General features: G+C 36.9%; 2 protein-coding genes, 2 long non-coding RNA genes, 1 other non-coding gene and 1 pseudogene across 6 annotated transcripts, besides 13 other annotated features; 1 reads left to right on the top strand and 5 right to left on the bottom strand.

Moving 5' to 3' along the window:
• Positions 30,743-31,291, bottom strand: RPS27AP5 (ribosomal protein S27a pseudogene 5; annotated as a pseudogene).
• MIR4426 (microRNA 4426) lies at positions 31,036-31,098 on the bottom strand. Its single transcript, NR_039624.1, has one exon. It is a non-coding gene; the product is annotated as a microRNA 4426 (primary transcript).
• Positions 46,191-46,335: an enhancer, noted in NCBI's record as "145 bp enhancer 26 fragment used in the MPRA reporter construct; PK_construct_480". NCBI's record gives its function as "activates an SV40 promoter by MPRA in HepG2 cells {active_cell/tissue: HepG2}" and the evidence as "EXISTENCE:reporter gene assay evidence [ECO:0000049][PMID:23512712]".
• Positions 46,256-46,269: a transcriptional cis regulatory region, noted in NCBI's record as "HNF1 motif; enhancer activity is reduced when this motif is scrambled". NCBI's record gives its function as "necessary for full MPRA enhancer 26 activity {active_cell/tissue: HepG2}" and the evidence as "EXISTENCE:site-directed mutagenesis evidence [ECO:0005528][PMID:23512712]".
• Positions 78,668-79,169: an enhancer, noted in NCBI's record as "H3K27ac hESC enhancer chr1:192637387-192637888 (GRCh37/hg19 assembly coordinates)". NCBI's record gives its function as "activates a minimal SCP1, AML or CMV promoter by ChIP-STARR-seq in naive H9 embryonic stem cells {active_cell/tissue: H9 hESC(naive)}" and the evidence as "EXISTENCE:reporter gene assay evidence [ECO:0000049][PMID:30033119]".
• On the bottom strand, positions 87,115-111,279 carry RGS13 (regulator of G protein signaling 13). Of its 2 annotated transcripts, NM_002927.5 has the most exons (7): positions 111,109-111,279; positions 109,766-109,836; positions 109,223-109,262; positions 103,027-103,095; positions 99,439-99,500; positions 89,059-89,225; positions 87,115-88,088 (listed from the first exon to the last, which is right to left on the bottom strand). In NM_002927.5, the coding sequence occupies exons 4-7, from the start codon at positions 103,089-103,091 to the stop codon at positions 87,903-87,905; spliced, it is 480 nt and encodes a 159-aa protein (NP_002918.1). In that variant the 5' UTR covers positions 103,092-103,095; positions 109,223-109,262; positions 109,766-109,836; positions 111,109-111,279; the 3' UTR covers positions 87,115-87,902. The 2 variants fall into 2 exon arrangements, with proteins under 2 accessions (NP_002918.1, NP_658912.1); NM_144766.3 differs by lacking the exon at positions 109,223-109,262.
• A 1,596-nt stretch (positions 111,280-112,875) lies between these two features.
• Positions 112,876-138,071, bottom strand: LOC107985241 (uncharacterized). The gene is made up of 2 exons (XR_001738348.2): positions 137,490-138,071; positions 112,876-113,417 (listed from the first exon to the last, which is right to left on the bottom strand). It is a non-coding gene; the product is annotated as an uncharacterized LOC107985241 (long non-coding RNA).
• LOC105371664 (uncharacterized) lies at positions 118,393-234,313 on the top strand. Its single transcript, XR_002958418.2, has 5 exons — positions 118,393-118,539; positions 120,005-120,085; positions 153,769-153,827; positions 180,210-180,279; positions 229,463-234,313. It is a non-coding gene; the product is annotated as an uncharacterized LOC105371664 (long non-coding RNA).
• RGS1 (regulator of G protein signaling 1) lies at positions 167,402-171,653 on the bottom strand. Its single transcript, NM_002922.4, has 5 exons — positions 171,497-171,653; positions 171,061-171,141; positions 170,591-170,652; positions 169,041-169,204; positions 167,402-168,289 (listed from the first exon to the last, which is right to left on the bottom strand). The coding sequence occupies exons 1-5, from the start codon at positions 171,631-171,633 to the stop codon at positions 168,104-168,106; spliced, it is 630 nt and encodes a 209-aa protein (NP_002913.3). The 5' UTR covers positions 171,634-171,653; the 3' UTR covers positions 167,402-168,103.
• Positions 167,843-168,092: an enhancer, noted in NCBI's record as "active region_2263". NCBI's record gives its function as "activates an Ori minimal core promoter by ATAC-STARR-seq in GM12878 lymphoblastoid cells {active_cell/tissue: GM12878}" and the evidence as "EXISTENCE:reporter gene assay evidence [ECO:0000049][PMID:35858748]".
• Positions 171,729-171,808: an enhancer, noted in NCBI's record as "active region_2262". NCBI's record gives its function as "activates an Ori minimal core promoter by ATAC-STARR-seq in GM12878 lymphoblastoid cells {active_cell/tissue: GM12878}" and the evidence as "EXISTENCE:reporter gene assay evidence [ECO:0000049][PMID:35858748]".
• Positions 187,561-187,610: an enhancer, noted in NCBI's record as "active region_2261". NCBI's record gives its function as "activates an Ori minimal core promoter by ATAC-STARR-seq in GM12878 lymphoblastoid cells {active_cell/tissue: GM12878}" and the evidence as "EXISTENCE:reporter gene assay evidence [ECO:0000049][PMID:35858748]".
• Positions 195,868-195,947: an enhancer, noted in NCBI's record as "active region_2260". NCBI's record gives its function as "activates an Ori minimal core promoter by ATAC-STARR-seq in GM12878 lymphoblastoid cells {active_cell/tissue: GM12878}" and the evidence as "EXISTENCE:reporter gene assay evidence [ECO:0000049][PMID:35858748]".
• Positions 202,217-202,276: an enhancer, noted in NCBI's record as "active region_2259". NCBI's record gives its function as "activates an Ori minimal core promoter by ATAC-STARR-seq in GM12878 lymphoblastoid cells {active_cell/tissue: GM12878}" and the evidence as "EXISTENCE:reporter gene assay evidence [ECO:0000049][PMID:35858748]".
• Positions 228,427-228,606: a silencer, noted in NCBI's record as "silent region_1651". NCBI's record gives its function as "represses an Ori minimal core promoter by ATAC-STARR-seq in GM12878 lymphoblastoid cells {active_cell/tissue: GM12878}" and the evidence as "EXISTENCE:reporter gene assay evidence [ECO:0000049][PMID:35858748]".
• Positions 230,489-230,608: an enhancer, noted in NCBI's record as "active region_2258". NCBI's record gives its function as "activates an Ori minimal core promoter by ATAC-STARR-seq in GM12878 lymphoblastoid cells {active_cell/tissue: GM12878}" and the evidence as "EXISTENCE:reporter gene assay evidence [ECO:0000049][PMID:35858748]".
• Positions 230,669-230,788: an enhancer, noted in NCBI's record as "active region_2257". NCBI's record gives its function as "activates an Ori minimal core promoter by ATAC-STARR-seq in GM12878 lymphoblastoid cells {active_cell/tissue: GM12878}" and the evidence as "EXISTENCE:reporter gene assay evidence [ECO:0000049][PMID:35858748]".
• Positions 245,998-246,579: an enhancer, noted in NCBI's record as "H3K27ac-H3K4me1 hESC enhancer chr1:192469977-192470558 (GRCh37/hg19 assembly coordinates)". NCBI's record gives its function as "activates a minimal SCP1, AML or CMV promoter by ChIP-STARR-seq in primed H9 embryonic stem cells {active_cell/tissue: H9 hESC(primed)}" and the evidence as "EXISTENCE:reporter gene assay evidence [ECO:0000049][PMID:30033119]".
• Positions 246,580-247,161: an enhancer, noted in NCBI's record as "H3K27ac-H3K4me1 hESC enhancer chr1:192469395-192469976 (GRCh37/hg19 assembly coordinates)". NCBI's record gives its function as "activates a minimal SCP1, AML or CMV promoter by ChIP-STARR-seq in primed H9 embryonic stem cells {active_cell/tissue: H9 hESC(primed)}" and the evidence as "EXISTENCE:reporter gene assay evidence [ECO:0000049][PMID:30033119]".

Here is a 267,598-nt window from a genome sequence, read left to right as displayed (position 1 = left end):
AGAAATCCTTACTTGATTATGGTAATACCACCTGATTCCCTTGGGAAGACATTCAGATAAGTCAAATATTCAAGAATTTATGAATAAAATGAAATCTGAAAAATGTTCATATTCATATGCTCTCCTCTTTTAAACAATATTTTTAAATAATGTGTCTTACATCTATTCTAACTTCTTTTAAACAAAGAGGAGACACAGACGTTCCATGAATATTTTATTTTTACAGAACATGCTTACTGGGAATAGAAATTGTATGATATTATGAGTAGCTATTTTTAAACTTATATAGAAAAACCTTTCAGATTATCAATATATTTTTGAGTCTTTGTACTTGAGTGATATACATGATAATTAAACTCATGTTCTTCTGAAATTATTCTTTGTTATAGACAAGTATTCCAAGAGTTTTTGCTAAATGTATTTACCACAGTTGAAATTGCATGACCTTTGTCTTTGAAATTTCATCTTAGGATAATTCAACAAAGTGTGTTACTCTTAAATGGCTGTGATGAATGGGAGAATATTACTTTTTAGCTTTGATATGAGTAACTTTGTCATATTTGGTGAGAAATAAAGTGAAAAGAACCTTGAGTTTGCCCCTCATTTGATAGAGAAAACAAATGAAAAGCTTGAAAAACAATTAAAGAAACACACTAAAACTGTTTTCTACTGAGTAAGAGGGTATATTCCAGGGATTCAAAGCAGTTACAGGGAAGATCATTCATTCTCAGATATCTTGTGTGTATCCTACTCACTTAGGTGGTATCCTACTCACTTAAATGCTGATCAAAGTCAGGAGACCCAGCAAGTGAGCGGAAGGAAAAAGTTGATTTTAGACCTCATATGGTACTTGTATGTACTTCATGCTAAGAGTATACTCTCATTTCTTTACCTACGAATTATATAAACAAAATTTTAGATCAATATCAGATTGAATTTCTGTATTTCTTTTAGTTGATGTAATACTTCGGAAATGTGTTAAAGTGAGGTAGAGTTTGTGAAAAATAATAATGAAAGTATATGTAGGCTGGGCGTGGTGGCTCACACCTGTAATCCCAGCACTTTGGGAGGCCGAGGTGAGTGGATCACCTGAGGTAAAGAGTTTGAGACCAGCCTGGCCAACTTGATGAAATGATGTCTCTACTGAAAATACAAAAAATTAGCCAGGCATGGTGGTGGGTGCCTGTAATCCCAACTACGTGGGAGGCTGAGGCAGGAGAATCACTTGAACCCTTTGCAGTGAGCCGCTGAGATTGCACCACTGCACTCCAGTCTGGGCAACAAGAGTGAAGCTCCATCTCAGGGTGGGGGGAAAAAGGAGGAGGAAGTATGTGTAGTATACAGTAGAAAAGGTATCACTTATTTGGTAGAATAGTTTGTTATGATGGAGTTGTCTATAAAATATATTTCTATGAAGTAATCCTATATATTTCTATGAGGCAAACTAACAGGATTCCCTACTGATTTGTATGTTAAACAATGAAACATTTTCATTATAAAATCCCTTGAAATGTGATGAGAAAAAAACTTGAGCATCTGGTAACATGCTGGTGACATTATGCCTAATGTGACTTTTGCTTAGTTGAACATTACAGGAAGTTTTATACGTGAGATATTGTAATTCAAATTTAAGAGTTTATCCTGTTTTTGCAGTACATTCCAATATCCCATTTCAACTATCAACTGCTTCTCTGCTCTTCCTTTTCCTCTTATGTCTCAGAAACAGTCAAAGCTCTTGAGCTCTTCTTCCTTGAGTACGAGTACAGTGACAAACAGGCCCAATGCAAAATTAGTCTTTACCGGTAGGTCCTATTCATTCAGGACTAGTAGGTCCTGGCCAGTTCATTGGCCAGGTTAATGAACTGATAAATTAGAGGGTCACCCACATAGTGTGATTAAAGAAGATACTGAGAAATAAATGCTCTCTGCTCGGAAAAGGTAGCTCACTCATTGTTTTTTCATTGTGTCTACATTTCTCAGTATGATTTCTTTCTTTGTATCTAGAAGGACTTTCAACTTTAAAGAGTCTATTACTGAGAGACAATTAGTAATACTGTCTATTTTAGCGATATCAACAACTATGGCCTGGTGCAGATGAGTTGAGAACTTTCTGAGAGTAAAACGTTCTAGGGAAGGGAACATAATTGGCTTGAGGGACTATTTTCATGTTTCTTTTATGAATGTTGTACATGACAATATTTAATTAGATATTTTTCAGTGGCTGAGAAAAATACCCTGAAGTGCTTATAAATTTTTTAATGTGTAGCTAGATGTTTTTAAAGAAATTACTTGCAATAATGAAACGTATGTTGTGTTTCAGGAAATGAAATGGAAATAGTCCAATTTCAGCCAACTCACAATTTAAAGAGGTCTTGTCTATTGTATTGTCTTTTATACATCACATCGCAAAATATTAGTTACTTTAAGATAGAGCTACCTTATTTAGAGTCAATGCCCTTGTTAATTTGATTTGGATTTACTTGCAGTAAGGAATAACTAGAGTGGATTTCTTTGGAGGATTGCTTGCTTTGATTTTTTTTTTTTTTTTTTTTTGTTAAAGCCTACTGGGCCAAGAAGCTTAACTAATACTTTCCCCAGGTGTAACACTTCTTTGTATTTATTCCCTGGTTTTCTCAGTTATTTTCTTATTGGAAGTCAAAGCATATGGTAATTATAGAAATAAGTTATCTGACCATCATCAGCCTTGTGGGCTTTGGTGGAACAAAGGAAAAGGTGATTATATCATTTTGTGGAATCCATGGATGAAAACTGTAGCTACGTTTGCATTAGGAAAATAGTTACCCGAAACAGATAAACTTACCTATGGGAGTTTCCAACTCACTTAAAGAGTCTACTCTAGGAGATCTAAATTTAGCAATCACCTTAAGATAGTTTTCATTTCCCTAGTTCTCGATTTGTATAGATCACTGCATCTTCCACAAGTTGATTCTATGTAGGTTTATTGCCTAAAATTGGCTTTCTCAAAAGTAACTGCTTTTACTAAGTTTACTTAAAAAACATTTGTTAAGTTACATGACAATAATCATTCTCTCAATTTTATCTTCATTTGTAGAATGACTCAGGATTAACAATAGAATTTAGGTATCTAATTGGAAAACCAGTGTGTGAAATTCTGGTAAACAAGCAATAAAAATAGTAAAGTGGTAATGTTGATTTTGGTAATGGTGCTTGTGTGTTTGGAAGGACTGTATACAAAAGCAACATTTAAATTATTAATATTTTTGGTACATAGCTTATTAAGGAAATAATTTTCAGCTGTTATAAAAGTAATCACTTGGATATAAAACAAAAATTATTTTTTAAAGAGCTCCACCTGTTATAGATTTTAAAAAGTCACTGTTTAGCCAATGTTTTAAAGTCTATTTATTTGAATAAATGAATTATGAAGCTTTTGAAGTCTATCAATTGATATTGATATCAATGTATTAAAAGCTCTAGACATTCTATTGTCTTATAATACTCAATTTTAATACCAGTTTCTAATTGATATAGGACAGAAGTCATTTTTATGACAATTTGTAGTTTAGGAAGCTATAGTCAATTATCTTTATAGGTATATATAATGTATCATTTCAATTCCAGAAAGTATCTTAGGCTCCTAGTTTAATTCGTTTCTCAGTCTGTAGTAAAATAATCTACATTTGAATCTTGGCTTTTGCTCTTACTTAGTTAATATTATTGTGACTTCAAATAAGCTAAGCTGTGGCTAATGTTTTCTCATCTATAAAACAGTTGATAAGAGTACCCATTTCATAGGCTTACTGTGAGGACTAAATGTATTAATTAGAATTAAGTCTAAATTTTTGAGTACCATGCCTGGTACATAGCAAGAGGGCATTAAAGATTAACTGTTATTATTATTTGATTATAGCAAATGTATTACTGAATAATGCTGGAGGCAGAGAGATTTAATTCCTAATCCTGTATTTAATTCCTAGTCCTAGAATTTTTTAGTTAATGATGTTGAGTATGTTAGTTAACTTGTTTGAGCTCAATCTTAACAGAAATCTAATAGAATTGTTGTGCTGAATAAGCTAGTTATTTAATGTAACTTATTAGTACATATTTTGTCATTATTAGATGTGTGGTAAATGATAGGTCAAAAAAGATTGTAATTAATGGCAGAGAAGTAAAGTAGTTGCAGATAACAACTGTAAAATGCTGGACTGAAAAGACACTGAAAACCATTGAAAAGCAAACAGAAGCCTGCAACTGGAATGGCTTTGAACACTTGCAATTGCAACGGTTTTAAATTGTCAATTTGCAGATTATGGGCCAAGAATGATGATCAGTTATCACAGATATGGCTGTGGAAAATGGTGGTGAAAATAAACTGCAGCCTTACCAGCTAATGATGCTGAGATCAATATGGGACTAGGTAAGTAGCCAGAAATTTAAAGGAAAATCCTGACAGCATAAAATCCCCAGAAAAAGTAAGACACAAATTCAGAACATAAGCTGTGTAAATTCATGGTTCACTACTGAGCTACATATGTACAGAGAGGAGGCTTAATGAAAAAGCAAGCAGATACTAAAGAGAAATCCACTTTAAAAAATATTGGTATACAGATTTGAGTGGGAAACTTTTCTTAACTGAATGCATTTCTTGGCTGTGCACAGCACAAATGGCAGAAAGCTGAATCTGGGTGGATTTGGAATATCATTATATAGAGAACAAAGCCAGCAGAGCTGTTTAAAATTAGAGAGGAATTAATAGAAGCACCAAACCAGACAGTGACTGAGAATCATCTCTGCTCAAATCCTTGACTTACCACAGAACTTTGCAGGAATCTAAAGACTTACAGAGATCAGCAGTCCTAGCTACTCGGGAGGCTGAGGCAGGAGAATGGCGTGAACTCAGGAGGTGGAGCTTGCAGTGAGCCGAGATAGCGCCACTGCACTCCAGCCTGGGTGACAGAGCGAGACTCTGTCTCAAAACAAAAACCAAAACAAAAAACAAAAAAACAAAAAACCGCTGCTATAAGATGCCATAGGCTACCTAACATAGGATGATGCAGTATTTTTAGTTTGAATCTAGGCAAGTTAACTGTGTACTAGAATAACACCCCAATAATTCTTAGAAGAACAATACAGAATTATAAGTAGCTATAACATACTATATACAATGTCCAGTTTTCTACCAAAATTTCTAAGACATGCAAAACGAAAACCAAACCAAAACAAAAATCCCCAGGAAATTGTGGCCCATGCTTAGGGAAAAAAGGTAGTTGATAGAAACTGACTCTGAGTTGGCCCAGGTGTTGAATTTACTAGAAAAAGACTTCTAAGCAGTGATTATACATTTTAAAATTAAAGAAAATATGGTCAAATACTTAAAAGAATGATTTCTAAACAGAGAAATGGTAACTTCATCAAAATGCAACATTTTAGAGGTGAAAAGTACAGTAACTGATACTTTTTAAATGCTAGATAATCAACAGAAGAGTGAAAGTAAAAGAAGACAAAAATTGTGAATTTGAAAAATGATTAATAGAATTTACACAATCCAGGAACAGAGAAAAGAAGGTAAAAAATATAAACAGAACGTCATAAACTTCTGGGACATTATGGAGCAGTCTAAGATATGTGTAATTGGAATTCCAGAAGAAGAGAAAAGAAGGGAATTAGAAAAATACTTGACTAAACAATGTCCCAAACACCACAGTTTAAGCAAACATTAATCTACAGTTTCAAGAAACTCCACAAACTTGAAGACGGATAAACAGAGAATGTTACTCCTGGACACATAATAATCAAAATGCCAAAATAAAAATATTGAAAGCAGCAAGTCCAGAAAAAAAATGGGAGATACATATAGGGAAATTACTGATAAGATAATGATTTCTAGGTGTAGTGGCTCATACCTGTAATCCTAGCTACTTGGGAGGCTGAGATGGGTGATCACTTGAGGCCAGGACTTTGAGAACAGCTGGGGCAACATAAAGTGATCCCTCCAAAAAAATAAAGAATATTAGCTGGCGTGGGGCATACCTGTAGTTCCAGCAACTCAGGAGGCTGAGGTGGGAGGATTTTTTGAGCCCAGGAGTTCTAAGCTGCTGTGAACTGTGATTATGCTACTGCACTCCAGCTTGGGCCCAGAGTGAGACCCTGTCTCCTAAAATAGTAATAACGATGACTGATTTCTTGGTATACTATGGAATCCGGAAGACATTGGAACAATAGATTCAAAGTGCAGAAGGAAAACAAAAAGCTGCCAAACAAGAACTATTGTTCAGTGAAGCTATTCCTCAAAAATAAAGACATCTACAGATAAACAAAATGAAATTTTCTACACACCAGCACTACAAGATATGCTAAAATGAAGTTCTTTAATGTGAAGTGAAATAATATGGGGATGCCAACCTGTATCTACAGGAAGAAATGAAGAGCACTAGAAAGAGGAAGTATGTTAAAAAATATATAACTTTTTTTTATATTTCTCTTCTTAATTTTTAAAAATATATATGCCTGCTTAAGGGAAAATTATTATATTTTATTGATGGTTTATATTGTATGTAGATGTAATATAGGTGTCAACATTTGTACTAAGAATGAAGGGTACATGGAAAAAAATGGAAGGATGGGGATAAATTTCTGTTTGTCTACATGCCTTTCACTAGTTTCCTGATGTCCAAGCCAACTGCTATTTGTGAGCCAGCTGGTGACATTTAGGGTGTAAATACCAGGAGGCTAATTTTGGAGTCATTGCCTCATTTACATCAAATATTAATTAGCTAAAGTCAACTCCTCTCTCTTTGTACACACACATATATACAAATATATGTGTGTATGCATTTTTGGTAGACTTTAAAACTTATGATGATTTCTTAAATTGTGGAGGAAATTTGTACATATATTTACAATGTTTATATGTATATATATATATACACACACATTTTCTGTATAATTTAAGAAATTATCACAATTTCTAAAATCTACCAAAAATATGATAATGCTATTAAAGAAAATTTGAAACACTCAGCAAAAAAAAAAAAAAAAAATCTGTGAAAGGCTGATAAGCCATTATCTAAATTGTAGTGATTGTAAATATATGACTGTATAAAAAAACACAAGTAAAAATCTTGACCATAATAGTGTGTGTGTATATATGACCTACGGTTTAAAAAATTTTTAATTGTCAATAATATTATATATATTTATGGGGTACAATGTGGTGTTTCAATACCTGCATACATTGTGGAATAATCAAATCAAGCTGATTGACATATCCTCCACCTCCTGTACTTATTATTTCTTTGTAGTGAGAACTTCTAAAATCTACTCTTGTAGGAAGTACATTATTATCAACTATAGTCCCCATGCTGTGCAATGGATCATCAGAAGTTATTCTTCCTGTATAACTGAAACTTTATACCTGCTGACTAAAGTCTCCTCTTTCCCTGGTCAGCCCCTTCTCCCAGCCTGGTAACCATAATTCTGTTACCAGTAGGGGGTCTTGACTGCAAATTGTCCAAGTTCATGGCGTTTTGAACAAAAAATTGGACAAAACGCACAGCAAAGCAAAGAAACGAAGCAACGAAAGAACGATAGCAGAGATTTATTGAAAATGAAAGTACACTCCACATTGTGGGAGCCACCGAGCAGCCGGCTCAAGGGCCCAGATACAGAATACCGGCTAGAGGTTTCCCATTGGCAACTTGGTGTTTAATCTCACGTAAATGAAGTAGTTGCCGGCAATCAGTTTGATTGGTTGTAGACAGCAACCAAAGAGGCTGAAGTGAAGTTACAAAGTTACACTCCTATGCAAACATCTGATTGGTTGCAAAAAGCAACAAATCAGAGGGACTTTCAATTTCCCATCTGCCCCGCAGAAAAGGTGGGGGTTTGCAAAGGGAGTAACTTCTGGTTCCTTTGTTACTTAGGTATGGAAAGTTAGGGTTTTCCTTTCACTTTAGTTCTAGGAAGTCAGCGTGAAACGCCTGAAGTTTTCTGCCTCCAGACTCTACTCTCCTGCCTCAATTCTACTCTCTACTTTTATAAGCTCGACTCACATGTAAGTGAGATCATGCAGTATTTGTCTTTTTGTGCCTGGCTTATTTCACTTAGCATAATGTCCTCTGGATTCATCTAGGTTGTTGCAAATGACAGAATTTCCTTTTTTAAAAAAGCCGATTTGTGTATATATGTATGTGTGTGTATATATATGTATATACATATATATATAAAACACATTTAAAAATTCAATTCATCTGTCGATTTGCAGTTCAGTTACAACCTAAAGTTATAAATGTGATGAGGAGTTTTTTTTAAAAACCTAGGGGTACTAGTGCAACAAATTTAAATATTTTTTTAAACTGAAATAGAACAATATTTAAATAAATATCAATTCTTAGGGATAATTAGTACTCTTTTCTTGCTAACTGTAACGTTTTCCAACAAATATTTAATATTGCCTTATATGAGAGGATACCGTGCCAGATTCTTGGGAGCAACACAACCTATAAATTGTGATTTTTGTTTTTAAGCTCATTAAATATATGGTGGAAAGAACATGCACTTAAAACAAAAAGGTTAAAAAATGTGTTTACTTAAGCATTTGTTTCAGTATGAAGTTCTCAGAGCACCTGCATTAAATTCACCTTGGGCATTTAGTTAAAATTCAAGTTTCTTGTCTCCAGTCTATCCCAATTGAATCTCAGTCTCTGGAGGGATGGTTTTGGAATTGGAAACGTTTTAAAGCACCCCAGGTGATTCCAATGTTCACCAAAGTGCTAATACCCTTGGGGTCGAGCAGTGCGAAATGACCTCCAGCTGGGGCTGTTTCATAGTCATGGTTGTACTTCACCTGGACCTTAATTGGTGGTTTGGATCTTCAGAGGTTGAGATGAGAGCAGGGGATATTACAAAAGGTTGCAGGATATGAACAGCATGCCATCTTATCTTCTTTCGGAAGAGTGAGTATTTTGGTTTGTCTCAGGTGTGGTGTTTAAAAACTACTGAAAAATTAAGTTAGGGTCATTTTGAGAGTGTCCTTGGTTTCTTTCTATGGATAAAAAAGAAAAGTATTTTTTATACCTGTTAACAATAAACCCTCAAGATAATGAAGTAATTTTGGAGCTACTTGAGCACCTTTGCTTTCGGGAGCTTCTTTCCCATGTGTATATATACCATAAATTTTGGCTATCTTTGCTTTTTCTTTGTTAAGATACTTAAAAGTAAATATTAAACATCCTACTTTTTATTCCAAATACTTCACTATACAGATCTAAGAAGAAAGAATGCTTTCTTACATAACTTTAGTATCATTATCAAAAGAACAAAATTAGTACAATTGTCTCATATTGTCTAGTACCCAGCACATATTCAAATTCCCCCACTTGTCCCATATTGCTTTATACAGCTGCTTTAAAAAAAAAAACAAGATCTAATTAAGCACCCCTTTGCATTTGCTTTTGAAGTTGCTTTTAATCTAGAACACTGATTCCCTGCCCAAGTTTTAATCTGGAACACTACTCTTTCTCCCTTCTTCTTCTTTTTTTTTTAATCCCCTGTGTGGTAACTTTTGAATTACAACTAATAAAATCAAAAAGATTTTACCTCTCCCCCACTCCATTCATCCATTCATTTCATTCATCAGCTCATTCCCTTTTTAGAGGATTATTTGTTGAGCCACTTCTGTGTGCCACACATTGCACTTAAAGCTGGACACGCAAGAGGATAACACAGTGTCTTCTCTATGATACACCAGGAATTATTTTGAAGAAAACATTGTTCTTCGGATGAAAATACAAGTTCCAAGAATGTCATTAAAAAATACACGCACAGATGCACACACATACCCACATGTTTAACAGATTGCAGCACGTTTTTAAACAGCATATAAAGTGGTTTTTGTTTATTAAAACCCCGTTTCTGAGTTTATAATACACAGCCATAACATTTCAGCTACAGTCCTGTCCCAAGTGCTGGAAAGCGTCAGGAAGTTGAGAGATGTTCTTTTGCTCTTGGAGTCTTATCGAGCTTAAAGAGAACAGCTAATTGAGGAAAGCTAGCAGAGGGAGAACTTTATTTTTGCCCTTAAATTATCTTGTTTATATGTCAAAACATTTTTACTGATGTTGAAGAGTGCTCTGGAATACCCTGCAGCCATTGTCACATTGGGAGCTGTTCCTTTCCTCATCCATCTGGACCTTGGGGAGCTGCCTCAGGAATGAGCAATAGGAGGCCTTCCCTGGGAAGGTGCTGTCACTCATCACATAAGGACATTTCGGTTCATGACAAACTGCAAATACAACAGTGGTCCCATAAGATGATAATGCTATATTTTTGCTGTACCTTTTCTATGTTTATATATATTTAGAGATACAAATACTTATTCTGTTATAGTTGCCTGCAGTATTCAGTGCAGTATCATGCTATACATAATTGTAGTTTAGGATTGGTAGGTTATGCCATATAGCCTAGGTGTGTAACAGGCTATACCATCTAGGTTTGTGTGAATATACTCTGTGATGTCACACAGAAATGGAACTGCCAAATGATACATTTCTTAGAACATATTCCCATTGTTAACCAATATATGACTATATTTTAACTAGAACTGAGAAAAGTATACCAGTCTCTGAGTTCACAGAATATGGAATGTAAGGCTCTTGGTATGTCAGCCCCATTTTTCTAGTTAAAATTTCAGAGAGGAAGAAACCACTTTGCAAAGAAAAAGAGAAATGAAGCTGATGTTGAAGAAAGTGATGGAGAGAGGATGATGGTATTTGAGTTGTTCTTGGTTTCACTGTTTACTGAGGCTAATCCATGAGACACATAACTTCCTCAAGTTCTCTAAGCATAATTTCCTTTTTTTAAAAAAGCCAGTCTCAGCCAGGCATGGTGGCTCACGCCTGTAATCCCAGCACTTTGGGAGGCCGAGGTGGGCAGATCACGAGGTCAGGGATTCGAGACCAGCCTGGCCAACATCGTGAAACCCCGCCTCTATAAAAATACAAAAATTAGCCAGGCATGGTGGTGGGCCTTTAGTTTCAGCTACTCAGGAGGCTGAGGCAGGAGAATTGCTTGAAACTGGAAGGTGGAGGTTGTAGTGAGCGGAGATCGCACCACTGCACTCCAGCCTGGGCGAAAGAGTGAAATTCCGTCTCAGAAAAGAAAAAAAAAAAAAAAAGCCAGTCTCAGTTGGGTTTCTGTCTCTTACAACTCAGGGCACAAGTTATCTCATATCTACCTATTTTTTTCTAATTATTTGAATGTTAAATCCAAATTAATATAAAAGAAATATTAGAACAATAATAGCTAGAACTTACATAATGCTGTGCTATGTCAGGCACTATTCTTTGCACCTTACTTATGTTAACTTATTTAATCCTTAAAATGATGTTGTAAAGTAGGTGTTGGTATGATCTGCATTTTATAAATGAAACACAGATGAAGTATTTTTTCTAAGTTTATCTGTAAACGTTGGAGTCAACATTCAAACCCAAACAGTCTGGCTCTGCCATGCCATTATGACTATACTCTCTGCCACTGATTGGTATGCTTTTTTCTTCATATATTTCTGTCTGTGACTGCCACACTATCTCACAATTAATAAATGAGCAAATGAAACAGAAGTGACTGTTTTGAAAGCAACAGCCCTGTTTCATTAGTTTATATGCTTGTGTTCAGCATTGGGCTTGTTCTCTGCATTACTAATTCCGTTTACATCTCAACCAACAAAAGTTTGATAAAGGCTCTGCACTGTGGGAGATCCAAACATAAATTGGGAACAAGAACTCACTCTGAAATCAGTGCCAAGTAGCTGTGTGAGTACCCTCAGAATTTTAACGTAAGCCCATCAACTCAGAATTAGAGTTTAGTGGAAGAGCATGTTTTAAACAATTTAGAACATTTTTTAATCTGGAAATGATCAGTCCCATGCTGATATTTTCTAGATTAAGAAATTTTCTAAATTGTTTAAAAATATTTTAGCCTCTCAAAAAACTTATTGTTTCTCTCTCTCTCTCTCCCCCTCCCTCCCTCTCTCCCTCTCCATCTCTCTCCCTCTCTCCCTCCCTCCCTCTCTCTCTCTCACACACACACACACACACAAACACACACACACACACACGCACACACAGTTATCCCCTCCTCAAATCTAACAACTGGGAATTGTCACAATTCACGCATCACCAGAGATTTGCTACAATGACCCTTCCTGCCATCATCTGGTAAAATCTGCATAAGTCCATCCGTACCTTGTAGGCTGTCCTTTTGTGGCCTGGTGAATTACACCATCATTATGTGATGCTCCCTATGAAAACCATTCTACAATTTTTATAATGGCCATTGATTTTAAAATGTATGATCATAAAAGATTTGTTTCAAGTGATTTTGTTCCTTGAATATTAAAGTTTTTACACTCCAGGTAGATAGTTACAATAATATAATGGATGATGTAATGGTTGAGAAGTTTTCTTTGGCAGTGATCTTCTAGGCGAGGTTTATTTGTGATGGTGGTGGTAGAAATTAGTACCTGTTGAGTGAATTATTTTATGAACTGTTAATAGGTCTGTTTTGTCTAGGAATTCATTTCTTTAAAAGTCGAAAAATTATTTTTGCCATCTTGTTCTAAAATATCACATTCATAGTATAGTGAATTCTTATGTTTGGGTAGTTTATAGAGTTGCGTTTTATTATAGAGTGTCTAAGGTCAGGTGCAGTGGCTCACGCCTGTAATCCCATCACTTTGGGAGGATGAGGCGGTCGGATCAACTGAGGTCAGGAGTTCGAGACCAGCCTGGCCAACATGGTGAAACCCCGACTCTACTAAAAATACAAAAATTAGCCGGGCGTGGTGGTGCATGCCTGTAATCCCAGCTACTTGGGGGGCTGAGGTAGGAGAATTGCTTGAACCCGGGAGGCGGAGGTTGCAGTGAGCCAAGATCACGCCATTGCACTCTAGCCTGGGCAACAAGAGTGAAAATCTGTCTCAAAAAAAAAAAAGTGTTTATGTAAAAAAAAAAAAATCTGCTGAGATCTTTCTGTCAGTTGAGTCACATTTAAGAGTAAGCGTTTGTATTATAAGGCTATGTAGTGAGAAGAGTTACTGATGGGAATGGGTTGTGTAGGAAAAAAAGGTTGAAAAACAGTATTTTAGGGAATAAGATAATTCCTAATGAGAGGTGGAAGATAAGGGCCTTGATGAAATTTAATTAAGGCAAGGTTTAGCCTGAAGTAGTAAAATATCATGAATATTTAAAAGAATCTATAATGTATCAATTGTATGGCAATCTAATTAAAGAAAGAATTTATGAACAAAAGGGATACAAAGGGGAATGATGATGCTTTTGAGGGTGGTGAACATATATGTTCACTATTTTGATTGTGTTGCTGGTTTCTCAGTAGAATAAATATGTCGAAACATGTAATTCTACATTTTAAATGCATGCAGTTTATTGCATGTCCATTATACTTCAATAAAGTTGTAGAACTGTCAGAGAAGAGACAAGGAAAGTTAAAAAAAAGAAAAGAAAAAATAGTAAGCATTAATGTCATAGAGCCTTCAAGTAAACTGCTCATCTGTGAGTCCTAACCAAGTAGCCAGAGGGCCTTCCCTCTGCCATCTAGTTTGTGAAATGTGCTTTGTTATACAAGGTAGACTTTTTATTGATTCCACAGAGGGGAACATATGAAATGTAATGGGAGTTCATCAAGAGGGGGATTTCTTAGACCATGGAACATGAGGACTGGGGCAGGGGGAGGGGATTGCTGGGAAACGAGTGAATCTCTAACTCAAGGGGGAAATAGTTTTAAGTTTTAGTGACGTTTCCAAGAGAGCACCATTTTCAAATGGAAAAATAAAGTGGCTTTGGAGAAAGGGTCATTGAGCAATTCTTGAAGGCCCTGTGGGCTTAAACATGTGTTGCTGTGAAAAAGGGCCTTGCAGCCAGAAGAGGCAGGTGACCAACATAAAAGCCAAAAAGGACAAGAAATGTATGGACAACAACATATTTAGTGAAAATAGACAACACGAAGAACAGCTGTGAGAAATACAATTAGAAACTTTTTTTAAAATGAAAGACTGATAGACTGAATGAACTTCTCTCTATGACCAAGATTCTACAGGGTGGATGATTGTTTTCTTACTTGACACAGATCACTTTCTATCCAAGGGTTCTTGTTATTTAATACAGAGGCATGGATCCATATGAGGAGTGTTATAAACTGAACATTTGTGGCCCCAAAATTCATAAATTGAAGTCCCAATCCTCCATGTGATGATATTTGAAGGTGGGGCTTTTAGGAGCTAATTAGGATTAGATTAGGTCAGGAAGGTGAGCCCATTATAATAGAGTTGGTGCCCTTGTAAAGAGGAGGAGGCATAGAATTTCTCTCTCTCTCTGTTCTCTGCCAGGTGAGGATACAAGGAGAAGGCAGCCATTTGCAAACAGGAAGTGGCCCTCACCAGAAACTGGATCTACTGCCGCCTTGGTTATGGTGGCAGATTTCAGAACTGCGAGGAATAAATGTTGTTTAAGCCACCTAGTCCTATGATATTTTATTATAGCACCCCAAACTGACTAAGATAAGCAGTTTGTATTTTGACTTGAATAAATCAAGTTGCAACATACTATGAAATGCTAGCATAAATGTTTCATATAAGAAATTAAATATTCCTTCAAGTATACTTACATAACTCTAAATGTATTTTTAAAAGGCCTGGAAGTATTCACACCAGATTACTTCCAAGGAAGACAGTAATATTGGATAAGGTCACAGGATATCTATTAAAAAGTGTTTTAACACAGAAAATATCTTTGTATGTTAATTATGTATTTTAAAAGAAGTTTCAACAAGATGCAAAAAAAGATACAATGAGAATCATTAAATATTTTAAGGCCTTGCAGCAATAAAGTAGAAATTAGAAGTGACTGGATTAAAACTGTTATAAATTGAATTAGCTAATAAATGAAATTAGAAAATAATGTTGTTGGTGACCAAATTTTTATAGTGGTAGCAAGGTTTAAAACACAAATGTATTAATAATTTAAATAAATCCACATATAGAAGACCTATCCTGGCTTATAAAGGAAGATCATATTTGGGTTGTATTCCTAAATTTGGGGGTTACCAAAGAAAATGACATTATTTTCAGAGATAAAATACTAGATCACATGATACATGAGTATTTTCCAGGACAGGGCTATCCTTATTCTTCCGTGTGACCTCCTTGGGCTTTTCTCTAAGTACTTGGGGGTGTGTCTTCTCAGCCCTAAAATAACAGGAGATTCAGTTTCACCATAGGACATTTTGGGCTTAGCTCTTTTGCTTTCTTTTCTCAAACCAGAAGTCATGTTATCAGATTTTACTTATTTATTTATTTTTGAGACAGGGTCTCACTCTGTCACCCAGGCTGGAGTGCAGTGGTGCTATCATAGCTCACTGCAGACTTGAATTCCTGGGCTCAAGCAATCCTCCCACCTCAGCTTCCTGAGTAGCTGGGACTAAAGTTGTGACCCACTGCACCCAGCCCTTTTTGTGATTTTAGTGTATCTAGTCCTAATGGCTTCCACAGCTCTTCCACATATTTAAAGGTATAATATTGGTTAACTTATCTGGCTTTTTCTAATTACTGAAGTGTTACCTTGCCATGACCTACTACATCCTTCATGGTGTGGATACTTTAAGTTGTGCATGCTTAAAACCTCATTTTGATGTTGTGTGTTATTACCAATAATGTATCTGACATGAAGTATTTTGCAAGTGATTTTTATTTTCCTGCAACTCAGAACATAATCACACCACCTATGAGCTGAATTTCCTCCCAGAGAATGTGCTGTTAGCATCCTGTTTCTTGTAGGGTTAGTTAGGCACATACTCTCTGCTGGTACCTGCCTTTTCTCTTTTTGCCAGAGGCCTTACCACATCTCTGTTGTTTTATCTCTGGCTGAATCCATAGTCTCTGTTACCTACCTGGATCCTGTAGTCACCTGTCTGTGATCCTCATCCACTGCAGCCCTGAGAAAATAAAATCAATCCTGTCTTTGTTGCAGCATCTTCTGAAGATGACCCTGTCGTCTTGAAGCACTTGGAATATTTAAGTTGTCATTTTGGTCTATCTGTGTAGAAACTTTCTGGTTGATATTTTGAAAATTATTCAAAGGGGCTTTAAGAATATGTTTCTTTTTTATTCAGCAATTCCCTTCCCTTTGCCCGTAACTTTTGATTTAAATTTAGTGCCAGAATTCTTCTTCTCTGAAGGGTTAATATATTTCTTCCTATGCAACAATGGTATAAGAACAGGCATAAAATTTACTATGTTCTATCTCTGTCTATCACCTATCTATCTATCTATCTATCTATCTATATATCTATCTATCTATCTATCTATGTGTTTGGCCTTATTAAGAAAATGTGCAGAGCCAATTTAAATTCCAGTGGCAGCAATGATGTTATTTGTAGTCAAAATATTTGCATCTTCTTTTAATTTTTTGCCTGGACATTTTCTGTTTTTCTTTTTTATATCTTTTGTTGCAATCTACTTTAAATTCTTTTAGAACAATGAGGGATATGTCATTTGACACATAAAAGTAAGTTTTTAGAAAAATAAAAATTACACGATTAATATGAATTTGGGCTTTGCATAATTAGCTTGCAGAGCACCAACCGTAATGCATATCTTTAAATGCTAACCAGCTGAACATTTTCTTATGGCACATTTCATTGTAATATTGAATTCTACTCTATAAACACAATTTATAATTCCTGAGGTAAATTTTTATTTCTATAACAAAACAAATAGAGCCAACATTTATCATCTGTTTATCTATGAATGTATCATTTATTTCTCTTATTCTTTGAAATAATCTTGGGAAATAAAAAATGTCCATAAGAAAACTGAATAGTGTATGTTGGGTTCAGGGCTCCACAGTTTGTTGCATTACACTTTAAATGAAGCCAAGATTATTTGCTATTTATACCTTTGTGGAGAGACAGAAATTGCTTCCTGTCATCATTTGTTCAGAAACAGAAGACATCTGGTAGTAGATTGTGTTGAAATCATTTGGCTGGAAAAAGGAAAAAACAAAAAAAGCATCCATTTAACAGCTTACCAGATGGTTGACAAAACATGCCTTTACTGATTTGTGAGACAATTTTTCTTTAATATTACACTGTTCTTGAGAATATAATGCTCAATGAACAGAGAGCTTCAGACAAAAAAAAAAAAAGCCATTCTGCAATAACTCAGTAGGTGTTACTGAACTTTTTAGCCCTCGGTGAATTCACTTCAGAGCACAGGTTTTCTGAGAGCAGGGAGAACAGAGTGCTGTGCATTTCAAATCTAAAATCTGTGAAATGTATTGTTATTCATTTTAAAGCATTAAAGCATTCCCAGTTTTCACATTTACCTGAAAGGGATTGTGATTTAAGATTATCCTTGATCATACAAAGTCCCCTCCAGAATCTTTTGAGATTGGCTGCAATATCCAAGTCCAACTTTGATGCTATCTTTTTATTCACATTGGATTAATTCAAAAGGGACAGTCATTTCACAAATAAGAAGCTGCTATTTTCTTTTGTCTTGGCAGGAGCTAAAAATAAGTGCCCTATTGTGTTTTTTTTTGGATGGCTTGAATCTAGGCTTTGTTTGCTGAGTTTCTACCTGCTATATTTCAGCAGTGCTGGAAGCTTTGCTACAAAAGTCCTGCCTTACCACCTGCTGCATGATGCCAGAGTGGAGTCAGGGGATTTGGAGTCATAGCTGGGGTTGACTCTGTCAGCCAGTTACTGCTGTGTGCTCTGGGGAAATTACCTAGTCTCTCTAGATTTCAGCTTCTCATAGGATTGTTTTGAGGACTAAATGAGAAGATGTTGTGTTAAATATTAGTAATTGGTAGCAATAGTAATATGATAATTATTATCTGTACACTAAACCTTCTCTATTAAAGGGCATAAGTATTTCTATATAGGATCTTTATGTACAACTTCTTCATCCTGTCTGAATTGCTTTCATGAACCCAGATATAAGTGTCTGTCCTGTCCTATCTAAGTCAGTGTCTATCTAAGTCAGCTCAGGCTACCATAGCAATATACCATAGACTGGGTGGCTTAAACAACATAAATTAGTTTTTTTCACAGTTTGGAGACTAGAAGTCCAAGGCCTGGACATGGTCAGTTTCTGGAGAGGCCTCTCTCCCTAGGTTGCCGACAGCTGCCTTCTTGCTTCGTCCTTATATGGCACAAGGAGAGACAGAGTGAGGAAGCTTTCTGGTATCTCTTCTTATAAGGGCACTGATCCCATCATGGGGATCCCACCCTTAGGAGCTCATCTAAACCTAATTACTTTCCAAAGACTCCATCCCAGTTCTCATCACATTGGGAATTAGGGCTTCAACTTACAGATTTTTGCAGGGATACAATTGCGTCTACAGCTGTGTCTGAGCACAAAGACCTCTCTCCCTATACCTTTGTAAGTTCTTGGCACTCAGTGCAGTGCTTCCCACAGAAAAGCTCATCAAAACTGTACTGATGCCTAAGTAGTGACCAGTTCAATCTTTGAACTGCATGGAGTCACACAAGAACTCTGCCACTGTGAACTGCAGACACTGCAAATCTGAAAAATCCTTAGGCCCCAGGATCACCTGAAGGAAGAGGAGATAACAACACCACCACTGTCCTCAGAAATGGTAAAACTTTCTCTGGTGACACTTCAGGGGAAATGATTTGAGGAGGGCCTTCCAACTGATGTCATTCTTGGGTAAACGTCCACTTTAGGTGGTAGGGTGTAGTGGTTAAAAGCACAGACTCCAAAGCTCAGATGGCCCGAGTTTAAATGTCAGCTTTGCCATTTTTAAGCTGTGTGACCTAGGAGGCTTGATTTTCCAATCTGTAAAGATGGGAATTAATAGCAACTTTCTCATAGAATTGTCAAGATTATATGATACACACTCATTCACACACACACACACACACACACTGCTTCGAGCAATGCCTGGCACACAGTAAGTGTTATGTAAGTGTGAGCTGTTATTATTATTATATTTTATGCATTTTGTGAAACAGAGCTGTGGGTATGTGTCCTTGTTAGCCACTTTCTTCTATATCTCCAGAGTGGACCAGAGCCTGGAATGCCGATGCCAGTTAGATTCCAATTGATTAAGCGTATTTTATTATTGAGTACCTTCTGTCTTCCAGTCTATTTGGACAAATGAAAGGGAGTTAGGATTCAGCCTCTAGACCTAGGATTAAAAGAAGTGTGTGGTCTTCTGTTTTGGTTGTAAGGGACTGAGGAGGGTATACACAAGCTACAAGCCTTTGATTTCAATTTATCCTACCTTTATGAGCTTTGCCTTTTTTTTTCTTTTTCGAGAATCTTTACAGGCAGAACAGTTCTGCTTACTGACAAGAAGACACACTGTTATCATTTTATGTTATTAGTCAACACATTATGGTTGTGTACTTGCAAAAGGAAAATTTAGAGATGGGAAAAATAGAAAGAATTTAACTTGGACTATTATAAAAGTCTGTGTTGTACTGATCTCAGCTCTGATTTTTCAATTAATACGTAGGAGGCTAAAGAAAGAAAACTAAATGCTGATTGACATTCTACGTGGTTATTCCTATATCCAGTTAGGGAGGTGCCCAGCAGAAACTGCACACTGTGCTATTATGTTTCTAATAACAATAACTACCTTTTGTTGAACACTTATGTGTGATGTGCAGGACATTTTATATATATTGTCTTTGAAAAAGCCATTTTAGCTGTGCCAGCGTATCTGCTTAGAATGTAGGGAGTAGATTTTACTCCACTTCTCTTGTACCTGTTGGACTATAGAGTTTAGTTCCTTCCTGGGGGGCACTGGAAGAAACCCTCCATTCTAGAATCCGTCTGTATCCATAAATTTACACAGATGTAGAGGAGCTTTCTCCAAGGAAAGGGGCCCACACTGATTCAATCCTTTTGAAATTCAAAGTTATTTAACATTTTTAATGAACTCATGTAAACTTTATTGCAGCTTGATTGTAAGAAAGAGCAGTGAGGATCCTGAGAGTGAATTTATCCTTGGACTGGATGTGGCCAGTGGGCGAGGCTCTGCCTCACGAGCTTAAGGTAGAAAGGAAGCACTGGTTCTGAGGCGATGAGTGTCTTTGATAGTGAATCAAAGACCTTATCACACTTTGTACTCAGGCCAATTTTGTCATGAAATGCTCCTGTCTGAACCTGTCTTTTAGAGAAGGAGCATTTATCAAACCTTGAGGAATTACTATATCCTGAGGAAATTGCTAGGGGCTGCCTCCCAGCTGTTGGAGTAGTGACCAGGACCCCAGCTTCAGTGACTGTGACCACAGGCAACAGTGGCTATTGTTCTGATGAACCCACACCTCGGAGGCTTCCCCAATTTTAACAAATGATGACACTCAGCTTCTACTTTAGGGACAATGAAATGGGAGGCACCGAGAGATGTTCTTTGCCAAGCCTCATCTTTATGGCAGATGGTCACTGTAGCAACAGCCATGTCATTACACAGCACTAAGGTCACTTTGGGTCACCAACGATCTTGTTCCTAGATCACCAACCTCTCCTCTTGTTATTCTTTGCTTTTTTTTTTTTTAACAGGTTATAACTCAGAGCTCTCTCCTTTCTCTGTGGGAGCAATTGCTGGACCTCAGGATTGGACCCCCACAGCAAAATGGAGATGTGCTAATTCCTGGGTGGCAGGAAAATATGGTAGTTCATGGGAAACCTGTTGCTGGAGTGGTCAGTATTTGAGCAAGAAGTTAAGTCCTCCTCCCAGAATATCATCCATCTCAGTTTCTGATTTTTTTTTTTTTTTTTTTTTTTAGAGGGAGTTTCACTATTATTGCCCAGGCTGGAGTAACAATGGTGCAATCTCTGCAACCTTTGCCTCCTGGGTTCAAGTGATTCTCCTGACTCAGCCTCTTGAGTCGCTGGGATTACAGGTGCCCTCCACTACGCCTGGCTAATTTTTGTATTTTTAAGTAGAGACAGGGTTTCACCATGTTGGCCAGGCTGATCTCGAACTCCTGACCTCAGGTGATCCACCTCCTTGGCCTCCCAAAGTGCTGGGATTACAGGCGTGAGACACCATGCCTGGTGGTGCAGTTTCTGCTCTTTTTGCAGCTGTCAAGAATAACCAGCATCAACCCTGGGATATGAACAAGTAACTCTGAAGATGCTGAAGCTTAAAGGGCTAAGAGAGTTGGAGCCTGAAGAAAAGAAGGTTTCTTTTCATTGGAACACATAAGTGCTCAGTGTTTCATTTGGAATATCATATGATACTGTTTCCCAACTTTATGAAAACTAGATGTTTTGGCTGTATTTCTAAACTTTATAACTGTTATATAAAATGTGTATCTATTTTACCTATGGGGAAACTTAGATTAAGCAAGGTGAAATGATTTACCCTTTGCTGGTAAGTAGTAAAGCCAGACTTGAAATCAGCAGCTACAAAGCCAGGCTTTTGCTACCATACTGTCTGTTATTTACCTGTTTTTTCTCTTCATACATATGTTTGGTGTGTTAGAATAAGACATTGAAAAAACAAAAAACCAAAAAAGAAAATGAGAATTTTCACACCTGCAACTTGAGATCCAAATCCCTGGCCCAGAAAACATTTTCATATTAAGCTAATTCTGTATTCTCTTATGTCATTTTTCTGTGAAATACAACTGTAATCAGTAAAATTTAGAAATTAAATACTCCTTTCCAGGAAATGCTGGAAGATAATATTTACAGAAAGTGGGAAACAACAAGATTATATTATATCATATTACATTATAGATAGATGGCTGAAATGCCAATTTGTTACTTTAAAAATATCCTTAAATGGCAATTTTTTACAATGCAGCATTACAACTCTTGGGGTCATTGGTAAGAATAAAGAGTTCTTAGGAGAACATCATGCAATGATATGGTTGGTAACAGAGACGTGTTATAGAGGGAATGAAAATGTTCTAAGAAAATTGACAGCAATATTTTACATTTGTACAACACAATTTTCAAATGTATGCATGGTTTGAAAATAAATATATACTTGAAATATATATATATTTGAAAATAAATTAAATATGATTTATTATATTTAATTTGGTCAACAACCAGGTACAGTAGTAGGACAAGTACTATAACGTTCACCTTTTAAGATAGGGAAGTTGAGGTACAGCGAGGTCAGGTGCTTTTACTCAATGTCACTCATCAAGTTAATGATAAACTGGGATTAGAATTTGAACTTTCGGTCTTTCAGTCTCATGCTCTTTTCATAATCTGGAATTTGTTACATTATTTTTTTCACAAAAAATATGAATGAGCCTCTGTAGGTTTCATTGTGTTAGAATTTTGCAAAACATTTGAGCATGCTGTTAATTTGGAAAGGGTTATGGTAATCTTTAAGCAGAGAGTGCCGTGATTCTTGAGTTCATCATTTGTATATGTTGCAGTTTGGGGAGAGGGTCAGACATGCGATTATGTAGTGTCTTAGGAGGAATTTGGCTTGGCCTTAATTCTCAGTCATGAAGCTACAGTGACTCAGGGATCTGCTGGAACAATGACATGGAATTTACTCATCAATGGGCCATTAAAAATTAGACACACATAGCTGGGTGCCGTGGCATGCTGTAGTTCCAGCTAGTTGGGAGGCAGAGGCAGGAGGATTACTTGATCCAGGAGTTCCAGTCTGTAATAGGCTGTGATCACATCTGTGAATATCCATAGCACTCCCGCCTGGGCAACAAAGTGAGACCCCTACCTCTAAAAAAAAGATAGACAAGTAACTGATATTTTAGTGTATTTATTATAGGTTGAACAGTATACAATATTTTTCCCTATTTTAATTATTGTTATAATTTAGTAAGATTTAAGTATCACACCTCATGTAAAGGAGAAAGAGCTTCTATTGAATTAATGCCAGAATAATTATGATGTTGAAATTAAACTGGTACATAAGTGAATGATTGTCTTGGTAAGCACAGGGCTCATATTGTCTATTATTTAAACAATAGAGGGCTTTTCAAAGCTGATTTATTAAAAATACGCTGCAAAAATTGATTTAGGATACCACTTAAAATACAAATGTTTTCTCTGATTTTTGAGAAAAGCATTATTGAATGCATCGTTTCTCCCACTATGACTGAGCATCCTGAAGCATTCTGTTAGCTCCAGTACACACAGAAGAAAGCAGTTGCTTTTGCCCCTTAGAGTTCCTCCATAGACAGTACACTTTGGTATTTGTTTAAAAGAACCAAATTAGTTAAGAATCATGCAGATTTTGCCTCCTCTAGTTTGCCAATTTAATCACATACAACATAACTTGAGTTGTACATCTTGTATTCCATAGATTTTATGGCAAGACTTGTAGAATAAAAATGAAAAAGATACATGAGGGAGAAACATTGTGCTGTTTCAGTCACTTTACTAATGGTTTTATGTGGGCAATTTCATTTAATCTTCAGAACAATTCCATTATGGTCCTCATTTTCCCATACATTTGGAAGAACCAAGGTATGGAGACTAAAGAGCTTCCTCATGGTCACAGAACTGGTCATTTTCTGAGCCAGGATTTGAACTGGGCAGCCGGACTCCAGAGGATGGCTTTGTACCCAGGCCTGTGCAAGCGTAAGCCCTTCAATTGTACACTATTTGGATACTTTCTTGGAGTGTGGAAAGGAGGGTACACTGGGCCACAGTCTTAATATACATTCTGGAGAATGTCATTGTAAAAGTTAGTGAAATTATCAAGCTGGGAATTTACTCTCTATTTTTTTTTTCTTGTGGGGATTTAATCGACAATAGAAAGCAACAACTTTATGAAGTTTTTCAACAGGAACTCTGACCATAACTCTATAATAAACTTGTGAGAAACAGCCATGGTATAAGTTGACACCAGCTTGAATACGTTTTGGATCGTTGTCTGGTTCTGAGGAATAAGCCCCATTTGTCAGTGTGTGCCTCAAGAGGTGCGCATGGCAGCTTGGTGTCCATACGGCATCCATTCACAGGGAGGATTAGAAAACAATTTTGGGCCGGGCGTGGTGGCTCACGCCTGTAATCCCAGCACTTTGGGAGGCCAAGGCGGGCAGATCACGAGGTCAAGAGATCGAGAATATACTGACCAACATGGTGAAACCCCGTCTCTACTAAAAATACAAAAAATTAGCCGGGCGTGGTGGCGGGCGCCTGTAGTCCCAGATACGCGTGAGGCTGAGGCAGGAGAATGGCATGAACCCGGGAGGCAGAGCTTGCAGTGAGCCGAGATCGTGCCACTGCACTCCAGCCTGGGTGACAGAGCGAGACTCCGTCTAAAAAAAAAAAAATTTTTTTTGGAACAATATCAAGTGTTGTCATGAATAGACTCTTCAATCTTTCCGAGCAGAAGTGAAGCTCAAAGAATAATTTAGCTCCCCTAATATTACGTCAAGACTGGTTCAATGTCGAACTGAGTTGGTTGGTAGGAATTAAAACCATGCAGTGTTTATGATAAAATGCATATTGTTGAGAGCTGACCCTTTTAGCACCTATTTGTGAGATCTAAATTTCTTGTGTGTGTTATTTATGTGGAGAGAATAAAAGGAGTAGAATAGGAGACGTAGATACTCTATTCTGACAAGTTCACTCTGTTCTGGCTCCTTGCAATGCCTGAAGCAGAGATTCCAAATGTGGTTGTTTATGATACAGCCTGACTGGGTACCAGGAAGCATTTTCAAATAGTACTCTATTATTTCTTATTTCCTGAAAACAGATGCCTTATTTGAGACATATATTTAGATATCATTGTTATTTTATTTTCCTTCAAAGGAAATAATTAAAATTCAGTCTATTTTTGGATCTGGAGTGTCATTGTAATTCACATTCGCTAATTTTGGCAAGCAGTCTCCTACTGTTATGATTTTCCATTTCCTTACTTGGTACTTTCTGACATGAGAAACAGAGGGAAAGTTTTGATATTAAGTAAATGTGTTCTTCAGTCACATGTACAGCAGCAAATAATCAGTGGAACTTTTAGATAAATGAAGGCTTCATAATCGGACTTGACTTGATCTACTATAACAGATGAAAAATGAAGCAATATAAGGGTAAATACCAAAGATGGGTCAACTTTTAGTCCGTAACAAAGAACTTCTTCCCATGTTTTGGGGAACATGTGATATTTTGGGGAAGGCTGTCTGGTTTCTGGCTTATTACCTTACGGGCATGATAAAAAAAATCAGGGGAAAAACCAGATATTAATCACAAGTGACACTATTCATAGGTCATTTGGAATTATTTTCCATTATTGATTTGGAATTAGTGATGATATTTAGTTCAGCATTTTTATTACATTACTTTCTCTGTTAAACAATTCTAACATTTGGCACAGTGTATTTAAAAATTAATTATAATAAACTCCAGGAAGCTGACATGATTATTAGTTTCAAGCTTGATTATATAATCTAGTATTGAATAATAGAAACTCGAGAAGTTAGTTTTATAAAAAGAGAATAAATAAAAATATTAAGCATTTGAAAATATTTAATTGGAAACCATAATAAATATTAATATTGAAAGCCTTCCATTAATTAAAACATTGTCATTATTTTAGAAATGTACCATTTTATAGAAGATTAATAAAAAGTATTAAAAATTGAGTTGTGATGTAGTTTTAAGATATTATGTACTCTAGGTCAAAATGTTCCTTTAAATTCTCAAGACAACATAAATCTGACTCACAAAAATATTGTGTGCACTTTTGTGAAAAGGGTACTATTGTTAAAAAATATGAACTTTCTCTCTTCTGGCTATTGTAACATTAAAATATGGTTTAATTTTCTGGACACTTAATTTTCTTTATCTCAGATCCCTTGATTATTACTTTTTTTTTTTTTTTATTTTGAGATGGAGTCTTGCTCCGTCACCCAGGCTGGAGTGCAGCGGCGTGATCTCAACTCACTGCAAGCTCTGCCTTCTGGGTTTGTGCCATTCTCCTGCCTCAGCCTCCTGAGTAGCTGGGAATACAGGCGCCTGCCACCACGCCTGGCTAATTTTTTGTATATTTTTAGTGGAGACAAGGTTTCACCGTGTTAGCCAGGATGGTCTCGATCTCCTGACCTTGTGATCTGCCTGCCTCAGCCTCCCAAAGTGCTGGGATTACAGGCATGAGCCACCGCGCCCGGCCACTTATTACTTATTTTTTATATTTTGTGTATTTACTATAGGTTTTTTGCTTTGTGGTTAACATGAGACTTAAAAATCATCTTGTTATAAGAGATTATTTGAAGCTGATAATACTTACCTGATTATGTTTAAAAAAAAAACAACTCTATACTTTTACTCCACCCCCACCCCCACATTTAAATTTTTCAATGTTACAATTTACATAGTTTTATACTGTTACCCTTAACAAATTATTGCAGCTATTATTATTTTTAACAGTTGTGTCTTTTATACTTTATTCTAAAGACACAAGTGACTTATATACTTTCATTACAGTATCAGAGTATTCTGAATTTTATTGTGTACTTACTTTCTCTAGTGAGTTCTATACTTTCATATGTTTTCATGTTACTTATTGGCATTCTTTTCTTTCAGATTGAAGAATTCCTTTTAGCATTTCTTATAAGACAGGTTTGGTGGTGGTAAACTCCCTCAACTTCTTTTAGCCTGAGAAAGTCTTTATTTCTTCATTTCTGAAGGGCAGTTTTGCTGGGCACCAAATTCTTGGTTGGCAGTTTTTTCCTTGCACTTTGAATATATCATCCCACTCTCACCTGGCCTTTAACATCTCTGCTGAGAAACCCACTGCTAGCCTTACTGTTATCCCCTTATATGTTTTTACTTCCTTTCTCTTGGTGCTTTCAGTATCCTCTCATTGTCCTGATTTTGAACAGTTTGATTATTTTGGTGTAATCTTGTTTGGATTAAATCTGATTAGAGAACTTTGACCTTCATGTACCTGAATATTTATAACTTTTTCCAAATTTGGAAATTTTCTGCAATTATTTTTATAAAATAATTTTTTTACCCCTTTGTCCTTCTCTTCTTCATGCACTCTTATAACTCAAACATTTGCTCTTTTAATGCTGTCCCATGAATCCTATAAGCTTTCTTCATTCCTTTTCATATTTTCTCTGTGATTGCATATTTTCAAATAAATTGCCTTTTAGTTTACAGATTCTTTTCCAGCTTAATCAGTTCCGCTACTGATGCCTTCTATTTTTTTAGTTCATTATTTATAATTTTTAGCTCCAGAATTATTGCTTTTTTTAAAAAAATTTTGATCTCTCTGCTAAATTTCTAATTTTGGTCATTTTTTTTTTTTGATGTCATGAAATTGTTTCTCTGTATTTTTTGAGCCTCTCTGAATGCCCCTAAAACAATTATTTTAAATTTTTTGTCAGATAGTTTACATATCTCCATTTACTTAGGGTCACCGAAGTCTTTTGATGGTGTTATATCTCCTTAGATTTTTATGTTTTTTGTTGCCTTACATTGATGGCTGTACATTTGAAGAAGAAGAGACTTGTTTTAGTCTTTAAAGACTGACTTTGTGAGAGCTCTTACAAGTTGAACCATCCTTGCATCCCTGGGATAAATCCCTCTTGCTCGTGATGAATGATCTTTTAAATATGTTGTTGAGCTTGGTTTGCTAGTATTTTGTTGAAGATTTTCGTAACCATATTCATCAGGGATATTGCTCTGTAGTTTTCTTTTTTCTGGTGTGTCTTTGATGGTTTTGGCATCAGGGTAATATGACCTCATAGAATGAGTTTGGAAGTATTCCCTCCTCCTTTATTTTTGAGATTAGTTTGAGTAGGATTGGTATTAGTTCTTTTTTAATCTTTTACCTGTTTAGAAAAAGAAAAGTGCAGCTCACTGCCAGCGCTCATTTAATTTTATTATACATAAACATGCTTTCAGAGGCTGAAGACAATCTGACTAATTTTCAAGGTGAAAATAAAATATGTAACCTGTTCATGGAGTTATTTGTAAACAGAACTATATCAGAATAGTCTGAATTGTCAGAATCATCTATTTCAGAATAATTAGATTCATCAAATAAATCTTCAGCCAACAACTGTTCAAGAATGATGTGAACATCATGCATAGGAATTTCACGTTTTCTAGGTTTTGACATTTTTAGCAGTCAAGAATTACTTTATTTTGTAAATGGAAATACCACTACTAAAACCAGAATGCTATAAATAGAATGACATTTTTTCTTTCCAAAGTTGATATGCTAGAGTGTTGCAAAAATAATAATGAAAGCAAGATATTTCGTGGCAAAATTTCAGGGTAAACACTGTTAGCTGCAGGTGCTGCTAGTGAGTATTCTTTGGGCAAATGGGAAAAGGATTAAATGGTTGGTAGAGTTTAGCAGAGAAGCCATCAGGTCCTGGGCTTTTCTTTGCTGAGAGACTTTTTATTATGGCTTCAATCTTGTTTCTTGTTATTGGTCTGTTCAGGTTTGGGATTTATTCATGCTTCAATCCTGGTAGGTTTTATGTGTCTAGGAAATTACACATTTCTTCTAGATTTTTCAACTTATTAGTATATAGTTGCTCATAGTAGGCAGAAATCCTTTGGATTTCTGTGTTATTGGTTTTAATGGCTTCTTTTTAAACTCTGATGTTATTCATTTGGGTCATCTCTTTTTCTTATTCTGGCTAAAGGTTTGTCAATTTTGTTTATCTTATATGAAAACAACTTTTCATTTCATTGATCTTTTGTATTGTTTTCTTTGTATCAATTTCATTTGTTTCTCCTCTGATCTTTAGTATTTATTTTCTTCTACTAATCTTGTCTTTGGTTTTATCTTGCTTTTGTAGTTCTTTAAGATGCATTGTTAGGCTATGTATTTGACGTTTTCCTTCTTTTTTTGCTGTAGGTGCTTATAAACATAAATTTTTCTCTTAGTACTGCTTTTGCTGTATCCTATAGGTTTTAGTATATTGCGTTTCCATTATCATTTGTTTCAAGACATTTTTCAATTTCCTTCTTAATATCTTCATTGACCCACAGATCATTCAGGAGCATATTGTTTAATTTCTGTGTGTTTGTGTAGTTTCCTAAATTTCTCTTGTTATTGATTTGTAGTTTTATTCCATTTGTGGGCAGAGAAGAGGTTTGATATTATTTCAAATTTTTTGAATGCTTTAAGATATTTTTGTGACTTAACATATGGCCTACTCTTGAGAATGACCCATGTGCTGAAGAGAAGAATGTGTATTCTGCAGCTGATGGATGAAATATTTGGTAAATATCAATTAAGCCCATTTGGTCTGTAGTGCAAATTAAGTTCAATATTTCTTTGTTAATTTTCTGTCTGGAAGATTTGTCCAATGCTGAAAGTGAGGTGATGAAGTCACCAGCTGTTATTGTATTGGAGGCTCTCTCTCTTTCTCTGATAATATTTGCTTTATCTATCTGAGTGTTCCAGTGTTGGGTATATATATATTTACAATTGTTATATCCTCTTGCTGAATTGACCCGTTTATCATTATATAATAACTTTCTTTGTCTCTCTTACAGTTTTTTGTCTTGAAATCTCTTTTGTCTGATATAAAGTGTAGTTACTCCTGCTCTTTTTTTGTGTGTGTTTGTTTCTGTTGGCATGGAATATCTATTTCCATCCCTTTATTTGCAGCCTATGTGTGTCTTTGAAGGTGAAGTGTGTTTCTTGTAGGCAACAGATCAGTGGGTCTTAGTTTTTTTGTTTTTTTTTTTTAATTCATTCAGTCACTCTATGTCTTTTGAGAATTTAGTTCATTTACATTCAACATTATTATTGATAAGTAAGGACTTACTCCTGCCATTTTGTTATTTGTTTTCTGGTTGTTTTGTGGTCTTCCCTTTCTTCTTTCTTTCCTTCCTATCTTCCTTTTAGTGAAGGTGATTTTCTCTTGTGGTATGATTTAACTTTTTGCTTTCTATTTTTTGTGTATCTGTTGTATGTTTTTTTTATTTGAGGTTACCATGAGGCTTGCAAATACTATCTTGTGATCCATTACTTTAAACTGATGAGAACTTAACACTGAGTGCAGAGACAAACAAATGCAAAGAAAACTAATAAAAACTCTACATTTTGACTTTGTCCCCACACTTTTAACTTTTTGTTATTTCTATTTATAGTTTATTGTGCTGTTTGTGTTTTGAAAAGTTATTGTATTTATTATTTTTGATCAGTTCATTGTTTAGTCTTTCTACTTAAGATTAGTTTATACACCACAATTACAGTGTTATAATATTCTGTGTACCATTACCAGTGAGTTGTGTACCTTCAGATGATTCTTATTGGTTGTTAACATTTTTTTCCTTCTGATTGAAAAACTTCCTTCAGCATTTTTTTTGTAGAACAGGTCTAGTGTTGACGAAATCCCTCAATTTTTGTTTGGGAAAGTCTTTATTTATCCTTCATATTTGAAGGATATTTTCAATGGATATATTATTTTAGAGTAAAAGTTTTTTTCCTTCAGCACTTTAAATTTTTCATGCAACTCTTCTGGCTCATAAGGTTTCCACTGAAACGTCTGCTGCCAGAATTATTTGAGTTCCATTTTATGTTATTTGTTTATTTTTTCTTGCTGCTTTCAGGATATTTTCTTTATCTTTGACCTTTGGGAGTTTAATTATTAAATGCATTGAGTTAGTCTTCTTTGGGTTAAATCTGCTTGGTGTTCTATAACCTTCCTGTACTTGGATATTTATATCTTTCTCTATGTTTGGGAAGTTCTCTGTTATTATCCCTTTGAATAAACTTTCTTTCTTTTTTTTTTTTTTTTTTTAGTTCATGTCTTTTATTAAGTCATACAGTTACTTGTCTTCTGGTTTGTTGAAACAGTAAGTCAGACAACATTTGCCACAATAATGTCTGTCAAAGTGGCTTGCCATAAACACCCCAGCACCACATTCATCAGAAGGGCACTCTCGATGAAGGCAACTAATTTTGCCATTCTCATCCACCTTATAATATTTCAGGAGAGCCAGCTTAACCTTCTTTCTCTTGTGCTTATTCTTCCTGGGAGTGGTGTAAGACTTCTTCTTCCTTTTCTTAGCACCACCACGAAGTCTCAACACAAGATGAAGAGTAGACTCCTTTTGAATATTGTAGTCAGACAAAGTACGTCCATCTTCCAACTGCTTGCCAGCAAAGATCAGTCTCTGCTGATCAGGAGGAATTCCTTCCTTATCCTGGATCTTGGCCTTTACATTATCTATTGTATCCGAGAGTTCAACCTCGAGGGTGATGGTCTTCCCCATAAGGGTTTTCACGAAAATCTGCATTTTGGTGGCGGCTCCACTGCAGATGGCGGATCGAAAAGCTGAATAAACTTTCTACTCCTATATCTTTCTCTACCTCCTCTTTAAGGCCAATAACTCTTAGATTTGATTTTTCGAGTCTATTTTCTAGATCTTGTAGGTGTACTTCATTGTTTTTTTTTTTTCTTTTGTCTTCTCTGACTGTATTTTCAAATAGCCTGTCTTCAAGCTTACTAATTCTTTCTTCTGCTTCATCAATTCTGCTGTTAGGAGACTCTGATGCATTCTTTAGTATGCCATTTGCATTTTTCAATTCCAGAATTTCTGCTTGATTCTTTTTAATTATTCCAATCCCTTCGTTAAATGTATCTGATAAAATTCTGAATCCCTTTTCTGTGTTATCTTGAATTTCTTTGAGTTTCCTCAAAACAGCTATTTTCAATTCTGTTTGAAAGGTCACATATCTCTGTTTCTCCAAGATTGGTTCCTGGTGCCTTATTTATTTCATTTGATGACATCATGTTTTCCTGGATGGTACTGATGCTTGTGGATGCTCTTCAGTGTCTGGGTACTACTGAAAGGTTAGGCATTTATTGTAGTCTTCGCAGTCTGGGTCTGTTTGTACCCATCCTTCTTGGGAAGGCTTTCCAGGTATTTGAAAGGACTTGGGTGTTGTGATCTATGCCATATCTGTATCAGTGGGTACTCAAAGTCCAGTAATGCTATGGTTCCTGCAGACTCATAGAGGTACCACTTTGTCAGTCTTGGATAGGGTTAGGAAGAATTCTCTGGATTACCAGGCAGACACTCTTGTCCCCATCCATCCCTTGCTTTCTCCTGAAGAAACAAGGTCTCTCTCTCTCTCTCTCTGTTATGAGCCACCTGGAGCTGGGGTTGAAATGACACAAGCAACCCTGTGGCTACCACCACTGGGACTGTACTGGGTCATACCTAAAGCCAGCACAGCACTGTGTCTCACCTAAAGCCTGACATAACCACTCCCTGGCTACTGCCTATGTTTGCTGAAGGCCCTAAACCTCTACAATCAGCAGGTGGTGAAGTCAGCCAGGCTCATGTCCTTCCCTTCAGGGTGGTGAGTTCTCCCAAGCTTCAGGTGGGTCCAGAGATGCCATATAGAAGCCAAGGACTAGAGTCAAAAACCTAAGAAATCTACCTGCTTCTTTATTCTACCAAATAAGATGAAGTTCTTCCCACTCTTTCCTCTCCTTTCCATAAGCAGAGGAGCCTCTTGCTGTGGTCACCACCATGACGGAACAATGGTAGGTATTACTAGGCTATCACCAATGTGCACTTAAGGTCCAAGTGCTCTTCAGTCAGTTTGTCATGAATGCTGCCAGGCCTGGGACTTACCCTTCAGGGCAATGGGCTCCCTTCTGGCACAGGGCAAGTCCAGAAATGCCATCCAAGGGCCAAGTCCTGGAATCAGGAACCCTAAGAGCCTGCATGGTGCTCTACCTCACTGTGGCTGAGATGGTAACTAAGGTGAAAGACCAAGCCTCTTTAAATTTTCCCTCTGCTTTTCTCAAGTAGAAGGAATCTCTCATAGTAGCTACCATACCTCAGAATGTGCTAGGTCTCACCTGAAGCCAGCACATCCCAGAATCTCTCCCCAGGCCCACGACATGCTATTTATGGTATTGCTGCTGGTTCTTTAGTGCTCAAGTGCTGTTTAGTCAGCAGGTAATGAATCCTGCCGGGACTAGGTCCTTTCCTTCAAGGCAATGGGTTCCTTCCTGGCCCAGGGTGTGTCTAGATATGTTATCCAAGAGGTAGGCTGCTCGACTCTTGTCCATTGCCATATTTTTCTGTGGGGAAGCTGGTATCCAAGATGCAAGACAAAGTCCTCTTTATTCTTCCCTCTCCTCTCTTCAAGCAGAAGGAAAGAGGCACCTTGTTGCTACGAGCTGTGCTGCTTAGGATCGGGGGAGGCATGGCACAAGCACTCCGTTAGCCTTCCTGGCTGCCTAAAACAAATGTCTCACTAGGTTCCATACCCCTGACATCCACTGGCTCTGAGCCCAGCATAGCACTAGGACTTGCCTCAGAATTGCAGTCCTTGTGGCCTAGACTTCCTTTTAAATTTATTTAGAACCCCAGAGCACTTTAGCCCGCAGTGGTGAGGCTTGCCAAAACTCAAGTTCCAACCACCAGGATGAGTGGCAATTCCCCTCTAGCTAGGGCTGGTCTAAATGTTCCTCCCATGGGTGAGTTGTTGGCTGAGTTTAGCCTAGTGTTGCTTTCTGCTGTGACAGGGCAGCACTGAGTTCAGTGCAGGGTCCCACACTCAATGCATTCTCCCTCCCCCAAATTCTTCATGCTACATGGCCACTGCTGGGGGATAGGGGCAGGATGGTGTTGGTGATTCGAGGCTGTCTTTCTTACCTTCTTCAGTGGTTCTTTCAGTGATACAAAGTTATCACAGCATCAGTGATCACAGCACCAGTGATCTCAGGTGCTGTGAGATTGTTCACTTGATTTTTGGTTCTTAGGAAGGTGCTTTTGTGTGTGTGTAGATACTTGTTAAATTTACTGTTCCTGTGTATGTATGGGGTGGGGAGGCAATTGGTGAAGGCTTCTATTAGCCCATCTTGCTTTACCTTCTTTTTTTTTTAATTTTTAAGAATAGAACTCGATTTATTGATAAGGGAATCAAGGAATTTTTAACTTTCTTTCCTACAAAATCAACTAAGTCAATAAAAAGAATTATAACTAGAGAAAAAAATGACCTGAGAAATGGCCACAATTCCAAATTAGAAACTGTGAACTCTGTTTATTGGTCATATATTGTGAAGATTATGTTGTAAGCCATCATATACTTGCTTGGACCTTGAGGAAGTTACATATTTGTCCTAAAAAAATAGTTACAATTCTGAAAAGAGCATTCAGTAATTTTTATGTAAGGAAAACTAGAATTGTTCCTAGAGTGACACAATTTGACACCAAGGAATACCAAGTGAGGCAGATCCCAGGACAAATGACGTTTTATTACCTGGGAACTAGGCTTCTTGTTGGAAGTAAAATGGATGAAGGGGGTGCTAAAGAGGGTCTTTATTACACTAAGCCACACTATTTACTTGAGTGCTAAAAATTGAGGAAAGATGTGCCCCCATTGCAGAGAAAATAGCAGTTTTAGTGAGATGGTAAGTATTGTTGGGGACAATGTATAATAATGGAGGCTGTCTTTTGATACATTTAGGCCGCTATAACAGAATACCATAGACTGGGTGGCTTCTAAACAACAGAAATGTATTATTCACAGTTCTAGAGGATGGAGAATCCTATATCAAGGTGCCAACAAATTCCATATGTGATGAGGGTCTGCTTCTTGGTTCATAAATATTTGTCTTCTGTCTGTGGATGGAAACGTGGTGGATGGAAAAGAGAACTCTTTGTAGTTCTTTGTATAAGAGCTGTCAACCCATTCATGAAGACTTCATCCTCATGACCTAATCACCTCCCAAAGACCTCACCCACTAATATTATCACTGGGGGTTAGGATTTCAGTGTATGCATTCTGGGAGCACACATACTTTCAGTCTTAAATAGAGGCTATATAATGTCCCAGAATACTCATTGCCTGTTACCTATTCTAACCCCTCTTTCATATAGTTTTAGAACAATTAGCAGATCCATTTATTAAAAAAGTAATAATTAGAAATGACTAGGACAGTACCTATGCATACAAATGCAAAAGGAGGAAATGAATATAATTAAAACTAGATGAAGAACATATATTGTGAGGGGAATTACCCAGAATAACAGAAAAAATAATTTTTGAATGATGTTAAGATAAAGAATTTTCCTGTATTTTAAACAAAGCAGAGAATACAATATCTCCAAAATAATATCATAAAGAAAACAGAATGAGGTGGAAGTAAGCTGGAAGAACTTATAAACAAAATGGAATAAAAAAGAAAACATAATGGAGATGAAAAACATATTAGAAGCAATGAAAAGAACATATACACAGTTGAAAACAGAATCAGTAAAATGGTAAGTAGATTTAATGAAATGATCTAAAATGAAATGGAAAAAATAAGGATATAAAGATGATTATAGGGAGTCCAATCCATGCATACATTTCTATAAGAGATAGAATTTTAATTCAATATTAATTATTTAATTCCAGTTTCTCATTTTAGGTTTTGATGTACTAGATGATAGATTAGTTATCTGCTGCTGTGTACCAAATTACCCCAAACTTTAATGGCTTAAATAACATTTACCGTCTAGCAGCGTCTGTGGATTAGGAATTCAGGTGTAGTTTTGTTAAGTCCTTTGGCTCAGGGCCTCTCAGAAAGCCACAATCAAGGTGTTAGTTGGGGGCTGCAGTCATCTCAAGGCTCCAGTGGGGAAGGATCTGCTTCCAAGCTCAGTCACATGATGCTTGGCAGGATTCAGTTTCTCAAAAGTAATTGAACTTCCTGTTTATGGTACAAACTTTATGCCTTGTTTCTTCATGGCTTTGCCTCTCGAAGTCCAGATCATTGGAAAATGAAAAAACTCTTGTGTCTCTTAAGTGCCTTGCTCTTGAAACTAAAATATTTATCTTTCAAGACAATTTTCCAGGCTGTAAGTTTAATATAAATTTACTTAGCAACTTGACTGACTTATCTTTTTAACAAGTGGAACAATCAATTATCTATATATATTTCTACCTTTTCTTCTCTCTCTGTACATAGGAAAAATGTCCAGAGTGTTAATCAATAAACTTTCAGAAAATAATTTCTAAATGTTAAGATTTTAAGGGATTTAAGAATATTTTCTTTTGTACTACATTGTTTTATTTTTGGTTACTTATAATGAGCATATACAATTTTTGTAGGGGTAATAATGTTATTATCCTTAGCTAAGAAAATAAAAATAAAACCAAAGGGACATGTGTACCAGAATATATTTATAGTATTCTTGATATAAAAACTCACACAAATAATAGCTGCATCATTACTATTTTTAAAATAGCATCATATAAATATACACTTGAATTCATTAGAATTTTTGCTTTAATTAAGCAAGAATTTTATTTTTTTGGCTAAAACATATGAACACATATTTTTATCACAGATCATTTATTTCACTCAATGCATATAACGTGATTGATTGAGTTTTAATTAAACCTCTGAGATGTGGTCCACACTCTGTAGTTTATTTTTGGTTCTATCTGATGAAGCTTTAAAAACTAACATTTATACAGGTGCCCACAATGACCACTTTCCCTTTGCTTAAGAATACAGAAATATTTAAAGTTACCTGATCTGTTAATGATAAAGAGAATGGTAGTTTAATGAATGTTTTGTGATTAGGAAGCCCAAGAGAGAATTGAAGAATAAAAGGATAATAAGCAATGTACCTCCATCCTAAAAAATGCTCTCTGAGCCAAAATAACTCAAAGTTCCAACTTGTTAGCAAAATTCAGTAGGGCTGAGGAGTAAAAGAAACAAAATGTTATTCTGTTACTCTTATAACAATTCTGATATATCACAAGAATTTGAGTTTCCGAGGGAATCAAAAACGCTTCTAAAGGGCTATGGTCACAAGTAGTTAATCTTTTTCCTTACTTGTTCCAAGTTATATAGCGAATGCTAAAATGATATGTACCCTTTGGATAAATGCAGACTATCCAGGAAAGGGTTGGAAACTTTTTCTTTAGATTATTAACCTGATTAACAGTTTTAAAAAAGAATTTCAAAATAAGGAATGACTGAAAAGAAGTATCTCTATTTGCCCACAGCACAGATTTACCTATATAACAAACCTACACATCCTGCACATGTACCCCTGAACTTAAAAGTTGAAGGAAAAAAAGAAATATTGCCATTTGCTTCTTTAATGAACTATCATTTTAAAACTATCTTAATATTTAATTGGCACATAGTTTATTCTCGTGATTCTGAATTTTTCTCATGGTTAAGCTCTCATCATAAAGGGCATTGATAGAAGGAAAGTAGCAGTCATAATCTGATACTCTGTTGCTTTATTTGTTTCAAATGTTGAGAAGCTTAGTTTGTTGCAAAATGTTAGAAAATGTAGGGCAGAGATTACTTCTTGATCTTTAATTTTGAGCAATCTTCAGATGATTAGTTTGTCATTGAGATAATATCTTTTTAGTCCACAAATTGCCTTTCTATTCTACTAATTTGTGAAATCAAAGTTTGACAGTTTAAGGTTTGGAAAATATTTAGAAGGTAAAATTTATCTTTTTAAAAAGTTAGTCATACAATTTTTAAAATTACTTTAAATTGTTAATGTTTAAATCATGTTCAAAAGAATCCTATGGTTAAATTATTCATGAGTCACATTCTATTTAGATATTTGTTACACTGGATTCTAAGAATAGGTGGAATTTGTAGCATTATTCAATCAAAGAAAATAGAGTCAGCCTCAAGGCTGAGAGGGCACAAGGGCTCCTTTGTGTGTTACTCAAAAGCACCTCCTCTGGGCTCCCAAAGGCCAATAGATGCATGGCTTAGGGAGTAGGCTAAGGCTGGCTTTCAGCCCCCACTCACCAGCTTGACTTTGTGCCTATGTGCAGAGAAAAACCCGTAGAACCCTTTGGAATGGCCCTGACCAGCTTCATTTAGAAATGGAGAAATGTGCGTCCCATGAATGTTCTTACTATTAGTTGACAGCTTAATTGGAAGGATCATCATCATTTGAACAAACTGCTTTAACTGCTAACCTGGTTTTATTTATACTGCTTTAATGACTGAGATAAATTAATGGTGTGGCAATTAAATCTGTTGCTTTATGCACAACTATTATAATTAAGAAAGGGAATTAACAGTCAATTCAGTGGTGCTAGGTTTGTTTTGTGTTTTCTTTAATAATTTATATCAACTAATGAATTTTGCAAAGTCAATTGAGAATTTTGACAATGGTATTTGCTGCTCATAAACATCTGTCCTGCGTAGCCAGGACATGGTGCTAATGAAGTTTTGGCCTCTGATTTGAACCTCATGAGTGAGTATGCCTCATTATTTTCAGTGATCATAGACAGTGTCTAAGTCTAGTAGTTTGTCAAATCCTAATGGTAATTTAACATCATTCATTTGATAATTTATGTTTAATTTTATTTACAACTAATTTGTTGTATTTTATATTTTGTTCACCATAAGTAACATTGTTTAACATTCTTTCTATGGCATAGACTATAACATAGGTTTTGCAATGAAGCAGTAGGTTTGTACTTATTTATTTAATTGAACAAGAAACCTGAAAGTTATGCATATATATTTTAAAGGGACATAGCAGGTCAGGTGCGGTGGTTCACGCCTGTAATCCCAGTAGTTTGGGAGGCTGAGGTGGGAGGATCACTTGAGGTCAGGAGTTCGAGACCAGCCTGGCCAACATGGTAAAAACTCATCTCTACTAAAAATACAAAAATTAGCTGGGTGTGGTGGTGTATGCCTGTAATCACAGCTATTTGGGAGGCTGAGGCATGAGAATCACTCAAACCTGGGAGGCCGAGGTTGCAGTGAGCTGAGATTGTGCTGCTGCACGCCAGCCTGGGCAACAGAGTGAGACCTGTCTAAAAAAGAAAAGGTCATAGCAATAAAAAAAATCTAATAATTATGTATCATCAATTTAGGAAGATTTCATGGGAATGTACTCTCAAAGAAAGTTCAAATTCAGATCTATGTAAAGTATAAATTTTAGTGGTCTGAAGAGCTCAAACTGGAAACAAAGCATAAAACTATTAATAACCAAGAAAGTTACAAAAGGGGATGTTATTCAAGCTACTTCCAGTGTTTTAAAATGCCTACTAGAATGATGCATTTATCTTCATTATGATGGCATAGATTAAATGAAATGTCAAGCTAATCTCACCTTGATGGAATGTACAGTCAAGTATACACATGCACGCGCACACACACACACATTTTCTACAGTATATGGGAAAATGTTTTTATTGTGTTTGTCAGATTAAGCAAACAAACAAACACAATTAGCAACTTAAATACTTAGGGCCCAATGTAGGGGATAAATAACAAGGAAGTACATTGTGGCAAAATGATAGTGCTTTCCTGATACAGCCCGTGTTTCAACATACACAATGTCATAACTCTCCTTTGTGGCTATGTAAACCTCACCCAGTCAGAGGGTTATATTTGCTTTTACAATGTATAAACCTATATAAATTAAATAGCCTATTTTTAAATTATGTTCTTATTTTCTAGATAGTTGTCTGTGTGTTAGTTTCACAACAGACATTTATTTTCTTCTAGTTCTTGAGCCCAGAAGTCCAAGATCAAGGTGTTGGCAGGTTTCTTTTCTTCTGAGTCCTCTCTCCTTGGCTTGAAGATAGCTGCCTTCTTGCTGAGTCCTCATCTAGTCTTCCTCTGCATGCCACATCCCTGGTGTCTGTGTGTGTGTCCAAATTTCCACTTCTTATAAAGTCACCAGTCAAACTGGATTAAGACCCCACCTAATTTAACTTAATCACCTCTTTAATGACTGTCTCAGTTCAAGCAGCCAGGCAGAGATAGAGATAGAGAGAAAGAGAGAGAAGAATTTAACTTTCTTCTGCCTTTTTGTTCTATTTGGGCTCTTGATGTGTTGGATGATGCCCACCCACATTGAAGGAGGGCATCTGCTTCACTCAGTCTACCAATTCAAATGTGAAATACTAAAAAACCCACCCAATCCCTAGTAACTCAGAGTGTAGCTATCTCCAAATATAGTTATATCTCCAAATATAGTTATACTCTGAGGTACTAGGGATTGGGTGTTTTTTTTTTTAGGATTTCAACATATGAAATTTGCAGGAGTATAATTCAGTCTATAACATGCAGTAAATCTATTTTGATTGACTTACTGAGTTAAAGAATTAGCATCAAAAAATATTTACCGTGACATACACAATGGTTGTGGGGGGGGTGTGTGTGAGAGAGAGAGACAGAAAATGAGAAATGTTTTTTGACCTTTTGTGGAAAAGATAGACATAATAAAGATTTACTTCATTTAAGCCTTCACAGCACCTTGTTTGTATCTTTTTTATGGTGCCAAATCTGCCTGCCATAGTTCAGTGTTTCGTTTGTAAATTTTTGAGGCGAGACATTGTCTGACTCATTTTTTTCCTCCTAGTACTGGCCTGGTACAGAGGAAGACATCAATGAATGTCTGTGAATTGAACTGTACCTCATATCATTTAAAATTGTATGTAAATAGGTACCATGGCAGAGATGTAAATGAAGAGTAATGAAGAAAAGAGGAAAAAGACAATCATTCTGACTCAAGAAATTGAGGAGAGTTTCTTAGATGACATTCTAGTTAGCTAGGGTTTCAAAATGTGAGGGTAGGAGAAAATGAATATATATATAAACACACACACACACACACACACACACACACACACACACACACACACACACACACATACACTCTTTATGTATTCTCCTTAACCCCAGATCTATGTGTCTAGTTTTCAGCTGGACCTCCATAACATGAATATTCCCAGAAGCAGATCAAATGTCTCATATCCAGAATCAAAGTCCTCCTCTCCTCCCCAAATCCACTCTTCCTCCTGTGTTTCACATTTCATTTTATGGCACTATCATAGTCTCAACTGCACATGTCTGAAATCTCAGAATTTCAAATTCTCTGCTCTCCCTTCTTTCACTCTCCTCATCTAATCAGTTTCCAGTCTCATTACTTCTACTTCCACAGGGTTGCTTGCCTTCATTTTCTCACCATTTCCACTGTCACTTCCCTAATTCAGCCCTCACCATTTCCCGTCTCACTTCACTGAGTTTCCTACTATTCATCCACCTTGAGCGCAGGCCTCTTCCCCATTCCTTTATCCTTCATGATGTCATGGTTACATTCTATAAATTAAAATTTGGCTACTTCACTTTTTCCAAAACTTGCAATGGTCCCAACATCCAAAGGGTAAGATACAAATATCTTGTTTGAATATTCAACTATCTTATTTTGGTATTCAAGAGCTTTCCCTATAGACTCAAAACAACTTCTCAGCTTTATCTAATAGTCTCCTGATTTTCCCTTGTTCTCTACTGTGAACTAATTATTATTCCTATTACATATGTTTTACCACCTGTCTCAGATTCCTTCCTTCATCTTGCAAGGCATTACATTCATTCCCTGTATCCATACATCTAATTTCTATCTATCTATCTCTCTATCTATCTACCTACCTACCTATCTATTATCTCTGTCTCTCTCTCTCTCTCTCTACTTTCTATCTATCTCTCTATCTACCTACCTACCTACCTATGATCTCTCTCTGTATATATATATACACACACATATATATGTATATATATGTACATACACATATGTGTGTGTGTTGAATGAGATTTATTGTAAAGAATTCGCTCATGTGATTATGGAGTCCGAGAGGTCCCATGATCTGCCATCTGCAAACTGGAGACTCAGGAAAGCCAAGAATGTAAATTCCAGTCTGAGTCTAAAGGCCTGAGAACTGGGAGCACTCATGGTGTAAGTCCCAGTCCAAGGGCAGGCAAAGACAAATGTCTCAGCTCAAGCAGTCAGGCAAAGAGAGAGAGAGAGAGAATGAGAGAGAATGAATTTAACTTTCCTCTATCTTTTTGTTCTATTTGGGCTCTGGATGGGTTGGATGATGCCCACCCACTTTGAGGAGGGCCATCTGCTTTACTCAGTTTACCAATTCAAATGTGAATCTCTTATGGAAAACACTCTCACAGACTCACTGAGAAATAATATTTAACCAGATATCTGGGCATCCTGTGGCTCGGTCAAGTTGACAGAAAGTTAATCATCACACAAGGCAAGAGATGTAGATTTAAAAGTAGATGGTGAAGATTTAACAATTGGAGATGAAATTGTTCAAAAAGAAGAAAGAAAAGTACTGAGGTTCAGATAAAATTGTTAGACAATTAATCAGATTCCGTGTGTGTATACATACACATGAGTTTGTAGGAATATAGATGAGGTTGTTAATACAGAAGAGGTTAAAAAGGAGCAAACTGTAATTTCAAAGTACTAATTTGTGGCTTACTCAAACTGTTTCAGGTGTGAAAGAGAATAGATCCATCTGATCTATTTTCAAAAATAAATTAAGTATATGTTTATTGCAGCAATATTCACATGAGCCAAGATATAAAATCTATCCAAGTGTTCATCAACAGATGAATGAATACAGAAAGCATGGTACATATGCAAGTGGAATATTATTCAGCTATATAAAAAGGAGTGAAATCTTGCCATTTGCAGCAACATGGATGTAACAAGAGGTCATTATGTTAAGAGAAATAAGCTGGGCACAGAAAGACAAATGTTACAGGTTTTCACTTATATGTGGGAGTTTAAAAAGTGGATCTCATAAAGTTAAGAAGTAGATTAGTGGTACCAGAGGCTAGAAATGATAGGGGTAGGAGGATGAAGAGAAGTTGGTTAATGGGTACAAAATATCATTTTTATGAGTTAGATAGAAAGAATAAGTTCTAGTATTTGATAGTATAGTAGGGAGGTTATAGTTAACTATAATTTGTCATATGTTTCTAAATAGCTAGAAGAGAAAAATCAGAATGTTCTCGACACAAAGAAAAGATAAATATTTGAGGCAATGGATATCTCAATTGCCCTGATTTGATCATTAAGTATTGTGTACATGTATAAAAATGTCACATATACTCCCCAAATATGTACCATTATGTCAATAAAAGACATAACAACAACCAAATAACAAGTAGTCAATCCATGCTGCATTTTACTGCAACATCATCCTGTTAGTATCAATTAAAGATCAAATTGTTTAGGTTCATGGCATTCCAGAAATCTCTGTGTAAGGCCTAAATTCCATCATGTCAGTTTTATAAAAATAAAAAGGCAGATAGATGACTGTGTTAATTTTGTTGATGGATTTAGACTTTATTTAGACCTTGTGATATAGCTATTGCTAAAATACACCTAGAGATGGGGGAGAGTAGAATTACATATATTGAAATTGCGAAAACATTGCATATACAAAAAAATTGCATATATAAAAAAAGATTTTTGCTAAAAATCTTAAGACAGGCCTTGTTTTTCTGCTTCTTCTATGGTCAATGACTACAGTAGCACTCTTTCACCTGTGGTTTTGCTTTTCATGATTTCACTTACCTGTGGTCGACTGTGGTCCAAAAATATTAAATGGAAAGATTCCAGAAATAACTTTCAAGTTTCAAATTGTATGCCCTTAAGTGGCATTTGGAAATTTTGTGTCATTCTGCTCTGTTCTCCTTAGGGTGTAAATCATCCCTTTGTCCAGTGTATCTATGCCATATATGCTAACCACCAGAGAGTCACTTGGTAGCCATTTGGTCTATCAGATTGACTGTCGTGGTATCCCAGTGCTTGTGTTCAAGTAGCCTTATTTTATTTCATAATGGTCCCAAAGCACAAGAGTAGTGATGCTGACAATTCAAATATGCCAAAGATAAGCTGCAAAATGCTTCCTTTAAGATAAAAGGTAAAAGTTCTCAATAAGCAAAGAAAACAAAATAATATACTGAGGTTTCTAAGATTACTAAGAACAAATCTTCCATCTGCGAAATAGTGACGAAAGTGAAAGAAATTCATGCTAGTTGTGCTATCGCACCTAAAACTACAAAAGTTTGCAGTGCATGCAGCCATAGTGCATGATAAGTGCTTAGTTAAGATGGAACAGGCAGTAAATTTGTGGGTAGAAAATATGAACAGAAATGTGTTTTGATTGATTGACAGCAATTGGATTTGGTACTATGTTTTCAGACATCTACTGGGGGTCTTGGAATGTATCACTTACTGTATTACTCAGCAATTGTAAACTTTCAAATATGAGGGTAACATGTTTATCATTGAGACAGAAATCTATAAAGAGTGGAATGAAATCTATTATTTAATAGAATTAATTATAATCAAACAGGCAAAACTTATTACTATTAGACTGGCATATGAAGAAATATGGGGATAATCTTGTCTTATAGAACCACAAAATAATCATAAAATACAACAGCTGTGTTCCCTAAAGTGCAATTTGATTTGTGTCTTTATTGATTTATCTCCATTCTTAAGCAATGCTTTATGCTCCTTTTTGATGGGGCTTTTTGATGGGGCTTGCCTTAGAAAGTGCAAAGGATCTAGTCTGGGACCTGAGTTTAATTCCTGTGAAACACTTCAATTCTTTTTTTAAGACAGGGTCTCACTCTGTTGCCCAGGCTGGAGTGTGGTGGTATGATCTTGGCTCACTGCAACCTCTGCCACCCGGGTTCAAGCGATTCTCCTGCCTCAGCCTCCCAAATAGCTGGGATTACAGGTGCCTGCCACCTTACCCAGCTAATTTTTGTATTTTTTAGTAGAGACTAGGTTTCACCATGTTGGCTGGGCTTGTCTTGAACTCTTGACCTCAAGTGACCATGTTGGCTGGGCTGGTCTTGAACTCTTGACCTCAAGTGATCCGCCTGCCTCAGCCTCCCAAAGTGCTCGAATTACAGCAATAAACTACCATGCCTGAACCACTTCAATTCTTTTAATTATTGTTTACTCCTTTATAAAATAGATATAACAATAATACTCTCCTCAAGGAAGGCTATAAAGATGACATATATTCATGCATGAGAAAGACAATGTAAAGTTATAGGAGAACATTAAGTATTAAATTTATGCTATATGACACTTGAATTTAGTGCTTTGAAACCAAAGACGAGCATTCTTTCTTTTTTATTAGAATACACTGAATTTCTGCTTTTTATCTTGTTTTGCCTATTACCCTATGATTATCTCTTTTAGCTAGTGAGTCAGTTTTACTGATCTTTATCAAGTTATGTAAATAGAAGTGGTTTGGAACTTGGAAAAGGTTGTGAAAGATACCGTGATTACAAAAGTGCATTACAAAGTAACACACAGGAAGTATAGAATTTGAAAATGTAACAATTAACTAGCTTGTGTTGGAAAGTTGCTAGGCCTCCAATAATTTATACAGATATGATTTAATCTCCCAAATAAGATGGGATTCCTCAATCTATATTTAGCATTTCTCTTCTTCCTGGCAGGGATTTTAGAAGATTGTCACTCTACTCACCCTATTTTTAGAAATAATATTAATACTGTATGTTCTAAAATGCCTTCCAGCACAGGAATCTCTCCAGGTAGAGGAAATATTTAACTGTAAATAGTAGATGTATTCATCCCTAGCCAAGTATGTTCATTTTGGCTAAAGCATGCCCACATGTCTATTAAATGTTGTATTATGATAAATCCCTTATATGTGACTTCTAACATACTCCTTTATAAATATTTAGAAAAGAAAAATTGACCCAATATCCACTGGGTAAATTTGTACTACAAACCCAATAATTATTGCATGATGATTCCTCTAGGCATATAGACTGTCAGACTAAATTTTCCTTGCTTTGAAAATTAGCTAGTATAGTTGGTTTTAGAAGGTGTTGAGAAAATTGAGTTTGTGAATTGGAGCTCAGGTAGGCCAGCTAGCTTCATAATATTTTAGGATTATATTTTTACAAGTGCCTGTCATTGCTTTCAGCAGGAACCAGGTGAGATATAGAGACAGATTAGCAAAATCCTTCTTCCCCCTTTTTCTTGAGAAACTCAATATAGCATATTGAAAAGAGGTCACAGAAACTATCCTTGTACAATGAGATATTTTTCAGTATGCAAATTATAACATTTTCCATTAGAAGTTCAAATCACCACTTAAAGCATTTTTAGGGCTCTTTAATATCCTTCAATTTAGGACAAGTTGGACTTAAGGTGAAATTAAGTTCTATGTAACTCAGTTAATTTATTTTATACAGCTAAAATTATTTTATATTATGCTCTTAAGGTGATGTTAGCTATGTAAGTTGTAGTACTTAATTAAATATATAAATTGTATAAAATATATACATTGATAAAACTGATAAATTAATAAAAATATAACTTCTATTTAGATAGAACTAAGAATTAACTAAGAACCTCCCCTGAGCACTATAATTGGAAAACATGTAATGCTGTGGTATAGGAAATGCTTGCCCAATGAATCATCCATTTTCAAGTTAATCATTAATTTGGAAATTATGCTTTTCTCCATAGAAAACAGCATTAGCCTTATTTCCTCCAGAAAAAACTGAATAAAACACTTTTTTTGTGGCACAGAGAATAGTTGCCTTACCCAGAGCTCAGAAAACCACATAAACAGAGGAAGAATGTAATCTTGGTTAGCATGTAAAGCATGCAGCTGACATTTTGCAAGGCTTGTTATTAGAACAACATTCCCTCCTCAGCTGTAAGGTGGGTGAGTATGCAGCTTAGAATTAGACAGTCTGCATCTGAATTACAGTTCACCATTTCCCAACTGTGTGAGTTTAGAATTTACAAAATCCCCATAAGCTTGAGTTTTTTCAACTACAAAAGGAAGTAAAAATATCTACCTTGCAAGGTTTTGTAAATAGGATATAAGACAGTAAATGCAAGATATTTAACATAGTGACTGGCAAATATTTTCATCATGAGTAAATATTATTGCCATGTAGTGATGGATCTCAAACTTGAACTTTCAGCATGTGAAAAACTAGATTCTGAAAATAATATCTGGATACTCAAGAAATCAATGTTCATAGTAGATTAGGATTGCACAAAACCAGTGAATTACCCACTAAAGAAAAACAAGATGCTAAATAAAAGAGAAATTCACACCAGAACAGACTATTTTATTAGCCATTAGTATGGCTAAGTGTTTTACCAGTTACTGTTTTACCAGCTAAAGTGTTTTACCAGTTCCACTGTGAGAAGGACATGGAAGTTTATTCAGATCCTCATTTTTATCTACCAAATACTTATCATGAATGCTATGCATATGACCTATTTGTTTAATGCATTCATATATATAGAAATATTTCTAAACATATCAATATGTAACTTATTAATACTTAGGATTATTTATTATTTTCATTATCAATTAAAGTTTTGGGTATCTCATAAAATGCTGGAAAAGGGAATATTTGGGGTATTATTTAATATACAGATAACTGAACTAAGTGGACCCGACTGACCACTATAGGCAAGATTCTTTTGCAAAGAAGGAGAAAACTGATGACCGGTATGAATAGTTCAAAAACCAAAGACTGGAGTCAGATATGCTTCAGTTGAATTCCACATTTTCCATTTAAGAGATTAGACAATATTCTTAAATTCTCTGAGACGTCATTTTTCTATCTATAAACTGAATGTAATACTGCCTCTCTCTGATGATTATTGTAAGGTTATAAAAATTTTTGAAGGTGTCTTACATAGAACTGAACACAGTAGGCACATGATAAGTATTAAGTTCTTTTGTCCTTCCCTTTTCTTTTGAAAAATGCCATATTATCTAAAAGGAAATTTTCTCCTTTTGGGGCAGGGGGTGTATAGCTTTGCTGAAGCACTGTAAAGTGTTTGATATAATCATAGAAAAAAGGAGAAGTAGAACTATTTCAGTTGGAAAACTAAAGGAGTGAGATAATCAATGGACATAATTTATATTTACAAAAATCCTGATAGTTAATAAAGATCTTCACACATATATGGACTTTCCTAATATATATAATTCAGTTTGGAAAGTGCTTTTTGTCCTGTTAAAAAACTTTTGAGATAAAATAAATATGAAGGTCATATCTTAATAAAGTATTGCTAAATTTTTATCTCAATTGTATTTTAGAGAAAACTAAAATCTTACATGTTATAAACTAGACTCAGGTAGAATCTCTTTTAAATAATTTAACACACATTTATAAATATGCACAGATATATCACTACATTTTCACTGTGCTTTATTTATCATTAATTTGTTATAACTTCTACTATGTTTATTGAGCCTTTTTGAGAACAGCCACTGTTCACCTAACTGTATTTTGCCAACATTTACTTATGATGTTCTTGATTTAATATGATAGGGTTTATTTTTAGGGACTAAAGAGAGTTAGAAAAAAAAAGAGTTAGTAGTTCACAGAAAAATCATCACCTTTATATACCCTTTGCCTATTACACACAGGTTTATATCTGCTTTGTAAAAGAACACTCACACAATACTTGTTAAGAACCTTGTCTTTGGCTGGATGCGGTGGCTGATGCCTGTAATCCCAGCACTATGGGAGGCTGAGGCAGGTGGATCGCTTGAGCCCAAGAGTTCGAGACCAGCCCGGGCGACATGGCGAAACTCCGTCTCTACTAAAAATATAAAAATTAGCTGAACGTGGTGGCATGCGCCTGTGGTCGCAGCTACTCAGGAGGCTGAGGTGGGAGGACTGCTTGAGCCCAGGAGGCGAAGTTGCAGCCCAGATTGCATCACTGCACTGCAGCCTGGGTGACACAGCAAAAAAAAAAAAAGCTCTGTTTTATGTGGTCTTTGGTCTTTCAAAAATTGCAGGATGGCTCATATTGACCCAGGTGAGCATTTTTTTTTTTTTTTTTTTTGCCAGTCTGATAACATAATTTCTGTGACTATTTTAAAGAACAGCTGACTTTAGTACACTGTTTTAATACTTTGCTTCTCTTAACAGGAGCCATTAAGTTGTGAGAAATTTTAGTACTCGAGTTGTGTTGAATTTTTTTAGTTTTCTTCATAGCATAAAACTTCTCCTGAAAAGGAAGAGGTCAATATGGACATCACAGTGGACAATTTCTTGGAAGGATGATTTAGGCTTATTATGAAGCTTATTAGGCTTATTATGAAGCTTATTAGGCTTATTATGAATTAAAACTTATTATTAAGTATTAATGTAAATTCTCATAGGGCCAGGCAGATAACATAAATGAGATAAGTAGGAAGAATGAGAAAGTGTAATACCCTAGAGCTGTGAGGTCTACAGAAATCTGTAGCCCACATTTACGTGGTCCAAATAAATCACTTCTGAGAGCTTCATTTGCTTTTTGAAATTCTTGGTGCTGTCTTGTCTTAAAGCATGGGTCACATTTGAGTAGCGCAGTGGAGAAGGTATCTTCTAAGACTGGGGACCACTATAAGTAAAATTAAGAAAGAAAAATATCCTGGTAAGTGGGGTTGGCTTTAGGGGGTCAGCCACACTGTAGGGCAATAATGTTCAACAAGGGGTGATTTTAAGAGCATGTGATACTTGTCAATGTCTGTAGACGTTTTGCTTATCACAACTGGGGAGGGATGCTACTGGCATCTCATGGATAGACACCAGCAGTGTGCTAACACCTTATAATGCACAGGTCATCCCTTCACAACAGAGGATTATCCAGTCCAAAAGATCAGTAGTGCCCAGATTGAGAAACTCTGCTCTAGATGAATGTGTGTGTTGGGAAATAGGGGGAGGTAAAGTTAGATATTATATTCTGCAGTTTTTGGAGTTTTTTGAGACAGATCTCACTCTTTTGCCCAGGCTGGAGTACAGTGGTACGATCTTGGCTAACCACAACCTTAATTAACTTCCCTGGCTCAAGTGATTCTCCCCTCTTCAGCCCAAGTAGCTGGGAATACAGGCTCATGCCACCATGCCCAGCTATTTTTTTTTTTTTTTTTGAGATGAAGTCTTGCTCTGTCGCCCATGCTGGAGTGCCTTGGCTCGATCTCAGCACACTGCAACCTCCGCCTCCTGGGTTCAAGTGACTCTCCTGCCTCAGCCTCCCAAGCAGCTGGGATTACAGGCACGTGCCACCACACTTGGCCAATTTTTTTTTTTTTTTTGTATTTTTAGTAGAGACGTAGTTTCACCATGTTGGCCAGGCTGGTCTTGAACTCCTGACCTCAAGTGATCCACCTGCCTCAGCCTCCCAAAATGCTGGGACTACAGGCGTGAGCCACTGTGCCTGGGTAATTTTTGGATTTTTTGTAGAGACAGGGTTTTTGCTATGTTGCCCAGGCTGGTCTTGAACTCTTAAGTTCAAGAAAACTACCCGCCTCAGTTTCCCAGAGTGCCGGCATTACAGGTGTGAGCCACCGTGCCTGGCCTGCAGTTTACTATTAAAACACCCAGCATAGAAGGTGGTAGTCAACTTAATCTATACTTTAAAGTCCGTTAGTTAACATGTTAGGTACCTTAATCAGGAATATGCACTCCAGGGATGATTAGTTAGTACATGAAAATTTCTAAGTAGAGGCCCAAAGACCAGAGGCCTGGGCATTCAGAAGGTTTCAATGTCTTTATTTTAATTAATATCAGTTGCCTTATTAATTAGTATAATGGGTGTTAGATATTACTTTTAATCTGTGAAATGAGGGCTGATCAGGCTAGAAATTTGTATGGGCTTGGGAACTGGTGCTTAAACAAGACAGAGCAATCTAGTAAGCCCAAGAAATTACATCCTTTGGAAAGGCATCATAGGTTAGAATTCTGAATCTTTCCTGTGTTCTGTTGTTTATCAGAGGATATTGTTGTGAAACCCTGAACAGAAGGATAGTTAAATTCCTCTATTAGAATCTGCTTCAGGTGAATTTTCCACACAGGCCACTATCTTAGTCCATTCAATTAAAGTATATTAGACGAAAATACTGTAAATTGGGTAGCTTATAAAGAACAGAACTTATTTCTCACAGTTCTGGAGTCTGAGTGGTACAAGATCAAGGTGCTGACAGATTTGGCATCTGGTGAGGGCCCCGTTTCTCACGGATGGTGCCTTCATCCTGTGTCCTCACGTGGTGGGAGGAGCAAGGAAGCTTTCTGGGGTCTCTTTTATATAAGCACCAATCTCACCTATGAGGGCTTTGCCTAAGGCCTTACTGACTCCCAAAAGGCCCCACTTCCTAATGCCATCACCTTAGGGGTTAGGATTTCAACATATGAATTTTGTGGGGCGCAAACATTCAAACCAGAGCAACCACTGTTGGGACACCTGAAAAGCTAAGAGAGATGAGCCTTCATGGAGCTTAAAGAACTGGTGGTATGGCAATTTAGGGGTAAAGTGACTATTTGCATAAGTAGCAGAGTCAGCTCTGAGTCTTGCTTTCACATTGGTGTATTCTGAGTGGCCAGGCTGTGGGAGAGAAGACCCACAGGATACATCTTCTTCTAACCATTGGTTACAGCTGAAAGCTACCAAAATGAATCCAATACTTGTGAATTAACAATGTTCTTAGTTTAGTTTAGTGCATTCAGTCTACAAAAAACCTCGAAAGAGGGGTAGAAGAATGTGTATAAGCCAGGAAGTTGATATGATGGGAATTTGGAGCAGGGAATACTTTATTACTTATGTTTAAGATTAAGAAGAGGGAAAACGAAGGGGTAAGAAAAGCAGTGAGAAAACTGTTAAAATAAAAGGTGTGAGGTGACAAAAGTCACGATTCTGTTGGAGTCAGGAGCAATTGAGGAGAGACAAATTGGAGAGATGTGTTGAAGGAATGGTAATAACAATATAGCTAAAATTTATAGTTCTCTATTTTTTCGTTACTATGCTACACTCATTTCATGCATTTTCTCACTTAAATCTCAGAACAATTGTACAAGTTAGATACTATTGTTACCTCTATTTCATAGGTGAGAAAAATCAAGCACCAAAAATGTAAAGGGCTGACTTAGGGTCATAACATTAGTAAGTGATGGGCCTAAGCTTTCAAGACAGATTAGTGCAGGTTTACCTGGTGAGCCTTGTGTGATGGCGATTTCTAAAATGGGTATGCTGGAGACGAAGCCAGTTTTCATCAGGAAGGGAGAAGTATGCATGTGGACCTGCCTGATTTGAGATAGGAGAGGGAAGAATTTAGTAGGAGTTGTTGGCTCATGGAGGATCTGTGCTGAGGATCTGTCAAAGCTGAGCCACATAGAGCCAAAACCATAATTCCATCAGTTAAACTGCCTTATTTTCCTGGACCTGTTTGAGTTTTCTGAGCAGATTTATTTAACTTTTGCTACCATAATAATTCTTCAATAATTTAATTTTTACTACTTCAAAAATTCTAGGTTGCAACTCCTGATGATGTGGCTTGCCTGCAGGGGCAGTGTAGGAGTCAGGCCCTTTGGTATCCAAAGGCTTGTATCAAGGAAATCACACAGGCATGATTTTTTTTTTTTTTAAATAGATGGAGTTTTGCTCTTGTTGCCCAGGCTGGAGTGCAATGAAGCAATCTCGGCTCACCACAATCTCCACCTCCCAGGTTCAAGCAATTCTCCTGCCTCAGCCTCGCAAGTAGCTAGGATTACAGGCATGTGCCACAACGCCTGGCTAATTTTGTATTTTAGGTGGAGATGGGGTTTCTCCATGTTGGTCAGGCTGGTCTTGAACTCCCGACCTCAGGTGATCCACCCGCCTCAGCCTCCCAAAGTGTTGGGATTACAGGTGTGAGCCACTGCACCCAGCCAGGCATAATTCTTAACATGAATCTCTGATATTCAAACCTACTAAGATGCAACATTTACAAAAACCAGGGCATAGATTTCTGCTGATTATAATCCTAGACAATTTGGTTTAAGTAGATTAATCATTTTTAGATTATAACCTTGATAGCTTTTACTCCTTGATCTCACATTTGCCCTCACAAACTCAAGGGTGAGACAGGGTCTTCCTGAAAATTTTTTGAAAGACTGCTGCAGTACCTCACTGGGTCTTAACATTATCTGAGACACAATCTACAAATCCCTCCAAAGTCAATGAAAATGGGCTAAACTACCTCAACCCTACTTTTACCTTCAAGCCCTAACATTGGAAACTAGTGAATATTCTCAGGGATCCTTTCTGATGGTTTTAAAATGAGGAGCTCCCCTGCACAAGTTCTCTCTCTTTGCCTGCCACCATCCATGCAATTTGTGACGTGCTCCTCCTTGCCTTCTGCCATGATTGTGAGTCCTCTCCAGCCATGTGGAACTGTAAGTCCAATTAAACCACTTTCTTTTGTAAATTGCCCAGTCTCAGGTAGTCATTATCAGCAGTGTGAAAATGGACTAATACAGTAAATTGGTACTAGGAATGGGGAGCTGCTGAAAAGATACCTGAAACTGTGGAACAATAAGATCCAGGCTGAGGTGGTCTCAGATGGAGATGAGGAACTTGTTGGGAACTGGAGCAAATGTGACTCTTGTTATCTTTTAGCAAAGAGACTGGTGGCATTTTGCTCCTGCCCTAGAGATTTGTGGAACTTTGAACTTGAGAGAGTTGATTTAGGGTATCTGGTGGATTAAGTTTCTAAGAAGCAAAGCATTCAAGAGATGACTTGGGTGCTGTTAAGGGCACTCTGTTTTATAAGTGGAGCAGAGCATAAAAGTTAGGAAAATTTGCAACCTGACAATATGATACAAAAGAAAATCCCACTTTCTGAGGAGAAATTTAAGTCAGCTGCAGAAGTTTGCATAAGTTACGAGGAGCCAAATGTTAATCCCCAAGACAGTGGGGAAAATGTCTCTAGGACATGTCAGAGGTCTTCATGGCAGCCCCTCCCATCACAGACCCAGAAGTCTAGGAGAAAATGGTTTCGTGGGCCAGGCCTCAGGTCCCCATGCTGTGTGCAGTATAGGCACTTGATGCCCTGCATCCCAGCCACTCCAGCTGTGACTAAAGTGGCCAAGGTACAGCCCTAGCTGTTGCTTCAGAGGGTGAAAGCCCCAAGGCTTGGCAGCTTCCATGTGGTGTTGAGCCTGTAGTTCCCTGCATAGAAGTCAATAACTGAGGTTTGGCCATCTTTGCCTAGATTTCAGAAGATATATGGAAATGCCTGTATGCCCAGGCAAAAGTTTGCCGCAGGGGTGGGCCCTCATGGAGAACCTCTGCTAGGGCAGTGCAGAAGGGTAATGTGGGGTCAGAACCCCACACAGAGTCCTTACTGGGACACTGCCTAGCGTAGCTGCGAGAAGAGGGCCACTGTCTTCCAGACCCCAGAATGGTAGATCCACTGACAGCTTGCACTATGTGCCTGGAAAAGCTGCAGACCCTCAACGCCAGTTTGTGAAAGCAGCAGGGAGGGAGGCTGTAACCTACAAAGCCACAGGGGTGGAGCTGCCCAAGACCATGGGAACCCACCTCTTGCATCAATGTGACCTAGATGTGAGACATGGAGTCGAAGGAGATCATTTTAGAACTTTAAGGCTTGACTGTCCTGCTGGATTTCAGACTTGCACGGGGCCTGTAGCCCCTTTGTTTTGGCTGGTTTCTCCCATTTGGAATGGCTGTATTTACTCAATGCCTGTACTACGCCCATTGTATCTAGGAAGTAATTAATCTGCTTTTGATTTTACAGGCTCATAAGTGGAAGGTACTTGTCTTGGATGAGACTTTGGACTGTGGCCTTATGAGTTAATGCTGAAATGAATTAAGATTTTGAGGAACTGGTGGGAAGACATGATTGGTTTTGAAATTTGAGGACGTGAAATTTGGGAGGGGCCAGGGGTGGAAAGATATGTTTTGGCTGTGTCCCCACCCAAATCTCATCTTGAGTTCCCACATGTTGTGGGAGGGACCTGGTGGGAGGTAATTGAATCATGGGGCGAGTCTTTTCTGTGCTGTTCTCGTGATGGTGAATAAGTCTCTCGAGATCTGATGGTTTTAAAAAGAGGAGTTCCCCTGCACAAGTTCTCTCTCTTTGCCTGCTGCCATCCATGTAAAATGTGACTTGCTTCTCCTTGCCTTCTGCCATGATTATGAGGCCTCCCCAGCTATGTGGAATTGTAAGTCCGATTAAACCTCTTTCTTTTGTAAATTGCCCAGTCTCAGGTATGTCTTTATCAGCAACATTAAAATGAACTAATACAACCTCAAAATCATTCAGAATAGGTTCTATGACCCTATATACCCTTTTTAAATTTTCTTTCTTTGGATATTCTAAGACTTTGTAAAGATAATATTTTTGCTTGCTGCATTGCAGTAACTTTAAGAACCTCACCTTTTCTTGATCAGTAAGTGCTTCTAGTTGTCTCCATGAGGACTTTCAAACTGAGCTAGCACATATTTGTTGGTTGAATAGGTAAGAGATAACTATTGATATTTCCCTTTAATAAATATGGACACTAAAGCTCAGAAAAGTAAAGTACTTCACTAAAGTATGTAGATTGCAGGTTGAAATTCATTCAGTCTTTCTGCAAAGAACAATTTGTATGGTTCTTTTGAGATTTCTTTCTTTTTTCAAGATTGCCTTAATGTTGCTTGAGCCTGATTCAGCATGCATTAATTGGTGGGGGCTGGCGGGGTGAAGAAAAGGGATAAAGTGCATTTGTACTAGATGTGTTGTTGTGGGGTGGACTTAGACATGGGGGTTTGTGTGTGCCTATTTCACCAGCTCATATGAGAAATATGAGATATAGAGAGGTTGATGTATCTGAATGAGAATATGTAACTTAGACAATGATGAAGAGTCAGTAGAATGAAGGCTCTAGTAAATGCATTCTCAAAGGGAGTGATACTGCCCCCAGGAAGTAAAAACTGGTTCTTGGAAAAGTAAACAAAACAAAACAAAACAAAACAAATCCTTAGATGTTACAATGGTTTGTGGCCCTTCAAAGGGCCATAGAACATAACCAGACATACAGTATATCCATGATATTAAAATTTCAAGGGGAAATGGCAATTAGGGAAAAAACACTTAAAAAACTCCTTAGGGGGACAATAAAAAGTTGGAGAAACACTGCTCTGGTGGTAATTTCCTGTAAATGGCTGTGATTTAAAACTCTTCACATTTTGTTCAAGGCTTTCAAATCTAATACTGGAAGTATTTTCAGTATTTCTGGTACAACCACTCATGGGCTTACATAAAGGTATTTGGTTACTTAGAACAACAACCATGGTTTAATGATATATTCTTAAGTAGGAAGATAACTATGTACATATGTAGCTAGGATTTATTTTTACCTTCATGGGTTTGGCTGTATATAAAACTGGGGGTTGGGGGGTTGTGTGTGTCAAGTTTTCTGAGACAGAAAACTCAGTGAACTCACCTGACTTGATAATGGGTCTCCTAGTGTGATATTTACATGGAAATTCACTTGGTAAAGAGATTAACTTGGCTCTATCAATACACTTTGGCAGATTGCAGATAAAGCTACAAATGGGGCAAGTCATTGGAGACCGTGATTTCCTAGCCCTGGAACAAATAACAAGCCCTAATATTTACTGTACTCCATTACATTAGCAAGATGTACCAGTCAAAATTAATCAATTAGAGCTGGTAGAAAGCAAATAATTAATGTGTCTCATTACATTATTTATCCTCTCAGCTGGCAGAAATACTTGATAATGGGTGTTGTGTGCTACATGACTGTTTGCATTTAATTTGAATTGTTATCAGAAAATGATCAAAGATACTTAAAACATTAGTTGTAAAAAGACACTAACCTGGGCTTATTGACCCAGTGTCTACTCATTTCTTTCTAAATAATCAGAGCTTCCAGGAAATATTATGTACTAAAGTAGATACTATCCACATAAACATATTTACAGAAATAAAATTATCCTGAAAATTGGTCCTTGAAACACCTCAACATAGTCTAGGTGTGATATGGGTGTGAAGATTTAGTCCAGAACATAATGAAGCCCATACTAATCTTGGTTTGTATGAGGTTATTTTATATTTTCTACACAACCCCAGGTATAGATGAACATCTAACATGATTATTTTTTAAAATGTAAACTAAGAGGCCTGTATTTGTTTCTTTTTCACTTTTCAGACTAAACAATATTGTGTTTGGTACCTGTCAGATGACAGTATTGAGTGATCACACTCTCTAGGCAGCTGCAATTTTCCTTTTACAGAAAATAGAATGGGAACAATAGAAACAAAAATGTGTTTTTGTGAACATTTATTGAAGGCCATAATAGGCTGGTTAGTTTGTTAGATACTTTACATATGTTACTGAGAACAATATTACTATAGCAACTGTGAACCCAAGAGTATCTGAGACCGTTCTCAATCAATTTAGAAAGTTTATTTTGCCAAAGTTAAGGACATGCCTGTGATGCAGCCTCAGGAGGTCTTGATGACATGTGCCCAAGGTGGTCGGGATACAGGTTGGTTTTGTACATTTTAGGGGACCTGAGACATCAATTGATACACATAAGATGTACATTGGTTTGGTTCAGAAAGGCAGGGCAGGTTGAAGTGGGGGAATTATAGGTCATAGGTAGATTTAAAAATTTTCTTATTGGCAATTGGTTGAAAGATTTATTATCAATAGAAAGGATTATCTGGGTTATGATAAGGGGTTGTGGAAACCAATGTTTTATCAAGCAGATGAAACCTCTAGGTAGCAGGCTTCATAGAGAATAGACTGTAAATATTTCTTATCAGACTAAAAGAGTCTGTTCTATCAGTAATTCCAAAAGGGAAGAGGGTATAATGAGGCATGTGTAGCTCCCAGTTCCTGTTGTGGCTTGAACTAGTTTTTTCAGGTTAACTTTGGAATGCCCTTGGCCAAGAGTGGTCCATTCAGATAGTTGCGGGGGCCTTAGAATTTTATTTTTGGTTAACACAACTCTGTGAATTAATTTTAACCATGATTCCTACTTTTAATCCCTAGCCTTTGTCCTCATCAGTCCCAGTTCATTACATCCTTCATACTTCCTTTCTTTTCTAGTGATAAGAAAATGGAGGCTCACAGGCATTAATTTCCCTAAATTTGGCAAGGGTAAAAAAGTGTTACATTCCACATATACATGAGATTGTGCAACATTTTTCTTTCTGGGTTTGGCTTATTTCACTTAGCATATGTGGAATTTTTTTTTTTAAGTTCAAATAGATGGAGATATAGAATAAAAGAGTGGCTATCAGGAGCATGGGGAGGCAGAGATGAAATGGGAAGATATAGTTCAAAGGATACAAAGTAGGAGATATGTAGAATGGACATGTCTGGAGATCATTAGTGCAATGTGAGAACTATAGTTAATAAAATTATAATAGAGACTTTTGTTAAATCAGTAGATTTTTAGCTGCTCTAGTCACAAAAAAATGTAACTATCTGAGATGATTAATTAGTTTCATTGTAGTGACTTTTATGATCTACTTATATCTTATACTATATTATAAATCTCACATATACACAGTAAGATTTCCTGGAAAAAAGTTATAGAATACAAGTAAAAATCCAAATCTGGATAAACAAAATCTATGCTCTTTTTACAGGGTTTTCCTAGTATTTTGGGAGCTAAGGCTATTTTTTAAACACACACTTAGCTGGTCATTTTGCATACTTCTCAACAAAGTCTTGTTCTTGGGGAGATTGTATCTAATAGAGATTGACAGAAAATAAAAAATAACGTGTTGGGAGTGATGAGTGCCTTGAAGAATAATAAGGCATGGAAGATAGAAAAAGATGGCAGTGGCAATGTTGCTATATTATATAGGGTGATCAGAGAATGTCTCCCTAAGGCATATGAGCAGAGAACTGAACTGAGAGCATTGCAGGCACAGGGATTGGCAAGTGCAAATGCCTTGTGGTAGAGAGGGAAGAAAATGATGAGTTTGGGGAAGTTCCAAGATGGCCAAATAGGAACAGCTCCAGTCTACAGCTCCCAGCTTGAGCGACACAGAAGATGGGTGATTTCTGCATTTCCAGCTGAGGTACCAGGATCATCTCACTGGGGCTTGCCGGACAGTGGCTGCAGCCCACAGAGCAGGGAGGGGCATTGCCTTACCTGAGAAGTGCAAGGGGCGAGGAATTCCCTTTCCTAGCCAAGGGAAGCCATGGCAGATGGTACCTGGAAAATCGAGACACTCCTACCCTAATACTGTGCTTTTCCAACGGTCTTAGCAAATGGCACACCAGGAGATTATATCCCATGCCTGGCTCGGAGGGTCCCACGCCCATGGAGCCTCACTCACTGCTACCACAGCAGTATGAGATCTAACTGCAAGGTGGCAGCGAGGCTGGGGGAGGGGCGTCTGCCATTGCTGAGGCTTGAGGAGGTAAAAAAAAAAGCGGCCAGGAAGCTCGAACTGGGTGGAGCCCAACACAGCTCAAGGAGGCCTGCCTGCCTCTGTAGACACCACCTCTGGGGCAGGGCATAGCTGAACAAAATGCAGCAGAAACTTCTGCAGACTTAAACATCCCTGTCTGACAGCTTTGATGAGAGTAGTGGATCTCCCAGCATGGAGTTTGAGATCTGAGAATGGACAGACTGCCTCCTCAAGTGGGTCCCTGACCCCCGAGTAGCCTAACTGGGAGACACCTCCCAGTAGGGGCCAACTGACACCTCATACAGCCAGGTGCCCCTCTGAGATGAAGCTTCCAGAGGAAGGATTAGGCAGCAACATTTGCCATTCTGCAGTATTTGCTGTTCTGCAGCCTCCGCTGGTGATACCCAGGCAAACAGGGTCTGGAGTGGACCTCCAGCAAACTCCAACAGACCTGCAGCTGAGGGTCCTGACTGTTAGAAGGAAAACTAACAAACAGAAAGGACATCCACATGAAAACACGATCTGTATGTCACCATCATCAAAGATCAAAGGTAGATAAAACCACAAAGATAGGGAGAAACCAGAGCAGAAAAGCTGAAAATTCTAAAAATCAGAGTGCCTCTTCTCCTCCAAAGGAATGCAGCTCCTCACCAGCAACAGAACAAAGCTGGATGGAGAATGACTTTGATGAGTTGAGAGAAGAAGGCTTCAGACGATCGGTAATAACAAACTTCTCTAAGCTAAAGGAGGATGTTCAAACCCATCACAAGGAAGCTAAAAACCTTGAAAAAAGATTAGACGAATGGCTAACTAGAATAAACAGTGTAGAGAAGTCCTTAAATGATCTGATGGAGCTGAAAACCACGGCACAAGAACTATGTGATGCATGCACAAGCTTCAGTAGCCGATTTGATCACATGGAAGAAAGGGTATCAGTGATTGAAGATCAAATCAATGAAATGAAGTGAGAAGAGAAGTTTAGAGAAAAAAGAGTAAAAAGAAACAAACAAAGCCTCCAAGAAATATGGGACAATGTGAACAGACAAAATCTACGTCTAATTGGGGTACCTGAAAGTGATGGGGAGAATGGAACTAAGTTGGAAAATGGTCTTCAGGATATTATCCAGGAGAACTTCCCGAACCTAGCAAGGCAGGCCAACATTCAAATTCAGGAAATACAGATAATGACACAAAGATACTCCTCGAGAAGAGCAACTTCAAGACACATCATTGTCAGATTCACCAAAGTTGAAATGAAGGAAAAAATGTTAAGGGCAGCCAGAGAGAAATATTGGGTTACGACAAAGAGAATGCCATCAGACTAACAGCAGATCTCTCAGCAGAAACTCTACAAGCCAGAAGAGAGTGAGGGCCAATACTCAACATTCTTAAAGAAAAAAATTTTCAACTCAGAATTTCATATCCAGCCAAACTAAGCTTCATAAGTGAAGGAGAAATGAAATCCTTTACAGACAAGCAAATGCTGAGAGATTTTGTCACCACCAGGCCTGCCTTACAAGAGCTCCTGAAGGAAGCACTAAACATGGAAAGGAACAACCAGTACAAGCCACTGCAAAAACATGCCAAATTGTAAAGACCATTGATGCTAGAAAGAAAGTGCATCACCTAATGAGCAAAATAACCAGCTAACATCATAATGACAGGATCAAAGTCACACATAACAATATTAACCTTAAATGTTAACCTTAAATCAGCTAAATGCTCCAATTAAGAGACACAGACTGGCAAATTGGATAAAGAGTCAAGACCCATCAGTGTGCTGTATTCAGGAAACCCATCTCACATGCAGAGACACACATAGGCTCAAAATAAAGGGATGGAAGAAGATCTACCAAGCAAATGGAAAACAAAAAAAGCAGAGGTTGTAATCCTAGTCTCTGATAAAACAGATTTTAAACCAACAAAGATCAGAAGAGACAAAGAAGGCCATTACATAATGGTAAAGGGATCAATTCAAGAAGAAGAGCTAACTATCCTAAATATATATGCACCCAATAGAGGAGCACCCAGATTCATAAAGCAAGCCCTTAGAGACCTACAAAGAGACTTAGACTCCCACACAATAATAATGGGAGACTTTAACACCCCACTGTCAACATTAGACAGATCAACAAGACCAAGTTAACAAGGATATCCAGGAATTGAACTCAGCTCTGCACCAAGTGGACCTAATAGACATCTACAGAACTCGCTACCCCAAATGAACAGAATATACATTCTTCTCAGCACCACATCACACTTATTCCAAAATTGACCACTTAGTTGGAAGTAAAGCTCTCCTCAGCAAATGCAAAAGAGCAGAAATTATAACAAACTGTCTCTCAGACCACAGTGCAATCAAACTAGAACTCAGGATTAAGAAACTCACTCAAAACCACTCAACTGCATGGAAACTGAACAACCTGCTCCTGAATGACTACTGGGTACATAATGAAATGAAGGCAGAAATAAAGATGTTCTTTGAAACCAACGAGAACAAAGACACAACATACCAGAATCTCTGGGGCGCATTCAAAGCAGTGTGTAGAGGGAAATTTATAGCACTAAATGCCCGCAAGAGAAAGCAGGAAAGATAAAAAATTGATACCCTAACATCACAATTAAAAGAACTAGAGAAACAAGAGCAAACACATTCAAAAGCTAGCAGAAGGCAAGAAATAACTAAGATCAGAGCAGAACTGAAAGAGATAGAGACACAAAAAACCCTTCAAAAAATCAGTGAATCCAGGAACTGGTTTTTTGAAAAGATCAACAAAATTGATAGACTGCTAGTAAGACTAATAAAGAAGAAAAGAGAGAAGAATCAAATAGACACAATAAAAAATGATGAAGGGGATATCACCACCGATCCCACAGAGGAGGTGGTACCATTCCTTCTGAAACTATTCCAATCAATAGAAAAAGAGGGAATCCTCCCTAACTCATTTTATGAGGCCAGCATCCTCCTGATACCAAAGCGTGGCAGAGACACAACAAAAAAAGAGAATTTTAGACCAATATCCCTGATGATCATCGATGCAAAAATCCTCAATAAAATACTGGCAAACTGAATCCAGCAGCACATCAAAAAGCTTATCCACCATGATCAAGTTGGCTTCACTCCTGGGATGCAAGGCTGGTTCAACATATGCAAATCAATAAACTTAATCCAGCATATAAACAGAAGCAAAGACAAAAACCACATGATTATCTCAATAGATGTAGAAAAGGCCTTTGACAAAATTCAACAGCCATTCATGCTAAAAACTCTCAATAAACTAGGTATTGATGGGACGTATCTCAAAATAATAAGAGCTATTTATGACAAACCCACAGCCAATATAATACTGAATGGGCAAAAACTGGAAGCATTCCCTTTGAAAACTGGCACAAGACAGGGATGCCCTCTCTCACCACTCCTATTCAACATAGTGTTGGAAGTTCTGGCCAGGGTAAAATCAGACAGGAGAAAGAAATAAAGGGTATTCAATTAGGAAAAGAGGAAGTCACATTGTTCCTGTTTGCAGATGACATGATTGTATATTTATAAAACCCCATTGTCTCAGCCCCAAATCTCCTTAAGTTGATAAGCAACTTCAGCAAAGTCTCAGGATACAAAATCAATGTGCCAAAATCACAAGCATTCCTATACACAAAACAGACAAACAGAGAGCCAAGTCATGAGTGAACTCCCATTCACAATTGCTTCAAAGAGAATAAAATACCTAGGAATCCAACTTACAAGGGATATGAAGGACCTCTTCAAGGAGAACTACAAACCACTGCCAACGAAATAAAAGAGGACACAAACAAATGGAAGAACATTCCATGTACATGGATATGAAGAATCAATATCGTGAAAATGGCCATACTGCCCAAGGCAATTTATAGATTCCATGCCATTGCCATCAAGCTAGCAATCACTTTCTTCACATAATTGGAAAAAACTCCTTTAAAGTTCATATGGAACCAAAAAAGAGCCCACAGTGCCAATAAAATCCTAAGCCAAAAGAACAAAGCTAGAGGCATCATGCTACCTGAGTTCAAACTATACTACAAGGCTATAGTAACCAAAACAGCATGGTACTGGTACCAAAACAGATACATAGACCAATGGAACAGAACACAGCCCTCAGATATAATACCACACATCTACAACCAACTGATCTTTAACAAACCTGACAAAACCAAGAAATGGAGAAAGGATTCCCTATTTAATAAATGGTGCTGGGAAAACGGGCTAGCCATAAGCAGAAAGCTGAAACTGGATCCCTTCCTTACACCTTATACAAAAATTAATTCAAGATGGATTAAAGACTTAAATGTTAGACCTAAAACCATAAAAACCCTAGAAGAAAACCTAGGAAATACCATTCAGGACATAGACATGGGCAAGGACTTCATGACTAAAACACCAAAAGCAAAGGCAACAAAAGCCAAAATTAACAAATGGGATCTAATTAAACTAAAGAGCTTCTGCAGAGCAAAAGAAACTACCATCAGAGTGAACAGGCAACCTACAGAATGGGAGAAAATTTTTGCAATCTACCCATCTGACAAAGGGCTGCTATCCAGAATCTACAAAGAACTTAAACAAATTTACAAGAAAAAATCAAACAACCCCATCAAAAAGTGGGCAAAGGATATGAACAGACACTTCTCAGAACAAGACATTTATGCAGCCAATAGACACATGAGAAAATGTTCATCATCACTGGTCATCAGAGAAATGCAAATCAAAACCACAATGAGATTCCATCTCACACCAGTTAGAATGGCTATTATTAAAAAGTCAGGAAACAACAGGTACCGGAGAGGATGTGGAGAAATAGGAACACTTTTGCCCTGTTGGTGGGCCTGTAACCTAGTTCAACCATTGTGGAAGACAGTGTGGCAATTCCTCAAGGATCTAGAACTAGAAATACCATTTGACCCAGCCATCCCATTACTTGGTATATACCCAAAGGATTATAAATCATGCCCATATAAAGACACATGCACATGTATGTTTATTGCGGCACTATTCACAATAGCAAAGATGGAACCAACCCAAATGTCCATCAATGACAGACTGGAGTAAGAAAATGTGGCACATATACACCATGGAATACTATGCAGCCATAAAAAAGGATGAGGTCATGTCCTTTGTAGGACACGGATGAAGCTGGAAACCATCATTCTGAGCAAACTATCGCAAGGACAGAAAACCAAACACCGCATGTTGTCACCCATAGGTGGGAATTGAACAATGAGAACACATGTACTCAGGGTGGGGAACATCACACACTAGGACCTGTCATGGGGTTGGGGGAGAGGGGAGGGATAGCATTAGGAGATATACCTAATGTAAACGACAATTTAATGGGTGTAGCACACCAACATGGCACATGTATACATATGTAACAAACCTACAGGTTGTGCACATGTACCCTAGAACTTAAAGTATAATTAAAAAAAAAAAAGAAAATGATTAGTTCATGGAAGAAAAAGGAGGCCCCAGTGTTCGGAATAGAGGGAAGGGGGACGGGTTGTTTTTGGTAGTGTTGGAGCAGGAGAGAGTGGTGGGAGATAAGACTAATTAGGTGGCGGTTGCAAGGGGAGGTGAGGTGCTGATAGACCCAGTTGACTGTGGTAAGGATTTTTGATTTTTTTCCTTGAATGAGACAGAAATCACTGGAAAATTTTGAAGGCTAATATAATCTAACACATTTTCAAATGAACACTCTGAATTGTGTGTACCTGAGTATGCATGATGTTGGGGAAGATTGGCAAGTAGGAGGTGGAAGGCCAGGTAGGAGCCTATTGCAGTGGTCCAGCCACAGTAAGACAGTGGCTCGGGGGTGGGTCAAGCTGTGAAAAGTGATAGGATTCAGGATGTATGTCAAAGGAAGAGATGACAAGATTTACTGATTAATTGCATATGGGGCAAGACAGGAAGAGCAGAGTTCAGGAAAATATCAAAGTTCATGGCCCAAATCACTGGTAGATAATGTTTCTTCAGATGAAAAAAACTGTAGAGAAATAGGTTTTGGCAAAGATCAAAAATTCATTTTTGTACACATTAAGTTAGCAATGACTTATTAGACATCCTATTTACAATTCCTCAAACATGCCATACTCCCTTTGTTTGTAAGGGTTCTTTGTTTTTCAGAAGCAGTAAATCAAGAGCAGAGGTACTGTACTTAAAGTACTTTATAATCTCTTTGTCCTTGTATTATTTATGATTCACGTGTAGATGATTTTGCCAATTCTAGATTCTACTGGAAGATTTTTCAGAAACACTTACTCTGTCTTAGTGATTTACTCGATAATAATTCTTTCATACCATGTTGTACTTTTTAACTGCCTAGTTGTTTCTCAGGATCATTGCTAGCTCTGATATGCAGAAATCTTTGTCTAGTGTTTATGAAATCATCATTATTTGTTGTAGAGTTCTGATGCATTATATTTTCTTCTAGTGTGATTTAGTTTTTCCCTTAAAATGTATATTACTTCATTAAAACCGTGAGCCAACTTCAACATCATCCATTTTTTTACTTTATGAAACCTACATCAGAAAGCCTTCTCTTTGCTCTTGGGTGACATAGTTACTTGAATGTAGATTTGTTATTGGTAAGGAATGCTTTTCCTAAAACAATGACATCAAGAAACAGATAATAAAATTTGTCTACCTGAGGATGTACTAGATTCCTACAAGTAAAAATTTAGTATGGAGGACCAAACTAAGTTCTGGGTTTTCCACTTGTAGCTGTGTGGCCTGGAATAAAGTACTTAACACCTCTAAAGTCTTAGTTTTATCAGCTATACATTAAAGGTAGTAATAGAACAGAATTTATTGGTTTGTTATGAGAATGAAATGTGATAATCCACATGAAGTGATTTGCACAGTGCTTGGTATATAGTAAATGCTTAATAAGTGATATAATTATTACCATATTGTTGTCATCACTAAAGGATACAATACTGTATCAAATGTGCTTATAGCACTTACTCCTGGCAAACCATTGATGTGGTCTCTGGTGAATATAAAGATAAATAACACAGTCAGTTCTTTCCAAAAATTTAGAATCTATTTGCAGAATTAAGAGTACTATTCTTGAAAAGAATGTGATAATAAAAATATTATAAAGTAGTTCACGAAGGAAGAATTATGACAAAACAATATGAGATTCATGGCCCATGAACTGCATTGATAATGCTTGCTCCATGCATTCAGAGATGAAAGACAGATAGTTTCCTAACTCAGAGTGATCAAGGAGGACTTTGGGAAAACATGATGGGATTTGAGATGGATATTTGGGGAGGAACAGAATTTATTTAAGCAAAGAGGGATGAGGAGAAATTTCAGTTAGGGGAAATCTAACAAGGAATAGTACAGAATTGGAAGAGGCAGGTGTATTTATAGAAGCAGTTTTTTAAAGAGTGCTAGGATCTCTATCAAAGCAAAGTAGATTTTTCTGATGAATTGTTTTCTAAAGTTCTATTGGCAAAATAAAGTAGAAAAACTAGAAAGATAAATGAATAACTATGACCTAGAGGAAAAAAACTTAAAATTTACTTTGCAAAAGACAAAATGTTTAAAAAAATTTAGTAAAGACTACTTTGTAGTAATATATCTCCTTATTATTTGAGATCTTTTTAAAATTAATTTTCCTAATGACAATTTTATGCGTTTTTTTTAAGACAACCATTTTAAAGTAGAGAAAACTTTTCACTTGCAAATAAAAGGCTTTTAAGACCTTTATCAGTTCTGTAAATTTTAGGACTTTATTTTGGAACTCAAAAGCCAAGACTTCGATCATTTGTTTTCTGGGCCATTTTTAAGTGCTCACTTGAGCTACTGTTTGCTCCAGACAAAATAGAAATGCAAGAAAAAAAACTTGATTAATATCACATACACTTTTTTCCTACAAATGCTTCCTAGTTATAAGAATCAGATTATCTGAATTACAAAATAAAAACAGATAAAATACTAGGTGATAATTTGTCCAATCCAGAAGTTTCCATATTTGGAATGTATGAAATTAGTTACACATATATTAATGATTAGAAGTTCTCTGTGGAGGTACAAATACTGGAAGACTGTGACTTTAAAGGGATGATAAATGCTTAACTCTTGACTGGTCTTGTAATTAGTAATTTCTGAAGTGAATAAATTGAAAAAGGACAGTGTAAACTGCACACTGGAAAGAGGCCATGTGAATTTAAAGGCCTTGTAAATGTGTCTGAGTGAGAGAGACAGGGATGGAGAGAGGGAGGAACATTAGAGAGTGAACAAATAATGAGATTAGACTGGTAAACAAAACTAAGACATTTGGAGAGACATATTCATCATGCTAGAGACATAGGAGTTCCTAAAGAGGTTTTAGCTCTAATCATATTTGGTAAGCAATGTTATGGACGTGAGTTACCTTGGAGACAAGGAGTTTCCATCTTGCAGAAGGTAACTAAATCCAGGCAAGAATGAGGACAGCTTCATGAGGCATTTAGAATAGAACAGACTGGACTTGGTTACCAACTGGTAGTGGGGGCTGAAGGACAGGAGGGAATCTCAGGTGACTTCTAGGGTTCTGACTAAGGTAACTGGGTGACATCATTTATTTAGCAAATACTTATACATTAAGTGAGTTTTACACTATTTTTCAGGCTCTGTGATAGGTTCTGGGCACACACAGGTAATTGATAGTTTAGTGTAAGAGACGGACAAGTGAGCATCCAATTATATTACAGTTGAGAAGTGATGCCATTCATTCTGATAAAGAATATAGGATGGAAAGAAAGCAGAGATGTCAAGTGAGGGAAAAAAATGTACTCAGCTCTAGACATGAAAAACATTAAAGGAACATCAGGACCGCAAGTGGGAATCAGGGCTTATACTGAGAGGCGGTGATGACTGGAGGAACAGGAATTAGCCTTAGGATCAGAAAGACCTGGGCTTGAATTGCTGACTGGCTCCATCACTTTTTAGATTTGTAACTTCAGGGAAGTAACAATTACATTCAGGAAAGAAAACATTACAGAAAAATGAGATTCAGGTTACCTACCCTAAAGAGTTATTGAGGATGAATGATGGTAACATATTGCATATCTCAGCACAATAACTGGCAAAAAAAATAGCGTACAATAAATGGTGGTTCTGATATGTGGTAGTATTGCACAGTTTAGGTCTGGAGTTCAGGTAGGAGCTCTAGGCCGGGGAAACATAGATCATTGATGATGTTTCAGTGGGCAAGAGACTACTCTGGACAAGAGATGCTAGCAAGCAAGAGATGCTAGCAAGCAAGAGATGCTCTGATGATTTCTGAATGTCGTCTTGTTATTTGAATGATGATTCATTTCAGTGTTACCTGAACAGTTTCTCTGCCTTTCGGTGATGACAGTAATCTCTTTTAAAATTAAGCCTTTATGATTTTTTTTCTTGGAATGTACATATCAATGCTGCTTGAATATTGCATAGAAAGAATTTTCTAACTTGCATATCCTTAAGATGATGACCGCAACCATCTTCATGATATCATTTGAATGTTGAAAATAGCTATTTAAAGATTTATCAAGAAAATCAGCATTAGTCATGCAAGTATCCCCTCAATGTCAGAGGCTACCCTCTGTGCATGTGATTGAAAAAAACAGGTGCAATTAAAGCAAAACTCTCATTTGATTTATGGGAAAGGGTGACTTTTGGAGTCAGAAAGTTTAGTTTTAGTCTCAGCATGGTTTCTTAGCTCTTTGAGTTTGGACAAGTTTTTAATCTCTCTGAATCCAGTTTTTTCAAGACTAAAAAAATATACTTAATAATAACTTCTTTACATATTTATTGTGAAACTTAAATGAGATAAGAAAAGCAAAATGACTATTCACCGTGCCTGGTACCTAGTAGCTTCCAAGTTTTTTCCTGTACACAAAACCTCGGAATCTTATTTTCTCTCTCTCACCTTTCAAAGAATAAGAATGTATAACACTTTTCACCAAACTTTTAAGCTGATAATAACATTAATTTGTGGCACCTCTAGATAGAAACTGCCAAACTGAGACATAAAAACTGTGCTAGCACATGCACTCCAATTTTAGATTGAATTGCCTGGGATGTAACTTGCATATGAATCACCAAGGGGCTGGGGTGCTATCAGACAGCATTACAGCATAAAACAGACTATATTTACCTTAGCTATCTTTTATTCTTTTCTCACCATAAGAGGCCTGTGAGAACTCAGTTACAAGTGCTGCCAGGGAAACACATCTAAGTGTCTAATAATATAGCAAAATGCATTATTAATTAGAAGCAGCAAGATGAGCTGTAATCCTGTCAAGCAGTCAAATTGCCAAGTAGATTTTCCCACCTCTTTCTTTACACGATTCCTTTTAAAGTATAAATTTCAAACTAAGTATGTTTCTAGATCTGGCATATTCCTTTCTTGTATTGAAAAGTTTCCTTTCCTTATTAAGAATGAAAGTTCTCTAATGAAGGATGTTTATGATTAAAAACGTTGCTTATTTACCATCACAACACTCTGCATTGTGCTTATTTGTTCATTTATCTCCTCTCTTTTCTAATGTCTAAGCACATTGAGGGTTTGGACCATATTTTATTTGCCTACTGCATATTGCCTGCAACTAGCCCAATACATCATACCTATTAAGTATTTAATGAAACGCTAAGGAAGCAATGAATAAATTTGAGCTTAATAAATTGAGACACACTGGATCTGTGAATACTGTTTGACATCTAAGGCTGATACTCCTTTCTGCCTACTTTACTGCATATTTCATTACGTCTCTTGTATCCTAACGATTGTTTTCATCCATTTTGGTTCTTACAAGCCATTACTTTCTAAAATGTGCTCTTTTTTAATAACCATCTCTTTAGGATGACAATTATCTACCAGGTAATGTGGTCTGGGATGCACGTCCATCAGCTTCCTGGATTGAGGCAGCACTCCTGCAGGGCAGGTTCTGTTTTCACCCTGTTGTCGGATTTTTGTTTGTGTGCTTGAATCTTGCCACTCAGCCACTGGTCCATATAAATCAAAGGTCCTACTCGTTAGGTTTCATTACTCTCCTCCTCTATACATCAGGGATAAAAATGCCTTCCTACTAGGACTGTTTTGAGGCTCAAGTTAAATAATGTATACCAATATTCTTCATGAACTATGAAGACTTCATTGATTTGGGGAGGCACTTTGTCCTTAAACCGTTAAAATTTGAAAATGACCCTGGGCCAGTCCTTTTTATAAACATATTTGTTTATACTTAGATAAATTATGTAACCCCAAAGTGGCTAGTTCTTCATTTTAAGCAAGATCATAGGACAAGGCAACAGTGATAGGTGCCAGATACTGGGTAGTGTCTTCAGAAATTGGCAAATGCTGCTGCCTCTGTGGCTGGCAGATAAAAATGACATCAGATGAGTAAGATGCTGCTTGTTAAAATTAAATAAAATGAGCTCATGATTTTCTACTTTATTTTCTCTAAATTCTTTGGCTATACATCCCAGATCCTTTCAGTATTTTTTTTCTTTCACTTTTGGTGTTTCTAATGGTATTTCTTGCTATTTGCTCACATCCGTTCGTCCTCAAACTGAAGGTGAAGAAGCCAGTTGGTACTGACTGTTCACAGCCCTGACCCTGGATCACCTCTGCTTACTTATTATCCAAGACAAAAGTGACATGCTGGGATGCTGCATGGTTTGGACCATGGCCTCCAACCTCTTGAAAGGGGGTAGTTTGGCTCCTTTATCTTTGCCTCTTCTCCCTTTAAGAAATATATAACTCACTACCCAATATGTGCTTTTCACTTCCTGGCTTAAGCAACCTATTTGCTAATTAAAGAGAAAGTGTTCCATTTTAGTACTGGAACTTGGGCATCATCACATCAGTTCCCAGGTAAATCTTCTGAGACCTAAGGATCAACGATGGTTTGAACTAATTTGTATAAGTTTATTAGCAGCAGTAACTAGAGACAGGTGTAATAACAAACATCCATATTAAATTAGTTTGTATAGGTAATGGCACTTTAAATTTGAACACAGTTATTTATATTAGATCATTATACATTTATTTTCCATTTAGTGTGTTTGTGGAAGGCAGTACTTAATATAAGGGATTGGAATTATGAAAACTGTAGTTCTAGCTGAGAGTCATTAAAGAAGCTATTTATTCAAGTCCTTAGTTCATTTCCAAATCAGGCTATTAGATTTTTTTGCTGTTGAGTGGTAGTATATATATCTATATATATCTATATATGATATTGAGTTGTAGGATATATATATATATATATTCAATCCCTTATGAGATATATGGTTTGTAAATATTTTCTCTCATTCTCTAGGTTATCTTTTCACTCTGTTGATTATTTTCTTTGCTTCGCAGAGATTTGTAGTTTTTTTAGTTGAATTATAAATATTATTAGGAGCTTACAATGGGAATTTAAGAGTCATTAATATGTTATGTTCTCTCCTAAGACTGGATCCTTTGAGTTTCCACTTTCTATTGTGCACAGTTTCCTGATAAGATCTTATCTATTTTGGCTTTTGCTGCCTGTGCTTTTGGTGTCATATCCATAAAATAATTGTCAGGACCAATGTCAAGAAGCTTTTCCCTTATGTTTTCTTCTTAGGGTTTTATAGTTTTAAGTCTTCTGTTTAAGTCTTTAATCCATTTTGAGTTGATTTTTGTGTATGGTATAATATTAGGGTCCAATTTCATTATTTTGCATGTGGATATTCACCATTTGTTGAAGGGATCATTCTTTCTCCATTGTGTGTCCTTGACACCTTTGTCAAAGATCAGTTGACCATATATACATTGATTTCTTTCTAGGCTCTGTATTCTGTTCCATTGTTCTAGATGTCTGTCTTTATTCCAGTATGATACTCTGAAGAAGACATGCAAATGAACAACACGTATATGGAAAGATGCTCAGTGTTACTAATCATCAAGGAAATACAAATCAAAGCCGCAATAAAATCACCTCACACATGTTAGGATGGCTAATATATACATAAACAAGACAAGTGTTGTTGGGGATGTGAATAAATTGGAACCCTTGTGTGTGTATACTGTTGGTGGGAATGCTTATACATGTATACTGTTGGTGGGAATGCTTGTACGTGTACACTGTTGGTCCTACTGCTATGGAAAAGAGTATGGAAGTTCCTTAAAAATTAAAAACAGAACTATCATATGATCCAGCAATCCTACTTCTGGACATTTATCCAAAAGAATTGAAATCAGGATCTCAAAGAGATATTAGCACTCCCACATTTTTGCAGCACTATTTACAAGAGCTAAGATGTGGAAACAACCTAAATGTCTATGTGGATAAATGGATAAAGGAAATGTGGTGTACACATACCATGGAATATTATTCATCCTTAATAAAAAAGAAAGTGGCTGGGCATGGTGGCTCATGCCTGTAATCCCAGCACTTTGGGAGGCCGAGGTGGGTGGTTCACTTGAGCTCAGGCATTTGAGACCAGCCTGGGCAAAATGGTGAAACCCCATCTCTACAAAGAGTACAAAAATTAGCTGGGCACGGTGGTGCCTGCCTGTAGTCCCAGCAACCTGGGAGGCTGATGTGGGTGGGAGGATCGCTTGAGCCAGTGAGGTTGAGGCTGCAGTGAGCAGAGACTTCACCACTTCACTCCAGCCTGGGTGACACAGTGAGTCTCTGTCTCAAAAACAAGAATAAGTCCTATAATATTTGACAACAAGGATGAATCTTGAGGACATTATGCTAAGTGAAATAAACCAGTTACAGAAGAAGAAGAAATACTGCATGATTCTACTTATATGCTGTATCTAAAATAGTCAAACTTGTAGAAGCAAAGAATAGCAGAGTGGCTTCCAAAGGCTGTGGGGAGAAGGAAATGGGGAGTAGCTAATCAATAGGTATAAAATTTCAATTATGCAAAAAGAATAATTTCTAAAGAACTACCATACAACATCGTACCTATAGTTAACAATACTGTATTGTACACATAAAAAATCTGTTAAGAGAGTAGTGCTCATGTTAAATACACACACACACACACACACACACACGCACACATTATTTAACTTCTCAAAGCATCAGATTCCTCATTCTTGATCAGGGCTGTCAAGAGGAGAGGAGGATATGAACTACATAGAGAGGGCCCCCTAACTTCTTTCTCTGGTGAGTTCTCACACCTGCCACTCTCTACTGTTTTATTTTATTTTCATTCTTTACAGCACTTATCATAATTGATGTGATTTTCTTTAGTTGACTACCCTTTTTGTTACATAAAGGCAATTTAAGCTCCAAGAGGGCAAACATGTGTTTTGCTTGGCTTGTTAGTGAATCCTCATCTCTGATAACCATGTTGTTGTACAGCAGATGCTCAATAACTATTTGTTGAATGAATGAATGCTGTATCAACACTTAGCTCAATACATTTTACATGGTAAAATGTCATAAATGATCTTTATAACTATAAATATCATGAAGAGTTTATGGTGAGAATTGAGGAGTCATTAATCTATTATATTCTTTCATAAGCTTTGATTGAGTCCTTTGGATTTCCACTTTCTGTTCTGCAGTTTCCTTGTAAGATCTCCTCTGGCCAGTGCCTTGATCATGCCAACAGTTCCCAGTTCTGCATTTCTGGTCTTTACCTCTCTCTGGAATCCCACTTATGGCGTGGTGGCACCTCACATGCAACTTGCCCTCTGAATCCTGCTCATCCCTCTGATCTCCTTCGCTCAGTTAATGGCACCAGTTCTTACCCTGCTGCTTAAACTAGAAACTTTGGAACAACCTTGATCTCTCCCTTCTTGCTGAGCTCATAATTTCTCTTTCAAATTGTTTCTCTTTTCCTCATTTTCCTAGCTCAGACTATCATTGTCTCTCATCTGGGCTTTTGTGATAACTCATAATACAGTTAAATTATATTGAACACAGAGTCAAGACTTTATATGCACTTTTTATATAAAGAAGCCCATGAGGTAAGAGCAATTAATGCTATTTTTATATATTATTTTACTGATGAAGAAAAAACAAAGTTCAGTGAGATTAAGCAGTTTTCTTAAATTCTCATAGCTGTTAAGTGTTAAAGCCAGGCTTTGAACTTAGATCTATCTGATTTCAAAGCCTCTACCCTCTTTTAAATATTTCGAATTGTTACAAGATTCTCCCTTCTCCAGCTCTTGTTCCAATTCACACTGCTTTCCCCTTTCCTCTGAGTGATCTCTTAATTATTCTTCAAGATTCATCTCAAACATAACCTCTTCTCTTTCCAAATTCCACTGGGTAGAGGTAAATGCTTCTGCTGAGATTCCACAGCAGTCTTTACACAGGTCTACCTTGACTACTATTGTTTTGTATTTTAATTATCAGCTTACATGCCCTTGAGAACAGAAACACCACCTAATTAATGTTTGTGTGTACAATATCTATACTCAGTAGGAGCTGGGTAGATTGTTATAAGGAATGCTTCTATAAATACTACTTAATGAGGAATGTAATACTTGCTCTTTTATTTTTATAGAAATCTTATTTTATTCTACTACAATGTATAATTATTAATTTAGAACACCTGATTGTTTAAACTAAGCCCTGTTTTGGTTTTCCATAAGCATCTTAGGGAGATTTTTATAAGCAACCCCTTTCCATTTGTTCCCCAAGTCCTGTTCAGTACCTGATAACCTCTAGTTTCCCTACTATCTTTGTTCACTGAGCCTACATATTTTCCTGTGCTCCCTATATTCCTGCATTCTATTTTTCCAGGTTTTGCTTTCTGCTAGGCAACGGCTAAAGTGTTAACACTAGTGTTTCACTTCTCATGATGCGGATTTTGATGCAATTTTTCACCTATGACAAGAGGTGAAAGTTGCAGCCCTACATGTGGTGAAAATATTTTTAGGCAGTGAGGTGAAGAAAATAATAATTTTCTTCAAATTGCAATGTTGTATGTCTTTGAAGAAAGCTTTATATATCTCTTTTTCACAGTAAATTCTTCTAAAATTCATAAAAAGTTCTTTGCAATTGATGAAATCATGGTGTGACTGATGAATTATAAATAGGGAAGTGTTCATATCTGGCAAGATGCTTGAATTCTGAATTGTACAAATCTCTATCACTATCTTATTTTGGAGAAGGTAAGATTTTATTTCTACACAGGGACAATGGAGGCTTATCTTGCACATTTCCAGAGTCTGGAAGTATATATAAAAAATTTTTTTAAAATCATAAATATATTCAGGTTCTGATCTTGGAAGTCAAAGAATATGATTTTAACTCAAAAATATTAAAGTACTAAGGATAAAACAAATATGTCAAAATGCATTAATATGAATATAGGCATGTAGCCATTTGATAACAATCATTTAAAATTGTTTTAATGAAATAAAATATTTAATAATTTAAAAAAAATCCCAAGGAAAATTAGCAATATTTAGAATATTATTAAGTTAAAATAATCTGAAACTATTTTAACTATTTGTAAAATGAAACACATACTTCCATACAGTATTCTTGGACAGACAGCACTTACGTGCAGATACAATTTAAGTTTAACTTCTCTGTTTCTAAGTCAAATACTTCAGAAGAACTCTTATAATTAGGGGTAAATGCAAAATATAATAAATAGATCATTATTAAACTCCTCATGAAAACTTCAATTTTTGGAGAAATTACTCTTGAAAATGAGTCCAAGTTACAGAAAAGAAAATGATGAACACGTTAGTAATGGGATGTAACAAAACAGGGATAGCACGTGGCTTACTCAATCATCTCATCCTACTTTATTTTATAGATGAGGAAGCTGAAGCCTACTGGTCCTAAAGGTACAAGAACATCAGGTGAATGAACAGATGCTAATCTAATTGCTTTGTACCTCAATCCAAAGCTTTTTGTTTCATGACACCACATGGCATCTTCTTTGTTCACCATGATGTGGAGGTGCTGAGGGAGCAGGACAGAAAGCCTGTATTTAGGAGGTAAAATCAGAATATTAAGCAAAACTGAAAACTCTAGACTTACTCTGTTTTGGAGTACAAATATCCATGTATTCAAGGGGAAAAATAAGTAGTAAAGAATGCTAATTATTCTGATATCATTTACTAGTTATGTCCGTATTAGGCTGATTTTGTATAATTTGAATGAGAAAGACCCATGGTGTTCTGAAAGTGCTTGAAGCATGTGTATTGTGGCCATGCATGTTGTATTAGTTAGTTTTCATGCTGCTGATAAAGACATATCTGAGACTGGGCAATTTACAAGAGAAATAGGTTTATTGGACTTACAGTTCCACGTGGCTGGGGAGGCCTTACAATCATGGTGGAAGGTGAAAGGCACGTCTCACATGGTGGCAGCAAGAGAGAGAATGAGAGCCAAGCAAAACAGGTTTCCCTGTATCAAACCATCAGATCTCATGAGACTTACTCACTACCATGAGAACAGTATGGGGGAACCCGCCCCCATGATTCACTTATCTCCCACCAGGTACCTCCCACAACATATGAGAATTATGGGAGTACAATTCAAGATGAGATTTGGGTGGGGACACAGAGCCAAACCATATGTGTAACATTTCCTACTTGCCCATATATTTATGTGTGTGTGTGTGTGTGTGTGTGTGTGTGTGTGTGTATAGATAGATAGATAGATACTCATTCACTGATGGAGTGAGATGAGGAGAATCTGAAATGTGGAAATACTTTTTTTTCTGCCTATAGTGGCTAGAAATCATCAAGTTTAGATATCTAGGACTTCAACCTGTATTTTTATACTGGTATTTTTAAGAGAAAATAAATAAAATCAAGTGGCTTAGATAAAATTGGACTACTGTGGTAACACCTTCCACAACTAACAACAGTTCACCTTAATCAATCATATACTTTTTAATGAAAATATTCTCTTTTACAGCTGATTCTCTATCTTGGAAATGAATCCCCCAATATTTATTGTGTGGAATATCACAAATAAAATTTCTCATATTTAGATCAATAATAATGGTAGTTTACTTTCAATATGGACAATTTGCCTATAATAATCCTTTTGCTTCTTAGTAGGAATTCTAGTTAATACTCATTTTCATATCATGTAGTTTGTAACCATTTCAAATTAGTAATGACATTTCAGTTGAATTTGAGAGCCAAGAAACATTTTTCATAGTAGAACTAAATACCTTCAACAAAAATTTTCTATATTTAATTCTTTGGAAAAATAATCTTAAATATTTTAGGTATTTTATTTTTCATCAAAAGTATAGAATATTTATCCATTTGTACAGAACATTTATCCTGTGCTATGTGCTGAATAAAGAAAATGAAAAGGATGTGAGTTTTTTCCTCTAAAATATTCTGACAAGTGCTAAGAATCTGCTATGATAATGATGTGAAAAGCTGTCTTTCTGCAATTGATAGAAATATTAAATGGAAGTCAATTAAAATTTAGAAGTTCAGCTTTTAGAAATTATTTTGAAAGAAAATTTGATAAGCACATTTATTCACATATTCATTCAACTCACCTTCCTGACTTAGGAAAAGAAAACCAAGAACTTTTTTGGTTGGAAAAGGAATTAGAAATTGTTAAAAAAAATCAAGGAAAATTTAATATATTTGTTAATAATGAAAACAACCAGAGTTATCACTGCTTTATTGATGAGATAACCGAGCATTGCTTTAAAGCCTGCTCTCCCTTCAACTAGCGAACCATACTCACTAACGTATATATTTTCCTGTCCCTATTTGGCTTGCATTGTCACACTCTTTCTGATATCAACAATATTTAGTAGAACTGATCTTTTGTTTGTCCAGTCTTTCTATGCATTGGATAGAAGATTTGCTCAGTTGTTAAAATTCAGATCATAATGCTCTATTTTTATACATGTATTATCCTGAAATTTTACATTTTTTGAGCAATCCAGGAATTGCTTTTTAAAAGTTGGCAGTGCTGAGTTACAGAGTAAAGGAGATCTGACACCAGATTTATTCATTTCTCACTGATGATGAATTGACTGATTCATTTATTTACTCATTCACTCATTCATTTATCTATTTTTTTGAGTGTCATACTTTCGATGTCCTCTACCTAGCAGTGAGGATATGATGCAAAATAAGATATGGCTGTAGTCTTAAGAAATTTATATTCTTCTGTTACCTTCTGGCCTCCACAGCAGTGAACAATATTACTCAGTGCTCCAAGAATCTTAATGATACCCTATTTTCTCCCATCCATTATAAATCATACAGGTTCTAACACTTTATACATATTATCACTAAAGTTTAAATACAGTAAAGATACAAATACAAAGTTTAAATACAGTGAAGTTTAAATACTGTAAAGAGTATTAATATTGCCCCGGCTTCCAAGACGGCCAAATCAGAACCACTCCGGTCTACAGCTCCCAGTGAGATCGACGCAGAAGATGGGTGATTTCTGCATTTCCAACTGAGGTACCTGGTTCATCTCATTGGGACTGTCTGGACAGTGGGTGCAGCCCATGGAGGGTGAGCTGAAGCAGGGTGGGTTGTCACCTCACCTGGGAAGTGCAAGGGGTTGGGGGATTTCCCTTTCCTAGCCAGGGGAAGTTGTGAGTAACTGTACTGGAGGAATGGTACACTCCTTCCCAAATACTGTGCTTTTCCCACGGTCTTAGCAACTGGCAGACCAGGAGATACCCTCCCGTGCCTGGCTTGGCAGGTCCCATGCTCACGGAGCCTTGCTTGCTGCTAGTGCAGCGGTCTGAGATCAACCTGGGACTCTGGAGCTTGGCAAGGGGTGGGGCATTCACCATTGCTGAGGCTTGAGTAGACAGTTATATGCTCACAGTGTAAACAAAGCAGCAGGGAAGCTTGAACTGGGTGGATCCCAGTGCAGCTCAGCAAGGCTTACTGCCTCTATAGATTCCACCTCTGGGGGCAGGGCATAGCTGAACAAAAGGCAGTAGACAGCTTCTGCAGACTTAAACATCCTGCCTGACAGCTCTGAAGAGAGAAGTGGCTCTCCCAGCATGGCGTTCAAGCTCTGATAATGGACAGACTGCCTCCTCAAGTTGGTCCCTGCCCTCCGTGTAGCCTGACTGGGAGACACCGCCCAGTAGGTGCTGACAGACACCTCATACAGGCAGGTGCCCCTTTGGGACGAAGCTTCCAGAGGTAGGATCAGGCAGCAATATTTGCTGTTCTGCAGCCTCCGCTGGTGATGCCAAGGCTAACAGGGTCTGCAGTGGACCTGCAGCAAACTCCAGCAGACCTGCAGCTGAGGGGCCTGTCAGAAGGAAAACTAAAAAACAGAAAAGAATAGCATCAACATCAACAAAAAGGACATCCACACCAAAACCATCCATAGGTTACCAATATCAAAGACCAAAAGTAGATAAAACCACAAAGATGGGGAGAAACCAGAGCAGAAAGGCTGAAAGTTCCAAAAACCAGAAAGCCTCTTCTCCTCCAAAGGAACCCAACTCCTCGGCAGCAAGGAACAAAACTGGATGGAGAATGAGTTTGACGAGTTGACAAAACTAAGCTTCAGAAGGTTAGTAATAACAAACTTCACCGAGCTAAAGAAGCATGTTCTAACCCATCGCAAGGAAGCTAAAAACCTTGATAAAAGGTTAGATGAATGGCTAACTAGAATAAACAGTGTAGAGAAGAGCTTAAATGACCTGATGGAGCTGAAAACCACAGTATGAGAACTTCATGAAACATACATAAGCTTCAATAGCTTATTCAGTCAAGTGGAAGAAAGGATATCAGTGATTGAAGATTAAATTAATAAAGTGAGAAGACAAGATTAGAGAAAAAAGAGTGAAAAGAAACAAAGTGTGCAAGAAATATGGACTATGTGAAAAGACCAAATCTACATTTGATTGGTGGACCTGAAAGTGATGGGGAGAATGGAACCAAGTTAGATAACACTCTTCAGGATATAATCCAGGAGAACCTCCCCAATCTAGCAAGGCAGGCCAACATTCAAATTCAGGAAATACAGAGAACACCACAAAGATATTCCTCCAGAAGAGCAACCCCAAGACACATAATTGTCAGATTCACCAAGGTTGAAATGAAGGAAAAAATATTAAAGGCAGCCAGAGAGAAAGGTTGGGTTACTCACAAAGGGAAGTCCATCAGACTAACAGTGGATCTCTTGGCAGAAACTTTACAAGCCAGAAGAGAGTGGGGGCCAATATTCAACATTCTCATAGAAAATAATTTTCAACCAGAGTTTTATATCCAGCCAAACTAAGCTTCATAAGTGAAGGAGAAATAAAATCCTTTACAGACAAGCAAATGCTGAGAGTGTTTTTCACCACCAGGCCGGCCTTACAAGAACTCCTGAAGGAAGCATTAAACATGCAAAGGAACAACCAGTACCAGCCACTGCAAAAATATGCCAAATTGTAAAGATCATTGACACTATGAAGAAACTGCATCAATTAACAGGCAAAATAACCAGCTAGGATCATAATGACAGGATCAAATTCACACATAACAATATTAACCTTAAATGTAAATGGGCTAAATGCCCCAATTAAAAGACACAGACTGGCAAATTGGATAAAGAGTCAGAACCCATTGGTGTGCTGTATTCAGGAGACCCATCTCACATGCAAAGATGACATAGGCTCAAAATAAAGGGATGGAGGAAGATCTATCAAGCAAATGGAAAGCAAAAAAATCAGGGGTTGCAATCCTGGTCTCTGATAAAACAGACTTTAAACCAACAAAGATCAAAAGAGACAAAGAAGGCCATTACATAATGGTAAAGGGATCAATTCAAGAAGAGCTAACTGTCCTAAATATATATGCACCCAATACAGGAGCACCCAGATTCATAAAGCAAGCCCTTAGAGACCTACAAAGAGACTTATTCTCCCACACAATAATAATGGGAGACTTTAACACCCCACTGTCAATATTAGATCAACAAGACAGAAAATTAACAAGGATATCCAGGACTTGAACTCAGCTCTGCACCAAGTGGACCTAATAGTCATCTACAGAACTCTCCACCCCAAATCAACAGACTATACATTCTTCTCAACACCACGTCACACTTATTCTAAAATTGACCACATAGTTGGAAGTAAAACACTCCTCAGCAAATATAAAAGAACAGAAATCACAGCAAACTGTCTCTCAGACCACAGTGCAATCAAACTAGAACTCAGGATTAAAAAACTCACTCAAAACCAACCACCTACATGGAAACTGAGCAACCTGCTCCTGAATGACTACTGGGTAAATAAAGAAATGAAGGCAGAAATAAATATGTTCTTTGAAAGCAATATGAGAACAAAGACACAGCATACCAGAATCTCTGGGACACATTTAAAACAGTGTGTGGAGGGAAATTTGTAGCACTAAATGCCCACAAGAGAAAGCAGGAAAGATCTAAAATCGACATCCTAACATCACAATTAAAAGAACTAGAGAAGCAAGAGCAAACAAATTCAAAAGCTAGCAGAAGACAAGAAATAACCAAGATCAGAGCAGAACTGAAGGAGATAGAGACATAAAAAACCCTTCAAAACATCAGTGAATCCAGAAGCTGGTTTTTTGAAAAGATCCACAAAATAAATAGACCACTAGCAAGACTAATAAGAAAAGAGAGAAGAATCAAATAGATGTAATAAAAAATGATAAAGGGGATATCACCAACAATCCCATAGAAATACATACTACCATCAGAGAATACTATAAACACCTCTACGCAAATGAACTAGAAAATCTAGAAGAAATGGATAAATTCCTGGACACATACACCCTCCCAAGACTAAACCAGGAAGAAGTTGAATCTCTGAATAGACCAATAACAGGTTCTGAAATTGAGGCAATAATTAATAGCCTGCCAACCAAAATAAGTCCATGACCAGATGGATTCACAGCCAAATTCTACCAGAGGTACATGGAGGAGCTGGTACCATTCCTTCTGAAACTATTCCAATCAATAGAAAAAGAGGTAATCCTCCCTAATTCATTATATGAGGCCAGCATCATCCTGATACCAAAGCCTGGCAGAGACACAACAAAAAAGAATTTTAGGCCAATATCCCTGATGAACATTGATGTAAAAATCCCCAATAAAATACTGGCAAACCGAATCCAGCAGCTCATCAAAAAGCTTATCCAGCATGATCAAGTTGGCTTCATCCCTGGGATGCAAGGCTGGTTCAACATATGCAAATCAATAAATGTAATCTATCACATAAACAGAATGAACAACAAAAACCACATGATTATCTCAATAGATGCAGTAAAGACCTTTGACAAAATTCAACAGCCTTTCATGCTAAAAACTCTCAATGAACTAGGTATTGATGGAACGTATCTCAAAATAATAAGAGCTATTTGTGACAAACCCATAGCCAATATCATACTGAATGGGAAAAAACTGGAAGCATTCCCTTTGAAAACCAGCACAAGACAAGGATGCCTTCTCTCCCCACTCCTATTTAACATAAGTGTTGGAAGTTCTGGCCATGGCAATCAGGCAAGAGAAAGAAATAAAGGGTATTCAATTAGGAAAAGAGGAAGTCAAATTGTCTCTGTTTGCAGATGACATGATTGTATATTTAGAAAACCCAATCGTCTCAGCCCAAAATCTCCTTAAGCTGATAAGTAACTTCAACAAAGTCTCGGGATACAAAATCAATGTGCCAAAATCACAAGCATTCCTATACACCAATAACAGACAAACAGAGAGCCAAATCATGAGTGAACTCCCATTCACAATTGCTTCAAAGAGAATAAAATACTTAGGAATTCAACTTACAAGGGACGTGAAGGACCTCTTCAAGGAGAACTACAAACCACTGCTCAACGAAATAAAACAGGACACAAACAAATGGAAGAACATTCCATGCTCATGGGTAGGAAGAATCAATATCACTAAAATGGCCATACTGCCCAAGGTAATTTATAGATTCAGTGCTATCCCCATCAAGCTTCCACTGGCTTTCTTCACAGAATTGGAAAAAAACTCCTTTAAATTTCATATGGAACCAAAAAAGAGCCCACATAGCCAAGACAATCCTAAGCCAAAAGAACAAAGCTGGAGGCATCACACTACCTGACTTCAAACTTTACTACAAGGCCACAGTAATCAAAACAGCATAGTACTGGTACCAAAACAGAGATATAGAGCAATGGAAGAGAACAGAGGCCTCATAAATAACACCATACATCTATAACCATCTGAGCTTTGACAAACCTTACAAAAACAAGCAATGGGGGAAGGATTCCCTATTTAATAAATGGTGCTGGGAAAACTGGGTAGCCATACATAGAAAGCTGAAACTGGATCCCTTGTTTACACCATATACAAAAATTAACTCAAGATGGATTAAAGACTTAAATGTAAGACCTAAAACCATAAAAACCTTAGAAGAAAACCCTGGCAATACCCTTCAGGACATAGTCATGGGCAAAGACTTCATGACTAAAACACCAAAAGCAACGGCAACAAAAGTCAAAATAGACAAATGGGATCTAATTAAACTAAAGAGCTTCTGCACAGCAAAAGAAACTATCAGCAGAGTGAACAGTCAACCTACAGAATGGGAGAAAATTTTTGCAATCTATCCATCTGACAAAGGGGCTAATATCCAGAATCTACGAAGAACTTAAACAAATTTACAAGAAAAAACAAACAACCCCACCTAAAAGTGGGCAAAGGATATGAACAGACACTTCTCAAAAGAAGACATTTATGCAGCTGACAGACATATTAAAAAATGCTCATCATCACTGGTCATCAGAGAAATGCAAATCAAAACCACAATTAGATACCATCTCACGCCAGTTAGAAGGGTGATCATTGAACGTCAGGAAACAACAGATGCTGGAGAGGATGGGTAGAAATAGGAATGCTTTTACACTGTTGGTGGGAGTGTAAATTAGTTCAACCATTGTGGAAGACAGTGTGGTGATTCCTCAAGGATCTAGAACTAGAAATACCATTTGACCCAGCAATCCCATTACTGGGTATATACCCAAAGGATTACAAATCATGCTGCTATAAAGACACATGCACACATATATTTATTGTGGCACTATTCACAATAGCAAAGACTTGGAACCAAGCCAAATGTCCATCAATAATAGACTGGATAAAGAAAATGTGGCACATATATACCATGGAATACTATGCAGCCATAAAAAGGATGAGTTCATGTCCTTTGCAGGGACATGGATGAAGATGGAAACTATCATTCTCAGCAAAATATCACAAGGACAGAAAACCAAAAACCGCATGTTCTCACTCATAAGTGGGAATTGATCAATGAGAACACATGGTCACATGGAGGGGAATATCACACACCAAGGCCTGTTGGGGGTGGGGCCTGGGGGAGGGATAGCATTAGGAGAAATACCTAATGTAAATGATGAGTTGATGGGTGCAGCAAACCAACATGGCACATATATACCTATGTAACAAACCTGCACATTGTGCACATGTACCCTAGAACTTAAAGTATAATAATAAAAAAATTAATATTTTATTCTCATGAAACTTTTACATCTTATAATGATAGGATAGTCTATGAAGGCTTCTTTCAACAGCTTTTGAGATATTGATATATAAAAATCGTGTATATTTAAGATGTACAAGTTGCTGTTTTGATATATGTATATATAGTGAAATGACCATCATAATTTAATTAACATATCTATCCCTCCACATAGTTACCATTTGTGTGTGTGCATATGTGTGTTGAGAAGATTTAAAATCTCTTCTCTTAGCAAATTTCAAGTATATAATACAGTATTGTTGACTGTTGTCACCATGCTGTACATTAGATCTCCAAAACCCATTCATCGTGCGTTACTAAAACTTTGTACCCCTTGACCAATATATCTTCATTTCCCTCTCCCTCCAGCCCTTGGCAACTGCCATCCTACTCTGCCTCCATGAGTTTGCCTCCTTAGATCCCACATACAATTTAGATCATGGTGTTTTTTTGTTTTTTTTTTTTTGTTTTTTTTTTTTTTTGAGACGGAGTCTTGCTCAGTCGCCCAGGCTGGAGTGCAATGGTGTGATCTTGGCTTGCTGCAACCTCCACCTCTCAGGTTCAAGCGATTCTCCTGCCCCAGCCTCCTGAGTAGCTGGGACTACAGGCACCCACCACCACGCCTGGCTAATTTTTGTATTTTTGATAGAGACGGGGTTTCACCATATTGGCCACGCTGGTCTCAAACTCCAGACCTTGTGATCTGCCCGCCTTGGCCTCCCAAAGTGCTGGGATTACAGGTGTGAGCCACCACGCCTGGCCCAGATCATGGTGTCTTTTGTGTCTTGCTTACTTGGCTTAGCAAAATGTCTTCCAGCTCCATCCATAGTAGCACAAATGGCAGAATTTCCTTCTTTTTAAGGCTGAATAATAATCCATTGAGTATGTGTGTATAACTTTTTCTTCATCCACTCATTTGCTGAAGGACATGTAGTTTGTGTCTAGTTCTTGGCTGTTATGAATAATGCTGCAGTGAATATGGGGGTATAGATATCTTTTTGAGATCTTGTTTTCAATTCCTTTGAATAAATATGAAAAAATGGGATTACTGGATCATATGGTAGTTTGATTTTTTGAGGAACCTCCATACTGGTTTCTACAATCTCTGAGGGCTTTTCTTGGAGCTAGAACACCAGCTTCAGCAGTGAATGGTGTGGGAAGGCCTAAGTTAAGGGAGCAAGTGGGAAGGCCAGAGATAGTTCCTGATTTACAAACATCTGAAGACATGATCTTAGAAGAGTGTTTTTGTGGCAAAATTCTGTTTTGAATATGTGGCATTGTATTACATTTATGAAATCAGAGGAAAGGCAATGGAATATCACACAAAACCCTTCAGATAATGAAGAACTCAGTAATTTAAAAGTACTTTCTGGCCGGGTGCGGTGGCTCACGCCTGTAATCCCAGCACTTTGGGAGGCTGAGGTGGGCAGATCATGAGGTCAAGAGATCGAGACCATCCTGGCCAACATGGTGAAACCCTGTCTCTACTAAAAATAGGAAAATTAGCTGGGCATGGTGGCACGCACCCATAGTCCCAGGTACTTGGGAGGCTGAGGCAGGAGAATCGCTTGAACCTGGGAGGTGGAGGTTGCAGTGAGCCAAGATCTTGCCACTGCACTCCAGTTTGGTGACAGAGCAAGAGTCTGTCTCAAAAAAAAAAAAAAAAAAGAAGAAGAAGAAAAAAAAGTACTGACGGTAGTCAGGATTTTGAAGCTGGAAAGGAACTAAGGTATTATCTATTTTAATGACCTCATTTAAAAGGTGAGAAAACTGAGAAGCAGGGACAATAAGTAATTTGTATAATTTTCTATAGTTTACCTAGACCTAAAGAAATTTATATAGTTAACCTGGGAAATCTAGAACTGAAACCCAACTTTCTTAACAATGAATTCAGTATTGTTTCCACTGTGCAGAACTGAAGTGTATTTAAATCGTATCAGCAATGCTTCTTTGTTTATTCACTTTTTTAAAAAAAATTTTATTTTTTTACTAGGCTTTTTTGGTTTCAGAGCTGGAGGCAAGGTGGTTTAGTGACTTAGCCCTTCTTAGCACCTGTGCTAAGATTGGCTGTGTAGTTACTCACATTGCTCATCTTTTAAAAGTGGACAGCGCTACGGAAAAACGCCTGTGATTTCATGAACTACAGAAGCATCTGACTCTAACTAAATTTACACTTCTTGGTAACAATAAAATGTAATGACTCATGGAATAAATAATTCAGTAGTAAACCAATTAGTGAATCACTAGAAAGACAGAAAAACTTTGCATCTGCAGAAGGGTAAAATAAGTCTATTTTAAGCCACTTTTCAAAACTAAGAGAAAATATGCATATTTTAAAATAATTCCAAGAGGGAAAAATCATTTTTGAATGTTTTCTTCCTTCAGGAATACAAGACTTGAAATTTCTAATTTGTTCCCTTTTAATTACAAAATGGAACAGATCAACTTTCACACTTGTAAATGTTACGATGAGCTTCTGATTATGGATGTCGAATCTGGATTCTTTTAATATTTTGAAATGATAGGAAGGTAATATCCAATGAATGTGTTAAGTTGTCTCCACTTTCCAGGAAAACTATGGAAAATAAAAATATTATATATTCTCACTGTATACCAACTTTGGCCCTTTTGAAATTTGTACTGGAAAATATATTTATTTTGTCTTTGAGAAAGATAATGTAAGTCTTTAGTTGATATTTGACTTTATTGATTTCCAAGATCACGATGAGTTCACATTGTAAGGAAAAAACATCTCAAAATATAGAAACCACATTTTATATCCTTATAGCAATGTAGATGCAAGAGCAAATGAAGAAATTCATATATTTTTTGTTAAAAAATCATCAGAAATGTTTTACATGTAGAAGATACATGTGATAAAGAAGTTTGTTAATGAACATAATAGTAGGAAAATTTTATAGATAAAATGTCTCTGAAGAACACCTTTTTGATTTTCTCATGGTATAATACAATTGATTGTACTGTGAGTAGCATTTGTCTATAAATTCAAGTTATTTAGAGTACTCTATAGAACATTCATGCTAGAAACACAATTCATATAACAACAATTTTTAAAGAACTAATTTGTAAATTATGACACAAAATTTTATTAACAAGGAAATATCCATTAATTGACTACTACAGTAAAAACTTTATAATGCTTGTATCATGAAGAAAGACCTTCCTTTTCCTTATATATTAATTGAACTACATAGGCTTGCTGTACATTTTGTTATTCATGTTATAAGAATTCTAGATTCCATTGCTTTTGAAATATGTTTCTTTTTAGGAACTAAAAGTCAACTTATAGTTTGATTTCTGTTTTATTTGTACTGTGTTTCTGATTTTGTGGGTTTCTAAATAAAAAGATCAAACCCACCACTTTCAATATACTGTTTTCTATTTAAACTTTTGAGTTGTAGTCAGAAACTGTTGTTGGACTGCATAGTTTTCAAAAGTTTTTGGTACATTTCTGACTTTAGAAATCTGGGGTAGGAATCCCTTTCCATATGCATATAGACTATTTTCTGAGCTTCTTCAAAACATGTTTCAGTGGGTTCCTGAATGTTCCTGATGATAGTCTCTCTTGTCGAACTGTCAATGTTAATCTGAAAAGTGAAATTACATGTACAGCATTAAGTTAGCATAGTTGAAAAAAAGGCACATATAGTAGAAAGGTTTAATTTATTCTCTGCTCTCCTTTTCAGTGGAATAGGGTAATTTTCTTTGTAGTTTTATAGGCATCTAAGAAGATATATAAAAAATAAACATTTTGCTCTTTTAAAAGTAAATATCCAACTCCACATCCAAGAGGAACAAAAAAGAAAAATATGAGGCTCAAGGCCAGGGAAGTTTCCAAAACCATGGCTTACTCAGGAAGATGCAGTGGTTTCTTAGTAGCAGTCTACAAATCAGGAAGTTTGTAAGACAAATGTCTTTTTAAAGAAAAGAGAAATTGGTGCTTTTTAAAAATTTATCTCCCTTAATAGTCACAAATGTTGATTTAACTGAATATGCTCTGAAATGGGAAGAAAATGAAGAGAAGTGGATAAATAGAGGGGAGAAGTGGCTATTTCAATAAACCAAGTATTTTCCAGACAAGAGTTCTAGAATATGTCCACAATGTAGGCTTGCCCTGTACGATAGAAATCTCATATACTGTCCTCTGTCTTTATTCCCTTAACAGACTTTTTATTTCTCATTGCCCAACAACACAGGATTCTCAAATGTCTCTTCATGATATTTATAGTTCCTGCTGGGAAGGCCAATGCTTTCGCCACAGACTCCTTTTTTTCTTTTTAAGTTTCCTAGAAATCAAGATAATTTAATGGGGAGAAGCTTTGGAGCCAGATAGATTTAATTTTGAATCTTAACTTTACCACTTAATGGCTGTGTGACACTGGACAAGTTCTCAGAGTCTCAGGTTTCTTATCTGTAAAATAAGGTTAGCAATACTGAATTTATAGCATTTTAGGAGATACTGGATGTAAAGTGCCTGGCACTTATGGATGCTTGACAGATATTAATGCCCTTGCAGGGATGAACTGATTTCCATTCCTGTCATTGTCAGGTAGTTACCTCTCTAGGGGACTGTGGCTGGATGTAAATCTTATAAAGCTTCTTTGCCCTAGAAATTCTGCTCCACCGTGAGGCAATTTTCTTATAGGTTTCACATGCCATCCAGAATTGAATATTCTCGTCACTGTGCTCCATTTTTAAATATGCTGCATAGACTACTGGACCATCTAAAAGTAGAGGAGAAATCAGTTTATTTTCATGGGTCAAAATCACCAAAAAAATCTAAGCAATACAGTTAAAAAAAAGCCTGATTAAAAACTCACAAATTATTTAACAAGTAAATATTTTATATCTATCTCTATATATCAATTTTCATGTCTATCACACACTTAGAGCGAACATCTGAAGCGTGCTTTGACAATGCTGATCACTGATGATGTCATCCATTTATTCTGAGTCACTCAGAGCAAAATGCCCACCAGTGTGGATGAGTCTAGGACAGATAGGACAGGAGACATCACAGAGCCCAGGAAAAGGACTTAAGCTGCTCAGGAGGACGGGGGCTCTAATCATGAAGCTGACACGAAAAATCTAAGACCTCATGCCAAACTGTAGGGTAAGAGCAGGGTTTTGAATGTAAACTTGTAGGTCAAGGTCAGGAGAAAAATATCCAAGCCATGTAAGAGTGATACTCTAATTAGTTTGTACACCCTGGAGTGTTTCTCAATGTCTAATCAGAGCAGAACACAGATAGATGAAGAATTCAACTTCATATTCATGGTTTATGGTTCAAGCCAGAAATAAGGGACCAGACAAGGAATGAAAAATCAGACGCGATGCTGGAAACTATCTCAGAATCTAGTACAGGACAGGGATTATGTGCAGCGTAACCATCACATAACACTTGATGCCGGAGATTCTTATCTTCAACTCTGATCTTAAACTGCCTTTCTGGAGTGCTTAGATAAGGATAAGCCAAGGAGGAGCTTTTCCAATTGAGACATTACTTTGTAGGTAGTAATATTTGAAAAAGAGGATTAGGTGAGCTCTCACAAATCTAACATATTAATTGGAATCTTTGGGAGGACCAAGTATTCTCAAGGTTCAAGATATTAATTTTTTTTTGACTAGACTAGACTAGAAATTCTCTTCGCATATCCAAGGAATTGGATTGCTATATGATAAAACAACAATGTAACTTTCAATTGATGTTAAAAGAAATGTTTGTGTAGGCACACTGAGTAATAACCACCTAGAGACTGTTAGGATATTTTGTTTACAAAAAGATGTACATAATTTAATACAACTTGATGAATTTGGAGATAAGTATACACCCAAGAAACCATCACCACAATCAATGCCATAAACATATCTATCACCTCCAAAAGCGTAGGATTTTGATTAACACTATCTTGGTCAATATCATTTACTATTATGAGAAATAATGGTAGCCAGATGGAATGGAAATGATGAGTAAGATCATATTTTCCTGGATCTTCATCTAAGAGATCAGATCAAGTTTTCCAGCACTAGAAAGCCAGGCTCCTTGATAGCTTGGCTTTGTTAGCAGTGATATAGGAACAAAGATAACGAAGTATTTTGTCTTCAAGCAAAAGAACTCAAATAGAAGTAGATCTCTTCTAAGGAGGCATTGGAGTTGGGGAAACCGAATGTAAATATTGCATCCTAGGAATACTCAAAATTGAAACATGGACTATTATTATCACGTGAGCAAATGCAGCCTTCAGGACACTGCATGGGATACGGTTCAACAAGGACATAACATGAGATGAGTTAAGAGGACAGTTGAGATAGAGGCATTATATAAATGTAACATAGAAAATGATATAGATTAGATATTCCTATCCAATGTGAGGGGGATATATTTTAACTTAGATTTTAAACAAGAAGTTGATTTTCACACCGACGTGACTCTAAGTTGTGTCTTGTCTCACCATAGGCACAGAAAGGTTGGAACAGAGAACACAGATGCAGGAATTGGTACTCCAGTTCCTAAAGAGACAGCTGAATGGTGGCAAACCAAAAAACAAACAAACAAATGAACAAATAAAAAAAAAAAAACAGAATGTTAAGCTGTTTCTGGCTTAACAAGTAAAGTTGGAAGCCAATATTTATATGGTTTGTACTTAGCTATGGAACAGAAAGAAAATGAGATAGCAGATAAAAATCTATGGCTCATGGAATGAGAGTCTGTCACACAGGCTACTTGGATGGGTTGAGTGGATGAGTAGGTAGGGGTAGGAAAATGATCTGGAAACTAATATTAGATTCTAAGCTAGTATTCTGAATTTGTGTTTATGTTTAGCTTAATTATGTAGTAAAATGTTTATAGGTTATCATTTTAGAACCAACTGTATCTGTATCTGGCTTCTTTAACTTTCTTCCTGATGGATTGGAAGAAGTATCCCTGTTTCTTTTTTGGGCTGGCCAAATGGTTCTACAATTCTTGTCATACCAAAGTCCTTTGCTAATGAAGCCATATATACATTGCCTTATCTATTTGTCTATCTATCTGTCTGTCTATCATCTATCTTTTTTTCTGTCTTCACGATCTGTTTCCATCTATCTATCTCTCCACACATAAATACACATATTATAGATCCAGTTGTATTATTCTATATATACTGCATGGATATATGGTATTCTATATATACTGCATAGATATACAGTATTCTATATATACTATTAAAAATATGGTATATTTCAGATACTTGATGTGGCAGATTGTCGTATTGTTCCTCAGTTATTTCCTGACCTTTGTGTAGGGGGATTATACTTCCATGTCCTGTTTATGTCAGCATTGGCCATTGAACTTGTGTTAGTCAATGAAATACATGCAAAAGTGCTATGGACACGTTCAAGCAGAGGGTTTAAGAACTATCATGTGGTTCTATTTCCTATGTCCCACAGCCACCACAAGAAGAGCATATTCTAGAAAAGAGCTGCTCCTTTAGCCCGAAGGCTGGAATGAAGACATGGAATAGAGCTGGAGCTGACCCTAGCTGTTGTGTATCATGAAAAAGAAGTGAACCTTTATTAATGTAAATCACTAGGATTTTATGTCACTTGTTACCATGTGATGACTAGCGAAAGCTGAACTGGATTTCGCTATATATTTCAGATATAATTCTAGCGTGCAGAATGAGCGGACTCATGTGATTGGCATACTTTACAGAATTCTGTCTGCATCAGGCTAACTTTTGTCTGAATATGCTGCAAGTTACTCAAGCTAGCGGCTGAAAATGCATTTGTGTAAAAGTGTTCCAGGAATCTTAGTAATTATTAAAGTCAGAACTGAATTGCTCTCTTTAGAATTTCGATTGATTCATACCACAAGTGAATTACAAGGTGGAAAAGCCTTTTCTAAATCAGGCAATGTAGGCTGTTCTGAAGTTTTAAATGATACTCATTCCTGAACATTATGCTCAGAAGACTGCGATTCTGCTTGAACAGAGTGAATAAGATGATAAACATCAGAATTGCTCATTTAAATTGGGAGGATGGAAGAAATGGCTTATGTCATACATAGTGTATACTTTTCCCTTAAAAAGTGAGAGTGGTGCCTTTGGGAATCTCTAGCCTGTTCTTTTAAAACTAGTCACTAAAATTAGTATTTCTATGACACACAAGGTGACACATGCCAGTGTTCTTGATGCAGAAGGGAAATGTGGGCTTTCTCATGGCTGAGTCAGAACAGTGGCCCATCTATTCCAGAATTATTTTTTCTGTAAGACTGCAAGGCTTACACCAGGCAGGAAATCCCAAGGGTGCACTACGTTGCAGTACCATTAGAAATGCCTCTAAACCAATTTAAAATCCATTTTATTTTCAATCTGTACCACTGGGGATAATGTACTTCATAATTCTACCATAGTATGTGTGGAGTTTTACAGTGAAGCTTCAGTTTTATTAAAATTCTCTGTTGTGGCTTCTATGCTGTTAATAATTTCTGATTTTTCTTCTACCTTTGTTATTAATATTAATATTACTAATATTATAAACACAGCTTAAAGAGTTGTGGGTCTTTTTTTCAAATTTATGGTCCTTTATTTTAATGTATTTTTTAAATTTCCTATTTAATATTTGTTATTTATGGCTGAAAATAAAATGTGTAAATATATTGTTGTCTTCAGAGGAAAATATTCCATAATGGCATACAGTCAGCCCTCTGAATCCTTGAGTTCCATATCTATGGAATCAGTCCTCTGTGGATCAATAATTTCATTTTTTAATTAAACTTTAATAAAAATTATTGAGAAATACTTAATTTTAATAGCAAAAATATATATATAATGTATATTTTTTATTATACTTTAAGTTCTAGGGTACATGTGCACAATGTGCAGGTTTGTTACATATGTATACATGCGCCATGTTGGTGTGCTGCACCCATTAACTCGTCATTTACATTAGGTATATCTCCTAATGCTATCCCTCCCCGCTCCCCCCACCCCATGACAGGCCCCAGTGTGTGATGTTCCCCTTCCTGTGTCCAACTGTTCTCGTTGTTCAATTCTGTGGGTCGTTTTTAATGCAGAAAACTTCTAGTAAATTAATAACTACTGTTAACAATTTGGTATATTTCCTTTTATTCTTTTAATCCTTTGTTCATGAATAATTGCCTACCTAACTAGAATTCATTCATCTACACAAACACAGATACACACTGGAATGATCCTATGGGCATTATAATATGAAAGCAATTTTGTATCATTCTTATTCTTTCATAGTTAATAGCACATAGGGAACACTTTCTCTTTTTCATTTTTAATGATCATATAATAGTCTGTTGATGGGGTAGGCCATAACATATTTAGCCACTCTATTATTATTGTTTTAGGTTGTTTCCCCTTTTCTTGGTTATAAGTTATCCTACATTGAATATTTTGGCTTATAAACTTTTTCACCTCTATTTTCTTAGGGAAAATAATTGATTTAAAATAGAATTTTTAGATTGAAGATGTAATATTTTTGGAGACTCTTGATACATATTGTAAAATTGCTTTCAGAAGGATTTCATTATTTTTCATTCCCAATGGCAGTGTCAGTGCTGACTTACTCCACGCTCTCCAATCTAATGGGGTGAAGTCAGTAACTTGTAGTTGTTTAAATATGTATTTTTAAAATATAATGCTTAAACAGTTTTGCATTTTTACTGACCATTTCTTTTTTTCCCGTGAATTCCAAATCTTTTGTCTGTTTTTTCTTTGCATTGCTAGTGTTTTCTTAAATTTTTCAGATCTCTTTATATACTGAAGACACTATCTCTGTTACCTTTATTGCGTTACCTTCTGTTCTCTTTTACGTATTATTTTTGTTTATGAATTTTGAGGTATATTTGTAAACCACTGAATCTGAAGAAGCCTTGATTCATCTATCTGATCCTGCTTTCAATTTCCTCTGTACTTTTATTAGAGAAAAATCTTTAAAGCAAAAATCTATTATTTATCCCCCTCAACATTTCCCATTGCCCAAGTGATAAAGGCCACCCCTCTTTGCTGTGGTTTCCTTCCATTATCCTCCCATTCACCTGAGAACCCTTGGAGAATCAGGACTGCAGCTTATTCATCTTCATGTACCCCGTGCCTCAACACTGCTTGCTATATAGCAGGCACTGAATAAACACATGTCAATTTGGGCTTTTGGATCCCTCATGTTTCTGTTTTAAAATGACTCTCTGTGGCTCTTGAAAAGTGAAGAAGCAGACCTTAGTTATTGAACATCTAGGAAGCACTAAAGACGACAGGTTTATATCTGAAATGCTATTGCTTTTTGGTTTTCTGAAAGCAATACCAAAAAAAAAATGTACTAATTGGACAGTGATGTCTATTCTAGGCGAGGTTTTTTTCCCCCTTTGCAAGGTGAAGAAGTGCATGAGAAGTTAAAAAAGACAAAAAGTGCTAAGTGGAAAGGGTAGAGGAAGGCAGTGCAGGTAATATAAGGGTTGATGAAGGGAGCCATGGCAACAGCAGTAGTTAGCAGAGATTAGAATAAGTGATAGTGTAGGAAACTGCCAATCACACTGTGCAGCAAAGGAGCTTGCACAGATGAAAAAAGCTGAGAGAATGACTCTGGGATCAGGATGTACAAAAGGGAGCAACAATAACCATCAGTAACTTCTACTGCCTGCTCTGTGCCATGATGCTGAGGAAGATGCACCAGCCCACACAGATGGTTCATGATATGGAGCGGCCTTCATTGCCTTCAGCAGTATGTCAATCCCACACTGTTTAACTGGCATTTCTAAGGTGGTCTGCATGGGATTGTGGTAATTTAGAAAGGGTGGAAAATAGTACATTCAAAGATGATTTTGATCAAAAGATTGAAGCAAACTCTGTGATTCAGAGCACTTGCTTATCCGGAATGGCTTAATATCTGCTCTGCGTGTGTGCTGGGGCAACCTGAACAAGCCAGAGAAAAATATACAACTGTGGTCTCGCATTTGAAATCATAACTTCAGATTTTAAACAGACACTCAACACTGCCCAGTCAACCAATGAGCCTTCCATAGTATCATGGTTCTCTAAATCTGCAGAAACTATTTTATACCTCCTCCGTTGTTATGTTAAAACATACTAAAACATCCTCTCCTAAGCAATCTACTGGCGACCTTGCCTCAAACTTCACTGAGAGCACAGATTAATCAGACGGATATTCACCGTCTTCTCTCCAGAAATAACCAGAGTACTTCCATCTGTATTCCTCCTTTATAACTTCTCTCCTGAGGGGCAAGTGTCCCTGTTCCTTTTTGGGATGGCCAAACAATTTTTTTTCTGGTTCCCTCCTACTTTTGCTTCTTCCTACTTTGCATTCCTACTTTGCATTCCTCTATTTTTCTTATAAGTATCTCCACTCTCTTCTGTGTCATCAGTTTCTTCCCCATGAATTGTTGCCATCATCCTACAAATATATTGCTGTATTTCCCAAATATAACTAGTAACAACTATTGACTCAAACTTTCGGTATTGACCTCATTCCCGCTTCCAGTCTCTGCTTTTTTCTCTGCAGAACTCCACAGCAAAACTTATGTCAGTGATTCCTTATGCTGTGTATTGCTTCCTCTGGTTTTACCTATCTCCACCATACCCATGAAACTGCTCTTGTTGAGGCACTGTTGACTTCCATATTGCCATGTCTAGTGGTCACTGTTCCTTCCTCACCTCAGCTGACTTCTCAGCAGTCTTTGACAATTCACAGCTTCCTTCCTGAAACACTCTCTTCTTTGGCTTCCACAAGAATGCACTATTTTCGTCATTCTTACCTCACTTTGTGCTCCTTTTCCATCCACTTTGCTGACCTCTCTGGTTACCTGGACTTGGAAGTAGCACACACCTAAGTTTCATCTCTGGGTGTGTTTTCCTCTATCTGAACTCTCCCTCTCAGTGGTCTCACAGCCCTGTGACTTTTGTTAGCATCTATATGCAAATTACCCCCAGCCTTGTCTTCCCTACTGAGTTCCAATTTTATCTGAATTATTGTAGCAGCCTTCTAGCTAGTCTCTCTACTTTAGTTCTATTTGGTTACATTATGTTTCATATAAATAACAAGAAAATCTTTGATATTTAAATATATAAAAAAAATCTTTCATATGTAAAAAATTATTTGCAAATAATGTAGCATTAAATAGCATTATCTAAAAGGTATCTAAGTTGCTAACATTCTTAATTTCTAATTAACTTTTGGATTTTGCCATACTTCTGTTCTCAAACTGATGGTTTTCTTGGATCCCCTTTTCCCACTGAGATGTTGAATTTAATTGTATTTTGATGACTATGACTTAATGGCTCCCTAAAACGTCTCTAAACCAATTTCGGTTCATCTATTGAGACCCAGGCTGATATATTTCTTTTTCATGTGTGTGTCTGAGCTACTGTCCTTAGAAATAATGTTTTAATCTATGTAAAATATGCATCTGCATATCTCAGCTACAGCATGCATTTGACTAATGTCCTTGGTTAATGTAAACACATTTTTATTCTCTGGCACATTTAATATTTGTATTTTTAGTTTTGTCTTACTGGTTGGATCATCCATAGAATGATTCGTTTTATTACTTATTATGTGATTGTTGAATTTTTATGTGAACTTCATAGTAATATGATTTCTGGAAAGGCTCTTACCCTATTTTTGCTGGCTTTTATAAAGAGCAGTATGATGTTTTCCTATTCTCATCTTTGCTAGAGCCTTTGCTTATTCTCATGACACTAGAATTCTAAATTGCTGATTCTAGCAAGGCAGATGACCACTTGAAATCCTTGCCAAATAATTAAGCCTATTCATTTTTTTAATAAGGCTTCCAGGACTGGCACAGAAACTTACATAATATAGCTTGGTGTTTTGAACTTTTCTCACTAATATTTTTCTTGTGTTTATTCATGGAACATTTATTGCATGCTCATTGGGTACAAAGCACATTTTCAGTCTCTCAGGGGTTTGAAAGGTAAATGAGAGGCAAGCTGTGCTCTTAAGGAATTTATAATCTAGGGAGAAAGCCACTATATAAAAAACCCAATACACAAACTGGCTACAATTAAAAGCAGAATAAATGTTAATACTAACAAAATAGAAGATAAAGGAGAAATTACTAAGCAGTTTTCTGGAGAAAGTGGCACTTGAATTTGACTTTCAAACATGAGCAGAGTAACTAGAGATGAAAAGGACTTTGAACAAAAGCCTGGAGGAGAAGAATCATAGATGTACAAGTAGAAAATGAAGTGACCCACATTGGTGGAGGGCATGTTATGTGACAGGTCATAGCTAGAGACAAATTTTAGAAAATGTTTTGGGTTAGGGTGTAGAGAGTACTAAATACCAAGATTTTGGACTTGTTGGTAGGCAGCAGAGAAAAAAGAATGATATTCAAAGACATGTACTTTATTACTATTAAAAGAAACTACCAATTATTGTGTGCTTAATCTATATTAGGCATTGAGCTAGATGTTTTGTATCTCACCTGCACAATAAACCTGAAAGGATAAGTGATACTATTCCCATTTTGTAGATGAAGAGTATGAAACTCCAAGAAAGAGATCAATCTAGCAAGGTGGCAAAATGTGTATTACAGAGGATTGGGACAAAAATTTACAATATAGTTAACTGAATATGCACTTTTGTCTCTTCATCACATTTCAATGTTCTAACACTGACCCAGAAGATATATTTGTTTAAAATTCACATTCATGCTGGCAAATTGGATTATAAACTATGAGGAATACCTGAAAAGTGAAAGCCAGTGGCGATTGCATCAAAGAAAGAAACTATGGCCCCAAATGCCCATTGGAAAGGCATGCTACAAAATATGAGAGCTCAGGTGGTGACCCAAGCCTGTAGAGGTAGATCCAGCCCTAGGGATGAAGCAGAAGTAAGCGCCAGAATGGTTGATTAACGTGTTTCAGCAGGAGTAGCCAAGTGTCTACACCTACTGCCATTACCCTCTGGGCTGGGCAGTGACAACTGAGTCCATACTAAAGAGGGTCTTGAGTCAGAAAGAGCAGGTAGTGCCTCAGGACTATGACAACCCCCATGAGGAACAGGGGGTACCTTGCCCAGAATAGCCACTGGTACACCCCACTAGTTAAAGCATGTAAGTAGCACAGCCAACTCTCCTTCATAGTCCATAGCTCTAAACAGATAAAACATTCACAGAGAGGCTAAAATGGGATCTTAAATAAAAAGATGGTTCTATAGGCAAAAATTAACAAGCATTGAGGGGAACCAACTCCATTTAAAAAAAACTACCAAATTCAACAAGAGAATTTTCTGTGTCTACACCCTACATTTTTTTTCTGTACCTGTCTTCTGGTTTTATCATTTTCTACAACGGACCAGCTTTTCTGACCCCAAACGCAATTGACTATTCTTTTGAATGCACGTCCTCCTTTATTTTTCCTGCACTGAGCCCATGACTTTGTCTCTGTCACATCCATTGCTGGTATCTCTTATTTGTACCATGTTAATGTCGATACTTACCTACAACTATATTCAGACCCATGTATAGTCCCACTTAAATCAGACACTGAAAAAGTTGAAACAAACTTTGGGGAGGAGTTTTAGAACAGCAAGACTCAAATTTATTCTTACTTTTGAAGGCAGCAAGAACAGCGAGTTAAGTGTTTTTGTTTAATACTAACTTTAGAAGGCTATGGTATGCGTTACTACTTAAGCATATTTTCCAAGGGATTTTGTGCATATACTTGTGAAGAATATTCACAGTGACTAATCTTGTTTTAATTAACACCAGAGAAAATAATAGTGGTTGACATAACAAACTATTTTCAGGTTTTCTTTTTTTAACTGTGTCAGTTGCCAGTTAGAAGGCTGTGAGAAGAATAGCATACATTCATCATCTGGCACCCCCACCTTTACCTCTAAGAATGGAACTCGCTAGTTATTCAAAGATGACAGATACGCAATACTCACATTTTGTAGCCATTAAATTTTCAAAAGACTGGGCCCACTGTAATACTTCCTCCAAAGTAAGGCTTTGAAAAGAAACAAAAAGCACTGATTGGGCTAAATATTCTCAAGGTTTTTGTTGAACTAAGTAAAATTATATTATCTTGAAAATGACACCAAAATATATTTACATTCCATTTGTGTGTGGCTTTGGTTGGAAAGTTATTTTCCTGTGATATTTTACATTTTATTTTTACTATTTAAATTTTTTAAATTATAAAAATTGTGCAAATAGTGTAGACTTGAAAATATAATTTAATAAATATTATTCAGAACCATAGTCCTATAATCTCCCTATTAATAAATTACCACTATTAGTATTTTGATGTAGTTTTTTAAAGTCTTTTTGTTATGTTTGTATTTGTGTGTTTTTAATCAAGAAGTAATCACACTATGTGTGTTTATACTTTATGCATTTTATGTCATCATAATTGTATTAATCATTTGTAGTGTTATAATTTATAATTACAAATGTATAATCATTGATAGTCATATTGTTTATGGTGATGGTGAAATATGCTACAAGGGGGGCATTCCATAGTTTACATAATTATTGTCAAACAGCATATTGATTTTCTCTCATTTTTCACCATAAAAACTCAAATGTAGCCCAGCTGTGTTTAAGGCTTGCCATGGCCACATGATTAGAGTAATTCCAGGGCACTAGCAGTAGAATCAAAGTTGGTTAAAAGAGGCAGATTTTTAAGGTTTTTGGTACAGACTGCCAAATTGCTTTTAAAAGGGTTATGCACTGTTTGCCGCTGCCACCAGCCAAGTGTTTACCTATTTATCTATTAGAATCTTAGAGTTAATCCACAAAACCTATTTGCATGCACTCATGTAATACAGTTAGTAACCCTAAAGCTAGTATTTTCTCAGTCTCCTACTTGCTAGAATTTTTTTGTATCAGTTTTAATTTTTATTAAGGTGTATTATGTCAAGTTACATTTTACCTAAACGGTATAAACAAAGCCATTTACCATTTAGAAAATAGTTGTGAAAGATTCCAGAACTCTGTTCATTTTGGTGAGCTTCATGAGGTGAATTGGCAAATGACTGTATTCTCAAATACAAGTAACTTTATACACCATGGAATACTATGCAGCCATAAAAAGAAACAATATCATGTCCTTTGCAGGGACATGAATGGAGCTGGAAGCCCATATCCTCAGCAAACTAATGCAGGAACAGAAAATCAAATACTGCCTGTTCTCACTTATAAGTGGGAACTGAATGATGAGAACATATGGACACATTGGGGAGAACAACACACACTGGGGCCTGTTGTAGGGTGGGGGCGTGGGAGGAGGGAGAGCATCAGGAATAATAGCTATTGGATGCTGGGCTTACTACCTAGGTGATAGGATGATCTGTGCAGCAAACCATCATGGCAGACATTTACCTATGTAACAAACCTGCACATCCTGCGCATGTACCCATGAACTTAGAATAAAGGTTGGAAATAAAACAGAAATAGGCAATGTGTTTATTGCCATTCAGTTTATGGTGCATTCTTAATTGTTCTGCTTTCAACAACTAGATAATTGAAGATGGCTATAGACACGCAAGCACTGTCCATTGGCTATACCTAAAATTAGCAGCCTAAAAATTAGTGCTGCAGGAACAGCCATCAGCATTAGCAGGTTCTTAACACAATGAAGGAGGATTAGTTAAAGAGATTAAAAAATATCCGAGAACATGGAAAAATATTGGGAGTCCTTAAAAGGTCAGATATCTTTTGTTTTCTAAAAATTCAGACGGATCCTGCCAGTTTTGGATGGACTGCTTGCATCAGTACTGAGGCTTAACAGTGTACTGTGTTAAGATTGCTTTCAAAAAACATTTCCATGAAATAGTATCTGAGTCATTGTTCTTTTCTCTTGTTAAAACTTTAGAAAAAGTAACCTAAAATAACCTTTTCAATCTGGTGAAATGGAAAGAGCTAGGCAAGGTTTATTGAATGCCTGTCCGTTCTAATCATTCCCATTATATAGGGAAGAATAAAATCTACAACACGAGTGAAGAGTCATCAATGTGTTGGGTTAGCTTAAAATTAAGTGTCGATGATTGTTGGTAAGAGAGTTCTTTTGTCTCTAAGACTCATGAGATTTATGGGGAGAGATGATTGGAGTAATTACGGTTGGGGGTAAAAATGGGAAATACAATTTGTTTTTAATTGAACCCCATTTTTGCTTATAATTTTTTTTGGAGGTTCTCACAAGTTTAATGCTGGCCCATGGCTATCCAGGTGCCTTTATTAGGATTATTTGAAATACCTTTTTTCCTGATACAAGTTCTCCCTTGTGTCCCCTCCATTCTTCTGGGCGGATGGGCAGTGGATACCAAACGGATATGAAAGCATTTTAAGATACCATGATGTTGCAGACAAAAGAATGAAGAATGTTTGGAGTCTCTGACAGTCCTAGGTTCTAATCCCAGTGCTGTACTTAATTGTCCTTGGTCTTACTTAAAATCTTCAAACCCCAATTTTATTGTCTATATAATAGGGATAATAACGTCTATCGCACAATGTTATAATGAAAATTAAATTAGGTCATGAATGCCAAGTACCTATTAAATAACTGTTATCTGGCAGCTTTCCATGAATGTGATTTTTAATTTTTCTGGTCTTCCCCTTTTCTCATGGTGAGTCTATAAGGCAGATAGAAGAAAGGCGAGCTCTGACAGTGATCCTCTATGGGAATCATTCGAAGAAAGGAGAGCTGTCCCTTAATTAGCAGATTATACCTTTGTCCTTGGATGCACCTGTGCAGTGCAGTAGCATTCACTGTCATTTAAAATGCTGAGCTTTGGGTCTTACTATCTCCTCTGACCACCATTGCAGCATCCTTCTCCTTGCCACACAGTAGCTTGTAAGCCTTTTTGGACATTTTGGTATTTTAGTGAAAGAGCATTCATGCCAGGGGCTCTGACCATACAAAAAGGTGTGGCCAGAACTGAGGGCTGGACATGGACTATGTTAGGCACTCATGGTTAATCTAACAGGGGTTCTCAACTTTTGGGAATTCTTTCAGGTGAGGAAATCCAATGCAATGGTCTGTTACTTTTCTCAGGCATTATTCTTTTCACTGTTCTCATCCAAATGGCAACATTTTGAGTTATAGAAAAGTGTGGAGGAAGAGACTTGGGAGCTTGGTTAACATTTGATTCCTCCTCCAGTCTCACCTTCTTTATCTAGGGATGAAGCTTTCTGGCACTTCGTATGTGGAGGGTTGGAACCAAGAAAATATTTTGGATTGAAGAATCTCATTTTAACACAAACAATATTCTTTGTTTTTTAAAAAGAACAGAGACTATTCATAATAGATTCTAAAGCATTTAACTTGCTGAATTCTCAAGTGTAAACCATGAATAATGAAAACAAGAATCTTAGTAACATATGACTGCTCTTCTGATGAAATGACTCACGTGTAAATGCAAATTTTACTTTCTGAACAAAATATGTTACAATAGCAGTTTAATAAATATGTACCTATTTATCATCTGATAAATATGCTTTACAATTACCATAGAAACTTAAATGCTACTTACTTTGAAGGGGGCCTCTTAGATTCATCTCTGCACATCTTACAAATCCAACAATTCCGCCTGCTCATTTTTCTAAGGAAATACAGTATATATTTGTATAATTTAATCATTTAAAATAATTGTATGTTACAGTCAGTTTCTAAGGAACATACAATATTATAAATCATAAAAAAAAAGATGGGCTCTTGAAGTTAATGGAATACAGTCACTGGGGGAGTTGGGAGGAGAGAGGAGAATAAAATGACTCATCTCTCATAAATATTTTATAAAAATATACGTGCTTAGATTTGTAAATGACTTTACTCAACTGGCCTATTTATTAAACAATGAGGTTCAAAAAATACCAAATCTCTGAAAAAGATCTTTTCATTTAGAACTTACCGATAACGAATTTACCAACTCCCAAGGCTTCCCTTTTGGGACAATTCTTATTTTTATTTTTATTTTTTTGAGACAGGGTCTCACCCTGTCACCCAGCCTGGAGTGCAGTGGCATGATCATGGCTCACTGCAGCCTTGACATCCCCAGTCTTAGGTGACCCTCCCACCTCAACCTCTGGAGTAGCTGGGACTACAGGCATGCGCCACCATGACTGGCTAATTTTTGTGTATTTTTGGTAGAGAAGGGGTTTCACCACATTGCCCAGGTTGGTCTCAAACTCCTGGGCCCAAACAACCTGCCAACCTCAGCTTTCCGAACTGCTGGGACTGTAGGCATGAGCCACTGTGCCCAGCCACAATTCTTGTGTTTAGAAAGCTCTCTCAATGTATTAAAAAAGAGCCTTATTTTAACTGGACAAGTAAAATAGTGTAAATAGCCAAATAAAAAATAAAGCACCTTCTGAGTGAATTTTAAGGGTGCTGCTTATCTGGTTTTATCTACTCTGGGCACAGTAACTTTGACTTTAAAATTCAGTTAGAGTTTATTCATCTCAGGCACCTTTACATAACAATACATATCATAGAAGGTTTTTAACTCAGGACTTTAAAAAAACAACTAACAAATTTGTTAAGAGTCATTAAATCCACATTTTAAAGCTGGAAATGGTTTGTTAAACATATATACATACATATATAATGAATTATTAAGGATAAACAGTGAATTTTTATATCAGTCTTTACGATTCATTCAAAAGTCTTTTGAATACTTGTTATGTGCCAAGTTCTGGCTGCCTGTGATCAATATACATCTTGTCTGTCCTCTTCTGTCCTCACTGACAAGCAATTAAAATACATGTGATGGGCTGGGCACAGTGGCTGATACCTGTAATCTCAGCAATTTGGGAGGCTGAAGCGGGGAGGATTGCTTGAGCCCAGGAGTTCTAGACTAGCCTGGGCAACACGGTAAGATTCTGTCTCTACAAAAAATAAAAAAAATTAGCTGGTCATGTTGACTCATGCCTGTAGTCCCAACTACTTGGGATGCTGTAGTGGGACAATCACTTGAGCCCAGGAGATGGAGGCTGTAGCAAGCTGTAATTGCACCACTGTGCTGTAGCTGGGGCAACAGAGTGAGACCCTATCTCAAAAACAAAAAACAAAAACAAAAAATCCCGAAATGTGATGGGGACTTGGATACAGGAAGTACAGGGGTTGTGAATACACCTAGGAGGAGAACCTAACTAGACTTGAGGGGTTAGTGAAGGCAGCCCAGTTAAGTAACATCTGAGCTGGAACCAGCAGGATATCCACGAGTGTGCTGAGTGAAGGAGGGGCAACTTGAGCAAAGATTAAGAGGCAATGAGTTATGTCCCATTGAGGAAATAAAAGGAATTTAGGCTCAGCACTGTGGCTCAGGCCTATAATCCCAACACTTTGCAAGACTGAGGCAGGAGGCTCTCTTGAGCCCAGGAGTTTGAGACCAACCTGGGCAGCATAGAGAGACCCTGTCTCTCCAACAAAAAGAAAAAAAAAATTAGCTGGGCATAGTGGTGTGCACTTGTAGTCCCAGATACTCAGGAGGCTGAGGTGGGAGGATCACTTGAGCCCAGGGGGTTGAGGCTGCAGTGTGCCGTGATCACACCATTGCACTCCAGTCTGGGTGACAAAGAAAGACCTTATCTCAAAAAAAAAAAAAAAAAGGAATTATGTTCCACATGAATTTAGAGTGTGGCAGACAGAATGAGACAGTGAGCTGAGAGGCTTAGAGAGTTAAGATTGAACCAATAATCATGTTTAAAAATGTTCACTGCAGCAAGAAAGTGGTGGGAGAATTTGTAATGCTAGGCAGAGGCCGAGCACGTTGAGCCACACAGGCCATGGATTTCACAGTAAGAAGCTGGGAAATCATTGCAGGATTTAAAATTCAGAATAGACATGTTAAGATTTGAAATGGGTTTGTGAGTAGAATGAATGGCAGTGTGGCCAGAGTGTCATCAGGGAGCCCAGTTAGGGTGTGACTGCAGGAGTTCAGGTGAGGGATGATTAGGAAGGTGGCAGTGGAGATGGAGGGAAGGAGAGAGATTGTAGACGTTTTGGAGGAAGAACTATTAGAACTTGTTGACCCATTGGATATGTAAGGTGAGACAGAAGAGAACAAGTTGAGGTGAGAGATTTGGCTTCAGGATAAAGGTGGGCTATTTTCATAAAACACATAAGAGGAGCCCCCTCTAACAAAAAAAATGACGAGATCGTCCAGGAAGACGGTGTGAACTGTAAAAAGCAGACAGCCCAATATGAGTTTCTGAACACAAATATTTAAGAGAAAGGCTGTGTAAAAGGAGCTTGCATCAGAATAACACAGTATCACAGAAACCAAGGAATGAGTTTATCAAAAAGGAAAGAGTGGCCAATGGAGTGTTAAAAGCTGGGAAGTGATTAAGAGAGCAAAGGATCAAAAAATGTCAGATGTGTTCACAAGATGCTCATTAATGACATTGCTGAGAGTGGTTTCAGTGGAGCAGGGAGGACAGAAACAAGGAGGAAAGCAAGAGAAAATGAGGCCCAGGACAAATGAAAGCCTGCTTGTAATTTCTGTTTGCCCTCCTTCCCTCTCCTCCTTCCTCCCTGCTTTCCTCTTTCCCTTCCTCCCTCCCTTTTCCCCTCTCTCTCTCTTTCTTTCTCTCCTTCCTTCCTCCCTCCCTCCTTTCTTTCTTTTCTTTCTTTCTTTCTTTCTTTCTTTCTTTCTTTCTTTCTTTCTTTCTTTCTTTTCTTTCTTTTCTTTCTTTCTTTCTTTCTTTCTCTCTTTCTTTCTTTCTTTCCTTTTTTCTTTTTTTTCTTTCTTTTCTTTCTTTCTCTCTCTTTCTTTCCTCTTTCTTTCTTTCCTTCCTTCCATCTTTCCTTCTTTCTCTCTTTCTCTCTCTTTTTCTCTTTCTTCCTTGAAAGCTGTTGATAGAAAGACGTAATAATGACAGAGAGACAGATTCTTGTCATTTGATGATTCTGGCCTGCATGTCTCTCTAGGAGGCATCGTTACAATAAAGTCAAGTTACAATGTGAGTGACATACTCTAAAGTTGGCAAAAGGTACATAGACAGAGTTTGAAAACACAGAAGAAAGAAGGAAAACCAATAGAATTTCAGGTTCCTGAAGAAGAAGGAGGGGCTAGAATTCAGAATGTAGGAGTTAAGACATTGGAGAAGTGAAAATACAGGAAATAGTTACTATTCTCTTGTAACTAGTGAAAATATAGGTATAGATTCAAGTTCATTTGCAGGTTTGGAGATAAGAACATATGAGAAATGTGGTCTGATCAACTTCATTTTCTATGTAAGTCTCTACTATAAGTGAGGAGGACCAAGAAGCAATAAAGTTATTTATATCTATAGGAAGGAAGAAAATGGAAGGGGAATAGATTAATTCACTTATTAGGACTCTTCCGATTGCAAATAGAGATTCACAATACTTAAGCAAAAGGGAGAGTTTATTAAAGGGATATGTTTGTGTGCATAGTTAGGTTCTAGATGACCTTAAATACCAGACTGAAGATGTTAGACTTTATTTTGTTAGTAGAAGTAATCCACTGAGGTCTTTAAACAGCAGTGTGATGAAAATAAAAACCTTTTTCTAGAAAGAAAAATCTGACTGAAAATGAACACTGAAATTAATTGAGACTAAAAAACTGTTACATTGACTGTCAATAGCTGGTCCTGTGTGTAATTGGACCTTGAACTGCATTAGTTCAAATTTCAAGCTACTTAGTTCGAGTTTCAAGATTCCTCATCTCTGTGATCACCTATAAAATGTAGTTACACAATGACTCGCAGCTTATCTTCTAAGTAGGAGGATAGGAAAAAATTTACTTCCTTCACATGTCTTCTCTGTGAATATTATTAGTCTTCCCTATCTTGTACTGAGACTTGACTTCTCCCCTACCCTCTATTTTTAGCAATAGTTTTTCTGTCCCACTGTCTTCTCACTTGATCTATTGGAGCTATGTGTACACATTTTCAGACCTTTTATTGTGGTGATTTCTGTAACTCAAATGTGTGTCTATTAATGGGTTATCATATTTTCTTTTATAAATTTAATGAAATTGGCAAAAGCAGAATGGTCTTAGTATGCAACACTCACTAAGGTCTGAAGTATAGTGAAGGTAAAGTAATTTCTGGATGCACTAGAATTTAGGGGCTTCCCACAGCTCCTGCAAGTTGACAGAGTATATTCAAATAGTTCTGGGGCCTGAAGCCAGACAGACATATGCTCGAGGTCAGGCTCTTATTAGCTGTGTGACCTTGCGCATATTAATTAAACCTCAGATTCTCATTTCCTTTTCCTTTTCTCTAAAATGGAACTGTAAAGATTAGAAAAATGAAATAGTTCCTAAGTTCTTTTGTATGTACCAGGAAACATATATTCTGTTAGACCGCATTTCTTCCTCTTTTTAAATTTCATCTCAGATCTCACAAGTTTTCCCCATTAACTTTATTCATTCTTCAACATGTCAACATATAATCTGCAAATCCTCCTTCTCTTCATTTTTGTTGTTCCCATGTTTCTATATTTCGATTGTTCACACATTATATTAATCACTGAGTCCCAGCTTTAGAATTAGTTGGGTCTACAACAGAGATTTACAGACATCTGGGTGTGTGTATCACCCAGATGGTTGGGGCTGCCAGAAGAGCTCAGGCATGGTTGAGTGTTACAGAAAAAAGGGACAAGAGGACAGCCCAGCCACAGCTTCCCTTTAAATGCAATTATTCAGGTTGTTCTCTCTATGGAGATGCCTGGTCCAAAAGGAGAGACAAGGCTGAGATCCAACCACACTCCCCTTGCCAGGTGTGAAGCCAAGTGGGGCTTCATCCATGTGGTGAAAAGGCTACTTTTTAATAATTCCAGCAAAGACTCTGTGTACACTAATAGTAGCCCTGTGCTCAGCTACATGACTGATTCAGTGAGGGTTCTTTGGTCCAAGCAACTTATTAGTTAGGTGACATTGAAAAAGAAGCAATATATATAGATATAATGTTATTTATATTTCTGATTTATCTACTCCTACTAGACTTTAAGTTTCCTAAATTGTTACATTCGAATGTTATTTGATGATTACATATAAGTAGTTGTTTATATGTTGGTTAGCATTCTAAGTCAAACATTTACAGATTTATTAAATTATGGAATACAAATAGAATATAATGTCATAAAAGCATCAATGATTAAATTGCAGAAAATATTTAGTGACAGAATTGTGTATGACATGTGTTATGCATAGAATAAATAGACCCTAAGAGTTGTTATGCATAGAATAAATAGACTATAAGAAGTTCTCTGGTATTCCTGTCCTTTAGGAAATGGAACTGGAGACTGGACGCTGTTCCAGTGACTAGAGTTCTGCTCCTGTGCCTGGAGCCTGGTGCCTTCCCGCCTGTATTCTAAGATTTCTGGGACTGAAAGTCCATCCACATGTTTGTGTTTCTCTCTATTGATTACTACTGGATTCACACGTACCATGTACCACTATTTTGTTGGAATATCACAGAACCCCCCACCCCCATCCTTATAACACTCTCTACATTGAAACAAAGAGATAAATTAAAAAATACTTAACCCAGCTTCAGGTACAAAAGGTCAGATTGACCACCTGAGTTTATTATCTCTTCCAACCCAAACACTAATAATATTATAGTAAAGGAACATGTACGGCTTAAACTGAAGGAAAAAGGAGATTAACCAAGGGGAAAAATAATGACAAAATATTCCAAAGTAATTTTGGAAGATGGAAGGCAGATGCTCAGAAGTAGAAATTAAAATTCTCATACCTCTAAAATGAGAAGAGAAAAGGCAGCGTTAGAATATCATCTGATAAAATAAGAAAATATAATTCACAGTCTGAGGACAAAGAATTTGCAAAATAACCATTGGTTTAAAAAGAAGTATCTACAATCCTACATTCAACAATATTTATCATTAAATAATACATCTCAATCGACAGTTTAATAGCACCAATATAGAGTGGCAGAATGAAATCCTCTCACATTTACAATTGAGAACTTCTAAGAAATATCCTTGGTAATTCCATAAAGGGAATGTTCTAATTTTTTACAAAAGTAAAGTTCTTTAGGATAAGGATTTGATTAAAACATCCTATTGATAAATTTATTTTGTTAGTTAAATCCAACCAAGGGCATCTTTAGTTGTACCCTTAAAATTAGAGTTCAAGTAGTCAATATGGATAAAAATAAAAAATAACTTTAAATATTTTATAGAACTACAAATCTACTTTGGCAAAAAGAGAATTCCCAGTGAAACAGTGATCTAAATTGGCATGACGTAGAACTGATTTAAATTGTGGATAAACTCACCAAGCTTCAAATAAACAATGATCATTTTTTTCTCATGTTGGTGGTATAATATGTGGAAACATTCCATTGACCTAAAAATAAAATAATAACAAAACCAAACAAAAACAAAAAGATTATTGTGTGCTTCCTGGAGAATGCATATTTGGCAAAGATTACTGTAAATGCTCTTAAGTTTTAAGTAAATACTTTTTCCACCTCGGAAATGCTGGATTATGGTTATTCCCATTTTTATTTATTAACTCTTTATCTAAAATTGTGTTAATATCATGGCTTATTATAAAAATTTCTTTACTGTTTTAATTTGTAATTTTCCATTACTTTTTATTTAAATAATCTATATTTATCTTAATATTGTGTATTAATTTGCTTTCCTTTTTTGTTTTTCAATACCCTCTTGGTAAAACTAGTGTGTACTTTTACAATCGAAACATAGAGTGTTTAGAACAAGTTTAGGTCTCCACGATGATTTTGCCTCCACTGTTTTCTCCTGATAATTATTTGAAAGAAATACATTTCACCGATAGAATCTAATTCTCAGAGTGATTATAAATGCATTGGTAATGGATTGAGTTGTATTAGTAGTATGCCAGAATTAGATTTGTTTCCTCCATTATTTAAATGAAATCTTAAAGTATTATGAAAATAAATAAATTTTCTTAAAGCAATTCTGTCTGTTTACATATATCTGCATTTAAATATGTTTCTTTATTTTATGATATAGCATGTTACATAAAATTTAGTAAAATTTGGAGCAATTTATATTTTAGTGAGCTTTTGTTGACCACAGCACACAAATTTCTTGTCCTTTAAAAAATTCAAGAAATTTGTGCATAGTTGTGCTTAAGCATAACATAAAAGAATAAAAAAATTCTACAAAATCAAGATTAACAATGTTTCAGATAAACCTTATAATAATCCACACCTGGCTTCAGTACAGTTAACAAAGGATGGAACTAATAATTTGGTAATGCATGATTTTTGAAACAAATAATTCAGCTATGTCTGATTTTATAATATGTTTTTATCTAAACATATAAAATGAAAAACATTTAAAATGAAAATATACACAAAAACATAAAATGAAATAATATACTTTAAAACTGTAGCATTTCCTCTGTTGCCCAACTTAGAAGATTTATTTATATAAGGAGTGACTCTAAGTTTTGTTTTAAATATAGAAAGCCAGGCAAAAGAATATGTGTTTGTTAGTTTGTCTTTTTTTCTTAGAAAAACCTCTGTTAACACTCCCAGAAGTTCTACCATTGAAATCAGCATCTGCTAGTGATTTATAGCAAGCCAATAGTCTTGTATTTATCAACTATTTTATAGAATCTCATACTTACAAATATATCCTGTCGAGCAGTCCACCATGCTAAATTTGATCTCCTCTTTGTTATGATCCGTTTGAAATCAGGTTCTGAAATTTTGTGAGACACCCAGCATTTTATTTTTCCCAGAGTAAAAGGATTTTACTGTCTCTATAATTACCTTCGATGGCACTCTGGCCTCAGTATGAATGTTCTGTTTTTACACACACGTATCTATGCAAAGAGAGGTTTTGTTGAATATGGAAAGTAGTGCTGTAGGACTCCAGTGCATTACTGATAAAGAGGTTTTATCTAACATTATCAGACCATCTGAAGTGATCAGATGATTGGAAGCAGCAGCTTCATGAAATCTTCAAAGTAATACTCAAATCTTTTTCTCCAAAATAATTTTTCTAGTTTTAGAAAATGTATAGTCTAAAGTAAAATTCCCTTTTAAAAAAGACAGAGAACTGAGTACAAACACATAGGACATCACTGCAAACACATGTTAGCAAATGGTTGAGAACTATTAAAATCAATCTGTTTGTAATAGATTACTAGGGACTTTTAACAACTGAAGGATCTAAAAAAGTATCTTTTCTAGTTATACCTCTCTAGTTCCTTCAACTGGTCCTCTACAGCAGTTCTGGACTCCGTTGTTCTACAGTTTGTTAACATGCCTTCAAAATCTGAATTGAACACAGTGCTTAAGATAAGGTCTAATGAATACAGAATATGGTAAGATTGTGAATGCCCTTGTCCTGGATTTACTCCAATTGTGTGTGTGTGTGGGGAGGGGTGGGGGAGTTGGGGGGTTTGGGGGGAGAGAGAGAGAGAGAAACAGAGAGGTAGGAGTAAAGAAATGCTAGAATAAAACAGCAGTAAAGAAGATCAAAATGTGGTTGATGGAGTGTTTCTTAAAATATTTAGGGGCCCAATGAGATAGAAGATTAACCTTACTTGTCTTTTATAATTTTGAGATTCAAACCCAAGAAAATTGAATTTCTCAAACCTGAGAGATAAGTTTGGGACTAGAAAAGGAAAGGAAACTTTGGAAAGTCAGAAGCTGCGTAGATGTAGCAATAATGTAGGAAGTGAAGGGCAGGTTAGCCTCAGCTTGGGAGGATCTGGGTTGTTTGTGGATAGCACTCATTTTCTCTGGGTGCTAGGTGTGCGATTTCCTCCCCACTCAGGACATTTTGGATGCTGGATCTCTTCAGGAAATCTTCAGTGTCATAGTCAAGACTTTTCCTCACCCCAAATAATTCATTTTTTTGGGATTTGGAATGTTTGCTCTTTCTCATGGTGTGGATGCAAGGAGCTGGCAGGAAGATTCTGGAAGTAACACCCTGTGCGAGTGTCAGTTTCAAAGCTTGTTTAATGGAGTCAAACATGAGAATCTCCCTACAGAGTAAAACTTAAGTATCGACAGGGACTGAAAAACAAATAAATCATAGAGTGAAGAGTAACAGCACGAGTAGGTGGAAATTCCTGGAGGAATTCAAGAGCAATGTGTAGATATTTGTGGCAGATTTCTAAACATGGTTTTGTTTCTCTGAAAAAGTGTAGTTCAAGTTCAGTTTATGAAATCATAGCAATATAATGCTTTGTACGGCACATAGGTGGATCAGACTAATTCAGAGCTGTCAGGTTAGGGCAGGTAACAGGATTATGCTTTCGTTGGTGCAGCTTGGGAATGCCCTTTCCATTGAAAGGCTGTCCTTCTGATGAACTGATCTGCTTACTCTAGAGCACTTTTACTATATTTCAATTTCAGCCAATGTAAGTCCAAAGTAACACAAGTTCAAATGTGCACAATTAAAAATCTTTAATATTTTTATGTTGAAAGTTCAAAATGAACTTTACAAGAGCAGAAAAATGAAGTATTAGAAATTATAAATTCAGAATTTGCCATTTATGTCTTCTACAAAAAGTGGAGAAATATAATTACTGGTTAATGTTCGTGATGACAGCTTAAGAAATAAGCCTACTATTTTCAGTGCATCCTATTTATACTATATAGTGTTTGCCATTTGTTCAGAGGGTGGCTCTTTTCAATATATTCTAGAAGCAAGATAAACTCTTGGACACTGGGGTGAATTGTCTGGTGAAATGTATCCAGTAGGCAGTGGTTTGTGCCAGTGTTTGGAAGAAGACTGGCTTCTGCTCCTGCTTTCCATGGACGCTGATCTGTCCCTCTTAGCCTTTCAGGTCTGTCCTCTCTGCCTTCATTTTCTTCCAAGCTTCTTTGCAGCGCATTCTCAGTCTGTCTTCATACACTCATTGTCCGCATCTTGGAGTGGACGACTCAGAGACTTGACCAGTCTCCCGTCCCCTCTGGTTTGCTGCCAATTAGAAACAATCTAACTTTGGTTTCTGACTTGTGTGAACCCAAAATATACCGACAACAAAAATTAGGAAGAGATTACTGAGCATTGAACACTATTGTTAGCATAAAATAAACCTCAGTAGCAATTAAAGTTAGTTACCAATTCTGTGTGCATTTATTCAGATGATTTGCTTTAAAGATGTCTTTAATTATAATCATGGTCCTGTTATGCTATAAAGTTTAGTCACTAACTCCCAATCATTCTTAGTTCCCTTTTGGTAGCTGCTTTAAATCCATTCTCTTGGCCCTTCCAGAAAGTCGGCAGTGCTCTCAGGTTTCAGATCTCCAGCATGTAATTGAAAAAACCAGTGGTCCTACTTGGTTTCTATTTTCTTCTGAGCACTTGGTGGATTGTCTTGTCCTTCCTGACTAAATTCTGGGGAATTCATTCAAATCTTATTGTTTCCACCAGTGTATTTGGGGTAACATTAACATAGGAAAGTGTTCTTTTCCCGGAAAAAAAAAAGGAGACACTCCACAGTTGTTTAATTTGCACTGAGATGAGTCTATTAGCTCTTTTGTACTTTCACATTGTTTGATCTGTGAAATTCTCTAAGGATGGGGTTAAGGGCACGTCCCTTTGAAGAGGATTTGCACTGGCTCTGTCAGGCAGCCCAGGCACTTCTCTAACACAAGACTGCTTTGTTATTTTCTTAGCTTGGGTCTCCTGGACCACACAGGTAGGGTAAATTTAAATTACAGACCTGGTTTTATGCTGAAATAGACATGTTCCTGTCATCAATTTTTGTAGGTGACTTGTTTTTTTTCTGTCTGCTGTTTCACTGAAGGTATAGCAGTTCAAGAGCCCCCGGCTCATATTAGGACAGCCTTTGATTTTGTTTCCTGGCTTGCAACAGATCTTAAAAGCCAGATCTCTAGGTTACTGAGATTAGCAAATGCTGAACTCAGCTAAACTTTAAATGCCAGTTTATCACTCTGATTTAGGATTCCCTCTGTTTTTTTCTTGATTTCTCTTAGTTTTGGCAAGCTTGCCTATGCATTTAAATGGGGTTGTTACATATTTTTTTTTAGCATTTCTGGATGTCTGGTAGAGAGAAGATTTTCAAGATATGTCTCGTCTACCATGCTTTCCTTTTATATAAGATAATGTTATATACTCATTTTAGATAAAAGTAAATGCAATAAAATGTCAAGGAAATTGGAACTTTAGCATTTCCTTGTTATCACAGATGGAAAGCATCGTTTGCTTCTTTAGATGCGGAATGCTTTGAACATACAAGGCCCACTGATGTGCAGTTGCAAAGCTGAAGCCTGTTTCCAATCACCTAATCAACTCACTATCCCTTATTGTTTAGATAAGCCTGTCCTGTTCTGCCATGTGCAAAGTATATAAATTTTCTACTATAGAAGTACAGAACAAACATACTTGTGCCACATTTCCGGTTTTTTTTTTCTTATCACAGAAATTAAAATGGTTTTTCTGTAGATCACCATTGAAATACTTTTTGTCTTATTCTTGAAACAAATCTATCCTCAGGACTTACGTGGTGTCTGGTGATTGAGGGCAGTAGATGGCTAGGTAGTGAATCAGAGGCAGGGAACATTTTAAAAGAAATAGGTACCTCAGTCAGCTGATAGGAGAGACTAAAAGAGCGCAGAGCTCAGAATTAGCCTGCATTCCTTCTCCCTGCTTTACCAAAGGAGTCTCCCACTTTTCTCATTCATGCTTCAAATGCATATGTGGACATAGCATTCAGACTGATGTAGTAGATGCTCAATAAATATTCAAAGAATAGATGGATATAGTTTTTTTTTCCCAACAGGATTTATCCAAGCTAAAAACTACCCTAATGTTCATTTTAACCAATTTTCACTTAGATAAAAATTATAGGGTGAAGTTTGGGAAGGATTATATTGTACAAGCTTCCCATATCTCATACTTTCCTAAGAAGTAGTTCTGCCTCTCTGACTGTAACCTTTTTGTAACCTATAATTTGTGTAGTGGTTAATGAGATATATCTGGAGATGCTTTGTAAGTATAATTTACACAAATATATATTTTTATGAGGCATGCAAATTTAAACAATGGTGTCCTTGTGACTTAGTCAAACAAGGAACTAGAATAAAATACAAGGCAAATGTTTTTCTTTAGGATTATGACACTATATCTTAAAACCTCTGAAAGATATGATAATGCAAATAAGATTAGATAAAACAAGTTTAGTTTTGTAGAAAAGGCAAAGAATTTTAAAAATTGCAATCCCAGAAGCTTCAGAAACCTACTTTGGTATGCTTTCCTCCATACAAAAAGTGTTGTTTAATTCCCCCTCAAGTCTGAATATTTGAGGAGTTGCTTTAAGAACTGTAAAACTAGTGCATCAACTACATGCTTTTTGCAGATATGGAAAATATTTTCTTAAAACATTTTTACACAAAGGAAAAGTAATTTTGCCCAAAGAAAATAACATCCAAAGGAAAATGAAGAGTGATTGGTGTTATAAGAAATATAATCCTGGAGGCCTGGAACTACATAAGGCATCCTGAATGTACAGCGTGGGGCCAATAGAGATTACACAAATGATTTTTATAGATGAAGCTGAGCAAAGGGGCAGAATGGGAAGAAGAACAACGGGGACCGAGACACAAGAAGGATGACTTTTGTTTGAAAAAGAAAATGTTCAGGGCATTAAAAACACATGCCCTTTTTTTACCCCATAACATTTTCAAACACTACAGAAAATAATATCTAATAAACCGTGAAGCTTGTTTTAACTCTTTTAAAAACTTCCAAACAAAGGAACTTAGGAAAAATGGCATTCTAGTTATATTTTCCCCCAGATCAGTGGGAATTTATTTCATCTTATTGCTTTTCCAAGTGAGTAGGCAGAAAGTAAATAGAAATGTGAAATTTGTATCGATTGTTTGCTTTCCTTATAACCTTTGCCAAAGAGCTTTGTGAAGGCAACTTTTCTAATAAGGAAGGTATTTTTATATTTAAATGTTGGTTGTCTGTGTAGGAAGTGGAAGAGCTTGTTTCAGAGACTGCTTCTCCAACCCCATTTTAAAGCAGAAGTTCCATCACGGACATTTAGAGGTTAAAGGAAATTTAGATAATCTAGTTCAAAGCTTTCATGTAATGAAGAAAGAAATTGATCTCTTGTGCGTTGCCCTGAGCCACACAGTAGCTGAGATATAGCTGAGTCAAAAACTCAGGCTGCCTAACTCCTGCGTTCTGTGTACTTTAAGGTCCTCATTCCCTTTCTGGCTTACTTCTGGTTGAAAATCAGATAATTGTGTATATCTTACATTCTTATCTCAGTTTAGGTAACAGCCTAAAGTTTTTAGGCCCTTGTGTCTTTGTATCTATCTCCTCTTCTTCTTTCTCTACTAGAAAAACATGTGACAAGATGCTGTGGTTACACGAATTCTCCCCTACTCTTGCTTTATTTTATTCACTGTAATTTATTCCATGTTGAGACTCTGGTCTTTTCTCTTAAGTGGTATTAACATGGTTTCTATTTGAGTTGAGTAAATGGAATATTATGCTTCTGAATCTAATTTTTCTGCCTCAAATGATGCAATTTGAGCATCATTCTTTAAAGACACACGATATATGCTGCCTTCTTATAATGAAATATCTGAAAGAAAATATAGATTAAAGAATGATTATTATCATTGAAAATGATTTATTTTACAAAAGAATTCTATAGGAATTCCATTAGTTAATTCTTCTAGTTTAAATGTCTGAAATTCAGTTTATGCCCAGTATTCAAGTACATGACATAAAGCAAAATACATTGGCTTTATACATTTTATGAATTTGCTTTATGAATTTTATGCATATTGAATTTGATGATAATTAAAAAAACACCCAAGCTTTTCTAAACAAAGAACTCCAGCAGCTCAAAAACACTTGTTTTATCTGATAACATAAATAATAATGTACTTAATAATATATTTCTTATTATTTTATTTTCACTTTCTGCCAAGGCCCGGGGAAACATTTAAATTGCTTATGTGCATGTTTAGAAATACACCGGAAAATCAAACATGCCTAAGAAAAAGGGGTCAAAAAACTATTGTGAAACAGTGGTAACTAAGGAATATTCCACTTAGATCTGTTCCAAGTCAAGCAGTGTTCCAAAGGGACCAAAGGGACCATGTGGCTTTATTTTTAGGCTGCAGTTCATTGACTCAGGCTGTCACTTCTGCTAATTGGCATAGCTGCTCTTAGCCTACAGATGTTTTATAGGGCCTAGATAATGGGAAATTAAACGTTTTATCTGTCACTCTGGAAAAAATAAACTGATTACTCTGTCAAGAAGACCTTGCCCAGGGTCAAGCTTTATTCTAAGGTGGACCACAAGCAAAATTATTTGAAGATACTGAGATTCACACAGTCCACACACACAGGGATTCCCTTGGCCAATAGGTGATGCATTAGTCAATAAAAATGCAACAGAGATTTTGGAGGCCATACTTGAAATGGGAATGTGAGGATTAGAAGACCTTCCAGGTACAATCAGTCTAGTGAATTAATTAGTAGGTAGCTTGGTCTCTGAGAGGTTGAGACATGAGACTATCAAATGGCAACAGCCCATGATATAAACCAATGGAGACAAAGGATTGGCAAAAAATCACTGGAGGTTGCTGTGGGAGAGAGGAAACACTTCATGATTGATGAAGACACCATGGTACACATGTTTAGAAGGGTTTAGAACTCAGGAATAAGAGAGACTGGTCTAGCTTCATGTGCATGTGACATGTCCCATGGTAACACAGGGCCAGAATTTGGTTTTAGGGCTCTGTTGTCACTGTCTTAATATTCTTGATTTTGAAACAAAGGACCTTTCATTTTCATTTTGCATTGGGCATCACAAATTATTTAGCTAGTTTTGCTGGAAGGGGACATAAAGCTAAGGGATAGATACCAGAAGAGAAATTTTGTGTACATTTTAATTTGGGTTGTGGAAAATTGTATTCTCTATTAAAGGGTTTAGAGGAGTGCATTCAAATAATACTCCTAACAGTTGGATAAACTGTCATGAGGGCATTTGGCTGTGAAGTTGCAATGAGTGGAGAGGCATTGACATTGTTGCTGATGGTGACGTTCCTGGGTGAGTAAAGGACAGTGTTGAGATTCACAAGCCAGGAGTAATGAGGTGGTGGTGAGGGAGGCAGAGTCAGGGCTGGGGTCTCAGAAGCCTACTGCACAGCAGTAGCAGCTGGGTGAGAAATCTCTAACAAGGGTCACTGAAGTTGCTTGGGCAATTGCAGTTGATCTAATTAGGAGGCTTGATGAGTAAATAGAATTTAGAGAGTTGCACTGTCCTTGTTCACTGGCACTGAAGACAAAGTCACTTGGCTGTCAGTGTTCCAGATTAGTTATCAGAATGATTTTCCATACTAGCTTTCCTCTAACAACAAACAGCTTTAATGTGATAGTATCTGTCAAGTGCTCTCTGGGTCCCTGAGAGATAGGCTCTTTATCAGTTGCTACAGTAGCCTATTCTTTCAACAGAAATAAGTCAATTTGGAGTCCTGCAGAGTTGCCTAGGAAGATATGGTTTGGAGTTTAGGAGTTCAAGTGTTCTAGTTTGTAGTTCTCTAGAGAAATAAATATAGTAGCTCCTCCTCCCCAGAAAAGCTATAGTATATTATCTAGTTATATTTATTTCCTGACAAAATTAAGGATGGATTCAGACGCAAGACATTAGGTCTCTCAGATACTGCAGATGGGCACTGTTTAATCTAGAGGATTCACAAAAATGATAGTTTGTAAGCTCTGGGAGCATTGCAAACAATTTAGGTTGACTCCTTAAATTTTCAAATGACAAAATCGAAAGAGAGAAGGGTTGTGCATGGCCCAGGTTTCACAGCCGAGTATGTAGAGTCATATCTAGTGACCGTGTCAGCTGCTGGGTCAGGGTTTTTGTCTGCTATCATACAGGTTTGTTATGGCTATATTTGAAGAGTTTTGTTTCATTTTGTGTTTATAGATGCACCCAACACTATTATGAAGTATTTATTAGTCAAAGTAATAATAACAATAACTACCGTTTACATAGAGCATGAAATGGGCACAATGAGCTAGGAACTTTACCTAATCTTTTTAACATCCTTGAGAGGCAGATTCTATTATCTTCATTTTTCAGAAGAGGAAATTGAGACTTAATATCATATGGCCTTTAATTAGATAAACTTTAGGAAGTCTTCAACCTTCCAGTAGTTTTTGGCAACTATTCATCTCTGAACAGACTCCAGAACATTAGTGAATGCTGTCCCATTTTATCCTCACTGAGCAAAATCTAGGGCACTAATTACAAAGATATTTATCTTACAACATTAAGGTTTTGTTGTAAGGAATCATTATGAACGCAATCATAGCTATATTGGGTCCTATATTGGCACATTAGAGATAATTTATAATTATTTATATATATATATATATATATATATATATATATATATATATATATGCTACAGCTGTGAATAAGCAGAGGAAAATCAGCGAACTAAAGTGAGAAATTTTTTGTATTATTTAAATTAATTAATGATATTTAATTTTATCTTTTTTTCCAGTTGATGACATAGAAGACTTAATTTCCTCCTCATGATTAATCTCTCAGTTGGAGAGTATACACACTCTTACACAGAATCCAGGTGAGACGAATGGGGAATTAATAAGAGCTAGGAGGGTACCATTTTTATAGAAATATAATAGTAACATATATATCTGCTAACTATCTGGGAGACATACCCAAGAAAAATATTTTGATTATAAGAAAGGACAATATTTGAAATCAACTTAAGCAGAGCTGACTAGAAATGGAAGGACACCTAAGGGAAATAAAAGGTTTTTCTAGGTTACAACTTGCTCAAGTCATGTAACATTCAGGCTAAAGGCAAGCAAAAGTCAGAACATATACATTCACCCCTCTGCTGGGAGCAGAGAAGAGCAGAGTGGAAGTCCAAGGAGTGTGGTGGATGCCAGTCAGGGGAAGTTGCTGTAGCCTGGTGTCACCTTTATCCTGCAGCTCTTTGCCAACCCTCTTCAGAGACAGAGAGCCTATCCCCTGAAATGAACTCAGGGCCCTACTGTCAACTGCTGTCATTTACGTTAAGCAGCAAAGCCATTAGACTTAATTTACCTAAACTCTTCCCCTATAGCATTCTTCCTCTATAACATTCATGGTCTGCTAAGGTTGCTATAAGCAAAGCAAAGTATAAAATAGCACACAAGTTCCTGTTTGACAAGTGAAATACCAGTTTCTTATCTCTCCCCAGGGACCTCTTATAACGAGAAATTGGCCTTGTGAGTTTTGAAACTTTTCCATTCACAACCCTGTATGTCTTTTATTATTTTGTCTTTTAAAATTAGCATGCTATTTTAAAAAATACAGAAACCAGGCTTTAGAAGCACAACAAGGGCATCTGCTTTGCAGAAACTACTTATTAGTCCCTGTCTCTTCACACTGAATTTTCAGTTGCTGCCAAAGTAGAAAAATATGCAAATGCATGACCTGTGTATCGAGTATGTTTTTATCTTGAGGCTTTCCTATATATCTAAAGGATAAATATTTGTTTGTAGATTTGATTGCTGTTTCTCTACAAGAGTGTGCTTGTGGATTCTAGAATGTGGTATAGCCTAGAAGGCATGATAATTCTGTAAGGTGATTATATGGTAGCTGGTACCTTGCATTGTTCCTTCATCACTGAATCATCCAATAGATTTTATTGTTAACAATGACCACAGTTTGTATATACTGAGTTTTTGAATTTAGGTGGCAATTTGAAATTATTGGAAGAATGAGTCTTCTGATTTTAGAGGTGCTCCTCATTTGTACCCTAAAGACACTCTTGTCTTTATTTTTGCATTACTGTGCTTATCACCAGGTACAACATTTGCATGCTGAATTGTCTGTCTCCTTCACTGGACTCTAAGCAATTTGAGAATAGGCCTTGTGTCTGTCTTGTTCATTATTGGGTCCTTGGAACAAATTAGTGCATGGCCTTCAGTGGGTACTTAATAAATATTTGTTTAATAGAATCAATACTTTTAATCCAACTTTTTAAAGTACCTTTAATATGACAGGCACTTTAAAGAGTGCCTTAAACACATTTTCTCACGTGATCTTCACAACAACCATATGAAGTTGTTATTTCAGTCTTTATATTGGAGAAAAGGAACCTAAACTTCAGATGGGGTAAGCAGCATACTTAGGTCTTTCACCTGAGCTGTGTAATTTGGGATTAGGACTATGTGACTTCAAAGCACATATCTTATTTCCTATACCACACTGCTTTGTGTATCAGAAGGTAGAGTGATATAAAAGTCACCACAGATACTGATGGGAACTTGCAAAACATGAGAGATGGGGAAGTTTGTAGATATATTGGCAAAGGAGTATTGGCAGAGAGAGTTAGCCCCTTCAAAATTTTCACAGAGAAATTCTTTTCATTGACTACAAATATTTCTTGCTCCTTAAATAAACCAGAAAAATCTTGTTTGTTCATTATTTCTGCAGTTTGAATTGATACGATATACTTCAATGTTGTAGTTATAAATAAGGATGGCATAACCATTACTATTTGATTTAATTGACATTATCAAGCAAGTACTTTCTGAGAATGATTTTGAGTGGGATTGAGGATTGGGGCAGAACAGTGAATGCAGGTAGTATCATATATCTCTTATTTTCACAAGCTTACAGTATAATCGGTAATAAGATTAATCAAATTACTAGAAAGAGAACATAATAAATGTATTCAAAGTTGTACAATCTATAGAGGATATAAAAGGAATAAGAAATTAGATTTGTTTGTGGATATCAGAAGTATATTACTGCCGAGGTAGCATTGCAAAGGTCCTTGGAAAATGGGCAGCATTTAACAGTTTTATGTGCTGTCTATTTGAAGATGTATAAAGATATGGTCTCTTTCCTTAAGAAAGCCAAGATTCTTTACAATTTGGCATGTTTTTGCGGTGGCTGGTACCAGTTGTTCCTTTCCATGTTTAGTGCTTCCTTCAGGAGCCCTTGTAGGGCAGGCCTGGTGATGCTAGGAAGAAACTGCATCAACTAATGAGCAAAATAACCAGCTAACATCATAGTGACAGGATCAAATTCACACACAACAATATTAACCTTAAATGTCAATGGGCTAAATGCTCCAATTAAAAGACACAGACTGGCAAATTGGATAAAGAGTCAAGATCCATCAGTGTGCTGTATTCAGGAGACCCATCTCACTTGCAGAGACACACATAGGCTCAAAATAAAGGGATGGAGGAAGATCTACCAAGCAAATGGAAAACAAAAAAAAGGCAGAGGTTGCAATCCTAGTCTCTGACAAAACAGACTTTAAACCAACAAAGATCAAAAGAGACAAAGAAGGCCATTACATAATGATAAAGGGATCAATTCAACAACAAGAGCTAACTATCCTAAATATATTTGCACCCAATACAGGAGCATCCAGATTCATAAAGCAAGTCCTTAGAGACCTACAAAGAGACTTAGACTCCACAAAATAATAATGGGAGACTTTAACACCCCGTGTGTCAGCATTAGACACATCAACAAGACAGAAGGTTAAAAAGGATATCTAGGAATTCAACTCAGCTCTGCACCAAGCTCTGCACCAAGGACCTAATAGACAGCTACAGAACTCTCCACCCCAAATCAATAGTATATACATTCTTCTCAGTGCCACATCACACTTATTCCAAAATTGACCACATAGTTGGAAGTAAAGCACTCCTCAGCAAATGTAAAAGAAGAGAAATTATAACAAACTGTCTCTCAGACCACAGTGCAATCAAACTAGAACTCAGGATTAAGAAACTCACTCAAAACCGCACAACTACATGGAAACTGAACAACTTGCTCTGGAATGACTACTGGGTACATAATAAAATGAAGGCAGAAATAAAGATGTTCTTTGAAAACAATGAGAACAAAGACACAACATACCAGAATCTCTGGGACACATTTAAAGCAGTGTGTAGAGGGAAATTTATAGCACCAAATGCCCACAAGAGAAAGCAGGAATGATAAAAAATTGACACCCTAACATCACAATTAAAAGAACTAGAGAAACAAGAGCAAACACATTCAAAAGCTAGCAGAAGGCAAGAAATAACTAAGATCAGAGCAGAAATGAAGGAGATAGAGACACAAAGAAACTCTTCAAAAAATCAGTGAATCCAGGAGCTCATTTTTTGAAAAGATCAACAAAATTGATAGACCGCTAGCAAGACTAATAAAGAAGAAAAGAGAGAAGAATCAAATAGACGCAATAAAAAATGATAAAGGGGTTATCACCACTGATCCCACAGAAATACAAACTGCCATCAGAGAATACTATAAACACCTCTATGCAAATAAACTACAAAATCTAGAAGAAATGGATAAATTCCTGGACACATACACCCTCCCAAGACTAAACCAGGAAGAAATTGAATCCCTGAATAGACCAATAACAGGCTCTGAAATTGAGGCAATAATTAATAGCCTACCAACCAAAAAAGTCCAGGACCAGATGGATTCACAGCCGAATTCTACAGGAGGTACAAAGAGGAGCTGGTACCATTCCTTCTCAAACTATTACAATCAATAGAAAAGAGGTAATCCTCCCTAACTCATTTTATGAGGCCAGCATCATCCTGATACCAAAGCATGGCAGAGACACAACAAAAAAAGAGAATTTTAGACCAATATCCCTGATGAACATCATTGCAAAAATCCACAATAAGATACTGGCAAACCGAATCCAGCAGCATATCAAAAAGCTTATCCATCATGATCAAGTGGGCTTCTTCCCTGGGATCCTGGGATGCAGGGCTGGTTCAACATACACAAATCAATAAACACAATCCATCATATAAACAGAACCAAAGACATAAACCACATGATTATCTCAATAGACGCAGAAAAGGCCTTTGGCAAAATTCAACAGCCCTTCATGCTAAAAACTCTCAATAAATTAGGTATTGATGGAATGTATCTCAAAATAATAAGAGTTTATTATGACAAACCCACAGCCAATATAATACTGAATGGGCAAAAACTGGAAGCATTCCCTTTGAAAACTGGCACAAGACAGGGATGCCATCTCTCACCACTCCTATTCAACATAGTGTTGGAAGTTCTGGCCAGGGCAATCAGGCAAGAGAAAGAAATAAAGGGTATTCAGTTAGGAAAAGAGGAAATCACATTGTCCCTGTTTGCAGATGACATGATTGTATATTTAGAAAACCCCATTGTCTCAGCCCAAAATCTCCTTAAGCTGATAAGCAAATTCAGCAGTCTCAGGATACAAAATCAATGTGCAAAAATCACAAGCATTCTTATACACCAATAACACACAAACAGAGAGCCAAATCATGAGTGAACTCCCATTCACAATGGCTTCAAAGAGAATAAAATACCTAGGAATCCAACTTACAAGGGATGTGAAGGACCTCTTCAAGGAGAACTACAAACTACTGCTCAATGAAATAAAAGAGGACACAAACAAATGGAAGAACATTCCATGCTCATGGATAGGAAGATTCAATATTGTGAAAATGGCCATACTGCCCAAGGTAATTTATAGATTCAATGCCATCCCCATCAAGCTACCAATGACTTCTTCACAGAATTGGAAAAAATTACTTTAAAGTTCATATGGAACCAAAAAAGAGCCCACATTGCCAAGACAATCTTAAGCCAAAAGAACAAAGCTAGAGGCATCACACTACCCAACTTCAAACTATACTACAAGGCTACAGTAACCAAAACAGCATGGTAACGGTACCAAAACAGAGATATAGACCAATGGAACAGAACAGAGCCCTCAGAAATAATACCACACATCTCCTACCATCTGATCTTTGACAAACCTGACAAAAACAAGAAATGGGGAAAGGATTCCCTATTTAATAAATGGTGCTGGGAAAACTGGCTAGCCATAAGTAGAAAGCTGAAACTGGATCCCTTCCTTACACCTTATACAAAAATTAATTCAAGATGGATTAAAGACTTAAATGTTAGACCTAAAACCATAACCCTAGAAAAAAACCTAGGCAATACCATTCAGGACATAGGCATGGGCAAGGACTTCATGTCTAAAACATGAAAAGCAATGGCAACAAAAGCCAAAATTGACAAATGGGATCTAATTAAACTAAAGAGCTTCTGCACAGCAAAAGAAACTACCATCAGAGTGAACAGGCAACCTACAGAATGGGAGAAAATTTTTGCCATCTACCTATCTGACAAAGGGCTAATATCCATCTGACAAAGGGCTAATATCCAACATCTACAAAGAACTCAAACAAATTTACAAGAAGAAAACAACCCCATCAAAAAGGGGGCAAAGGATATGAACAGACACTTCTCAAAACAAGACATTTATGCAACCAACAGACACATGAAAAAATGCTCATCATCACTGGCCATGAGAGAAATGCAAATCAAAACCACAATGAGATACCATCTCACACCAGTTAGAACGGCGATCATTAAAAAGTCAGGAAACAACAGGTGCTGGAGAGGATGTGGAGAAATAGGAACACTTTTACACTGTTGTTGGGATTGTAAACTAGTTCAACCATTGTGGAAGGCAGTGTGGCAATTCCTCAAGGATCTAGAACTAGAAATACCATTTGACTCAGCCAACCCATTACTTGGTATATACCCAAAGGATTATAAATCATGCTGCTATAAAGACACATGCACACGTATGTTTATTGCGGCACTATTCACAATAGCAAAGACTTGGAACCAACCCAAATGTCCAGCAATGATAGACTGGATTAAGACAATGTGGCACATATACACTATGGAATACTATGCAGCCATAAAAAAGGATGAATTCATGTCCTTTGTAGGGACATGGATGAAGCTGGAAACCATCGTTCTCAGTAAACTATCGCAAGGACAAAAAACCAAACACAGCATGTTGTCACTCATAGGTGGAAACTGAACAATGAGAACACTTGGACACAGGAAGGGGAACATCATACACCAGGGCCTGTCATGGAGTGGAGGGAGAGGGGAGGGATAGCGTTAGGAGATATTCCTAATATAAATGATGAGTTAATGGGTGCAGCACACCAACATGGCACATGTATACCTACGTAACAAACCTGCACATTGTGCACATGTACCCTCGAACTTTAAGTATAATAAAAAAAATTTTGCAAGATAATATTGAGAAGGTCACATAGGACTTTGCGTTTTGCTAGAGGAGTAGTAAAAACTTCAAATATAGGTGGCCAGCAGTCCATGAGCCTGGGGATTTAAAGTGTGTTTATCTGGTCCCATAAATGGGTTAAAAGTTTGTTCCAAGAAAGGATCCAAAAGGGCTTGCAAGGATTCATAGGAAACTGCCCCAAATAATTTAAGTTTCTGTTCAGTTGATGTAGTTTTCTTGGGGAGTCAGAATGCTTTGAGTATGGACTCCATGAGGTTTGGAAAGGGAAAGCATTCTCCCCTGAAAAGTGGAGTAGATTGTTGTAATACACACCAAAATTGGCAAAGAAAAATCAGCCAGCATTTGTGTTGGGTTATATTGAAATCATGTCAGAGACTGTGAATAATTAAAACCACTCTCAAGGGAAGTTTGTTTTTCCTTCTTGCAATGCACATATGACTCTGGCACAGAAAATGTTTTACTAGTTAATTTTGCTTCATTTCCCATTTAAGATTTGTCACAGTAAATAATCCTTTCTCAAGTGGCAATATCCTGAACATAAAAGACAGTGAATGCTGTCTGGATATTAGGCAATCAGTCCCATAGTGGGATCAATCAGTTTCTCCTTAGATGAAAACTATAAAACACAATAAAGTAACACACATAATTAAAGAGTAGGAATGTTTCTATGGTGAGGATGTCCAGAGATGGTTTTGCTAATAGAAAAAAAATGGGATGTTAAAGATGTTAATTAGCCGTGCTATGGCAACAGCTTTATCCACAGTGCTAAGCTTCTCTATTTGCCTTACATGTTTACAGCTTCATGATGTTGGCTATGAAAATACAAATAGTATCAATATATATTTTAATGAAAAATTATCAATAAGTCATTTTTAATAGCTTTCATGAGGAGTTATTTACATACCATAAAATCATTCATCCTTCTTGTAGAAATTGAGATTTTATGTGTAAATATATAGTATTTGTGCAACCACCGCCACAATCCAATTTTAGAACATATCCATCACTCCTGTAAGATCCCACATATCCACTTCCACTCTCCACCCTCCCTGAGAGCCAGGCAACCACTAGTCTATTTTCTGTCTCTATAGATTTGCCTTCAACATACAAATATAGGATGGAGGGCATAATTCAACCCATAATATATTATAATAACAACAATTATAATAAATACTCATTTGCCATAGAATATACTAAGCACTGATCTGTAAGCCTTACAAATAATTTAATTAATTCTCATAACAAATCTATAAAATAGATACTGTGATTATCCCTGCATTATAGATGTTTCAAAATTGGGGCATAAAAAGGTCATACAGCTAGCAAATAGTGGATTGTGGATTGGGCGTTAGAATCCAGGCCATCTGGCTTCAATGTGTACACTCTTATACCCCAAAGTATACTGTACCACTCCCTAGGCTTCACAATCTGCCCAAATAGCCTTTACATTATAATGAAATGGAAAAACTCTTTGATGATGGACAGTTGACAACCCTAGTCTCTTAGGATGGCATTATGAAGGAAATTATATTCCTCCTTAACATGGAAATAAAGATTGAGAATGGTCCTTGATTTCTGCTGAAGAGAGAATACATTATGTGAGATGAACTGACTCATAACATAACACTTTTATTAGGTTGAACCATATGAAATTGTGTTTTTATAAGGTAAAAATGGTAGCATATGGATAACTTTATGTGGTTCAAGCTAATATCTTTACTCCTGTTTAAGCCAACTTTTATTGGCTTCCACGACTTGTCTTTTCTTGGTAGATCAAGTAGGCAAATCACTTTCTTTCTCTAAAAATTTCTTTACCTTTCCACACTCTACCACTCCCACCTATCCCAAACATCTGGGCAGCCAGACCTGCAGCTTCCACTGCTTCAGGGAAGGATGATACACAGCGTGCAGGTGATACACAACTACAACAACAAAATAGGATTACTGGGCTTTCAAAGTTCAAATGCCTAAATCAGAATATAAAATATAAATTTTGGGGGCAAGTAGAAATTTTTCCACCTCTGTTCCCAGGTTAAATAAAGAGTTTTAGTATCAGAGAAGGGAAAAAAAGTCTGAGTAGCAGCAAGAAGCTTCTTTCCTGAGAAGATGAGAGCCAGTTACTAAGCAATGGAATGTATTAGTTATTACTAATCCTTATAATAATTTTCCTCAGGAAACTAATATTTGTTACTTAGTTATAACACAGGGTGGCTATACCTTCCTGTCCCAGGCCAATCCTGGAAGTGGAGGAGGGTGAGGGATGACAGAAATGTGTCCTATTTTTTGGTTATTGCCATGGATCACATCAAGATGCCACAGTCCTCCCGGAACTCCATGGCTTAAGTTACATTGTGGTTTATTTCATAGCAAGTCTAAACTTACCGACAGAACATATGTCCACTTTAAAAAAATAAAGATTTTTGCACACTTAAATTTGTTAAATTTCACACACTTATTTTTTTATTTCATATATATATATTTTAAATTATACTTTAAGTTTTAGGGTACATGTGCACAACGTGCAGGTTAGTTACATATGTATACATGTGCCATGTTGGTGTGCTGCACCCATTAACTCGTCATTTAACACTAGGTATATCTCCTAATGCTATCCCTCCCGCCTCCCCCCACCCCACAACAGGCCCCAGTGAAATTTCACACATTTATTACTTGACAGATTATGGTTTTAAATTTTTAAATCTTAAAATTCAGCTGTTCTCTTTTTTTTTGCATAAAATAAATGTTCCAGGTTTTTATAGACATAGTGCTAAGGACTGATGTTTCAATATTTATAAGAAAGATTGTATTTATAATATATTTTATTGTAAGCTATAAGGTACTTTATGAAGCACTTAGATAAATATTTACAATATTAGGAATTAAAGTATTTTCAGATCACTTTGACTTTATGTATTAAAAAGTCATGTACTATGTGAAACAGTAGATTATACAGATAAATAAGACACAGTCTGTATGCTTAATTGCATTTTGCATATTTTTTATGACTTTAATCTCTATTTGCAACAATTTAGGCAGGTTTACAGATTAAATAAGTTCTGCATATACATGCTGATAGACGTGAATATAGCGAACAAGACAAAGATAGAGAGTTTTACTTGGGCAAGCTTGAGTTAAAGAGTTGCTAGATAAACAAATCCCAAATAAGCAACATGAATCATGGTCAATTATGACATATGGAAGCCCTTGATGTACAGATAACCAATTTTGGTGTTAGAAAGAGAAGGACCTATATTCCCAACTGAGTCATCAAACTATGTGCATGATTATGAACAAGTTACTTTATATTATAAATGTTAGTTTTCTGAGGAAAATTATTATAAGGATTAGTAATAACTAATACATCTCAAGTGCTTAATAATTGATAAATTTTATTAATATTATTTTGTTGCTGATAATATTTTCCCATGATAATGCCAATTCACTATATATACCTTTAAAAGATTAGTGATCATGGCCATTATTTGAGAACAGTGTTTTCACTTATAATGGAAAGCAGTATTTTATCTGTAGTTACCCCTAGCTTATGTACACTGTTGCTGTCAATTCAAGGAGATTGTAAATGAATGGGAAAGAAGGTGACTATTTTTATTTCCAGCAATGTTTTGAACCAACCAAGTAACTGAAAATGCTTCCATTACAAAACAAAGAGATTTTCTGGCTAAAATAGTTTTAAAATTATTTTAAATTCATGGTTGCTCTTACTAGTAAGAAAGGAAAATTCTCAATTTCCTATACAAAGTGGGAATTGAAAATCATAATGGTAGGATGGAAAACTGGAATTGTGACTCAGCCTGGCAAATAATCTTTTTTGTTTCTTTCCTGGTTAAGGAAAAAGAAGGAAGCTAGCACCTGGGGTATGATGCATGTACATGTGGGAAGTTTGTATTGAGATCCACCAACCCTCTAATCTGTGTTTTTCAGAGGGATAACCATCAGAAATAGGTTGAACTAGAAAATATCTTTCCAGTGGCATAGGAGACAACAAGAAAGCTTAGCTCTCTTGGCCCTGGGCTGCAGATGAAAAAAATGAAGCCTTCTGTGATAATTTGTAATCATGGTAATGGGATTTAAATTTACCCTATCCATGAGCTCCTAAAACTCTCAAGTGAGGAATCAATGTAAAAATAGTTTGGGCTGGTAATATCCTTGGGGCACCTAGCAGAAAGCAGACAATATATCCCCGGAATGACATCTGTAAACACAGGCCACACAAGACTCCTATGGATAAATCTATGCTGAAGATGAGCTTAATATCCAAAATTTACAAACACACAAGCAAACAAACCCTCATGAAAACATACCAGATTAAAAAAGAAGCGAGATTAGATTCCTAAGACCTTCAGCTAATAGAATTGCTGAATAGAAACTATAAAACAAAAATATTTAAACTGAATAATCTATTTTAAAAAAAGATTCTCAATTTTGAAAACAACAAAACCTTATTTCAAAAGATTAAGCAGATGTGAAAACAAAACAGATGACTTTTGGAGGTAAGAAATATAATCACTAAAAAACAAACTAGTGGACAGATTAAGCAACAGATTAGCTAAAGGAAGAATTTGTGAACTAATAGATGGACCTAAGAACATTATTCAAAAAATAGCATGATGATATAATAAGATTAAGTATGTAAGGTAATTTGGTGAGAATTTTCATATCTAATAAAAGATTAATAAGATTCACTATGTTTAAATCCTGAGCAGAAATCTATCTATCTATCTATCTATCTATCTATCTATCTATCTATCTATCCATCCATCCGTTTATCTATCTATACATCTATCTTTATATCAGTACCTCCACATGTTGATACAGCATGATAAAATTGTAGAATTTTGCCAAAGTAAAAGAGAAAAAATTAATAGTAATTAGACTTAAATAAAAGATTGCTTTGAAATAATAATTGCAGATACCTCAGCAGCAAAAACAGAAACAAGAAAATAATGGAAAATTTTATTCAAATATTAAGAGAAAAAACTACACATTCTGTATATATTTAAAGTTCTATACGTACTATTTGATTCTCAATGAAAGATTCAAATGCATATACTAAAGAAAGAAAAAAATTAGAGCTACAGGGAGATTGAGATGCAAAAAAGAAATGGTGAACAGAGAAAATGGTACACGTGGAGTTTTACATACACAACTATTGTTTGTATGAACAATAATAATAATTTCAGTGATATGAAAAAAGTGGAACTAAAATGCTGCCAACAATAATGAGAAGGTTAAGAGGGGCTTCATGAGAGTTAAACTGTCCTGGCATCCTTGTAGTGGGAATAAAGTAGGTATTATAAAAATAAACTTTATACTTTGCTATGTGTATATTCATGCCATAGTTTTGTGGGTTTTAAGGGTAAGGAAATCCCGCCACTCAATAACACAAAAGCCCAATTAAAAAGAATTGTATAGACATATTTTCAAAGAAGACATAAAAACATGTAACAGATATATGAAAAGCTACTCAGTGTCACTAATCATCAGGGAAATGCAAGTCAAAACCACAATGAAATGTCATCTCACACCTGTTAAGAGGCTACTGTCAAAGAACCAAAGACTAGTATTGGTGAGGATGTAGAACAATCAGAACCCTTGTACACTCTTGATGGGAATGCCAAATGTTGTAGCAACTATGGAAAACAGTAAGGAGTTTCCTCAAAAAATTAAAAAAAACTACCATGAGATCTAGCAAATTTGGTATTTAACCAAAAAAATTGAAATCAGGATTTTAAAGAGATATTAGCATTTCCATGTTCATTTCAGCATTATTCACAATAGCCTATATATAAAAATAACCTAAAGAGCTGAGAAAATGGATAAAGCAAATGTGGTATATACATACAATGGAATGTTATTTAGCCTTAAAAAAGAAGGAAATCCTGCAATATGCAACAAAATGGATGAATCTTAAGGAAATTATGTTAAGGGGAGTAAGCCAGTCACAGGACAAACACTGCATGATTCCACTTCTATGAGAAATAATCTATCTAAAAGAGTCAAACTTCTAAAGGCAGAGAATGGTGTGATGGTTTTCAGAGAGTGAGAGAAGTAAGAAATGGGGAGTTGCTAATCAATGGATACAAAGTTTCGGTTATGCAAGATGAAGAAATTCAGAGATCTGCTATACAACATTGTGCCTATAGCTAACAGTACACTGTATTGTATTGTACTGTACACTTAAAAATCTGTTAAGAGGGTGGATTTCATGTTAAGTGTTTACACCACAATAAAATGTAAAAAATAGAATTTAATCTTCAAAAGATGTCTTAAAAATTCCTCATGCGTTTAGAAACTAAAACAAAATAAAACAAAAACACACTCTAAATAATGAATGGATCAAACAGGGAATCAAAATAGGAACTGGAAAATGTGAATAAAAGATAATAAACATGTCGTGTATCAGAATTTGTGGGAGAATGCTTAAGTGATTTTTTTTTTTTTTAAAGAGACAGGCTGCAGCATAGTGGTGTTATCATAGATCACTGTAACCTTGAACTCCTGGGCTCAAGCAATCCTCCCACCTCAGGCTCCAGAGTAGCTAGGGCATGTACCACATGACTTTTTTTTTTTTTTTTTTTTTTTGACGGAGTCTCGCTCTGTCGCCCAGGCTGGAGTGCAGTGGCCCGATCTCGGCTCACTGCAAGCTCCGCCTCCCGGGTTCACGCCATTCTCCTGCCTCAGCCTCCCAACTAGCTGGGACTACAGGCGCCTGCCACCACACCCTGCTAATTTTTTGTATTTTTAATAGAGACAGGGTTTCACCGTGTTAGCCAGGATGGTCTCAATCTCCTGACTTCGTGATCCACCTGCCTTGGCCTCCCAGTGCTGGGATTACAGGTGTGAGCCACCGGGCCCGGCCCGCCATGACTATTTTTTTTTTTTAAAGTTTTGTACAGATATCGTCTGGCTATGTTGCCCAGGCTGGTCTCGTCCTCCTGGCCTCAAGCAATCCCCCCAGCTTGGCCTCCTAAAGTGCTAGGATTACAGGCATTAATGACTGTGCCAGGCCTAAAATGATTTTTTTAAGGATAATTTATATGACATTAAATGCTTGTATTTTAAAAAGAAAGAAAACTGCAAAATAATGAGCTATGTGATCAACAAAGAAGATAGGAAAACAGTACCAAAAAAACATATAAATCAGAGGGAAAGGAATAGTACACAGGTAAAAGCACAAATTAATGAAATAAAAACAACTGTCATAATTTAATAGAAAAGGAATACAAAAAGGGTTAAGAAACAAATTTGTTTCTACGTAAAAATAAGGAAGTCTTTCTGACAAAAGTGATATAGTAGAAATAGAGAGATGACCTTTAACAATATTAGGGATAAGAAAAGGTCATGGCTACAGATCTACAGTTCTAATAGATATGAAACAGAATCACAGGAGAATACTATGACCAAAAAATAAATGGTCATATTTCTACAAAAATGTCACTTAGCTGACAAAAAATAATTAGAAAATCTGAATAGATCTTTAACTATTATGGGAATTAAATGAAAATTTGAATATTTTCATCTCCTAGTGCATCAGCACACCTCCTCCTATGCCCCTATCTTCATCCACACTCACAAAACCACAAATCCAGCTCCAGCTAATTTTAGAGGAACCTTAATCAACTATGCAAAGGACAGGAAATCCAAATATGACATAAACTTTCCAAAGAATAGAAAATGAGTGTATCTCTAAACACATTTTATGAAACTAGTAAAACCTCTATATCAAAACCGAAGAAAGACAACATGAGAAAGGAAAATTATAGGCTCATCTTTAATATGCAAAAGAATACATTAGAACTAAATTGGGCTTGTTTTAGAATGCAAAGAAGTTTTACTATTATAAAATATTTTAGTGTATTTCATCGCATTAATAGATGAAAGTCATGTGATTATCCCAATAAGTGCAGAAAAAGTATTTGATAAATATGCAATACTGATTTACAATAAAGAAGACTAGGAATAAAGGAGAAATCCCTGAATCCTGTGAAGAGTTTCTACCAAAAACTTACAGCAAATGTCATATTAAGAATAAAACCTTTGAAGTACTGTCCTATTACTGTCATTGTTTCTATTAAATGTTTGCTGGAGGCCACACCTAGTGCAAAGTGCAAACAAGTATAACTATTAGCAGTGAAGAGACAAAATTATTATTGTCATAGGGAAGGCCTATCAGCTTACTAAGAAAATCTAAAAAGAACATATAGGCAAATTACTTGACACTAAAGAAAGTTTAATTACGCTGTTGAAATACAAGATTAACACGTAAAAATAATCTGCTTTTCTTTATATAGCATAAGCAAAGATAAAATATAGCTTAAACCATAGCATTTAAAATTGTGATAAAATTATATGGAACCTAGGAATAAATTTAACAAGAGATGTGCAAGAGTTTCTAGAGAAAACTTAGTAGTTTCATGAAACAGAGAACCTAAATAAATAAGGAGCTATATTATGTTCATGGAGGAAAATATTATAAATATAACTCTGTCTTCATTAACCTATACATTCAATGTAATTCCAAGCAAAATTACAGTAGAGCAATTTCCTTTGACTTTGACAAGTTCTTGCTATAATTCATACCTCAAAAAAGAGTAAAAAATAATTAAGACATTTTCCAAAATGGTGGAGAGAACCGATATCCAGGTTTACTCTAAAATTGTAGAAATTAAAATGGTATAATATCTGTGCAAGTAAAGACAAATAGAAAAATGTACAGCACAGAACAGCCCTACTCATATGGAAAAATAAAATACTACAGAGGTGAAAATCAGAGCACAATATGGATTATTCAATAGATTGATGCTGGGATGACCGATTATCTATATAGAAAAAAAAGCCCATGACCTCAGATACCAGCCTTACATTATACCCAAAACAATGGGTTAAAGGCAAAAATATTAAAGATTTAATTAAAAAATTAGTACAGAACCTGTTATGACCCTGAGCTACAGAAAGATTTCTTAAAGAAAAACTAAGGTATAAAACTTAAAGAAAAAGATTGGTAAATTTTACTACATTGAAATTAACAACTTCTGTACAAACAAATTGCAGAAGAATATTTACTTATATAAACATTTATATAATGTTTTAAAACATGTAAACCCGTACATGTATTGCTCCTGGTTATATGTAATAAAAATATAAAGACATGCAGGTGGATTATAAACTCTAAATATAGATAGTGATTTCTGATAGAGATGGAGGCAGGGGATAGGTATATGGGGTCTTAATTGTCTGTGCAGTATTCCATTTTTACTAAATAAAATATGACAAAATGTTAAGATTACAAAAATAAGTGATAGATCCATGGGTGTTTTACATATTGACTTACAATTTTTTCTATGCTTGAAATATTTAATAATCCACTTTTTTTAAAAAAAGAAAAAAATGAAAACTGAAATATAAGAAGAGAAAGATGGCAAGACAAAGATGGTAAGAATTTACGTGTGTGTGTGTGTGTGTGTGTGTGTGTGTGTGTGTGTGTGTGTTGGGGGTGCCTAGTGCGGAGAGGGAGGGATAACTATAAAATGAGTTCAAACGTTCAAACTATCAGGACTAGAGCTCTTCAGATGTAGACAGTGGAAGTCTGTGAGAAGACTTAATAGAATTATGCAAAATTATAAATTTCTAGAATAAAGTGAAAAATATATGCTTATTAAATATTAAGGAAAGATGCTAGTGGTTCCTTTTTCATTTTAGTGAAGCAACTTGAGGAAGCATTCAAAATTAATATCATTTTGTTCAATAGCTAATGAAATTACCAAACATTTCAAGATTGGGACTATAAATGAATTAAATATTAAGTACATATTATGAATTTATGATCTAAAAGAAAATATATGTGTCAGAAAAGCTGATATATATTAAACCTTGAATTCAGAATGGAGCATTTCATATTCTGTTGTGTTAGGAACAGGTGCCTAGATGAGGAAGGCCATGTGACTGACAGCAATTTGTAGAGTCTCACATAAGAAATTGCTCAAAAGGCCTGTAAATTCTGACCTTCTCATGTTACTAATTATAGAATTGAGGCACAGAGAGATTGCACAATTTGCTCAAGGACACAACTAATTTGAGGCACAATCAGGACTATAAATCTATGATTTCCATCCCAGGAATTTCACGTTAAGTGATTCTGCCTTACATTTTTATAAATTTAGAGGGTTAACTGATTACAATGCCTACATTCACTTTGAACTTGCATAATGTTATTTTCTTCCTTTTTAACTATGATTGATAGCTAATATATTATCTGACGATGTAAGTACAATTTTTAAAAAGTGGTCTTTCTTAATTACAGTTAACTTTTTTCAGAGTTTCTTTGTGACAGGAAAGAGAAATTTGATATATTTATTTTACTTTAAAAATGTGCCAAAATCCACAAAAGGAAACATTATCACTGTATTTATTTTAAAAAAATTAAAAATCATTTATATTGGTCAAATTGGGGATTTCAAAATATGCCCATTAGCCACTAGGTGTCATCATAGGCCATTGTAATTAAAAGCCAGTATGTAATTTCCTTGAAAAGTTAATAGCAAAATTTTTGCCGAAATATTGACCCTTTTATAGATCTAGATACATAACTCTATATTAATATATTTAATAAATATACTAGGGATAAAAAATATATTTAAATAAATATAAATCAAATGTTTTTATATTTGTATTGAATATAGTAATATTCTATATTTAAGCACTAGGTGGAAAGATTAATCAGAAATAGATTTCACATAGTTATTATCATAGCCCATGAATAAGAACTTATGATTATAGTACTGACGATTTTAGTGACGTAAACACTATGTTTAATCAATGTTAACTAAAATGACAACATTTGTCTTACCTTGGGATTCCACTTGCATGTTGCTTTGTCACGAAAGAGAAGGTTGCGGGTAGACACAAGATCAGCCGCTATTGGTTCTGTTTCAGGGTGGTGGAGGAACATCAGAGGCAATAGTTCTGCAGGCTTGAAGGACATTATTGGGCCTGGCTGACTGGAAGCAAATCAGGCATCTATTTACCCCTGTATGCCACTTTGTGATACTATGCTTCCAACTTATACAAAGGTTTGTTTTCTTCAAGTAAGATGTGAACTTGCTGGTTCTTGGCTGAACATGAAGGTGTTAGTTTTTAGAATGGATCTGTCATATTCCCCATGGACTTTGAGTATTTAGTCACTTGTTTCAGAAAAGGAAACAAGGACAGAAAAAGAGGTTTTGGGTTCTCTTCATCTCTACCATGGCATTTTTTGGTTCCTGTTTGTCATTCAATTTTATTTCTCAGTACCGAAACTTCTTGAAGAATCCCCTACCTTATAATATGGAGCCCATCTCCCATTACATAAATAAAAAATTACAAATGTTTCAGCCTTTCTTTTAGCTATGACATGGGCACATGCCATAGTACCTGCCAATCAGATGTGTCTGTGGCAGGATGTGAATCGAAAGTTAGTTACATGAAAAAGAGGAACTGCAGAATGCTGCCGGCGAGAGTGGTGAGGAGGTGACAGCTACAACCCACGTCAGTGCTGTGGGATCCAGTAGCAGCAGATGGTGCTTGGTGTCTGGGGTTTTGGCTCTGAAAGCAGCAGTGTGTGTGCCCAGCGGTGGTGGTGATGCCAATTTGTGGGACAGTTTCGCAGCAGGATTTGGGAGGAGGTTTCCAACTTCTGGGCCTCCTAGAGATGATGAGAACTATCCAATAGTCTTCTAATACATAAATTCCTTTCATGCTTAATTACATTTTTGTCTTGCATTATTTTTGCTGTAATAGTAAAGAATTCCTAACTTATATACTTCCCATTTCCAAAGCAGAAAAACACGATGCCTACATTGTGATAAAATAAGGCCTATCATTCTTTCTTACTTTCCAAATTATCCATAAATTTCCCTCTTTTCTGCCAATGATGAGCTGGATAAAATGGTGGTGGCAGTTGTGGTGGAGGCGGAGGTGGTGGTGGTGGTGGTGTGTGCAATGTATGGTTTATGAGAGTGTGTAAATTTGACAACAGGGAAGATTTCTGCCATTAGGGAGATGTCAAAGACCCAGGTGCTGCCCTTGATATTTATTTTGGGTTTGTTTAAGTGTCATGTCTTTTCTTCATCCCTTAGAGCAGCATACACAAGTTATAGCACCAGTAGCCAGGGAATGTCACAAGTTTTATGTAGAACAGTGGATGAACATAAATAAGGGCTCTGAGTACTTGCCCATCAGCAGTAATAGGTTGCAAATGCCAGCAGATCTGTTGGAGACCTACTCTGTACATTAAAAGCACCTGAACCTCAGACCTTGAATTCAAATATCTCATTATATGTATATTTTTACTATGATGTAGATACCCATTGTCTTATTGTTGGAAATGGGCTGGTTTTTTTTTTTTTTTAGAGCATTTTGGTTAGGAGCATTGGGACCTGATAGAAATGAGTTAAATTCCAGTGTTGGCATTTAGTTGCTGGGTGACTTCCAGCATGAGTTACTTAAACTTATGTAAAAATGAATTTTTAATTACACAAATAAAACACAAAACTATTTTCTTTATGAAATGTAAACAATTGCAGATAAGTCTAAATAAAGCTTGTGACACTTCTTTAGCACCCCAGTGCCTGACGTTCCCCAGAGGCAAACACTATCTCCCTTTTCCTCATCTGTAAAATAACTATAATGATACCTATAATACCTACTTGACAGGCTTGTGGTACGGCTCCCTGACTCAGCAAACCAAATTAGAATGCCTTCCCTGATCTTCCAGACGAGCTCAGATAGCCTTGCTTTATGATCCCATGACAGACACTCTGTACTTCTTGATAGCAAATTTACAACGGTTATTTATGTTTTTAATTACAGTAGAGTATTATTTACCTAGCACATTCAGGATTTGGTGTATACATGATTGATGATATATCCAGAGTTTAGATAACCTTAATCCCAAAGCACAGAAGAATAGGGAATAAAAAGGATGTTTTGGCCTGCAATATATGTATTCCATGCCAAATGTATGTTTGTGTGAGTGTGTGTGTGTGTGTGTGTGTGTGTGTGTATACATATATATATTTGCATTATTGTTGCCCTCAACAGTTGAGGAAATATGAATATCAATTCAATAACCTATGTATCTAAAAAATTAAAATTTCTCATCTCCTCTTACTTAATTTCAAAACCTGGTTGTTCTGGGGTTTCCATATAACTGTGGTATTAAGGCAGGAAGAGATCACCTGGTTGCCATCCTCTGTTTATGCTGGAGTCCCTCCACACCACCTTCTTGTTCTGTTGGTTGAGCTACTTTGATGGCCTTGTCATCTCTGATCCTGTAGAGTCTTCAGTTGCTGGCCCAGTTGGGTCATTGCTGAATGCTCCTTGTCTCTGACGAAAACCCCTTTGAGTCCAGTCCTCTAGCAATTTCCATGCTCTTCCATGGCTCGAGCAGTGGAGCCTTCTACAGCTTCCCAAGTCCAGCTGTCTAGAGACCCCATGTAGTTCTTCTTTCTCTGCTATGCCTGCATTGTGATGGGGTGGAGAATCTCTGCCAAATATGCTGCTTTTTCAGCTCTACCCAGAACTTTCTTATTTATTTATTTATTTTGAGGCAGGATCTCTCTTTGTCACCCAGGCTGGAGTGCAGTGGCACGATCTTGTCTCATTACAGCCTTGACCTCCTGGGCTCAAGCAATCCTCCCCCTTCAGCCTCCCAGAGAGCTGGAACTACAGGTGTGCGCCACCATACCTGGATAATTTTTTGTGTTTTTTGTAGAGACAGAGTTTTGCCATGTTGCCAAGTACCCAGCACTTTCTGTCAGCACCTGGATTCTTAGAACTACCTGGCTGTTTTGTAATATTCCTCCCCTGGGATAAATCCCATTTGGCAGGTTGGGCAATTTGTACTTGTTTTCCATTCTCCTTGAAATGCTCTTCTCATAAAAACACAAAGCTCACCTCTCCAGTTCCTTCAGGTTCCAGCATTGTCTCATCACAGGGACTTTCCCTGAACACACTTATGTAAACCTTCTCCATGTCCATATTCTCTATGCCTTTAACCCCTATTATTTTTATTTTAGTATTTATTGCTGATTGATTTCTATTTCTTTTTTCCTCACTTTCTCTCTATTTTTATTATTATCACTATTATTATCTGTTTCCCCAAGATAATACAAATAATTAAGTTGCAGAAGTTGATAGGATTTGAATGTAGCTCTGTTTGTCTTCAAGTAGATGCTCTATCTGGGACAATACACTGCATGTGTTAAACCCTTTGAATACTCTAAAACACTGTCAAAAACTCATAAACCCACAATAGTAATGACTTTTTAACCAATACAACTGACCAAATATTCATGAGTCTTTGTCACATTTTCTTCATTAATACAGTAAGTAACTAAAGTGGCAAAGTACATGCATCCATTAGAGACACAGTCTAGGTAGGAATTCCAGTATGAAAAATACTGGCCTCCCTGCTTGAGACTGAGTCTAGGGTAGGCAGAATGCCCACCACCCAGATAGACAAGCAATACAGAGATCTCCACTAAGAGGTTTCTGGTCCATGCCGTTTTGCAGCTCCTTCCTTCCTTCCTTCCTTCCCTCCTTCCTTCCTTCCCTCCTTCCTTCCTTCCCTCCTTCCCTCCTTCCTTCCCTCCTTCCCTCCTTCCTTCCTTCCCTCCTTCCCTCCTTCCTTCCTTCCCCCTTCCTTCCTTCCTTCCCTTCTTCCTTCCTCCCTCCTTCTTTTTTCTTTCTTTCTTTCTTTCTCTCTCTCTCTTTCTTTCTCTCTTTCCTTCCTACTTTCCTTTCTTCCTTCCTTCATTCCTCCCTCCCTCCCTCCCTCTTCTTTCTTTCTCTCTATTTCCTTCCTTCCTTCCCTCCCTCTTTCTTTCTTTCTTTCTTTCTTTCTTTCTTTCTTTCTTTCTTTCTGTCTGTCTGTCTGTCTGTCTGTCTGTCTTTCTTTCTTTCTGTCTTTCTTTCTTTCTCTCTTTCCCCCTCCCTCCTCCTCCCTCCCTCTCTCCTCTCTCTTTCTCTCATTCTCTTTCTCCCCCTCCCTCCCTTCCTCCTTCCATCTGTCTCTCTTTCTTTCTGTATTTCATGTAAGACAGGATTTTCTATATTGCTCAGGCTAGTCTCAAACTTCTGGCCTCAAGTAGTCCTTCTGCCTCAGCATCCTGAGTAGCTGGGATTATAGGCATGCACTGCCATGCCCAGCTATGAATTCCAATAGTAGTATTCAATACTATTGTTTAGTTTTTAGTGTTTTTATTTAAAAATTCAATTAAAGTTGAAAATAATAGCAATGAATTTTCATTCCATAAACTTTCTTTGGAAACACTTTTATTAGATTAATGTTAGGCCAAGAACAGCTGGCTACCCAATTTTTATAACAAAACTTTATAGACTTAAGGAAACAGTGGTCTATGCCTGTCTTGATGTTGTAAGGTGACCTGAGTGTTTTCAAGATTACCAAAGTATTATAGAAATGCATGTTAAAATGATAAAGAGAAAAACAACAACACACACACACAAAAAAAAAACACATTGCAATCAAGCACGTCACACACGTCTAGATAAAAATGATGACTCTTTGTGTGGAGTTAGATGTCATTAAAAGCATAGACCATGATTTAAAATAGTTGCTGTGGTCAGACATGTGATACCACAAAGCGGAAGAAGTCTAATCTTGAGCCACATGTATTTTTTAAAAAATATGCCAGTGCCCATTTATTTATAGAAACAAGCTTGGCCATTCATTAGTAACCAAGGCAGGAAGAAGTCATCTGATATTCATGCACAAATTTAGCTATTTCCATTTGAATGAATATAATCTTGAAAGATTTAGTTTTTAAAGGTTCTATTTATTCATAATAATTAAATTTTATGTAAAACATTACTTGTAAAGCATTTTGATATAAGTTTTTTAACACAATTTTTATAATATGATCTTGAGGAAGACAGGGCATTTATTATAGTTATCTGTATAAGTAAATACAGATAAACTAACTAACTAAATAAATAAACTAAATAAATAAAGTAAATAAACTAAAGAAGTTAAATGACTTGTCCTAGGTCACCTATTTTTTTCTTGGTGGAGCCCAGATTCAATTTAGTCCTCTACTCACAAAGACTATAGACTTGGAATAAAGTTAGAAACCATCAAAAAGCATTATCCAGGTCCATTTCTTTGCATACAATCTATACATTATTGAAATGAAATTTATCTCAAGAATCTATTGTCAGCATGATTTGGTATTTCCTGGAATTTTACAATTATAAAACTAGATAGATTCTAGAGATCTAGTCTGGCTATCTCCTTTTATTTTGTATTGTAAACATAGTTCCTTTCTGTTAATCCATCAAAAATTTTTTAATAGTTTATATTTTTAATAAAAAATACTAAATATAGTTCGTTGCAGGTTTGGGCATACGATGCTAAATACTTTTATACTTTTAAAAATGTACAAGAAATTGACAACATCATATATTAGAACAAGCATTGTAACCTCTTGAGAGAGAATATAGCCTAAAGCAGTTCATCCAAAACCTCCCTACATTATATGATTGACATTTGACTCTTTCCAATATGTCTTTAGGTCTTCTTAGCATAGATTCCCTAGAAATACCTCAATAGCAGAATAAAATTTATGTTGGAAGATGATTGAAAGCTTGTGACTAAATTGTTCTACATGGTTGGCATCATGTAAGTGCTCTATCTATCTGTGTATCTATCTCTATCTATTTGGGGTTAAATTTATAGTCCAATACTTTGTAATTTATTTTATAAAAGTCTCACATAACTTTCCTATTTTGAAGTCTCCTGAGTATTAAAATATAATTAATATTTGAATCAAATATATGTTTTGTAACTACCTAGTTGTTAGCAACAATTGCATTATATACCTGAAGTTGAGGGAGTAGAGAAGGATAAAACATTATATAGTGCAGGTTTGAGCTATTATATTGTTCAGAGATGATGCACTAGTTAAAAACTAGAATATTCTTGAAGTGGGACTTGAACTGGGATTTGAAGGATCGATTTGGCTTTGGAGAAAAGAGGTATAGCATTCTAAAAATGGAAGACAGCAAACAAAACAAACAAACAAGCAAAATACATGAGAGTAGAATAAACACCTCTGTGGAGTTTACAATGAGGAGGCTGGGTTTGTCTGTTTACAAGATGAGCCAGACTGCAGAACTTCAGGAGCTACAATCAATGGGCTCTGGTCCGGGTCATCTCTAGGACATGGAATCAAGGTCATCTGGAAAGTGAACACATTGGGCAGCATGTGAAACCAGGATGTTTGACTGTTGGAAGAAAGGAAAGTGGGTAATTCTAATCAAGGGGCCAAAACAAGTACAAGCCAGTTGGTAAAAGGCCACCTATCAGTGGAGCTTGAAGCAACAGTCAATAAACAGACAGTCAGGAGGGCAACAAATTAGTGGAGCTCAGTTAGTGAAGGCCTAGTATCAGTGCCTGGGTACTCAGTAAATTAAGTCCGTATGAGATACTAGTAAGAAGAAAAAAAATGAAAGTTACTCAGTTACAAGGCTGGAATATAAGCAAGCAGCAAGACCAGAGCAACATACTGCCAGTGAAATTATCAACAGAAGAATGTTCATATTCCCCTGTTTCAAGTACAGTGTTGTTCAGAGCCTAGAGACTGGGCTGAACATGTGAATGGGCATACTGAGGCTTCAAAGATAGGGGACATATAGGGATTAGGAGTCAAACGTGCCACTCCTCATGATTTAACTTGAGAGTATATGTTAGATTATGGTGGGGAGTTGAACATGAAAACCTTAGAAAGTGGAAGAAAGTGTTCAGGCTTGATGTGGTTGCTATTCAGTAGGTCCTTGAGCAGAAGAGCAACCACATTAGGTCAGTTCTTAATGCAAATGGTTCTGGCTTATAACATGCAAGATAGCTTGAAAAAGAGAGAAACCAGATATACATGAAGTAGATGAGAGTATTTTGTAGCAAATATTAGTGTGAAATTATGGAGCACTTAACTTCATTTGCCAGGCAGTTTCAGAGAAGATATAAGGATGAGACTTTCAATGCCGTGAGTTGAAAAATGAATACGAAGTGAGTAAATGAAATCAGCAAGGGTAGACTATTGTTTTCAAGAGAGTGTCTGCGTGCAAGGAGAAATAAATAGGAGAGTAGTTAGAAACTCAGGGTATCAATTTTTTTTAAGAGGGAAGATATTGTTTTTATACAAACCCTTTGAAGGAAAACATTTTTTTTGCATTTTGGACTAAGGAGAATGGTACTTCTGAGCAATTCTATGTTTTATGTTAGAAACACTTTTGATTTTGAAATTAATCAGGTTTTTCCATTTTGCCTTGACTGTCTGAAAATGTAAAGTTAACTTTGCTTCGGCTGAAGGAAATTTATAGATCTTCATGCGTTGGATTTTAAACCTCATTCTTGAGTCCATTTTAGGCTTTTGTCTTATTTTTCTCCCATTTGCCAGTTGCTCCTATTTGTATTCCTTTCTTCCTTCCTTCCTTCCATTTCTTTTTTTTGTAACCTTATAATTCACTTACATTACCTTCTGGAATGAGATGGGGGTATAAATAGATTTGTTGTACCCCTATAACAAATGCATGGTAAGATCTTAATTAGTGTTTATTAAATAAATTAAGCCAAGAATATAAAGAAGAATCTTACAACACTTTGTAGAATGACACGACAGGATTTAATAATAGACTGGATAAAGGCAATGAGAACAGGAGTTAGTGAAAGTTTTTGGCTTTAATCGGGAATTCTTATTGGGCTATCTAGAACAAAAGTGGGTATTAAAAAGGTAATGCAGATTTAATGGAAAAATAGCTTAGATTTGAAAAAACTCTTTACTTGGCTATCATCTGTAAAAAAGCTTTAACTTTTCAAAACTATCAGAAGTTGCCACTTGTGTTGATTTGTGTCAGATGATTCATGTCTGTGTCATTACCTTGAGGCTGCTATACATAGAACTGTGCTCACATTCATGCTGGACATAGGGACTATTTTCTCTAAAATTTCAGGTAAATTTTAAAAACTCTGGTTCTGTATTATCAGCATGATCACTTCCTTCAATTCTAGTCCTTTCCAGGGTGTGTATGACACTAACATTGTGGTTAATGTGTGGGAGGGTAGGGGCATCTTGAGAGTGAAATGAGAGTATCAAGAATAAACACTGTTCTTATTAATATGAAATATAAACTGAAAAAGTTAGCAAGAAGAAGTTCAAATCTTATATTTAGTTTCAAACAATGAGGAGAGCATCCTTCAAATAAACTCACGTGAAAGTGAATAGGACCTTAATGCAATATAGTCCAAACAATATTATGTGATTAAATAGGAAAGAGATACAAGCATAAACAGCATTTGTTGGCAGTGAGATGGAATTACAGGAGATAACAGTTTCACTGTATTCTGCTGGAGTCCTCTGTTCTCAATCTTTGTAACACCTTGAAGGGGATTTTGACTAAGTCATATTCTGGAGACAATGACTTCATCAGAGCAGGCTCTGGGACCAGTCAGGTCACAAGTGGCCACAAAATATGGGGTTTTTGATTCTGGAAAAGAGATCTGTTAAATATCATATAACATAAAAAGGGTGTCATGTGAAAAAATGCTTTGATTTATTCTGCAAATCTCTAGGAAATTTACTTAAACTGTTATGCACTGAATCAAGAAATATTTATTAAGCATTGATTGCTAGGCAGTATGTTAGGTGCTGGAGAAAGAGGGAGGAACAAGACAGGTGCATTCTCTGAGTTGAAGGGTGAGATAATAATACTTAAAAAGACAGACAAATGCTGAGAAGGAAGTTATGTGGGATACTGTGGGTGCATACAGCAACGCAACCAAGTGGTAGAAGTTATAGAGGGTCAGATTTCTAAGTAATTATTATTTTACATAAATATATACCCAGTACGTAAATGAAATGAGCTTCCCAACTGCTAGTCCCCATGTCCCATTAAGGAGAGTCTTGTTACTAGATATTTTCTAGTAGCTGCCAGATGGCTTTTTGTGTAGAATTTCATAGAGATTATATTTTCTTCAGGTGAAAGATTGAAGGAGAGACTCTCTTTAGGTATTTTCCAACTCCAAAATTTGTCTACAACCATAAAATGTTCAGTTATGAATTTTTAATCTCTTGGAGTAATTTAAAGTTTCTTAACACATGAAATAATTAAGCAATCACTAGCCTTAGTTACCTCCTTTTATTCAGTGACTAATCTTATTTATAAAAAGTTTTTTTTTTCCTGTGGGTGGAAGTAAAAATAAGAGTGTTTAAGAAGGAAACATGGGTGATTAACACCCTTAAGAAGCTTATTACCATCTTTGGATTATAAATAAACTTGAGGGAAAAAATGCATCATTATGTCTCTTTTTTTTCCCAGAAGTTTACTAAGGGTGGGATCCCCTTCTTACCTCTTGAATAACCACAGAAAAAAAGGAAAGAGTCATACTGTTTATCGTTATGTCATTTAGTGACAAAATTAATGATTGTCATTTTTGGGTGCTGATTTGTGATCTTACCTCTCAAAGCTGCTCTGATGGTTAGTTATCTTTTCATCTGGATCATCCTGTGATGCTTTCAAAATGCTGTCTGGTCCATTATACACCACTGGAAAAAATCATGAAAATTTCTTTTAGATTATTTTAAACAAAAATTATATTTTAATAATCAAAATATAGAAAAGAGGTAAAAACCTTAAAAGCACCAGACTGCACCCCCAGAGAAATGAACTCTAGTTTCCTTTTGTTTTGGGTAAGCTATGTGGGTTTGAGCAACTTTTATTTTCCAAGGTGTATAATCACAGGGCTTGGAAGGATCACGTCTAAAAGTTTCTCCACATTCTACCACTTAGAGGTGGGTGATGGGCTCTGGACAGGAGGGCTTTCCTTTAATACTGAGTGACAGCAATGATCTTGAGTGGTTTGTATCAATCTCAATAAATTGTCTATGAACATTCATTTAAAAATGTAATAAAACCTTATTTTCAAATTCTGCTAGTTATTAGTAACAATATCAGATATTTGCATTGCATTTTATATCTTTCCCATCCATGTCCCAAACATTCTTATTTGGTAGACATAACAGAATAATCCATAAATAAAAGTAAATGAAACCAGTTCCATCATATAAAAAGACACAAAAGTTCATCCAGAGTCACTGTGAAGCCCAAGGTTATATGGCTAATGTGAGGTGGAAGCGAATTTCTGATTTCAATTTCTGTACCCCTTTTCAAATGAACAGCTCTATATAAGTGTTATTTATTGTTGCATTGATGTTACCTATGTATAAGAGAGATGCTCTGCCTGACTCTCATCATTATGCTCTGCAGTAGCCTTCAGTAAGAAAAGATCACTTCATCACACATCTGCCTATTTTCTGTTGGAACTTAGCATACGAAATTTGCAGAGAACTGCTAAAGGCAGTTTGAAGGTACTTGGGCAATGCCATTTCCTTACAGATTTGAACATTTTTATTCCGTTCAGGTCCCACAGGACATTGGGCCCTCCTGTTGGGTGGTTCTGTTTACACCCCAGAGAGGCTGCACTCCTGATTCATCCATCTGCAGGAGCACAAGGCCCAGGGGTGATCCATACCCGCTACTCAGCTGTATCACCACAAAACTCTGGGCTGGTTTCTTCTTTTGGTTTATGTGACTATAATTTCCAATCAACCAGCTAGAGAACCAAGTCTTGCATTCAGCATAATTTTTCATGGATTAGGCAGGGAAGCCTGGACATCAGAATATAAGATATAAGGGAAGAATTTAGCAATCTGTGGTGTCAAGAAACTCTCAATATCTCCGTGGCCTCTGGAGTCAGACAGAATAGCTTTAAATCTTGCTTTCCTACTTGGTAGCAGTGTGAACCTGAACAAATTACCTAACCTCGATAAGCCTTAATTAACCCATATGGACAATATTGAAAATAAAAGCATGCATTTTAAAGGGTTGTGGGTGAGGATTAAATGAGAAAGCATAGGCAGAATCTGGCACATGGTAAACCACAAACGGACTGGCCACTCGCTTACAATCCCCTGTGCCTCTCATGTAGTGAGCAGCATCCTGGAGAGAGAAACTGTTTCTGAAAGTCAGAGTACACAGATGGCTGTGAATAGTATGAGTTATCATAGAGGAAAAAGGATTGTCTTTGTAATTTTTACAGAGACAACTTAAGAATTAGCTATTGTTTTGGGAATTGCATTTACCCCTTTGAAAATAATAATCCTAAAGTATGGAGACAAATTATAGGTAGTAGATTATGGTCTATCTCTAAAACTGATGGGTTGTCTTCACATTACCATTAACTACTTAGGGCCCTTGAAGAGGTTATTTTGCTTTTCTAAATTTTATAAAATGAGACCTAAATGATCTTCAGTATTTCCTCCTGGTCTAACAGTCTATGGTTCTTATGAGTCTATATACATCTATTAATGGTACCTATATTTATTTATTTTTCCTGGAAATTCCTCTTTATAGTGTTTCCATAACATACTGGAGATTTTCTCTTGGAAAAACTAATGGTTTGAGCACGTTCTGAAAGTCACAAGAAGGGAAGTGCCTTTGAACCAGTAACTTTGCTAATGGAATTGTCATCCCAGAGGTTGTGTAGCTTTAAAATGTGAAGTACTGTATCAAATCTAATTACCATTTATTGTTAACTTTCCAAATGCTAGGCATTGAGCTGCTAGGTTTACTCACAGTACTTTATTTGTCACACTATCACACACACATACACACGCAGGCTGGCAGTCAGTTATTGTTCTCATTTTATATTTGGGAACACTGAGGTTCAGATATGTGAAGCAACTAGTCCAAAGTCACATAGCTGGTGGTGATGCTAGGCTTTAGGCTTGGGTCTGTCTGACAACTCTGGCCATGTCCTTATCTCCATATTGTCTCTACAAAATGGTTTAAGTAGATAATAGTTAAGAAAGCAAACTAAATGTTCTGGGAAATAAACTGCTAATTTCTGAGTTTGACATAAATCAGGATAATCTTTTTTTCCTCTTTTTTCACTTTTCTATAAATGTGTTATTTATTGTTGCAGTTATATTACCTATACGTAAAAGAGATGCTCTGCCTGATTCTCATCACTGGACTCTGCAGTAGCCTTGATTAAGAAAAGATCACTTCATCACCCTTTACCCATTTTCTGTTTGAACTTAGCATATCAGATTTGCAGAGAACTGCTAAAGGCAGCAGCCTTTTAATGATACTTGGGCAATACCATCCCTAGGCACCTGTGTCAGTCACCAGGTCAGGTAAGCCACAGCACAATTCCATGAGGGGAGGACTTAATGTGTGTACCACTGTGCTCCCAAAACTTAGCACAGTGCTGGAACATAGGAGGCATTTAGTCAATAGGTGTTGAGTAACTAATACTCAGGATACAAATTTATTCATTTTTTAAATCCAGCAACCATTTATTGTGTACTTACTGTGAGTAAGGCATTCTAAAATGAAGACGTGTTCTTTGCCTTCTAGGAGATTATAATTTAGGGGGGGAAGGAAGACATGTATTTTAATACTAAATGAAGTAGCATATTTTTCTCCAAGATGATTATTGTTCCATACAATCCTAAGATGTAGGCTGGGTAGTAATCAAATTATCTTTAGCATCTTTTCATATTGCTTGACTTCGTGTTTTAATTGGCTTTTATTTTTCTCAGCTCAAGAATATATTTTTATGTGTCTGTTATCTAAAAAACTTAACGATTACATTATTTTGCTAGGATAACCATCTCTCTCACGTCTGTTCTTGTTAGTATTATGCAAGCCTATTGTCAATAGCATTTGTCCACTGTATCAGTCAGAGCTCTCCAGACAAGCAGAACTAGTAGGACACAAACATTATATAAAATATATGATTATATATGTATGATTACATATATATTTATTTATGAAATAAATATATTCAAGGAATTAGCTCCTGTGATTGTGGGGGTTTGCAAGTCCGAATCTGTAGGGCAAGCAAGCACACTGTAAACTCTCAGGCAGAAGCTGATGCTGCAGTCTTCAGCCTGAATTTCTTCTTCCTGAGGGTAACCTCAATTTTGCTGTTAAGGACTTTCAACTGATTGGATGAGTAAGCCTCACCCACATTATTGAGGATGATCTCCTTTATTTAAACTGATTGTAGATGTTAGCCACATCTACAAAGTACCTTTTTAAAACAATGCCTAGATTCCTGTTTGGCTGGGTAACTCTGTGCCATAGTCTAGCTAAGCTTACACCTAAAACTAGCCACCATGATCACCACTTATAATATGAAGAAGGTTTCTAAAATAATAAAATTGACAGTTAAAATTTTTTTTTGGCAGACAATAAAGGACTTCTTTTATGAATTGTTATGTTTAACTTCCAGATTAAATTTTGAGGGTCTGAAATATCCAACAGGAATCATAGAGTTCTGAGAGATTTAAAGTGATGCTTTGATTTCCATGAAGTCAAAAATTGTGTTCTATTATGAAAACCACTTCTAGGAAATCTATACTTCATAAGACACAATTGAGAAAGCCACTTTTGTTGAGATTTAATTCCCACTTCTTTCTGCCACTTCACAATCACTCACTGAAGAAAGAGAACAAATGTTCTTGTCGCAAATGGGATTGAAGTCTAGCCTCTGTCATTCATCACTTGAAACAGTTTCTTGTAAACAACCAGAAACATCTTCAACTTTTCTTAGATACATTTTCTAAGTGTCTTTAAAAGTAAGGAAAACACAGATTGGATATCTAAAGTCAAGGAGAGTTCTGAGTTCAGTTTAGTAAAATTTCTATGCATCGATCTATATGTTTCTCTGGAACCATCTTTTAATAATTGTATTTCAGTTCATATTAGAGAATTTGTTCTTAGGAACTATGTGTAATTCATTTCTCTTGAGGCTTTCTTCTCGCTTACATCCTAGGTAAAAATAACCCTGAAACTTCAATTCATAGCCTGTGTAAATAAAAAACCATACCTAGTGTTCTGTGAATTCTGGGAGGAGGGAGAGCTGGAGAGCTTATATTTCATGGTTTCCACTGCTTCTTAAGTTTCTTTTTCCTGTTTCGTTAGAAGCTTTGCTTAATCGTTAAAACCTTGACATAGACAAGCTTAGTCTCCTCCTCACTTAATTAGCAACAATTAAAAAATGTGTCTCCATCCGCACAAAACATTTCTTAGATAAATAAATAGATGTTATGAAGGGAAATATACCCAACTATGTGTATGTGTGTTGGAAATTGGATGAAATGGAGAGCTTTACAGTATAACAAGACAAATAACCTCAAACGAAGCAATAGACATGCACATGCCCCATCGCTGCACCACCTCCTCCCTCCTCCTCCCTACCCCTCCTCCTCCCTACCTCCTCCTCCTCCCCACCCCTCCTCCTCCCTAACCCCTACTCCTCCCTACCCCTCCTGCTCCCTACCTCCTCCTCCTCCCTACCCCTCCTGCTCCCTACCCCTATTGAGTTTTCTGGCCCCTTTCTCTCCTTTATTCTTTCTTTCTTTTCTCAATTTGTAGCTATCAGTTTCTTTCAAGAACTGCTATAGCAACTTTGTACCCTTTCTTATGCAGAACGTCTTCTCTTTTCCACCCATATTCTTTCTGTCCCCTGTGATTCTAATCTGCTCTGAGGAAAAACTCTTTCTATCGGATATACGATAATTATGGTAAGAGAACAATAAGATTAAACACAAAGTCTCATTAAAAGGGCATACATTTATTGCAAATGATGAAAATAATGCAACCCAAAATAAGACTTTCATCCAGAAAAACATATAATACCTGAGTAAAGATTGCAATGTTTTCTATTCCATGGAAAACTGCTACTGAACCAAAGGAGAATGTTTTTTCCCTTTCTCCTCTGTTTTAGCTACCCACAGGAACTGTTCAGTTTTTGTCTTCCTTTCACATTTCCAACCCAAATATTATAGTAAACACTGTTGTTAAAGGTTATTGATGAATTGAGTGATATTATCATTCATTTTGCAAACACGCATATTTGCCAGGAATGATAGGGAGTTGAGATGCAAAAATGAATATGACATTTTCCCTTCAAAGATATTACAGTCCATTGCAGTATCATTTAAATAAATTATACAAATATATGTTAGCAGTGCTGTGATAAGCCTGTGTTTGGGGAGAGTGGGGGCACAAAAGAAGATCTAGACCATTTTTCACTGCAGTGTTTAGGTGTAGGTCACACAAGTCATTTTGAAAAACAGGTAATGATTAAATGCTCTGAAGGTGGACAATTTAATGCTGTGGAAATGAATAATGCTTTTCTAATGAATCAAAGTAGATATTGATTAAGGGTAAGGGCAGGTAGAGAGAAAGGTGAGAAATGATAGAAAAGCAGAATAAAGATGAGGGAAAAGTAAAAGGGAAGATAAATTTTGCTCAATTCACTTAGTCGATGCAACACATTCAAATTACTGGCAGCAATTTTCTCAGAAATGTCTAGTAGAGTTTCACTTTTTTTCTAGCTTTGAGGATAATAGCTCATCAAATTACACAGATAGACTATGAGATAATTGGAAATATCTAAGTGGTATATCAGTGTATCGGCTATTAGTGACTGTTAACGAGGAGTTGGAATAAAGCAATTTACCTGATGCTGGTATGCAGAAGACTCACTAGCTAGATACACAGTGAGGCTCTGTTAGTTATTGTTCAAAAATTCATATAGTGTTATTGACACGTTCACCTTGAGAACGTTTGTAGGTCATAGCTTTGCTATGGATGTGTAATTCTGAACACAGTAAACTGTTCTGTTCTAGTGTAGTTAATGAAAACAGGCAACGGTCTGCTGCATTGCATTACTGAAATATTACTAGAGCATTGTATTTCCAAAGTATTACTGAAATAGTTACCATGTTACAATTTTCTGTACTAGTTTTAGTCAGTGTTATGATTTGAATGTGTCTTCCCAAAATCATGTGTTGGAAACTTAATCCCCAAAGCAACTGTTTTGGGAAGTGGGGCCTAATGAGAGGTAATTAGGCCATAAGAGCTGAGTGAATGAATTAATATAGATATTGCAAAAGTAGGTTTGTTATAAAAGGGGGAGTTTGACCCTTCTTTATTTTCTGTCTCCCTTGTCCTTGCCCTCTCTTGGCCTTTCTGCCTTCTGCCATGGGATGATGCAGGACGAAAGCCCTCATCAGATGCTTACATCATGATCTTGGACTTCCCAGCCTCCAGACTGGTAAGAAATAAATTTCTGTTCATTATAAATTACCCAGTCTCAGCTACTCTGTTACAGTTACATAAATGGACCAAGAGAGTCAGGGAGACAGCATGGGACAGGTTACGAAACTTTTGCATCTGAGTCAGGCTCCTGTGCTCTGTCTACTCATTTTTAATTTTACCTTTGTGACTTTATTACTAGGGTGTCCTAGAATAAACCATTTAATCTCTTTGCACTGGGGCTTCATAATCTACAAATGGGAAGAGTAGGTTAGACAACTTCTGATCTCCTTTCTAGATATGACATTCTAGGATTCCAGATAGTGGAATACAATAGTGTGGCTTTTTGTTTCCCTCTCCTAGAGTGGATGAGAAATCACTTAGTTAGGCAGAAAGCCCATTTATAATGCTTTCCTGCCTCATATTTCCTCTCAGACACTATTGGTGTAGAACAGATATTTAATAGGTCCTTGTTGACTGAGTAATGTCCTTCCTATGGTCAGGAGCCCTCAGAGGCTTTTGTAAATGTTCTCAATTTAGACTTCAGAGCATTAAAGGAAGATGCTTCATTTTACCAGTGACATTTTTTTAATGATACAACTAAAAGCAAGGATTTAGCTTTTGCTTTATGTGAGTAAACAAAGTTGTTAAAGTCAGGCATCGTCCTGGAATAAATGTGAACTGCTGTAATTAGAAACTGTTTCTGTCATAATTACGTTCTAGAGGCTGAGGCGTGAGTTCATTTTAATAAATGGGAAAAGAAAGTAACCCAGGCCAAGGAGATTCATCTTTGGAAAAGAGCCTAGCAGAAATACAACATCATCCTACCTCAGAAACTGGATAAACAAATGCCCAAATGAGAGAAACAGAAACCACAGCTCCTAGAAAAAACTCTTGAACCATAAGAAGACTGTAAAAGAAAGGGGCTGAATTCTGACCATAGGAGGAGTCACGCAAAAATCTCCCTTTATGTGGTTCCCAGTGAGCTTGTCTGAAAGGGAAATGAGTGGTGAAAGGCTTTTAGTTTTAAATTTTCGTCAAAAGGATGATCTATTCTGTTGCATTATGGCCCATGCAGAAAAGAAGGAAAATCAAAGTAATGCTGAGGAGGCCACTTCAAGGGGGGAAAAAGAATAACTTTCAGTTAGTATTTTCGTTTGTTTCAAAAATAGACAACATTTGGCATAAGGTCACTTGTATATTACTGAGGATGATAGATGATGTGGAGATATAAAGTATGAAAATGAAAATAGTTATTTAAAAAAGCTTAATAATTTGGGGGACATGTTTAGAAAACTCTAAGTCGGTATCTTCCTACCCTTTTCATATCATGGTTCATATTAAGAAATAAAAAAATAAAATGTGTTCATATCACTGTGGTGCATACTGTCAAGGGTGATAGGCCAGCCCTGGGATTTGGGGTACCTCATGCCCAACCTGACCAGGCCTGGGGGCTGAGGGATTAAATACTTTTGCTCACCTGAAACTTATTTTTGGAACACTTGTGAATCCTGTAAGCCATCTAATACTTTTTAGTAGGATATATGGAGAAGGAGACCAGACCTTCCACGTAATATGGAGGATTATCATTATTATTTCTCAAGTCACTGCAAAATACTGGCAAATATTGTTCTAAACTTATCAAATTGTAATGGACATTATTTTAGTAGAATTCAGTTAGTGTTAGCTGTTCAAGTTTGTCCGGCTATGGTCACAGCTACCAGTCATGCACACCAGAATAACTGATTATCAAACATAGGCTAAAACATTATTTTTTTTGGGCTGGAGTCTCACTCTGTTGCCCAGGCTGGAGTGCAGTGGCACAATTTCGGCTCGCTGCTACTTCTGCCTCCCAGATTCAAGCCATATCCTGCCGCAGCCTCCCGAGTAGCTGGGACTATAGGTGTGTGCCACTATGCCCGGCTAATTTTTGTATTTTTAGTAAAGACGGGGTTTTACCATATCGGCCAGGCTGGTCTCAAACTCCTGACCTTGTTCCACCTGCCTCGGCCTCCCAAAGTGCTGGGATTACAGGCATGAACCACTGCACCCGGCCTCATAGGCTAAAACATTCTATTAATTATATGCTTTTCTGGAGTTGCTTTTGCTGGAGTAGTAATAGATTTTTAAAACTCAGTCATCAATATAGGTCCTATTGTCTATCTCTTTCTTAAGTTTTCCTTAGTTAATAGCATGTAAGAAATCAACCAGCTTTATTATTATCTGAAAATTTTCAGCCTCATCTTGAGTGTTTTAATGAAAAAATTTTAAATCACCATCTGCCATGTATTCTAATTAAATGATGTTCTGCCTTGTGGCTATTTTCTGCAATTAGTCCCTGAGATACAGGTTGTTTTGTTTTCTAATATGCAGGGAAAACACAATAATAATAAATATGTTACCATGTTAACTAGAGTAAAGGTTGTAGCAAAGAGACTCCAAAGGCAATGGTGAAACATCTCCTGCCAGTAATAGGACAGGTAGACATCCTCTACTTCCCAAGGTCATCCAGGGACCCAGGCTAGAAGGGCAGCTCTGCCCTCCTCTGGGGCACTGGCATCGTCTGCAAGCTTAAAGCTGGGTGAGTGCGTATCTAGTTTCCAGCTGCCAGCCGTATATTGAGTTTAGTGAGATGTCAGACTAAAAATGAAGTTACACACACACACATACACACACACACACACACACACACACACACACACACACACACACACACGTGTTTTATAAAGCCCAGGTGGCCTAGGCACACACAGAGATAGAAAAAAAGCAGAGAAAAGGAAAACAGTTGTCCATATGTGCTGTTTCATTCACCAGGTTGATTTTGTCCATCTTGCCTTTGACTTTTCATGATGGGGCATTTGCTGGACTTTATTCTTTAATCCTTTTTGGTTCTTCGTCTTCTTTTTTTGATTCCCCTGTTTCAGTTCCTATTCCTTCTCCTTCCCTCACTGTCACTTCAGGAACCAGAGGTTTCCCCTCACCTTTGAGATAAGGCAGTTTTAGGATTTGACAACTTTGCCACAAATCTCTGACCAGAAGTTAAAAGGATGCTTCAAGTGCTCTGTTTCTACAATTTTACATCTCAGATGGCTCCTCGGTGGCAGCGTGCACTTCCCGGCTCATCACTTTCCCCTTTTAGGTATTTCCCATGATCCTGGCCCAGTCTCTGTCTTGCTCATCAGTAATTTTAGCATCCCTTTTGCCTCTTTGCATTGATTCTCCCAGAACTGATCCTTAGCCTATCCACAGATACCCAGGGGAAGTGGATCTCTTCTCGCTGTCAATAATGTCCCACTGGTCAGCTACTTTCTGGTAATTCTCTCTTATCTCAAATCAGCATCAGTTATATTTCTCCTTAGCCTAACTCCAGAATAGACAATCCTCCGGCCATTCTTTTTCTTTCTTTCTTTCTTTTTTCCACTTTGTTTTTATACTCTTTTTAAAATTCTCTTGAGAAGTCAAGTAAACCTTCTCCATTTGATGATTCACCTGCCGCTGCAGGGTCTTCGTCAAAAGCCTAATTTTGCAATTCAATGTTTTGGAAAGAGAATTCTGTGCTCTTTATTTTTAGAGTTGATTACTACTAAACAGACATCCTTCCCTGAAGTCGCAGTTTCAAAATTGTGGAAATACTTAGGGAGTGAGTCTGCAAATAACTAAGTCATCATTCTAATCTATGAAGCTTGAAAGATACATTTAGCAAATTGTATCCAGCATAACCCAGGGACATTGAATATTTTGAAAACATTTGAAAAGATAATTAAGGATATCAAGCAAGATGAATCAAATTCTCAAAATGGTTAGCTGGTATAAAACCCATGTCCTTTAGAGGCTTTTCGATGTTCACTGAGATATTATCTCATCTATTTGGATAACTGGTAACACTCTTACCTCAAATCAGCATCAGTTATATTTCTCCTTAGCCCAACTCCAAATAAATCATCCAAACAAATAATATTTGTCATAATGGAATAAATAAACAATGGATTTAAGGTAAAAAGTACATTTTCTGCTAGTTGGGTAAATTGCTTTACCTTGCTCAACCTTGATTTACTGTCTATAAAGCAGGAATAGTAACACCTTTTTCTATCTAATAGTGCTGTTCTGGAATCAAAGAAAGGATATCTATTACAGTTGTGAATACCGTATGGGCTTTTTCTCTTCTTATGCTATACTTAGCTGTGCACATGCCATCTCTGGATCAAACAGTAGTCATATTGACTGCAGAATATGTGGCTGACTGATCACAGCACCTAACCCAGTGCCCTGTTTGCAGAATAGCCTGAATAAATACTTTTTATAAATAATGAACAAATCTCCATTTTAGATTATTTTGCCTTATTTAATTAACTCTTTTATTATATAATATGCTAAGTTTATAACCTGATAAACTCATGTTTTGGAAGTAGATGCATAATAAATCTTAAATATATGATGTATTCATCAGAGATCTCAAATGATTCTAGCAGAAGCTTTGGAACTGGAATGGCTCTTCAGAACTGACCCAGTTGAGACAAGGGGGCTAGATCTTTGGACTGTGATCTGACCACTCACTGACTACAGGCTGCTATCAAAGAGGAGATGTAAACCTGGTAAGGCAGCGTCCACAAGCCAAAGGCAATTCCTGGAATACAACTAATCAGTGAGATGTTAGCAGTCAAAATTCCCAGATGCTTGGAGGTAGAGCACCTCAGTTCTAAAGGGAGATTGTGTACTGCAGTATACAATACCATCCACTCTTTGTATCTTCTAGATATTATTGCTTTATATAGCGAGTTCAAATCCATCTGGAAACAGCTGTTGTTGGGTTCTGGAGGAACTTTTTTTCTGGGGAAATCTTATGAGAGGTCAGTGGAATGAAGTACTTCACCAACACCACCACTGTGTTTAATCTTGAGGCCACAACTATTACTCATTATCTTTCTCTTCTATTCCCCATTCCAGTTTCCTGTCACACTCAGCCAGGCTCTCTGCCTCCTTCTTCTTCTTAGGAAGAAGCATGATTTTACTTTTCTTCCTCTGCACATGGGAAGCCCCTCAAATGGGAACTCTGCCCCAGTCTAACATTACCTGCCACTGGATAGTGAGTTGGTCTAATTCTACATTAAATGAGCAAGCCCCTTTGACCCTTTCCCAATGCTGTGTTCTTTGACCTACATGTATCAGTAATATTTTGGCTTCCACCTCAATCTTTTAATTTTATTTCTCAAATAATGAGAACCTGGGTAGGAAGAAGGACATTATTCCATGGGAGACCATCCAAGACCACCCTTCTTCCATAAGGAATTAGGCTGCTGTAAATGTTTGCTAATGGTGTTGGTGATATTTAATGAGGCAAACACCTCTTCCAATTCTTCTTTCTAGCTGTAGACTGATCTGATTTTCAATTCAGTGGGCTTGGTTCTATCAGTGTTGAATCCTAACTCCATGTGGGAAGAATGTCTTACCATCTCTTGAATGATACACTGTTCCTATGTGTTCTGGAAGCTTCACAGAATGTTCAGGGAGTTTGCCCTCTTAGTGTTTGTCATACATTTTATTGCTCTCTCCTCTCCCTCAGACTCTGGACCTTCATCAAAGTACAATATGAGTGTCAGGCATCAGCCATAATTAAAGTAGTATTTCTGCTAGCTCTGTCCAACTGTTTGTATGTCAAATTTGTGCATCACAAAACTTTCTCCTCATAGGATGAATTATTTCATAGGTAGCTATGTGGTCCTTTAGGGAAACTGGCTCTGTGAGTTCATGCGTCTATTTTTTCTGGTATGTACTAAATTCACACCTCCTGCCTGAATCCCAGGTAACCACAGGTATGCTTTTTAGAGCTGTACATTATATTTTCTTAGAATTCTGACTAATACTTGATGATTGGCCCATTTTAACCTCAAAGCATTTATGTCTGTATGGGATGTAGCCCTAAATTGAGTCAAAGCAAATGAATGGAAAATACATGTTGCGTGGCCAAATTGATTTCACGAAGTTTTTTTATCCATTGTAAAATTTTCCATCACTTATTCTTTTCCTGCTTCTTGGCCTTCACCTCCCTTTTTCTTGTTGTTTTTGGCATTTCGTCTCCCAAGCTGTGCCTGAAATAAGCTTTTCACATATTGTTCTCATCTATAGCTTATATCTTCTCTTCCAGTCAGCTCTATCTCAAAGAACATCACAGGGTTAGAGAGATAACCTCTGTCTAATATGGGAACTAAGTAAGACTGCATTGTGACGGAGAAATTGCCCTGTTTTTTTTTTTTTCCAGGATGGATCCATATCTCTTTAGAGATGAAATAAGGAACTATTTCTTTTTGAAAGAAATTTAAATTTATATCAGTGTCTTTGTATTCATCAGGATAAAATTTCCTAGGGACTCTAACAAATAATTCCCACATCTCAATGGCTTTTATGATCACTCATAAAAATGCCAGTGTGAGATGCATGGCTCTTCTTGGTAATTCCTTCATGTGCCTTTGCAATGTCAAGTTCTTTTGCTTCCAGCAGTGCTCCTTCTAGAAGGAAGAGGGTGGAGAAGAGAGAACAATTAGGATGTCTTATTGCGAGGCCTAGAACTGGTGGCTATCCTTTCTGCTCACATTTCACCAAGTAGAACTCAGTTTTATGGCTTTAATAATTCAAGGTAAAATATCAAGTTACAATTTGAGATAACGTAGCAAATTTAAGGTAAAAGGGCTAATGGAAAATAAATATCCAGTCAAATATTAACTGTATAGAAACATCCATAGAAGTTTCTATATTTGCCATCTTCTTTAACAAGGGCTGGGAAATGTAGTCTTCTTGGTGCCAGGGAGAGGGCCTAAGACTGGTGAACAGATAGACAGTCTCTACCACATCTCCTAAAACAAACAAAAAGAATAATTTTGGGACAATAACTATAGCTAAAGTAGAAATATATGGATGTGAGCAAAGTAATATTAGTAATTAGTAGGACTGACTTATTCCAGCTCTTCTGGGCCCCAATAATACCAGAGTTTATATTTATTTGTGAGTTACAGAGAATGCAATTCATCCAATGTTCAAGAAGTTCACAAAATAATTTGGCATACTTTGAATTCAATCCACTGTGTTGTGTACCTCTTACTTCTCTGAAGCCATAAACTTCCTTCAGGACAGAACAAACTACTCTCTCCTCTGAGCTCTCATAACACATTTTTCCTGTTTGTCAAGGGAAGGCTGAGATAAACCCCAAGAATTCCACAGGAGCAGAAGGAGAAGGGGCAGGATGTTCATGGTTCTTCAGCTTTACAGCATCCCATGAGGAGGCAGGTGTAGCTTGCCCTCACTGCTCCCCAGTACCTCCCCTTGTTTTTTTAAATAGGATCTTTGGAAGCAAATAGACAGCACCCAGCTGATTTGGTGACAGCAGAGAGAGGGCTTGCAAGAGGAGAAAAACTTGATGTGACTTGATGCCCAGGGAGGTTGCATACAGTGCTGATATGCAAAGTGTCTCCCACTATAGGGAGGAAGAGCCACCAGTCCCATTTGACTTTTTCCTAGGGATCTGAAGAGAACCCCTAGGCAGATCATCTATCAGACAATCTTATTTGTCTCTCCTTTATACCTCTTTTATAATGCTTATAGTCTATTTTACTATAATCCATTTGCCTCCTTCTTCCCAAGAGCGTAGTGAACTTATTTTTGCTTTATTATTTATCATTTCAGTGGGTCTAGCACCTAGTGAGGCTTATGGCACATAGCAGGTGTCATTACTGATAAATATGTTAATTTATCAATTAATAATTAGACTCTTTTCCAGACTACTTTAGCACTTCTTACTACCCCCATAGAAAGTATAAATTGTAATCAATCTAGTCAAAATTATGCCAAAGAAACATTATAGGAAGTATCTTATTTAGCTCTTCCTATGGGAACATGTTCTACGTATTACTTCTTCATAGTGGGTCATTTGTCTCATTAACTGACAGATTTAAGAAAAAAGCACTAGACTTCGAGTACAATCTGTTTTTATCACTAATTCATGCTGAGGGTTACAAGGCAGGGGATAAAAGATGAAACCAGAGCAGAATGTGTTGATCTTACTGACTTAAACCAAGCCTACTGAATTTTTCACTTTCTAGGTTTGACTAGAATAGCAGTACATAGTTTAGGGGGATGGGATAATATCTGAAATTTACATCATTCTGATTCCTTTTCTCTATGTAAAAATAAAGGATAAAAAAATCTTCACTCATTTTGAGGAGTTAAGGCAAAGATGATTGAACTGAAAAATGTGCCGAAAGAGTGACTGGCTACCTTAAGTCTTCAGTCCTATTTTTCTCTCTATTGACAAGAAGTGGGCACTACCATCATCCCATCAGTCAAATAGACCCACTTTCCACAGGAGGAGGGAGAATTCCTGCCCCACTGTTGATTTCAACACAGGCCTCCACGCTGTCTACTGCTGTGGGTCACCATGATGGTTTTGTTTGTGTTTGACAGTTTTTTTTTTTTTTTTTTTTTTTTTGCCCATCTCTTGGCCTGAATCCTAGATTTTGGTTTTGTTTCCTGTCTGTAAAAGGTGCTTTGACCTTACAGCTATTACTTGCTGCAATTCTTTTGAGTTTCTTGATCCTTGTTTTTTGTTCTCAGCCTGGATTGTGTCTTGCAAGCCTCTGCTTTTGTCCAAGTTAAAAGTGAGCTTTGAGAGAAAACATGTGGAATGTTTCATATACATGGTAATTGGAATAAACCATTGTCTACTGAAAATACTGCATAATTTATTTTGCATGTGGAAACTCTTGAAAGTGTGTGCCTTAATCTTCCTCCAGTGCTACCACATTCTATTTCCACATTGTTTAATGAGCATTTGTAATGGAAGGACCTCATCGACAGTATGTTAGAGCAGAGGACATTGCTGTAATTTTGGGAGCCCAGCCGAATCACCTCAAATGTATCCTAAATTCTCTCTATTAATTATTCGTCGAAGCAAATTGCTCACCAAGTATTGCCTATTCGCCCTGTCCTTCCCATTGCCTTGATTACTGCCCTATTTCAGGCTCAGATTCTCATTTGCTGGGCTACAAAACCAGCCTCATATTTGGGTTTCCTTCCTCAATTATGTCTTCTTTTGCAAGTGTCTTTCATAGTTAATCTAGAATTACCCTTTTTAAAACACAAATAAATCATCTCCCTTCCATGAAGAATCATGACATAATGGGGAGTCTTTGGAAAGATACAAACCTAGGTTCAAATCTTAGATCTGCCATTCACTAGTTATATGTTGTTAGATACTTTTTTCCACTTGTTTCTGCATTTGTGGATCAATAAAATGAGCCTAACAATACTCACCTCAAAGAAGTTTAAAGTGGATTAAACAGATAACACATGTATCCAGCACAGTGCCTGCCCCATAGTAGACATTCAGAAACAATTAAGACTTTATTCTTTTGCTTAAAACGTCAGTGGTTACCTATCCTGTAAAAGATAAAAATTCACTCTTTTCGGAGTAGACTATATTTTCTCTCTGAATCTTCTCTAAACTACCTTTTTAGCTTTCCCTCTTATACTTTCTCTTTCCCTATATATTCCAGCCAAACTAAATAAATCACTATTGTTGAACACAGTATTTTTTTTCCTGATTTCCAGACTTTTTAAGACTATTCCCTGAATCTGGAATGTTCTCACCTTCTTTCTCCCCTGGTTGGGTTATATTTGTTCTTCAAGATCCACCGTAACATCCCTTCCCTGTAAAAAAAAGAGGACGAAAAAAAGGACAAAAGAAACCAGCTACTATTATGACAAGTAAAAGTAAAAATGCAAGTTAAACATAGAACAAAAGCAAATCCAGTACTTTTCCTGGATGAACAAAGCCCATGTCTATTATAATGTATTATTTGAATAGCTTTTTTACTAAAAAAAATCTTCCAGGAAGTCTTAGAGTTTTTATTTGAGAAGTGAGGAAGCTGGTTTTTCTTTCATTCGAGTGACATAGAGCGTGTTCATTTGAAATGCTCCCTAAAATATTTGAAGTGGTCATACTCAGCTAGGTGGCTCCTAGCTGACATCTGACCCTGCTTATGAGTTCGACAGGAGAGGGAGGGAAGAGGATGTAAACATTAAATTCGAAAACATAATAAACATGACCAACAAAGTTTTCTAAATTAAAACAATTTACTTACAATACACTGTTTCTTCCCATGTAAATAAATCAGCTCCCTAATCCTGCAAGCTTGACTCCTTTCTCAATCATCAAGTGTACCATATGGATCTTCCCTAAATGGGGGCAATATTCCAAATTAAGGCATGGTTCCCATAGGTTTCTAAATTTGGTTCTTTTAGACTTAGATTGACATCCCTGGCCTAATCTATCAGTTATGAAGTTATGGAAGTTTTATAGTAAGTCTATATAGCCAACTCTAAATTACAGCAAAATCCTTTTTGGATTAAAATTTCAATTTGAGAAGGTAAAATATTAAAAGTATGACAGTTCAGTCATTCAGATTATCAAATGAGATACGTTAAGATGCTTCACCAATGCTTTTTCCTTTTCTCTTCTCTTCTTCTCCCTCCCTTCCTCCTGTGCTCCCCCCTCTCTCCCTCCCTCTTCCCATCTCCCTTTTCCTTTCCCTTTCTCCCTCTCTCTTTCTGTCTTTTCTTTTTGTCCTATTTTCATATTCAAAGTAAAGGAGCCACTGAGGAGTATATACCAAGTCAAATATTTACTGCAGAGAAACATCCATAGAAGGTTTTGTATTTTGTCTCTATTTTTTGTAGGAAGGTTTCATTTAGTTTAGGCATGTAGTAAGATATAAAATTTTGCTATTGGGATGATACAGCTTTAGCTTCAAGATACTGTTCTCAACAAAAAGGATAGAGTTATTTCTGTAGCTGACTGTTGATTTTTGTTTTATAGATGTTTTCATCCTAGTCTTGCAAAAATTCTATAGCTATATAAAATAATTTATATTGATGGCATTTTAAACCACCTTTTACTATATTTTTTCCCTCACAAATTTTAGTTTTTTAATTTTCAACAATAGATTGTCAAAGATTCCTACTAGTATAATACAGCCCATGTTTGCACACAGAAACAAAGAAACTTGAACTTCATTCCATGTAAACTAAATGGGTAAATATGTAATTTTTATGAGACGCCATTACCCACATTTTCACCTTCATAGATTCATAGCTTTCTGGGATAGGCATATTTTAAAGTACTGCAAAATAAGCTTGAGAAAAGTAAATTTTAAAAAACATTTTTGGCTTTTAGCCATGCTATTGTTTACTGCCATTGCTTTAGTATTACAAAAGAACATAGCCTGTGAACTGAAAATCAGATTGTCCAGTTGGATCAAATTTTTTAAATAGTAGATATCACTAGCTCTAATTATATTTTGTGAATGATCTAATGAAACAGTCACATCATAACAAAAAGTGACAATAGGCCAGGCGTAGAGGCTAATGCCTGTAATCCCAGCATGTTGGGAGGCAGGTGGATCACTTGAGGTCAGGAGTTTGAGACCAGCCTGACCAACATGGTGAAACCCCATCTCTACTAAAAATACAAAAATTAGCCAGGCATGGTAGTGGGCACCTGTAGCCCCAGCTACTTGGGAGGCTGAGACAGGAGAATCACTTGAACCCGGAAGGTGGAGGTTGCAGTGAGCTGAGATCACACCCTTACACTCCAGCCTGGGTGACAGAGTGAGACTCCATCTCCAAAAAAAAAAAAGTGACAATAAAAATTTATCTTTTCAAGTATTTTACATTATTTTGAATCTATGCAACCAGGATGACTTTTTTTTTTTTTGGTCAAAATGAAGAGGCTTCTTGTTTTGATCTTCTGTCTAAAATCGAATGGTTTTTGGCATTTTGTCAAGAGAAGAACCAGAGCATTTATTGTATGACTGGTGAGTGTGTTAGACAGTTGCACTGCTTGCTCCTCACAGTCTTGAAGGCCTGGACTATAATTAATGTGACAGTCCTTGGAAACTGCTTGGGAAGCTGAGGCAGGGGTATCACTTGAGCCTGGGAGGTTGAGGCTGCAGTGAGCCATGATCACGCCATTGTACTCCAGCCTAGGCAAACTTGTCTCAAAAACCAACACAAAACAAACAAAACCTTGAAGAATTGCTTTAACTTTGAAAACCGGAATGGGTTAGGAAAGGGCATTTTAGAGAGTAGAGCATAACCAAAGGCTGGAGATAGTGAAGGCTTGGAATTATATAAGATAAGGTGAATAATCCAGTGTGACTTCAAGGTAGGAAGGATACCCAGAGTTGAGTAATGAGAGTTATATCATGAAGGTTACACTGGGAGGGTTTTGAAGCCCAGAGGGAGACATGTATACTTCATTTTATATGTCATGGGAAATGATGTGGCCAAATCTGTGTTTCAGAAGATGATGTTTGTAGCTGTTCAGAGGATAAATTAAAGAAAAGACACTGGGAAGACAAAGAACATGTCATGTGAATTGGCAAACTATGAAAGCCTGTACTAGGATGGGGTAATAAAAAAGAGCAAGCGATGTTCTAACCACAGACACTGATTGTAGAAGAATTATTGGCAGAATTTGGTGATGGAATGAGTTGAGAGAGAGATGACTGATGATGATGATGCTTATTATCATTATTATTATTATCACTGGACTCCCAAGTTTCTCTTACTTAAAGCAGGAATAAAGCATAAAGTAGAACCAATTTAAACTCTGTCCCATGACAACTCAAGAATAATTCTGTTTGTACCTGATCTGCATATTGCCCCTTACCATTGCTGTGTGCCTGATGACTGGACCAGTCCATAGTGAGATTATCCATACATTAACCGTATTTCATTGTGATATGTGAGTGACTGATTATTGAATAAAATATAAAGCACAGGTGCGCGGGGAGATAAGAGCTGTACAGGCTATTCAGGAATATGCATCATCTTGATGATTTTTCTTCTCTCTGTAGGTGAGCCCTACTTTGGAGTCTTTTTTCCTGCTTAGGTGACACTTAGGACTGTTGCAGACTTTAGTGATTCAGGAAATGCCTTCTGATCAGTGGGTGGCAGTGTTACATAGAGGAAGGAGAATAGGTTGTAGTAGGAAGACTTCTGGGCAATCCCTGCTAGTATGACTGTCCCTTAATTCCCAGGTTCTGAACTCTGAATTATAAAATCATCTTCAGACTCACTTGGGGCTTTCTTTTAAATATAGATTCCCATATGCTACCCTTTGGAGATTTGGTTCAGTCATTCTGGTATGGGACCCCAAAACAGGGATATGTGTGTGTTTTTTTAACATTCTAGATAATTTTGAGAGTTACCTAAAATTAAGAACTAGTGACTTAATCTTTCTGAGTCTCAGCTTTCATAGGATTGCTATGAATGTTAAATGAGAAAATATGTCTAGATTTTATGAACTTTAACTCACAATAAAATATATGCTGTTAATTAGATTACCTCTTGAAATAAATTTTCTATCCCTTTTTAAAAGACTTCAATTTCTTATTGAACATGAGATCATATTATATTTGTTTGATTTTGTGCCTTGTGATAGCAGAGAGAAAAATTGTGAATTCTGTCCAAACTAATACATAAAATATAGTATTCACTAGATAATAGTTTTAGATGTTAAAAGAGATGGTAGAAAGAAGAATCTTAAATGAATTATTTATTTATTTTTAAAATCTGAGGAATAAATGCAAGTTTTTAAAAGTAGCAAGGACATGTAAACAGAAATTGCTTCTATATATTTTAATACAAAATCCACATTTATTATTAGCACCAATGATTTAACTTACAAATATATTCTGACTCCCTGGTTTTAAGAGCAATAGCTTAAGTTAAATACACAGTTCATCTCTTCCAAAGTCAAAAACAATAAAATAAAATAACACCGACAAGCAATAGTAGCAATGGCAATTTGAAAACATATACTTTAAGTTAATGGGACTTCAATAGCTCAGTACAAACTATATAATAATATGTAGCATAGATGTCAGTTGACTTTGATTCTTACAGTCTGTTGTAATCAGTTTCATAGACTTTAGTCACAGTTTCTGTGTAACTAGAGTTACCTGGCCTTCCCAGTTCTGAGGGGCTTTCTAATACAGAGCTCCACTGTTTTTTATGACAGTACCACAGTATCTTCCTCCTTCTGCGGTCTCTCTGTTTTTGTCTTGCTTATGCTTCTTCAACTCTGCGCCTGGATAACTTTCATGTTAATCCATTCTGAGTCATTTGTTCTTCTTGGCCTGTCAAGACACCCAAAAAAGGCCAAGCTGTTCACCCAGGGAGCCATACTGGCACATTCCTTCTGCGCTTGATACTATCTGTTAATTCCCTTCAGCCAGGGACCAGTCACTTTAGGCTATTAGCCTGCAGGTCATTTAGAAGATTTAAGTAAATATCTGATTTGAGGAACCTGGGATAAGAGTCCTTTTCCATAAGAGTATATATGACTTTTTGTGCTTCATCAAAACACGTGGGGGTTGGTGCTTTAATCTTCTTGGCTGTAGATTCTCGAGTGCGGAAGTCAATATTGATCTAAAAAAGAAAACCTTGTTAGCTAATATATACTTTTCTTTACTGCAAATTTTATGATGTTACTGTTTTTTGAAACACCTCAGAAAGTAATTTTAAGGCCTCATTTAAATCAATTCAAATATCTCTTAAATGCCTTTGTAAAATCAGCTCTATACTAGGTGTGAAGGAGATAAGAAATATTACAAAAATGTCTTTGTTCCAAATTTCCTCATAGTATAGTTAGGAGAGGCAAAAGAAGCAGACATGAAAAATTTAAGTATCCACATAAGATGATCCATGTATCATAAAGAGTGATGTAGGCATTTAAGATTTACAGGAGAAGAAGGCTCTTTTTGTTGATATTTTCTGCTTGGACCAAGAATATTTATCTGGTAATACTGTTAATTGGAAATACTTTTGCTGCTGCAATTGTATACATTATGCTAATCTGCATTTTCTTATCCAAAACAAGAGCACTCATTAAGGACTCCCTGACATGCAGTTCTGGTCAGTAACAATACCCTTAACCCTTCCCTCACCCTCATCATGGCAGCTGGTTTTGTAAAATCAGTCTCTTTATTCTACTGTGCTGAAACCCTCACCAATATAGAAAATTAGATTCTCATTGCACTGAACTATATTTATATGCCTAAGTATGTAGAAGTAAAATTATATACCCCAAAAGGATTTTATCTTGTTGTATATATTAAATGTTATTTCTGCATATAGGGTCTTTTATGGAGAAACTGATGATGATAAGCTTAATACTCACTTGTTTAGCAGCATCTGAATGCACAAATGCTTTATATATCTCTTCTGCTTTACAGGGCAAAAGATCAGACTCTGTTTTCTTATAGTCTTCACAAGCCAGCCAGAACTCAATATTCTCCTCACTGAATTCAGACTTTAGGAAACTTCCAAAGACATTTTGACCAGCTAAAAAGAAACGAGGGGTGGGTGGGGAGATAATTAAATTAAATGAACCAACAAATGAATAATTTGAAGAAGAAATTTGTAAGAAAAATACAATTGCTTCCTATTCATACAAAGGTAAGAGACAGCTACTGCTGAAATAGCTGTGTTATAGATTGTAGAGATGAGAAGTCATTTGAAATTTCTTCATTCATAGAAGAGGAATCTGGGGCCAGACAAACTCATTCATAGTCACATTGCTACTTGATGGTGGCTACCAAACTGTTTTGCTTCTATCCGCGGTTTGAATTGAAATTCTGCTCCACTGAATATAAAACCATCTTTTATATATGCCAAATCTTAGCCAGAGTAGAGAGTATTTTAGGAAAGCAAACACTGACAAAAGGCATTAACATCACAATAATTAGTAAATATAATTTCCCCATCTAATTTATATTAGCCAGAAAATGTTAGGCCTATATATGATCTGTAGGCCTGATGTACTAATTATGTTTGCTAGCATTCACTGAGACTTTTATATGGCACCATTTATGGTCCATATCTATACCATTTATTTGTTTAGCTGAATTATAAACAAAGTCAGCTGAGCTAGAGTGAACAATGTGATTCCCAAGTAAAGCTCCTTAGGGTGTCTGTGGGGAGAAAAGAATAATCTCACTCTTTAGAGATAGAGACCACACTGCTCATCTACACCTCTGAAAAAGGTCCTAATCTCAGTAGAATTGTAATGCCCAAGACAAGGGGATGGCAAGCTGATTTCATTCTTTACCTTCTCTCATCAGAAAATCTCCACAAGACTATATGTGCTTAAAAATCCTTCTATCATATTTATGTCATAAAAACTATCATGTTATAATAATGCAATTATTTATGTTATGTATCTCAACCACCTTCAAGGCAGTAAGAGACTGTCTTTGATTTTGAATCCTTGGTACCTCTACAATGTCCTCTACATAAGGGTGAGATGAATGATGAATGTATGAAAGATAATTTAATTAATTGAATGAATGAATCATACTTGTTACATCCAAGTGTAGAAAAATACATTCTTTAGGCAGATTTCAAAATGGCAATGTACATATTAAAATATTTGGCTTACTTTTAAAATTTTTACATATCAGAATCCCAGCACAATGTTTAATTTTATCTCCATAATGATCTATGAAAATACCTAATTGTCTTGGCAAATTTGTCTAAAAGGAGTTGGCAGAATTGAGTGCTAAGTCAGCATTATTAAGAGGCATACTATGCTGAAGTTATCAGTAACTACAGACAAACTAGAATACAACCTTTTGCATACTATCCTACCCAGAATACTATATTTAGTGAAGCCATTCAATTTTTTAGAGTATTTAGCTGAACCCAGAAACATTCAATAGTTATACTTACTTTGGTTGGCAAGAAGTTTTTCCAGAGATTGAGACCATTGCATTACTTCAGCAGCAGAAAGTCTGCAGGGGACAAAATGTACATACATTAGTCAATTTTTAAAATGTAAGCACAAATGAAATAAGAATGGCTGTTACACTTTGATAACTTCACAAACTGAAACTGTAGTTCTAATAAATATGTTAAAATTTATTCACAAAATGCAAAACTTCCCTTAGAGTTACTATAGTTATGAAAAAAAAAACCTGCCAATAAAATTTGAAAAAATCCAAATAGATAAAGTCCAATATGTGTGTGTACACATTTGTATTCAATTTACATTGGTACTGATAGTCTAATTTTATTTGGCATGTTACTTAAAAGAAATGAAGTCTACTGTGCGCAGTATTTATCCCTTGCTGGGATATAGAGATAATGCATAGGCTTCTCTTGTAAATGATAATGATAGTTTAGTGTATTAGTGTACTTACACATCCTTGGACTTGGAAGATTTCATTCCAGATTCCAGATGTGGGATCATAGATCTCAGGTATGCTTTCATATCCATTCCACTACAAAAGACATAAAAGTGAATATTCATATTTCTTCAGAATTCATTTTATTTGTAAAAAGACATAGAATAAATTTCTCTAAGGAATAAGGCAATACTAAAAATGGTTGATACAACATTTTGCTATAGAACCCATTTTTATGAGCCTGTGTAGAGAAAAACTCCTACCCAATTTAATGCCATATCAAGATTTATTTTTTAATGCAGCTGAATATTACTTATTACTCACAACAGGCAATTAACTCCTCTGATCTGGCTAAACTAAATGCTCACACTCTCTTCCATTCATTCTCAATCCTTCTGCCATTAAAGATAACTTGTTAAAATTCACAAAGTGAGACTCTGAACAAACTTACAAAGTCTTTGGCCTCCTTTTTTGCATTTTGTCGTCTAGAAGTGAATGAGTGGTTCCTTTCAATTCCTTTGGGTTAGCAGAGAAGAACATTCCTGGCATTTTGTCTAACTTTGGAGTGGAGATGGCTGCTGCGCGCATGGTGCTCTTAGCAAATATGCGCTAGTCAACGTCTCTGCTGCTTTATATAGTAGAATGCAGACAGGCACTTGCTGTTTAAAGGAGTCTGTTTATCAAGTGATGTTACCACAGACACTGGAAGTTCCCCTTTTCTTGGTGTGCTGTGACGTGTATCTTGAAAAAAAAAAAGCATACAGTGGTGTCTTGTGGTTGAAACTTAACCAAACGAGAACAGGTCACTTGATTAGAAAGAAAGAAAATTAAACATACAGAGGTACACACACATATGTCACATGTCTAAAGCATTAACAGCATCAGTCTTTGGTTCTGGAGGATGTTTGTTTATTTTAAAAAAGTTGCATGTTTCAATAAACTGTTTCATTTGGCGTATTAATTTATCATATAGAAACTCACATAGAAATTCATCACATAGAGTTGTATCTTACTCCATGCTTTGGATAGTCCTTGACTATAAAATTCATCTGATCAAAATATTTTAAGAGTTCTCTTCTTTTCTGCAGGAAGCAGGGCAAAGTAAACAAATAATTTTTGTTTAATTATTTTGCACATATCTGATAGGAGGGAAAGTTATAAGAGGCTATCTTCACATTTTCCCACTCCAATTCTCATCCCTTATTTCCATGGCAGGAAATTTCCATGTTAATATTTTCCAAGGTGTGTGCTAGACATCGACTGGCAATACATAGGATGATTTTAAGGGGTGCATGGTTTTTAATATTATTTTCATATTTATTAAGAATATAACTAGTATATCAAACTTTGATTTTTGCATATTTTGCATATTAGGAAAAAATAAAGTTTAATTAAAACCAATCATAAATAAATAAATGTTTAATTGTATACAAATATGACATAATTTGTAAACATACTGATACCAAGGTCACAGTATCAGAGGAAAAACTGCTCAAGGTAAAATAAAAGTCTATTTGGATAGACCAATAATGTGTACTTCTTAGGTAATGATCTTTCACATTTTGGCAGTATCTCTGGAGAGATAACAGTTTTAGCTTTAATTGAGATTAAAGTTTAAAACACAAACAAAACTCAAGGAACTAGATGACTAATCATTTATAAGGATAGAGAAGTTAGTAAAATATAAGCTTTCAAAAGTTTATATAACAAGTGTGGCTTATTTATAGAGTACCCAGTTTAACTTAAGCCTCCTTGGATTTTACCCCTGGAAGGACAATACTTTCCTTTAAAAGGACAAAAAAGCATTTACTTAGTGAAGCTTCTGATGGTATTAGGTAAAGCTGATAAAAGGGAGGGGAGTATTAATTTTTCTGTTCTGGTTCTATCGTCAGGATAAAGAATATTTGAAGAAAACACATTTACAATATTATAAAATTCACTTATACACAGTCATTAATTTCATTATAATGAGCTCATTATATTGTATGTAACAAGCATCATTTTATGTTGGGAAGATAACATAAGGCATTAAGAAAGATAACTGGTGAGATGAGCTGGCCACTTTGGAAGTGACCCTAATGAGACCGATGAAACTCAAAGACAGATGACATAAAGGCATTTGGTTGTATACTTCCTGTGGTTCAGTCCATACTTAATTTCCTGTTAAAATCTTCAACATTGCTCATGTTTGTTGATCTAGTATCCTCTCACTCCTCTAAATAATTGTGAGTAAGTTATGTTAGAGTAAAATGATTTAAAAATTATTTTTAACAGCCCACTAGTATTATCATCCAAATATACTGACAGTTTCCAAAGAACAAGAGCAGCAGCAAAAATTATGGGGCCAAGTAAGTTTGGGAAATGTTGGACTCCTAACTTGTTAAAGAACTAAACCCTCTTTAGATAGGGAAAATAGTTTTTTGAAATAATGTGTTTTTTTGACACTATGTTAAGAAACTCTGGTCTGAGATCAAAATAAGTTTTTGCCTGTAGTGTATTTAGGAACTGCTCTGATGCTCCCAACATTTTGCTACCCCTATCCCAATATACATTTTGAAGCGCAAGCATTTACAACTGCATGCTTCCACACTTGAATAGAAATATAAACTCTTGAAAGAGGGAGTCCTTTCAAAATTCCTGTATCACAATTGGCTGATGAGGTCACCTTAGTCATGCAATAAAGCAGCTGCTCTCTCAGAGGCTGTTTGCTCATCCACCCAAAGTCTGTGTGTTCCAGAACAAGGCAAATTTGGTCAAGTTGTATCAGCAAGTGTGACAAGTGCATGGCAGGGCATTGAAAGTTCCCTATTAATTTTAAAGAGAGTGCCACTATCTGGCCCCTCTTTGTAAACTTCACTAAGAAAAGATAAACTGTCAAATTGTAACTTTATTGAATCAATGACTTTGGTTGAAATAGTAGAGGATTTCAAAAACGTCAGTAGAAGAAACAGTGGGTCTCACGATCTGGGTTTCAGTTTTCCCTCTTTGAAACTGTGCTAAAACATCTAGGTTTGAGTTTCTAGGAAAAGGAATACTTCATGTAGTCTTAGTGTTATCTTTTTTTTTAAAGAAAAATTAATGGACTTCATTTTTAGGGAAGTTTTAGGTTTACAGTAAAATTGAGTGGAAAGTACAGAGTTCCCACAACTCCCCACCTTTCACCTTGCCTCCAGCTCCACCTCCAGCACCATACCTCGTTAGTGTGAAATATTTGTTATAATTGATGAACCTACAGTGACACAGCATTATCATCTAAAATCTATAGTTTACATTAGAGTTCACTCTTGGTGCTGTACATTCCATGAGTTTGACAAATGTATCATGATATGTATCCATCATTATAGTACCATACAGAATACTTTTCCTTCCCTAAAAATCCCAGTGTTATATTTTAAAATACCTAGGAGATTGGTTCAGTAAGACATTTCAGATTATGGCTGTTGATATTGATAGGAAAAATAAGGAAAATTTTAATCTTTGCTGAACTGATTTGAATGGAAACATTTGGTTTCAATTACTCCAATTACTGGAATACTAATAGGGAGTGCTTTCCTTAAACCTGATGTTGTTTGAACTTTTAAAATGTTGCTAAAATCTTATTGTGGATATTAGAATTGTGAGACAAGGGGTAATGATGAGTATAATATTCTATTTTAAAATAAAAATGTATCCATACTGGAAAAGTCAGTGACGTGGAAAGATAGCTTGATCCATTGAAACAAAATGTTTCGATTCAACAAAGTTTAATTGCATCCCTACAGTGTATCACACATAAAGCACTGCAGATACAAAGATGAATGAATCTCTGTCTTAAGGGGTTCACTGTGTAGTGGGGCTGACAGATGTTTGTGAGAGGTGCCATCAGAGAGGAATGTACAGAGAAAAGAACACAGAGGAGTAATTACCTCTGGAAGTATGAGAAAGGAAGCAAAGTACTGCTGTCTTTACTGTAAAATCAACATGTATCTATTCTTTGCTTGTTTCTGCATTTGTGTTTAGCATCCCTTGGAAAGTTCAAATGGCTGCAATGGAGAAACTGGTCTCTAGTAAGAGACCAGTTTTATGTTGAAGGATCATGGAAAAATGGATCCCATATGTACTCACAAAGCTTTGCAAACTTTCAAAAGTACTCTGAATGACTTAGTTGAATTAGCATAACCACTCAGAGCTTCCTTGGTCTTCAAGGTTTATAGATAAGGCTACTAAAAGTGTTTCAGCTAAATTTCATAGAGTTTATTTGAAAATTTGAAAAAGCTGCAACAAAAGTGAGTTTAGAAGGATTTTTCTCTGTATGTGTATAGAGGGTTGGTGAAAACTTTATATCGTGTGAATGAAAAGTTTAAACATTTTAGACTTGCTTATGATTTTGTTGTGAAGAAATATGATGGGTTTTAATAAGAGCAAATATATGCAACACACTAAACTTCAATGATCTCAGTAAGTGCAACTGAGCAAGATAAGAATCTAGTTTCTTTTTCTCACTCTGCTCCAATCTTTCAGTCAACACTGACTGCCTCCTTTCTATAATTTGAGAATTTACAAGAAAATAGTATGTGGGACCTTCAGTGAACTGAGCTTATGTGATTCAATAAGCCTCATTCACCCTAAATCTAATTTTACCAGTTAAGTTCTTGATAATAGGCCCGTGTTCCAAGACATTCTTGAAAGCACTGAGGAAATCTTTTGATAATATTATCTCTGGTATACTTATTCCATATTGGATTTATTTTCATTTAATGTCACACTATCACTTATAATCCTTTCAACAAGAGAGAGTAGTTATGTCTGACTCTAGACTGTGCTTTGCAAATAAAATTTCGTAAGTATGGAAGGAGGTGCCTTATTCCCAAACCCAAATAAATGGAGAGCTATGCTAAATGAACACTGACACATTATTTGGAGTTGGGATAGAATGTTCTGTTACATAACAATGACATAAATGCAAAAATGATGGAGGTGCTCAAATATCTGCATGTAGAGGATTTGGAAAGGAAGGTGATATAGTTTGGATTTGTGTTCTCTCTAAATTTCATGTTGAATTGTAATTCCCAATGTTTGAGATGGGGCCTGGTGGGAGGTGATTGGATCATGGGGGAGAATCCCTCATAGCTTGGTGCTGTCTTCACAATGGTGAGTAAGTTCTCTCAAGACCTGATTGTTTAAGAGAGTGTGGCCCCTGTCCCCTACAACTATTTCTCTTGCTCCTGCCATGTGAGACACCTGTTCCCCCTTCATCTTCTGCCATGATTGGAAGCTTCCTGAGACCTCCCCAGAAGCAGATGCCAGCTCTATGCTTCTTGTGCAAGCTACAGAACCGTGAGCCAATGAAACCACTTTTCTTTAAATAAATTACTTAGTCTTAGGTACTTCTTTATAGCAATACAAGAATGGCCTAGTACAGAAAATTGGTACTGAGGAGGGGGGAACTGTTATAAAGTTACTTGAAATGTGGAAGCAGCTTTGGAACTGGGTAACAAGCAGAGGTTGGAAGAGTTTGGAGGGCTCAGAAGAAGACGAGAAGATGATGGAAAATTTAGAATTTATTAGAGACTGGTTAAATGGTCATGATCAAAATGCTGATAGTGATATGGACAATGAAGTCCAGGCTGAGGAGGTCTCAGATGGCAATGAGGATCTTACCGGAAACTGGAGCAAAGGTCATGCATGTTATGCCTTAGCAAAGAGCCTGGCTGTACTATGCCCCTGCCCTAGGGACCTGTGGTAGTTTGAATTTCAGAGTGATGATTTAGAGTATCTGGCAGAAGAAATTTCTAAGCAGCAAAGTGTTCAAGATGGGGCCTGGCTGCTTCTGACAACCTACACTTATATGTAAAAGCAAAGAAATGACTTCAAGTTGGAAGTTCTATTTAAAAGGGAAGCAGAGAAAAAAAGTTTGGAAAATTTCCAGCCTAGCCATGTGATAGGGAATGAAAAAGCTTTTGTGGGAGAGGAATTCAAGCAAGCTGTGGAGCAACCATTTACTAGAGATACTTGGAAAAGGGAGCCAAGTGCTAATATCCCAGACAATGGGGGAAAGGCCTCAAAGGCATTTCGAGGCCTTCAGGGCAATCCCTCCCATCACAGGCCTAGAGGCCTAGGAGGATGGTTTTGTGGGCTTGGCCAAGGGCTCCACTGCTAGGTGCAGCCTCAGGACACTGCTGTCTGCATCCTGGCAGCTCTGGCTCCAGACTCAGCTCAAAGGGTCTTAGATACAGCTAGGGCTGCTGCCTCAGAAGATACAAGCTATAAAACTTGGCAGCTTCCATGTGTGGTTAACCTTGTAGGCACAGAGAGTGCAAGAGTGAATGAGGCTTGGCAGCCTCCACCTAGATTTCAGAGGGTGTGCAAGAAAGCCTGGGTAGCCAGGCAGAAGCCTGCTTCAGGGGCAGAGTCCTCACAGAGAACCTCTACTAGGGCAATGTGGAGAGAAAATGTGGCTTTGGAGCCCCCACACAGAGTCCCCACTGGGGCACTGACGGGTGGAGCTGTGAGGAGGGACCCACCATCCTCCAGATCCCAGAATGGTAGAGCCACTGGCAGCTTGAACCCTGTGCCTGGAAAAACCACAGGCTCTCAGTTCCAACCTGTGAGAGCAGCTACTTGGGCTGCACCCTAAACATCCACAGGGCATTGGGAGTCTACCCCTTGCTCCATTGTGCCTTCCATGTGGGACATGGAGTCAAAGGATATAATTTTGGAGCTTTAAGATTTAAAGACTGCCCTGCTGGGTTCTGGACTTTCATGGAGCATGTAGCCCCCTTTTTCGGCTGATTTTTCCCTTTTGGAGTGAGAATGTTTACCTAATGCTTGTACCCCCATTGTGTCTTAGAAGTAAGTAACTTGTTTTTTATTTTATAGGCTCATAAGGGGAAGGGACTTGCCTTGTCTCGGATGAGACTTTGGACTTTGAATTTCTGAGTTAATGCTGAAATGTCTTAAGACTTTGGGGGACTGTTGGGAAGGGACACTTGTATTTTGCAGTGTGAGAAGAAACTGAGGCTTGAGGGCAAGGGGCAGAATTGATATAGTTTGGATATGTGTCCCCTCTAAATCTCTTGTTGTATTGTAATCTCCAGTGTTGGAGGTGGGACCTGGTAGGAGGTGATTGGCTCATGGGGGAGGATCTTCATGATGGTGAGTGAGTTCTCTCAAGATCTGGTTGTTTAAAAGAGTGTGGCACCTCCCTCCCCACAACCCTCTCTCTCTTGCTCCTGCTGGCACCATGTGAGACACTTGCTCCCCTGTCACCTCCTGCCATGATTGGAAGCTTCCTGAGACCTATCCAGAAGCAGATGCCAGTGCTATGCTTCCTGTATAGCCTGCAGAACCATGAGCCAATTAAATTTCTTTTTTAAAAAAATAAATTACTTAGTACCAGGTATTTCTTTATAGCAATGCAAGAATGGCCTAATACAGAGGTATGTTTTAAATATTAGAGAGCAACTTCAATAAATGACTGTTAACTTTCCAAGTTTCTAATAACACTATTCCAGTGATTTCATTTGCTTTTGTTCTTACTAAACATCGAGGTGGCTAACAATAGAGACTTATTTGCTTTGCTTTTCCTCATTAATTATATAATTTTCTTAGAAAAATCTCTCAAGATTTCCTGACATGTTCTGTTCTTTCCAAAACCATGCCAGTTATTGCTGACAAACACATTAACTCCACTTTCTTCATGTCCTTTCTAATGCTTTGCTTTTATGTCTATTTACATATATCTATATATATAAAGTGTATACATTTATATAATATGTGTATATAATATATATACCTATATATTTTATTATTATTATTTTACTAAATATTGGTGTCAGACTTACCGGACATTTGTTTGTAGTAATAATCTTCCTACTTGAGAAAGTAGCTCTAAGTCAACAGATAGTGTCCATGCTTAGCAGTATACTACTATTATTGTGAGTACAAGTGGTCTGTGGTGTTCCACTGTTTTCTGTGTCTGTTCTGTTTTTTTTTTTTTTATTAAGCCTTGTCTGCCATCTTATTTGTATTCTATTTTAAAAAATAAATGAAAGGCTTTGATTCTGTTGAATCCCAGTGACATGTTCATCTTGCTGCTTTGAAATCTCACATTTCAAAAGACTGTGAGCCAATTCTCACAGCTATACCTTTTCCTGCTGTGTGAGTTTGATCAAATCAGCTAACTTCTTTTCAGTTTTCTTTGTGTAGAAGTCAAAGGCGATCATCAGCAACTTGCAGCTATGGTAGTGGCATGGGAAGATCTCCTTTTGAAATTCTATACCAATCAAAACTAGCCCCAGAGAAATTAAGATTTAGACAGAATTTGCCATAGCTAGGATGTTTTCCATTTTTCTTATGATGTTAGAGTTCTTTGCCTAGACTTCTTCCTAAAATTTAGTAAATTTGGCAATCCACCTGTTCCAAATGCAGGGCTACTCTTACCACTGCAACTCTGCATTCACTGGGCCAGTCTTCCAGATTGCTTCTTTCCCTATCAATATTTACTTGTCTTGGATTTCCTTTTTTATTTAGTTAGTTGATTTCTGTAAATTAATATGTTAATCAAATGTATAAATGTATGTTCAGATGTTAATGTCACAGACTATTCCTTCCAACTTCAATTTAATTTTCCTGCTTTTTCTTAGGTACTTATAGCTGGATATTGATCCCTCCCAACTGCAGATCTTATCCAGCTCCCTCCTGTTGTGGAGGAATATTGAGTTGTCTGTTGTTTTAGATAGGATTTCCATAGCTGCAAGTGTCAGCAGCCCCACATTGACTGTTAATTAGCTTAGGTAAATAGGAAGATAACTGGAATACCCTTGGGTACCTTAAGTAATAAAAGGAAATGTTGAACAACTAACCCCTCAAAGATCAGCTAAGACTGAACTAGGGGGTAGGGGACTTAGAATGCTTGTAAATTGTGAATTTGCTATAGACCAGAGTCAGCTACAAATTGGGGAAACATGACTGTCAGCAACTTGTGAAGCTTATATTTTGCACTTCTAAAGGCAGCAGAATCCTGAAGTGTAAACAATCTCTTCTTACCCATGTTTTTTCCTCCTGTGTGTTTTGTCTTGCCTATTTTTTTTATTGTGTTATGAAAACAGAAAACCAGGGCAATATATTTGGTAGGAACTCAAAGACAGAACAAACTCATAATCTTGTTTTATGTTTTGTTTCAGATGCTATGGAAGATCAGAAAATATAAATTTATGAACTGCTATAAACTGTTATTTTCTTCGTGAAGATCAGGTAACTTTTGTCTTCTCTTTGTAGTCACTGCAACGTTTTAAGTTCTATTTCATCTGAAGTTGATGTTTTATTTGTGACTTTGTGGCTTATCCCCATATTGGTTCTCTTAAGACCAGGCTCTTAGTTGCAACAGGAAGATCTTAACATACCAAAAACAGTGTATAGAAATATTAAGAGGCCTATTTTGTGTGGGAGTTTGTTCCATTTTTCTAGCCTGGGGTTTCTTTTCTCACATTTTGCTTAGGCAAGGTTGAGGCATCTCTGTTGCCCCATGTGAAAGAGTGAGCAATACAGACAAAGTGTGGCAATTAGTAATGCTTGCACTAAATGAGGGCAGGAGGTTGATATGTGCACGAAAGTGGGGAAGTGAGGCCAGAATGGGATAAGGATTGGAAATGTCATGGTGGGGCTGAGAACGTCCGGACAATCTCTGAAACTGATCTGTCCCTCTCCTGACTTCATTGTTCACTGTAGAACAACTGTTGATTGATTCTCAACAAGACTGAAACCACTGCAGAATACAGCACTTGTATCAGGAATTATGTGACCCTCTTCAATCCTGGAAATCACATTCTTTAACCTTGTAGATGGTCACATTTCATAATTTATCTTTCCTATTTTTAGATGAATCATTATACACCATTCATGGAAAATTAAAAGCTGCTGAGAAGACCTAAAAATTATCAGTCCATTAGGATTTTCCCCCTTTATACAGAATTTCCCCGATTTGGGGCAGTTTCCAAGACAGTAGAATAATACCATAGAAAATGTCACAATTTCACTTCTCTTTTATGAGAAAATTTGTGTGTTTTACACAAAAGATCACTTCGGAAGTAATCATGAAATAGATTTGAAACATTGAGGCTTTCTCTCTCTTTGTCTCTCTCTCTGCCTCTTTCTCTCTCTCTTCTTTCTGGCAGAAACCATACCCAACTTTCAAATCAAATATCAGTTGGTCTAGAGAAGGAAGGCCTGGGAAGCTGTGGATAGCTCTAAAACCATTTGATTGCACAACTGCTATGAGATGAGGGTATGACAAAGGTGTTTGTAATCTCATAGAAAGTTGAATAAAAGTACCTATGATTACATCAAATTAAAGTCTATTTTAGCCATGCCTAATCCAATATAACACTTGATATTAACCAATGGTTAACCAATAATTAACCAATGATTAAAACTATGCCCAGCACTATGTAGTAAGAAGGACATTATCCAGGCTTTTTTCTTTCTCAGAAACACTGTTCAGTCTCCTCTTTCTACTTCTTTAATATGCCTTTTCTGCCAAAACCCTTGTATTTTTGTACCTGAACTATTTTTCTTCTTTCCCCTTCCTTCCTTCCCTCCCCCCACCCTTCCTTCCTTCCTTCCTCCCTCTCCACCTCCTCTTTCTTCCTTCCTTCTGCCGCTCTCCCTCCCTCTCTTTCTTTCCTTTCCTAGACAATTTCACTGTGAAACCTTTACCTTTGTTAACAGTTTACCTTTGTGAAATTAGAAGAAAAAAATAGATCACCTCAATGAGTAGTTAAACTCTTGGGGCTTTTGAGGACTGTCTCCCATGGTCAAGTACAATCTATAGTCTTTCAGTCATGATCTACAAACAAAGCAAAATTTTTCTGAACAAATGTTTCACATTATTTTAACAGATCAGAATGAGGAATGACTTTGTTGAGACGTATTTAAGGGAAATTGAAACTAAGGTTAGTTTTTATATGCTAGGAGTTAGAGTTCAGTAGGAAAAAAACTAAGGTGTTTTCAAAACATTTTTAAAGTATATTTTTGAGCAGGGGTCATTTTTGGATATAAATTCAATACCCCAACAGGAGAGGCCTCTCCAAACCGGTTCCAGATGCTAATATCATTGTCTCTTTATTAAGTTAATAGACTATGAAAAAAAATACCTATTTTTAAACATGTGTTTTTGGAAGACCTCTCAATTTTACCCAAAGTAAAAAATCAAAATTCCTATAATGGTCTGTGGGGCCTGACATTATTTAATTCCTGACTCCTCTGGCCTAAACATCATTTACTCTTCTCTCCCCTCATTCACCTCCAGCCTCACTGGCCCCCTGGCTGCTTCTCAACCTGTCAGGCTCATTCTTGCCTTTGGGCTCTTGCACTGGCTATTCCTTTTGCCTGGAATATCCCCAGATATCTACTTGGCCAGTTCCTTCACTTCCTTCACGTTTTTGGTCAGATGCTGTCTTGTCAATGAGGCCTTCTGCAACCACTGTAATTAGAATTGCAATTGGCCCTCTCCTTATCCTGTTACCATCTATCTTCATCTGCTTTCCCCCTCATTCTACTTAATAACTTCTAACCCACTATTTAATTCAATATATTATGTTTATGTTAGTTTTCTGCCTCTTCCCCATTACAATGAAGAATCTATGAGGACAAGGATCTTTCTCTGTTTTGCTCAAATGTCTGAAATAGTACCTGGCCCATAGAAGGTACTAAAAAATCTTGTTGAATAAAGGGGTTAAGGGCTGGGGCTTACATTAATTTGTTCAATGGTTTAACAAACATTTAGTAAATGCTTATTTTCTGCTAGTCACTCTGCTAGATAAAAGAATCCAGAGGTGAGTCTTATTTTGGAGAGAGAAAAATGAATGGAAAAAAACCAAAACAACAACAACAAAAGACATGTATTATGTACAATTCTGGGCATTCTGGGAGGACATAAGGTGGTGCGTAACCCAGTATAGGCAGGGTCATAAAGGATTCATTAATTTTATTTACTCAACAAATAATACTTCCTGTGTGCTAATTATGCTTCCAGGCACTTTAAAAGAGGGCAGGTCCAACCAGCTTGTGTTCTTTGCCCTTTGCCCTTTCCCCTACATCCCTCTGTCTGAGCAGCCATCTCACCTACCATGTGGTTTCAAAAGGGCAAATGCCAGAGGCCAAGGGTAGCCGAACAGAAATATAGAAAGATTTGAGTTCCTGATGAAATCATGAAGCCATAGTTCCAGCTTGATTGGCCGATCTCCAGATTTCTTGTACGTGAGAAAAGAAAGGATCAAACTTTTACCACTATGACTTGACTTACCATCTTTGAGATGTATTGTTTGGCACCCAGCAATAAAAGGGAAGGAAATCAGCATACCTTAAATTATCTCCACTCTTCTCTGTCCAGTTTTAGTTAGTTGGAGCATCATTTCTATATGATTAGAATATGAAGGGTTGAGGCAATGAAAAGCCTGCCCAGGTTTTTTTCTAATTGCTTCCTCCAGCAACTGTGCATGTAGGCTTCTTTCCACAAAGTCAGCAAGGGGCAGCCGAGTGGAGTGACGGAGATTTCATTCAGCTTTTTAAGGCAAGGCCTCTACCCTCCTGTGCAGCAAAAGCACAAAGCAGTTATCCTACATAGAAAGCTCTCTGTGTGTTCGGAACTATTTTGTTTTATTTTATTTTTAGAGACAGGATCTGGCCCTGTCACTCAGGCTGGAGTGCACTGGCATGAACACAGCTGACTATAGCCTTCGACTGGGTTCAAGTGATCCTCCTGCCTCAGCCTTCTGAGTAGCTAGGATTACAGGCACATGCCACCATTCCTTGTTATTTTTTTTTTTAGACTTATATTGATATGGTTTTGATTGTTGCCCAGGCTGGTCTTGAACTCCTGGCCACAAGTGATCCTCCTGCTTCCTTCATCTCCCAAAGTTCTGGGAATACAGGCATGAGCAACCACACCAAGGTAGGACTAGTCTAGATTCTAATACAACATCAACCCATGTGCCCCACGAAGGCTCTGCTGATATCTATTTTCCCTTGTAGAGTTTTATCGGCAGAGTCTGAAACCCCACTTTCTGCCTGTGCCTGCATGTGGCTAATGTTTCCAGAAAAGAAAATGTCAGTGATCTAAGCCCACCAATGAAGGGATCTTCCCTTTTTGAATTTTAATTCATCTAATTTTCTTTGCTTCTCTAGCTGTCTGATGTCCTCAACAATATGACATTTTCGTAATTAGTTTGTTTTAATTTTCCAAGTCCTACCACTTCCTCTTACATCCTTCTCAGAAATAGTATTCTGAACTCATAGATTTAGTGAAAGTTTGGATATATTCTGGGATTCTAAACTGAAGTGATTTTCTCTTGAGCCCCTGGAAGAAGGATATGCAGGCAGCGCTCTGTTGTAGCTCTGACAGGCAATAGTGCCTTTACTATTGTACTGTTATTTTGAAAAAGCACTGCTTACTGTTTTCATATTACTTGCAGTGTTTTTTAAAAAATGTGGAAACAATACAGTCATGCTGAAATAGAACAAATGTAAAAAAGAAGGCAAGCAAAGTCAGCCTGAGTGTCATGTTGAGCTTACCTTTCCATCCACATGCTAAGGACCCAAGTCACATGTGTCTGGCTATTACAATTCACTTTTTTCTTATACACCCCTACCAGATCCAGAGAAAATGGATCATATTGAGCAGTCTGACTAGGAAGACGATAAAACTTCATTTTTAGAGCAATCTTATGAGGTATGCACAATTACTCATATCTTAGATAAGGAAATGGAGGCTCAAAGGGATAAAGAAACTTACTTAAGATCGCATAGCAAATATATGGTGGTTAATAGAGAACAGAGAATTTTCCTCACCCATGATCAGGCTCTGCCTGCTTTTGTTTCTCTGAACCGCAGTATAACCCTGTCTTGAGAAACTGTCTTTCTTCCCTTTGCTAGTGGTCTAATCCATTGTGTCTGCTCCTAGCTCTGACTTCATCCCCCCAACTCTCTGGAGGCCTGGTTGTGCCTTCCCTCCTGCAAGGCCTTATTGGAGGAAAAAGTCACCATTTCCCTTAGTTCCACTTTCATTTGTACCCTTTTCCCCTTTAAAGGAAAACAAAACAAGCAAGTAGAAAAAAATCACCATTAACATTTCAAGAATAAAATAAACCCAAATCTCCTATCTAAAGCACCTCAAGTCATTCAAAACAGAAAGATGGATATCTCTAATAGGAACTATATTGATTAGAGTGCTATGATATCCTGGGCTTGTAACGTAATCAAAAATGAGCCTTGATTCACTCTATAAAATTGGGAAAATATTACCTGACTTTTTTTTCCCTCAGTGATAAAATTAGGAGAAATGGTATCTATGTGGAATTCAACTTTTAAGAGGAACATTTTATGAAAATAGCCTAAGTTGCTAGAATGTGCTATTTATGCATATGCTTATTAAATATATATTTATAAAATGATTATATATATTATTTATGTTTCAGCTTCTTTTAAAAAATAAAACCAAAACTTTCCAGAATTAGATACACTAGTCCTTGTACATTAGTTCCATTTTTCCTCCAACTGTGCAAAAACTTTTCATATTGCTTCATATTGAAGAAGATAAAGAGAAATGCTGCAGTGTGGGTTGACCAGAAGCCAATTCAGGGAAAGAGATTTGTGTGCAGGAAGTTTACTGGGCATGCATTTTGGGTTCAATACCTGTGGAGGATGAAGGTCAGTGAAATAGGGCAGAGAGAGAGATTGGGCTGAGCTGCAGTCACAACGAGGGCCTCAGTCAATCCTGCAGTCATCATCGAACCTAGGCCTGCCCTCAGACTTTATCCAGCTTGAATCAAGGCGACTGTGCCTTTAAATCATTCGCTGACTAGTTATGGGATGCAAGCTGCCCCAACAAAGTTGCTGGGACCTTAGGGGAAGTAGGTCCCTTCAGCTGTGCTTAGCTAAGAGGTGTTGGTTGGCAACACTTTCAGCAACTGGGGAATGAATGCTATAGTCCTGAAGTGGGGGAATCTGGGTGGCACAGCAGAGCAATCACTATGATTAAGACAATCAACAGTGCAGATTGCATTCTTCATTATGTTTATATTTATATCTATTAGATGACTCATGAAATTGCCTTTTTAATTTTTATTTATTTTTATTTATTTATTTTTTTTGAGGTAGAGTCTCGCTCTGTCACCCAGGCTGGAGTGCAATGCCACGATCTCGGCTCACTGCAACCTCCGCCTCCTGGCTTCAAGCGATTCTCCTGTTTCAGCCTCCTGAGTAGCTGGGATTACAGGCGCGCTATTACGCCTGGCTAATATTCTTTTGTTTTTTTAGTAGAGATGGGGTTTCACCATGTTGATCAGGCTGGTCTCAAACTCCTGACATTGTCATCCGCCTGCCTTGGGCTCCCAAAGTGCTGGGATTACAGGCGTGAGCCACTGCGCCCGGCCGGAATTGCCAGTTTTATACTAAAAATTTGTTGAATATTGACAATTTATGTGGTACACAATCTAATTATGTAATTTATTTTCAGGAGTTTGTGTGAAAGCATACAACAATAGAAAAATAATTAGTGAGTAGAGAGTGTAGGAGCAGATAGAATGGTTGGTTTTACTAGTTTATACTGATGCTATTACAGAGCAGTCCATATTTCCAAAAACAAATTTTATCTTTTTAAAGAAGCTTTCAGTTTTCTTGATTTTCTATTTCCTATTTTATTGAGTTCTGGTCTGATTTTTATTCCATTTTTTCTGCTAAGTTTAGGTTTTATGTGCTTTTCTTTTTCTGCTTTCTTGAGGTGAAAGCTGAGATAATTGAATTAAGACATTTCTTGTTTTCTAACATAGATGTTTAGTGCTATGAATTCCCTTTAAGTACTACTTAAGCAGCATCCCATAAATTTTGATATGTTGTGTTTTCATTTTTACTTAGTTCAAAATACACCTTAACTTCCTTTTTGATTTCTTTGACCCATAGATTACTTAGTAATGTGTTAGTTAGTTTCCATATACTTGGAGATTTTTTCAAAGATCTTTTTGTTTCTGAGTTTCAATTTAATCCTATTAAGATACAGAGAACATACTCTGTATGGCTTGGATCTCAATACGTTTAAAACGTATTGATACACTTTATGGCCGAAAATATGTTCTATTTTCATAAATGATCTATGTGCACTTGGAAGGGGTGTGCAGGCCTATCTTCTCTAATTGCACTTCACTTTATTCCACTTCATAGATAGTGTAGATTTACAAACTGAAGGTTTGTGGCAACCCCGCGTTAAACAAGTCTATCTGCACCTTTTTCGAACTGCATGTGTTTACTTCATGTCTCTGTGTTCCGTTTTGGTGATGCTCAAAATATTTTAACATTTCATTATTATTATATCTGTTATGGTGATCTGTGACCAGTGATGTTTGATTTTACCATCATCATTGTTTTGGAATGCTACTAACCTCACCCATATCAGTGAACTTAATTGATAAATGTTGTTTGTGTTCTGGCTGCTGTACTGCTGGCCATTTCCCATCTCTCTCTCTCTCTTCAGGCCTTCCTATTTCCTGACACACAACAATGTTAAAATTAGTCCAGTTAATAACCCTAAAATGGCCGCTAAATGTTCAACTGAAAGGAAGAGTCACATGAGTCTCACCTTAAATTAAAAGTTAGAAATGACTGGGCTTAGTGAGGAAGGAATCATGAGATGCAGCAATTCAGTCATATTTTCAGGCTCCAATTCTATTTCTAGTTCTCCTGCTATTTGCACCACATCCGCAGTGACTCAACTTCTTCCAAACGCCTGTTATTACTGATCTTTTGACCTCCTCTCATGAATCACAAATGTTCTCAATGGCATCTGGAATAGTGAATCCTTTCCACAAGGTTTTCAATTTACTTTGCCCGGATCCACCAGAGGAATCACTGTCTAGCTGAGATCCAGAGGAGTCACTTTCAGCTGAGATAAGCTGAAAGCTAGGCCTCTTGCACCAGTGAGCTAAGTTGTAAATGCAAAGGAAAAGTTCTTGAAGGAAATTAAAAGTGCTACTCCAGTTAACACACAAATGATAAGAAGGCAAACCAGCCTCACTGCTGATGTGGAGAAAGTTTTAGTGGTCTGGAGAGAAGATCAAAGCAGCCACAACATTTCTTTAAACCAAACCCTAATCCAGAGCAAGGCCGTAACTCTTCAAATCTATGAAGCCGAGAGGTGCAGCTACAGAGGAAAAGTTGGAACCTAGCAGAGGTTGGTTCATGACATTTAAGGAAAGAAGCCATCTCTATAACATAAAAGTGCAAGGTGAAGCAGCAAGTGCTGGTGTAAAAGCTTCAGCAAGTTATCCAGAGCATCTACTGAAGATCATTTAAGAGAATGGCTACACTAAATAATAGATATTCAGTGTAGACAGAACAGCCTTATATTGGAAGAAGATGCCATCTAGGACTTTCCTACTTAGAGAGGGTAAGTCAATGCCTGGCTTCAAAGCTTCAAAGGACAGGCTGAGTCTTTTGTGAGGGACTAATGCAGATGGTGACTTTAAGTTAAAGCCAATGCTCATTTACCATTTTGAAAACCCTAGGGCTTTTAAGAATTATACTAAATGTACTCTGACTGTGCTCTAGAAATGGAAAAACAAAGCCTGGATGACAGTTCATCTGTTTACAGCATGGCTTACTGAATAATTTAAGCCAACCATTGAGACCTAGTGCTTAGAAAAAAGATTTTTATCAAAATATTACTGCTCCTTCACAACGTTCCTAGTCACCGAAGAGCTCTGTTGGAGATGTACAAGGAGATTAATGCTGTTTACATGCCTGCTAATACAACATTTATTCTATACCCCATGGACCAAGTAGTAATTCCAATTTTCAAGTCTTATTATTTAAGAAATATATTTCACAGGACTATAGCTGCCAGAGATACTGATTCCTCTGGTGGACCTGGACAAAGTAAATTGAAAACATTGTGGGAAGGATTCACCATTCTAGATGCCATTGAGAACATCTGTGATTCATAAGAGGAGGTTAAAATATCAGTAATAACAGGATTTTGGAAGAAGTTGAGTCACTGCAGAAGTGGTGGAAATTCCAAGAGAACTAGAATTAGAATTGGAGCCTGAAGATGTGACTGAATTGCTCCATCTCATGATAAAACTTGAATGAACAAGGAGTTGCTTCTTATGGATGAGCAAAGAAAGTGGCTTCTTGAGGTAGAATCTACTCCTAGTGAAGATGTTGTGAACGCCGCTGAAATAACAACAAAGGATTTAGAATATAACTTAAGCTTAGTTGATAAAGCAGGAGCAGGATTTGAGATGACTGACTTGTAAAAGAAGTTCTACAGTGATAAAATGCTATCACGTGCTACAAGGAAATCTTTCATGAAAGGAAGAGTCAATCAATGCAGCAAACTTCACTTTTGTCTTATTTTAAGAAATTGCTGCAGCCACCTCAACCTTTAGTAACCACCACCCTGGTCAGCCAGCAGCCATCAGCGTCAAGGCAGGACCCTCCACCAGCAAAAAGATGATGACTCACTGAGGGCTCAAATGATTGCTAGCATTTTTTAGCAATAAAGTCTTTAAATCAGAGTATGTACATTGCTTTTTAGACATAATGCCATCACACGGTTAATAGGCTCCAATATAGTATAAACTTAACTTTTGCAATGCACTGGAAAACAACAAATTTCGTGAGACTCTTTTTATTGTGATACAGTCTTTATTGTGATATTCTGGTACTGAACCTGCAATATCTCCGAGGCATGCATGTATAGTCTACTGTTGTTATATGGAATGTTCTATAAATGACAACTCCAGTTGGTTGATAATGTTAAGTCTTTTATATTTTACTAATTAACTATTTAATTAGTCATCCAATTACTTAGAGAAGATATTGAAATTTCCAACTATAATTGTAAATTTGTATCTTACAGTTTTATCAGTTTTTGCCTCCTTTATCTTGAAGCTCTCTTATTAGTGGCATACATATTTTAATTTTAGCCCCTTTGGATCAAATCATCTCTATCATTATGAAATGACCTTCTTCATCCCTGTAATATTCTCTGCTCTGAAATCTGCTTTGTCTGACGTTAATATAGCCAGAACTGTTTTCTTTAGGTTGGTATTAACATGATATTTTTCCTGTATCATCTTATTTTTACCCATTTTATGTATTTATTTTAAAAATGTGTTTCTTGAAGGCCTTATGTAGTTGGACCTAGCTTTTCAGTACAATCTGATGGGCTCTGCTTTTTATTTGGGGTGCTTAGATTATTTATATTTAATTCAGTTATTGATATGGTTGTAGTTAAATCTACCATTTTGCTATTTGTTTTCTATTTGTCTCATCTATTTTTTGTTCTCTTTTTCTGGCTTATTTTGGATTAATTCTGCCTTTTTTATGATTTCAACATCACTTCTTTTGTTGGCTGCTTAGCTGTAATTCTTTTTAAAAAAAAAATCAGTGTTGACTTTAGGGTTTATAGTTAACATCCTTAACATATGAGTGTCTGCCTTCAAGTGATATTATATCACTTTATGGTCTTATACTTTTAATCAAATTTACAAAATTTTTTACCAATTATTTCTTCAAATATTCTTCCTGTTGCCTCCCCCCTTCTCTCCTTTAGAGACTTCAATCACATATATATTTGGTTGCTTAAATTTACTCCACAGATCACTGCTAGTTGGTTTTTTCAAAAATTTTCTTTGTCTTTCCCTCCCTCCCTCCCTTCCTCTCTCCCTTCCTCTCTCTCTTTCTTTCTTTCTTTTTCTTTCTTTCTTTCTTTCTTTCTTTCTTTCTTTCTTTCTTTCTTTCTTTCTTTCTTTCTTTCTTTCTTTCTTTCTTTTTTTGAGTGATTTTTCCCTCTGTGTTCCATTTGGGTGGTTTCTTTTGCTGTGTCTTCAAGTTCTGTAACGTTTTCTTCCGCAGTGTCCAATATGACATTTATCTTATCCAGTGCATTTTTAATTTTAGACGTCGTAGTTTTCATCTTTAGAAGTTTGATTGTGTCTTTTTATATCTTCCATTACTTTACTTACCATGCTCAATCTTTTTTTCTAAATTCTTGAGCATATGAGATGTAGTTATAATAACTGTTTTAATATTCTTGTCTACTAATTATATTATCTGTATTATTTCTTCAGAAGTTTCAGTTGATTGATTATCCTCTTCATTATAGGTTGTATGTTCTAGGCTTCTTTGCATGCCTGACAATTTTTGATTGAATGGCAGAAATTGTGTATTTTATTTTTTCAAATACTAGGTACTTCACATTCCTATAAATATTCTTGTCCTTATTTCTGAGATAAGGTTCAGTTACTAGAAAATATTTTTATTTTTTCAAATCAAGTTTTGTGAAGTGGGATCAATGCAATATTTTGTCAAAGGTTAATTTTCCCAGTAGTGAGGCAAAGCCCTTCTTAGTACTCTCCCTAATACTTTTTAAATTTTAGGTTTTTCACTCTGGCTTTTGGGATTAATCCCATCCCTGTGTGATGTCTAAGCATTGTTCCTTCTGATTCTTTCTAGTCATTTTTTTCCTTGGCCCCTGGTAGTTTTGTCACAAACAAATGCTAATCAGTATTCAACTGAATACTGAAGTGGAACCCTCTACAAACTCTACAGTCATTTATCTCTGTAGCATGTTCTTTTCTTGAATTTTTTCCTGCAGATTCTATCTGCTTTAGTTTCCTTGAAGTCCCAGCTTTTGCCTCTTCAACTTACAGAGACTGCTGGACTCTCCCTGGGTTTCTTTACCCAACACAGTAGGCTAGACACTCTTCCCAGGCAGTAAATTGTGTAATCATAGGCTCACTTTGGTTGTTTCCTATCTCACAGGGATCACTATTCTTTATTATCTAAAATCTTGTGAGTCCTGGAAAGTAAGTCTTTGAAAAGAGAAATCTTCAGCTTGGTGACAGCCTACATTCAGTGACCATAATTTTTGTGTCATTTTTATGTTGATATAATTCTTTTCTAGCCATAAGTTTTTCCTGCTTTGATATTACATGTTGACAGCTCATTCATATCAAAATTTATTCTTCATTTATATGTTTATTTGACTATAAATTGACTTGCAGAGCACTAGTATGCTGATCTTATTGCATTTCTTCATGAATATAATATAATGATTATATAGATTATCAAATAACTTTGATTTGTAGTTTTAAAGTTACACTATTAGACTTTGTCTTTAGAGTGATGGCATTTGAGGCTGAAAAGAAGTAATTGAAATAAACGGATTGGCTCATAGCTGGTCAACCGTCTAGTCTAGCGTCAACCAGTGCGTCACTGTCAGAGCAAGAGACAGCTCTTGGGAGCATGACTTCCAACCACTTGTCCTAACCTCTAGACCACACTTTCCATTATTCAAAACCCTAAAAATGATTAAGGAAGTACTACTTGCTTTGTTAGCATACTTATGTCAAATGATAACTTTCAAGTTTGGTTGTGTCACAGACAGATCTAGAAATTCATTAATATTGTTAACATATACCAATTTCCCCTTCTTACATGGTTGGAAATAACACATTATGTATTGCAGTGGTTTGACCAATTAAAAAGAAAAGAATCTTACTGTAGTACAGGCATCTGAAAATAAAAATAACTTTCAAGAGACTGATTTAATATAGTGACCCTTCGAGGGGTAATCTAGGAGGAATAAACTAGGGGAAGTAAAGTGATCTAGAACAGGCTGATTATCAGGAGACTTCCTGCTATGCTCATGCAGGCACAACTCTCTGTGCCAGTTTTTCATTTGTCATACATGCCAGTGATTAAAATCACCCTTGGAAGCACTTATGGCCAATGTTTTCCTTCAGACTTGGTGTAGAAGCATTTTTTTTTTTTTTTGAGATGGAGTCTCACTTTGTTGCCCAGGCTGGAGTGCAGTGGCACGATCTTGGCTCACTACAACCTCTGCCTCCCAGGTTCAAGCCATTCTCCTGCCTCAGCCTCCCGAGTAGCTGAGACTACAGGCGCGCACCACCACGCCCCACTATTTATTTATTTATTTTTTGTATTTTTAGGAGAGATGGGGTTTCACCATGTTGGTCAGGTTGGTCTCCATCTCCTGACCTTGTGATCTGCCCACCTTGGCCTCCCAAAGTGCTGGGATTACAGGCATGAGCCACCGTGCCCGGTCCTGGTGTAGAAGCATTTTTACACTACTGATAAAGGTGATAATCATAGCTAATAATAAATACGCTAAGATAACAAATATAAAACCATCTTAGATGTTTTAGATTACTTGGTCTAATCTTTACCGTAATCCTTTGAGACAAATTTCACTATCCCCATTTAACAAATTTGACAACTGAGTTTAAAAGAGATAAACTTTTCTAACTAGAAGTGTCAAAACTTGGAATAGAACTTAAGCCCGACTTCAAATTCATGCTTGTTTCATTGTTTTAAGCTGCTTCTCAAAGTTGCTGCTTCATATGACTAAAGCTATCATTACTTCAAGGTGCCATTTCCTCTAAGTGTATTGAGCATGTTGCACCTAGAAGAACTCCTTTCCACACAGAGAGAACCTTTCTCATTCAAATCAAGTTATTCCCCTATTTTGGTCGTCACAAGAGTTACCCTTGTGGCTTCTTTTTTTGCATTTGTGTCTTTCCCAAGTTGAAATCTGATTTGGAACTTCTCTCACGTTTATGGAGCCCATAGCTCATAATCAAAGGTCTTTCCTGGTAAATTATCTTCCAGGGCTATACATTTTTTGTTTGTTTTGTTTCATTATTTCTCCCTCCATCAACTTAATCAATTGCTTTCTTTCCCTTGGCTGTTCTTCTCACAGAAATTTTTATCAGTGTATGAAGACTGTAGCTTTTAACAGCATATTAAGGCATTTATCTCATTTTCAAGTATGATTCAGAAGGTAGCCTTTTCAGTTCGAAATTAGAATGACAATGTATCATCCTATGAGATTTTTGGGACTTGGCTTGTGAGTTGAATGCCTCATTGAATATCCCTGTTTAAAAATAACTCTAATTTTTGGATTTCAAAGTCATCTATTATATGATTATTTCAAGTGCATTTTGTAAATTTTGGTGTAGAGAATTGGGTAATAGTTTACAGAACTATTTAAGGGTTTTTCAAGTTAAAATGTTTCAAGATCACTTCGTAGTACAACATTTTGTGCCAAAGTGAAAAATGTGAAAAGAGACTTTGAAGGCAGTAAGCTGGGTAAGAAGTTATGTGACTGACTTTAATAATAGAATTCCAATGCAGTTTATAAGAACCCTGCATACCATGGGGGTTTCCATTAGAAAAATACTAAAATTTACTTCTGTGAAATCTAGGGGCTTTTCGATGTTCAGCTGTCACATATGTGGACTGAAAAATTAAATCTTGTTTCATAAGCATCCTGTGTCAGTTTCTTTGCAGTGCAGGAAATAGGTTCAGAAAAGATAAGAAAGATATACAAAATAGCTGTGCAGGATGCCCTGCATACCAGTTCGTACCAATGTGGCCATTTCCAGGAATCAATGGTTGATTATTTTTCACGTGATATACTTAAAACATAGTGACGGGAGGATATCCACATTCAGTCAAGTTCTCAAGCATGTTTGCCGATATCGTCATATGTTCTTGTATTTATTATTAATGCTGACAGGTGGGCCCAGGCAACTGTATGGTATCTATGCTTTCTCTCTGTTTCTCTTTTCATATGTCATTTAGAAAACAGCTTAAAATGATCAACTTCATCTACATTTCACTCTTGACATATGATGCTTCTCCTCAAGAATATCAAAATATCTTTACTAGACAGGTACATAGGTTCAAACATGTATATTATAATATGTGTATCACAGATCCTTAGAAAATACACATTTTTCACGTGTCAATTCTCGTTAATACAACACTATGAGATGGGTATTATTAATTTAGAATGAAATGTCTAGCCTCAGAGATTTTTAAAAACTTAAGTTCACAAATCTAATAAGAGATACATATATTCAGAATTCACTATGTGCTATCTTTTCTGTGTATTCATCCATCCTCACAATGACCATAGGAGGAAGGAACTGCTTAATTAACTCCATTTGACAGATGAGGCAACTACAGGTTTGAAAGGTTAAGTAATTTGCCTGAGTTTACACAATTAGCAGGTTTTAGGGCTAGGATTTTTAGCCCTGGTTGTCTGATTTGATCCCCAGTGACTGTCCAGTTTACCTATTTTCTTTCCCTGGTCATTGGCTCCGTCATGACAGAACCACAGAACATACCCAGGGCTTCCAATGGGGTATCCATTCTAAGATGTGCTAAAAATTTATAAGTATCAGAATTTAATTTATATAAAATCATCGACAAATTGATGGCTAGGGATAGCAATAATTTCCACAACTAGAATTCTTTTTTTCACTTTATCTATTTATTTATTTATTTATTTATTTTTTACCCATGAGAGTAAAACCATAGAAACATCTGCCCCTACAATATATCCTTGAGTAAAAGTGATAGAAAATGTTTTATTTTATTATTTATTTATTTATTTTGAGATGGAGCCTTGCTCTGTTGCCCCAGGCTGGAGTGCAATGGCGTGATCTCGGCTCACTGCAACCTCGGCCTCCTGGGTTCAAGCAATTCTCCTGCCTCAGCTTCCCAAGCAGCTGGGATTACCAGCGCCTGCCACCGCACCCAGCTAATTTTTGTATTTTTAGTAGAGACGGGGTTTCACCATGCTGGCCAGACTGGTCTCAAACTCCCAACCTCAGGCGAGCCGCCCACCTCGCCCTCCCAAAGTGCTAGGATTACAGGTGTGAGCTACCGTGCCCAGCCTAGAAAATGTTTTAGTAACTTGGCACAGCAACTAATGTGTGGAAGAACCTCTTATCAGTTAAAAGGGTGCCCCCAAGAGTGATCAGTTGTTACTAAAAGTATTAACCATAAATAATATAAAACCTCTGTAGGGTATTTCCCTTAACTATTTGAAACATCTACCTTACGTGCATGGCAAAGCCTTAGTTTTGAGTCAACCAAAAAAACCCTGCTGGAGAAGTGGTGGTGAGTTTTTCTGGAGTACTACCCCCTGGCCTTCCTGTCCTGTAAACTGAGGTAAATTCCCCTGCAGTGACCTTCAGAGCTGTGCTTATGAGCAAATGTGCATAGTAACCAACTGCTTTGTCCTCAGAGGTCAATTCTTCTCTTGAACTTCCCCAAGTGACATCTGATATGGGGGAAGTCTTCCAGTTTCTCAAGTTCTCTTTCAGAGCGGTGGTGACTTTTAGCACCCTTTCTCTTTGTTGAAATAAATGGCTCTAAAACTTTGAAAAATGCTGGCAGGAAAGCTAGTAACCACAATTAGTCATAAACTGCATTGATATAGACAGATCCTTGCTCTTTTACTTCCATTGGAGCATTGACTACTCAGAGTAGAAGCCTTAGCTCAATGCTCAAACAGCCTCAAGTCAAGGCTCACACAGTTCTTGAAAATGACACTGTGGCTGCAGACACAAGGCTGCATCCTAAGTGTATGATTAATGCTTGGAAGTTATGTCTTTCTACCAGGGAGGAAATGCTACTGCAAACCTTAACCTTGAAAATTCAGACTGAAAAATTCCAACATAAGTCATAGATACAATTATTAATTAAATGAAAATTGATGTGTAAATCCCCTGCATCTCTCTGGATGACCTTTTTCTAGTGCTCTTGACTACACTGTCTCCAGCGAACCTCCTGGGTAATTGCATGATTATAACATGTATTCCCTGTGTATTTTAATCAGTTACTGGGATGGTTAAAGGGAGATACTTTTGGGCACAGTTATCACTTCCAAGCTGTATTAGCCCCTTATAATGCTTACTCTAAACAGTTGCTAATGTTTTGACCTTTGCAGCTCATCTGAAAAACAGATTTGGCCGGATATGTTGGCTCATGCCTGTAATCCTAAAACTTTCGGAGGCTGAGGTGGGAGGATCATTTGAGGCTATGAGTTTGAGATCAGCATAAGCAACATAGTGAGATCCCTGTCTCTACAAATAACAATAATAATAACTTTTAAAAAAACTATAAAATTTTGAAAAGTGATTTACTTGGCTGTTTGTTATTAAAGTGAGTTCAAATTGAGAATTTAAGTGGAAGCTAAATTAGCATATGAATGATAAGTACTGATTAAAGGCTACTGGAGGAAGAATAAAGAATGAGGAGAAAGTACAATTGGTTAAAGCTCTGTAGGCGAATCTCAGTTCTGGAAATGGCACTGGCATGGGTGTCCATGCTTAAAGCTCAAGAAAAAAACACAACTTACTCTCAGAGGGCTCTCTGCCTGTCCTCACAGCAGCTTTCTGTTGGCTTAAAAGAGGCTTGCGATTTCTAAGTAACTGTAAGTAGGGCAGCAACAGAAGCAGGTTAGACGTTTTTGTTTTTTTTTTTTTTTTGCTTCTTTCTTTCTTTCTTTTTTCCTTTTAGTTAAAACCTTTAGTTACTAAGAAGCAACCATGAAGACTTCTGAGGAATAATGTGGGGAAAGACAAAATTTTATGTAAAGACCAGTTCAAGTGAAAGGAAGAATCTATTACTTTAACTTCTCTAGTAAATTCTTAAGGGTTGGAATGTAACTTTCATCATCTATTCAATTTAGGGCATTTGGTTAGTACATTATGCACACTATTGAAAGCAATGCAGAATTATTATTGTTTTTACTGTTTACCTAGTAGAGAAAGTGCCGCATGCTAATTGCAAAATTATGTTTAAGACACAGCAGAATAAAATTGGTGCTATTAGACCAGTACAGAAAAGTGATATAACATTGAAAAGATGCAGAACTCACAATAGCAGTGTCAAGTTTAATTCCCAGAGGCTACCTTGCTTCCAGTATTCACCGACACAAAATTGTCTGGTGGGTCTTTCATTATAGATGGAATTAAATGAGAGTAGTATTAGTACATTCTTTCATCTACTATTGTAGTTTAAATAAAAACGCTTTCAGTTAGCATATAAAAAACTGTCCTTTGGAAAGCCTGAAGTAGTATACCTGTAATCTGTAGGAGGAAATGAAATTCAAGTTCAATTAGGGGGTGACTTTTAAAAACTTTCTATTTTGATATAATTTTAGACTTATGGAAACCTTGAAAGGATAGTACAGAACTTTTGAATAACTTTCACTCACTCCCCTTAATTTTGGCATCTTCTATAATGATTTTTATAATTAGTGAAACTAGGAAATTAACATTAGTTAATACTATTAACTGAACTACAGACTTTACTCAAACTTCCTCAGTTTTTCTACTAGGGTTCTTTTCTGGCTTACCCTTCAGATTGGCAAAATACTGAAGATATCTGATAGACCAAATGTTGATAAGGATGTCCAATTGGAATGCTCACACATTGGTATCAACACTAAGGCAAATAATTTAGTAATATTTAGAACTACACTGTTCAATAGGGTAGACACTAGCCACATGTGGCTATGGAGCACTTGAAATGTGTTGAACTATGAGCTGGGCATGGTGGCTCACACCTGTAATCCCAGCACTTTGGGAGGCTGAGGCGGGTGGATTGCCTGAGGTTAGGAGTTCGAGACCAGCCTGGCCAACATAGTGAGACCCTGTCTCTACTAAAAATACAAAAAATTAGCTGGGTATGGTGGCAGGCATCTGTAATCCCAGCTACTACTACTAGGGAGGCTGAGGCAGGAGAATCACTTGAAGCCAGGAGGCGGAGGTTGCAGTGAGCCAAGATCATGCCATTGCACTCCAGCCTGGGCAACAAGAGCAAAACTCTGTCTCAACAAACAACAACAACAACAACAACAACAAAGAAATGTATTGAACTAAGCTGGGCTATAAGTATAAAATACACATTAATTTTCAAAGAATTAATACAAAAATGTAAGCTATCACATTGATAATTTTTATTTTGGTTATATTTTGAAATAATATTTTGAATATATTGTATTAAATAAAATTTATTAAACGTGTATAATATATTTTTTTAACATGGGAACTAGAGAATTTAAAATTATATTTGGAGATCACATTATATTTCTATTAGACAGCACTGGCTGTCTTGAATGTAGAAAGAATATTTACCCTGAGACTCAGATACATTATGTTAGATGCACCCTGGAGAAATTCTCATACTTTTGCATGAGGAAACATATGCAAGACTTTCATTTTATTCATTTTTCTAATAATAAGAAATTAGAGAAAACTGACATGTTTATCAATAGAGGAATGCATTATAATCCATTTATAGAATTAAAAAACTAGTAGTAAAAACTAGTATAAATTTAATGATCAACTTAGGTAATCACTGCAAACAAAATGATTAAGAAAGTCAAACTGCACAAGGTTAAGAAAACATATCATTTTAATGTGAATCTTAACAATTAAAAATATCATTAATTATTATAGATATAGACATAAAGGATTAATATAAAAACATGAATGGGAGTTGAAGTTGATTGCGTTTTTGGCCCTAATTTTTTACCCCCTACTGTATTCATCCCCTTTGACTTGTAACTTATATGCCCTCTCATTACATGTGGGCTGCCTCTTTCCCCCTCTTGACTTTGGATTTGGCCATGTGACTTGCTTTGGCCAAAAGCATGAGATGGAAGTGGTAGTGTGACAGTTTTGAGCCTAGGCCTCAATAGACTGGTATTTCTCCTTGCTTTTTTGTGCCTCTGCGTTGTTAGGAAAAAAGAACATACCTAGGCTAGTCGTAAGGGAAGATACATGGAACAGAGTGAAATGGCCCCAGCCAAGCCAAAACTTAACTGGCTGTCTTCCAACTAGCCCTCATATGCATGAATGGGCTCTGATGAGATCTGCAGATCTTTCATTCAGATCCATGAAAATAAAAGATTATAGTTTTAAACCACTGAGTTATGGGTAGTTTGTTATACAGCATGTTTCATAGCAATAGCTGATAGGTGAGATGGTATAATATTTCTGTCTGGGATGGAGGAAAGTAGATGTTGTATATCCAAATATTTTTTATTTTAAAATTGTCATATAAATATGAAAAAAATGAACATTTATTGAATTTGGATAATAAATATTATTTTGTTATAATTCAAGTTTTTTTATGTTTGAAAATGCAGTTTTTAAAAGATAAAATATTTTAAAAAGTAAAACTAGAGTTCTAATTGCCCACTTTTCTATTTATTTCATTTATGATTTCATGCCAATATTAATTTTCTGATTTTTTGGTTCATGTTCATTACTGGCTTGCTTAAGATAACTGTGGTTCATGCTTTATGTACAATCACCTCTTCTAGTTTAGCTTATGTCCCATAGTTTTTTTTTTAATAAAATACTCATTAATGTTTGCATTAAAATAAAATGGAATGGATTTGGTGAACCTTTAATTTGTATTTCCAGTTTCTGTCATGATCTTATCTATTATAGTGTGAATCACATAGCAGTAAACAGACTTCTAATTTCAACACCTGGTTAAATCTGATAAGTGATGAGTGATAACTCGGCTCTCTTTTTCCTATGTTTTTTAGAAGTAATGAGACATACACAGCTAGAGACGGCTCAATTCTCTGCTTGTGGATAAGAGGAGCATTTGAAGCTTTTTGTCCCAACTAGTGTCTTTTTTCACCAGCCATTTGTGCTGTGCTTATGGTGGTATTGTGATATGTGAGATAAAAAGAGCTGAACAAACTTATGTTGGTGGAGTCATGGGGAAATGCGGGAAATGAAAAGTCAATTGCACACGAAGCATTGCCAGGAAATAGAAATTGAGCACTCCTGCCAAAGAATGTGTATAAGGCAATCTGAATATTCTTGCAAAAGTATTTTTTTAAATTTATCGTACACCGTTATTATATATCTATTCGTTTATTTTTTTTAAAATTTGGCAACAAAACCCTTTCCACAGCAATAAGCTAAAAAAGTTTATGTTTAATTAAAAATAAAGTACATATTTCTGTTACTCAAGGAAATTAATGATAGGCATGAATTTGCACAGAACATTTCTCAACATTTTCCATCCACTATGGGGTGTGTAGTACTGTCACTGACCACATGAAAAAGAGAAGACACAAATGTACCAAAGAAGTACCAGCATCTACTTCAAAAGTGAGTCATTATTTTATGAAGACTGCAGAGATTAGGTACATCAGTATTTCATGCATTAATGAAAGTCTCTGTGATATTAGTTAAATGGAGCCTGGAAACCATAAACTGCTAAGACCCATTAGAAGCCACCTTAACATGTTGAAATCATGTTTCGTACTTAATGGTGGGTGGTTTCAAGTTCCCTAATGCATGCAGTTACCCAGTATTCTGAGTCCTCAGGCAATCCTCACACACAGGTCCTTCCTCAGCCTGCATCTGCTCCTTCCTGCCTTGGATACCATCTCAGCTCATGATTTTGATACAAACCTCAGATATGACTTTCAATAGGGATTGCATCCAGAAAGGCATTCAGCTTATTCCATCTTCTATGCCCTCTTATTTTTGACTATCGTACAATATTTTTGTGCATTTATGCTTTCTTCAGATCGCCTTTACTTTAAAAAGAGGAAGTAGTAAGAGTGAAGTTGTTAGTATTCTCAGTGAAATATTCTTTAAAAGTGGGGATAATCCCATCAGCTATTTTAGCTAAATTTCTTGGAATAGCCAATATTGGGATTATAATGGTAATTATTTGGAAAAATAGTATTAAGTTTTATAATACTATTTTTCCAAATAATTACCATTATAATCCCAATATTGTAGCCAAAAATATTAATGTCCCTCAAAGAATTCACATATTTTGATACAGATTCTGTTTTTTAATGTTTGTGCTATTTCTATGAGGTTACAAGTTGAAAAAATTACCATTTTATTTTAAAGGTGGGGAAATTTTCCAAGCTTCTCTAGGAGTGAATGCAGTGGAGATTAAATGAGACTACTCATTCACAATCTATAGCTCTTGATTCCAGGTTGTTTGCATTTTTCATTCACAGTCTATAGCTCCTGATTCCAAGCTGTTTGCACTTCCTCATTAAAAATGATTAGGAATGATGAGAAAAATGGTAATAAGTTTACTGTTGCTGGAAATTTTCAAGTTGTCCATGGAGGTACTTTCTTTTTAGGAAGGAACATACAGTGTATCACAGTTCTTGCATGAACCCCTTTAGAGGAAAAAAAAAGTTCAAAGGGGATGTCCAGAGGCGATCGCTCTGGGACTACAGTGAATTGATACTTAGTCAACAGGGGAATTTCTCAAGCTTTCTTAAAGCTTAACCCACAACCACACCTGTCAGCAGTTTCTTCCAAGTGAGAAACATTTACAAGTATATTACGCTTAAAATGTGAAGAATCTTCGAGTCCCTCTTAAACAACTGTTTTTATCCCTTCAAGAGAACTGAATCTAAATAATGGGACTCTGCATGTTTGGCAAATTACTCATTTCCTGAAAATGCAAAACCTAAGTAACAGAAATGAGGATAGCAACACGCTGTGCAGTATAAGTGTGTTTCAAAGGATTCAAGCTCCTCTGAAATATTTCTGTTTAATCGAAGGCCAAAGAGAGTAGAACTCTTACAGTCTTTCTCTACTCCAGGCAATTTCTCTTTTAAAGCATCAGTTGGAATTTCCTTTTTTCATCAATTGACAAAAGCAATTCTTTTTTTTTTTTTTTTTTGAGATGAAGTCTTGCTCTGTCACCCAGGCTGGAGTGCAATGGTGCGATTTAGGCTCACTGCACCCTCTGCCTCCCGGGTTCAAGCGATTCTCCTGCCTCAGCCTCCCGAGTAGCTGGGATTACAGGCACCTGCCATCATGCCCAGCTAATTTTTGCATTTTTATAGAGATGGGGTTTCACCATGTTGGCCAGGCTGGTCTTGAACACCTGACCTCAGGTGATCCACCCACCTCTGCCTTCCAAAGTGATGGGATTACAGGTGTGAGCCACTGTGCCCAGCCAAAGAACGATTCTATTAATGTTAATTTATTTTGTAGTTTATAGTTCCTACACTAAATTGTAGTTTCTGCAGATGAATTTTGGAGTCATGTTGTTTATTAGTGTTTACTTTGAAACTATATGTGGACTAGAAAGTTCTAATATTTATGGGATTGGTTCATAATACTGAGTAGTACTTGAAGTATTTAGTCTGTCAGACTTTAGGTAAAATCACAGGTTAAATATTCTGGAGAGAGAACACTATCTCTCCATTAAAAGATATATAGAAAATGTGGTTTCATAATAAATCATTATGATATTTAATGATCTATATTGTTTAAAATGAACCAATGTTATATTTTTATAGAAATAAAAAATTATTCTTATAATCTAATTGGCTATCAGTTGACCTACAAAAGTTGAAGAAAAAGAGCAGAAAGAATAAGTCTCTCTTGTCTAAGATAAAGCCAGACATTACAGCAGTGAAAACAGATTTTCTTCAGAAACGACTGACAACAGGAGAAAGAACTGATCCCAGTGCTTTAGGAGGCCGAGGCAGGAGGATTGCTTGAGGCCAGGAGTTTGAGCTCAACCTGGGCAACATAGCAAGATCCTGTCTCTAAAAAAGTTAAAAAAAAAAAAAAAAAGAAGAAGAAAGAGCTGAACTCCATTCTGATTTGTGCAGAAGTGACTGAGTGCTTTAAAGGGAAAATGAGGGAGTAGGGACAGGGAGCGAGTGAAGTCGTAGGAGCTGCATATATATCTCCAAAGGGAAAGAGACAGGATTCACAATTATAATCCTTTTTTAATAAGTGCACTGAGAAGGAAATATCAGGGGCCTATCATCAGGTATTAGCCAGAACAAACAGGAAATGCTTTTGACACCCATGAGCTTTTGAAGGCAGAAATTCATGAGATGGTTGGGTCATACCAGGGGTGTGAACTTAGGCCGCTTAGAAACCATACTAGCTACTGTGGGTCAGGTCTCTCAGTGCAGGGATTGAAATTAAGTTGTTATATGCCGAGACTTCTTTTTCTCTCTTTTCTCTCCTCTCCTTCCCTTTGTTCCCTCTTATTTTGTCAGGATGCACTAACGGAAACAGAAATTACCACTATAGGTATTTTAAGCAAGAAGGATTTTAAAAATACGGGACATGATGTACTTAAACAATTATTGAAATGTTAAAGGAGAGGATAGTAGGCTGGGTGTTCAGGACTGACCCCAGATTGACTCCACTAGGAAGCTACTGCCTCTGAGGTCTTCACTAAAGCTGTAAGTTTAGGAACAATTCCTGGAGCTGCTATGCAGTCGTTAGAATGCTGGAATTAAGAAGTGGGGCACTGCTACCATTGCAACTGCCTTCCAACACTAATAACACCCGAAAGTGGATTCTCATAGCTACAAGCTAGGTATTGACTCTTGACACCCAAGAACCTGTGGAATAGGTGCCGGCAGTTTACTCTAGAAACACCTTATGTTTCCACAACTTTACATGCAAACAGAAATAAGAAGATAGCTTTGACCTTGCTGCTTGCTTCCAAATCTTCTAATAAACAGAAACTAACTTGCATCAGAATACTAGCTACTCAAGTATCTTCATGTCTTTTCATTTTCCTCCCCTCCTTTTCTCTCTTCATCTTTTAAATGTATGAATACATGCTTGTTCCATGAAAAGTGCTAAACATTGCTGAGCTTTAAAAATTATACATGAAATAGGTGAACTCCATGCTTTTATGTAGTCACAGTCTACACAGGGGAAAAAAGAGGATTTACTTGTTGTAAATAAATAAAGTTAAGTGCTGTACTAAAACTGTGCATGCAGGGTTTTGGAAGCATGAAAGAATTTATCTCTAGAAGGAATCAGAAAAGTGGTCATAAACATGGCCCTTATATTGTCTATGAAAAGATGAATATGAGGTTGTCCAATAAGGAGTGTGTTGGGGGCATCCTCTTAGATAGAGGACACAGTCTATTTGAAAATACAGGTTTAAGAAAGTTTGGTGGGCTATGACTGGGTGCAGTGGCTCACTCCTGTAATCCCAGTGCCTTGGGAGGCTGAGACAGGAGGATCACATGAAGCCAGGAGTTCAAGACCAACCTGCTCAATGTAGCAAGACCCTACTTCTAAAACAATTTTTTAAAAATTAGCTGGGCATGGTGGCATGCGCCTATAATCCTAGCTACTTGGGAAGCTGAGGCGGGAGGATTGCTTGGGCCCAGGAGTTCCAGGTTACAGCGAACCCTATGCCACCGCACTGCAGTAGCCTGGACAAATAGAGTGAGACCCTATCACAAGAAAAATAAAAAATAAAGAATAAAAAAAAGTTTGGTGAGCTAAAGGAATAGCAAAATGTTCAATACAGTTCTATTATAAGGATAAGTCGCTCCAATTCTAGAAAATAGTGGAATATAAGAACTTACCTCTAAGTATAAGGCCGTGACCCCTGAAAGAACAATAATAGCTAAATAAATTGCTACTTTGTCTTTCTCCAACATTGCTTTATTGTTTGCTATAGGAATTAGATCTAGGCCAATGAGAGTCAATATCTGCTTTCTTGATAAACATTTTCCCTCTAAGCTTCCAACTCCGTATTTATTTATTAAGCTTAAAGTAACACAGAATGTCTTCATTATTATGCAAATAAATATTTCATTTTTGGATTTATTTAACAAATATCATGTGCCAGTTTTGTCCTGGGAATAGTACTTAGTACATAAGAAAAGCTGATGACTGTGTCTATGACAAGGAATCTTTAGTGAGGAAACAGACATGTAGACAACTTCAATATAAATCAGATAACTGGTTTGAAGGAGTAATGTACAGAATGCTATAGGAACTCAGAAAACAGCTTTCCTATGTCACCTAGAGACAGCAGGGGCCTCATGGAGGAAGCAGCATTTAAGCTGAGAAGCAAAGCCTGAGTAGGAATATTCTAGACAGTTTAATATGTGAGAGTGGAAGGATATTCTAGGAAAAGGAAATAACATTTCATATAACAACTGTTCTCAGTGAGGAGAACATGGGAACGAGATTAGACAGGAACATAGGACCAGTTGGCCACTGACCTCAAAGGGATTTGCAGGTATGAGATCTGTGTGGTAGAAACTACAAGTACTGCAAGAAGTCGGAGAAGGGAGGTTTCTTGAGGTACAGAGATGCCAGCTCTGTGCAGGGAGTAGAATTTGACTAGGACTTGTACTTGGAAAGACTGAAGGGAACATTGCTCCAGGTTTGGTGAGCAATGTGGACCACTGTCCAGAGGTTGTATCAGTGTGGTCCCCCTGTTGGAAAGTGAAATGTATAAACCTGTTTTTAGCAGAGGCACATTTTTGAGATGGTAAAATTAAAGCTGGACATGTTACTGGGACATGTTATCAAAAGCTAAAAATTCTGGGGGTCACTTAAGGCAGTAAGACAGAAAAGTGTAGCAGAAAATGCTGTAGCTGGGAGTCAGTGGATTCAAGAACTGGTGGGGTCTATCGTTGGTTCTGTAATGTTGGAAATATCACCCAGTCCTCAAGCTTCTGGAGCTATAATATATAAAATGAGGATTGTTAAACCTCATACTCTGTAAGGCCACTCCACTTCTAAGTTGCCATATGTGTTTAATAAATAGGGACCTGTTGAAATTTTTAGCGGGTTTTATTGTGCTGTTGTTATTTGGCCTTAAGAAGGAAGTATTAAGTTTAGGGAACTGGGATTTAGATTCAAGGGTTTTGAGTTCAAGTTTTGTTTCTGTCTCTTGCTACCTTCATGACATTGATTAAGAAAGTCATTTAGTCTTCTTGAGACCATTTTCTTATCTGTGAAGCTGGGATGATGTTTGCTTTGCTTAAAACATAGGTTGAGGATCAAATGTGATGAATATATAAAATATTGTGTGTTCTATAAGGTGCTACAGGAAATATTTTAAAAGACATAAAGTGGTAGACTATTATGGTAATCTTATGCGAGGAGATATAATTTGGAGATAAGTAGTACCTATGAGAATAGAGAGCTACAAACGTATAAGACATTTTGAATGAAATATAGATAGAAAATAGATAGTGACTTATCTTACAGGTTGATGAAAATGAGAGATGGAGAGAGTGAAGATGGCAACAGTGACTAAGGAGTGTCGACCACATTTATTTAAAATCTCTGTGCTGGTCACTGTAGAAATTCTATTTTAATGTGAATGGATAGTGTAATAAAGTAAGTTTTTGTGGTCTGGTTCAAAAGTAGGCCAAAATGAAAATTTTACTTGCAAATTTCAAGAAGCAAATGGAAAGAGAACCAGGCCTTAGAATATATTTGCGTTTCTGTATTGCCCACTAATATTTTTGTATAACACATTTTAAGTAATAAAAATCTGATAATTTATTTGTCCACCCTGGAAAGGAAAAAAAGATAAGCTATAAAGCAGTCTAATTTTATCAAACCATTTTTGGATACCTTATAAGTAAAGTCAGAAAACTAGAAGTGAAAAGGGAATGCTTCTAGAAACTGTAGTGAGGTCTGCATCAAATCCTAAGACATGTTTTTGCTCCAGGTTTCCTGCAATTGCTACCATAAAGGGAGCATTTCAGACCCAGTGCTCTGTAATGTGGTTTCTTTCCTCTGGAATTCCTCCAATCCTTCATGAATAGCTGGAGGAATGCAGACCTCTGGAGGCTGTATTTTACAGGTTGCTATGGAACTGTCTAAATATTATGAACAGTGCAGTGGTATATGACATACGACAGCCCAATGCCATGAAATTAGGGCAGCTAGAAATCATTTCCATACCCTTGAAATGTAAGCTTCTAGTTTAAAAGAATGGCATGAATGTTTTTCATAAATAAATTATCCTTTATCACACTAAGTTAGATCCTGGGTGGAGATAGGAAGTCTGGGACTTCAAAAGAGCTTTAGTTCAGAGAGAGGCCTGTAGACCCTAAGAAGCAAATACACAAGCAGGCCAGGGGAGGCCTAGTGAGGGGAAGGAGGAATATAAAACTTCGTAGTTTTCAGGATATAGATTGTAATGTTGATGTTACAAAGAGAACTGCTTTAAAAATCTCACTCCAAAGGTGTGCTTGGAGGTAAACAAGCTAACATAACTTCGGGATCAGGCAAGTCACTTAGAGCAAAAACGGGGCTTCCTCTTTCAACACCCTTTTTTTTGTGCTGTGAGACCCCCAAACTCTCAGCTACTCAGGGTTTGATGCTTGACTTTTTCTCAGATTCCAATAATTGTTTATGAAACCTGATTCAAATTTTAAGTCAGAAGTTACCCACCATAAAACATACCTCCCCCTCCTCCCTGGTTCTACTTAAGTTTCATTTAAATAAGAAATATAGCTCTCTGGGTACAATTTTTTGAATAACAGTTCTGTGAATGCTATTTGCTTCTGCAGGTTATGCCAAAGGCAGTTTCCTCTCTGAATGAATGTTTTTAATGTGCAAATTCAAAATACAACGAGCCTACGTCATAAGCTGCACTAAGTGAACAGAAACTAAGTGCAGCTGGGCTTTGTGGCTTTTCTTGTTTTCTTTCCTTTTTTCTCCCCTTCTTCAGACAGTTGCTATTGAATAGTTTTTTTTTTTTTTAATGAAAGAGGGTAAAACATTTCTCACAAATCCTTTTGCCTGCACCAAGAAATTCAAATTAAGCAATTGAAAATGTAAAAGGAACAAATAAGTTTTGCTTTGCAAGATGTAGGGGAGCCCATCTGTCTTGAGTATCTGGTTCAGTTTCATTAAGAGTTGCAAGTATCCACTTCATGTTGCCTCTCTATTTTCTTATCTACCCTGCCTGGGAGGAGAGGACAATCGCCTTCCCATTTTTCTTTTTTGGTTTCTTATTTAAGTAGCATAAAATATATTTTAAAAATACATTTTTGTTTATGTAAGGTTTTTTAGATATGCCACCACCTGAATATCCCTGTGTAGAAAAAAAGGATAAACTCCCACTAACAGTGGAAAAACATCCCTATTTCTCCACATCCTCTCCAGCACCTGTTGTTTACTGACTTTTCAATGATCACCATTCTAACTGGCATGAGATGGTATCTCATTGTGGTTTTGATTTTTCTAATGACCAGTGATGATGAGCATTTTTTCATATGTCTATTGGCTGCATAAATGTCTTCTTTTGAGAAGTGTCTGTTCATATCCTTTACCCACTTTTTGATGGGGTTGTTTGTTTTTTTTTCTTGTAAATTTGTTTAAGTTCTTTGTAGATTCTGGATATTAGCCCTTTGTCAGATGAGTAGATTGCAAAAATTTTCTCCCAATCTGTAGGTTGCCTGTTCACTCTGCTGATAGTTTCTTTTGATATGCAGAAACTCTTTAGTTTAATTAGATCTCATTTGTCAATTTTGGCTTTTGTTGCCATTGATTTTGGTGTTTTAGATGTGAAGTCTTTGCCCATGCCTATGTCCTGAATGGTATTGCCCAGGTTTTCTTCTAGGATTTTTATGGTACTAGGTCTTACGTTTAAGTCTTTGATCTCTTCAGTTGATTTTTGTATAAGGTGTAAGGAATGGGCCCAGTTTCAGTTTTCTGCATATGGCTAGCCGGTTTTTCCAACACCATTTATTAAATAGAGAATCCTTTCCCCATTGCTCGTTTTTGTCAGGTTTGTCAAAGATCAGGTGGTTGTAGATGTGTGGTGTTATTTCTGAGGCCTTTGTTTTGTTCCATTGGTCTATACATCTGTTTTGGTACAGGTACCATGCTGTTTTGGTTACTGTAGCCTTGTAGTATAGTTTGAAGTCAGGTAGTGTGATGCCTCCAGCTTTGTTCTTCTTGCCGAGGATTGTCTTGGCTATGCGGGCTCTTTTTTGGAAGGATCTAGAACTAGAAATACCATTTGGCCCAACTATTGCATTACTGGATATATACCCAAATGATTATAAATCATTCTACTATAAAGACACATGTATATGTATGTTTATTGCAAAACTATTCAGAATAGCAAAGAGTTGGAACTAACCCAAATGTCCACCAATAATAGACTAGATAAAGAAAATGTGGCACATATACACCATGGAATACTATGCAGCCATAAAAAAGGGTGAGTTCATGTCCTTTGCAGGGACATGGATGAAGCTGGAAACCATCATTCTCAACAAACTTGTGATAACAAGAACAGAAAACCAAACACTGCCTGTTCTCACTCATAAGTGGGAGTTGAACAATGAGAACACACGGACGTAGGGCAGGGAACATGACACACTGGGGCCTGTCAAGGGGTGGGGGCTAGTGGAGGAATAACATTAGGAGAAATACCTAATGTAGGTGATGGACTGATGGGAGCAGCAAATCACCATGGCATGTGTATACCTTTGTAACAAAACTGTACATTCTGCACATGTACCCCAGAACTTAAAGTATAATAATAAAAATAAATAAATAAATTGAGGTGGGCAAAGTGAACAAAAAAAGAAAAAAAGTAGAATAAGTAGGGGAAGTTTAAAAATATCTGTTAAATGTCTCAGGTTTTACATCATCAAACCTTCCAATTTTCCTTTCTTTGTGAGGCTCTTGGTGTACAGTGGAAGAAAGTCAGCAAGACAGGATTAAAGTTCAAATACAATCAAGAGTAAACATAGTAAACTCATAGAACAAATCAAATTCTGTGACTTCCTTGGTAGTATCCTTTATATATTTTTTGAAATAAGTGGCTCATTCATCTAGTCTTGAAAGTAAGTTTTGCTATTGAGTTTCTCTTCATATATTCCACATAAGAAATGCTTTATATGCATGAAGCCTGTGCGACTGAGTTTTTCTTCAAGCATCAAGCAAGAGATGGGAGTGTAATGGACCAATATGAAAAAATGCTTGGTTTTGTTTATGTTCCATTCAGAAGTTTCTAACCGTTGCTTTTCCCCTTTGAAATGGAAATCTACACAATCAACATATAACTTTAAAAAATGCCTGACATGAAAGATAATTGTATTAAAAGATACTAGTATTAGAAGTGTGCACAAAGGTAAAAGCTGTTATCTGTAAACAGATTAAAAACCAACAGAGTTCTCCAGTACCGATCTGTAATCTTTCTGCCCGTTGCCCAGCTTAATGAGACATAGACTCTACTGAGTGGACAAAAATCACCTGATACTTGCTGTTGTTGAATTTCTGAAGGAAATTGATTAGTCAACTCTGTCATCTATGAGTAGCATGAATATGACACAGAGGTAACTGATATTTTCTATGCTTCATCAAATGATAGTGTACATGGTTTCATTTAATAATTTTGGGGAAATATGATGTCTTGCATTATCTGTTTGGCAAAACTCTGTTGTCTTCCTTTGGTTGAAGACTTCAAATGGTTGCTTGAGATGATTGAATAATAAAATATATTATGAAAATGAATTTATTTCTCTCTTACATGCTGTAAAGTAATAGATTCTTTATGAATGGTTCTCAACTAGGGCACCCCCAGGGGATATGTCACAACTTCAGAAGACACTGTTTATTTTAATGACTTGGGGTGGTGAGGTAGGAAAGTGCTATTGGCATCTAGTGGTTAGAGACCAGGGATAATGATAAACATGCCACGGTGCACTGGATAGCCTCCCACAACAAAAACTCATACAGCCTCAATGTCAACAGCACTGGGGTTGAAAAACTCTATTTTATATGAATAATCAGAATAAATAAATTACCTCATATGTATGTGATATAATTCTAAAGTGTTTTACTTCTTTAAAGATTAGAAAACTAAATGCTTTCTTCATTTTTTTAAAAAAAGAAGTTTATTAAAAAACAAAAAAAATTAGTCATGTTATACCTGGTTTGAAACTATAGGACATACTTGTATATTTAAAGACATGAAAAGGAGACATAATTCTTCTGTTTGTGTGTGAGGATCAATTTACCTTTCTCCACCCATTCATAAACCCCCAAAGAGAGGTCATCTTCAAACTCGAGAATAAGTTGAAAGCAAATTATAGGAAAAAAAGTTCTAGTTCACATTTAAGTTGTAAGCACTGTGTACATTATTATAACTCATATTATGCTGAGTTATTAACTAGTAACATGTCTGGGTTTTCATCTTCTTGTTGGAGTATGAGAGTGGGGTGAGGTATATAATGTCGTTACATGGTTAGATATCACTGTACTTCTAATTATAATAAGCAATGGAAATCTGTATTCGTTTTGAATTTTAATCACAAAAACTCTTTTCCTATCAATCTCTCTCATTGTGACAGATGGCAGGAAAAAGGGGACCTGGCAGAAGACTGGAAAGAATATAGAAAGCAGTTCACTCAGCTTAGAGAAATAGACTGGACTATATTACTTGGCCTTAGCCAATGGGCCATATTGAAAGAAACCTAGTTTCAAAGAAAACAGCTGACAAATATCTCGGTGCCTAACTAGAACTAGTATACATGTGTACATCCAGCTGTTACCAAACTGAGGGTAAAAATGGCATCATACATCAGTAAACTAAATTACAGTAACCCTGACCCTCTATCACGCTACAACTTTCCAAGGAAGTAATTACTGAATAGCAATCCTCTCCTTGCAAAACATTTCCAAGTTTATTTCTGGGCTCTTCAGAGGGTGCCTCACATGCATTCACCATGGGGCCCCTCATTCCCTACTCTTTCCTATACTGCTCCAGCTGGCTGGTGTTTACTACCTCATGCACCTTGAAGGCACCTCTCCTGGGCCTCTTGGTTGACCGGTTGACCAGGATCCTGCTAAGGAAGCACTCTCTGCCAGATTCTCTCAGAGCTGCCACTGTCAGATACACTGGCATTGTGGATCAGGTTCTGAACAGAGCCAGGAAAAACATTCTTCTCTGTAATTTCTTTGAGATAGTCAGACCCTTACACAGCATTGTGTGTACCTAGAGATTCCTAACGTCTTTGCAAAGGCAGCCCCTCTGTTTCATGTTTTAGCAACTCCTAAAACTAACAAAAAATACCCCCAACTCTTTGACCAGGTGCAGGAAGAAGTCCAGACACATTGCTAGTTCTTCTCACCCCTGGATAACTGTTCTTTTTCCCTACTGACAAAAATAATATGCAGCCTTAGCTCAACCTACTAGTTTACATTCCTAAACCAGAATGTTTATTATTATCCAGAATATTTATCTGCATTTAGATTAATGATGATATCATAGATTTTATAGACGGATATTTTCTTTACATTTATGTAACCAAAAGGCCAGTCTGGAGATTGCAAAAAATCAATAGTCTGTTCCAAAATCAAATAGAAAAGTCTACTGCTGGTAGAGAAATCTAATTATGATATTTACAAACAGATTTCCTCAACTTCTTAGTCACATTTTAAACACCTTGGTGTTCAGTTACAGCCAAGGCATACTGTTAAATAATAGAGAAAAAAGGACTTTTTAATAAAAGATGAATGGAGTAGGATGTAAAAATTTTAGTACAGGTGTCATTAGCCAAGAGCAATGGGGTATACAAATAATTCTGATTAGCCTAGAACTTCTGAAGAATCTAGATGTGTTGAGAACTCTACTTTTTGCTGCACTGAAGAAAAAAGGCTTTCCTGATTACTTTTAAATTTATATGTTCAGCCTGACCACTCCCCTGAACACTGGACTCATGTGTCCAACTGCCAACTCAGTCTCCACTTGAGTGTCTTAGCATCTCAAACTCTTGTGTTGAGAATTGAACTCCTGACCCTCCCCCTCCACCACTGCCCCTTTTGGACTCTCTCCCACACTTTCTTATCTAAGTCCATGGCAACACCAGTTTTTCAGGTCCTCAGGTCAAAAACCTTGGAGTCATTCTTTATTCCTCTTGAAATTTCTCTTCTCCCTTTATAAAACCCATCACCAATCTTGTGAGTTCCAGAGTCTGCAACTTCTCACCATTTGAGCCAAGCCACCATCATCTTTTACCTGGATTATTGCAGTAGTTTTCCAAGTGGTCTCCTGCTTCCACTTTGGGCTCCTAAACTAATTTCAACACAGATCCCATACTTGAAATTGCTCAGATCTTTCCAGTTATGTCTCATTTATCTCAGAGTGAAAGTCAAATTTCTTACAAGAGTTTAGAAGGCCCTTCAAAATATATTCTCCTACTTTCTTACCTGTTTGACCTGACCTTATTTCCTACCAAAGCCTGCTTTTTTGGTGTGTGACCTGTGCAGCCACTCAGGGCCCTGTGCTGAGAATGTTTGGGCTTATGCATGATTTAAGGTTCTGCTTTAGTTGCCATGAAATTCTTAAGAAATTTTAACAAAGGCCAAACCAAATCCAGCAGCACATCAAAAAGCTAATCCACCACAATCAAGTTGGCTTCATCCCTGGGATGCAAGGCTGGTTCAACATACACAAATCAATAAATGTAATCCCTCACATAAACAGAACCAACGACAAAAACCACATGAGTATCTCAATAGATGCAGAAAAGGCTTTCGACAAAATTCAACAGCCTTTATGCTAAAAACTCTCCATAAACTAGGTATTGATGGAACGTATCTCAACATAATAAGAGATATTTATGACAAACCCACAGCCAATATCATACTGCATGGGCAAAAACTAGAAGCGTTCCCTTTGAAAATCGACACAAGCAATATCGTGAAAATGGCCATACTGCCCAAGGTAATTTACAGATTCAATGCAATCCCCATCAAACTACCAATGACTTTCTTCACAGAATTGGAAAAACTACTTTAAAGTTCATATGGAACCAGAAAAGGGCCTGCATTGCCAAGACAATCCTAAGTCAAAAGAACAAAGCTGGATGCATCACGCTCCCTGACTTCAAACTATACTACAAAGCTATAGTAACCAAAACAGCATGATACTGGTACCAAAACAGAGATATAGACCAATGGAGCAGAACAGAGCCCTCAGAAATAATACCACACATCTACAACCATCTGATCTTTGACAAACCTGACAAAAACAAGAAATGGGGAAAGGATTCCCTATTTAATAAATGGTGCTGGGAAAACTGGCTAGCCATAAGTAGAAAGCTGAAACTGGATCCCTTCCTTACACCTTATACAAAAATTAATTCAAGATGGATTAAAGACTTAAATGTTAGACCTAAAACCGTAAAAACCCTAGAAGAAAACCTAGGCAATACCATTCAGGACATAGGCATGGGCAAGGGCTTCATGTCTAAAACACCAAAAGCAATGGCAACAAAAGCCAAAATTGACAATTGGGATCTCATTAAACTAAAGAGCTTCTGCACAGCAAAAGAAACTATCCTCAGAGTGAACAGGCAACCTACAGAATGGGAGAAAATTTTTGCAATCTACTCATCTGACAAAGGGCTAATATCCAGAATCTACAAAGAACTCAAACAAATTTACAAGAAAAAAACAAACAACCCCATCAACAAGTGGGAGAAGGATATGAACAGACACTTCTCAAAAGAAGACATTTATGCAGCCAACAGACACATGAAAAAATGCTCGTCATCACTGGCCATCAGAGAAATGCAAATCAAAACCACAATGAGATACCATCTCACCCCAGTTAGAATGGTGATCATCAAAAAGTCAGGAAACAACAGGTACTGGAGAGGATGTGGAGAAATAGGAACACTCTTACACTGTTGGTTGGATTGTAAACTAGTTCAACCATTGTGGAAGACAGTGTGGCAATTCCTCAAGGATCTAGAACTAGAAATACCATTTGACCCAGCCATCCTATTACTGGGCATATACCCAAAGGATTATAAATCATGCTGCTATAAAGACACATGCACACGTATGTTTATTGTGGCACTATTCGCAATAGCAAAGACTTGGAACCAAGCCAAATGTCCATCAATGATAGACTGGATTAAGAAAATGTGGCACATATACACCATGGAATACTATGCAACCATAAAAAAGGATGAGTTCATGTCCTTTCCAGGGACATGGATGAAACTGGAAACCATCATTCTCAGCAAACTATCACAAGGACAGAAAACCAAATACTGCATGTTCTCACTCATAAGTGGGAGTTGAACAATGAGAACACATGGACACAAGGAGGGGAACATCACACACTGGGGCCTGTTGGGAGGTGGGGGCCTGGGGGAGGGATAGCATTAGGAGAAATACCTAATGTAAATGATGAGTTGATGGGTGCAGCAAACCAACACGGCACATGTATACCTATGTAACAAACCTGCATGTTGTGCACACGTACCCCAGAACTTAAAGTATAATAAAAAAAGAGAAAGAAATTTTAACAAGAGTCCCCACAAATTTATTTTGCACTGCAAATTGCATAGCCAGCTGATCCTATCATCTATTCTTCTTCTCATTTCTACTTTTAAGCTGACCTCCTCACACTGCTGCAAACACTCCAGGCGCCCTCCTTCCTCAGAGCCTTTGTACTTGCCGTTCCCGCTGCAGAACACAGATGACTCACAACTGCGTCTTCTCCCAGTCTTTGTTCTAATGTTAACTTTTCAATGAGACTCACTCTGACCACATGATTCACATTGCAAACTCTCCCCAGTCTCCTTACTGTGATGCATTTTTTCTCATTGTACTTATGATCTTATTACATATTAAATTCTTTTCTTAGGTGTTATGTTAATTGTGTACTATCTATATTTCTGTCTCTTGAATATAATAAACTTCACAAACTCAAGAATATCTGTTTATTCACTGTTGCAAACTAGGTACTTGACACATAGTAGTTCTTAACAAATATTTGTTGAATGAATGAATAAACATTGTAGATTGATAGCAGAATTCAAGATATAATCTCTAAAATTAATCATACAGAATATGGAATAACATGCTATATATAGTTTTATTATAGAATGTGACACATTTTATTCACAGAGAATGGTTTTGTTGAGTCCATATGCTATGCGTTTCACTTTAATTCAAAAAGTAACATGTCAAGATCTTCTAAAACACCACTAAAACATGAGAAGATTTTAATTTATATAAAGATAGTCAACTTTAGGCCAATACTGAAGCATGAAATATTTTGTGAGAAGGGGCATCAGTGCCTTTGCAATATAAAGAAAAAACTCTAGTGTTTGGGATTCCTCATTAAAAAACACAAAATATTTACCCCTCCATTCCACATCCCCATTAAAAAACAACCAACTTTAAGTACACAAAGAACTTATTGGTTAGTAAAACTGAAACCTACTGATATAATGTCTGAGTCTGGACAGCACTGAAGGCAGAAGTGAAGAGCCAAATCTGATTCAGTTTTACTGTTTCATTTCCTTTAAGTGAGGCTCTGAGTACGTGGCTTTCCTCATCTCTTCACGATTATGCTGCAGATTTAGACTTTTTATACATCAGCACATCTTGTCCTGTCTTCAGCCCTTGTACAGAAGTTTGTCTATAATGAGATATAAGGTTATTAGGAGGGATCAGTCCTTTCTCTCTGGGCATTCCTTTTGTTTTTTCCTTGAATTATGTTATGAGTTTTATTCTTTTAGCTTTTACTATCAGGTAATAATCTTGTTTCTCATTTTACTGAGAAGATAGAAGCAATTAGAGGAGAATTCCTGAAAACTCCCACTACCTCATCCATTCAACCTCTGGCCTCCATGCCCACATATTCTACTTTCTCTCTTATTCTCAAGGATGAATTATCCATGCTGGAGTCTTGGGCAGCTCCCCAACCTCTGGAAGATATCACTCCAGCCATTCTCCTCCCTCTGGAATTTTCCCCTTGCTAACATGATCTTTCCCATCAGCATGTAAATATGCTATGACTTCTCCCATTAAAAAAAGTGTGATCTCTTTATCTCATTATCTGCCTCAGCTACTGCACCATTTTTTCTTTCTTTATAGTATGAGACAATTATGCTTACCATCGCCAATAGTGAACAAAATAGATTCATTAAAGCTTTCGTTTTCTGCATTCCATAAAAACTGCCCTTGTCTATGTCATTAAAACCAATATCTATCATCAAACCCCTCTTACCTGACCTATGAGTGGAATCAGACAAAATTGACTATTACTTCCTCCTTGGCAAGTTCTTTCACGTGTCTTCCAGGACAAACCTGGTTTACCTTTGACTTCACTGGCTTTTCCTTTTCATTTTCCATTCCTGGTTCTTCTTCGTAACCTCACTTCTTAACTTTGGAATGCCCAAGGCTCAGACCTCAAATCCCTCCTCTTTTCTCATTCTTAATGAATGAGTGATCTTTCATTCTTATGGTTTTGGTACCATTTGTATGCTGAAAATTCCCTAAATTTAAATATTTATCTGAATCCCTACCTTTAATTCAGGATATAGTTGCCCCTCTTTACCTGAATGTTTAATTGGCCTCTCAAAATTAGGATGTCTGTATTTTCCATCACTCTTAACTGGCCTTTGGTAAATTCTTTCTACTCTCTGTGTATTTATAGGAATTCCTTTCTTTCCGGGTGCTCAGGCTACAATCTTTACAGTCAATCTTTATGCCTCTCACATCTAGTCTGTGGTACATCCTGTTAATTTTAATCATTGAAATATATTTCTTGCCATTTCCTCTGGTACTAACCTTCTCTAAGTAAGACTGATTATCCTTTGTTTGGATTATAGCAATGACCTCTTAGCTAATCATCCTTTTTAAGTTTTCCATTCCATCTCACACTTTTAGTCTATCCTAAACACAGCTACCAGAGTGATTCTTTAAAAAAAAGTGTTGATTATTCGTTCCTTTGCTCAAAATCCTCTATTGACTTTCTATTTAACTTAGAGCAAAGCCAAAGTCCTACAGGCTATAAGTAATCTGACCTGTAATTCCTCTAACCGTATTTTCTTTTTGTGTGTTTTACTTCACTCACAAATCTTCCTTTACTGTGCTGGGCACCATTTTTCCCCGCCCCCAAATTGTGACCTCCACCTGGAGGAATATTCCTTGAATACCTGAATAACTTGCTCTCTTACTTCTTTCAGATTTTACTAAAATCTTAGCTTCTCAATGATGCTTTCACTGACCATGATATTTAAATTGCAACCTCTCAAAACCCTTTATCCTCCTTTTCTGATTTATTTTTATTCACAGCAGTTATAACCATATAAATTCTATATATTATTGCCAGTTTTTACTGCCTGTCTCCTCACACTAGAATGTAACTCCCAGCAGGTATTTTTGTCTTTTTGTTCATTAGTATTTTCCTGGTGCCTAGAACAGTGCCTGCTGCATACTAGTGCTCAAGAAATATTTGTTTAATAAATGATGGATATATTTTTTACATACTTGTTTATATGCATATATAATTAAAGTCTTCAATAAGTAGAGGGAAAAGTTATAGATCTTACTTTAGTCCACTGAGAGAAGCTAGGTAAAAAAGAAATCACAGAGATTCAGTGAGATATAATTATTTTTGTTTTAAAAAATGAAATATTATGTTTTATTATATATTTTTATGTATTTTATATATATACACACAACTTATTCAGTTCTGCATAGAATTTTTCTACTACTCTCCTAACTTGACTCATTTTTGTTTGTTTGTTTATCACTGTGACTAGAAGGCAAGTTCTGTAACCACATCATGTGACATCTTGACTCTAATAGTTATTTTCAGCTCTAAAAGTTTGCATGGGTCAGTAGCAGTTCTCTGGTACTGGCCACTCACAGGTTCCCAAGCTGAAGAGGAGGAATCTTCTGATTCTGCTACCATTCAGCCTATGGAATATGAGTGAAAGAGTAAGAAGGAGGTAGAGAGTACCTGATGTTACATCACAACCCTCTTTTCCATGACTGAGTTTTCCCAAATTGTGCAAATACCCTAATTTCCAGGCATGTCTAATTATCCTTTCCAAAACATGAAAATGACAATAAGAAAAAAAACTTAGAAGAATACATGCATGACCCATGTATCTTTGGTAACCTCTTGTCGTATATCTTTGTTAGCATATGTCTATATATATTTGCGTGTATGGATGTGTATCTCTGGGCACGTGCCTAGTTTTAAAATATATTTGAAGCTGCTCAAGAGAAGGAAACTATTCCTGAGAAATCCCCAATATTTTGTCATGGAAGCTGAGCATTTGACTTTACTCATGACTTCCTTGGCCAGAAGTAAATGGCATAGAGCTCTTGTGAAAGTGAGTAAAAGCGAAAGCCTTTTTGTTCCTGGAATCCAGTGGGAGTCTTAACTTGATATTCATGGATAGTTTCCTTTAGCAAACCTATATTCTATTTAAGGTGTGTGAGTTAGCCTGAGTTTATTCTGTTATCATTCAGTGAGCCTCTCCTCTGACAAATGATTATTCCTGGATCTGGTCACTGAATGGTTTAGTGAGTAGACCTCATACTGTCTTCTGGAAACTCTAGAGAGAGGCAATAAATGACCATAGCAAGTTCTCTTTTTTCCTGTGGAATATATATAGGTTGGTCATGTGAAGGTGAATCAAACGATTTGAACTTGATCTTTTCCTATCATGATTTTGTGACCTCAGGCTGCTTACCACATGAGTGGTACTCATTTGCTTTTTCATTGTGTGGGTTCTTTGTATTGTTTGCAGTGTTAAGTTCTTTGATATTATGTACCTTCGGATTTATTGATAGTATTTTATTAACTTGCAGTTCAATATGAACTTGTTAATATCCAGGTTTAGTTATTACTTTTGTAAGTTACACTTGCATTTAGTTGTGAATGATATGTTTGTTGCTTATACCGACAGAAATGGACAATAGAACTTTGCTATTAGTACCAGGTAGTTCTGTAGAGATTAAACTGAAGGCTGTGTAAAATCAAGATAATTCATTGAGACTGACTAAGTCCATATAAACTTGTAGTTTACTAACAAATAACTTACACATATTTAATTAGTAATTTTTGTATTCAGAATTTTTGTATTCAACAATTATTTACTGGTTCCCATGATCTTTTGGGAATTGCTCTAGACACTGGGAATATAGCAGAGAAGAAAACAAATCAAGTCCCTGACTTCATGAAACTTATATTCTAGTGGTGATGGTGGTGAAGACAATAAGCACATCAATAAATGATATAATGCCTGATAATATGAGCCATGAGAGAGAGAAAAGAAGTAGAGGACAATGTTGGAGAATAAGGAAGGGAAATCAGGAAAAGCCTCTTAGAAGACCTGACATTTTAACAGAGACCTGAGAAAAGTCATAATGCAAGTTATAACAATATCTCAGGGAAGTGCATCTGGACAAAAAGAACAGCAAGGGCCGGGCGCAGTGGCTCATTCCTGTAATCCCAGCACTTTGGGAGGCCAAGGTGGGTGGATCACCTGAGGTCAGGAGTTTGACACCAGCCTGGCCAACATGCTGAAACCCCATCTCTACTAAAATACAAAAAAACTAGCCAGGCGTGGTGTCGGGTGCCTGTAATCCCAAATCCCAGCTACTTGGGAGGCTGAGGCAGGAGAATCACTTGAACCTGGGAGGTGGAGGTTGCAGTGAGCCGAGACCACACCATTGAACTCCAGCCTGGGCAACAGGAACGAAACTCTGTCTCAAAAAAAAAAAAAAAAAAAGACAGCAAATCTAAAGGCTCTGTGGCAGTAGTGTAATGGGTGGTGACAAAAAGATTGATAGGGTTAAAGGTATCAGCTGTTACTAGGCCAGATAAAGGAGGATCTCATAGACCAACCTAATGAGCTTGGGTTTTATTTTGAGTGAGATAGGAAACCAGTAGATGTTTCCAAGAAGGAAAATGATAGAATTTTGTTTATATTTTCAAAAGAATTCCTGTTTTCTTTGGAGAATAGATTAATGGGAGAACAGGGTAGAAAAATGGAAGCAGAGAAACCAGATAGGAGACTATTGCAGGAATCCAGGGGAAAACTGATGGCACTTGGTCTAGGATTCAGATACAGTAAAATTCGGATATAGAGTGGCCAGGGCTTGCTGAAGGAGATGATGTAGGTTGAGAGAGAAAGAGGGGGAGCCAAGGATGCCTTTAGGCTTTTGGGTAGAGCAACAGATGAATAATGGTGGCATTAAGTAACAAGGTGAAGACTGTGGGAGGAAGCATAGGTTTGGATGGGTGGGTGGGAATCAAGAGGTCATTTTGAGAAATGTTAAATTTGCAAAGCCCTCTAAAGATCCGAGGGGAGATATTGAAAAGATAGTTGGATACAGGAGTCTGGATTTTAGGAGAGAGGGGAAGGCCGGGATATAAACTTGGAGGACATCAGCACATAAATAGGACTTGGTGGGAACACCTATGAAGAAGGAGCAATATTGAAAGGTTGGGAAGAAGGGGAGGATCCAACAAAAAGGAGGGGAAAGGAAGAGGGAGAAGACCTAGAGAGTGAGATCTCTTGGAACCAACTGAAGAAAGTACATATTTTCATAAGGAGGGGGCCTATGTGTTAAATGCAGCTGATAGATTAAGAAAAAGAATGACAATTAATCACTGCAATTTGAAGCATGAAGGTCCTTGGACAATCATTAGCAAGGTGTGGAAACATATTTCAGTCTCTAGAAGATTCTTTTTTTTTTTCACCTCAGATCTCTATTGTCTGGTAATACTTTTCTGTCTTTCTTAGTAGTCAAAATTCTGTGGTCATCTAATTTGCAGTAATTAACTCTTTGTAGAAAGCCTTTTGTTTTCCTTTATAAGCTATATGGAAGGGCCTTTCCTTCTTGGTCGTTACTTAAAATTTAGAATTTAGACTGTTCATCTGTTATTGTACTTTCAAACATATTTTACTGCTCACTCTCTCTGACTTGTGTGTTAGAAATTTTAAGGCAGCTTTTGAAAATAAAATTCAATTTATCTTTTCCTAGGAATGTCCTAATAATGTCCTACTTCACATGTTCTTATTAAACCCACTTGCCAATGTTGCTCCAACTATGTGCTTATTTTCTGGGATCTTAATGTTTCAGAAGTAATGATTTCTCTAGTAGGGAGAGATTGGGCTCTATGTCTATCAAAAGTGTTCCAGGTAAATTTGTGATGAAAATAATATTTCCTAGGGAAGATTTATTTATCCTCCTCTTCCTTCTCAGTATTTCTGTTAGATGTTTGCCTATATAGTCATTGGTTATTCGGTGGGAAAAATTAACTTTACAGTTCTTTAAATGTTGAAGAGGAAAACATCTTTAGAAAGGGCAGAAGGTCAATGAGGTTGTGTTAGGGGAAACCACACGTTTTACCAACACCTTCTCACTAGCTGCCTGGAACATAGAAAAAGGAGGAATTGGGAAAATTCTGTTTTAGTTGGCAGTTGGTAGAACTTTAAATGTGGATTTTGGAATTTGTAGTTCATATTGTGTTTCTGTCTGGGAACTGGGAGGGCACTGAAGGCAGAACAAACTATCCATTTATTTGGCAGGAATTTTTGAGACATGAGAAGTCTTTTCAGGATATGATAAAAATAGCCACTGCTGTGAGCATGAGTTCTACCAGAAGTGCCAGTGCCAGAGCATACTGGCCATTCTGATTTCATCAGCTCAGGTGGCATTTTGAGGACTTACTCTGTATCCAGCACTGTACAAGGCCCTCTTTATAAATATTGTCATATAATATTCCCAACAAGCCCATTAAATAGATATTACTAATTACATTAAATAGAAGAAAACTGGAAAACCAATAGTGTTTATGTAATTTTATTAAATGCCCATAGGAAGTAAATGATGAAGCCAAAACCTTCCGAATTCAAAGCCCATGTTCCTTGCACCCTAACATGCTGACAATTTAAGTGATAGACACATACACAGCTAAGCAGTATACAGTATGATAAACATGGTTCATTGTTGTGAACTAGTGGCAGGAACAAGTAATTATCCATTGAAAACGCCAAAAACAGTCACAGATGTCTATTTTCTGCTGTGCCTTAACACATAAGGATGAGAGATAGTGACATTCCCGACTTTTGGAGAAACACAAGAAAAGGCATAGAATTATCAGTGATGACTTTTGTGATCTTATGCAAAAGATCTCAGTGGCTAATAAATCAGTTGTTGAAAAGTTTTCCAAAGTAGAATTTCAGGTCACTTTGTGTTTAAATATTCATTCATGCTCTTTCAAATTGGGCATAGGCTGGTGGTGATGGGAGGTTGTGGTGGCATACATACCCAGAAGCTTACATGAACAATTATGTAACAATCATTTTCCCCTTTTCATCACCTACATAACTGCCTTAGATGCTTTTTACAAAGCATATTCCAGAGCCCCTCCCAAGATATTGTGATTTAATAATTATGGGGCAGAGCCTCATAATCATGTAAGGCATGTTGGGGATATGTGTTAGGAAAGCTCCTCAAAATTCTGTGCTATCAAGTCACTTAGAGGAGCAAGAATCGAAATATAGAGAAAAAGAGGGAAGGCAGTGGGGCAGGTTATTCCCTCTTCAATCCTACACTTGCTTCTGAGCATCTCTTTTGTCAATATTTGTTGCCCTTAGAATATAACATCAGAAAGTAATATTATTTGGAAGGCCTGAAGTCAAGTCCGGCAAAATTAAGCAACACAACAATGAGTTAAGTGCATGCAGGTTGGGAAATCATAAAATTCAGTCCAGACCAAGTCCCATAAACCCTAGAGATTAAAACATGAAAGAAGGATTAGGCATCCAGGTAAAAAATCCTGCTTAGCAAAGTACCTGACTCTAGGCAGCAATTTGGGAAACAGGGATGGATAATGACAGTTAAGTTTGTATGTTGTTTTATCCTAAACCAAAGTCTTTTTGGTGCAGGTTGGAGCCTATATCCTTTCCAAGGCTGTAACTGTCACAGGGGTGGGCAATTCTGATTTCATAATTGAAGGCTTTTTTTACGTTTGGCTGGAGTGGGAGAACGAGGCCTGAAAAAACGGGTTGAATTCCTAGATTATGAATTTGTAGTGACTCAGATCACCTCTCCTGAATCGGTTTTCACATGGGGAGAGGGTTGAAGATACAGTCCTGGCATTCCTGTGCTCTATCCATATGTGTTTTGCACTATCCTTTACATTTCCTAGGATAGTAGTTGAAGAAGTTGGACAGGACTCTGCTGCACAAAGATTTCCGCAATCATGACTAGAACTTCTAAAATGTCACTTGGTCTTTCAGCAAAGTATCCCAGCTAATGCTTCTTCATGCATTTCATAGAATTCACAGGGTTCTGGCCTCATTTTTGCCTTATAGTGTGTACCCTAGGAGGACATCTAGTTGCTGCAGCTAGAAGCTGCTATTTTCATTGATCTCTCATGCCTGGACTACTAAGCCATTTATGGGTTCCATTTGTCTGGGCATGTATCCTGACAAGTTACTGTGTTAATTATAATTTCAAGTGTATATGTCTTATCACCTATCAGCTATATTTTGAGTACCTTGTGGTCAGAATACATGAGTGTCTCTTTTGATATTGTATGTAACACCTAGTTTAGTGCCTAATCCAGCATTTTTCCCATTTTATCGCCTACCATAATTGCCTGAGATGCTTGTTACAAAGCATATTCCAGAGCCCCTCCCAAGATATTGTGATTTAGGAATTATAGGGTGGAGCCTCATAATATTTTTTTAAATCAATTATCTCTATGGATCATTACTATACTTCGAAAAATACTAGAGTCAGTCGTAAGAGTTCAAAAAACACATATTGACTGATTATTGATGTTCAGGGAATAAGTGAAGAACAAAGAAAATTAGGAAGTGTGACTTTTTGTTTTCTGTAATAACTACTGGCTCTCTTGGTTGTGCACACTGTTGAATATTTCTTCTTAAATGGCTGAGTTCAAAATGTTCCTTAGTGTGAAGTCACTCATTCACACATTTAACCCATCTCTCCACCCCACCCCCATGCTTGATTCACTCTTTCCTGTCCTTCCAATTTTGGCATAAATGTCACTTCCTCAGAGACTCTGCTGAACTTCTCTAAGCCTGTTAAGTGGACCCTCCCTTAACTCAGCTTTTATTCTGTCGTAGCACCTATTACAGTTGTAAATTTTGTGAATACACATATACAAATACATACACACACAATTTCAGTTATTGTCTGTATGCTTTTTCCATGTAGGCAGGAACTCTGTCTATTTCATCACCAATGCACATTTGGTGTCTGATATTCCTAGTATTTTATTAGTTTTAGCAAATGTTTAATAAAGGAAGGGATGATACACTTGGAAACCCGTATGTTCATGTGGATAGAACTTTAAAATTGATTCTGAAAAAACAACAAAACCTTTGAAAATTCATGCTGCTTTATAGTTTATTCTGGTGTATGCTATTTTATTTGGTTAGTGTACTGGTGAGGTAGATAACATTATCTTTAAGGTGCAGATGAAAGTGCTGAGATTTAGAAAACTAAGTGTCTATCTCCAGGTGTCCTAGGTAATAAATGGCAGTGCCCACACATCTTCTCATGGTGAGTGTTGTGTGTGTTCTTCTGTATTACATTAGATAGGCAAGGTAATCAAACCCAAACTATAGCAAGATTGTGTTTCTGCAATAAGGAAAGGATCTCATAATTATTATTTCACAAATGCACAGTTTTGGAACTATGTCTTGGGAAAATTATATATTTATATACATATTTATATATATATATAGTCTGTATATATAGACATAGTTTTATATGTATATATAGCCTATATATATAGACATAGTTAACTGTATATATATGTATATACACAGTTTGAATATCCCTTATCCTAAACGTTTGGGGCCAGGAGTGTTTTGAATTGCAGATTTCTTCTGATTTTGGAATATTTGCATACAGATAATGAGGTATCTTGGAGATGGGACCCAAGTCTAAATACGAAATTTATTATGTTTCATATATATCATATACACATAGCCTGAAGATAATTTTATACAATACTTTAAGTAATTTTGTGCATAAAACAAAGTTTTGATATTACCCTTGTGGTTGCGCTTGTGTGGGGGAAACTGGGCATGTGTGAAAAAGATGTATTTAAAGAAAGAGGGCAGAGTGGGTGTCTTTTTTTCCTTGGGGAAACTGAATAAACTGTGTTGGGCCCTTGTGTTTTCACACTGACCTGTTAAATGAGCTCAGGGGTGAAATTTTCCACTTGCGGCATCATGCAGGTGCTCAAGAAGTCTTGGGTTTTGAAACATTTTGGATTTTGGAATTTTGGATTAGTGATGCTCAACCTGCACTTCAAAGTGTATTTCTGTTGACAGTAGGCTTCACTGCAGACCCTCAGACAGCAGCAGTTGGGGAAGATTCTTTTGAGGGAGAAACAGCATCCCTTCTCCCATATACTCAGGATTATGTGGACAAGAGTTTAATCTTGGGGTTGAAAAGTATGACAATACTTGAAGAGAATTAATATTCCTTTTGGCATGCAGGCTCACAGAAGTACTTCTCATTGGTTCTTCCCTAAGACTGTTAACTAGGTCTATACTTTCAGCGGTGACGTGGGTTTTCTCATATTCATCTCTGGCGTGTGTGGACAAAAACACCAATGTATTCCCCACAGCTGACAGAACACTACGCAGACAGAATTGCGACTTGTTTGTCACAATATTCTACGCATATAATACATGCATATGATCAGTTTTGAAACCTAGAATAGTTTTATACATTGTTTATGATGGCCTCTTAGAGAACTAAGGTTTCTAATTATGATAATGTTTGTATATTTTTATGGCCTTAAATAAGAATCCTTCTTTAAAATGAAAACACAAAACAAAGCCTGTGTTAGTCTTTCTGTTTAGAATTTTGTTTTGTGAATTTTACTTTTTGGAAAGTTTTTCGTTTGGCCATGGGTGTGAGAAAATGGGTAGGTATATTTTAGAGTATTTTGATTTACTAAAGTAGCCTACTTTTTTTAAAAAAAAAAAAAGGTGGCAAATTAATTCTGTAAAGCAAGTTACCTTATTACTTATGGATTTCACTTCTCTTCAAATGGTTCAGTGTTACAGAACTTTACAGCCTAATAAAGGTACTGTGGGTCATGTGGTAAAATCATGTAATTTGGGGCTGGGTGCTGTGGCTCATGCCTGTAATCCCAGCGCTTTGGGAGGCAGGCAGATTGCTTGAGCCCAGAACTTTGAGACCAGCCTGGGCAACAGAGCAAGACCCCATCTCTATAAAAAATAAAAAATAAAAAAAATGTAATTTAATGTTGAACCCAAGAAAGATGATTCTGCTGCCTTCCTGCATTTTTAGCAGATAAGAGTAAGAACCCCAAAGACAACTTAATAAATTCAGGACCAGGCCAGAGATGTCAAACCACTCCCAAATTGGACCTTAAGCTTGGATGATCCTATGGAATATAGTTGCACAAATATAAACTCTAGTGTGTGGCCTACTCTAGTTTCTGATAGGATATGCAGCAACCATTTCAGAGCTATTAAATAGATTGTATTAAACTAATTGTTAAAAGGGGAAGTTTGATTTGTCGTAATCATATTCAGGTTAAGAGGAGGGCTGGTCAACCAGATATCTGGGCTATTTATTTATGTGACCTTATAATATCTATATACTAAATCTATATAATCTATATAATAAATCTATATAATAAATTTATATACTATAATGAATATATCATATAAATATATAATATCTATATAATCAATGAAGTGCCAGGTCACTCAGTTCTCCAACTATACCTTTTTCAAACTTGGCAAAATGAATCTTGGTCTTACTCTAGCCAAAGGAAGCAATGCCCAAGGCTGAAAATACATACATAGTAAAATATATAAAATAAATACCTAATATAAACATGTAATGAAAAATGAAAAGTACATAATGAAATCAAATACATTCTCACTGACATTGACCCATCTTGGCTTAGTATTTGGGGAACATACATGGAAGCTCTATGGTGCATAAAGGCCACACCACTAACTTGAAACTAGTCAGCTGAGAGTCATTCTCAGCTTGTGAGGTGGTGGGTGGTTAAGTAAGTACACTGAAACTCTGAAAATGAATAATGCATGACATAGCACTATTTACTGAATATAAATATTATTTATATTCTCAAATCTATGACAAGTAGCCAAATGTTACAAGAAATCACAGAGGAAAATAGAAGGAAAATATGAATTTTGAAAAGTAGGAAACAACCTGAAAACCAGAAAATTCCAAAAGAGTGAAAATGCTATATACTATTCATGCTAGGGATCGTACACTTGGAAATCCATATGTTCATATATTCATATTGATAGAATTTTATAATTGATTCTGAAAAAACGACAAAGCCTTTGAAAATTCAAGCAAAAACTTCTACGCAAGGCTAAGTCAACACAATAAATCTGTTTTTAATATAAAGTGGAATATAATCTACACTAATAGAAAGTTAGTTTCTCCCAGGCTGGACGTGGTGGCTCACGCCTGTAATCTCAGAACTTTGGGGGGCCGAGGCAGGCAGATCACAAGGTCAAGAGTTCAAGACCAGCCTGGCCAATATGGTGAAACTCTGTCTCTACTAAAAATACAAAAATTAGCTGGGCGTGGTGGCACGCACCTGTAGTCCCAGCTACTAGGGAGGCTGAGGCAGAAGAATCACTTGAACCTGGGAGGCAGAGGTTGCAGTGAGCTGAGATTGCTCCACTGCACTCCAGCCTGGGTGACAGAGCGACACTCTGTCTCCAAAAATAAAATAAAATAAAATAAAATAAAATAAAATAAAATAAAATAAAATAAAATAAAGCTAGTTTCTTCTAATCCTTCTAAAGAAATATTGAACATTCTATTTAAAGAATATATATATTTGAAGAAATGTCAAGTTGTTAGCCTGATGAAGTTCTTACATCTCTCTCAACATACCTAGTTCTAACTATGACTCCTTGCCTTTTTCCTTCATGCAGCCTCCAGGTTCATCACATGACTCAGCTAAGAGAAAATATCCAGTGGCTCATCGTTACCTGTGGGAGGAGGTCTGAACTCCATGGCTTTGCATTCATGTTCTTGTTTGTCTCACTTCAACCTTCATTCCCTCCAAGTCCTCGTTGTCCTCCCAGGGTTCCTCTGCTACAGCCGGGGGAGTCTGATCCCTGCTTCCTAAATTTCTCTGAAGCTTATCTACACCTATGTTTTTGCTCCACTCTTCTTTCTCCTTTATACACCAATTATTCTCCTGTTTTATCCAAATTATTCCCTTCTGCAAGACTCACATCAAGTACGATTTCTTTCTAGATGGCTCTAACTCAGTTATTGTTATCTAATTGCACACATATCTCTGATTATTGGCATTAGTCATTTGGAAATTTATTGTATGCTGCTTTGTTTTATTATTTCTCTTTTTCACCTGCCTTGTGCTTACTTCCCCAATTGGACTACAGATTCTTTAAGGATTAGAAGGCTAATATACCTACTTTTTGTCTCTATAGCATCTAAAACAGTAATCTGCAGATATTAGGTATTCAGAATATAATTCAATCTAGAATCATTTGGGAAGTTTAATTTTTAAAGAACTCTGAATCATTTTTCTCAAAACTGTCATATAATGCTAAATTTTCATTTCAGGTTCTGAGAGATTCTTTTCTTTTAAGCCCAGCATTTATGACTTTCAAATTTTAATAAATAGAACGCCCAAAGTTAGTCAACAGAAACGTCCTAAGTTAACGTGGGTGACCTAAGTTCCTTTGCTGTATTTTGTACACGTTTTATATATTGCATCAAGAAAAGCAAATGATTGCTGAAATGAGTAATAAGGAGCTTCACTGGCTAGTCAATCTTATTCCGGAAGCAAAAACTTCCACGCAAGGCTCATTTACATGTGCACACTGCAAAAGGAAGTTTTGGGCAAAATGTCTGCAGACTCTGTTCAACATGCGTGTCCCACTTAACCACATGATCCTTATAAAACCACCTATATCCGTTCTCATACACAGTGTCTAGCCGTTGTGTTAATCACTACTGACAGCTGCACTTTTTTTTTTTTAAGCTTCTGAGCTCTTTTGTGGCAATGTGGCGGGTTGTAAGTAAAGCAAATGCCACTTTAAAGCTAATCATGCTCGGTATAACTTTTACATACCATCATAAAGAGTTATTTGCTTACATATTCAGCTCTTGCTCTACACTAGGAGTTCTTCGAAGGCAGGGACTATTTGTTATTTATTTCTTCATCATCTCCAGCACAGGGCCTGACAGGTGCTTAGTGACTGTTTATTGAATGAGTGTTTGCAGAAAAAATAAATCAAGAGATGGAGAAATAAAGAAATCTGAGAGGTGGAGAAATTAATAGTAGTCCCACAACCAATGAATTAATTGATAAATGTTTACTAATCTCCTACTTTTGAGCCCTGAACTTCAAAGAGAGTGAAGGGAAATATGATAGAACAGACTCATTCAGGATCACTTTTTACTCAATTTAAAATGCAGGCAAGTGAAAACAGAAACTGGGAGGAAAAAGAGTTCTCCTCTATTCTCCCCTAATTCCTTTATTGAGAGGAGAACTTGCATGGATGTTCTTGGATTATCCAAAGCTTGTTTCCTCCATTCTAGACATTATCATGAAAGGCACGAACTGGTGGTTTATTTTGCCTTCTTAATGTTAAAAAAAATAGAAAATTTTACACTGATACTCAGATTTACACTGATACTCTGTTCTTGAAAAATATCTAGCAACCGTAGGTCAAAATTTCTGCATAGCAATAATTTTTTGAAACTAAACAGTGGCTGCAACCTTTAAACAGGGTACATGGGTAGTATCTCCAGGTTGCCATTGTGTCCATTTTTGAGGCACATGGAACTTTACAAGCGCTATCTGTAGTAAAAACCTGGGTGCTGAAAAATTCTTGATTGAGTTTAGAATGGAAGGGATTCTGGAGGGTGGGTGAAACATGAACTAACTTAATTTAGCTATACACATTATCTAGATAGAGTGAAAAATACATTGAACTTGGGATCATTTTTTAGTATATTTGCCACTGCTTAGCTGTGTTTATATCTTTAAACACTTGGACCTTATTCTCTTCATTTTTTAAAAAAGGCCACTACAGCCGCTTTCAGCTTTACCATTTTCGATTTTATTTTTTAGTTACCTATCCAACATAAGTGGATTATAAGACAGGAGAGAAACCTATAGGGAAAAAGGAAGGAGAAGAAGAAGGAGCACGTAGAAGAAGTAAACTGATGTTAATTTAGTCCCTACTTCATAGCTACTCTTTTACATTGTCTCTTGTAACCATCACCAACCCATCATGAGATAGTTATTATCCCTGGTTTATAAATGAAAAACAAGGATTTGGAGTTTCAGAACACACTGTAGAGGCAGAATGTGTGTCCTGGCTTCTTTGGCCCTAAACAGCGGATACTTTCAACAGGACTTGTTGATTTTAGTGCCTTTCCTTTCATAGAAAATTAGATTCGTGGGCCAAGTATGGTGGCTCATACCCGTAATCCCAGCACTTTGGGAAGCTGAGGTAGGTGGATCGCTTGACCTTAGGAGTTTGAGACCAGCCTGCGCAGCATGGCAAAACCTTGTCTCTACAAAAAATGCAAAACTTAGCTGGGCATCGTGGTGCACAGGCCTGAAGTCCCAGCCACTAGGGAGACTGAGATGGGAGGATTGCTTGGGCCCAGGAGGTTGAGGCTGTAGTGAACCATGATTGCACCACTGCACTCCAGGCTGGGGGACAGAGCAAGACCCTGTCTTAAAAAAAAAAATTGGATTGGCTATACGATAGCTTCACGTCAACTCTGAATCATGGGGTTAGATTTAGAATGCTATAAAAAATTAAACAATATAATAAATATAAAGCATCTGGCATGAAACCAAGTATATAACGGATGCTTAATAAATATAAATCTTACTCCTTGTTGGTTGCCTTAGAAATCATTGCACTGGCCGGGTGCAGTGGTTCACGCCTGTAATCCCAGCACTTTGGGAGGTTGAAGCAGGTGGATCACCTGAGGTCAGGAGTTCGAGACCAGCCTGGCCAACATGGTGAAACCCCATCTCTACTAAAAATACAAAAATTAGCCAGGTGCAGTGGTGCACACCTGTAATCCCAGCTACTTGGGAGGCTGAGGTGGGAGAATCACTTGAACCTGGGAGGCAGAGGTTGCAGTGAGCTGAGATAGTGCCATGCACTCCAGCATGAGTGACAGAGTGAGACTCTGTCTCAAAAAAAAAATTGCATTTGTATATTTGATGAATTCATAACCTTAGACATTTAGTGGTTGAAAGAGTTAATAGCAATAAAATATGAACTATTTACAGTGGCAAATATATATCTATATCTAGTGGTATGTATCTGTCTATGTATGTACCTATAGATATATATATCTTTGAGTTTTAAGACTTGACCATAGCCTATTTAATTCAAATAATATAGGAGATATTTCACAATCACTGACTGGAATCTTCCTAGCATAGTATATGTATCAGCAGAAATCACTATAACAAAGAGAATCTAATGTAAATCTTGGCATACTGGTTACTAAATGTAGTTTTATAAAGGGCAATCTAATAAATGTCTTTGGTTTCCAAGGTGCTAACAACAGATTGGAATAATAAACCCTTCTGTTCTCGGAAACCAGAAATGTCTTTAGGAATCCTGGCAAAGGAAAAAAAAAATCTCTGTAATCTGATCAAGCCCAAACATTTGCAAAAGAAAATTAACTTACATAACACTGGCCCAGATCTTATTATTTAGAACCATTTTTGAGATCATGAGGCATATATTTTGCTTTACACTCATAAACATGTAGCCAAAGTGAATTAATTATGAATAATTTAAAAATGATCAAAGTTTGTTGGTTAATAATGATGAATCAACTTGAGTTGATGGTGGGTTCTGGGATGAAATGAAAGGGAAAGGACCAGGTAGAGATGAGGAGTACTTTGACTGATTTGATTACACACTCAATGGTGTGTAATCCTACTTCCATACTGAGAAGGCCTGTGCCGGCCCAAAGAGCCAAGCTTCCTGCCTACCAGTGGAAGTCAGGAAAGCAGTGGTATGCTGAAGAGCAGCCAACAGCTTACCTTATAGTACAAGCATCCTGTGTAGGGTAAATTAAAAAACAAGAGATGTCTTGTTTGTTTTTTTTTGTTTTGTTTTGTTTTTGCCTGGTTCTATTTTATTTTTGGTCCAAATCACACTAAGAAGGAGTCTTAAGATTTTGAAGGGATAAACATCAGGAAAATTGATTCTTTTCTGTAACTTTAAATTATTTAAAGTTAGACAGCATCTTTCTGACAATACTTTATTTATGTATCTGTATCAACGCTTAGGGAGAAATGAATGTGGTTTTATTTTTGTATTTCATTTAACTTGAAACTAAAATGAAGCTAGCTATTTTCTCCCTCCTGCCCTTCCTTCCTTCTTTCCTTCTTTCCTTCTTTCCTTCTTTCCTTCCTTCCTTCCTTCCTTCCTTCCTTCCTTCCTTCCTTCCTTCCTTCCTTCCCACTGAAGCCCCATCATTAATGCAAATCCACCCTCTCCTCTCCCCTACTTCTCTACATCCACACAGCTGTCTTTTCCCTGCTTTGAAAATATGTACATTAGCTGAACTAGAGAGCTAAGGTATTTCACTATTCAAAGAAGAGTATTTCTTACATATATCCATATCACAAGGCTTTTAAACTATTTTTGACTCCTATAATTTCTATAACTCTTTACAAGTCTGATGTAGACACCAATTGGAGAACTTGAGAATTAAGTTTAATGTAAAGGATATCAAAGAGATAAAAGATAATAGAATTTCAACAGTGAAGTGTCAGATTCATTCTTGTGTGACAGTGTGTGATTGCTGTCATTTCTGCCACCCACAAGTATTATAAGTGAGATAGAGAAAAAAGGGCAGTCCCTTCTCAAGTTTAGATAAGGAAGTTGATCCTGACCTAAGACAGCACATTGATGAATGCTGTTTACAGTGAATGCTAATGGCTTTTTGTGGACTAACCATTAGGAAGTACAGTTGTTCCCCTTATCTCCTCCATTCTTGTTATTCAAACAAAGCATAAATTGAGAAAGTAGGAATGTAAAAGGTGGAAGATTAATGTTCTTTACTTTGCAAAAGACAAGATTTTACTTAAAGTACTAGGTTACAGATGAGTAATGTGGGATAAGGGAGAAGCCCTGACAGGACTAAGGGGCTATTGAACTCCCTCTGTGGCAAATGACCTCCAGGCCAGCAGTGCTTCCTCTGAGTACTATGATCATTCTTCTGTAGCTTCGGAAATGAGGAAAGCCCCAGCTGTGGGAAGTGGTTTCTCTTCCTTTTCCCTGTGGGTGGTTCTGGGGTGGGATCAGCTGGAAATCCAGGGTTAGAGTCACTTGAGCTGTGCACTTCCCCAAATGTGTATTTCCTCCATGTATAACACCATGGATGGGGTGGAGGAGAAGTTATTTCCTACGTTAGTTCTAGGGTTTAAGAAAGAGGTTCAGAAATAATATTCACAAATTAGAGATGGAGGAAGGGAACACAGATCTGTTGAGTACTTCATTTGTGCCAAATACTATGCTATTATTATAGTGTCTTATTTATTTATCAGATAAGAAATCTGAGAAATGAGATAAGGAAACTGAGGCATGGAGAGTTTATGAAACATGTCTGAGATTGCACAGCAGAATTGGATTTTGAACTAATACCTATTAGTTCCTCAGGCTTGAGCTCTCTCCACGTCATTACTCTGAACAACAGGAGGCAGAAAAAGCTGAAAAACAAAGCCATTATAGATGATCATCTGTCTGGGTTAAAAGATTAGGCAACAAACAAATAAATCTTGTTTATATTGTTTCACTTTGTATAATAGTTTTCTTAGAAACAAGGAGCAAGGCCTTCTCAATCAGGCTGCTTCTGTCTTTTGCTTTTTGGATTCATTCATAAAGAGTATCTAGGAATATTAAAAAAGTTCTGGAATAATACAGCTATTCTAGGCATAGTTTTGCTACCTAAGGCTGTGAGGTGACTTCCAGTGTGGAAAAATGCCTGAGGCGATTTTACACACACACACACACACACACACACACGTGCACACACACACAAATTATATATAAATTATTTAGTAACCCATAGTCTGGTCCAGGAACCACACTTGGAATATCACTGGCCAAGAAATTCAGCAGGACAATGGAAGAATCTAGACCAATTCTAAACATTTTATTTTTTGATATTCAGTCTTTAATAGATACAGGGATAAGGCTAGAATTTATTCTTTTTCTTTGATAATTTTTAAGTTTCAGTTAAATTCAGTTCAACACAGGGAGTATTTCCGTGCATCTTCTTTGTTCCAAACATAGCGCCACACACTCAGTGAAATTTAATCTTAATGCCTTGAAAGAAATAGATGCTAAAGGCTCTTATATTTTTCTAAACTGTAACTTTAAAACAAATCAGCAAACACATCTTAATCATAATATAAAAGGAAGAAAACATTAAATATAATCTAATACAACTTTATTTATGGATGAAGAAACTTCTCAAATAAATAACCTGCCCAAATTCACACAACTAATTGTGGACATGGCATGGATTGTAATTCAATATTTTTAGTAAACAACTCAGAACCAAATTCTCTCCTGGATTTTGAAAAAAAAACTCTGGGAAATATGCTGACATGTACCTTTCAATCCCTACTTTTACTAGTTCTTATTACCTCATATATAAATGATCATGTTTCTTTCTTGCTATTCTACTTGCCAGATCTCTACTGCCCCCAGCTCATCTTGTACCTGGGAGCCAGATAATCTTAAATTAATTTTTCTTGGCTGTGTGCCGTGGCTCATGCCTGTAATCCCAGCACTTTGGGAGGCTGAGGCGGGTGGATCACAAGGTCAGGAATTTGAGACCAGCCTGGCCAATATGGTGAAACCCTGTCTCTACTTAAAATACAAAAAAATTAGCCAGGCGTGGTGGCACATGCCTGTAATCCCAGCTACTCAGGAGGCTGAGGCAGGAGAATTGCTTGAACCCGGAGGTGGAGGTTGCAGTCAGCTGAAATGACGCCATTGCACTCTGGCCTGGGCAACAGAGCAAGACTCCGTCTCAAAATAATAATAATAATAATAAATAATAATAATAATAATTTTTCTCCTTCCATGTTCATCTTAGATTCCCAGGCTCTCCTGGATACAATGAAAGCTTTTTTGGCTAGCTCTGGAGGACTTCTAAAATCTGTTTATACTTTTCAGTCTCCACTATTTCTTTTATTGTTCCCCAAAATGAACCTTCTGCTCCAGACCTGCGATTCTCATGCACACACAAAACATTTGAATTCCTAACCTTCACTCACATGGATTCACCCACTGAGAATGTCTTATTTCCCCCTCCACCTATATGGCAAATCAGAATAGCGTGTCAGTGTTGAGCTTGGGCTCTCATGAAAGCCAAATCATGACGAAATTACAGCTATGTCCTTTGAACAACTTATTAACCTTTCCAGACATTCTTTCTTTGATTTCCTCTTATAGCATATAGGAAATGGGACAGTAGCAGCAACTTATCATAGGTTTTTGGTGGAGATTAATTGAGATATCACACGTAAGGCACTATGCCTGGCACCTGGCATGTAATGAACACAATGAATGTCAGCAATTATTATTTTTATTAAAACACTATTAATCAGTCACCTTTCTGTCACATTGTTCAATTTGCTTTTCCCAAATCACTCTTAAATTTGTAATTGTACTCATATCATTTAGCTTCTAACGATTTATTTCTCTCTCTTTTTAAAAAATACATTAAAGTTTCCCAGACTTTTTCTCCTAACTGGGCTGTAAACAATTTGACAGTAGAGTTGAGGATCCAAACACTTCTCACAACATTCACTGCAACCATCCTGGTCCAAGCCCCTATCATCTCTTCACCTAATTGCAATGATAACTTTATAACTATTCTCTCCATTTCACCAGTGACACCAGCCAGAATAATCTCCTACCATAAACAATAATTTCATTTCTCTGGTCACGACCTTCTAATGGCTTCTTACCTTAGTAAGAGTGAAGACAACGTCATTATAAGACGCTGTGCAGCTTCACCCTCCTTGCCTCTGTGTCTTTGTCTCCTATCATCCTCCTCTCACTCATGCCTCCAGGCACACTGCTCACCTGGCTGTTTCTCAAACACAACAGGCCTCACCCCCGTCAGAACTGCTACTGATGTTGTTCTTCTACCTGAAATGCCGTTCCTCCAAATAGTTACATGTCATTGTTCCTCACCTCAACTCTCAGGTCTTTGCTCAAATGATACCTTTTCAGTGGGGCTGTCTCTGGTCATCTAAATTGAAATTACAATTCCCCCCACTAACCCATAATTTCTATCTCTTTTCCCTGCTTGTGCTTGTCCTTAGTAGTTATCAACATGTACCATACTACATATTTTGTATTTATTGCCTGCCACCTTATGATATGTATTTATGAACACATTTTTACTGGTATGACAGATAAAGCAATCAAATATTTAATGAATGTAATACTTCATAAAAATTCTTACCTTAGTAAGAGTGAAGACAACATCATTATAAGATGCTGTGCACCTTTGCCCTCCTTGTCTCTATGACTTTATCTCCTATCACCTATGTCTCCTATCATCAAATACTTGATGTTATGTAATACTTTATAAAAATTCTTCCATAATTGTTAAAGCAAACTAAATATGGCCTGAGAAGGACTCTATACTATATTTGAGTCCTTGTGGAGGAACTGCAGCCTAATCTAGTGGGTAGACAAGATTGAAACCCTAATTTAGGAGTATGGGCCTATTAACAGTGGCTGAGTCTTGGCCAGTCCCAGCAGCCATACTTCAACCAGTCATTCACTGCTGAGTGTTCAAGCTGTATTCAAATAAGGTAAATGCCAACCTGTAATCACTCCAGCTGTTCTGTACCTCACCTCTGATTTCTATACGTCACTTTTCTTTTTTTTTGTCTATAAATCTGTTCTGACCACGAGGCATACCTGGAGTCCTTCTGAATCTGCCATGATTCTGGGAGCTGCCTGATTCACGAATCGTTCATTGTTCAATTAAACTCCTTTAAATTTAATTTGGCTGAAGTTTTTCTTTTAACATTATTAAGCATAGGACTAGAAATGTTGTGGATACTCATCATGGTTGCAGTGTCTCTTTCTATGTGAATTTAGAGGTTTTTTTACTTCTGTAAGCCTGTTTTCACCTGGTCCATTTTAATTTCTTTTTTTTTTTTTTTTTTTTGATGAGTCTCGCTCTCTCACCCAGGCTGGAGTGCAGTGGTGCAACCTCCGCTCACTGCAAGCTCCGCTTCCCGGTTCACGCCATTCTCCTGCCTCAGCCTCCCGAGTAGCTGGGACTACAGGTGCCTGCCACCACGCCCGGCTAATTGTTTGTATTTTTAGTAGAGATGGGGTTTCACCATGTTAGCCAGGATGGTCTCGATCTCCTGACCTCGTGATCCGCCCGCCTCGGTCTCCCAAAAAAGTGCTGGGATTACAGGCATGAGCCATCGTGCCTGGCAAATTTCTTACATACATAGTGGATACTTAACTCTTCTTATATATATTATTATTTCATTTGATATTTAAAACATTCATAGGATGTTATTAGTTGTGCTGTGTAGATGATAAGGAAATGTATCTCAGAGCACTCTTCAATTATTCTATCCTTTAGATTTTAAATAGCCCTTATCGTCCATATTATATTTAAGGCACCTGATTATTTTCCATCTCACGTTGTTCTCTGTTTCAGTCTTCTATGCCATATTTCTTTATAAATATTATTCACTCATTTATGGATAGGTAGCATTCAGGTACTAAGAGAGTATTAGGTGCATAGTAAGGGCTCAATAAATATGTGTTGAGTCAATCATAAAGAGTCATAATATCTTAAATCGAATATACTTTTTATTTTAGTTGGAGCAACAGGTCTGTGATCCTAGGGAGAAAGAGCCACTCACTTATATATTCGTCTCCTACTAAATCCTTTGAAAATAAGTACCACTCAATTTCGTGCATAAGAATATATATGTATCTATATGCAAGAATATCATATATATTTATATTACTGGAATTCACTAAATATAGTGGAATGGCATCCACTGGGTTGAGGATGAAATAGTACATTTAAAAGAAATTCCTGTAATTTTTTCCCCTTGTTTAGAAATTAAAATCAAAGCAGACATTTTAATTAGGGATAATTGAAATATAGAATCAATAAACCATAGAATCAAGCTTTATATTGATTTTTTAAGTCATTCAGAGAGATGGCGTTTATGCCTAAGAATTTTGAGGATAAAACCAGTCTTTTAAAAGATTCCTGATTTTGTGTACTTGCAATTTCTACATTTCTTCTTTATCCTCATCATCTCTTCCCCCTCCTCCTCCTTTGCTTTCTTCATTTTCTTTTTCCTCCTCCTCCACCATCTCCCTGTTGTCCTCTTGCTCCATATATTCCCTTTTTAAATTGTATTTTATAATAATTTTGAGAAAAAATTTCACAATGAATCAAATGCTTCCAGAGAGCTGAAATCAAACTTATGGATTTACTCAATGGTTTTATTCAATGGTATAGAATAGGATAACTCAGTGGAGGGTCGGGGGGAGTGTGGGGAGTGGCTGGGGAAGGGAGCCTGAAGTGAGTTAACTTATTTTCCCCGGGCAAAGCCAAAACAACACACCTAATTTATTCATCAATCCAATTGCCAAATATATATATCTAGGCTGTCTTAGCTTTTTGGGAGACACAGAAAAATATTAAAACATGATCTTAGCCTGTGAGGAATTTATAGTACAGCTGGGAAATGGATATTTAAGTGAGCTAAGTAGTTAACAACACATGATACACATGAATATAATTAATGTGTGACATTTTAACTGTAATCTGTACCAAAATAACGAAGAGATTAATTATAACTTTCACTCCAGTTAAAGTTTCCTGTTGTAAATATTGACTGAGTTACATTGAACCTGATTGGGATGAACTGATCACCAACCTGAAATTGGATGTCTAATAAGAGTAGTCGCACACTGCCTGCATGACCTGAGGGGTCCCCCTAATGGTTAAACAAGTCTCTGAAAGATGGCCAGGAAAAGGAATGTAGACAATGGTTAGAAGGTTAGAGTTAATGTTAAGTCACTCCTAAACATCCACATATGTTTTATTCAGTGTAGCTACATCTACAGTGAATAAAAAACTTAACATTTGAAAAATTTATATTTGAAATATATTTGAAATAAATATATATACATAATTGAAATTTAAGGTAATATGTAATTTTTCATATTGTTTTTTTTTCTTTTTTTTTTTATTATACTTTAAGTTTTAGGGTACATGTGCACATTGTGCAGGTTAGTTACATATGTATACATGCGCCATGCTGGTGCGCTGCACCCACTAACTCGTCATCTAGCATTAGGTATATCTCCCAATGCTACCCCTCCCCCCTCCCCCCACCCCACCACAGTCCCCAGAGTGTGATATTCCCCTTCCTGTGACCATGTGATCTCATTGTTCAATTCCCACCTATGAGTGAGAATATGCGGTGTTTGGTTTTTTGTTCTTGCGATAGTTTACTGAGAATGATGGTTTCCAATTTCATCCATGTCCCTACAAAGGACATGAACTCATCCTTTTTTATGGCTGCATAGTATTCCATGGTGTATATGTGCCACATTTTCTTAATCCAGTCTATCGTTGTTGGACATTTGGGTTGGTTCCAAGTCTTTGCTATTGTGAATAATGCCGCAATAAACATACGTGTGCATGTGTCTTTATAGCAGCATGATTTATAGTCATTTGGGTATATACCCAGTAATGGGATGGCTGGGTCAAATGGTATTTCTAGTTCTAGATCCCTGAGGAATCGCCACACTGACTTCCACAATGGTTGAACTAGTTTACAGTCCCACCAACAGTGTGAAAGTGTTCCTATTTCTCCACATCCTCTCCAGCACCTGTTGTTTCCTGACTTTTTAATGATTGCCATTCTAACTGGTGTGAGATGGTATCTCATAGTGGTTTTGATTTGCATTTCTCTGATGGCCAGTGATGATGAGCATTTTTTCATGTATTTTTTGGCTGCATAAATGTCTTCTTTTGAGAAGTGTCTGTTCATGTCCTTCGCCCACTTTTTGATGGGGTTATTTGTTTTTTTCTTGTAAATTTGTTTGAGTTCATTGTAGATTCTGGATATTAGCCCTTTGTCAGATGAGTAGGTTGCGAAAATTTTCTCCCATGTTGTAGGTTGCCTGTTCACTCTGATGGTAGTTTCTTTTGCTGTGCAGAAGCTCTTTAGTTTAATTAGATCCCATTTGTCAATTTTGTCTTTTGTTGCCATTGCTTTTGGTGTTTTGGACATGAAGTCCTTGCCCACGCCTATGTCCTGAATTGTAATGCCTAGGTTTTCTTCTAGGGTTTTTATGGTTTTAGGTCTAACGTTTAAATCTTTAATCCAACTTGAATTGATTTTTGTATAAGGTGTAAGGAAAGGATCCAGTTTCAGCTTTCTACATATGGCTAGCCAGTTTTCCCAGCACCATTTATTAAATAGGGAATCCTTTCCCCATTGCTTGTTTTTCTCAGGTTTGTCAAAGATCAGATAGTTGTATGTATGCGGCGTTATTCCTGAGGGCTCTGTTCTGTTCCATTGATCTATATCTCTGTTTTGGTACCAGTACCATGCTGTTTTGGTTACTGTAGCCTTGTAGTATAGTTTGAAGTCAGGTAGTGTGATGCCTCCAGCTTTGTTCTTTTGGCTTAGGATTGACTTGGCGATGCGGGCTCTTTTTTGGTTCCATATGAACTTTAAAGTAGTTTTTTCCAATTCTGTGAAGAAAGTCATTGGTAGCTTGATGGGGATGGCATTGAATCTGTAAATTACCTTGGGCAGTATGGCCATTTTCACGATATTGATTCTTCCTACCCATGAGCATGGAATGTAATTCCATTTGTTTGTATCCTCTTTTATTTCCTTGAGCAGTGGTTTGTAGTTCTCCTTGAAGAGGTCCTTCACATCCCTTGTAAGTTGGATTCCTAGGTATTTTATTCTCTTTGAAGCAATTGTGAATGGGAGTTCACTCATGATTTGGCTCTCTGTTTGTCTGTTGTTGGTGTATAAGAATGCTTGTGATTTTTGTACATTGGTTTTGTATCCTGAGACTTTGCTGAAGTTGCTTATCAGCTTAAGGAGATTTTGGGCTGAGACGATGGGGTTTTCTAGATAAACAATCATGTCGTCTGCAAACAGGGACAATTTGACTTCCTCTTTTCCTAATTGAATACCCTTTATTTCCTTCTCCTGCCTGATTGCCCTGGCCAGAACTTCCAACACTATGTTGAATAGGAGCGGTGAGAGAGGGCATCCCTGTCTTGTGCCAGTTTTCAAAGGGAATGCTTCCAGTTTTTGCCCATTCAGTATGATATTGGCTGTGGGTTTGTCATAGATAGCTCTTATTATTTTGAAATACGTCCCTTCAATACCTAATTTATTGAGAGTTTTTAGCATGAAGGGTTGTTGAATTTTGTCAAAGGCTTTTTCTGCATCTATTGAGATAATCATGTGGTTTTTGTCTTTGGCTCTGTTTATATACTGGATTACATTTATTGATTTGCGTATATTGAACCAGCCTTGCATCCCAGGGATGAAGCCGACTTGATCATGGTGGATAAACTTTTTGATGTGCTGCTGGATTCAGTTTGCCAGTATTTTATTGAGGATTTTTGCATCAATGTTCATCAAGGATATTGGTCTAAAATTCTCTTTTTTTGGTTGTGTCTCTGCCCGGCTTTGGTATCAGAATGATGCTGGCCTCATAAAATGAGTTAGGGAGGATTCCCTCTTTTTCTATTGATTGGAATAGTTTCAGAAGGAATGGTACCAGTTCCTCCTTGTACCTCTGGTAGAATTCGGCTGTGAATCCATCTGGTCCTGGACTCTTTTTGGTTGGTAAACTATTGATTATTGCCACAATTTCAGCTCCTGTTATTGGTCTATTCAGAGATTCAACTTCTTCCTGGTTTAGTCTTGGGAGAGTGTATGTGTCGAGGAATGTATCCATTTCTTCTGGATTTTCTAGTTTATTTGCGTAGAGGTGTTTGTAGTATTCTCTGATGGTAGTTTGTATTTCTGTGGGATCGGTGGTGATATCCCCTTTATCATTTTTTATTGTGTCTATTTGATTCTCCTCTCTTTTTTTCTTTATTAGTCTTGCTAGCGGTCTATCAATTTTGTTGATCCTTTCAAAAAGCCAGCTCCTGGATTCATTGATTTTTTGAAGGGTTTTTTGTGTCTCTATTTCCTTCAGTTCTGCTCTGATTTTAGTTATTTCTTGCCTTCTGCTACCTTTTGAATGTGTTTGCTCTTGCTTTTCTAGTTCTTTTAATTGTGACGTTAGGGTGTCAATTTTGGATCTTTCCTGCTTTCTCTTGTGGGCATTTAGTGCTATAAATTTCCCTCTACACACTGCTTTGAATGTGTCCCAGAGATTCTGGTATGTTGTGTCTTTGTTCTCGTTGGTTTCAAAGAACATCTTTATTTCTGCCTTCATTTCGTTATGTACCCAGTAGTCATTCAGGAGCAGGTTGTTCAGTTTCCATGTAGTTGAGTGGCTTTGAGTGAGATTCTTAATCCTGAGTTCTAGTTTGATTGCACTGTGGTCTGAGAGATAGTTTGTTATAATTTCTGTTCTTTTACATTTGCTGAGGAGAGCTTTACTTCCAAGTATGTGGTCAATTTTGGAATAGGTGTGGTGTGGTGCTGAAAAAAATGTATATTCTGTTGATTTGGGGTGGAGAATTCTGTAGATGTCTATTAGGTCCGCTTGGTGCAGAGCTGAGTTCAATTCCTGGGTATCCTTGTTAACTTTCTGTCTCGTTGATCTGTCTAATGTTGACAGTGGGGTGCTAAAGTCTCCCATTATTAATGTGTGGGAGTCTAAGTCTCTTTGTAGGTCACTCAGGACTTGCTTTATGAATCTGGGTGCTCCTGTATTGGGTGCATATATATTTAGGATAGTTAGCTCTTGTTGTTGAATTGATCCCTTTACCATTATGTAATGGCCTTCTTTGTCTCTTTTGATCTTTGTTGGTTTAAAGTCTGTTTTATCAGAGACTAGGATTGAAACCCCTGCCTTTTTTTGTTTTCCATTTGCTTGGTAGATCTTCCTCCATCCTTTTATTTTGAGCCTATGTGTGTCTCTGCACGTGAGATGGGTTTCCTGAATACAGCACACTGATGGGTCTTGACTCTTTATCCAACTTGCCAGTCTGTGTCTTTTAATTGGAGAATTTAGTCCATTTACATTTAAAGTTAATATTGTTATGTGTGAATTTGATCCTGTCATTATGATGTTAGCTGGTGATTTTGCTCATTAGTTTATGCAGTTTCTTCCTAGTCTCGATGGTCTTTACATTTTGGCATGATTTTGCAGCGGCTGGTACCGGTTGTTCCTTTCCATGTTTAGCGCTTCCTTCAGGAGCTCTTTTAGGGCAGGCCTGGTGGTGACAAAATCTCTCAGCATTTGCTTGTCTGTAAAGTATTTTATTTCTCCTTCACTTATGAAGCTTAGCTTGGCTGGATATGAAATTCTGGGTTGAAAATTCTTTTCTTTAAGAATGTTGAATATTGGCCCCCACTCTCTTCTGGCTTGTAGGGTTTCTGCCGAGAGATCCGCTGTTAGTCTGATGGGCTTCCCTTTGAGGGTAACCCGACCTTTCTCTCTGGCTGCCCTTAACATTTTTTCCTTCATTTCAACTTTGGTGAATCTGACAATTATGTGTCTTGGAGTTGCTCTTCTCGAGGAGTATCTTTGTGGCGCTCTCTGTATTTCCTGAATCTGAATGTTGGCCTGCCTTGCTAGATTGGGGAAGCTCTCCTGGATAATATCCTGCAGAGTGTTTTTCAACTTGGTTCCATTCTCCGCCTCACTTTCAGGTACACCAATCAGACGTAGATTTGGTCTTTTCACATAGTCCCATATTTCTTGGAGGCTTTGCTCATTTCTTTTTATTCTTTTTTCTCTAAACTTCCCTTCTCGCTTCATTTCATTCATTTCATCTTCCATTGCTGATACCCTTTCTTCCAGTTGATCGCATCGGCTCCTGAGGCTTCTGCATTCTTCACGTAGTTCTCGAGCCTTGGTTTTCAGCTCCATCAGCTCCTTTAAGCACTTCTCTGTATTGGTTATTCTAGTTATACATTCTTCTAAATTTTTTTCAAAGTTTTCAACTTCTTTGCCTTTGGTTTGAATGTCCTCCCGTAGCTCAGAGTAATTTGATCGTCTGAAACCTTCTTCTCTCAGCTCGTCAAAGTCATTCTCCATCCAGCTTTGTTCCGTTGCTGGTGAGGAACTGCGTTCCTTTGGAGGAGGAGAGGCGCTCTGCTTTTTAGAGTTTCCAGTTTTTCTGTTCTGTTTTTTCCCCATCTTTGTGGTTTTATCTACTTTTGGTCTTTGATGATGGTGATGTACAGATGGGTTTTTGGTGTGGATGTCCTTTCTGTTTGTTAGTTTTCCTTCTAACAGACAGGACCCTCAGCTGCAGGTCTGTTGGAATACCCTGCCGTGTGAGATGTCAGTGTGCCCCTGCTGGGGAGTGCCTCCCAATTAGGCTGCTCGGGGGTCAGGGGTCAGGGACCCACTTGAGGAGGTAGTCTGCCCGTTCTCAGATCTCCAGCTGCGTGCTGGGAGAACCACTGCTCTCTTCAAAGCTGTCAGACAGGGACATTTAAGTCTGCAGAGGTTACTGCTGTCTTTTTGTTTGTCTGTGCCCTGCCCCCAGAGGTGGAGCCTACAGAGGCAGGCAGGCCTCCTTGAGCTGTGGTGGGCTCCACCCAGTTCCAGCTTCCCGGCTGCTTTGTTTACCTAAGCAAGCCTGGGCAATGGCGGGCACCCCTCCCCCAGCATCGCTGCCGCCTTGCAGTTTGATCTCAGACTGCTGTGCTAGCAATCAGCGAGATTCCGTGGGCATAGGACCCTCCGAGCCAGGTGTGGGATATAGTCTCGTGGTGCGCCGTTTTTTAAGCCGGTCTGAAAAGCGCAGTATTCGGGTGGGAGTGACCCAATTTTCCAGGTGCGTCCGTCACGCCTTTCTTTGACTCGGAAAGGGAACTCCCTGACCCCTTGCGCTTCCCAGGTGAGGCAATGCCTCGCCCTGCTTTGGCTCGCGCACGGTGTGCACACCCACTGGCCTGCGCCCACTGTCTGGCACTCCCTAGTGAGATGAACCCGGTACCTCAGATGGAAATGCAGAAATCACCCGTCTTCTGCGTCGCTCTTGCTGGGAGCTGTAGACCGGAGCTGTTCCTATTCGGCCATCTTGGCTCCTCCACATATTGTTTTTTAAAGATACAATTTACACAGAATGAAATGCATAGATCCTGACTATTCAAGTCTCTGAATTTTGACAAAGGTACGTATCCATGAAAACACCACTGCAAACAAGATATAGCACAATTCCATCCCTCCAGGAAGGTCCCTTTTGTCTATTTTCAGTCAATATCTATCCTCATTCATCTACCCCAGACAGCCATTTTCTTATTTCTATCACCATAGATGAGTTTTGCCTGTTCTTGGGCTTCATATAAATGGGATGATGGAGTATGCATCCTTTTTTTGTCTGGCTTTTTTTTTTTCCACGCAGTATAGCATTTCTGAGCATTATCCATGTTGTACGTATGTATGAATATTTTGGTCCTTTTTATGACAGTAGTTTTCCATGCATGACTATAACATGTAGAATTCTCCAGAGAAATAGAACCAATAAGATTTAAGAAATTGGTTCAGTCAGTTGTAGGGGCTTGGAAAGTATAAATCCATAGGGTAGGTCAGCAGACTGGAAACTCAAGTAACAGTTGATGTCCCTGTCTTCAGTCTGCAATATGCAGGGCAGACTAGTGAGCTGGAAACTCAGGCAGGATTTCTATGGTACAGTCTTGAGGCAGAATTCCTTTTTCTCCAGGACATCTCAACCTTTGCTTTTAAGCTATTCAAGGATTGGCTGAAGGAGATGCACATTAGAGTAGGTTGCCTCCTTTACTCAAAGTCAACTAATTATATATGTTAACCACATCTATAAAATACCTTCATGGCAACATCTAGCCTGGTGTTTGACTAAACACCTGGGCATGGTAGTCTAGTTAACTTGTCACATAAAATTTACCCATCACAATGACTGCCCATTCTGAAGTTAGTGGTCTCTTGGGTTGTGTTATGGGCTGAATCATGTCCCCAGAAAATTCTTCTGTTTAAGTCCTAACTCCCAGTACCTTAGAATGTGACAGTACTTGTGAGAGGTGACAGCGTGCTGGCAGCCCTCACAGCCCTCGCTCGCTCTCGGCACCTCCTCAGCCTTGGCACCCACTCTGGCCGTGCTTGAAGAGCCCTTCAGCCCCCCGCTGCACTGTGGGAGCCCCTTTCTGGGCTGGCCAAGGCCAGAGCCGGCTCTCTCAGCTTGCAGGGAGGTGTGGAGGGAGAGGCGCCGGTGGGAACCGGTGCTGCGCAGGACGCTTGCGGGCCAGCGTGAGTTCCGGGTGGGCGTGGGCTCCGCGGGCCCCGCGGCCCCGCATTCGGAGCGGCCAGCCGGCCCACCGGCCCAGGGCAGTGAGGGGCTTAGCACCTGGGCCAGCAGCTGCTGTGCTCGACTTCTAGCTGGGCCTTAGCTGCCCCCGCAGTGGGGCAGGGCTCGGGACCTGCAGCCCACCATGCCTGAGCCTCCCCCCACCGCCATGGGGTCCTGCGCAGCCTGAGCCTCCCCAGTAGTGCCACTCCCTACTCCACAGGGCCAGTCCCCAGCCCAAGGGCTGAGGAGTGCGGGAGCACCACGTGGGACTGGCAGGCAGCTCCACCTGTGGCCCCGGCAGGCAGCTTCACCTGTGGCCCCAGTGCAGGATCCACTGGGTGAAGCCAGCTGGGCTCCTGAGTCTGGTGGGGACTTGGAGAACCTTTATGTCTGGCTAAGGGATTGTAAATACACCAGTCAGCACTCTGTATCTAGCTCAAGGTTTGTAAACACACCAATCAGCACCCTGTGTCTAGCTCAGGGTTTGTGAATGCACCAATCGACACTCTGTATCTAGTTAATCTGGTGGGGACTTGGAAAACCTTTTTGTCTAGCTAAGGGATTGTAAATGCACCAATCAGCATTCTGTGTCTAGCTCAGGGTTTGTAAATACACCAATTGACACTCTGTATCTAGCTAATCTAATGGGGAGGTGGAGAACTTTTGTGTCTAGCTCAGGGATTGTAAACGGACCAATCAGCTCTCTGTAAAACAGACCAATTGGCTCTCTGTAAAATGGACCAATCAGGAGGATGTGGGTGGGGCCAAATAAGAGAATAATCGCAGGCTGCCCTGGCCAGCAGTGGCAACCCACTGGGGTTCCCTTCCACACTGTGGAAGCTTTCTTCTTTTGCTCTTTGCAATAAATCTTGCTACTGCTCACTCTTTGGGTCCACACTGCCTTTATGAGCTGTAACACTCACCTCGAAGGTCTGCAGCTTCACTCCTGAAGCCAGTGAGACCACGAACCCACCGGGAGGAACGAACAACTCGCTGCCTTAAGAGCTGTACCACTCACCGCGAAGGTCTGTAGCTTCACTCCTGAAACTGGCAAAACCACGAACCAGAAGGAAGAAACTCCGAACACATCTGAACAACAGAAGGAGCAAACTCTAGACACACCGCCTTTAAGAACCGTAACACTCACTGCGAGGGTCCACGGCTTCATTCTTGAAGTCAGTGAGACCAAGAACCCACCAATTCTGGACACATTTGGAGATAGGGTCTTTAAAGAGATAATTTAGTTAAAATAAAGTAATTAGGGTAGGCCCTAATGTCATACTGAGCATTGCATGCACACACTAGGGGAATACCATGTAAACATACAGGGAAAAGATAGCCATCTGCAACTCAAGGAGAAAGGGCTTCGGAAGAAACCAGCTCTGCTCACATCTTGATCTGGGACTTGTAGTTTTCAAAATTGTGAGGAAATAAATTTCTGTTGTTTATGGATCCTAGTCTGTGGTACATTGTTATGACTGTCCTAGAAAACTGATACAGGTTGTTTCCAGTTTTTGGCAGTAATGAATTAAGCTTCTGTGAATATACACATTTGCTTAATGAACAAATGTTTTATTTTTTTTAGAATGAAATTGCTGTCTCGTAGAGTAGGTGTTTGCTTTTATAATCCACTATGAAATAGTTATGTAAAGCAGTTCTACTATTTTACAATTCCAGCAGCAATATATGAGAAGCGCAGGTGCTCTCCATCCTCAGCAATATTTGATTTTACCCATCACAGTGGGTCTGAAATATAGATCACTGTGGTTTTAATTTGCATTTACCTGATGAATAATGATGGTGAACAACTTTTCATATGCTCATTTTTACTAATACCTCCTTTATGAAGAAGATTCATTTTTGTATGAATACATTTTTCCATTATTTTTTGCAAAAGCTTGATAGTTTAAGCTTTTATGATTAGGTCTGTGATTCATCTTAATATACAATGTCTGGTCAAGTATTTGCTCATTTAAAAAAGTTTTAGATTTAGAGGAGTTCTTTGTGTATTCTGGGTATACATCTTTTGCTAGTCATATGTGTTGCTGTTTTTGCCTTGCCTATTTATTTTCTACATGGTAACTTTTGATGAACAAAAACTTTTATGAAGTGTATATTTATGAAATACATATATTTTTTCTTTGGTGCTTTTCATATCCTGTTTAAGAAATTTTTGCCAAAGTATATTAGTTTTATAGAGGTGCTGTAACAAAGCACTGTGAACTGGCTGGCTTACCAAAACAAAACTATTCTCTTATAGTTCTGCAGGCTACAAGTCTGAAATCCAGGAGTTTTCAGGGTTAGTTTATTTTGGAAGTTCTGAGGGAGAATCCATTTCATGTGCTTCTTGTAACGTTAGTGGTTATTGGGAATCATTGGCATTCCATTGTAATTTCTGCCTCTGTCTTCATAAGACATTCTCCCCTGTGTGTGTCTGTGTCCGTTCTCTTCATCTTATAAGGATCCCAATCATATTGGATTAGGGCCTGCCATACTCTAGTATGACCTCATTTTAACTTAACTAATTATATCTGAAAAGACTCTATTTCCGTCTAAGGTAATATTTATAAATATTTGGGGTTAGGACTTGAACATGTCCTTTTCAGAGATACATTTTAACTCACAAACTTAAGGTTACAAAAATATTTTTTTTCATTTTTCATAAAAGCTTGATAGTTCCAGCCCTTATGAATAGGTCTATGATTCATCTTAATATACAAACATTTGTACTGAATGTGATTGTGATAGAAATCAAAGTTTAATATTTTTCAAATATTTGTCCAGTAGCTGGAGGACTATTTGTTCTTATGCCCATATTAATCTGTCATGATCACAGTACCTTTGTATTAAGAACTATTTGTTCTTATGCCAATATTAAACTTTGTTCTTATGCCAATATTAAACTGTCATGATCACAGTACCTTTTTATTAAGTTTTGAAATGGAGTAGTATAAGTCCCCAACTTTATTCTTGTGTTTTAAGATCAATCAGACTAGTCTAGATCCTTTGCACTTCATATAAATTTTATAATCACTTTCATAATTTCTTCTAAAAAGCATACAGAGATTTTGATTGGGATTGTGTTGAACAGGTTAATTAGGGTAGAAAAAATGTATTAACAATAAGACATTTTCTATGTTACATATATAAAATATCTATTTATTTAGGTCTTTATTTTTTCTCAGCTAGGTATTATTTTCAGTATAGAGATCTTTTCTATTCTTGTTAGATTTATTAATAGATATTTGATTTTTTATTTTATTATAAACAGTATTTTATTACATTTTATTATAAACAGTACTACTATCTATAATAGCATGGAAAAAATCAAATATCTACCAATAAATCTAACACAAAATATGAAAGATCTCTACACAGAAATAATACTGTTTACTGCCAATATATGTCTATTTCCTCCTTTTTTTACTGCTATTGAAAACTTGTATTTTCTGTCTTTTTCATGGTCAATCTTGAGAGAGATCAATCAATTTTATCAATGTTTTCAAAGAACCACTTTTTGACTCTAATTATTGTTAGTTTTCTATTTAATTGGTCTGATTTAATTTTTATTATTTCCTTTCTTCTACTTTGGTTTTAATAGGGTCTTTTTTCCTAGCTTATTTAGATGAAAGGTTAAATAATTGATTTAAAATTTTTAAAAAATTCTGATATCCATTTAAAGCTAAACATTTCTCCTAAGTACGTTTTTAGCTGAATCCCATAAATTTCAACATATTATATTTTTTATTATCAGGTCTAAAATATTTTCTAATTTCTGCATGATTTATTTATAATCTCTGTTATAGGATTGTTGTTTCATTTTTAAATATTTGGAGGCTTTTTTAGACTTACTGTTACTGATTTATAGTTTAATTCCATTGTGCTCAAAAAAACATTCTATAAGTCTTAAGTTTTTAGGATTTCCTGAAATGTATTTTATAGTATTTCACATGGTCTCTCTTGATGAAAGTTCCATGTGCACTTGAAAAGAAAGTGTTTTATAAATGTCAGTTAAATCAAGTTAGTTGAGAGTATGGTTTAGACTGTCTATGTTGATACTTAGTTTTAAAACTCTACTTGTTCTTTTATGCACAAAAAGATTTTATAATCCCCAACTATAGTTGTTGGTCTATTATTACCTCTATTTCCATGATTTTTGTTTCACGTATTTTGAATTCTGTCATTAGATCCATATGCATTTATGATTGTTAAATCTTCATGATGCATAGTCCCTTTTATCATTACCAAATATCTCTTTTAATATCTATCTCCTTCCTTGCTTGCATTTCTTATCTGATATTAATATAGCCACACCGAATTTCATGTGCTCACCCTTTGCTTAGCACATATATATTTTTTCCTTTAAGCTTTCACTTTTTATATTTTTATTTAAGCTACAAGACTGGGTGTGGTGGTCGATGCCTGTAATCCCAAACTTTGGGAGGCCAAGATGGGAGGATCACTTGAGACCAGGAGTTTGAGACCTGGTGGGATCTTGGCTCGCTGCAACCTCTGGCCCCCAGGTTCCAGTGATTCTCCTGCTTCAGGTTCCCTAGTAGCTGGGATTACAGGCATGCACCACCATGCCTGGCTATTTTTTAAAATATTAGTAGAGATGGGGTTTCACCACATTGGCCAGGCTCGTCTCAAATGCCTGATTTCAAGTGATCCACCCACCTCAGCCCCCCAAAGTGCTGGGATTATAGGCATGAGCCACCGAGCCTGGCCTCCATACTATTTTCTATAGAGGTTGAACTAATTTATATTCCCACCAACAGTATATAAGCATTCCCTTATCCCCGCATCTACACCATCTTTTGTTTTTTGACTTTTTAATAGAAGCCATTCTGACTGATGTAAGATGATATTTTAATGTGTTTTTAATTTGCATTTCTCGGGTGATTAGTGATATTGAGCATTTTTTCATGAGTTTGTTGGCCATTTGTATTTTTTCTTTTGCGAAATGTCTGTTCATGTCCCTTGCCCAGTTTTTAATGGGGTGGTTTCCTTTTTTCTTGAGTTATTTCAGTTCCTTGTGAATTCTGGATATTAGTCCTTTGCCAGGGACATAATTTGCAAATATTTTCCCCCGCTCTATAGGTAGTCTATTTATTTTGTTGGTTATTTCTTTTGCTATCCAGAAGCTTTTTAGTTTAGTTAAGTCCCATGTATCTATTTTTGTTTTTCTTGCATTTGTTTTTGGGGTCTTTGTCATAAATTCTTTGCATAGGCTAATGCCCTGAAGAGATTTTCCTAAAATTCTAATATTTCTTAAACTTAATTACCTCATAAACTCTTAACTCAATCTTTTGATTTGGTATTATATGTAGAGTAACATTAAAGATGTAAATAATTATTAGAAACTTATTTTGGAACATTTTAAATGTGTACTAAAGTTGACAATATAATGAATTCCTATCTACCCATCACCCAGCTCAACAATTATCAACATTTTCCCATTCTTATTTGTCTATACCCTATCTTATATATGAGTTTTCTCTAGATTATTATAAACCACATAACAGATATTGCATAATTTCACATATAAATATTACAATATACATCTTTAATAGATAATTATAAAAAAGGCTTAGCTTAGCAGTATTTCATCACGAATAACAACATTTTACAAATAATGTCACATCATCCAATAAGTGGCCCAATGTTCTATTTTCTTCTTTTATCTAAAAACATGTCTTTTTACAGTTTTTTGAATCAAGATCCAAACACAGACCACATATTGTATTTAGTTAATATGTCTCTAAATGGCTTTTTAAAATAATGTCATATATTTGTTGAAGATACTAGTTTATTATTTTTCTACCTCTAGGTATGGTGGTTGTATCTCTATCACCCATATTTCCTGTAAGTTGACAATTGATAGACTTGATTAGATTCAGATTCAACTTTGGAAAAAATACTTTATAGGTGGTGCTATACATAGCATCTTTCATTGCATCAGGGGCATGTAGGGGGCATATTATTGAGTTTCACTTTTAGTGATGTTAAGATTGATCAGTAGGTTAATGTGTTGCTTGTTATATAGTGATGAGAGGCCAGATAATTTCATTACAGTTTGCCAATGGTGATTTACTAATTCTATAATCTTTTTACATTTATTAGCTAGAATTCTTCCATGGAGAAGATTTTCATTAGGTATTTGGTTACTATGGCAGATTGATTTTCCTGAAAGGCAGACATTGAGATGGAGATAAGTGGAGGGCATTTAGTAAGCATTGCTTTTGGGATCAATATTTTTTGGAAGAGAGTTCAAGATGTTCAGATACACCAACCTAGCTCTCCCTACCTCATGTGTCAAGATCATACTTTTTTCCCAGACAGAAACCTGATGTTGGTGTTGCAGACCTGCCTTGGTTGGAAGTTTAACCTTTTTTGGAGTTTTGCTACTTTTATAGGCCTCGTCATCAGCTTTTTCTGTACAGTCTGCCTTCCCACCTTAGGAGAAAAGACATGACTCCTCTTCCTCCAGTCTCTCTCTCTCTCTGACCAAGGTGACCTATGACTTTTACACTTAACTTTTATTTGTAAATTAATCACTCTTAGTTTTCATCTTTCTTCCCAGAGTGTTACTTGAGCTCACTCAAGTCTCCTTATAATTACTACTCCCCCATGTTTCACAATTTGACACATTGCACTAGCTAATGCATTTCTCTTCAGCAGTGCACCAACCTAGTGAAAATATTACCATTTGCATTGGTATCTTGTGCCAGAGGCTATTTGTGCTCCACCTGCCATCAGCGGTAGGCTCCTCATTGCCAGCTCTGGAGCAGGTTAATTCAGCTCTAAAACCTTATTTTAGGTTTTGCTTTCTTAAACCACACATGACAATAACTGCTTGCAACAGGTTAGATTTCTTGGGAAGCAAACTGTCATGGAGGTTAGCATCCAGGATACTGACTAGGGAGTGCCCTTGGGAACAGGAGTGGGCAGAGGGAGGAATTGACCTGTGATACAATTTCAGCAATGGCTTCAGCTGATCCCACAGAGAGTTCAGTGCTCTGGTAGATTTCTGAGTCATCTTCAGTTGAGAAAACAGGATTTTATACTGAACAATTACCTTGGGAAAACAGCATGAAATACACTACACACAGGAAAGACAGAACAAACAATCCATAATGCTTTCTCTTTTTAAAATCAGTATTTGAAATTTTCTAGTAATTATCAAAGGTGACCAATGAGTGTGTATGTGCGTGTGTGTTTTGTTTTTGTATAATTAGTAACTTATGGATATATATGACCTTTCCAGTCATTTTTATTGTTGCTCCAACTGTTCCACAGTTTCGCCAGTGGGAGCTGCTCTAATTGGGTTCTCTGTCTCTTTGACATGTTCCCTGTAATCCTTGATTGCTTTCTTGCTTTTCAGCACAACAAGATGTTCCAGACTTATTCAACATATTGTCCAGCCAGTCCTGGAAACAATCAGTTCCCTGAGGACAGAATTAAAGTTTAGAGACCTGAATCTGGGCCCCAGGGGTGGTCATTACTACTGGTTTGCCACTGCTTCTGTAGCTTTTCAGTGAAGAGGTAGTTATGTAATATGTATCTAAAAAAATAAATTCAAGTTATGTATTTTAAAAATAAATTCAAGGTCTATATATTTTAGAAAAAGGAAAAATCATGTGTTCATGTTAATATTTATATTTAAATATATAATTACATGTCTTAATTTATGTTGTTCTACCTTGATAATTCTATACCTCTATTATTTTGCTTTTATACCTTTTCTCCCCAAATTTTCTTAAATTGAAACTCTTGGTTCCTAATTACATGTACATACTTATTTATCTTATACCATATACATATAGTAATTTCAAAATAACAATACAAACATTATTATCATTAACAATAATGCTGCCGAATAAAGCTTGTGATTTCTTTGTGGAGATTTTCATACTTGGGATATATCTCACTAGTGATACTAAAAAAAACCTGCGTTTTAAAGTCACTCGAAATAATTTTTCCCTGTGTGGTTTTGTCAACAATTTGATATGCAGTTAGATCCCTTTACTTCAAAAAATTTTGAGTAACTGCTTAGCTTTTATTTTTGAAATAATCACAGTTTTTGATTACATAGATAGAGCATAAAGCATTTACAGGGTTCCAAAGTGTGTGTGTATGTGTACATATGTATACAAATATGTATACATGTCTATGTAAATACACATACACACACACACACACACACACACACACACACACACATATTCAGAGACATCCATCTTCTGTCCCTGTGTCTTTTGCCATAAGTAACCATCCTAATAATTTTTATTTTATCATTCTATGGTTTCAAAATAAAAGCAAATTTATAGTTATAGTCTTTATTTGAAAGTATTTCTTTAAATTCAAAAATCAGAAAAACTTTCAAACATTGTCTTATTTTGCTTGACCTGGACTTGTAATTAGATGACTATATCAGATAGAAGATTGCTTCATTTTGCAGTATTTTAGAGCCAGAGAGTAGGACAACTTTTAATCAGAGACAGCAAGTACTATAAATCCTGAAGGAAATGTAAGCGGCATCTTATAAATGGAATATCAACTCATATTCATATAGTGATTTTCATTTTACACAGTAATTTCACTATGCATTTATTAATTTAATTTTCACAATAGCCTTATAAGTTTATCTCCATTTTACAAATTTAAAAATGAGACATGGGATAAAAATGACTTTCCCCAGGCCTTCCCAAGTTCACACAGCTAATTCTTGACAGAGGTAAGAGAAGAATTCAGGTCTTCTGCCTCTAACTCTGCATCATATGATACTGCATCTCAAATTACTTGCAAATACATATGGAACTCCTGTGTGTCTTAAACCATATTTTCTGTAGTTGCCATAAGTTACTCCAAATGAGTGTTAGAATTATAAAATTCTCTATTCCCTTTTAGGAGAGTCATGATACAAATTGACATTAATTAGTCTCTAAAACTTTATGTATTATTGGAATATGTTTAATTTTGTATTTCTTAATGCTTCCCAATTTTACAAGACCACAGAACATCCCTCTACCTACTCCCGCCAAATCTGGACTAAACCTGAAAAGATATCAAAGGAACATAGCTTTTTATTAAGTGTGAGTTAATCCATGAACGATAGCTTCAATCAGCAGTAATTTTCTTAACATAATTCATGCCTGAGGATTATATTCAGTTTAGCTGGACATCTATGGCACACCATAAGCCAAATTTTGAAGATTATTCATGTTAGAATTGGATTCAGTCGATCCTTAGTGACTTAACAATCAGGCCTTAATTGAAACACACACACACATTGTTATTGACAGTGTAGAAATACTGACTCATAGAAAAATTCACCCATATTTAGTTAGCAGACTAACAGGAACAGCAGCAGCAGCAGCAGCTGGTCATGCTTCTGTGTGTTGCTAGCAACAAGAAACCATGACAGCAAGGCCCCAAACAGGAACCTCCTGCATTTTCTCATCTGTGATGAGGCACACTGATGCTGGGGATTAATGAGCCTGAAGATATAAAGCAGTGTTTACCACTGGAAAATGTCTCCTACACTAAAAGCAGAGGTAAGTATCAATGCAAACCGAGTGCAGCTATAAAGCCTTGATTTCTCTGGAAATTTATGTACAAACTAATACAAATAAATACTACATTTACTTGAAATAACATGATATTCTTTATTGTCTTAATTTTTGTCATTTTTATTATGATTATTTTAAGTCAACTTGACATATTTTTAGAAAATAGAGAAAACTGTTTTGAAGAAAGAATAGGCACTTAGTAAACTGGATTTTTTTTTTTCTTTCTTAAATTCTAAAAATTTCCTTAAGAATTAAAAACTTTTAAGAAGTAGTTTTATAGAGAGGAAGAGAAAATCTCTGGAGAGTTACATGACACTCAGAGGGTAAGGGGTAAATTAAAAACATGTGTCATGGATGAATTCTTATAAACAATGGGGCAATTAATTATAGGATTGATTTTTTTCCTAAGGTAATTTAAATTTAGTCATCCATCAAGGACCATCAAATTATTGTTTACTGAGTGCACAGGATCCTGATGAGCTCTGTGGGAAATGAAACCCAGATGTGGGGAATTCTAGGTCCATAGTTGCTGCTCTCAGTGGGATGGCAGGCCAGCAGGATCACTAGGCATATGGTAATTATAACATTAGTATCTATACACGTGTAACTACCAAGTCATTCATTAGATTAAAGCACTGAGTGCATGTGTTTGCTTGATAGGGCTGCTGTAACAAAGTATACCACAGACTGGATGGCTTACACAATAGAAATTTATTTTCTCACAATTCTGGAGGCTAGAAGCCTTAGATGAGGGTGTTAGCAAGGTTGATTTCTTAAGAGGCCTCTCTCCTTGTCTTCACCTTGTGTATTCACATGGTCCTCCCTCTATACATGTTTATGCCCTAATTTTCTCTTCTGATTGGACATTAGTCATATTAGGGCCCACTTTGCTTATTTATTTTTAATTATCATCGCTTTACAGACTCTATTTCTAAATGCATTCACATTCTGAGTTTTATAACTTCAACATGTGAATTTTGAGGGGACCTAACTCAGTCCATAATAGTGTATTTAAAAAACTAAAAGACGTTTGAAGAGGGAGATATGATGCAACTTGAGGGAGTATAGTATCAATTCAAATATCACCCCTTACCATAAAATATCTATGCTATGAATAGGCCAGCAGGCATGCAGGCTAGCAGGATGACAAGACATATGACATTGGCATGTTTGAAGTCCCAGACCAGTTTTCCAGAATAACAATTTGAATAGTATTCTATACAAATATGAATAGTATTCTATTCGAATATGAATATGAATAGAATACTATTCATATTGTTATTTGAATAGTATGCAAATATGAATATGAATAGAATACTATTCATAGTATAGAATATTTTATGGTAAGGGGAGATATTTGAATTGAGCAGTGAACAAATGGAAGCCTTGAAAAGTTAGAGAAAAAGTGGAAAGAGGTTTTTCTAAAGGGAAGCCTGTATCATCAGAGGCCAAGGAAAATAAAGCCCCTGATGGATTCAGGAGATGGGTAATACCACAGTTTGCCTACAGGGGACATAGAAGGGAAGTAGGAGGTGAGAAACTGATATCAGTTGCCCCTTCTGGGATATACCAGGAAAGACACACTTTCATCTGTACAGCATTCTTGTTCAGATTACATAAACTTTATCTGATTATCTAAAATATCCAAATTGTTATTCTGGAAAACAACTGGTCTGGGCCTTCAAATATGCCAATGCTATGAAAAATAAAAGAGTCTGGGAAACTCTTCCAGGATAAAGGAGACTAAAGAGGCAACTAATTGCAGTGTGTGATTAGTGATTGAATCTTAGGAAAACTTAAAAAAAATAAAAAGAGGCTGGGTGCAGTGGCTCATGCCTACAATCTCAGCACTTTGGGAGGCTGATGCGGGCAGATCACTTGAGATCAGGAGTTCGAGACCAGCCTGGCCAACATGGCAAAAGCCCATCTCTACTAAAAATACAAATATTAGCCAAGTGTGGTGGTGTGTGCCTGTAAAACCAGCTACTCAAGAGGCTGAGGCAGGAGAATCACTTGAACCCAGGAGGTGGAAGTGCAGAGAGCCGAGGTCGCACCACTGCATTCCAGCCTGGGCAACAGAATGAGACTCTATCAAAAAAAAAAAAAAAAAAAAAAAAAAGAAAGAAAGAAAGAAGGAAAGAAAGAAGCAAAAGATACAAAGGACATTATTGGCATAATTGGGAAAATTTGAAAATGAACTCTATATTACATTGTATGTTGTTTCCTCAATGAGATCATTGTATTATTGTTATATAGGAAAAATGCCTTTTTTCTTAGGAGATATACACTTTGGTATTTAGGGATGAACTGCAAATAATTGTTAAATAATAATAAATAACTGCAAATAATTGTTAAAGGGTTCAACACACACAAACACATACACACTGTAAGAAAATCAAATATAGGAAAGACTTGGAACCAACCCAAATGTCCATCAATGATAGACTGGATTAAGAAAATGTGGCACATATACACCATGGAATACTATGCAGCCATAAAAAAGGATGAGTTAATGTCCTTTGTAGGGACATGGATGAAGCTGGAAACCATCATTCTCAGGAAACTGTCGCAAGGACAAAAAAACAAACACCATATGTTCTCACTCATAGGTGGGAATTGAACAATGAGAACACATGGACACAGGAAGGGGAACATCACACACCAGGGCCTGTCATGGGGTGGGGGGAGGGGGGAGGGATAGCATTAGGAGGTATACCTAATGTAAATGGTGAGTTAATGGATGCAGCACACCAACATGGCACATGTATACATATGTAACAAACCTGCACATTGTGCACATGTACCCTAGAACTTAAAGTATAATAAAAATAAAAATAAAATTAAAAAAGGTTAACATTGAGGAATCGAGACAAGGAGTCTATGGATGTTATATTATTTTTGCATCTTTTCTGTTGATTTCAAAACTTTCAAAATAAAATGTGAAAGGAAAATGAATTTTATGCTAACATTTGGATGCTCACAATTTTAAATTTTACAATTTCTTGTATTTATTTGATCCTCATTGAGCATCTGTTAGTAAATCACCTTATACTCACTTCACTCTAAGTTTGTGGTGATTATTTTTGTGGAAGTATTGCTTTATGATCATCATTAATAAATATGTTAATATAGTGTGATCTCATCATTTACCCTAAAAATGATTACTGAGTTTGGATAACTACATGCCAATTTATTTTCCTCTTAGGTAACAGTGTTGTGTAACACAGTAGTCTTCTAAAATGGTCTCAATATGTACCACCATTATAAAATATTTTCTTGCAAACTTATTTTTTAAGTTCTCATGAAATTGTGGTAGAATTTGTCATGATGTAAAATTCAGTAAATATTCATTACATATGTATGATATGTCTATAACTTCACCAGGCATAGTTCCTGCCCTCAAGGAATTTATGCAATTACCAATATACAACTGGTCAGTTCACTCTAGGAAATATAAGGCAATAATGGGATGACATTTCTCATCTGCCTTAGGAATGAGTAATATGGTGTAATTTACTGGTAACAGTGAGATTTGGGGAAAGACACTTTGATAAATTACATTGAGGCCAAAGATTTGAGTTGTTCCTAAGGAATATGGCTTCCAGAAACTTCTAGCAGTAGATAATTCTTTTAATTTAGAATGTAGTAAGTGTTTTAACCTTTAGTAATTCTATAGGAAAAGTTTTGGCCAAATCAGTTCTTTGGTAACCTATTTTCTGCTGGCATCTAGAAGGAATTCTTTTTTTAAATAAGCTTTCCACCTACTAAGTTGATTAATACCTGGTCAGACAGATATTTGTTTATTCTAGAGGAGTTAGTGGACATGCACTGACTCACTCACCCACTCATATTCTTCCCTAATGTGACCTTCAGCATGTGTTTTCAAGAGCACTGGTTGGGTCAGTGCCAGCCTAAACCATGGAATAAAACCAAGTAAAATGTTGCACAATCTTAAGAGCTTGGCTGGGGAAACACCACACTCCAAATAATAAGTCTACTATTTTCTATGAAAATTATTACAGTTTATTTAATCTAGTTTTACTTTCATGGGGACAGGGGCGAATTAGCATTAATAGAAAATTCATCTCACCATTCAACAGGGTACAAATAATGCCGCCATAAAATTGAAGCAAAATTGGCACTAATGTAAATTCAAATCACTGTTTAACTTTCAATGCAAACCTGTTAACCAAAGAGAGTTGATCAGAAAGCAGACATAGTGGAATTATTTCTTAAAAATATTGTGGTGGTCCTTTCAAAAAACCTTTCAAAAAACCAGCTCCTGGATTCATTAATTTTTTGAAGGTTTTTTTTTGTCTCTATTTCCTTCAGTTCTGCTCTGATTTTAGTTATTTCTTGCCTTCTGCTACCTTTTGAATGTGTTTGCTCTTGCTTTTCTAGTTCTTTTAATTGTGATGTTAGGGTGTCAATTTTGGATCTTTCCTGCTTTCTCTTGTGGGCATTTAGTGCTATAAATTTCCCTCTACACACTGCTTTGAATGCGTCCCAGAGATTCTGGTATGTTGTGTCTTTGTTCTCGTTGGTTTCAAAGAACATCTTTATTTCTGCCTTCATTTCGTTATGTACCCAGTAGTCATTCAGGAGCAGGTTGTTCAGTTTCCATGTAGTTGAGCGGTTTTGAATGAGTTTCTTAATCCTGAGTTCTAGTTTGATTGCACTGTGGTCTGAGAGACAGTTTGTTATAATTTCTGTTCTTTTACATTTGCTGAGGAGAGCTTTACTTCCAAGTATGTGGTCAATTTTGGAATAGGTGTGGTGTGGTGCTGAAAAAAATGTATATTCTGTTGATTTGGGGTGGAGAGTTCTGTAGATGTCTATTAGGTCCGCTTGGTGCAGAGCTGAGTTCAATTCCTGGGTATCCTTGTTAACTTTCTGTCTCGTTGATCTGTCTAATGTTGACAGTGGGGTGCTAAAGTCTCCCATTATTATTGTGTGGGAGTCTAAGTCTCTTTGTAGGTCACTCAGGACTTGATTTATGAATCTGGGTGCTCCTGTATTGGGTGCATATATATTTAGGATAGTTAGCTCTTGTTGTTGAATTGATCCCTTTACCATTATGTAATGGCCTTCTTTGTCTCTTTTGATCTTTGTTGGTTTAAAGTCTGTTTTATCAGAGACTAGGATTGAAAACCCTGCCTTTTTTTGTTTTCCATTTGCTTGGTAGATCTTCCTCCATCCTTTTATTTTGAGCCTATGTGTGTCTCTGCACGTGAGATGGGTTTCCTGAATACAGCACACTGATGGGTCTTGACTCTTTATCCAACTTGCCAGTCTGTGTCTTTTAATTGGAGAATTTAGTCCATTTACATTTAAAGTTAATATTGTTATGTGTGAATTTGATCCTGTCATTATGATGTTAGCTGGTGATTTTGCTCGTTAGTTTATGCAGTTTCTTCCTAGTCTCGATGGTCTTTACATTTTGGCATGATTTTGCAGCGGCTAGTACCGGTTGTTCCTTTCCATGTTTAGTGCTTCCTTCAGGAGCTCTTTTGGGGCAGGCCTGGTGGTGACAAAATCTCTCAGCATTTGCTTGTCTGTGAAGTATTTTATTTCTCCTTCACTTATGAAGTTTAGTTTGGCTGGATATGAAATTCTGGGTTGAAAATTCTTTTCTTTAAGAATGTTGAATATTGAAAGGATCAACAAAATTGATAGACCGCTTGGAAGACTAATAAAGAAAAAAGAGAGAAGAATCAAATAGACGCAATAAAAAATGATAAAGGGGACATCACCACCGATCCCACAGAAATACAAACTACCATCAGAGAATACTGCAAACACCTCTATGCAAATAAACTAGAAAATCTAGAAGAAATGGATAAATTCCTCGACACATACACTCTCCCAAGATTAAACTAGGAAGAAGTTGAATCTCTGAATAGACCAATAACAGGAGCTGAAATTGTGGCAATAATCAATAGCTTACCAATCAAAAAGAGTCCAGGACCAGATGGATTCACAGCCAAATTCTGCCAGAGGTACAAGGAGGAACTGGCACCATTCCTTCTGAAACTGTTCCAATCAATAGAAAAAGAGGGAATCCTCCCTAACTCATTTTATGAGGCCAGCATCATCCTGATACCAAAGTCGGGCAGAGACACAACCAAAAAAGAGAATTTTAGACCAATATCCTTGATGAACATTGATGCAAAAACCCTCAATAAAATACTGGCAAACCGAATCCAGCAGCACATCAAAAAGCTTATCCGCCATGATCAAGTGGGCTTCATCCCTGGGATGCAAGGCTGGTTCAATATACACAAATCAATAAATGTAATCCAGCATATAAACAGAACCAAAGACAAAAACCGCATGATTATCTCAATAGATGCAGAAAAGGCCTTTGACAAAGTTCAACAACCCTTCATGCTAAAAACTCTCAATAAATTAGGTATTGATGGGACGTATCTCAAAATAATAAGAGCTATCTATGACAAACCCACAGCCAATATCATACTGAATGGGCAAAAACTGGAAGCATTCCCTTTGAAAACTGGCACAAGACAGGGATGCCCTCTCTCACCACTCCTATTCAACATAGTGTTGGAAGTTCTGGCCAGGGCAATTGCCCTGGCAGGAGGCAGGAGAAGGAAATAAAGGGTATTCAATTAGGAAAAGAGGAAGTCAAATTGTCCCTGTTTGCAGACGACATGATTGTGTATCTAGAAAACCCCATTGTCTCAGCCCAAAATCTCCTTAAGCTGATAAGCAACTTCAGCAAAGTCTCAGGATACAAAATCAATGTACAAAAATCACAAGCATTCTTATACACCAATAACAGACAAACAGAGAGCCAAATCATGAGTGAACTCCCATTCACAATTGCTTCAAAGAGAATAAAATACTTAGGAATTCAACTTACAAGGGACGTGAAGGACCTCTTCAAGGAGAACTACAAACCGCTGCTCAGTGAAATAAAAGAGGATACAAACCAATGGAAGAACATTCCATGCTCATGGGTAGGAAGAATCAATATCGTGAAAATGGCCATACTGCCCAAGGTAATTTATAGATTCAATGCCATCCCCATCAAGCTACCAATGACTTTCTTCACAGAATTGGAAAAAACTACCTTAAAGTTCATATGGAACCAAAAAAGAGCCCACATCACCAAGTCAATCCTAAGCCAAAAGAACAAAGCTGGAGGCATCACACTACCTGACTTCAAACTATACTACAAGGCTACAGTAACCAAAACAGCATGGTACTGGTACCAAAACAGAGATATAGATCAATGGAACAGAACAGAGCCTTCAGAAATAATGCCGCATATCTAAAACTATCTGATCTTTGATAAACCTGGGAAAAACAAGCAATGGGTAAAGGATTCCCTATTTAATAAATGGTGCTGGGAAAACTGGCTAGCCATGTGGAGAAAGCTGAAACTGGATCCGTTCCTTACACCTTATACAAAAATTAATTCAAGATGGATTAAAGACTTAAACGTTAGACCTAAAACCATAAAAACCCTAGAAGAAAACCTAGGCATTACCATTCAGGACATAGGCATGGGCAAGGACTTCATGTCTAAAACACCAAAAGCAATGGGAACAAAAGCCAAAATTGAGAAATGGGATCTAATTAAACTAAAGAACTTCTGCACAGCAAAAGAAACTACCATCAGAGTGAACAGGCAACCTACCGAATGGGAGAAAATTTTCGCAACCTACTCATCTGACAAAGGGCTAATATCCAGAATCTACAATGAACTCAAACAAATTTACAAGAAAAGAACAAACAACCCCATCAAAAAGTGGGTAAAGGATATGAACAGACACTTCTCAAAAGAAGACATTTATGCAGCCAAAAGACACATGAAAAAATGCTCATCATCACTGGCCATCAGAGAAATGCAAATCAAAACCACAATGAGATACCATCTCACACCAGTTAGAATGGCAATCATTAAAAAGTCAGGAAACAACAGGTGCTGGAGAGGATGTGGAGAAATAGGAACACTTTTACACTGTTGGTGGGACTGTAAACTAGTTCAACCATTGTGGAAGTCAGTGTGGCGATTCCTCAGGGATCTAGAACTAGAAATACCATTTGACCCAGCCATCCCATTACTGGGTGTATACCCAAATGACTATAAATCATGCTGCTATAAAGACACATGCACATGTATGTTTATTGCGGCACTATTCACAATAGCAAAGACTTGGAACCAACCCAAATGTCCAACAACGATAGACTGGATTAAGAAAATGTGGCACATATACACCATGGAATACTATGCAGCCATAAAAAAGGATGAGTTCATGTCCTTTGTAGGGACATGGATGAAATTTGAAATCATCATTCTCAGTAAACTATCGCAAGGACAAAAAACCAAACACCGCATGTTCTCACTCATAGATGGGAATTGAACAATGAGAACACATGGACACAGGAAGGGGAACATCACACTCTGGGAACTATTGTGGGGTGGGGGGAGGGGAGAAGGATAGCATTAGGAGATATACCTAATGCTAAATGACGAGTTAATGGGTGCAGCACACCAGCATGGCACATGTATACATATGTAACTAACCTGCACATTGTGCATATGTACCCTAAAACTTAAAGTATAATAATAAAAAAAAATGAAAGAAACATGAAAAAAAATATTGTGGTGGCAGGCGCCTGTAGTCCTAGCTACTCAGGAGGCTGAGGCAGGAGAATCGCTTGAACCTGGGAGGTGGAGGTTGCAGTGAGCTGAGATTATGCCACTGCACTCCAGCCTGGGCGACAGAGTGAGACTCCGTCTCAAAAATACACACACATGCACACACACACACACACACACACACACACACACACATATATATATATATTTAGAACCCTGACCATTCCTAAATTAGAACACAGAGAAAGATAAATAATACTTACAGTTGTGAGGAGAAACTTCATAGACCGCATAAGTTTTCAGAAGCAGACTAACTGATGGGTCAAGTGTATTCTGTTGACTGCAGAGGAAGGGCTAGACCAGATGTAGCCCTGCCATGGAGAGTCCCAAAGCTAGATTGGTAGTGAAATGGGAGAGTTCCCTGATCCCCCTCATAGTACTTGCAACACGGGTGTGGCTCGCCTGTTCCATTGCCACCACTGTTCACTGCTTAAACCCCTGACAAGACGGGGAGCATGCAGATGGGCATGTGTAGGAGCCGGGGTGAGTGCTTTGGGCTCCAGTCCCGTGGGTGGGTGCCTCCAGCTATTTTTGCCTTGCCATCTGCAGATGGCTTAAGTGTTACCAGCTCAATGGTCCCTCTGCCTTTACAGAAGGGCAGAGGGCCAATGTGACAGCTTTCTGTATCCCAAGCTTTTGCCCAGCATCCCAGGAGAATTGAGCCTTCCCAAGCCATGAATGTGGGGTTTTATTGAGTGGTGGAGGTGGCTCTCAGCAGGATGGATGGGGAGCTAGAAGGGGGATGGAGTGGAAAAATGACCTGACCTGGGAGTTTGGCCATCCAGCAGCTGAGCTCCTCTTCCACCATCCCCAGCCAAACTCCTCTCAGTGTTCAGAAATTCCTTCTCTTTGTTTTCTCTGCTGTGCTGTTCCACTGTTTGTGTTTTTATCTCCTTGTCTCTTTGTCTGCTTGTCTGCTTCTGGAGCCTGGGGTTCGGAGTTTTTGTGGGTACAGGATAGAGGGGCATGGGGGGCCAAAAGGCAGCTTTTTGGGTACAAAGACAGAAATGACTGTTCCCACTTAGGGCTGTGGGTCTCCAGGCTTAAGGGTGAAGCCTTTGCTGGGGAACTGCCCTCTTTTACTCAGTATTTCCCTATCTCCTGTCCATATCAGTAGCAAGTGCATCAAACGTGTTTTGAGGTGAAACATTACACACCAAGGAAGAGAAGAGATATGGAAGACTAGAAAAGGCACAGTCTAAGGATATAGAAGGATGATTTTAATCTATATAATATTGAAAAATTACTAAATAATTTAATTTCAG

This window comes from Homo sapiens, chromosome 1, assembly GCF_000001405.40.
Source record: "Homo sapiens chromosome 1, GRCh38.p14 Primary Assembly".
Classification (NCBI taxonomy): Eukaryota; Metazoa; Chordata; class Mammalia; order Primates; family Hominidae; genus Homo; species Homo sapiens.
The sequence above is the reverse complement of the archived record's forward strand: the minus strand, read 5'-3'. Positions and strand labels throughout refer to the sequence as shown.

Excerpts from the sequence above, each read along its gene's own strand:
- RGS1 (NM_002922.4), bottom strand. The coding sequence starts at position 171,633 with ATGCGCGCAGCAGCCATCTCCACTCCAAAGTTAGACAAAATGCCAGGA. Across the intron at positions 170,653-171,060 it reads TCTTCCAAGTCCAAGGATGT|ACTTTCTGCTGCTGAAGTAA; the intron begins GTAAGTACACTA and ends TGTCCCCTGCAG. Across the intron at positions 169,205-170,590 it reads AAAACTTCTTGCCAACCAAA|CTGGTCAAAATGTCTTTGGA; the intron begins GTAAGTATAACT and ends GTTTCTTTTTAG.
- RGS13 (NM_002927.5), bottom strand. The coding sequence starts at position 103,091 with ATGAGCAGGCGGAATTGTTGGATTTGTAAGATGTGCAGAGATGAATCT. Across the intron at positions 99,501-103,026 it reads TCTAAGAGGCCCCCTTCAAA|CCTTACTTTGGAGGAAGTAT; the intron begins GTAAGTAGCATT and ends TTCTTTTCAAAG. Across the intron at positions 88,089-89,058 it reads AGCCACAGTCCCCTAGAGAG|ATTAACATTGACAGTTCGAC; the intron begins GTAACTACCTGA and ends TTCACTTTTCAG.